The 274,395-nt window shown below is 39.8% G+C and overlaps 4 protein-coding genes, 1 long non-coding RNA gene and 1 pseudogene across 12 annotated transcripts; 2 read left to right on the plus strand and 4 right to left on the minus strand.

The window, feature by feature from the left end:
* Positions 1–24,468: 24,468 nt before the first annotated feature.
* Ca2 (carbonic anhydrase 2) lies at positions 24,469–39,635 on the minus strand. 3 transcript variants are annotated; one of them, XR_015668214.1, is made up of 7 exons: positions 39,542–39,635; positions 38,285–38,482; positions 31,592–31,772; positions 31,141–31,303; positions 29,936–29,998; positions 28,290–28,445; positions 24,469–25,268 (listed from the first exon to the last, which is right to left on the minus strand). XR_015668214.1 is itself a non-coding variant. In XM_087631630.1 (7 exons), exons 3-7 carry the CDS (start codon positions 31,810–31,812, stop codon positions 25,149–25,151), a joined length of 591 nt encoding a protein of 196 aa, XP_087487756.1. In that variant the 5' UTR covers positions 31,813–31,979; positions 38,285–38,482; positions 39,542–39,635; the 3' UTR covers positions 24,469–25,148.
* A 14,479-nt stretch (positions 39,636–54,114) lies between these two features.
* Positions 54,115–62,078, minus strand: Ca3 (carbonic anhydrase 3). Its single transcript, NM_019292.4, is given in 7 exon segments — positions 54,115–54,243; positions 55,571–55,726; positions 56,484–56,546; positions 57,336–57,428; positions 58,764–58,882; positions 61,176–61,373; positions 62,035–62,078. Coding segments are annotated over 7 exon segments (783 nt in total). The 5' UTR covers positions 62,069–62,078; the 3' UTR covers positions 54,115–54,123.
* On the plus strand, positions 57,336–159,515 carry Ca1 (carbonic anhydrase 1). Of its 4 annotated transcripts, XM_087621862.1 has the most exons (9): positions 118,749–118,804; positions 147,848–147,984; positions 149,130–149,190; positions 149,612–149,809; positions 152,098–152,216; positions 154,861–154,956; positions 155,513–155,575; positions 158,157–158,312; positions 159,072–159,514. In XM_087621862.1, exons 3-9 carry the CDS (start codon positions 149,154–149,156, stop codon positions 159,186–159,188), a joined length of 786 nt encoding a protein of 261 aa, XP_087477988.1. In that variant the 5' UTR covers positions 118,749–118,804; positions 147,848–147,984; positions 149,130–149,153; the 3' UTR covers positions 159,189–159,514.
* On the minus strand, positions 94,141–136,866 carry LOC147996148 (uncharacterized). Of its 3 annotated transcripts, XR_015674322.1 has the most exons (6): positions 135,380–135,548; positions 135,170–135,266; positions 134,952–135,057; positions 133,996–134,056; positions 96,447–96,761; positions 94,141–95,048 (listed from the first exon to the last, which is right to left on the minus strand). It is a non-coding gene; the product is annotated as an uncharacterized LOC147996148 (long non-coding RNA). The 3 variants fall into 3 exon arrangements; XR_015674323.1 differs by lacking the exons at positions 133,996–134,056; positions 134,952–135,057; positions 135,170–135,266; positions 135,380–135,548 and adding an exon at positions 136,731–136,866; XR_015674325.1 differs by lacking the exons at positions 133,996–134,056; positions 134,952–135,057; positions 135,380–135,548.
* Positions 159,516–214,733: 55,218 nt separating the features above from the next.
* Positions 214,734–245,815, minus strand: Ca13 (carbonic anhydrase 13). The gene is given in 7 exon segments (NM_001134993.1): positions 214,734–215,991; positions 222,296–222,451; positions 223,063–223,125; positions 224,524–224,619; positions 229,343–229,461; positions 242,092–242,289; positions 245,724–245,815. Coding segments are annotated over 7 exon segments (789 nt in total). The 5' UTR covers positions 245,761–245,815; the 3' UTR covers positions 214,734–215,871.
* Positions 245,816–253,352: 7,537 nt separating this feature from the next.
* Prxl2a-ps1 (peroxiredoxin like 2A, pseudogene 1) lies at positions 253,353–254,025 on the plus strand (annotated as a pseudogene).
* Positions 254,026–274,395: the final 20,370 nt, after the last annotated feature.

Raw genomic sequence — 274,395 nt, forward strand, 5'->3', positions numbered from 1 at the left:
ATCTACCAGTAACAGTATTTGTTTAGTTCCCCATATGTTTGGAAATATAAAAATCACACCTATAAATTTTCACTGCCTGCATTATGCTGTGACTTGACTAATCTGATGCATATTTATTTTTTCTACTGTTCACAAAATAGATATTATTCAAGAATTTGTACTAAAATACAAATTTGCTTTCTACAAAATGGTATGTTGAAAATAAAGCTGTACGAAAATACAACTGGGATAGGAAGCAGAAAGGCTGCATGACTTTGCATCCTGAAGGCAAATGAGAACAATGAATAGTTCTGATATAAACTCGTACATAGCTAGATTTCTACTGATATTTATGTTCAGGGTGTCTTCTCAGTCTTAGCTAATGATACTCCTACTTCGTCTATGAGATGGGAATCCTGTGGACACCCCCTTTTTAAAAAATTTAGGGCAGATCCATCATATAAAATGATAGGTTATATAATGGTACTTTTGTACATATTGAAAATGTACTTCACCTATAATCACTCCATTATTCTCTCTAACACCACTCCTACATTCTACTGGTGCCTTTTCTCCTCCTAAATAGTTCCCTTTTACTTTCATCTTATGTGAATTTTGAATATAGAATATGTATATGAGAATAACATTTATTTTCTTATTTCATTGATATGTTGATATAATCTACCAATTTCTCTATAAATGATGTAATTTCATCCTAAGGAATGGCTGAATAATATCCCATTGTTTATGAATGCCACATCTTTTCTATTCATTCATTCATTTATTCATTCATTGATGAACACTGATAACTTCTTCCAATAGATCATTTGATAAAGTTTACAAATTATCCACTGACTTTTACTTGTCCCATTTCTTCAAACAAGAAAAAGTCTGACATTTCCTAATCTACGAATTCCAGGAATATTAGCACAGTAGAAAGCAGTCCTAGTCTCCACCTTAGCTCTGTGGACATGGGAATGCCCCTAATGGTTTTCTTCAAAGATTGCTATGGCTAACTCTACCTGAGGGAAAACTAAGAGCCTGTATCTCAACATTTCAGATCATTAAGATTGTGGGAAAAACCTCATTGGAGATAATACACATCTGACACATAAGTGTTACTCTTCACCTTGCCAGGAATGCAAGAGGGAGACAATGTCAAAGGCACCCACTTCAATGTAAAACAGATTATAGTTCTAAATGTTTACTAATTAATCAACTAAGGCCCACTGAGTTTATGTTGCAAAGCTGATGGAATTGCACAAGGTCAATGCATTGCTCAGCAGTATCCAGAGTCACATTGGAGTCTTCCATATGATAGTTACTACAATTACCCCCACTTCTACATTTAGAAGAAATAGGCTGTCAACAATGTCAAGACTCTCTCTGGCTCATTTTGGAAAGTTGTATACTAGATACATTATTGCAAAAACAATATGCTTGTTTGATTTTCACAGTGGGAGTTCTATCCTAACAAATACCTGGTTGACAAGATGATTTTTAGAATGGATATCTAAAATATTGCTACTAAATTTGCTTCCAGACTACTTTCTCATTTTATTGTCTCTCACAAGAGTGTTGTACCATTTGATTGCTTCTGAAATGACTACCAGTATGGTCGATCATTGACTTCCCTTTGAAAGTAGGACCATTATATATATGGACCATTGTAGAAAGATTTGCTGAATTATAGATACATATGAAAACTCTCTTTCTAAACTAACAACTCAAAAGCTGCTGCAGTGATACTGAAGCATATTGTTTAAAAAATAAATATATCCTTTTACTAAAATAATATTCATTGTTTTCTATTTTTACCTTTGTATGTTTATCTGTATGAGGGTGTATATCTGCATGCTTATTTGTGTGAGATCAGGCACTCATATGAAGATCAGAAAACAATCTTGAATGCAGATTCTTCCCTTTTACTTTGTTTGACCCAGGGTTTCTTTGTCATCCACATCCAATATGCCATGCTGGATGACATTTAAACTTCCAGGGATTGTCCTATCCCTGTCTCTCTTCTCATCTTTATATCACTGTGATTACAGATGTGTGTTAACATACCCAGCTACATTTTTTCTATGATTCAGACTCAGGACATCATGTTTGAATGACCAGTGATATGCCCACTGAGCCATCTCCCAAACCTTCACCTTTACTTCCTAATCTGAAACTACGTTGTGCTTCTGAAAAGTGAGAAAGTAATAGATAGATCTTCATTATAAACCCAATGTTGTAGAACAGGTGTTTGGAAATCTTTTCATTCTTGTTGGCCCTCATTAATTTCCAAGTGTTTAAAAATATGCCTATAATTGGGAAAAGATTTTTACCAACGCTACATCTGATAGAGGGCTAATATCCAATATACATAAAGAACTCAAGAAGTTAGACTCCAGAGAAACAAATAATCCTTTTAAAAAAATGGACTATGGAGCTAAACAAAGAATTCTCAACTGAGAAATATTGAATGGCCCAGAAGCACCGGAAGAAATGATCACCATCCTTACTCATCAGGGAAATGCAAATCAAAACAATCCTGAGATGCCATCTCACACCAGTCAGAATGGCTAGGATCAAAAATTCAGGTGACAGGAGATGCTAGAGTGGATGTGGAGAAAGAGGAACACTCCTCCATTGTTGGTGGGAATGCAAACTGTTACAACTACTGTGGAAATATAGTCTCACGGTTTTTCAGAAAATTGGACATAGTACTATCTGAGGACCCGGCTATACCACTCCTGAGCATATACCTGAAAGATGCTCCAACATATAACAAGGATACATGTTTCCACTATGTTCATAGCTACCTTATTTATAGTAGCCAGAAGCTGGAAAGAACACAGATATCCTTCAACAGAGGAATGGATACAGACAATGTGGTACACCTACACAATGAAATACAACTCAGCTATTAAAAACAATGACTTCAGGATGTTTGCCTGGAAACCTGGAAAGGGAATAACACTCGAAATGTATATAAGAAATACTCAAGTTAATTAAAAAAAATAAAAAAAAAGAAAAATAAAAAAAAACAATGACTTCATGAAATTCATAGGCAAATGGATGGAACTAGAAAATATAATCCTGAGAAGGTAACACAATCACAAAAGAACACATATAGTATATACTCACTGATTAGTGGATAACTGCCCAAAACCTCAGAATACCCTAGATACAATTCACAGACCGCATGAAGCCCAAGAAGAAGGAAGAGCAAACTGTGGATGCTTCAGTCCTTAAAAGGGGAAGCAAGGAGGAAATATGGAAACAAAATGTGGAGCAGAAACTGAAGGAAAGGCCATCCAGAGCCTGTTCCACCTGGGAATCCATCACATATACAGCCACCAAACCCAGTCACTATTGCAGATGCCAAGAAGTGCATGCTGGCAGGAGCCTTATATAGCTGTCTCCCGAGAGGCTCTGCCAGAGCCTGACAAATACAGAAGTAGATGCTCTTAGCCACTCATTGAACTGAGAACTGGATCACCAATGGAGGAGTTACAGAAAGAACTGAAGGAGCTGAAGGTATTTGCAACCCCATAAGAACAACAATGTCAACCAGCCAGACACTCCAGAACTCCCAGGGACTAAACCATCATCCCAAGAGTACACAGTATGGACCTATGGTTCCAGCCACATATGTAGCAGAGGATGGCCTTGTCAGGCATCAGTGTGAGGAAAGGCCCTTTGTTCTGTCAAGGCTTGATGCCCCAGTATATGGGAATGTCAGGGCAGAGAGTTGGGAGGAAGTGAGTGGGTGGTTGGGTGAGTACCCGTATAGAAGCAGGGGGGAATAGCAGGTTTCTGGAGGGGAAACCAGGAAAGAGGATAATGTTTGAAATGTAAATAAAAAAATCCAATTTAAAATAAATAAATAAATATGCCTATAATCCATCTACTCACACAGTAACAGATGTTCAAAGGTTTAGAATAACCTGGACCTTGAAAATAATTAGCATATTTGTAGTTTCCTCCTATAGATTGGGAAAACAAAGATTACACAGAATAAATGAAAAATTGGATCCAAGTATTCCTTATAACACATGACGTGTTTTCCTTTTTGGGTAGTGGCAGCAGGAAATTATGAGCTAGCAAACATTAAGAATAATGATGTACCTTTGGTATATGCAGTAAGAAGACATGAGCAAAAGTATGGGAAGAAATAATTTACCCCATAGAGCTAGCGAACTTCAGAGGAGATGACAGTTCCTCTTGATTCACTTTGAATTTGTGGTCTATCTGATCCTCATTATATGGAAGATTCTGGTTTATTCTTGGAGATTCAAAGATGAGGAAGTGAGGCAAACATTACAATATTTGTTCTCAAAAATCAACCGGAGCTAAGCTTAGGTCTACCAATTATTAACATTTTAATTTAATTATTAGCCTATTAACTTGTTTTAACCTTGGCAAGCCCTTAAAATATCAGGCTGTCAGTTACACTAGTCTGCCTTGTAGCAAGTCCTCTGGACAATTAAATATAATAACAGGCAGGCAGGCAGGCAGGCACTTAGCACAGCAGCACAGTCTATTTGTCTGTCCTAGACAAGGAGACAAAATCAATAGCTATAAGGAGCTCAAATGCAATAGGAACATGTATATTATCGTATACACACTGACATGTATAGTACAAGTATGAAAGTGTATAGTCACAAGCTCATGTTTCTGTTGTTGAAAGATAAGATGAAGGAGAATGAAGAGGTAACATCTGGTTGGGAAAGAGACTAGGATTCTAGGAGGAGGCCATGGAAAAAGGCTGCAGATGGAAATATTTGGAATACCCTGAACAGTGACAGAATAGAGCTAATATAACAGCAAGGTGTAGACTACCTCTGGGCAGTATATCTATTTTGTTATGAATTTGAAACATTTACAGTAATGGAGAATATAAATAATCATAAAGTGTATAATTTTGACACTGCAGATTTTGTTTCTTCTCTATACAAACTGTGCTGAGCTATGCTTGAGGCTGGGTATCAGTGTGGATCAAGAAGATAGTCCTCGGTCCTCATGGACAGTAGCTATGTGAGGTAAAGAAGACATGATGTAAATAAAGACCAGAAATATTTGGAAAGTTTTGAAGAGAATTTAAGTAAAAGTTCAGTTCTATTATCCTAAGTAAGCGAACTTTATATCTGGATCAAACAGCTACATTGTTACAGAGTGACAAGCACAAGGCTTGAGAGACAGCTCAGTAATGGAAGAACACTTAAGCAGCATGGACAAGGTCCTGCGTTCAATCACTGGTTAATGCCAAAACAAACACACCAGAAAAAAAAAAGACAAGTATCTAGACCAGAAGAATGAATCTGAAACCGTGATACAAATTGATGCCAGAACACAAAGACTACATCACTGAGAACTCTGAACAGTGCTCACTATTTGTTAAGCAACTGGATAGATAATTAATGAATTGGTTTTGGAAAAGCTAACTAGTTAATGAATGGAAGATAACATGGCTTTATCAATGTTTTCATAAAAGCAACTATGAAACCATCTGGCAAATGAATTCTCAGGCAGGAGGGGGTATAAGCAAGTGACCACCATTAGAATAGTTTTGCCATAGCACAATATTATAAATTTTGAAACTGTAGGGTAATGGCAGAAAGTAGTTTGAATGGCATGATATCTAGTTTGCTATTCCTACAAATAAGAGTCCAGGATGGACGAGCTAGAAGAGGTAGGTCTTGCACGTGTTATTTCAGACCTCTACTTTCATCTCAGGGAAAGCAGACGGATTATGAAAAGTTTCTTTTTGTAATTTGTGATACCTTAGAAAAAGCATCCAAGTGACAGGATGAAAGATGAATTTATGAGCTCCTCAGGATAAAAGGGAGGCAGAAGGTTATTGTAATTTTCTCATGAAAAATAATGAGTAAGTGAGATCAGTGGGAGGTAAACAAGAGTAGGAGGCTATTGTAATATTTCAGATGAGAGGAACAATGAGTAATGAATGAGAGAAGCAGCTTCAAACAGGAAAGGAACTCTGACTCAAACTACTTATGGAGAGAATTTTTGTGATTATTCAAATATGCAGAGGGGGAGGAGTAGGAGGCATTCAGGTGATTCACAGGTGCCTAGCTATGGTTGAACCATGAAAAGAGCAAAAAATCTGGGAGGCAGATCCCATTAAGATGGAAAGATAAAGGAGGTGAAAATGAAACAAGTGAGTTTGAAGAGCACACGATACACTAAGAAGACACTAAAAATTAGTTTTCTATGGACTGACACTGGACTCTGACCTCATAGGTAGCAATGAATATCCTAGTAAGAGCACCAGTGGAAGGGGAAGCCCTGGGTCCTGCTAAGACTGAACCCCCAGTGAACTAGACTGTTGGGGGGAGAGGGGCAATGGGGGGAGGGTTGGGAGGGGAACAACCATAAGGAAGGGGAGGGGGGAGGGGGATGTTTGCCCGGAAACCAAAGAATTATTATTAAGTATTAAATAAATTAAAAAAAGTTAAGTTTTATACAGTGTAGCATTATATATTATTTTGATGTACCATTTAATAGTCATATGTTATTTGCTATGTATTTAACCACTGGAAACTATTCAAATGTCCAACAGTTGAATGATGTTAGTCAATGGGGATTATGTATTATCTGTAATTAAAATGATGCTAACAAAAAATCCACAATAAGTAAGATAATAATTATGTTTAGCAAGTAAATTATAATTTTTTATATAAAAAAATTAGTTTTCTATCCAGTTTAGGCCAAAGATATGAAGTCAAAATAGCATAAGTGGATAAAAAGATGGGTGGATGGATGTATGATTGAGAGGTTGATTGATAATTGTGTAAGGAATATTGTCAAGTGCTTTAAAGTAGTCAAGGAAATTGAGAATTGAAAATAACCCATGTATATAGGTTAAGAGTAAAAAGTGAACATCCTGGACACTGCAGTCAGAAGTGAACACAGCACTAGAACTGAAGATTTTTAATAGGAAATAGATTGGTAACAAGACTTAGCGTATCATGTGTGACAGAGCTGGTAGGAAGTTTACTGTCTTTGGAGGCAAGAAATTAAGGGACTGTGAAGTCACTGGTCCACATAACCACTGAAATCATTGATGCATTGGCAAAACATGTCAAACTCCTGTATGTGAAAAGTAAGCAGGTCAAACAGACAACTTGTACCCAAAATATGAAAATAATATGTTCTGTTGTTATTGCTGACATATCAATTTGAATGTAAAATGACAACTTGACTTTTTTCTCTTTTTCAATTGGGTATTTTATGTATTTACATTTCAAGTCCCCCATCCCCCATTGCTACACATCACTGTTCAAATTCCTGACCCTCTGTATATCATTCCTATTTGTACTTCTCCTTGTCTATTTTCATAACTGATGCTGCCCCCTTTCTCCCCTCCTCCTCCCTTTCTCCTAAGTCCCTCCCACCCTCTACATCCCAGGAGTTTTTTGTTCCCACTTCTAAGGACTAAAGCATCCACATTCCGTTTTTCTTCTTGAGCTTCATATGGTCTGTGAATTGTATCTACAACTTGACTTTTTAATCTCAAAGTACATGAAGACCTTGTTGTCTGTAGGTTTAGATTTGATTTGAAGAATAAATCAGTGACAGATTAAAAGCAAAAGGAATAGAACAGAATAGCCTCAGATAAGAGAACTTAAATGACTTTTAAAGCTTGTGTTCTGGGAGACTGACAGAGGACTTATGAAGTGCCTGTTTCTTGGAAGATAGTAAAGCTATTTAGTAGGATTAAATAGGTTATATGTACAGGTGTGTGTGCGTGTGTGTTTATGTGTATGTATACATATATGTATGTATATATGTATGTAAATAACAATAATAACTAAAGAGATTGTTAATTTTGGAGACAGTAATTGATGAAACAATAGTGATGAACAAGAGTGATATAAATGTAGCATTCTAATATGAAGTTCTCAAAAAATAAAATTATTAAACAAAAAAGGAAGTTAAAAAATATCAGGACTAAGAATTAAAATATGATTCTTATCCTTTTAGAATCTATACACCCATCTTATAATGATGAGAAGATACTTTCACAATAATGTAACACATGTAAAATCATAGGCTAATAAAGATAAAAAGCAGTAATATAAAAAGTGGAGGAGGGTGTGGAAGATATGAGTCGCAAATGAAGTCAACTACTAAGAAGGTAAGGATAATGTTGAGTCCCACATTTGCTCCAGTCTGGGAAAAGAATGAGATAAGGGCAGTTGGGAAGGCATGCATCAGAGGACTGTGTGTGGTATTTGTAGAAGATGAACTGTAGGAGCTGGAGAGATGGCTCAGAGGTTAAGAGCACTGGCTACTCTTCCAGAGGTCCTGAGTTCAGTTTCCAGCAACCACATGGTGCTCACAACCATCTACAGTGGAATCCGATGCCCTTTTCTGGTGTGTCTGAAGACAGTGACAGTGTACACATCCACATAAAGTAAATAAATATTTCTAAAAAAATTTTAAAAAAAAGAAGATGATGATGATGAACCACCATGTGCCCTACATATCATGGGGAGCTCAGCATGCCAGGACTGAGAGGCCACTAGGCAGTGACTGCTCTTTAGTTAAGGACACATTTTATGCCTGAGCTAAATATCCTTCAGTTCTTATACCAAGGTAGATGGGAAGACAAAAACACATTTACTTGTTCTGGTTCATAAAACCATTAGCACACACTGAAGAGACATGTACCCTTTGCTTCAGTGAGGGGTTCTACGGTCTTCATAGCTTGTCTGCACTTCTCCAAAAGATTCTACCATCCTTTCTGGAAGATAATGAAGCATGGAAGCTGTGACAAGTCTTTGTAGAATCCCACCTGCTTCCTGTCCTCGTCCCTTCTCTGGCAAATCAGCCATTGCAATGAGCTGGAGAATAACCTTGAAGATTACAGAAAGGCAAAGTGCTTCCGGTAGATCAGCTTCAGGAAACATATGTGCATAAGTCAGGTTGCTGGAGGTAAACAAGGAAGTGGGGGTGGTTAGCCACAAGGTTCTAAAATTGTCATGAGAAAAGGAGAAAATAAGAGATAAGAATGAACCTTGAATGGAGATACATATAAAGGAAGCACATTTGTATAGGTGTTTTTAAAAAAACATGTTGATGAAAAAATTTAAACACTCAATAAAGAGAAATGAAAGCAAACAAAACATCTCAGAACATTATATACAACTGCATTATCACTTTCTCTACCTATTCTTTTTTTTTTAATTTTTTTTCATCTTTATTAACTTGGGTATTTCTTATTTACATTTCAATTGTTATTCCCTTTCCCAGTTTCTGGGCCAACATCCCCCAACCCCTCCCCCTCCTCTTCTCTATGTGTGTTCCCCTCCCCATCCTCCCCCCATTACAGCCCTCCCTCCAACAATCACATTCACTGAGGGTTCAGTCTTGGCAGGACCCAGGGCTTCCCCTTCCACTGGTGCTCTTACTAGGATATTCATTGCTACCTATGAGGTCAGAGTCCAGGGTCAGTCCATGTATAGTCTTTGGGTAGTGGCTCAGTCCCTGGAAGCTCTGGTTGCTTGGCATTGTTGTACATATGGGGTCTCGAGCCCTTCAAACTCTTCCAGTCCTTTCTCTGATTCCTTCAGTGGGGGTACCGTTCTCAGTTCAGGGGTTTAATGATGGCATTCGTCTATGTATTTTCTGTATTCTGGCTGTGTCTCTCAAGAGAGATCTACATCCGGTTCCTGTCAGCCTGCATTTCTTTGCTTCATTCATCTTATCTAGTTTGGTGGCTGTATATGTATGGGCCACGTGTGGGGCAGGCTCTGAATGGTGTTCCTTCTGCCTCTGTTCTAAACCTTGCCTCCCTATTCCCTCCCCTTTTAAAGATGGAGTGCAGCATTTGCATTTTGGTCATCGTTCTTGAGTTTCATGTGTTCTGTGTATATAAGGTAATTCAAGCATTTGGGCAAATAGCCACTTATCAATGAAACATACCATGTATGTTTTTCTGTGATTGGGTTACCTCACTCAGGATGATATTTTCCAGTTCCATCCATTTGCCTATGAATTTCATAAAGTCATTGTTTTTGATAGCTGAGTAATATTCCATTGTGTAGATGTACCATATTTTCTGTATCCATTCCTCTTCTCTACCTATTCTTTGAGTTGATGTCTTTTCCCAAAGCATCATGATGTTCAATATAATCTCCATATTCTTTCCAGGACATTACTAAATTGCACACTATATGTGTGTGTGTATGCCTACTCCTGGGCATATATCCAAAGGATTGTACCAGAGAGATACCTACACGTTCATGCGTTCATGTTTATTGCTTCTCGATTCATAATAGCTGAGAAATGAAAATAGCCTAAATGTTCACCAACTGATTAATAGATCATGAAAATGTGGTGCATATACAAACTATAATTTTACTTATATATTAATTTGAAGATAAATGGATAGAACAGAAAAATATATTTTGAATAGGATGATTCAGATTCAATAGAATAAATGTCATGCATTCTTTCTCTTTCATGTGGGTCCTAGCTTCCACAATTTTGTTCTATTTGTTTAAAAGGTTCAGGGTGGAGGGACAGGGATATAGGCAAGGGAAGGCCAGTTAAGGAACAAAAAAGTGTATATGAAAAGGCATATGGAAATTGACTATTATTTAACCCAATTAAAAACCCCAAAAGAGAGATTGAAGGGAACTCCCCTGCATGGTTCCATAACGGTGCTCCTAGAAGCCATGGATTACTGAACACAGTTCCTAGTGCCAGGCATTAGCTACTTTTATAGGCATTGTTGGTCAGGCAGGCCTGGGATGCCCCTAAAGAATATAGGCAAAAGTCAGTCCTTGAATACCTAACAGATCCAGGAGATGTATGTCTGTTGCTGAAGACAGCACATAACTTGTTTGCAAAATGTAGAGAAATCAAGCTATAATGACTTGGAAATTCCTTGCTTGCTATCCTTAAATTTTCCAGAAGGTTCTCTCAGTGGTCTTAGCCAGCTGTGAGTTCTCCACACTACTTCTATTTTTTTAAAGAGATAAAGTTAGCCAAAACCATCCTAGATGGATTTTATTTAGTTTTTAGTGAGGATGAGAGCTAGAATACGTCACAAGAAGCGTCAGAGAAAGGTCACAATAGACAGGGAGAACAGTCTACTTTTAATGTGGGAAAAATGAAGAGAAAAGTTGCAGGAGCCATCGTTTGGTTATGAGTGAGATTTATGTCTAAATCAAACAAGAGAAAACACTGGTAATTTTTGAAATGGTGACAGGAATAGTATTCAAAATAGAGACCAATCCATGGAAGCAGACATCATCATCTGGATGGACTGAAATGAACAAGCTGAGTCTCTTTGAGGAGATGCTTACACCAGGCTCACCTCTGGTCCTAATAAAGGGAAGATGCTATTCCAGCCAAATGGCCTTCATTTTCACAGTGAAGTAGAAGGAGATCTTGTTTGATAAAAGGGAAGGGTAAGAGCATGGTTGAGATTTCAGAGGTAAATATTTAAAGGTAATTGTGGGCATGAACAGCCAAAAATAAATAGTACTTACCTACAGAATCAGTGACCTTGAATCAATAAATACATTGCAGTTCTCGAAGATTCTCAGAGGAAAAGGGAATTAAGACTTTTGAAAAACAGCATAGAAATCGATAAAAATATTTGATTTTTAGCCATTTGGTACTTAGATGTGTTTCTGGTTTTGTTGCTTTACATTTTTAAAGATGAGAAGACAGGAAAAGAAGTACTGAATTTTGCTAATAGAAGGCAGTGAAAACATTGGTATTATGATATGCTTGGTAAGTGTATGTTGCTTATCACTATGAAAACCTTCAAATAATTATACATGAAAGCTAGATTATCAGAGGTCAAACTTTAAAAAAGAATCTACTGTGCCCAAAATCATCATGTTTTTTTTCTGTCACACTCATAATAACAACATAAGAAATAAGAGGAAGTTGGGAATAAAAGAAAAGCCCACAAGACAAAGAGCTATAATTACCCACCACTATGAATTTCCATTCTCATCATTAAATAGACTTTTATTTGAAAAGTCAGGTAACATTGAAAATTACTAGTATCTTCTGTCATGACTTTATATACTTTTCTTTTTTCTTTTTTCTTTTTTTTCGGAGCCAGGGACCGAACCCAGGGCCTTGCTCTCGCTAGGCAAGCGCTCTTCTGCTGAGCTAAATCTCCAACCCCCTGTCATGACTTTAAAATCTGATTCTGAAGGGGATCATGTTTTTATAAGCAATACATGAGAAAGTTTGTCACCGTGCCCCCATCAGTGCTAGAAAAAAAGGCCTTTATTAATGGATACTGAGTGCTAGTTTTCTAAATCAAAATTTATGTCTTTGTAATTATGATAGCTGACATATATGTAGTACCTATCTTTAAGTACAAATATGTATTATAGAAAGGATCCTGGTTCATTAAGCCTTTGTACCATAACTTTGCAGAAAATTAAAGTGTCCAGGTAACCTTCCAACAGGCATGTACAGAAGAAAGGCATACAGCCAAAGCCTGTAAACTGAAGGCCATTAAACTCTGTCTTAGTCAGGGTTTCTGTTCCTGCACAAAGCAGCATGACCCAGAAGAAAGTTGGGGAGGAAAGGGTTTATTCAACTCATACTGCCCATTGCTGTTCAGCACTAAAGGAAGTCAGGACTGGAACTCAAGCAGGTCAGGAAGCAGGAGCTAATGGAGGAGTGCTGCTTACTGGATTGCTTCCCTTGGCTTGCTCAACTTGCTTCCTTACCAACTAACCTGGGGATAGCACTATCCACAATGAGCCCTCCCACCTTTGATCACTAATTGAGAAAATTCCCTTAGAGCTGGATCTCATGGAGGCATTTCCTCAAGTGAGGCTCCTTTTTCTGTGATAACTCCAGCTTGTGTCAAGTTGACACACAGAACCAGCCAGTACAAACTCCATGAATAAAGTATATAAACAGATAAGTAAATAAAGTCATACCAAATAATGGTCAGTGTTTTGCCAAAAATACAACAGAAGTTACACAGGAAAAGTGACATGCTGTGGTGAGGGATTGGTTTTTGATTTGTGAGTTTTGGGCTTTAGTTTGTTTGGTTTGGGTTTTCTGTTTCATTTTGGTTTTAAGGCAGGGTAACCCTGCTAACATAGAGCTCATTTTGTAATCCAGGCTGGTCTTATACTTGCATTCCCAGTGCTAGTGTTAAAGAGCAGTGGCAGACCTTGAGCAATCAGGAAGGACAGTGGCTTATGACAGTGTTAGCTCTTTGTTGTGCCATTCTTCCAGCTGAGAGGACCAGAGACAGGGATGGACAACCCAGAGAAGGGCACAAAAATACAAAACTGTGGTGTAAGAGACTACTGGAAAATCAGGAAATGGAGAAGAGCAGCAACTCTAAACAGGAAGCCATGGTACAAAACCTTTATGGCAAATGTTGAATTTCCTTGTCACAGAGGGAAGCACATGATGTTATTGTTCTTTAGATAGCTGACTGCAGCTCCAGTATAAAAAATTAACTGCAAAATAGAGGCAAGGAGACATGTTCAAATGTTTTGCTTCTGTTCACTGAACACACAAGCTTGAATGAAGAGTGTTAAGGAAAAGTAAGTCAGATGTGATTTCTAAATTTTTCATTAAGTTTAGTATTGAAAGTAGTACCCATTGATGGTCCAGAGAGAGTTAAGAGAGCTTACAGAGATGACCTCAATGGTCTTTCTAGTTACATAAAAGTTTAGATGTCTCTTGGACATCCGGGAGGTAAATGGACAGTTGCATTAGAGAATCGCAATCTGGAGAAGAGAAAAGAATTTGTGGGTCCTGAACAGGGCTGTCTTTCATGCCACTTGGTGGTCAAGAGCTTGCCCAGTATCTGTGAAGCCCTTGATTTCACATATATTAGGAACTTTTTATTTTAATTATTTTTATTTAAAAATGCATTCATTGTTATGTAATACATCCTGATCACAGTTTTGCCTCTCTTAACTCTTCCCCTTCGTCACCCACCAAACACCAGTCCTTTCTTTATCTTTCTCATTAGAATACAAGGCACCTAAAAAAATAAAACTAAATTAAAATGAACAAGCCAGAAAAAGAAAACAACATAAGAAAAAGAGGCATGGAGAAAGCACAAGAAACATATAAAGAAAACACTCTACATTCACATGCATAGAAGTCCCATTAAAAACACAACACCAGAAACCACAATATACATGCAAAGACCTATAAGGGGGGGAAGAGAGAGAAAGAAAGAGAAAGATGGGGAAGGAGAGAGGGTTAAAGTTGTTCAGACAAAGCGTTGTGAAACAAAGAACTTACAAAAAAAGCAATTTAGTGTGTTTTGTGTTGAGCATCTACTGCTGAGCGTGAGACCTGTCCTTAAAAGTGGTTTGTATGCCCAATGAGATACCACTGGATAAAAATAGCTGAAAATGGCTATCAACTGGAGACAGCTGCTGGGTTAGGGATGGATGGTGGTTTGAGTTCACTTTCCTTCTTAGGGCTGGATACCACCTGACGTAGACCTGTGCAGGCCCTGTGCATGTTGCCACAGTCTCTGAATCCATGTGATGCCGGTCCTGCTGTGTTTAGAAGGCCTTGTTTCCTTTCTGGCATAAATCCCTACTAACTCTTACAGTATCTCTGCCTCCTTTTCCACACAGAGCTCCCTGAGCTCTTAAAGATTTTTACAGAGACAGCCTATTTAGTGTTCCAAGGTCTCTCACTCTCTGCACATTATACTGTTGTGATTCTAATTTTTTTCCCACCTACTGTAGGAGGAACTTTCTCTGATGATAGCTGAGCCACACATTGTTCTGTGAGCATAGCAGAATATCTTTAGGAATCATTTTAAGGCTACAGTTTCTTTAGCAGAACAGTAGTATTTGATTTTTCCCCTATTTCTCTGACCTGTCTAGTTTCAGATTCTAGGCACTCAAACACTGTCAGGAATGGATTCCATCTCATGGAGTAGACTTTAAATCCAATCATATATTGGATGGTTACTCCTATAAGCATTGGGCCAGTATAGCACCATCTTATTTTGCAGACAGGTCATTATTATAGATTGAAGGGTAGGTAGCTGCATTGGCATTTACCTCTCTCCCTTTGGTACCAGGCAGAGCACCTTGAATGAAGAAAATGTTATATATTTACATAATGGAATATTACTCAGATCATAAAAAACTGAAATTTTCAGGTAAATGGAGCTAGAAAAAAACTATTCTGAATCAGGTAATCCAGATTAAAAAAAAAGACAAATATTATGTGTATTCTTTTATTTGTGGATGTTAGCTTTTAAATCTTCAGTAAGCAAGCTCTACAATCCATATAACCACAGATATGACACACAGTGCAAGTGACTGGAGGAGGGATATAGCTCCCTAGGAAAGGGGCATAGTTAGTTATGTGTTGGGTATGGACTAGAAGAGCATCAACATGGGAAGAAGAAAGGGAAAAGCTGGTAAGAGAGGGAATAAATGGAGGAAGAGCTAAAACTAAAGCCATTTGGAGGGTTCATATGGAAACCTAATATAGTAGAAGCTTCTTAAGATATATACAAATAAAACTGAAACCATCAAATAATGGGGGAGGGAAAAACAAAGTAAAAACAAAACGTCTCTCATCACCAAATAAAACCTCCAGTTCCACCTGTGGGCTACATCCTTCTAATGGAGTTGCTGGCCAAAGGAGCACCATGGAACCCCACCCCCAACAACCCCAGCTATTTCTAAGGTTGTTGTTTGCTCTCCACAAACTGATGTTAAGACACCACCCACACAACTCTCTGAACAAAGAGAAGTCTAGCTGGTGCCTACCTAGAGTTTTCACCCCTACTGACTAGGGTTCATAGTCCTGGAAAGAATGTTTTAAAGGAGTTTGAAATCCACTTTTAAAAGTCTTGATCACCTAGCTAAGAAATGTGACTGGAGAAGAAACAAAGGTCTATAGAGAACTCCATCATTAAGAGGCCCAACCAAGAAAGAAGTATACTGCTTAGTTTTAACTGTCAACTTGAAACAACCTAGAATCTCCTGAGTAGAGAGTCCTATTGGAGGAATTATCTAAGTCAGACTGGTTCATGGATATGTCTGTGGTAAACTGTCTTTTTATTGACATGAGTGACCTAGTCTATTTGGGGTGGTACCTAGTGCCTAGGAAAGTGGTCCTAAGCAGTGCAATAAAGGAGAAAAGGTAACTGAGAGCAATCAAGCAAGATGTATTTGTCTTTCAGCTTGACTATAGATATGAGATGACCAACTGTTGGTGTCTTGCACCAATTTCTCCAAAATGGTGAGCTATAACTTGGAACTATAAGCCAAGTAAATCTTTCTCTTGCTTATGTTGCTTTTTGGCAGGATATTTTATCATAGCAAAACAAAACAAAAACCTCAAAATAAACAAACAAAACAAATCTAAAACAGGAGTCTAGCCATGGAGGCTAATGTAAAACAGGAAGCCAAAAGGACATGTTTACTTATCAGCAAAAGGGGAAGGTTTTTTTAGATGTATACCATGACAAGAAGAGGATAAGGAAGAAGAGCTGGTTTCTTCTATGAGTCTGTGATTTGGGTATTTGTACCTCTAATGGTAAGTAGCACCATTTAGTTGATCCAGTGCTGTAGAGTGCTGACTCAATTGAGCCACAAGAGGAAGGGAATGAGGAAGTGGAGACAAATATGTACAGCACCACTAGGATTTGCCTGGAAGACATAGATTTACGAGTTCACGTGGACGGCCAGGTGTGCTAAGAGCTCAGGGCAATGGGTCAGACCCTCAACCTCAAGTAGAAGTTATGCTACAAAATAACTGAATTACATTTTGATGTTATCTAGAGTATTTTCTAAGTGTTACTTAGCCTCACACTATTAATTTTTGTAAAGCAATAATATTGCAGTTCACACAGTTTTGGGTATTGGAAAAGTGTCAGAATCAATTGTTGGAGAAGCAGCTTGGGAGCTAAAATGGGTCCAGAGATGACTCTAGAAGTATAATACAGGCTTGTGATGAGATTCTCACCTCTCATAAGGGACAGAACTTCTGGAAAAGAAAATTCTCTTTTCATAATCATATAACTTATTATAGAAGAAACCAAGGAAAAAGTGATCCCAACTAATTTCATCTGAAAACTCGTGTGACCCACACCTCGAAATGCTTTCTGCATGGCTTCTGTTCAAGGTCAGTATATACAGCGTCCATGAAATGAATGTCACACCAAGTAGAGCTATTTCAGAATAGTAAATTATGTTGCCATTGAGCTTTGAGATAATGGTTTATTAATACCAAGAGCAGAAAGGACAAAGGGGGGGAAGGAGAGCATGAAAATGATTGCTCACATGTGTGCCTGCACAGAGCGAAATGCTTTAAAAGGCATCATCTTTCAGTTCTCATAAGAGGTCTTTCAAAGCTAATTTTTTTTTTACAACAAGGTAAAAGGCAGGCTCAGACAAGTCATTTCCTTAAAATAACACATTATATACGGATTCAGTATATATATGACCTAACCAAGTTCTAACTACAGCAATAAAGTATAACGTGATCACAAAACTAGCAAAATGGCATTAGGCTCTGGTGTGCTCCTCTACTTCCTGGTGAGTTTGGTAGTGGTGATAAGTTTGTTTGCTTTTAAAAGAAATCAATTTTGTATAAATCCTTAAACTTCTGCTAAACCATGTCCACTTAAGCTTAGGTGTGAGTGCTTGTCATAGGCATTCATGAGAGCACGAGATATAATGAAAGAAACAGCCCACCCAGTTTGAAATACATCCAAACTGTGAAGAACATGGGACAAGGACGTAAGTAGCATATCTGTACTCTATTAGAGGAAGTTACATACGTAAGTGACTTCTGTTCCTAAAAAAAAAAAATCTTAATAGGTTTTTGCTTGGTTTTATACCTAGAAGACTGGCCATCCCTGCCCAGAGAGCAGTTCTCAGGAGTTCTGTGCCCAGGGAAGGCCTGACTATGGTTAGAGAACACTATCTTGTATGAGTAGACACTTTTCATGGAACACTGACAACTCAGGCCACTTTAATTCACAAAGAGGAATACAAAGGGTAAGAGGCAGACAATTCTAAGGATGAGCTTGCTTCTCCCTGAATACCTGTATGATTCTTCCCTTGTCTTACAGACACAGAAAGCTGATTTATTCTCTCTCTCTTAGACAGTTCTCTGTGCAGCCCAAGTCCAGCATACACAAGAGGTTTGTCCAGCACGTTCAAGCTCACTTATTCATGGAAAGTTCTGTGAAGTATAAATCTTTATTTCAGATGCTTCTTGTTCAAAATCTGAGGTAAGACTTACATGGTGCAATAGGTGCTCAGAGAATGAGAGGAATCAGCTTTCGTAATCTGGAAAGTGAAATACAAGATCAACTGGAAAGATCTGACCAAAGGACCATGGCTAAGGCACTGATTGTTCTTCTGATCTCTGACCCCATGATCAGATTTAGTTTCAACAACTCTTTGCATGTGCTCCCCAGTACAAGCTTGAAATTTTTATTTTCTGTTCTTATGGAGCAAAGTAAAGCTATGTAAACTATTCAGAACTGTTTATGAAAGAAGTCTAATGTTTAAAGTCCAGATGTGCCAATATATTGGGGTTTTAATGAAATTCAAAAGAGCAGTTTTCCTAGACTTAGTTGGTACAAAACCGTATTTATGTTGACTTTCATGTTTAAACATGAAATATTTTTGTCAACTAACAAGGCTCTTAGGGCTCTACTTCATAAACTGGTAGCTTTATCATATGCTTATATCATAGAAATAGCTTTTTCCTCATTAGGTAAGAAACAACCTATCTCCTAGCCAAAGAGTCTAGGATAATTGACAGGTTAGTGAGGCACAAGAGATAGACAAGAGATACATGCTTCAAAAAAACTGAAAATGTGAAGAAAATACATTTAAAGACATCAGGGATATGAACATAGCTTGGTAACTGTTATTTCTTGCTGGGTACCTACATAAAAATTGTTGAAAAATCCTGTCTATTGTAGAAGACTTGAGTTTATACAATATAAACATACAAGGTTCTACATTATACCTCTCCCCTTTAAATTTATACTGGACTTTTATTACCATGACTAAAAGTTATTTTACATAATCCATAAAATGCAATCTCAAGAAGTAACATTTGTTACTTCAGAATTAATGGAGATTATAATTTATAACTTCACCTTCATGTAAAATACCTCTTACAAGAAAGGTTATTTTGAACAGGGTTAGAAGTTGACCTGCATCCTATTATTAAAAGATAAAGATGTATTGGAGCTGGAGTCCTAACAGCCAGTTTCTCCCAGTGTTCCCTTATTTAGAAACAGTGTCAGTTTGTTCAGATGTGCTTATTCCAGGGTAGGTATGTTTGGAATCCAATGTAAACAGTATGCTTATTAAAAATGAATTTGCGCAAAAGTTCATAGAGCTAAAAATATTCGGTGGAGGTTAGGAGACAGTCCTCCCTTGATCATCTTTCAGAGGGCTGCTCAATACATTAACACCGCAGATTGGTAGAGAGTTGTAAGATTAAGCTGTATTTTTAATCCACACAGGTTGTAGTTTGTTGTTGCAGAAGCCCAACCCAGCCAGTACAGATGGGAAAGCACTCCTGGTGAGTGGGTTAAGGAAACGCTACCCCATTGGTAAATCCATAAGAATGTAAGTTGATATACTGTGGAACAAAGTTGTATATACTCATATGTATAAGTTAAAATCAATTAAATTTGAATGTTCCTCCCTGTGGAGAAAGACCTGGGAACACTGACTTACTTCATCAGGATTCCAATTTTCCAACACAAAAAAAAAATTTAGGGGGGATAGGATGAAAATCAGAATGTACCAGGACAGGAAAAGTACCATGAGGAGAAATAAGAGTCTAAGCTACACATGACATGAGAATCCAATGGGCCCATTGCTATGGGAGATCTTTAGAAACCATTGGTTTTGTGTACATATATTTGTGTGTGCATGTGCCTGTGTCTGTGCCTGTGCCTGTGTGAGTGCGTGCGTAAGAACCTGACCTGTAGCACTTTGGAGCACATACAGTTCTAAGCCTGGAAAGAGAGATGGTACTATTATTTGTCAATACACATGAGCTGAGTGAAAGATGTATGTATGAAGCCCATGTAGTTGGCAGAGACTTCTGTTCTTAATCCCAGTTCCTGATGAGCAGCAAAGGAAGTGGACCCAGAATCAGGAACTTGTATCACTTATAGATATTATGTACATTGAGTTTCTTGATTCCATATTTCAGCAAGCAATCACCTTGAATTATGACCCAGAAGTGTCTTTAAAATAGATGTATACATATCTCCCAGATTGGAACAATTATTTGTGAAGAATCTTCACAGACAAGACATCCTGATATTCGATTAGGGATAACGAAAACATAAAAAATATAAACACTAACATAAATGGTTTTCTGATTTGTATGCAAAGATGGATATAATACTAGGGTACACTTTAAGTACACTTAAGACATAAATATTAATGTACAAAAAGATCATTTAGCAGTTAAAAGCTCTTACAGATGAACAAGATTTGGTTCCTAGAACCTACATGGCAGGTCACAACCATTTATAAGTCCAGTTCCAGGAGGACAAAATGCCCACATGTATGTGGTGTACATAAACTCATGTAAGCATAGACATGATTATAAAAATTAAAATTTAAATGATAGATGTAAAATTAATTATTATAAAGGCAATGACATTTAAAACAACGCATTGTAAACAAAAGACTTTTTTGACTATTTTGCAATTACTCATCAAAACCAACTAAAATATTAAGCAAAAGAAAGAAAGAAAGAAAGAAAGAAAGAAAGAAAGAAAGGAAGGAAGGAAGGAAGGAAGGAAGAAAGAAAGAGAGAAAGGAATCCAAGCTAAAATGCTTGAGACCATCTGGACAAACATGCTTATGTTCACACTGAGAGAGATAGACTCTTCTGTCTTAACAATCTTATGTCAGGTACTGCCAGATAGTTAATGAATAGTGTATCTCTTGGAGTCAGGAGCTGTCGTTGTGAATTTTCCCCCAAGTTATTCCCAGAGGCATCAGGCATTCCACAGGCTCACCACATGTCAAGGTCTGTTGGATGGTAAAATCAACTATGTATTTCCTTATTTGGTTATTCATTTCCAAAAGTCTGGAAAAAAATCCACTTCCTACATCATGAGTCGATGAAATTTGCTTCAAACATTAATGCATTTACTGATCACTTCCTGTGAAAAAGACGTGATTTAAGAGTTTTACTCAGCTGCTGGATGAAACCTCTCGGAAGACAGTTATGGTAGGCTCCTGTTTACAAGCATAGCAGAGTATTATTAATAGTGTCAGGGGTTGGCTCTCTCCTGAGATGGTCATTGCTTGGCCATTCCCTCCATCTTGGTTCCATTGTTTTATCCCTGAACTACTTGTAGGCAGGACAAATTTTGGGCAGAATTTTGTGGGATGGTGGTCCCCCTCCCTCCACTGCAGCTGATGGAAGCAGATGCAGACACCCACAGCCAAACATAAGCAGAGTTCAGGGAGTTCTGTGAAAGAGTAGGGTAAAGGATTGAGGGAGCCAGAGGGCTCAAGGACACCACAAAAAACTTACAGAGTAATCTAACCTGGGCCCAGGGAGGCTCACAGAAACTGAACCACCAACCAGGCCTTGGCTGGTCTGAGGCCCCTATACATATGTGGTAGATGTACAGCTTATTCTTCATGTGACTTCCGTAACAATTAGAGTTGGGGCTGTCTTTGACTTTGTTGCCTGCTTTTGGTTCCCTATCCCACAGCTGGGCTGCCTTGCCTGGCCTCAGGGAGAGATGTGCCTAGTCCTGCTATGACTAAATGTTTCAGGGTGAGTAGATACCCACGGGGGGGGGGGGAGCATCTGAGACTAGAGAGATGGGGGAATAGGAGAGGGGTATAAGAGTAGGACTGGGAGGAGATGACGGAGGGGGGCTTCAATCAGAATGTACAGTGAATCAAACGATAAAATACAATTAAGAGTTTTACTCAGATTGCCTTTTTACATCCTCAAGCCAACTTTCATGAGAATTCCTTACTACATTCCCTTAGGGGGTGGGCAAACTGAAGCCCCAGACAGTCTAATATCTTTTCTAGTCACACAGTAAGTAATCATAGAGCCCAGGATCCCAGCATTGCAGCCTGTCCGAACCAATCTCATAAAAACTGACACACACAGGTCAGACAGGTAAAAGCTCATGTGAACCTCACTTAAGGATCTACAGGTAACATTATAAAGACTGAAAAGGTTATATTTATGTATTTAGAAATACATACACACATACATACTTATACACACACACAGACATACAGATACACACATACACACACACACAACAATTAAAAGAGAACACAATTTTGAAAGAGAGTAAAAGGGAGTATAGACGGAAGGATTTGGAAAGAGGTAAGGGATGGGAGAAATAATATAATTATAATTTCAAAAATAAATTCTCTAAAAAAAAATCTATGTACTCAACAATCCTTGAGGTGTCTATTTGAATATTTTTCTTCTGGGCTTAGTCTGGTCATTTTTTTTTTTTCTTTTCGGAGCTGAGGACCGAAACCAGGGCCTTGCGCTTGCTAGGCAAGCGCTCTACCACTGAGCTAAATCCCCAACTAGTCTGGTCATATTCTCAAATCTCCTTTGTCAAGATGTTCAGACAAGCTTGGTATTTTATTTTGGTGGCTAAAGCCAGATGCTTAGAAATGGGTTGGGTGTAATGATTTGATACAATTGGAGCACGACACATGGGCCTGTCACCCTGTAGGAGGTACAATGGAGAGAATATGAACACTAATTCTATGGCAACAAAGCTTTATCTCTAAAATTGAATAATTTTTATTTAATTGTATTTGGTATATGACAAATCATAGATGTATGGGAAAATAATTTTAAATCATCAATAACAAGAAAAATAGGTATAACTCTCTAGCTATCATCATGATGAATAGTCTTGATCTGAAAGCATAAGAACTTCCATAGCTTGCTTTGATGATGGACTCTACATACACATGTGTATATGTATGCATGTGCTCTTGCATGATATAAGTGTGCAATAGCATGTAAGTTTGAGTACACATAGTTGTATACATAGATGAGATGTAGCTAGAGGTGGAAGTAAAAAAATGGCTATGTGTTTACAAGTAGATAAAAATGAGACCAAGACAAAGCTCTAAGTATGATATTAAAGGTAGATTCAGAGATCTTGAGGAGAAAAGAGGCTGTTGGCGAGTGAAATTTGGACCAAAAATAATTGCGCACGGGTCGGGTAAATGAATACTACTTTCTGATATCTCTGGCCCATTCTGCTCTGTTTTAAAATACACATAATGTTTGTAGAATATGACTAGGAAGGGTTATGGACACAACAGTAAATCATACTACATTGTACCTTGAAAAAACCAGTTGTCACCAATAGATCATATACTATATAAAATCTTACATGTCAACGAACGTACATTTTGCCAGCACACTATGTGTGTGTGTGTGTGTGTGTGTGTGTGTGTGTATACAATTGTTTGGCATTCTCCATGTATCCAGTGTTTAGGTCTGTGGCACAAATGACGTTTCTAAAGGTTGACTTTGGGTCATAATGCATACAGACTTCAAAGTTTTTAGGAAGTGGGAATGTGGGAGATGAAGAGAGATCCAGTGACTGTGGAAACAAAGACTAGACAGTCTTTCTTGGAAGGCAGTGCTTTCTGTCAAACAATCCAAAACTATGTACTAAGAACTGGGATCCATATCTTCTCTAAGAAGCAACCTTTTTATCAAAGATAGATGTGGATGGGAAACTCTCTCAACATCTCTGGCCTTGCCTACAGTGTGCGAGGCTGCCTGAACTGTGTAAAACTTTTTTCATATGTAATCTTGAGCCTCTGTCAGGAAAAATGCCTTCTACTCCCAATCCTTCCTAGTCTTCTCTAATGTCTGAGGTAAGTCCTTACTTACTGATGTCACACCCTGGTGCTCTACAGAAAATCCCTTAATCGTGGGCAGGAGGAGCAATTTGCAGCCAGAAGCCAGCATGGCAGGGTCTAGAAAGGAAATTGTGTAGTTTTCTATTTGTGAAAAATGGATTTTTCAGTTCCAGAACCATCAGCTCACTTTTGTCTTGCTCTATAAAATGAACAGCTTACTTAATAAAAAGCAATGAAGCTACATGGTAATTAGCCTTATATACAAAACGTCTGACATGCAACTTTAAAAGAAGAAATGTTTGCTTCGCTCACAATTGCAGAGATCTTGAGTCTGTGGTTAGTTGATCTCTCTCCCATGACTTTGGGCATGTGAGAAGGAAAAATGTTATGGGGGTGCATTTGAGGGAAGAAGCTTCTCCCTTTGTGGCACCATCAGTTCTGACTCTCTGGACGAGTTTCATAGGACTCTCAAAGGATCACACCAGTGCTCAGGGATTTGCTTCAATTTTAATGGCTGACTATATATAATGAATTGATATGAACCCAGTAGGCAGTCATTTGTTCACCCATTTCTGTCCCTGTGGCGCAGACAATAAGGAACCCAAAATAGAGTTCTGAATTTTATTAGAGAATATATCTAAAATACATTATCCATTAGGTTATGGTAAGTTATCTGAAGGGAAATATACTCTGTATCACAACTATATCAATTTTTACATCTTCATTTACACCTCTAGAAATCAAAAGTCACTAAGTTACAACATAATTCATATTTAAGAATAACTTTGCTACAAATATATAAGCTTTTTAAAAGTTTTTCTTTAATATAAGATCTTGGAATAGTGAACATTCATCTAATTAATAACCATAAAACTATGACTGTTTTACCTGATTTGCCTAAATTGCCTCAGTTTGTCTCATGATGTGGATTTGTAATCAATCATTCTACCTTATATGGTTTTAAAAATAGCATTTTAATAAACAGGCCTGAGTACTCATTATTCTATGGCTGTGGAGAAGCAAGAGGCCATATCTGTTCTTTGCATTGCATTGTTGTGGCTGAGAAAGGATGCCCTAAGTCAACCACCAGCCTGCCACCATGCTACCACCACATGAGACACCTGGGTCTTCCTTTTCACATTTTATTAGTAAGCACAATGGGTGAGAGGTAAAAAGGCCTACAATATCAGATGCAAAGTCGGGATCTGAATCACCAAGGCGGAACTGTGCTTAGCTACAGAGAGGCAGCCACACTTGTGCTTTTTGGACCCCAGCTGCAGGGTCATTTTATTTAAAGGACGCCTTGATCTTTCTGTTCTTCAGCGGCTGAGCTGGACGCCAGTTGTCCACCATCAGTTCTTCAGCCTCCCCCTCCGAATTGAAGTTCAGTTTACGGAAATGAGACATCTAAAAACATAATGTAATTTTACAAAGTTAGTTTCAGGCTGGAGAGATGGCTCAGCGGTTAAGAGCACTGCCTGCTCTTCCAGAGGTCCTGAATTCAATTCCCAACAACGACATGGTGACTCACAACCATCTGTAACAGGATCCGATACCCTCTTCTGGTGTGTCTGAAGTCAGCAACAGTGTATTCATATACAAATAAATAAAGAGTTTTAAAAAATTAAATAAATAGAGTTTTAAAAAATTAAGTTTCAATTTAAATTCAGCCTCCAAAACTGGATGGTGGTGGTGCACACCTTTGATCCCAGCACTTGGGAGGCAAAGGCAGACAAGAAAGGAAAAGAAAAAGAAATGAAAATTAAAAAAAATTACCAACTAAATGCAACCCCTACGTGAGAAATCTGTTTACGTAGAATATACAAAAAGGTCTTTCTTTAAATAAAAATTTTCATGAGCTTGCTTTTCTTGCTTTCCTTTTAAGTTGAATAAAAATCTGTAAATACCTATGACATGTAAAGCAATGTATAATTTTAAATACATATTAAGGTTTTGTTTTCTATCCCAGAGAAGACAAAGTACATCAAGTGTTGGGTTGGGTAAAGGAGCAGGCTTTCCTGCTCCCAGGAAGAATGAAATACTGATCTCACATTTAGACATTTAGACCTTCAGGTTGCATTGGGGTTCTGAGACAGCTGAACCCATGAACTGGCTGTGTTTTATTTTCCTTTGAGCCAGTTCTGGTGTCCTGGCTCAACATAGACATGGGCAGATTCAAATGTGAAAAGTTCTGCTGTAACACTCAACGGATCTCTCTCTCTCTCTCTTTCTGTCTCTCTCTCTGTCTCTCTCTCTGTGTCTGTCTCTGTGTCTGTCTCTGTCTGTCTCTGTCTCTGTCTCTGTCTCTCTCTCTCTCTCTCTCTGTGTGTGTGTGTGTGTGTGTGTGTGTGTGTGTGTGTGTGTGTGTGCTCATGTGTTTGTGGATATATGTGCACATGTGGGTGCACATGCACTTGGAAGCCAGTGATCAGCCTCAAATACTGTTCAGTAAGTGCTGGGGCCATTTGCTTTTTCAGAGAAGGTCTTTCATTGGCCTAGAGCTTGCCTAGGGGGGGCTGGCTAGCTTGTGGGCTCTAAGAATCCATCAGTCCTCACTCTCCTAACATTGGGATTACAAATTAACATGAATATACCCAGTGTTGTCACATGATGTCTGGAGTTTGAACCCATGTCCTAGTATTTCTAAGATAAGTACTTTGAAGATTGACTGAGCCACTTCCCAGTCCTAAAACATTTTGATCAGTTGATATAGATAGCTCCATTATGGTCCCTTTCCATGACTCACATTATATTCAAATGTCAATAACATAACTCATCAGTTTAGGATCAGAGACAAGGCTGTGTATAGAAAAGTAAGGTATCAGAATACAACAGATTGTTTATCCTGTATATCAACCAACCACTCCTAGCACTCATACTTTCTCTTAAACTAATATCAGTTTGCTGTCCCAGAGAAGACAAAGTACATCACAATAGACAACTGTAATAAGTTTTAATTTTTCATGCTAACACTGTCTCTTGCTGAAATCTGACTTAGAAATGGGCAAGGAGCAAAATGCTAGTCAGCATGAGGGGAAGATTTGTTGAGCATCGCTGATCTTTAGAACAAGGCTTCTGTGTTCCTGGGGAATCAGTGGAAGGTGCCTCAGAGGTGGGAGTGCCTGGATGTGACACTCAAGAGTATTTTCAACCACCTAGCTTGAACAGAGCCAAGAAGCATAGCAAAACAAACAGAATCTCAAAAGAAGAACCAGAGCTGTGACTCTGAGCTATACAGAAGACCTCCAGATCCTGTGCACCATAACACGCAATTCATATGTGTAGTTTCACACTATTTTCTAAGATAAAGGGCAAATTCATTGCCTATAGCTTTCTATCTGTATTTGGTCTAGAGTGTGTACAGACAATAAGTCTACCTATCAAAGGAGCTATTGATAGGAGACTTTGAAATATCTGAGCTGTTCTTAGTGGAGACATCAAAGGAATGCTGATATTTTGCACCATATCTCAAGCACCACGTCTACAACAAGAAGTGGCATTTTAATCTTTTCCTTGTGCTACTTCATGCTGCTTGCTCAACTGTTAAAACTCCCGGTTTAATTTTCAAGCCACATACCAGGCAAACATACTGTTTTGTGGCCCACTTTGACTACACTACATGTGAGCTTCTAGTTGTATATTGATTTCCTCAAAGAACAAGTATGAATTAATTTTATGATCAACACATCAATATTCTAACAGAGAGCACAGAAAAGAAAATATGTTGCCAGCCACACCTGGTGCTGCCCAAGGAACTTCATGGAATGCACTTCCATTTTCCGGTGCTTACAGTTTTTATCAGCAAATTCCAGACAGTGAAATAAACTCTGGCAATGTGAACTTTCTTGCATTTTACAGGTCTGAATGCTCATGATTCCAAAAAGTTCCAGGTTTAAGTTACACAGATACTCAAATAATTGTCACTGAAAACTGTCTTTTATATTACTGGGATCTATCTGCCTTTTGTCATTCTCAAGAAATGTCCATTTCCCACATTTCAGCTTTATGCTCAGAGTGTCAGGAGGACTGTCAGGATTCAGAAGTACATCTCACACTCACAAGTGACAGCTAAATTCTTATGTCAGTGAGCAGGAGGCTGGGACTTATCACTGACATCTATGTGACTTTCAACATGAAATCTCATTTTTCAAAGCTTCTATTTCCTCCTGCCTGTTAAAAAAAGAACAAGCTAATAAGCAGATATCATTCTCATATAATCCTCACAATAACCAACACTTTCACAGATTAGGAACCTATCTGAGTACTGCCGAAGGTGTTGACGAATACCAGCAAATCTTTACTAACTGCCAAGCACTCTGTGACACCAGCCACAGGGTAAGACATCACAGGAGGATTAAATCCCAGACCTGACTGCGAAGAGCAGCTTTTCTGCCTCCACTGAAAGAAAACTCTCCCTAGAAAACCAACCTGCTCACTGCTGACAGTAATGGGTTCCTTGAGCACTATCCAGGTCACACATTCCAGCAGGGGCGGAGTGGTCAGAGAGCCAGGATATGTCCAGTAGTCCAAGTTTCCAGGAAGAAGGGAGCAAGGATCAAAGTTAGCAAAGGCTGCACGTTTCCCCTGCAGACCAAATGCATGGAAAACAGTCAGCACTAGATCTGCACTAGGAAAGATTATCATTCACAAGTCTAGTCTCCTCTTACTGCAAGACTTTTGTGCAGGGGTTTCTAGTCTACTGACAAACAAAATGAAGAGAACCAGCACTAGACATTTTGTTTGGACACATAGATTGGCAAGTGAGAGCATGAAAAATTACATATTATGTTTCATCTTGTCATCCAAACAGTTCCTTAGGTTTTTCAGTGCCCTTAACTGATTACATCTGGCATCTTAAGCCATATTGTTACCACTAAAATGGTAAATATAATTAGGTTGCAATAACAGAAATATAGGATCTTTGACAATAAGGTGATAATTTTGCAATGACATTTCACAGATCCATTAGAATTAAAGCACACTGTTCAGCTCTGGACATGGCACTTTCAAAGCAGTAACTGTGGGTGGAAATGTGAGATTTCACACCAGTGTTTTCTTTAGAAGGTCACTGTGAGACGAAGCAGTATAAGAATAAATAAAGGGAACTAGAGATAATTAGCAATCAGGAGCAAGAACAGGACCATAAGGAAAATGCATCAGGGTTATCACATGTGATTCAATGAGGGGAATGATAGGTGCAAAGATTTACTTTTTTTTTTTTTTTTAGTATTCAACACAATATTTTTATTGCTTGTTTTGGAATTCCATATAATATAACCCAGTCAATTTCACTTCCCAATCTTTCCAGGTCCACAGCCCACTCTTGTGACCTCCCTAAAAGAAAAGGAGGAGATAAAACAAAAAACAAAAACAAATCTAATTTGTGTTGCCTATTTGTGTTGAGTTTGGTTAAACTTCCAATGACCAGCTCTGTAACAACAGCAACAGCAACAACAGCAAAACCTGAGTTCTTTCCCACTCCCCTTGCTGTCAGAAGTCACAAAAATTGTAAAGAGCGACGCACCAGGATGTCTACCACAAGTTTAAGAGTAAAGATTTACATTTAGTAAGCTGGCTGCTACGTCAGCTTGAAGATGAGCCTTGGGTAGCCAGCCTGCCATGTGACCAGTCATTGCAAGTGGATGCTCAAAAGCCTCACCACATTAGTGCTACACAGAGGATTTAAGTCCAGGATGGATGAACTCAGGTCATGGAATATGAGTTTCCATGGAGCAGGCCTTTGTCCATCCCACACATCTCCGGATCTCTTGGGTTAGTTAGCATCGTGATCACAACATAGCAAGCTTCTCACAGCACTTTCTACATGAATCATAGGGTGGTTTGTTCAGAGGAGTTTTCTGACTCTTTGATGTTCTCTGGTTCTTGCATATGTATGCTTCTAATAGTAAATCATTATAAACCACACTATTTACCAGAATTAGAGCCTACTCTGCAGGAAAAAAATCATTATATATAAGCAATTATTTACTTCAGTAAACTGTTCACCCAAATACTATGTCATCAATAAGTCTGATCAAAGGAAGTTTTTAAAATCAAGATATTGAATGAGTTACCTTTGTTTTAATGGAATGCAGTGCTTCAGTGATTTTCTGAAGGCCTTGTGAGGCAGGTCCAATCTGCAGAAAAGCAGGGGTTATAAGGCCTTATGAGTCAACAGGTACCACAACAATTTTGGGTTTTTTGTTTTTGTTTTTATTGGTTATTTTATGTATTTACATTTCAAATGTTATCTCTCTTCCCAGTATCCCCGCCACAAACCCCCTAACCCTTCCAACACTATCAAAAATTGCTCAAAGAAGAACAAGTAAAATCTACCCCTAGACATCTGTGACTTGTAAACACTGACAACACCTGTTTTGGCAGCTGTCACTGAATCCTTAACCCACCTCAGCTTCTGACTCTGTAACTCATTTCCCTGAATTAGCTTGCTATCACCCTATCACCACCAACTGCTAAGCTCAAAGAAAAACATCTTACCTCAGTGGATGCCTTTGAGGAGCTCACGCTCTTGTCTACCCTACTACATACACTCTCTCCCTGTCCCCACCCCCCCCACCCCCAGGCCTTTCTAGCAGTCTCTTGACTCCTGTTTCTTTTCAATCATTAGTAACCATGGCCCAAGTGCTGGGAAGCCCCACACTAGCTGTTTCTCAGGATTATATCCCGAGCACGAGCACTTTTATCACGTTTCTCTTTCCGCTGCCTTTGGATGACTTAAGGAGCTCTGAAGCTTCCATTTCAGCATGAGATACTCGAATGTCCACCCCACAGTGTTCTACACTCCCCTTTACAACTTGCTAGGGGCAGCTCAACTCAGATCCCATAGTTTCTGAAATTTTTGCCAGTGATGAAGTCCTGTGTTAGAACCACCCCATCAGGACTCAATTTCAATTTGGCATTGTCTATCCCAAAAAAACAGAGTAATAATCTTCACTGAAGGTTCAATTTAAACAAATTATATCCTATCAGCCATCTTCAGTTTAACCTTGTCTATTCTTCACATTAATATCTAACCGATTTCTAAGTGACATACCCCAAAATGTCTCTCACATATTCATAAGGAAGGCATAGAATGATGAAGGGAGAATTAAACCTGAAAATACTTAAATACCAGAAGCATTTCCTCAGATTTTTTGTAGAATGTTCTTCCTGTTATAAACATTCTGTCTAGTCAATCACCTTAACAAAAACAAAACAAAACAAAACAAAAATCAACCAAAAAAAAAAAAAAAACCAAGGGTTTAGGCAATTAACTAACCTTCAAAAAAATACCCAAAACAGCCAGTCCATCTGGGTGCTGCACAGCTTTTCCAAAATCCCCATATTTGGTGTTCCAGTGAACCAAGTGAAGCTAAAGTCATGGGAGACAAAACCACAGTAAATGATTCACAGGATAAAAGCCACCAGATCTTACCTAATGACTACTCTTTCCTTTATAGGTAAAGGTTATTACAGATAAAATGTGGATAATTTTAAGCAAAACTTCATTTAATTCTATACTGGTTATACTGGTTATACACATCACTTCAAGAGCACTGCTAAGACAAGGACATGTAGAATTTTTAGAAAGGGCAGATTTTATTTATGAATTTATAGTAAAATAAACTCAATGCTATTCTTACAGCCTTAACTGGATGGTGACAAACACCTAAGAAACGATGGAAGATCCTTCGCAGAGAGTTTGTTTACTCAGTACGGGATGGACTTACAAAAAAACTTTGAAAATTAATACTAAAAATGGATTTTCCCTGTAAACAAGAGATGATCTTACCTCTGCAGCATATTTTTTTTTGTTCACGGTGTGCTCAGAGCCCTGGCCATCAGATGAGCCCCAGTGAAAGTGAAACTGGATCAATCTGTAGGAGCCACTGAGGGGTCCCTCTTTCAGCACTAGAATTATAATGTGTGCATGTAATGTCTCTTTATACATAACATACACACATGCACTCACGCACACATACACACAGAAATTAAAACCAGACAGACTTAATATAGTGCCAACTAAAGCTATTTCAACTGTTTTATTTTCCTATGTGCTAGCTGGTAGAAGACAGATGCCTTGTCCATCATGGCTGGGCTTTATCACTGGTATGTCTCCTATAGATAAAGATCCAGAGAGAGAAGGTTTACAATTAGTAAAAGGACTAGTAGAATGATCAATCTATGAACCCAAGGACCTGTTTTCTATTTGGCCCAAAGATTGTCCTGACTTCCTGCCAGTTAAACACCGTAAATATTATAAATTTAACTATACTTATGCTAACTGGCTCTGTCACCTGAAAACTTGTATCAAACCTCTAGGCCTTCCTAACCTGTAAAATATGTGCACCCAGTTATTTATTTCACTAATAATCATCTGTATCATCTCTAGCATCTGTATGTTTTAGGTGCTTTGTCTTCTACAAACTAAAATCTAAGTACAGGAACTATACTGGATTCTCCCTCCTGGAATTAGGAAGGCTTTACTAAATCATCATAGAGGCCACATGCTTCAATTCCTCCATTCATAGGTACTTGACCAGTATGACTTGGAAGAGGATTATAATAGAAGTAAACAACTAAAACTTTTGCTTACTCGCATGTATCTATGATATTTAAACAATATAGTCAAATGTTCTCAGAAGTCACTCAGTTCTGCTCACTTATTTTCTCAGGACTGAGATAAAAGCATCTGTTACTTGGGTACATTTTTTTTGTCCTTAGACTATAGTTCTATAAAACAATGAGCTTAACTCCATGGTGGCTTTGTAAAACATAAGACAGAGTCTCTACAATAAACTTTATTTGCTTCATTTCACTCAAATATGTTTAGTCAGTAGCATGGCCTATTAATCTATTCAAAGTAAAGGATGAAATCTGGCTGAGACATGCAGTGTAGCCTTTCCACAGCACCTATACAATCACTGGATGCAGACTCTTCCAACAAGCCAAGAGGAAACAAGAAGAATGAATCATAAATGGTATCATATTACACATACATGAAGAAATATGACCTTGTATATACTATACAGAGAACAAGTCCCTTAAAGACCAGAAGCTACTATCTATCTGTGTTTATCTGATGAGCCAGCAAAGAAAAAAAATTAAGGCCAGCTTCCTATACTAGTCTATTTGGAGTTTTGTTTGTTTCTTTTTTTCAGAAGCAAAAGAACAATTTTCTTAATAATACCTGCGTAACAATGAAATCATCTTTATAAAGCAACTTAGTAGTAGGGAAAAAAAATCTTTACGTTACTGCCTCAAAGCTCACGACCAATTGACCGATCATATACAGAAAATGCCATGTATAGAGTCATTAGCTCTGCCATGGGCCAAATCCAGTTCAGTGAACCTACCCTAAGCATCAGACATCACCAGTGTAAGAGTGTCTGCTTTTCCAGAGAAGAGAATCAAACTAGCATCTCACATTGTCAAGTAAACAAACAGTCCCACTAGTTCTTATTCCCTCCTTTCAGACCTTGAAGTTCCATCGTCTTTCAATTGTTTTAGCAGATATTTTAAGCACAAATATGTTTTGAGTCCACATATACCTTTATTTTATTTGTGACACCAAAAGAAACGATTCAATGATCTAACATACCCCGTGGTAATTTTTAACACTAGACAGCTGTCTTAGCTCACATTAAAATATAACTGTTGCTACGCAGATTAGAAGGCCATTGTAATTAGAAAAAAAGTTATTAAATTCTTAGAACTGAGTTGCTACAGAGAGCAGAAATTTGGGTTTCAGAAAATTGTGAGCATGGAGTTGATTTCATGCTTGGAAAACATTGCTATAATCATACAGTTCTTTTATCTCAGATAGATGCAACATGTATTACTTTGTCTAAGAAATAAAAATTACCACACTTTGATTAAATTTAGCTTACACTATATTCCAAGATACATTTATTCATTCTGAGTTATTAAATACCATTTTAAAACTGTCTTGGTTTATAACGAAGTCGGTTTTTCTCATGCAAAATTATATTTTCAGTGTAGTAGAAATTACTGACTGTGTGCTTATCCTCTATAAAAATGCAGACATTGGTGGTGGGCAGGCGTTCTACAGAGTCCGTGTTCTCAGTGTGCCATAGAAACATGTTCCACCAGGTGGCAGATATAGAACGAGGACTTTCAAATTTCAATTTAAATTCCATATCAAAACTTGTCCCAATTTTAACTTTGTAATCTATCATCAGTTAAACACAATATAAATACCATATAACACTATATAATAATGCCTTCTTATACTGGATACTTAAATTATTAAGCTGTATTTTCATTAAGAAAGGAGATTTTTACAGTAGTGAAATAAATTAGAAACCCATATAAAAATCACTGAAAATGTACCATTGCTCACTATTTTTCTTCTTGGTCACTACTGATAATTAAGATGTATTTGAACAACAAGCTAAAGACCGTTGGGGTAAGTATTCTCCCTTAATTCCCAAATTACAATTTTAGCAATTCCCTTTCAGACAAATAAATCCTTTCCACAGATAAGATGAAAATGTTAATAGCTAAAACATTTTCTCTACAAATACTCTGCAAATCTAAAATTCATGCTTGCAATCTTTACTACTAATTAGATTATGCATACTTTTGCATTAACAGCAGTCAATAATCCTAGAACTATAGTCATGCAAACAAATCTGAGAGGGGTTCTTCATGTTCCGTTTCTTCTAACCAGTTAACAATCAACAGTGTACAGCAGTTTTAGCTGAACTTATTTAGGGATTACATAAGTTTAAGCTTGACACCTTTTGGGAGTAAGTTTCACTACTCATAGCATTCAGGAAACTCTGGTCAGTGTCCTAGGTATTAATAGTTATTCTGACATCACTAACTCTGCACACGGAAACCCTCCATTGGTTGCTTAGTATCACTTGTGAACGGTAAGTTTACAGCTTCAAAATTAAGTCCCTGGAAAGTCAACAGAACCCAGGTACAAAGCCCCATTATGTTATCCACACAATGGTCAGCTTCAAAGGCAAATGAGGGTCACTAGGCCTCTTTCTTTCTTCTTGGAGGAACATAAACAAATAAGCACTGTTTCAGTTTTTAAAAGGAGAGTTAACTGAGATGAACAGTGGGTGCTGACCCAAGAATTCTGACATTGCTCTCCTAATTCCTCCCTAACTTTATAATGAAGCAGAGAGAGTTGGAAACACATCAGCAAGAGTTAATAAGTTAGGAGTGGTTAATGCTTTGACTCCTTTTGTACCAGAAAAAGCTGTCAAAAAAAAACATCTCAAGCAGAGAAGGTTATTTCTTAATAATACTTTTTAAAAGAACGTATTAGCAATTTTTCATTAATTTAAGATTATTGGCTTTAAAGGAATGTTGACAATTTTAGTGTGAGCTTCCAGTCTAAAACTTGTTAATTCCTTGTTTTAAAAGAATTACCTCCAAGTAAATAAACACAACATCAAACCCAGTTAGCTCAGTGTCTGACACCAGGTACTTAAGCCTGGGTGTAAGATAACATTCAGAACACATTGCAAGGCCTCACTTCAAGATAAACTCTAGAAGGCTGAGATCTCCGTGCTGAGGTGGGGAGTAGGGCGGGGTGTGTGTGTGTTTGTGTGTGTGTGTGTGTGTGTGTGTGTCTGATGATGGATGCATTTAAATACAGAAAGGAAAAATTTGAAAAATTCAAAAAATACTAAAACAAATAGACAAAAATAACTCAACAAAGCATTGTTAAAATGCTAACTTTCTAAATAAAATACCAAGTGTCCAAAATAAATTATTTTTAGACTTTAAGTGTAAAGAAAAATTACGTTGACTTTTTAAAACACGGTACATACAACCGACGATCGATAATATTTATCATTTGAAGATTTTTACTTGTATTCTTGTTTTAAACACTGATAGTTAGAAAGTAGTGTTGCAAAGGACAAGCCTAAGCAAGCCATTCTTTCCTTCCTTCTTCCTGCCTTCCTTGTTTCTTTCTCCCTTTGTCTCTTCCTTCCTGTTGTGGGCTGACTACAGTATCACTTCCATTTGTTAAACCTTTGAGAATCTAAGAATCTTAAAAAAAAAAAAAAAGAAAATCTAAGTAGCATATTTCCATGTGACATATTACTATTTAACATAGTATGTAAGTGGGTTTTTCCTTTTATATCAATATTTTAATACATTCTAGATTCTTGTTTAACCAGAGTAACTGAAAGAGATAGGAGACACTAGCCAAATTACAAAGGAGTCTTTCATGGGCAAAGGAGAACTATAATCTTTGCTGACCCTTGTTTTTCCTAGACCTTGTTGCTATCTAGGGCACACAGACACACATCCTGTGCTCTCTTTAATCCCCTGGAGCTTCCTAAAGCCCTTTGCTGGAGTCTCTTCCAAAACACCCAAACCCTTTATTTCTCTGAATGAACCTTATTTGCTCTGGAAAGCCTTTACAGAAGTATCATGTGGATTACCAAGCCTCCTCCATGTTTCTACAGTTTCTAAGACCACATAATTTTTACAAGTACCAAAGTGACAGCCTTTCCTTCTCACAGATATTGATAGTCACCCAACTGATTGTATGTGAATCTCTAGCTAATTGACTTTCAAATCCAGGATTTCCCACCAGGGAAGGGAGTTAAGTCAAAAGAAGTATTGGCAGCCACACTTCCTGTTCCCCACACCCTTCCTTCCCTGGAGGCTGCCTGGAAATTCAAGGGCTTAGCTGCGGTCTCCTGCTAGGAAACCATCTCCTTTACCCTAGTCTCTAAAAGCTCTGGAACCCTGACTTGTGCCAGCCGAGCCCCCATTCCTCTCTTCAAACCGCCCTTGCCCATGCTGTCTGTCTCCAGTGCTAGGGCCTCAGACTCTCAGAGAATTCTTACAACAATATTTCAATGACTTCTTGGATGTCAAATCAAGAGCCCCAGTTCCTTGAACAGTTTCTTTTTGCCTGTATCAAAGTTACAGTCAGAGCCTATATTTTTATATCCTTCTCTTTTAGATATTTTCAATACACGCTGGATTCTGAGGACACAGGAAAGGAATCTGGCTCACCTGCCCTCGTGACCCTTAGTTTACGAACCCTGACTGATATTAGTGATGATGATATTATTAGGAGAAAGACTCCCTGTTAGGCAGACAGGGATGGGGGGTGGGGCCGGCTAGGTAGCAAAGGTAGTCAGTTTCCAGGATGGCTTGAGACAAAAACCTGGCAGCTTAAAACAAAGGCTCTGTAGGACTTCGGTCTCCCAGAAGCAGCAGGCTCAACACATTCCAAAGCCTGCTCTGGTCACACACAGTTCTGGACCAATCAATTGTCCTAGCTTCCTTCAAACTGACCAACCCTGAATGACTTGTCAGGCTTTGAAACCCCCTGCCCTGGAGAAAAGGCTTTTTTTTTCTTTTTGAGTCTCTCCTCTTCTTTGCAGAATGTCTTTTTCTATGTGTGTCTGTAGCATTATGTGTGTTTCTTCACCCCCCAATAAACCCACCTTTCTTCAATGGTCGATTCTTAGGTATTTGAGATTTCTCGGCCGATATTGAAATATAATGGCCAACCTGATTATAATGCTTTAATTAAACATTAGATAGCAAGCTGGTATTTAGCATGGTCATTAGCACCAACTCTGACAGCAATAGAAGCTGTTTCCTCTGTCTTTGTCTTTTTCCTCTAATATACCCCTTACTCCAAACCACCAGCAAACAATGTGTTTACAGCCCCATTTCATTCAATGACCTTCAAAGGAAAACATTCAGGAAAATAGGACACTGGCAATTAAATCAACTAGCAGGCCATAAAGGCAGCCACTGTGTCTAAATGGGACAGGGACTCCTTTTCCTAAAGAAAGAAAAGCATTCACCAGCATCATGTCAAGAGGCCCTATTACAAATAAATTACTGTAATTGGATTTTTTTTTCAGTAACTGTCTAAGCATATCCAAACAACTGAAAAATCTTCACTTGTGGAATAAATTTTTGAACGAGATTCTGATATCTTTATGTATGCACACTATGCCGACACTGACAAATACGTACAGTGTTTACTGGGAACGTCAACCTTTTTAATCTTCAGATTAAAATCCCTTTCTGCACTGCTGATTTGAAGGCAGTACACATTAAGGCATACCTACTGAGAATAGCTATCGTCTGGGAGGACAAATGTTTTAAACAGAATCTTAAAAGTTTAAAAGTTTTGTGAATTCCCTGGTTTCTGTATTGCTCAAGACCCGCCTTGCCTGATGGCCTACATATCTGACAATCTGACAAGGAAGAATACAGTCCCTGAGGATAGTTCACAGTAATTAACCTACTTCTGGGACCAATGAAAGAAATCAGAGTGGCATCTTAGTTTCTGGACACAAACGGTCGTGGCAGGGACCTGCCTCCCGTGTCCCTGTATTTTCCATTAGGACGGAGAAATGACTACTGGCTAGAAAGCCTGATGTTTCCTAAACACTAACCTGCAAAGTCCTGGGAGTCATCAAACTCAACGTTGAAGGAATGGCCATTGTTGACAATGCTCTTGGAAGCAACCTTATCGTAACATATGAGCAGAGGCTGTAGGGAAGGGTCATGCTGGGCAGTCCCGGTGTCAATGTCCACAGGGGACTGTCGGTCTCCATTGGCAATGGGGAACTCCTTGTGCCAGTTCTCTGGTCCTAGAGATGAGAAGACAGCTGTGAGGTCACCCATGTGGGACACCAGCCACTGAAAGCCATCAGTAGCTCTAGATACAGTTAGCTCAGTTCCAATTTCGAAGGTGATACTCAATTAACATTTATGAAAACAATGTGCCTCTGTCCCCTTATTTGTAAGGTGGGGTAATAATATTGCAAGTCTACCTCATAAGGCCAGCACGAAAATTAGAATCAATATACATCAATTTCTTAACAGATGTCAGACAAGCATTAACAATTTTGAGGTCTTTTTACTCAGATTCAGTGACTAAAACTGGGCAGAGCTACTGACAAACAACGATGTGGTCTGCCTGGGGATATAAATTCTCCTGTGACTGAGTTTGGGATATATATTCTAAGGCATACCAGGTCCGAGAACCTCGTGCTGCCACACTAGGTGACAGTAAAAGCCATATAGTCCAAAACTCAAGCTCTGACACCTCCTTTAGAATTTTCTTTGCTGGGAAGCCCACACACTTTAACTGCAAGCCAGGCGCACCTTCCTTTTCCCTCAGCTGGCCTCATGTACCCAAGGCCTTTGATCTGGAAGACATCTAGATATCTACGACTGACCCTCTAACACTGGAAGTTGAGAGATGAGTGGAAAACTCTAGAGCCAGAGCAATTAGATTCAAAAGGAATCCAGAAGATGCCACAACAAAGTACGCTGATAATCCTAGCCATAGTACAGCTGATACTGATACGAAAGGGACAAGGGGCTCCTCTTAACTTTTTTGCGACCCACAACTAAAATGTTAGTAATAACTCTTGCCCGATTCTGCCTCGGTTGGCCTTGGGTGACTAGCTGTGGTCACCACAGGTACTGTTCTCGGGTGTTGCGTTAGGTTATCCCTCCCAGCCCCTGTGCCGGACCAGGCAAGTTTGAGATCAGATCCTCGACAGCGCTCTGAGTCGGGAGCCAGGGACATCCCAGAGCGGGGACCCGGCATCCAACCTGCGCTCCGGGATCTGCGGAGCGAGGCAGGTGCCTGAGCCCAGACCGGGAGCGCGCAGCCCGGAGCGCGCGGCCTCTGCACTCACCGTTGCTCTTGCTGTATCCCCAGTGGTGGGACATAGTCACGCTGGTGATTGGGGCAGAGAAGCAGTTGTCGTCCGTCTAGTGGTCTTGCAGTATGTGTCCCGGTCGCACGGTCCAGCTTTTATAGGCTCCCGCCAACTTGGTGTTCTGGGCGGCCCAGGGGAGGGACCGAGTGGACCTGAGCAAGGGGAGGAGACGGTGGAGGTGGCGGACGGAGGTGACAAGCAGAGGTGACAGGCGGAGGCCTCGGTGCTCCGGGCCCCCGCACCTTGCTTGGGGCGGGGCGCCCTCCGGCAGCTCTCCGCTTCTGCGTCCGATCCGCTGCAGCAGCTGCGCGCTCTTCAGCTGGTCCCGGCGCGGCGCTGCCTCCGGGGCCCGCACCCCTACCCCGAGCCCCATTGTGAGCACAGACCTAGCCACCCGCCCGCACAGCCCGCACAGCCCTCACAGCGCGGCTCCGGCCACCCGGCCACCCGGTCGCGGCCCGCATGCACGCGGCTGCGGAGTTTGACCTTGGGCGGGGAGCGTCCTGGAGGCGCCCGGAGCGGGGATCCCGGAGTCCGGAGCGAGAAGCGGGGGGGCCCCCTGCTGCCTGGCTGCGGGAAGACGACCCGGCCTTGCCACGAGGGATCCCTCCAGCTTCTCACTTGCCCTACAAATTAACCCTAGGCACTGAGCTTTCTGGTTGCATGTTGACTTATAATCAACATTTCTCAAAAATCGCTTTGCTCTTTGGAATTGGATTTTTAAAACGTCTTCCCAAGGAGATGAGAACTTTCCTTTCCTGGTAAAGGATTTGTATTTGGTATGCCTAAACCAAACAAAAAAATTAATAAAAATGACTTTTAAAAAATAAAAATAAAAAAGGAAGGTAGCTCTATGACTTTCCAGGGACCTTGGGCGTCCCGGGGACACACCTCTCAATGTTCTTTGGTGCATTTTTTATTTAAACATGTCTCTTCATCTAACCCTTTGTTTTTATTATTTTGACTTTGAGAAGTTTTTTGTATTGAATCGATTGTGGACTTGAGGCCATAGTATTTAGAATTCAAAATGAGAAGGGAACTGTTTTTGTGTTTCTGTAGGGACGCCTAGACATCACGTCACCCATATATTAAAAATCTATGTGCTAGTATAATGAAAAATACCATCTGACTACTTTTTAAGTGTCCTCAGGATCATCATGTGCCTTTATTTCCTCCAGCGTCTCACAGAGATGATGCACACGTAGATCTCCATGTTCTTATTCTAAGATTCAGAAAACTCTGGTCTTCTGTATACATGACTACTCAAGTTGACGTCAAAGGAAATTTTTGACAAAGAATCTTCAATCACACTTTTAGGTTTCTAGGGCCATTACAAAATGCAGTTCACAAATAGTCCCTTCTATCTGTGACACTAGAGCTGCATAATTTGCCAGGAGTCTCCCATTTCCTGTGAGGCATAATGTTCCATTACCATCGTGCACGGAACAAGAACAGAATTGGATTAAGCACTTCTCAAGACTTCAGACCCCACCAATTCTGGTTGCAGCTATGGGAATCCTCATCATGTGTGCTTCATTTTAGTGGGAGCCGGGCTCCCTCTAGGGAGTCTCCCTTGCCCACCTTTGGACGTCAAGAGTGTATCAGGTATTATATTTCATATTCATTTCTTTTTCAAATTATATAGGTTGTAGGCATTTTCTTTCTGCCAGGTTTTCATGATGGCGATGGCTTCATAGTGTCATGTGAATCAGTCACTGTCTAGCTCTATTGTACTGAGGACTTATTCCTCCCAGGCTGTCATCATTCACTGGCTGCCAGAGAGTAACACTGGATTTTAAAAATAAAACCAGTGCTTATGTGTTTATGTCTTTTTAGAGGGAAGATATGTACCTCCTTCTAACCCAGGAGGTGGGGTGAATATACATATATATGTATGCATATTCATATATACATATACATACACATATTCATATTTATAAATATATAACATAACCAGGAAAAATCATATAAAATTACTAAAATATGTTCCAATTATTATAATAAAAAGTCTTTAAGATAAATCAGATCAAAATTTTAAAACAAAATGAGAAAGCATTTGATTTACTCTAAATACAGATAGTTAATATAGTTTACAAAGAAATATAAATGATTTATTCAATAATTAATGACATAAGTAGGTAGTTTCATAGTCATTAGAGTATTAAGGTTTTAGGAAGACTGAGAGCCATTCACTTCACAGGACTGCTAGAGTCCTGTACGTACACATCTCCCTAGCCTACTGTCTGTAATGCAACATTCTAAACTGACACAACTATCTAATCATCAATTTGTAACCCACCCTTCCAATATGCTGTTGGCTGCTCATGGGGGATATGAAAATAATCGCAACCAGGTAGGGTTATAAGAATTCAGTTAGCAAGTGCACATTAATCACCTGCCACTTGCAGCAGTCAGTAAATTATGGCTTTAGAGTTTGTCCTAAACAGGGCTGTATAAAACATAATGCAATCAATATAAAAAGTAAACATCTGGCCAAAGAGAAAGAGAGCCTCCACCTGTGTGGACTTTTTTGTGGGGAGAATGAAGAATATTTAGGACATGAACATGATGACATATATATTATATATGGTTTCACTGTGTACCCTAAGGTGGCTCTGAATTAAATTTCAGCATGTCAACCATAATACTAAGTTAATAATGGTACTCATGTCACAGGGTCATGGTAAGAACTAAATGATATAACATGTATAAAAGGGGTCGACATTAGGTCAACAATTACAGCTTATTAAATAAGAGTTATCATTTTATTATTGTATTTCTTTTATTATATCATTTATTATTGTATTTCTTGAGCTGCTACTAAGTGCTCCGTATTCTCCATATTTTGGTGGAAGTCCATTCACTTCCCAAGATTTCAAATGCTACTTTGGGCTGCTGCCATGTCAAATTGATGCTGGTCTTCCTGGAGACCATGATGAATGGATATGGAGGCTGTAGGGAACAGTAAGCAAACACAAGCCAAGTGAATTCCAACCATGCCAATGAGTGTGAAGCCTATGAACCAGGAATGAGGTAGAGTGGCACAGGAGAAGAGGCCACTTTTAGGCGGAGGGTCCTAGAAGCCCTTGTGAAGGAAACCCTTAAAGAGTCGGTAAGACATGACCAGGAACAGAACAGCTCAAGAACAGCAAATAAGTATAGGCCTGCACAAAGACGTTTCTAGAACAGAAAAGTTTGTAGCTGTACCACTGGGATCAACAAAAAGAAGAGAAGCAGCTGCATCAGCCAAGCAGGACTTGCAGCCAGAAGAACTGCACAGACCACTGTACCAAGGAGAGCTTTTCTGTTTGAGTGTATGAGGAAGCCAGGGGGCAGATGCAAAGGAGAGAACGACACAAACTATAACTAAGACACTTAAAAGTTTTAGGCAATCCATTCCAACTTTTCATTTTACAGACAAGAATAAGATGGAGGGTCCGTGTGACTCTTGCAACCCATGCCTTTGGTGTGTTTCTTTCCAAGAATCACTTCCAGAAAGAGTCCAAGTCCCTCTCACCTAGAAAGTCATCCAGCTCTAGCTCTGGCTTCCCTTTTGGCTTGTGACTCTACCAGTATTCCTCTAAAGGAATGAAAGCCATGTTCTGTGGATTTGTATTGAGTCTCTAGGTCTTACCTATTGCATAAGCCTACATGATTTATTCCAGTCTTCAAGCCTCCATGTGTTTATACGTGCAATGTATATAGCATGCCCAGGGCTGCTCAGCAATAAATTTCATTCATGTGGCTTAGCTGAGGCTTCCTGTGTATTGGCTCCTCTGTTCGTGTCCTTGCTATTGTCAGGAGAAGTGCCTATTTGTGAAATTAGAATTAAGCTTTCTGTGTGTGCTAAGTCCACCATAGGGCTTCGGTGTAGCCCTGAGCAAGATAGGCAGGCTCTCGCAACCTCTCTTGCTCCATTGTAAACTGATGAGGGAGAATTCTAGCTCCAGAATGTCAGGGGATTTAGCTCAGTGGTAGAGCGCTTACCTAGGAAGCGCAAGGCCCTGGGTTCGGTCCCCAGCTCCGGAAAAAAAGAACCAAAAAAAAAAAAAAAAAAAGAAAGAAAGAAAAAGGGTCTGGGCGATCTCAAAGGACTGGTCTGGTTTCATGCCTGGATAAATAATAGAATTATTATTATAATACTTTTTCAGTAAAATATAATAGATTGTCTTTTCTGTGCCACTAACTTGAATGGAAAAGAGTATTTAGAGTTTTTATGTTCTAAACTTACTAAAAGTATTAATTTATCAATACAACTCTAAAAAAAATAAAATTATGTATCTACCAATACAGTTCTAACTGCTTCACATCAGTTTATACTGAAGCAGGGACAGAAATAAGTTTCTTGAGTACAGGTCACTCTGTTAGCAAGCAGGAGAGCCAGGTGTGAACCCTACTGGCAACTCTGGTTTGATCTGTCAGTGCAGTCCTCCTTGTCAAGGACCCTGCTTCATGGTTCTGGAATAACAATGTGTAAGAACTATATGTGCAGTCCTACTCTGGAAAGCCAAGTTGTGTTAACATGCCAAACACTTTTACATCATCCTGCCAAAGTCTCTCTAACTAAAATATGGCTCAGAGATAACATTAACTTTACATCTACAAACAGTTGAGTTCAACTGCCCTTAGCAAGCTGTTTTTTAGATTAAAAAATTTTTGTAGTATGTACATTTCTAAATTTAAAGACCTTTAACGAATGTCTTTGCTTTTTCATGATATCTGGTAATATTTAACTTCTATAAGAACTAAATCCATCCAAAGTAGTCAATGAACTCAAGTATGTTAACAAGTTTCCTTTTTACACAGAAGTGAAGGAAAAATTAAATGAGAGAATTAGACGAGTCTGTAAATTATACCTTTTTAATATTTGGTGATTCAGGGAAACTGCCATTTACTACACACAATGCTCTAAATACAATAAAGGCCGACATCCTTTTAGAACATCCATTCTCAACTGATCTGCCTTATAAGGCACATTGACCATCAATAGATATGTTTCTGGCTTTCCCACTTTGGGATACAGGGGTGGTATGTGGCTGGCATCCAATGGACACAATTCAAAGATGCACTACATATGCTCCAATGTACAGGAAAGACACTGGGAACTATTAACCCCCAATGCCACCTGTCTAGTATAACTTTCCTTACCCATTTTTCATTAGCTTCAGTCACCCATGGTCAGCCACATACAGGAAGTAGTAAGTAAGAAATTCCTAAAATAGAAAATTTATAAGATTTTTATCATCCTGTACTCTCGTGAAATCCAACAATGTTCTGCTTCATCTCACTCAGGTCATGAACTATCCTTTGTCCAATATAATCCATGCTGTTAACACTACCTGCCAATATCTATTTAGCAGACATCTTGGTTACCAGATTGACTACCCAGGTATCATATGATATTGTTCAAGCAATACCTGTTTTACATAGTGATGACCCATAGCACAAAAGTCGTAAGCAGGGCATGAAACATGGGAGGACAGAATAACTCTGGAACTCGGTGCCAAAGCTGCAGAATATTTAAGAGTAAGAATATTCTTGTGTGTGTGTTCTATCTACATTTTGAGGTAGGACTGGAAGTCTTGGGTTATATCCCCTCAAATAAGGAAAGTCCCACTATGTCACTCTGTGAAATCCTGACATAAGACTGTCTGTAAAAGGTTGATAGAACCCAGAGGCAGAATGCTTGCCTAGCACATTCAGAGTCTTGGTCTTGGGTTTATTCTTTCTGTGTCTCTTCTCTCTCTCTCTCTCTCTCTCTCTCTCTCTCTCTCTCTCTCTCTCTGTCTCTCTCTCTCTCTCTCTCTCTATCTCGCTCTCTATCTCTCTCTCTCTCACACATGCACACAAGCACACACACACACGCACACACGCACACACGCACATGCTATAAGATAATTCTTTTCTCAAAGGTCTGGGAAACAATTATGATAATTATCTTTGTATTAAAAACATCCGAGACCCACAACAGTGCTATGCTCCTAATATTCCCTCACTTACCCTTGGTTCATTGCATTGGGGAGAAAAGAATAGAACCACTGCACTCTGGGAAAATTGTCAGTTTATGCTGCTTGAATGGGCACCCAGTGCCACCCAGATTCTAACAGCTTGTTAGGTGAGCATTAGCTTCACCGCATGATTAAACTTCTCTTTTACCAATAAATCACCACTCTGGGGAATTTCTGGCTTCCTCTTACTAACACAAGCAAGCTAACACTTTCCATGCAGGAATAAAGGCATCAGAACTAAATGCTTCCTCTTGCTTAAGGGCAGGAGGCCAGAGTCAGCAGTTTTACTCACAGGGGAGCAGACAGCACACACAGCCAGCATCACCCAGACCTGTAACATGTATGAGTGGGCTTCAGAGAATGGACTTCGTTACATTTTATAACTGGTTTTCTCGTTTTATGCTTTGTCAAGACAATTCAGAAGCAGAAAGGGAAGGTATTTTTATTCAGACAAAAATTGTTCGAAAAGTTTTGTACTACTCAAAATCAGGATTTCAGGAAGAAAGCGTATAAGCTAAGAAAATTAGTCTGACTTTGAATTCTGACAGCATTTTCTTTAAGCATTTTTTCTTTGCTTCATAAAATAATTTTATGCGTTTTTAGCACTTAACACAAAACTTTCAAAATCATACTCTGTAACTATCAACAGTATTTCTATGCCCCTGTCTCTCCTTCCTGACCCACCTTAGTACTGTGTCTAAAAGATAAATACACAAATCTGAATGAATAACTGGATATTATTTCAGTGGACAGACAAAATGTCACTTGTCTCATATATGACAAAATGTGTTTTCTCTCTTCTGTCTCTTCTCTACTTTCCTCACTCATCCTCCTTCGGTTCCTTTTTCCTTTCATCCCTTCCTCTATTCTTTCACAACAACAGGTACCCTCTAAACTAACTTTCTTTCTTTCTTTCTTCCTTCCTTCCTTTCTTTCTTTCTCTCTCTCTCTCTCTCTCTCTCTCTCTCTCTCTCTCTCTCTCTCTCTCTCTCTCTCTCTTTCTTTCTTTCTTTCTGCATTGTCTGGCCAAACTGAAAGGGTTATTATAACTAATTCAAAATACACCCACCAAATTCTACTGCTCAAGAGTCAAGGCTACATGCTTCCCTTCTTCTACTACAGCAGGGTTTGCTGCTTTTCTAATATTCATGATTCAAGACTCTCTTAATTCATTTTCAGGTGCCCATTTGGTAAAGCTGTGCATGAAATAATGGATCAGCAGAGTGAGAAAGCATGGGGCTGAACAGGTTGGACAGACAGACAGGAGACCTGTTCGCCTGCTACTCTTGTAAGCAGAAAACTCCACCCAGCTTTCCACAAAAAGTACTCCACAGTTCAGAGGTATCCATGATGATACTTCCTTCCTCCAGGGCAGGAAGGAAATGGGACTTGTATTTATGATTAATTTTTCATCCTCTAAAATTATCTACTTTTATTTAATAAAACTATATAAAAGATATATAAGTTACATGTATGCCTATGTATCTTTTTAAAAAAAAGTCCCATTGGGGGTTGTGTGCCTCACTCACACTATCCCAAATATGCCTGGAGTCATGGTGGGCTCCCAGGTCTGCTGGCACACAGCCATGCGCTCCAGGTAACCTGCCCCAAGCCCTGTTATCTAAGTGTCCTTTCCAATGGGTGCTGATATCTCTAGTGAGCACTCCCCCGTGTTGCTGGCCATGCCTATTCCTGATAAGCTCTCCTGTTGGTAGTCACAGCCCAAATTAGCCTTTCCTTCATGCAACTCTCAGAGGCTGATCTTTTCTTCCTGTTCTTTTCTCCTTCATGCATCCAAGTAGTCTATTGACCTGGATTGATCTCCTGTACTCTTGACACATAAGCACATTAGAAAAGCATAGACTCATTCTGAGAAGAGGCTTTACAAAGTCACATGTGTATATGTATTCAAAACATGTGTCTCATGTCAAATGCTTGCTCAGATAGAGGCATTGCTTCCAGCCATGCCTTTTCTCTCAGCCCTTGCTTGTTTCTCGACTCCTCTGGAACTCTCTCTCCCTCCTGGGGCCCAATCTATGTTTTCTATCAATTAGGCTGCTAAGGACAAGAAGCTCAGCATACCTCGCAATCTTGACAACAGGCCCTTTAAAGAAAACAAAGTAAATGGGAAAAATTTGACTTTCTTTAATAAAATGTCATTAAAATATTTCTTTAAAAGAAAAGGATTTTCAGTAGGCAGCTAGAAATTTACAAATCAACCAATGAGCTAAGGCACAAAGGATCACCCAACCTTCCCACACCAAAATAATACTACTTTCTCTGAATTTATTATCTAAGGTCAAATTTCAGTTTTTATTTTTCCAAAAATATTCTCAGCTTTATTAAAAAAAAATTAAGGACGAATATGGCCTTGTGGTGCTTATACCCAGTGTCTTAAGCACCAGACAGGCTGAGTGGGAACACCACAAGTTCAAGACAAACCTTGATAATTTAATGCAAATCTGTCTCAAAATTAAATAACAACAACAACAACAATAACAACAACAACAACAATAACAACAGCAACAACAACAACAACAGAAAGGAGACAGGATGTAGCAGCTTGTGGTAGAGCACAAGGTTGAGGACCAGTATCATGCACACATAATAAGAAGGTATTGAATAGTAATTATAAGTACATGAACGATTTGATAGTATTTTTGTCGGTGCTCCCTATAGAGGGGTCATGTCCCTGAACTCACTGTCTTAGTGGAGTGTAGCACTTAGGAGTGCTTACTGTTACTTCAAAAGCATTCTATTCTCTGAGGAAGAGGATTCTTTAACATGTATATGGAATTGCTTTAACCATCCTCACACAAAATTGGAAAGAACTAGGGAACTAAAGTTACTACTGAAGAAATTTAGAGAAACTTCTAGAAAGAAAGAGAGCCCGGGAAGACAGAAGCATGGGGATGATGATACAAATAAGTGCTACTGGAGCCTAATCCACAGGCACAATGCCAGGCCCATTCCAGTGTGCACACAGGAGTGCAGGTGCTAAAGGAGATAAGTCCCTGAGTACAGAATTCCCTTTTCTATCTCCTAAAACACGTCTCTTCTCTACTGAATTCAGTTTTCAGTTCAAAAACAATGATCATTTAGATATATGTAAAACTGCTTTTACCCATGCATTTTCTTCATTAAAAAACTTGGATTCTCTAATATTCTAAAACCTCATTGAGGTATCTCTGCGTTTCAAAGGGTGAGGAAATAACTTTCACAAGAGTGCTGACAAAGACTAGCAAACAATACTGTACAAGTCTCACTTTACCATCCATTTATCCCTTATCAGTTAGACAAATACTTTTTGAGTTCTAACAGGTCCCTGATGCTAACTTAGGTCCTCAGGTCTCAAGATCAAGTTCATACTGCCATAAAACCTTGTGCCCCCCACTCCCCTCCGTACACCACACTCATACCAACACATATCACCTTTCATTTCACATAGAGACTTCAAATCTCTATTTGATGCTATTCCCATCAGTATATAGAGGAAGAGCTGTAGGCCCTTTATTTTCACTAAACTGTGTGGATCATTTCTCTCTCATTTCTACCCAGCACTGGGCCCTACTCTAACTTGGCTCTGCTTGGCTTGTACAATCCCATCCCCCTTGCCAGTTTCTCTGGGGCTCTTGCTCCATCCAGGTATGCCCCTGGTGACCTGAGGTCTTGCTCTAAGTTGCTCACAGAGAGGCAGAAGTGTGATTTCTGTGATCCTTGTTCTTTCCAGCACTTCCATTTGTTTTATTCTTCCATGGGAATCAAGTGGCCTTTAGGGAGTGACTTTCCTCTAACAAATGTGTTTGGAACTGTCCAAGTTTCAAAAGAGTGCATGGATGCGATAGAAATTTACAGGCCAAGTTGGAACAGAGAAAGTGTTTACTTTATGGAAAAATGTATTTTCCCTGAGGTTTCAGGCTCCTCTGCTTGGGACTGATTCATATACAAGGGAGAACCCGGTTCCCTGTTTACTGCAGAGCGGCTTCTCAACTGGCTAAAATTAGCTTTTAGATCACTGGGCTGATGCTGCCGCAGTGCACCCTGTCCCCTGGGACTGTGCTGTTAGAGTCGCTCTTGCTCTGGCTGATCACCTGTGATTATGTACCTGGCCAAGCTGTCACAGGTTGTACCTACTAAACACCCTCTCATCTACAGATCATCTCATTAGCGCTGGCCATCCCCTTGATCCTAGATGATATGCTTACACTGTTTGACTTCACTTTGTTCCATTAGAGTTGAGACTCCTCAGAAGCATGGATGCTTGCCTCCACCGTGATTTGTACAGCACATTTGGCATCCTCACTTTAGGACGTGCTTCGGCACGCTCAAAATTAATTTCCCAACAGGAGTCTTTCTGCCTTAGGTATTAAGATGGATTATTCCCCCTCACAAAGCACTGTAGGGGACCCCATTTCATGACATTTGAAAAGCCAGTGTCACACAGAAATGAACATTATAATTCTTTGGCCTCTGCTTTCTTCCTGATTTTCTGGATGACTATCCGACTAATCATACATATCTTCCAGAAAGAACAGAGCTCCCAAAGCAGAAACTTCCTTGGGAAGAATTATTTAACCTTCCTTCAAACTACCTCTTTAGGCAATGTGTTGGTTCTGTTTCCTTTGCTGCATATTTAGTACAGGGGTAATTGCTTTGAATATCATCACTGCCAAGATTAAAGACCTACGTTTGATTCTCCAAGACTTACATAGTGAAAGGAATGAATTGAGGCCCAAAAGTATGCATACACTCATACACTAATACCACTTCATTACCCAGCTAAGTGCGTACACACACACACACACACACAGACACACACACACACACAAAATTAATTTTAAAAAGGTAAGTGTTAAGTCTTAATGAAAAATTTGTCAGAATGACACTTCTTTATATTTTAAGTGTATTGATTTAATTCTTAAAATAACTCTCCCTGTAAATACTGTTTTCATCCACACAGGCACACAGACTAGTCCCCCGTGGTCTCCTGTCCAGCAGATGCTGTGTGACTTTTCTCGTCCTTCTACACGCTAAATAAGACTTTATATGCTCAGTGCTTATCAGTCTCTCAGTTCAGTAAGTGCTTTCCAGTTAGCCTCAGTCCCCTTTTATTAGCTTAGATTCTTAAGAATAAGTAAAAATTCTTCATCTTTTTGGTCAGTCGCTATTAATAGATAGTATTAAACCTGTAAGCAAAGGAAGCATGGTGTCAGTTTAAAAAAACTTTGAAAAACTTAGCAACTTAGACATCAACATGTTTGCAACACAGGGTGGCTTTTAAGGGTCAGTCATTATTTTGTAGCAGAGAGTTTATTGCCATCTAGTGTTCAAAGTGAAAATAACAAGTAAACATGGTTAGGTCTTAGAATTTAAGTCTTACTCCCAGGGATTCATTTATTAAAATTCATTATGTTTATGTACGTTAAGTATGAACTAAAATCTGATATATAGAGTTCTTGTTTCTTCTTACTCATTTTATAATTTTATGCTAGATAATATACTATATATGCCTAGAGTTCATTCTTATATTGAAGAAAATCTAGAACTAATTTTCTTTAAATGCAGCTAATGTGTTTATTGGACTAGGCAGTTAATTTTTTAGGTCAATTTTGCCTGTGTCTGTTGTTATTCTTGTCTCTCATGTACTTATTTATGACTGGTTAATCTCAACTAGATTTGTTTAATGATATAAATGGCCCATGTTAGATACTGAGAACTGTAGCTGTCTACACATGCACTGTCTATGTAAGAGTTCTCATTCGTCTACAAAACGAGTCACTCATTTTACATTTTAAAACATTTTATATTGAAGTCTCCAATCATATAATTTACAAATATAGGAGCTAAAATGTATTTGCCCCCCTCAGCCTCGCACCCGCTGCCAGCATTGCTCTCCTTGTAGGCTTTTAAGCATGCCATTATCTGACCATTATGAAACACTTAATTTACATCAGCTTCTCCCCACTCTGAAATGTTAAGATACCTGCAATTATACCCAGAAGAATAAGAGCCTTTTTAGATGGCAGCTCGTGGTAAACTGCTCTGCAAGCTACAGAAGCCTGAAGTGCAATTGTTTGGAGGCCTGTACCTAATCTGGAAAGTGATGGTGCTTTGAATGCAAAAGCATGTGTCTGTTGTCAATACTCCAGAAGAAACTTATCGTGGCAGCAAACTTTAAAGGCAGTGAGAAGCTGGGGGTTAGGGTAAGATTGTGCACTCTTAATCACTGAGTCAGACGAAGAAAAGCAGTATTCATAAGTATTGTGAGGTTCCAGAGGCTAAGTCTTCCTTGGACCTCTCTCTGTTCGTGACATCATCTGTTCACCTAAAACATGACTAGTGGTTAAATGCTGCTGGTCCCAGTATTAGGTGCCAGTGATGGAATGCCAGTGGTGGAAATAGAGCCTATTCCCTCTTGGAGCTTAAGGTCCAGGGAGACAGCTTCCTCCAGCCTTGTCCAGTCAGGTATGAGAATCGTAGCCATTTCTAATCAATGTGAGACCATGTGCCTCCCACACATAGCTTACGTAATGGATACAGTCTTTACAGAGCTCTGAACATTACAAGCTAAATGCCCTGAGACAAGCAGCTTGTGTATTACCACTAATGATCAGAGCTCCACACCTCCTAATTTCAAGGGATTTAATTAACACATCCTCTTCACACTGACCAACCTGGTTTTACTTCACCCAAGTGGTAATCTATTAAATAACTCCAGCCTCACAGGACTTTATCACATGGTTTGACTTCCAGTGTCTCAGGGCTCTCCTGACCCAGGACTGTTCTCACTACTTATTGCTGCCCTTTTGTACACTTGCTAACTTCTCAGCCACTGAAGTGCTGAAAGACAACCAACGTTTGACTGTACAACTGGACTTTGTGTTTAGAAACATTAAATATATTAAGAGTTAAATATATATGCATTTCTGCACTATTGGGACATGTCATGTTGAAGTACATTTTTTAAAAGATGATATAAAAGATGCTGTTATGCCTAAAAGGAACACTAGCTTGTTTCGCTGGCCCAGAATCCTAGAGAATGTTGACTTGACACTTTGGGAGCATTCACCTGATGAGATGGACCAACACCTACTGCCCAGACTGACCGTTTGGTCAGACTCCCGTACCAATCGCCTTGCCCCTTTCCTGAAGATGGTAGCATCTGAACTCAGAATTTGAGTCTTTTAGTGCTACTTCAGTTCCAAAAAAACAAAACAAAACAAAAAAAACAACAAAAAAACCCAACAACCACACTTGGGAGGTTTTCTCTCTGGCCTTCCTTCATCCTGTCATTTATACTGCTTTCCCATTAATTGTGCATACACATCACCGTCTTATTACATAAAACAAGTCAGACTCACACAGGTAAATACTGAATATCATCTTTCATAGCTAAAATTTAGGATTAAAATTGTATGTGCATAGACATATATAGGGGGATCATGAAACTAAAAAAGGGCTCACGAAGGAGAGGAAGAGATAGATCTTAAAAGAAAGGGACAATGGAATTTCTGTGACATCAGAGCAGGAGAGGGGACTGTTGGGGGCAGCTGTCACAGGGAGAGAGCAGTGAAGGGTGGCTGAATTATCTAAATACAATTACTAACATGCATGAAAGTGCCACAGTGAAACTTGTCACTGCATATGTTTACTCTAAATTTTCAGTTTAAGAAAAAGATGCACACTCTTTTCATTTCCATCCCGTCTTTATTGCTTCTGCGATCAGTACAAACTCTCAGCTTCAGTGCTGGCATTCCCTCCTTCCTGTCTCAGGAACCAGTCATTCCAACTTCCAACTCAAAAGACACCAGAGACAGCTTTTTTTTTTTTTTTTTTTTTGGTTTTTTTTTTTTGTTTGTTTGTTTTGCTTTGTTTTTAATAGGCATGCAAAGATTAAAGTAGTGAAATAAAAAATAAATGACCCTAGATTGGGCAAAGAAAACCATCTTTATGAAGAAGAAATTTAAATGCTGGATCAAAAAATTTAAAAGACCTGGCCTTATGGGTGTGTGTTTATCGGTAATTTAAAACCAGGCGAAGTTGGTAGTAGGCAAATTTTTAAAAAGTGATAGAGTAGCGATGGTATTATTTGAGGTAAACATTATGTATTCACCTTCTGAAATCTACAGTGATCTTAACTTGTGCTTTCAATCAAATGTGGTAAGGTGGGCACATGCCTCCATACCCACATACATAGCATGGACCCATCACTTGTCAGTAACTCAGCCTGAAAACAGGAGTGCTGAGATTCTGAGAAACTTAATATGCTTAATAAGCCACTGTCACTGTCGTTATTTTTCCATCTATTTCTTCTTCACTGAATTTATACTAGAAATACTAATTTTTTTAGAAAAGGTAGTTATTAAAAAGGTTAGGTGTGAAATTCATGCTTCTGGGTTAGATCATGTCAAAAGGCACTGCGGTTTCATCTGACTGCGTCTCTTCTTTCTCTCAGTGTTGTAGGATAGCTTGGAGCAGGGAGCACCAGGAGGAGGCAAGCTGGCTCTTCAGGGACAGAATTCCTTTCCTGAAGAGGGCACGTCCAGAGCCTTACTTGAAGGAGGCCCTCACCACCCTGCCCTTGATCGGCTGAGGAGGGCGCCAATTCCCCACCAGAGGCACCGGGGGCTCATTCTCTGCACTGGCGAACAGGCTGCGCAGCTTGGCCATCTGCAAGAGGAAGCAGACTGTTAGAAACCACAGGCCAGACAAACCACAAACCAGGCTCCAGGTATAGGTCCTGAGTTTGCAAGCACCGGTTCCTAACATAGACATTTCCTTACATCCAGAATTCCCTGCTCTCTGGATAACTCCTTCCCCACCCGAATTTCTCTTCGGCTGTAAATTGAGGGTTCAGCATGAAGTACATATACACTTTACATAGAAGGGGATGAGGATTTAGCATATGCCTGAAGTAAGAAAAACTTTAATAGGCTCTCACTGGGTAATCAAGTCAAGTATTTATGGAATTACTTTTTAAAGGACTAGGGGAAAAAAACTAAAACCGGGCTATATGTTAAACTGTGAACTTTTTTTCTTAAAGGATCAAAAAATAGGGAATCCTCATTAAAATACAATGCCTTGGCAGTGGAGATGGTTCAGTGTGTAAAGGTGTTTATGGCCAAGCCTGACAACCTGAGCTCCATGCCCAGAACCCAGGACTGCAAGTTGTCCTCTGAACATCGTTACTGTTAATGTTAAAATATATTATGCGTCAGTATTAAAGTTTCTTTTAGCTTTACCCCCTTAAAAATTGCCATTGTACTTTTAAAACCTTTGTACAGATTAATCAGACTATTAAAGCTGAATCTCGACTTTTGTTTTGAGATCCACCCTGGAAGAAACAAACATACAAGCTGCTTTCTTAAGCCAAGGAGTCAGGCTGGTAGGCTGATTTTACTGTGAGACATCATTTTCCAGGCTGTGAAGCCTGTGGGGTTCACTTCTTCATGTTCTCCGTGTCCACACCCATTCAGCTTTCCTTGAAGTCATGCCTTGTAAATGTTGTCAGCACATTCTTTAGATAAATGGAAATAAAGTAGGCGTGAAATGAGAAATTAGGGGCTCTTGGAAGTAGACAGGCTGGGCCTGGAATAAGGATTTTGCACTTGGTTGCCCTTGTGAAGAAATAGTTTTGTTCCTGAGCCTCAAGGTCTTTTTTTGGTAAAAACTAGAGAATGCAACATCTCTCCAAAGGTGTCTTGTGAAGTCATTTCTGCACCTTTCTCTTCCTCAGACCCAAATTTGCTACCTAGCCGTCTTCACTCATACTAATGAATATGTATGTGTTCCGGAGCCCACCGGCTCTATGGGATTGTGTTGTCTGACTAACCTTGGGAAGCTTCCCCAAATTGAACCGAAGAAGCTGAGGGTATTTCTACAGGTCAAACTGTGAAACATCTGAGGACCACATCACCAGTCTGGCTCTCTACTGCTATTTCAGCTCTAGCTGTCTGTAGTTCACAGTTCACACATAGGGTTCTGCAGTTGGGCTCACCTGGTCTGAGCTCACTGTCATGGGCTCTTTCAGTAGCAGCCACACAATGCACTCCTCGCAGGGTGGCGTGGTGAAGGAGCCATGGTAGGTCCAATAGTCCCGGCAAGCAGGGAACAGGCACGATGGGTCGAAGTGATTAAAAGGAGCCTCCTTGCCCTGAAAGACACCAAACAGGCTCTCTAAGCGGACACGTGCACCAAGCGCCCCCTAGAGGCCTCATCTATTCATTCATGAGAACTGATTTCAATAGCGAAAGGGAAAGCAGATATTTGAACAGGTTCAGGCCCTTCACTAGTAAACCACAGAAGAAAAGGAATCTGCTTGGTGTTCCAACTTTATCTGCCATGGTCAGTGTAATATTTTATTCCTTGTTTACACGGTGGATGGGGCTGAGAGTCTGTCCTTTCTCCCAGAGGAGACTTAGACTGGAATAGAATTACTTCTTGGAAGTTTGATGTGAAGAGTCACTTTAGTACATTCCATGCTTAGAATACTTACTTCTAGCATTACACCTAAAAGCAGCTCCTTAGAATAATCTCAAAGACAACTAAAATGTGTCTATTAGAAGAGTTTACTATTAATGTTTAAAACATGTGGGGCTACCAGGAAAGAACAATACCAGGATTGAAAGTGGCTGGCCTGGAGAACCTCAGCGATCCCGTGCCCACTGTGGTAGGAGAGGGGAAAGGACACCCTGGAACCTCTCACTTTCTTCCTAGGAAAGTCTTTATCTAATAGGCTGACTGACAATTGAAATAACAGCTATGACAGTGCTCTAAGGTCTCAGCTCTAAAACAGGGCCATGTCATTTACTTTTGCATGCTATCCATCAGACAGTGACAGGCTTACCTGAAATTCAAAATGACAATTGATATTGTCTTAGGTTTGCAGAGGGAAAATGATTCACACTTACCTTAGTCTTAATTTTGTCCAGGGCATCAAGGAGAATCTGGAACTCGCCTTTCTCCCGTCCTATCTGTAAGAAAATGACATTCAATGAGATATTTTCCTCTCCTCCATAGTTGAAGATCACCTTAATAACTGATTTGACCCATTCACATGTAATCAATATTTATGTCTTCCATATTCTCCAGCTAAGCTAAATATACGTTTATGTGCCCTGGAAGATTGTAAAGTATACATTTTCTGATCTAAATTTGGATTTCTGTTCTCTGAAGTGCAAAACCACAAAATTGCATGTTGGTGCTTGATCCTCTGCAAAGTAATCCCATTCTTTAAAAGAGTAAAATCCAGAGTAGATTTCGTATCCACGGCCAAACCCACTGCCTTTCCTCTCACAGTCAGTGAATTTAGAACCTAGAACAAACTAGGTCATTTGGAATGAAAAAAGCTGGATTTTCACTGCTGGCTTAAAATTCAGATTGGGTTACCATGAAGTTCATGTGTTAATGACACTAAGTCCACTTTAAACCGAGGTTGGCTGAACAACACACACATTCCTTCTGCCACCCTAGCCTGAGATCCTGTGGGTGGTGGCCTCCTTAAGCCAAGGAGAGGTCTAGCCAGGCATTTGGCAACCCAGAAGTTCCCAGCACTGGCTTTCTGGTTTCCAGTGTGATTGAAATAGAGTAATGGAGAAGGAAAATGAACACACATCAGCCTTTGCTCTTGCCTTTGGAAGCTTCGAGTCTGCCCTCGCACATGCCTCAGACATAAGGAAAGAATGGAACCCATGGTCTCCTAAACATTAGTAAGGGACTGCATTCTGAGTGAGAAAAAAATTAGTCATCAGTGTGCACCTCACCTTCAGAAAAATGCCAACCACAGCAATCCCATCGGGCTGCTTCAGAGCCTCTCCGAAGGTGTTATACTTCGGGTTCCAGTGAACCAGGTGAAGCTGCAACGACCAAACAAGCACAGATCGTGAGATAAATCCTTCCGAGTGGAAATGGGAGCTGTTATCTACAAGAGACCCCAATGTGTGCCGTCTCGAGGTTGTTGCTGATCATCTTCATGGAAGTTGCTGACATTCCAAATATTAACAGGTGACACTTTGGTGAAATTTTAATAGTTCAGATAAGAAAAAGGTATGAAAGCTCCTGTCTCCACTTAGAGCTTCAGTGGCTGGCTTATCTCAATTTAGGATTTGAGCATAGCTTAAATAGTGAGGTTGTCCATTTTGAGTTAGTTACACTGGCAAGAGAATAGTTTATAGCTGCTAAAATGTTATACTCAAGTTCAAAAAATGTGCGATAATTCCAGATACAAACATTGCATTCAAAGTCTTTTCTTCATTTGGAAAAATTAGTCCGAACTTTTCACCAGTGGTGGAGGAATTGTCTAGCAGAAAGGCATTCCTAATAATTAATTGCTCTCTACCCTAGCTCTCTACATTGTCTGTGGAGGGATGGTTATACTCTCTTAAATGCGCTTGATCTCTTCTAATCTGGAAGCCAACCATAGCTAGGCCTGGTCAGTACTCGGAGTTCCTTTGATTTTTCTTTAGCCAACAGTTAAGTAGCCAGTGATGCCCCGAGGGATCAGATACAGTGTGCTGCCACAGCCCCAGTCCTGTCCCATCCCAGTGCTCCTCATCATCTACCTCAGAAAAGACCAAAGCAGAAAAAGTGAAATTTTGTTCACTTCTTGTCAATGCTAAACAGACTTGGCTTCCTAATGAAAACAGAGGAGACTGTCTTATTCCATTTGAAAATTGTTGCCTTAAATGAGATGCATACACGTATAAGCATACATCCTTAAGCAAGCAGAAAGAATTATTTGTAATTACTTGATGCTGTTTTTGAAGCACTATATATGCTCATAAAAATGGTATCTGAAGTAGCTTGTACAAAAAGCACCAGGTGCAGCCACTCTGCCTCTGTTACCCAACCTTTATGTGCATTGGTTGCCTATTTGTAACATTGTACAACAGGTTGCAGTGGGGATCAAATGAGCTAAAGCATATAGGTGCTTCACATGAACTTGCTTCCCTACTGCTCTGGTTCTATTCAAGTCTATGACCCCTTTCTCAGTATAATCTGTGAAATAATCATGGAGGACGATAACCCACTTGCCCACTTCTCTCTGACCTAGGATATTTGGTGGCTTTACTTTGTGTTAAAGCTAAAATATCTTCAATGAAAGGCTTGAAGCAGAAAGAGTTGTGCAATTGTTTCTAATTTTTCCATTTTGATTGTTAAAGACCCAGAGTGGATTGGGCAGTTCCTCCTACCTCAGCAGCATACTTCACTCCATCCACTGTGTGCTCAGAGCCATGGTCATCCGAGGAGCCCCAGTGAAGATGGAATTGGCGAAGTCGGTAGGGTCCAGAGAGAGGGCCACCTCTCAGCACTGTGAATAAGATAACACGGTGACTGGTGAGCTCGGCCTGCCTCTGCAGAGCCCTGTCTGAAACCATAACTCTACTGAAGATTCTGTGGGTGAAAGATACCATCTGGGAACAGGGAACCATCCCCACAGTGCTTGTAACTCGAAGTTAGAACCTATCAAAGTAAGAATTTTCTTTTCTCTCTTATTGTTGCTTGCTCATGCTGTCATTTTAACACTCTAGAAAACAAATTAACATAGCAGAGATGTTATAACAGCCCTGAGAACAGATTAGCAGTACGGTACTGTTGGGAAGAGTCACACATTGGACAAGATTTAGGTACCATTCTGAATTTCACCCTCATAGTTGTGTGATCTCAGGCAAGATGCTCAACTTCTCTGAACTGGTCTTTGAATCTCTAAGAAGGTGATAATAATTCTACACTTTGTGAGCCACTGTGAGGATTAACTGAGATTTAAGCTCATCTCACAGTCCCTGTCAGGGATCACGGAGCAGGCGGGAATTCCTTTTTCGAGTCCTACTTTTAGCTGTGTTTTTCCTTAGATGACAAGCCAGAACTCTCATGCACATCTGCTTTAGACTGTCTCTACTCAAGTCAGATGGATAAAAGTTCAGGAATTTCCCAGGAAGCTAGTCAAGGTGGAAGGATATATATGATCATTCTTGGGCATCAGTTTGGGCAGTTATCTTAATTTCCATGTAATTTGCTCTCAATTCCTCTCACTGGAGTGTAATTTAAAGGTTCAGATATCTTCCCAAGGATGATGAAAATGGTACAGAAATCCTAAAAATCAAGATGTAGCAAGGTACGTTCAATGCAAATAGCACTGTAATCGCAGCTATATTAGCTTGATTTCTCTCCATGACACAGGAAACGCCACAGTGCAGACTTAAGCAATAATTTTAGGCTTGAACCAGCTTGATCCCTTGATGGGAAGGAAGTGGTTTGGTTTTTTGTAGTTTCCTGTCCAATCATTGAAATAGCTATGAGTTGGATATGAGTCTGATTTATTTACTAATTACTATTCAGTTATTAATAATTATTAGTTTAGTTTATTATTAATTATTTATTATTTATCTATGTATTATCTAATTATTAATCTCTAACATTTAACTATATTTCTTTTAAAAAAGCTACTTTATGTGTTTCTGCTTGGTGAATGATCTTTAATTTCATTTTTTGTTGTTATTGTTTGCTTTTTTTTTCTCCTAAATGACTCTTCACCTTTTAAGGGAAGGAAAAAAATGGGGAAGAGTAACATATAACAATTGCTCAAAAAGTAGTAAGCTTCTGCCCTCTTCCTACCCTGGAAGGGGGAGTTGTATGTCACTCTATCATTATTTCTTAAGACATCACCAGAATGGTCATTCATGTTTATCAACAAAGGAAATTTTAACTTAATTAGGAAATTGCGTTCTTAATTCTAAAGACTAATTCTCAGTTAGATTCACTTGCAATGAGATAAAGCTTGCAATTTTTGAGTTTTACTCTATAGCCCTCGCTGGACTGGAACTCATCAGAATACCAGGTTAGCCCTATATTTGTGGCAATCCTCTTGCCTTTGCCTCTTGAGTATTGGGATTACAGGTATGAGCCACCAAGCCTTTCTGAAATTTCAAATTATTTCAAATTAGTATTCAAATGTTCAAAATATTTCAGATTAGTCTTCTTTGATGTCACAGATTGGTTACTAATGTAGGCAAAAAAAAAAAAAAAAACCCTCCTCCCTCCCAGGAATGTTTCAATTTCACACTAACACTGGCCCAAGGAAAAGTGGTCATATACATCAGAAACACTCACTACAAAGATTCTTTGCGTTAACACCAGTGAGATACTTACTGAAACCAGGCTATTTTAACTGACATAGTGGGCCTGCCTTTTCACATTAATTAGCCTCCTTCCAGCCAGCAGGGAAGAGAGGGCCTATTTTATTTCTTGAAGCCTGGGGGGAGCCTGTTCTCCATACCACTCAGAAACCACAAGAATGTTGTCTCTCAATGGTCAGAAAGACCACGTGGGCTCCCTGCCTTCCCCTCTTGATCCATACTTTGTCTCTGGAGTGCTTTGCTAACTTTTAGCTTGGGCATATGGCCATTTTGCAGCAACAAGAGGGTGTGACATTCTTCTTCATGATGTGAATATAGTTCTTTACAACTAGAGCCAAGTCTAAAGTCATCTCCATTGCAGGAATGAACTTCTCCCTCTTTCCATAATTCTGTTACCATTTCACATATTGCATCTTGCCATTAGATACCGAAAACACCCACATGACCCTTTCTAAGTGCTATACTTACTGGACCTGTCGAAGGTATCATCAAACACAACTCTGCAGGTCTTCCCATTGTTCAGGATGGTCTTAGCAGAGCCAGGATCATAAGATACTGACCAAGGCTGCAGAGAAGGATCATGCCTGATGTCTTTAGTATGCAGTTCAATGGGTGACTGGTTGTCCCCTTTGGCAATTGGATAAAGTTCATGCCAGTGCTCAGGACCTAGGAAGTAAATGACAGGGATTTTATTCATTTAATAGTAAAGCCCAAGACCTCTATCTGGTGAACTATGCCAGCAAACTATACAGAAGCCAAAGAGTGTTTACAGGAAGGTCTCTGGTTCAAATTGAGCAACACAGTTCTTTGATTTCAAACCTACTTAGAACCTTGCTTCCTGTGCTCAAAGAGCATGCCAATCTCTGCATTCCCTCCCCTGGCTTGAGAATCATGTAACCAGAAAAGCTTATCTTTGAAATGAATCACAGACTGATCACATATTTTTGGATACTTTGTAGCTTGCAAAGGATACTTTTCTTCTTTTTCCCAAGGCTGACTTGATTGAAGCAGAGATTGTTACAGCCCCCCCCCCCCCCCCGAACTCAAATAGGCCAAGTGCTCACTGCTCAGTTTCACAGAATAAGATTCAACTGAACCTGACTTTGGGCTGAATGACTTCTCAGATACATTATCGGACCTTAAGCTAGTGATAGTGGGTGCGTCTCTGAGCTTCAGGTTCCTCCGTGGAAAGGAAAACAGTGAGTCATGTTTAAAAGACAAGCAGCATAGGACACCAGAAAACTCTCAGTATATGCTATTTCTTAACTATTTCTACCTGCACACCTGTGCAATGCAGGCACACCCGTAGTGTCCTGGACCCACTCACCATTGTGGCTGGCGTAACCCCACTCCTTAGCCATGGCCTTTCCTGTCTCTCAGCGCTGGACAGCTCCTGCTTTTGCTTGCTCCTGTTGTCCGGCAAAAGCTCCAAAAAGTCCCCACTTTTATATAGGTCTCCTGCAGTGTGCATGGCCTTATTAGGTCAGCGGGTGAGGAAGGGGGCTAAACTGGATTGGGGTGGTACTCGGAAGGCGGGGCGGGGGAGCCAATGAATTACAAGCGGTGGACAGCTGTCGGGGTGAGAGGGTGGCAGGAGGGGGCAGGGAGGAGGCACGGAGGGGGAACGGAGGGGGACAGAAGACTCCCTTCTTGGCTCTTGCAAAAGCCCTGGCTCTTTCCTCTGTTTCCTTTGCAGACTACCAAGCAACTGAGCTTTCTAAGAGCTCGGCTTTGGTAGCGTTGGTTCCCTCCATTTTCACTCACTTGGGGGTCTGGAGGAGCAGCCGACTCAGGCTGCAGTCCCGTGTGTTACTTAGCAGCTAAAAATTGCACCCACGGCTCTTGCAGCCTTCCTCAGAAAACTTTTACCTCGGAATGAAGGACCCGCTGCAGTCTCTGGACGCTTGAGTTCCTTTTCCCGCAGGAATCCGGTTAGGGTGGAAAGAGCTCTTCTGATCCTCTGACTAGTGCGTGATTCCCCTACGGAAAACGTGTAAAATCCTGGAAATAGAGATGAGGAGGAATCTGGGACTGCATGCTTTCCGGTCCCAACATCCTTAACGGGATGAGTTTCTAAGGTAGACTGCCTAGGCTTCACATCCAGCCTAACTTAGTTTGTCTAGTATGACTCGGGAGCACAGCACAGAATCCCGGTCAGCCAGGGAGGGACTCTGCACCCCAGCCTTACTCAGCAGCAGTCTGGGACAGAACCACACTGGGAGCTGCGCTCTGTTCACCTCAGGACACCAAGAATATCTGAAGCTTTAAAAGAGTAGCATCAAAAAAGAGTATGCTACATAAAAATTTCACACTCCAAGACATAATTAGAGACAAGGGAGGGAAACAAAAAGGAAAAGGTCTATGAGATCGGTTGGGTCTTGTGTTTTTTCTCTCAGTCCTAGTGTGTTTTGTAATACAGTAAACCACATAAATGGAGACTAAAACTGGCATATCCCATTTGTGCATAACAAAGGTATAATTAGAAATATCTGGTTATGCCTCACATGAAAGAAGCCAGTATAATAGATGTTTGCAATTCTATGCATCTATTATGGAAAAAAAAAAACTTGTTTGGGCAAGAATATCTTGAGACCAAAAAGATACACCTCGTGTTGGAAATGTCTTGAACAAGATTTCTGCAAGCATTTTCTTATAACTTTTACTTTTATAAAAAGTGACTTTTTCAGTTTACTTTTTCTTGTGGGTAACAAAACCTGAGAAGGAAATCTCTCTTCATTGCCAAGACAGCTCATCGGCTAAGTATGTGGAATGGCTGACCACACGCAGAACCTGGACGCCAGGGGAGTCAGTCTCAGGGTATTTTTGTGACCAGGGATCACTTGATCCACACAATAGCACTGTGGAATCAGGAGCCCTCAGTTAGTTTGGAAGATCCAAGCAAACACAGAGAAACAAATAACTTAGCTCTAAGTCAAGGGGCCGTGCATGCCTGGGTTTCTAGCTCACCATGATGGCTGCTGCTGTGTGTGAGATTAATAGAGGTACTTTAAAGTTATGGCTACATGATGGTTGGTATGAGTAAGCCATAGTCTCATTCCAGGCTGTCAGCTGTGACAGGAACTTTTCTCTGACCTGGATAATCAGGAGACTGATAGCTAAATCTTATAGTTACCAAGACTATTTATTTGATACTGAGTATTGAGGTAAGAAACACAATGAATTATAAATGTAATCTAGTAATTATAATGTTACTACTGTTTATGCCTAGAGTATCTTTTTAAATGCTTTGTTTGCACCTTAACAATGTACAAGAAAAGCCAAGGCTACATAATAAAGCCTTGTCACAAAGAAAGGAAGGAAGAAAGAAAGAAGGAAAGAAAGAGAGAGAAAGAAAGAAAGAAGTAATTATACCTCATCTAAACTCATCTTCAAATAAACCTTTCAGAAAACCTCATCAGCTCATTATCATCTTCATGGTACTGAGTTATAGCAGCTTACTTAACTATATATTTCAAAATTGCTTATCCACAAAGGAAAGATACTTCCAAGTAGGGAACAAGACAGGTAGGAGAACACTAGGAGAAAAATAAAAGAGCTATTAATAATTATCTCCTGCCATTCTCCCAGCAGAATCATTGGAAAGTTGATTCATTGGGCAATTTTTTGGATTTTTTCTCCCCAAATGAGTAAATGCAAATAGAGGAAGAGATTGGGGGGTAGAAAGGAGAAAGGTAGGCAAAGGATGCCCTTGGCAAAGTCAACTAGGTGATGTTATTAAACTGAATGTAAAATATTAAAATTGATAAGATTTTGATTTGTATTACATAAAAAAGAAAAACATGAATTAGGATTTGAAGTAATTTTATAATTCAGCTCAAATATTGTGTTTTGGAGCATAAGGTTTTACTATGTTTATTTTTATTGAGTAGGTTCTAGGACAGAAAATGCAAAAATAGGTGACAAAATTTACAATTTTCATAACACTGTGTGACTGTGGTGGGCAGCCTCACTTTGGCTCTCCCCCTTCAATGTCAGCTGAAGCTTGGCTAAGGGTATGCTATAGAAAAGGACAGGCTTGATTCCTGAGTTTACTGCTAGTGACAGCTGAGGTATTTGGACCTGATCTTATATTTGGCCACTGTTCTTGGCAAGGCTGGAGGAGAATTATCTGAGTGCCTATTCTAACTGAGATATGTCAGGCTGATCACTTTACTTGAAAGTGGGAGCATGAATCCCAAGACGAAATCCTCCTGGATCCACCAAATAAGAGCTCATCATCAAGGTCCATTGATTCAAATTGGTTTCTTCTAAACCTACATGGTTACTTTAAGAGTATAAATATAGCATATTAAATATATAGTATATTATATTTAGATTATATCATATATAGTATATTATACAGTTTATTATATTAATATTACAGAATATTAGATAGAGGGAAATGATTGAACTTCATAATTTTTTTCTTAGGATCAACTGTGGTTTTTTAGAATCAAGACTTGTTTCTAATAATTCAATGATGATGTTTGTTTATAGAATTTAACAGGTGGAGTTTTATTTTGTAGGTTTTTTTTGTTTTGTTTTTTTGATTGCAAATTTCCAGAAGGATTTAGGTGGCTGCTTGCCTACATTTTTGTTTTGTCTTAGGTACCTCCTATGAGAAAGGGAGGAAATAGTGCCTACCACAGGTCCTTTTGATACTTATATAACAATATATAAGGCAGTTAATAGTGATGTGTTCTTATAAAATCAAGGATATGTTTTACAGAGTCAAGGATATGTTTTGTAGAGAGCAGTATGGCACGTGTGTGTGTGTGTGTGTGTGTGTGTGTGTGTGTGTGTGTGTGTAGGGGGCAGGAGTGCCTCAGTAGACTCATGCTAAAGCATCCCTCTCCACACCAATGTACCAGCCAAATGACGGGTCTAGTACAGAACCGAGTTTATTTGGAGGCATGGAAAGTGGCATTGAGAAGGGAGTAGAGGAAGAGAAAGAGAGGGGACAGAGAAAGACAGACAGACAGAAAGAGAGAGAGAGAGAGAGAGGCAGAGACAGAGACAGAGGCAGAGGCAGAGGCAGAGGCAGAGGCAGAGACAGAGGCAGAGGCAGAGGCAGAGGCAGAGGCAGAGGCAGAGGCAGAGGCAGAGGCAGAGGCAGAGGCAGAGGCAGAGGCAGAGGCAGAGGCAGAGGCAGAGGCAGAGAGAAGAGGCCAGCAGTAACACATGAAGAAAGAAGTGGGGAGGGGGGAGGGGAGAGAGGAAGAAAGGGGTCATAGGGAGAAGGCCAGCAAATATTGCTTAGGATAGTAGAGTGAGCACTCAGCCAAAAGTATCTTTCCTTGATCATCTCTGCAAAGTCATCTTGTTGGCCATAAACAGCTCCTTCCTTGTATGATGCAAAGTGTAGGTGCTAACCCATAGACATCATTACATTAAACACATATCTTGAGTATATGAAATAAAAGTTGATACCCACAGCATTCACCCTTTCCTACAAACTGTCTTGCACTACATGGAGCAATCAAGCTTTGGCTTGATACATGCAGGAATCAAAGCAAACCTTTCATCCACAGAGAGCCAAGTATGTACAAAATGCATTAATCGAACAAAGCCAAATGAAACCCACAGCACTCCAATAATACCTAAACCTCACCTTATGAGATTTAAAATTTGCCATGCTACTTGATGATCAGGATTTTTGTTTCCAGTGAAACCCAAACGCTTAATGGAGTTTTGGGTGTTTTCTAAAGTGTGGTGTTCATGCTCTTCACCCACTCTTCATTGCAGCTGTAGAGCCTCCTTTACTACTCCCATAAGGCAGCCATTCTTCCTTGCTGTGTATCTTTTCACACAGTTTCCTTTGGTTCAGCTGTTCCTTCCTTTTTCTATACCTTATAGTTTAAATCAGTTTATATCAGCATTTATGTAGACTGTGTCATATGCATCAAAATGTCATGCTCTTGTCATGTATAAGGTCAATGATGCATTAGACTGGCCTTCTTTTGTTTCCAGCTGCCATTCTAACTCAAGGCTAAGGCACTTGCTGGTGTTGCAATTGACTCATGTTTGGGAATAAGGACGAATACTGTATCTACTGTCATGTAAAGTACTTTGCGTCCTAGGAAGAAAAATACACCAACCTCATTTCTATAGGAGCTAGAAGAGGTTCTCTTGAATCCCCAGATGGTACTTTTTTTATACTTTACAATACAAAGCATTGTGAACCTCAGATGATTAGATGCCTTCTCAGAATAGCACCCATCCTTCTCTGGGTTCCCAGACCAAACAGTGTAATGCATTTACACTTAAAAATCAACATGTTACATTAATTCTTACTCTTGTATTATAAATTTAACTGAATATATTTAAAGAATTTAAATAATAAAGGATTGACTTTTAAATTGTAAATGCCATTCTGCAAGACATACCTGGGTGGGCTCCAAATCTAGAGTTGGCATTCTAGAGATTTAAGAAGAAACTTCTGCAAAGACTTGGCTCTGGGCAGGCCCTGGGGAGGACAGAATCTGGGTAGAAGAGGACATGTGGCAATGATGAACAGTGCACACAAAACAGTTGTTTATATGAATGCCAGACTAACCACAAACTGCCATCCTCCAGAGAACTAGTCCGGTCCTATGAAACCTGACCCATTCTCAAGAGGCAGCATTAGCCCATGCATAAGCATAGAACACCAGGACTAAATTACCTTCTTCTAGTCCACACTTCTTAAAGCTTCCACCACCCAGCGCAGCCATACTGAGGATCAAGCTCCCAGCTCAGAAAGCTTTGGGAAGCAAACTGCCTCAAAACACAACAATATGTTACAGACATCAGGATATTGAAGAATGAATTTCTTCACTTTCCGTGTGACAGGGCATAAAATCATCTTCACTGACCATCTAAAATGCTATTTATTTTTTTCTAAAATTTAATAACCAACAATAATAGGACTTTTCAATTGGTAGAATGCATATTATTGCTATTTTATTCTGTTTATCCAAATAAGTAATGAAATTTAAAGTCTAGTCTTAAATGTTTTAAATTTTGTGTACTAATGTGCGAAACTTTAATAATGTAAGAGTAAAAATAATTCCTATAGAAATACTATGCTGAATATCTCCATTTTTCCTTCTTCATTTTAAGATAATTTTTTATTTTATGTTCCACAAGCAAAGAAAGTAATTTCCATGGGACTACAAATGATTTAAAAATACTACCAATTGTCTTTGAGCCCACAAGAGGTTTCCGGTAACTCCTACTCTTCTCAAGACATATCCTGAGGTGCGCTGAGCAAGGGTTCTCGCACAATTAACAACATTTGCTGAAAAGGCTACTGACACAGTGAATATGTCTTCCCTGCATAGATATTGTATGTAAAATCGGCAATGGCCTAATCTTAAAACCTCAATGTGGCGGCGGATCCCGGACCGCAGCAGCTCCCTGCTCCCAAACCCCGTGGGAGAGAGACCTCACCGCCTGATTAGGTGGGCACTCCTGAGGCTGCAGAGCGGAGGAGACCACCAACACTGCCCACCCCTGCCCACATCCCTGGCCCAAGAGGCAACTGTATAAGGCCTCTGGGTTCCCATAGGGGAGGGCCCGGGAGCGGCAGGACCCCTGCGCCTGAGACACTGCCGGAACCTGAAGGAAACAGACCGGATAAACAGTTCTCTGCAACCAAATCCCGTGGGAGGGAGAGCTAAACCTTCAGAGAGGCGGACACGCCTGGGAAACCAGAAGAGACTGCACTCTGTGCACATCCAGGCGCCAGAGGAAAACACCAAACGCCATCTGGAACCCTGGTGCACGGAGGCTCCCGGAAAGAGCGGCGCAGATCTTCCCGGTTGCTGCCACAGCGGAGAGGACTTAGGCAGTACCCCACGAGCAAACTTGAGCCTTGGAACCGCAGGTAGGACCAACGTTTCCCCTGCAAGAAACCTGCCTGGTGAACTCAAGACACAGGCCCACAGGAACAGCTGAAGACCTATAGAGAGGAAAAACTACACGCCCGAAAGCAGAACACTCTGTCCCCATAACTGGCTGAAAGAAAACAGGAAAACAGGTCTACAGCACTCCTGACACACAGGTTATAGGACAGTCTAGCCACTGTCAGAAATAGCAGAACAAAGTAACACTAGAGATAATCTGATGGCGAGAGGCAAGCGCAGGAATGCAAGCAACAGAAACCAAGACTACATGGCATCATCGGAGCCCAATTCTCCCACCAAAGCAAACACGGAATATCCAAACACACCAGAAAAGCAAGACCTAGTTTCAAAATCATATTTGATCATGATGCTGGAGGACTTCAAGAAAGACATGAAAACACTTAGGGAAGCACAGGAAAACATTAATAAACAAGTAAAAGCCTACAGAGAGGAATCGCAAAAATCCCTGAAAGAATTCCAGGAAAACACAATCAAACAGTTGAAGGAATTAAAAATGGAAATAGAAGCAATCAAGAAAGAACACATGGAAACAACCCTGGACATAGAAAATCAAAAGAAAAGACAAGGAGCTGTAGATAGAAGCTTCACCAACAGAATTCAAGAAATGGAAGAGAGAATCTCGGGAGCAGAAGATTCCATAGAAATCATTGACTCAACTGTCAAAGATAATGTAAAGCGGAAAAAGCTACTGGTCCAAAACATACAGGAAATCCAGGACTCAATGAGAAGATCAAACCTAAGGATAATAGGTATAGAAGAGAGTGAAGACTCCCAGCTCAAAGGACCAGTAAATATCTTCAACAAAATCATAGAAGAAAACTTCCCTAACCTAAAAAAAGAGATACCCATAGGCATACAAGAAGCCTACAGAACTCCAAATAGATTGGACCAGAAAAGAAACACCTCCCGTCACATAATTGTCAAAACACCAAACGCACAAAATAAAGAAAGAATATTAAAAGCAGTAAGGGAAAAAGGTCAAGTAACATATAAAGGCAGACCTATCAGAATCACACCAGACTTTTCGCCAGAAACTATGAAGGCCAGAAGATCCTGGACAGATGTCATACAGACCCTAAGAGAACACAAATGCCAGCCCAGGTTACTGTATCCTGCAAAACTCTCAATTAACATAGATGGAGAAACCAAGATATTCCATGACAAAACCAAATTTACACAATATCTTTCTACAAGTCCAGCACTACAAAGGATAATAAAGGGTAAAGCCCAACATAAGGAGGCAAGCTATACCCTAGAAGCAAGAAACTAATCATCTTGGCACAAAACAAAGAGAATGAAAGCACACAAACATAACCTCACTTCCAAATATGAATATAACGGGAAGCAATAATCACTATTCCTTAATATCTCTCAATATCAATGGCCTCAACTCCCCAATAAAAAGACATAGATTAACAAACTGGATACGCAACGAGGACCCTGCATTCTGCTGCCTACAGGAAACACACCTCAGAGACAAAGACAGACATTACCTCAGAGTGAAAGGCTGGAAAACAATTTTCCAAGCAAATGGTCAGAAGAAGCAAGCTGGAGTAGCCATTCTAATATCAAATAAAATCAATTTTCAACTAAAAGTCATCAAAAAAGATAAGGAAGGACACTTCATATTCATCAAAGGAAAAATCCACCAAGATGAACTCTCAATCCTAAATATCTATGCCCCAAATACAAGGGCACCTACATATGTAAAAGAAACCTTACTAAAGCTCAAAACACACATTGCACCTCACACAATAATAGTGGGAGATTTCAACACCCCACTCTCATCAATGGACAGATCATGGAAACAGAAATTAAACAGAGATGTAGACAGACTAAGAGAAGTCATGAGCCAAATGGACTTAACGGATATTTATAGAACATTCTATCCTAAAGCAAAAGGATATACCTTCTTCTCAGCTCCTCATGGTACTTTCTCCAAAATTGACCATATAATTGGTCAAAAAACGGGCCTCAACAGGTACAGAAAGATAGAAATAATCCCATGCGTGCTATCGGACCACCACGGCCTAAAACTGGTCTTCAATAACAATAAGGGAAGAATGCCCACATATACGTGGAAATTGAACAATGCTCTACTCAATGATAACCTGGTCAAGGAAGAAATAAAGAAAGAAATTAAAAACTTTTTAGAATTTAATGAAAATGAAGGTACAACATACCCAAACTTATGGGACACAATGAAAGCTGTGCTAAGAGGAAAACTCATAGCGCTGAGTGCCTGCAGAAAGAAACAGGAAAGAGCATATGTCAGCAGCTTGACAGCACACCTAAAAGCTCTAGAACAAAAAGAAGCAAATACACCCAGGAGGAGTAGAAGGCAGGAAATAATCAAACTCAGAGCTGAAATCAACCAAGTAGAAACAAAAAGGACCATAGAAAGAATCAACAGAACCAAAAGTTGGTTCTTTGAGAAAATCAACAAGATAGATAAACCCTTAGCCAGACTAACGAGAGGACACAGAGAGTGCGTCCAAATTAACAAAATCAGAAATGAAAAGGGAGACATAACTACAGATTCAGAGGAAATTCAAAAAATCATCAGATCTTACTATAAAAACCTATACTCAACAAAACTTGAAAATCTTCAGGAAATGGACAATTTCCTAGACAGATACCAGGTATCTAAGTTAAATCAGGAACAGATAAACCAGTTAAACAACCCCATAACTCCTAAGGAAATAGAAGCAGTCATTAAAGGTCTCCCAACCAAAAAGAGCCCAGGTCCAGACGGGTTTAGTGCAGAATTCTATCAAACCTTCATAGAAGACCTTATACCAATATTATCCAAACTATTCCACAAAATTGAAACAGATGGAGCCCTACCGAATTCCTTCTATGAAGCCACAATTACTCTTATACCTAAACCACACAAAGACCCAACAAAGAAAGAGAACTTCAGACCAATTTCCCTTATGAATATCGACGCAAAAATACTCAATAAAATTCTGGCAAACCGAATTCAAGAGCACATCAAAACAATCATCCACCATGATCAAGTACGCTTCATCCCAGGCATGCAGGGATGGTTTAGTATACGGAAAACCATCAACGTGATCCATCATATAAACAAACTGAAAGAACAGAACCACATGATCATTTCATTAGATGCTGAGAAAGCATTTGACAAAATTCAACACCCCTTCATGATAAAAGTCCTGGAAAGAATAGGTATTCAAGGCCCATACCTAAACATAGTAAAAGCCATATACAGCAAACCAGTTGCTAACATTAAACTAAATGGAGAGAAACTTGAAGCAATCCCACTAAAATCAGGGACTAGACAAGGCTGCCCACTCTCTCCCTACTTATTCAATATAGTTCTTGAAGTTCTAGCCAGAGCAATCAGACAACAAAAGGAGATCAAGGGGATACAGATCGGAAAAGAAGAGGTCAAAATATCACTATTTGCAGACGACATGATAGTATATTTAAGTGATCCCAAAAGTTCCACCAGAGAACTACTAAAGCTGATAAACAACTTCAGCAAAGTGGCTGGGTATAAAATTAACTCAAATAAATCAGTTGCCTTCCTCTATACAAAAGAGAAACAAGCCGAGAAAGAAATTAGGGAAACGACACCCTTCATAATAGACCCAAATAATATAAAGTACCTCGGTGTGACTTTAACCAAGCAAGTAAAAGATCTGTACAAGAAGAACTTCAAGACACTGAGGAAAGAAATTGAAGAAGACCTCAGAAGATGGAAAGATCTCCCATGCTCATGGATTGGCAGGATTAATATAGTAAAAATGGCCATTTTACCAAAAGCAATCTACAGATTCAATGCAATCCCCATCAAAATACCAATCCAATTCTTCAAAGAGTTAGACAGAACAATTTGCAAATTCATCTGGAATAAAAAAAACCCAGGATAGCTAAAGCTATCCTCAACAATAAGAGGACTTCAGGGGGAATCACTATCCCTGAACTCAAGCAGTATTACAGAGCAATAGTGATAAAAACTGCATGGTATTGGTACAGAGACAGACAGATAGACCAATGGAATAGAATTGAAGACCCAGAAATGAACCCACACACCTATGGTCACTTGATTTTTGACAAAGGAGCCAAAACCATCCAATGGAAAAAAGATAGCATTTTCAGCAAATGGTGCTGGTTCAACTGGAGGGCAACATGTAGAAGAATGCAGATCGATCCATGCTTATCACCCTGTACAAAGCTTAAGTCCAAGTGGATCAAGGACCTCCACATCAAACCAGACACACTCAAACTAATAGAAGAAAAACTAGGGAAGCATCTGGAACACATGGGCACTGGAAAAAATTTCCTGAACAAAACACCAATGGCTTATGCTCTAAGATCAAGAATCGACAAATGGGATCTCATAAAACTGCAAAGCTTCTGTAAGGCAAAGGACACTGTGGTTAGGACAAAACGACAACCAACAGATTGGGAAAAGATCTTTACCAATCGTATAACAGATAGAGGCCTTATATCCAAAATATACAAAGAACTCAAGAAGTTAGACCGCAGGGAAACAAATAACCCTATTAAAAAATGGGGTTCAGAGCTGAACAAAGAATTCACAGCTGAGGAATGCCGAATGGCTGAGAAACACCTAAAGAAATGTTCAACATCTTTAGTCATAAGGGAAATGCAAATCAAAACAACCCAGAGATTTCACCTCACACCAGTGAGAATGGCTAAGATCAAAAACTCAGGTGACAGCAGATGCTGGCGAGGATGTGGAGAAAGAGGAACACTCCTCCATTGTTGGTGGGATTGCAGACTGGTAAAACCATTCTGGAAATCAGTCTGGAGGTTCCTCAGAAAATTGGACATTGAACTGCCTGAGGATCCAGCCATACCTCTCTTGGGCATATACCCAAAAGATGCCTCAACATATAAAAGAGACACGTGCTCCACTATGTTCATCGCAGCCTTATTTATAATAGCCAGAAACTGGAAAGAACCCAGATGCCCTTCAACAGAGGAATGGATACAGAAAATGTGGTACATCTACACAATGGAATATTACTCAGCTATCAAAAACAACGAGTTTATGAAATTCGTAGGCAAATGGTTGGAACTGGAAAATATCATCCTGAGTGAGCTAACCCACTCACAGAAAGACATACATGGTATGCACTCATTGATAAGTGGCTATTAGCCCAAATGCTTGAATTACCCTAGATCCCTAGAACAAAGGAAACTCAAGACGGATGACCAAAATGTGAATGCTTCACTCCTTCTTTAAATGAGGAAAAAGAATACCCTTGGCAGGGAAGGGAGAGGCAAAGATTAAAACAGAGACTGAAGGAACACCCATTCAGAGCCTGCCCCACATGTGGCCCATACATATACAGCCACCCAATCAGACAAGATGGATGAAGCAAAGAAGTGCAGACCGACAGGAGCCGGATGTAGATCGCTCCTGAGAGACACAGCCAGAATACAGCAAATACAGAGGCGAATGCCAGCAGCAAACCACTGAACTGAGAATAGGTCCCCCGTTGAAGGAATCAGAGAAAGAACTGGAAGAGCTTGAAGGTGCTCGAGACCCCAAAAGTACAACAATGTCAAGCAACCAGAGCTTCCAGGGACTAAGCCACTACCTAAAGACTATACATGGACTGACCCTGGACTCTGTCCCCATAGGTAGCAATGAATATCCTAGTAAGAGCACCAGTGGAAGGGGAAGCCCTGGGTCCTGCTAAGACTGAACCCCCAGTGAACTAGACTATGCGGGGAGGGTGGCAATGGGGGGAGGTTTGGGAGGGGAACACCCACAAGGAAGGGGAGGGGGGAGGGTGATGTCTGTCCGGAAACCGGGAAAGGGAATAACACTTGAAATGTATATAAGAAATACTCAAGATAATAAAAAAAAAATAAAATAAAAAAAAATACTACCAATTATATATTATTATTCCCTATACCTGTAAGACAAAGTTATGTTTAATTGTATTTCTTTGACTTAAGAAAAATTATTTAGATATTTTAAAACTTTATATTGGTTGTTTATGAATTTCACCTTAGGTACCTCAATCCCACTCATCTTGTCCCTTCATATCTGCTCTCCACTCTTGCAACCCTACCAAATAAAAACAAACAGATAAAAGAACAAAACAAAAATATTGCATTATGGAAACTGCAGTGTGTTACAGTGTATCCCACAGTATACACTTTTGTCCACACATCTTTACTTGCAAATGTTCATTGCAACAAGTCATTGGTTTGGTTCCAGGTCTCTGGCTTCTGTCACACCATCATACTAGATCCTCACTAGGACTCCTCTCAGTTATCCTGCTATGTCCTGTGTCAATGAGATCCTGCAGTTTTGTATCTGTAGAATCAGTTTCTTCACTCACTCCGGTAGGTCATAGATGGGATAGATATTGGTGTAGGCCAACTCAGAGCTGTGGATCTGAGTCTAGGTGGTACCTGAGGTGGTTAGCCCTTCAGCTCTCCTACCCCACAGACCACCAGGGCTAACTCAACTGTGCTGCCCAATCAACTTGGGGTCCACTCACCCGAGGTGCTGCAGCCAGTAGGAAGTGGGCCACATCTCATGACCCACTGGCCAACCCTCCTACCTGTTTGTGAAGGCAAGAGGTAAGGAGGGAAAGGGCACCTCTCTCTCTCTCTCTCTCTCTCTCTCTCTCTCTCTCTCTCTCTCTCTCTCTCTCTCTTTCTCTCTCTCTCCCCACACACACACACACACAGCAAATGAGGGTCAGGCTAGCTTTCCAGCCAAAGGTAAGGGGCTGGGACAACTCAGCACAGTGCTTAGATATCAACAAGGCCTCAGACAGTAGCCTAGACCAGGAACATCTTGGTCATAATTCAGGCCATCAACACAGACCCCGGCTACAACAGGACCACAGACCCAGACATGGCCCTTGGTGGCAGCCTGGGCCAGACATCACCATGACCTCAGATAGTTGCTCAGGTTCCTCTTGCCTGCCTCATAGCTATTGAGTCTCTTATTTTCACCTTTCCCCACATTGTATGAATTCCTCAGCTTCATTTTCTCTCCTATGCTTCTACCATATAGGTACCCATGGAGGATACTTGGGTGATTTCTTCCAGGCCCATCTAACTAGGGTGGGCATTTGGGTGATTTCTTTCCAGCCACCCTGAGCCACAGGCTATTTTGACATTTTTAATTTTACATACACATAACAAGAAGCATATTTTGGAAAAATATATATTGTATTTTTATAAATATCTGTTATTTTGTTTTATTCTATTTAGTTCCCTCCAACCTATAGTGTTTTTGAGAAATTAATTATTGTGATATAATATTAACAATGGCAATTAGAGTAGGCAATTAAAATCTTAACTACATATTAGCATATGATTTGGTATTTGATACTTAAATAACTAAATGAATATGAAAACTGTAAGTGAATTTTCTCAAGCCAGAGACTTGTTTGTTAAAAAGTACCACTGTAAAGAAAATGAAACTGTGGCACACAATAGAGTTAAGCTATGTAGTCTATAGGTAACTATAGCTAGTATATATTTAAACGTACAGAACACATAATTGAGACCAAGAGAGTCTGCCTTGAGAGCAAGCAGCATCACTGAACATTAACTATTCAGTTTCTGTGAGCTATCCAGTTCATCACTTCACAATGATACAGTATCATTTTCTTGTGACCTTGGAAAACACTATACAGCATGAATATTTACTGACATGAATTCCTGCAAGACTAAAAGTAACCAAATAGGTGTCTATGAATGACAATATCTAAAACCTGTGTTTTGTTACATGCTAGAATAAATATTTTCTTGAGTCAACACAGTGTGGGACTATAATTTGTGAACTTTGGAATAATAGTTCATATCTGAATTAGCTATAGTAGAATGTTTTATTAGTTTGTTTATTTTTTGGTATTTTCATGTATCAGTATTATGAATTATGAGGACTTTAAAGTTGACACTAAAATTTTTTCCTTATAGAAATATATTTTAACCTTGAATATAATAGAAGTTGACAGAAGCAAAAGCTGGTTTTTATATTTTTATAATGTTAATTTACCAGAATGTCCTATTGATAAAGGAGCAGAACTGAATGAGAAGTTCTTGTGTGGCACGCCAAAATGAATTGTAGTCCTTAGGACAGACAGTCAGGCCTAATGAGGCTCAGGAAAACAAACACACTGTGTCACATTCCATAGGATAGAGTACCTAATTACTGTTAGGTAATATTTATAAATGTCAACAAATGGGACAGTTGGAAAGCATGTCCACACCTGAGAGCCAAGAAAGTATCAATCAGACAAACTGAACCAGTGGGTGTGTTTGAAGTGGAGGGGGAGACCCTGCTGTAGAGACCAGAGTGTCCTGTGCTGGCTTGAAGCAGCTCTGTTCTGCTATTTCCCTCCATTAGTCCCTCATTAAAAGCTGAGGTTTTGTTGATATTAACCTTAAGGACAGTTTATCCCATTGGTCTCTATCAAAGCTTCGGTCCTCAAGAGTGATAATTCTGATCAAATCAAAGGTTTTTAGTTTCACATACAAAGCCATTTTTTTATTGACCTTAAAGACATCCTTCTATTCAGAAAGTGCCACGTACAAAAATCATAAAATTCACAAAGAAAGTTCTGTTCTGATGAGAGGGGTGAACCTGGCTAGCTCTGCGGGCAGAAGTTCACATAAGAATTCCTTGCTCACAGCCAGGCTGATGCACAGGGCGTTTCCAAGATAAACAGGGCTAGACTCCCTGTTTGGCAGCCATTGTGTTCAGACTCACAACACTTTCCTAGGGTGTGCTTTCGTCCACACAAGGATCAGACGTGCGGCTGAGAGGCACAGCTGGTCAAATCTTTCATCTTTGGCTTAAGTCAAAGACTTCCCACCTTGATATCTGACTGAGAGAATGAGTGATGGTCATTGTTGACTAAGACTCGGGACTCTGCAACCAGTAACACAGCCTGTGCTACCAAGGTGATGAAAGAAATAGCTACCTGGCCAATTTCCCCAGACACAAATAAAAATTGGCATAAACTCAGAACTGAATTTTTTTTTAAAAAAAAGTATTTCTGATTCAAGTACAATCTTCATGTTTTCCCACTGTTAGAATTCTGGTACTTAAGCCTTTTTTGATTTTTCAAGGTCTTCTACAGAAGGAAATAAAAGAATCTCTCTCTTTGGAAGTGAAAATTAGGAAAAAAAATCTGAAAATGAGATCATTCAATTATACCAAGAACAGAAAGTGCAAAAGCTATTTTATAAATGTACTGCATTTTTACTTGATCAGATATCTTTTTTTTTTTTTTGGATCTTTTTTTCAGAGCTGGGGACCGAACCCAGGGCCTTGCACTTCCTAGGCAAGCGCTCCACCACTGAGCTAAATCCCCAACCCCCAGATATCTTAATTTAGGTTTTCCAGTTGACATAAACAGACATCACATATATAATCATAAATTTTTAACCTCTCTGACAAACACTGTGCAGGGATGACTTATAGTGTACCTATTATTACAGAAGCTTCTATAGTTACCTCGTCATACCAAGATTCAAACAACTCCAAATAGAGTGATATTACAATTTACTAAAAATAAATATTAAAAAAATACAACTGAAGGAATTAGACTCAATTTTTCATGCATTCAGCACATTACTCAGCATTCTTGTGAATCAGTCTCTGTCCTAGGCACCTGCAATCTATCAAGAAACAAGATGGAAAAACTCACAGATTTAGATAGCCTGTGGTTTACGATTCATGCTAGAATAAAAGGCGAAGCTAGGGAATGATGACCTGAGAAGACCAGAGGAGAGAGATCCCCCTTAAATATAGTTACAGACAGCTTCCAGAAGAGATAAAGTCAAAGAACTAACACTTGAAAAAGGCATTGATCATTTGAAGAGTTCAAGGAAAGGTCTCCATAGTGGCAGGCACCCCAAGAACACTATAGACGAGGAAGCAGAGCCACAGAGAAGGTATAAGGGAAGCTTCGGTACAACAGTGAGCACATGTCATGGAGGCTCTAAAGACCACAAAGAAGCTGTTCTTTCAACTTGGCACACTGGTGAATGATGTAACAGGGAGGAGAGGCACATGACTCACAAATGTTATTAACTAACTTTTGCTGAAGCAGGGAATGTGTGGAAATGGTGGCAGCAAGCAAGGACTCAGTAGCTTGCATTATAAATGTGTTAGCAAAATATTTTCTTTATATGTCTAAGATTGCAATTTCATAGGTCATTAAGAAGGTTGATACGGGTACAAAAAGAGAAAGAGTGAAAGATGTAAAAGTCGACTCAAAAATTCAATATGGATAACAGTAAAATAAGATAGTGGAAATGTTGGAAACTGTTCTGGTTCCATCCTCACTGGGAGATGGGGAGTGGCTATCAGTCACAAACAGTTATCTAGGAAACCACCTATGGTTCCCTCAGTCATTTTCATTGTGTGACTTAACCTAAAATACGTCTATTAGATATAGCTCAGAGTACAGTGATACACAGTCACAAATCTCTCCAGAGACTGCCCAGCTAAGAATTTCAGCTACAGAAAGACATAGAAATTCTAGAATAAATGTTTGCTTGTTCATATGATCAATTTCATTTACATATTTAAATGATTACTTTGGAAATGAAATCAGGAAGACTTCAAAACCTCACAGTTAAGAAAATTAAAATCAGAAGATTTGAAAACATTAAAAACAAATTAATTAAAAATTAAAAATGAAATTACTATGTTATCCAGCCATCCTACTTTTGGATAAAAATCCAAATGAAATAAGAATAGTATTGTAAAGAGATGCCTGTACTTACATGCTCATTTCAGCATTATTGAAAATAAGAATTCATATAAATATCCTTTGATAGAGGAATGGAAAAATGATTGTATATATACAAGTGTATGAGCACAAACACACAGACACATAGACACAAACACACACACACACACACACAGAGAGAGAGAAAGAGAGAGAGAGAGAGAGAGAGAGAGAGAGAGAGAGAGCAAATTAGGCAGACTTTGCAAAGGAAGAAAATCTTACCACTTGAAACCACACTGATTGGAGTCAGACTGTAACTGTGTCAAGCAAGTAAGTGAGACATAGAAGCAGGCAGACTGCATATTCCAATAGGAAGCCCCAGTATCTAATGGAAGTGCCACAGAAATAGAGAATGCTGAATAGGGGAGATATGGAACGCTGCTGGTCAAACGGTACAAAAGAAGTAACCATGTAGAAATGCTATGCTGTGCTTGTTGCTGCATTTGTATGTGAGTATCTGCTGGCGATTTTTAAGTTTCTGTCACCTTGAAGCAGTTTAAGTTCATATAGGAAGAAGGAACCTCATCCAGGAAAACCCTGCAAAAGACTGGCCTATAGGCAAGTCTGTGGGATTTTTTTTTCTTTGGATAGTGATTGATCAGGGAGGGCCCAACTGAATGGGGGAAATGCCACTCTTGGGTAAGTACTTCTGGGTTGTATAAGAAATGATGAGTAAACCAAGAACAAGCCAGTACGCCACATTCCTCCATGGCATCTGCTTCAGCTCCTACCTGATTTACCAGAGTGGGAAGCTGTGATTGGGATGTATAATCCAAATAAATTTCCAAATTAGTTTTGGTCAGAATATTTTATCACAGAAATAAGAAAGCAAAGTGTATAATATGCTAAGTTGTATTTTTATTTTTTTATTAACTTGAGTATTTATTTACATTTCGAATGTTATTCCCTTTCCCGGTTTCCAGGCAAACATCCCCCTAATCCCTCCCCCTCCCCTTCTTTATGGGTGTTCCCCTCCCCACCCTCCCCCCATTGCCACCCTCCCCCCAACAATCTAGTTCACTGGGGGTTCAGTCTTAGCAGGACCCAGGGCTTCCCCTTCCACTGGTGCTCTTACTAGGATATTCATTGCTACCTATGGGGTCAGAGTCCAGGGTCAGTCCATGTATAGTCTTTAGGTAGTGGCTTAGTCCCTGGAAGCTCTGGTTGCTTGGCATTGTTGTACATATGGGGTCTCGAGCCTCTTCAAGCTCTTCCAGTTCTTTCTCTGATTCCTTCAACGGGGGTCCTATTCTCAGTTCAGTGGTTTGCTGTTGGCATTCGCCTCTGTATTTGCTGTATTCTGGCTGTGTCTCTCAGGAGAGATCTACATCAGGTTCCTGTCGGCCTGCACTTCTTTGCTTCATCCATCTTGTCTAATTGGGTGGCTGTATATGTATGGGCCACATGTGGGACAGGCTCTGAATGGGTGTTCCTTCAGTCTCTGTTTTAATCTTTGCTTCTCTATTCCCTGCCAAGGGTATTCTTGTTCCCCCTTTTAAAGAAGGAGTGAAGCATTCACATTTTGATCATCCATCTTGAGTTTCATGTGTTCTATGCATCTAGGGTAATTCAAGCATTTGGGCTAATAGCCACTTATCAATGAGTGCATACCATGTGTGTTTTTCTGTGATTGGGTTACCTCACGCAGGATGATATTTTCCAGTTCCAACCATTAGTCTATGAATTTCATAAAGGCATTGTTTTTGATAGCTGAGTAATATTCCATTGTGTAGATGTATCACATTTTCTGTATCCATTCCTCTGTTGAAGGGCATCTGGGTTCTTTCCAGCTTCTGGCTATTATAAATAAGGCTGGTATGAACATAGTGGAGCATGTGTCTTTTTTATATGTTGGGGCACCTTGTGGGTATATGCCCAAGAGAGGTAGAGCTGGATCCTCAGGTAGTTCAATGTCCAATTTTCTGAGGAACCTCCAGACTGATTTCCAGAATGGTTGTACCAGCTTGCAATCCCACCAACAATGGAGGAGTGCTCCTCTTTCTCCACATCCTCACCAGCATCTATTGTAACCTTAGTTTTTGCTCTTAGCCATTTCTGACTGGTATGAGGTGGAATCTCAGGGTTGTTTTGATTTCCATTTCCCTGATGACTAAGGATGTTGAAAATTTCTCTAGGTACTTCTCAGCCATTTGATAACCCTTAGATGAGAATTCTTTGTTTAGCTCTGTAGCCAATTATTTAATGTGGTTATCTGGGTCTCTGGAGTCTAACTTCTTAAGTTCTTTGTATATATTGGATATTAGCCCTCTATCAGATGTAGAATTGGTAAAGATCTTTTCCCAATCTGTTGGTTGACATTTTCTCCTAATGACAGTGTTTTTTGCCTTACAGAAGCTTTGCAGTTTTATGAGGTCCCATTTGTGGATTCTTGATCTTAGAGCCTAAGCCATTGGTGTTTTGTTCAGGAAATTTTCCCCACTGTCCATGTATTCGAGGCTCTTCCCCACTTTTCCTTCTATTAGTTTGAGTGTATCTGGTTTTATGTGGAGGTCCTTGATCCACTTAGACTTAATTTTTGTAAAGGGCAATAAGAATGGGTCAATTTGCATTCTTCTACATGCTGACCTCCAGTTGAACCAGCACCATTTGTTGAAAATGCTATCTTTTTGTCACTGGATGGTTTTACCTCCTTCATCAAAGATCAAGCGACCATAGGTGTGTGGGTTCATTTCTGGGTCTTCAATTCTATTCCACTGATCTACCTACCTGTCTCTTTACCAATACCATACAATTTTAATCACTGTTGCTCTGTAATACTGCTTGAGGTCAAGGATGGTGATTCCTACAGAAAATGTTTTATTGTTGAGTATAGTTTTCGCTATCCTGTGTCTTTTGTTATTCCAAATAAATTTGCAAATTGCTTTTTCTTTTTTTTTTCTTTTTTCTTTTTTTTTTTTTTTTTTTTTTTCGGAGCTGGGGACCGAACCCAGGGCCTTGCGCTTGCTAGGCAAGTGCTCTACCACTGAGCTAAATCCCCAACCAGCAAATTAAATTTTCTTAAATTTTGACCAACACTTAATAGTTGTGCAGATTTGTGAGTGGAATACAGTATTGCAATACATTTATACAACATGCGCCAATAAAATCATAGTATTTATTACTTTTATCCCTTTATCACTGTTTTGCGATTAAAGGTTGTTTGTTTTAGTCATTCACAATTATTTACTAGGTTGTTGTGAACTACAGCAAGCACACTATGTTTAACCACAATATGACTTACTCTGGGATTGAGGTCTTGGTCAACATCCTCATGTCTCCATTTCCCCCACATGCCCTAGCTTCTAATAATTTTGTACACTTTTATGGGATTGTTAGAAAAAATAACAAATGCAGATTATGCAAAGTTTATTTCCCAACTGTTTTGGAACAAATGACAGAATACCATCACTTTTTTGGTTAAATAATATTTCATTTTCACATACCACATAACCATTATCTATTCATTTCCCAATGGACTTTTAGATTTGTTGTGTTGACAACTACAGGGATGACTAAAGCAGCACATGTGAGAGGTATGTAGTTGGCTCTGCTTTGAAGATACTCTTTCTTTTGGATATGGACCCAGAGGTAGAGTAGTTTAATCCTATGTATACCTACATGTTATATTTTTGGAGGTTCAAAATTGCTTTATTTATTTATTATTAATCTTTATTAATCATTCCTGTCATTTGCATCTCAAATGATATCCCCCTTCCTGGTTATACCTCCACACACACCCCATCCCATCTGCTCTTTTCCCCCTCCCCCTTGCCTCTATGAGGGTGCTCCCCCAACCACCCACCCACTCCTACCCCTTTGCTCCAGCATCCCCCTACACTGGGGCATCAAACCTCCACAGGACCAAGGGCCTCCCCTCACATTGATGTCAGACAGGGCCATCCTCTGCTGAAGCCATGGATTCCTCCCTGTACACTCCTTAGAGCCTCATATGTATGTTCTTTCTTCCATTTCTTAAAATCTAAATACGTGAAATTTGTCCACTTCCTAGAATGGATAGATTTTTAGTGTCATGGTCCCAAAGTTAGTGTGTTTGATGTAAGGTTCAATATCCCTTCATGAAAAAACAAACTCTCCGAAGAAAGTAGGACTAGAGAGAACATAGTTCAAAATAATGCTGCTACATGTAGGAAACCTATACCAGTGCTATACTATATGGGGAAAAGTTCAAAGTACTTCTAGAATAAGGCAAGAGAGCCCATTTTTTCCAAACTTACTTATTGCACTGCTTGAAAGCTTGTCTTGAAAAGACAAGAAGAGGAATGAAACAGATAGAAATTGAAAAGAAGCCAAAGATCCTTATTTGCAGATGATAAGATCCTATGCATAAAAGGACCTAAAGATTCCATCAGAAATCTATTAGAAATTATAATCATATTCAGCAAGGTGGCAGCATACAAGTCACTGGACAAATATAAGTAGCCTTTCTACAATCCGATAACAAAGATGCTGAAGGAAAAAAAATAAGAAAGCGATGCTATTTGCAATAGCTTAAAAATATGCTGGAATGTATTTAACCAAGAAAGTTAAGAGCCTCTCTACACTGAAATTTTAAGGTACTACCTAAAGAAACTGGGGAACACACTAGAATATGGAAAGCATCCAATCTCATGGACCACAAGAATCTATACTGTGAAAATGGAAGTAATACTCAAAGCAATCTACAGGTTCAGTGCAAGTCCCATCAAAACTCTAAAGACATTATTCATGGAAACAGAAATCAAAATCCTAAACTTAAAGCAAATAGACCTCAGATAGTCAACACAATCCTGAGCAGAAAAGAACAATGCCACAGGCATTATCACACTTAATTTTGAATTATACTAAAGAAAGCAGTATCCTAGAGGAATATAGTCAAAGTGCTTTATATACTTGCATGAAAATATTCAAATGAAACCAAGTGACTATACACCAGTCAAGAAGAAAATTTACTGAAGCGATATGACACCACTTCTCTCCTCACATATTGACACATATTGTAAAGTTTGTAAAAACCAGTCAATTGTTCAACTGTTATGAATATGAAAATAAAACCACATACATTACAGAAAGTAAATTTCATGACGTATGAGTAAACATGATCATTTCCATCATTTATTCATTCCGTGGTAGGCTTCTGCCAGCATGGCATGCACATGGAAACCCCAATTCAGGAATGAAAATCTGAAACCAAACTTTCTGCTTTTGTGTACTCTGGCACTCTCTTTCTTAGAATTATTCAAGATTGAGAATATGAGCTCAACTATCTGCTTTTTTATGCTGAACCTGAGAATTCTGAAATTCACTTAGGAGAGACTTTATTTCTACAGGGATAAGAGTTCTAGTTGACCTGAAATTATCTAGTTGTCTAATGCAAAACACTTCATTTATATTAACTCTAAGCATAAAGAATTCAAGTTAAATTATATCCCTCTAGTTAACCCATTAAGCACACTAAAAGACATGAAGACAGAAAGTTTTAGGAGAAAACTTGTTATCTATAGCCACAATTGCAAAGCCTGTGTTTCTGTCATGTGTCTTGAGGAAAGTTACTCAGCCTAAGTCCTCAAGTTTGTTATTAGTAAATGGGAGTTGAAAGTTATTTATAAACTCTTGTAAAGATAAATACATAATAATAATATTAACAATATTCACAATAATATCCACAACAATAATATTAATAATAGTCATTAAGAATAACGAAAATTACTTATTATTGGTATTGCTTTTTAAAATTTCATGAAGATCTTACAGGTCATTGAACCAATCTTAAGGAAGTTCAGGATTCTCAATTAAACAACTTTAGGTAGTCACCCACACTTTTCTTGAGCAATTGCCATGAGTAGTTCTACCCAATATTCCACCTGCCCATGTCTTTGAAAATATTAAATGAGAAGAATGATGAATCACTGTATGATACATAAGCTCTGGTTCCCATGAACTAAACAAAATTATAATAATCCTTCAACCCTAAAACATCATTTCTGGTTTTCTTCCCCATCCCATCTCCCATTATATGGTATATGTGCTCCTTTTCCAAGCTAAGATTCCTGTTCTTTATATGACGATTCCATTTTTCAGGTCCTTCTTTGAACTTGCTCCAGTTGTTGATGGTCTTTGTCTTAGTTAGGGTTTTATTGCTGGGATGAGACACCATGAACAAGGCAACTCTTACAAAGGAACACATTTAATTGGGGCTGGCTTACAGGTTCTGAGATTTACTCCATTGTTAACAAGGCAGGAAGTATGGTGCCATACAGGTAGATGCGGTGATGGAGAAGAAGCTGAAAGTTCTGACTGATAGGTAGAGAGAATCACATTAGGACTGACTTGACCTTTTGAAACTTCAATGTCCACCTCCATTGACACATTTCCTTCAGCTACACCACACCTATTACAACAAGACTACAAGTTTCAATAGCGCCACTCCCTATGAGTCTATGGGGACCATGTTCTTTTCTTTTTAAATAGAATGGCTGTAATATGCTGTGTTTAAATGCTTGTGCTAATACTTTTTATTTCTTTTTTATTTCTTTTTTTTCTTTATTAACTTGAGTATTTTTTATTTACATTTCGATTATTATTCCCTTTCCCGGTTTCTGGGCCAACATTCCCCTAACCCCTCCCCCTCCCATTCTATATGGGTGTTCCCCTCCCCATCCTCCCACCATTGCCGCCCTCCCCCCAAAAATCACGTTCACTGGGGGTTCAGTCTTAGCAAGATCAAGCGTTTCCCCTTCCACTGGTGTTCTTACTAGGCTATTTATTGCTACCTATGAGGTTGGAGCCCAGGGTCAGTCCATGTATAGTTTTTGGGTAGTGGCTTAGTCCCGGGAAGTTCTGGTTGCTTGGCATTGTTGTTCATAAGGGGTCTCGAGCCCCTTCAAGCTCTTCCAGTCCTTTCTCTGATTCCTTCAATGGGGGTCCCGTTCTCAGTTCAGTGGTTTGCTGCTGGCATTCGCCTCTGTATTTGCTGTATTCTGGCTGTGTCTCTCAGGAGAGATCTACATCAGGTTCCTGTCGGCCTGCACTTCTTTGCTTCATCCATCTTATCTAGTTTGGTGGCTGTATATGTATGGGCCACATGTGGGGCAGGCTCTGAATGGGTGTTCCTTCTGCCTCTGTTTTAATCTTTGCCTCCCTATTCCCTGCCAAGGGTATTCTTGTTTCCCTTTTAAAGAAGGAGTGAAGCATTCACATTTTGATCATCCGTCTTCAGTTTCATGTGTTCTGTGCATCTAGGGTAATTCAAACATTTGGGCTAATAGGCACTTATTAATGAGTGCATACCATGTGTGTTTTTCTGTGATTGGGTTAGCTCACTCAGGATGATATTTTCCAGTTCCCTCCATTTGCCTATGAATTTCATAAAGTCATTGTTTTTGATAGCTGAGTAATATTCCATTGTGTAGATGTACCACATTTTCTGTATCCATTCCTCTGTTGAAGGGCATCTGGGTTCTTTCCAGCTTCTGGCTATTATAAATAAGGCTGCTATGAACGTAGTGGAGCATGTGTCTTTGTTATATGTTGGGGCATCTTTTGGGTATATGCCCAAGAGAGGTAGAGCTGGGTCCTCAGGGAGTTCAGTGTCCAATTTTCTGAGGAACCTCCAGACTGATTTCCAGAATGGTTGTACCAGTCTGCAGTCCCACCAACAATGGAGGAGTGCTCCTCTTTCTCCACATCCTCGCCAGCATTTGTTGTCACCTGAGTTTTTGATCTTAGCCATTCTCACTGGTGTGAGATAAAATCTCATGGTTGTTTTGTATGGGGGGCATTTTCATTCAAACTACTGCACTCTGTTTATAAATGATTGCCTGCACAACAAAACACTACAGGATCTGACAATAGCTCAGACTACAAATGCACTTGCATTTCTTTCCTGGATACTGATTTCTCTTAATACAAGATAAGAGTCTTTTAGCTCTTTTGGCTCACACCTTTGGATCACATTGAACACTGGCTGTCAATTAAAATATCCAAGTCTTTTTCATGTGAATTCTTGTTAATCCACTTCTTCTTGAGCCTTGTATTAATTTCAACCCATAGTTCCAGTCTGATGGATTTCTGTGAATCCTCATCTTTCTCTGTGAGCCTATTAATGGTCTCTTCCAGCTTTGTGTCAATGACAAATGTGGTCGTGTCTTCATTTATGTTGCCAATAAGAATATTGACTAACATCCAGCCAAGATGAGAACTCTGTATAGATGCTAAAGATAGGGATCAGTGTGAGTTCAGGTTCCAGGCATATAGTTATCTAACTCTGTGACTATCCTTAGTTATACCACCACTATTTTACCACACTCTCACTGAAGGCATGTTGCATTTGGAATATGACCTACTGGAACAGCCTGGACTTTACTGTAACATACAATAGTTTCAGTTTAGCTTATTTAACCTCTGAGAAATATTTGTGCGTGTGTGTATATATATAAAATTATGTGTATACATATAATATGTATATATAAATATATTATATAAATACAATACAATATATGTATAAATATACACATCTAAAGAAGAATATATATACATATATACTAATATATGTATATTTAGGCTAATGCCACAACACTTGACTCACTCTGACCTCTGTATCTCCAATATTCAGAAAAACATAGGCCTTTTCTATCATATAGAAGCAGATAATTGTTGGAACACAATATAAGAATAAAGTCATGCAAGGGGAATTCTGAGAGCTTGTGAGGAAACTCAAAAAATAAATAAACTGGACAAGAGTCTTGGGCATGCTGCAAAACTCCTGAGTTTTGCAGGCAAGTGAATGGAACTAGAAAATATCATCCTGAGTTAAGACCCAAAAAGACATGCATGGTATGTGGATATTAGGGGAAAAAAGTACAGAATTCCCAAGATACAGTCCACAGAACTCAAAAAGGTCAAGAAGTTGAGGATGCCTCAATTCCAATTGGGAGGGAAAAGAAAGCAACCACAAGGAGAGAGGGAGGGAGGGACAGGGAAAGGAAAGGGGATGGGGGGTGGGGGTGGGTGTGGGGAGAGGAACATGATCTAGTATTGGGTGGTGGAAAGGACTGAAGCCCTGAGGGCCAGCAAAAAGAATGGAAATAGGCAACCTCGAGAAGAAAGAGGTTGGGAAGACCCTCTAGAATGTCCCAGAGACCTGGGAAGTGAGAGACTCTCAGGACTCAAAGGGGAGGACCCTAGATGAAATGGCCTACAATGGGCAAAGGTAACTAGTAGAGCCTACCTCTAGCAGAAAGACAGGGCATCAAGTGAGGGATGGGGTTGCTATCCCACAGTCAAAGTTCTGACCTTGATTTCTTTTAGTCTGAAAAAAATGCAGGGAGAGAAATGGAGAAGAGCCTGAGGAAAGAAAGTCCAAGAGACAGGCGCAAAGTGGGATCCAGTTCCAGGGGAGGCCCCAAGACCAGACACCATTATTGAGGCTATGGGACGTTCACAAAAAAGGACCTATCCTGACTGCCCTACAAAAGACCCAACAAGTAGCTGAGTCAGATGCAGATATGTGCACCCAACCAATGAACCGAAGCTGCTGACCGTTCTAGCTGAATTATGGAAAAGCTGGAGCAATCCTATAGGAGGACCAGAAGTCTCAATTAACCTGGATCCCTGAGATCTCTCAGACACTGGTTGACCAACCAGGCAGAATACACCAGTTGAGATGAGGCCTCCAACACTTGTACAGCAGAGGACTTCTGGGTCTATGTTCAGTCAGAGAAGTTGCACCTAACCCTCAAGAGACTGGAGGCCCCAGGAAGTTTAGAGGTCTTGTGGGGTGGGTACATCCTTGTGGAGACACAGGGGGGTGGGGAGGGGAGGTGGTATGGTATGTAAAACTGTTATGGTGGGGGGGGTGGACCAGGAGGGGAATAAAATCTGGAGTGTAAAAATTAATTAATTAATTAATTAAAAATTAAATGTCAGTTTTTTGTTTTTTTTAGAAGTCTTGTGACATCAGTTTCTTCAAAACACAGAATTGTCCTTGGAATATGTTTTCATGCTTATCCCAGGTGTAGTGGGTAGGAGTGACTTTATTTCAGCTGATGTTTTCATTTACCTTTACAAAACAATTTTTGTGGCTTGTTTTGATTAAACATCTGTCAGAACAGCTAAGATCAAAAGTTCAAGTGATAATACATGCTGGAGAAGGCTTGGAGCAAAGGGAAACACCTCTTCATTGCAGGTGGGAGTGCAAACATGTACAACCACTTTGGAAATCAATTTAGTAGTTTCTGAGAAAAATGGGAATGGTTCTATTTCAATACTCAGTTATACCTAAAAGATGCTCCAACATCCCAGAAAGACACTTGCTCAACTGTGTTCATAGCAGCTTTATTCATAATAGCCAGAAACTGGAAACGACATAGATGTCCTTCAAAGGAAGAATGGATACAGAAAATGTAATACATCTACACAGTGGAATACTATTCAAGCTATAAAAAGCAAAAACATCATGAATTTTGCAGGCACATGGATGGATTTTGAGAATATCATCTTGAGTGAGGTAACTCAGTCCAAAAAAGGACATGCAGAATATGCATTAACTTATAAGTGAATATTAGCCATAAGGCTCCAATTATTTTTACTAAGTTTGTAGCCAGTTCCTGTCTATTCTTCTGTCCTTTTAGAAAGAAGAGGTGGGACCCAGACAGAGAATCCAAGAGACCCTCAGTTCTCCTTATCTTTTCTTTTCTATTTGACCTTGTTCCAAATGCATGATCTTCTATGTAGACTCCCTTTCAGAGACTTAACTCATATACTGAAACATGCTCATTGTCATTTTAATATTGCCAAATAGAGATGGATGTGCCATAACAATAATATTTAGAGTAGGGGAGAAATGAGGCAACCAAGGCAACCAAACAAACAAACAAAAGCCAATGGCACTTCCTAGGTTGTGGAGTTCTCTTTATTTCACAGTTATGCACATAAACTGATAACATCATTTATAAGATAGAATGAACATGTATTATTTATTTTTTCCTAAGGAGAATCCTGTTTTTGTATCCCCAGAGAGCTGATGTACTTGGGCATTCATTCATCCATTTACTCTAGAAAAAACGTCATGAATGTAAAAGTGACCAAAAAAAATTGCTGATCTCAAGAAGCTTATATTCTACTGCAGAGATATACAGACACTTTAAAAGAAGATAATACATTTTGAAGCACAATAAATGTGATTAGTGCTTTGAAGAATAAAGAAAAGATGATAAGGAAGGCAACTGTGAGGCACAACTTCACAATGTTTGTGATGATTTGTTTCCCACTAAGAGTTATTTGCACAAACAAGTAGAGGTGTTTTCCTGATAAAGTTCACCCATGGAAATTGTATCATCATAGATTTCTACTTCAAAGCTTCTTGTAATACACAGCACCTGCTCTTCTGCTGGGTCAAATGGCTGCTGTCTCCTGTGTGCCATTCTTCCACCTCTCACACCTCCACACATTCTTGTCCCCTTTCCAGTCCTCATCAAATATCTTTCCATGTGCTTACTGTGGAAGATGTGTTCTCCCACCAAGAGACATGACATTTTGAAAAGGCCTTTGACTTCTATAATGATCATATTAATATATGGAAAATGTTCCCGTTTGAACAGGCCCTCTAATTTCACCAGTCTTAATCTCTCTAATGTGGCACATCTCATTCTGTGACAAGGTACTATGTGGTCAACGATTTAATACCATAAGGGTGACTTGTCTTTTCACATGTTTTAAGTAATTCCATCTAGTTTAAAAATGTATTTGACTGACAGTTGCAAAATTCATTACTTTATATCTACATATAGTAAACAGCCTACCAGAATAGTTTTTGTTCCCTTAGGTGATAGTTTTATTAGAATTAAAAAAATAAAATCTCCAAACTAAAGGTTATAGAACAACCCATGGCACTATTTAAGAACTTTTATATTACCTGAAGTTATTTGTAGACAAAGATTATTTTTATCATGGATAATTTTATGGAAGTGAGAGACAATACCTTTAATCAGAATTATTCCTTAAGGTGTAGAATGGGCATATTTCAAAGTTTTGGAGAGGCAAACTCTCAAGAGATATGCTGAAAGAAAGATAGGGGCATTAAGCCAGCTTCCAGAGCCTGGTCCTGTCCCTCAGGACAGCAGAATATAAGTCCTCACATTCCCTCAGCAGATGATTCAAAGGAAGGTGAGAAAATAAGCTACTGTAGACCACACAGCCTTAGACTGGAACAGATAGGATCAAACCTGACCTATGTGGCTCTACTTCCTGTTGGTTATCTTTCCAGTGGTTCATATCATACGGGAAGTCAAACTAAATTCATACCAAATATCAGTTATTATAGAAATCTAAACTGTGAAATATTTCTAACCAAAGAATACTGGGTCACATGTGATTTTTAAAGTAATCGAGTCCAGTTAGCCACAAAACCAAAATAACCTCCACCCCCAGTATGAAAGACAGAAAATCTTGCTCCATATTGCCTTATAGAATCATTTTAGGGAGCATGGCAAGTGCTGTCAGCATATTTGGAAAGCATGACAAACCCACCAAGTAATTTACACTAACATAGCAGTGAAAATCCAAGACAGGAATCTCATCTCTAGTGCAGTGTCCTAAGAAATGTCTCTTCTAGCCGCTGCTAAAATTTCGGTTAAGAAGCTCCTCTAAAAGCCATCTTTGTTCTTATGGGTGGCAGACACCAATGGGTCCCCATAGTCATGATCTCTGCACAGAGTATTCAGTTCTGTTCCGAGAAGTGTTGCTCAACCACACACACCAGTCATAACCTAAGCCAGACATCTCAAAACTTCATATCTCTGATCAAAAGAAAACAGAGTCTAGGAAAGACTGTGGATGAATTGGCACTCACAGAAAAATTCACAGATGGAAAAATACCAGTTCATTGCTTATATGAGATCTGTATTTGTATTAATACAATGATCATATAATTTATCTTCCTAGTCAGAGCTATTGAGAGATATATTGTTAAAAAGTACCTAAGATTCTAGGCATATAATGTAGTTGGGCAGCACATGGCGGCTTTTATAACAGTCGCTTTGGCATCATCTTTGTAAATGAGGAAATCATCGAATTAATATAGATGTACCATGCAGTATTGACTTTCAGGATTATATTGAATGGCCACTGGCTATATTTGGAATACATAAGAAGTGAACCGTTCTGTGTACACAATGGCAGTCTGTGGTTAAGTGAGCCTCAAGAAATGGCATTAGAGTAAGTAGTGAGAGCAAGTCTCTGAGATAAGGTTAGAAATCAAGAAAAAGTAAGGCTGTTGCTGTTCTGAGGCTCCACAGAACTTTGTTCCAGGTTATACAGCAGCTCTTTATAAGAACTATGGTATTTATCTATGAACAACTCCCACATACACACTGCTCCTCTCTGCAGACTCTGTGCTTAGCAGATTTACTTTGACCAAATTTAGTAACCTGTGGAAGGTAAATGATAATTGTAGGGTCAAGATCCTTAACCCCAATTTAACTACAATTGACATAAAGATAAATTTCCTCTTGGTTAAAAGATGATAATAAAAAAGTAATTAAATATATAAACTTCATTAAGATTGAGGAAAACTGTCCCATGCAAAGCCCAGAAGTCTCCCTCAGTTTTGTTTGGACTTCATTTGTAGATGGAGGGGCATGAAAGCAAATGGGGCCTGTTCAAGTTTGCCCCACTTTAACATTAAGCAGAGCACAGTCTTCACTGACAGCCCCTTTTCCAGTTTCTAAGGGCATGTCTGGTGATCTCTGCATTGCTCCACAGACAGATGACCAGTTTTCCCAGCTTATTTTGGTTCTTGTACAGCAGAAGTTATTGCAATGTTTTCTAAGACAACCGGAATGGTAAATATTCTTTCCGAACTTCAACCATGATGGAATCAGAGTTCTAAATAAAGTGCTTACATGTGTTGTTAAACAGCTTAATTCACCTCTGTTTACTTTGCCTCCAGGAATATTCCTGGCTGGGAGCTCTGGAGCTTCATTTATGGCTAGCTCAGTTAAGGCACGCCATGACATGCTTCCAAGATGGCCTCTGGGCAGAATTCAAAAGAGCTGTTTCAAATTCTTTCTAGCAGCAAAGATGGAATAAATAAATATAATTTTAATAGCAACTATGAGAGAGATGTAAGAGTCATATCTTCTCTGGAATGAGATAGGATATAAATACATAGATAACTATGGAGGTTTCCATCCCAGGTATTTGTTTACAAGGAAAGAGTTGGATAATTCAACTCCATGTACTTTATCACTAGCAGGGTTATTTTCCTGAAGTGAGAATTCAGTTCTATTGTTTTTCTGCCTTCTACTTCCATGCCTTTCATTATTTACTAGTGTACAATTCTCATTCCCATTTATAAGACTTGAGGTTCTATATAACTTCCCGACCACTTCTCATTCCTGACACACAGTCTTCTATTCCCAATTAGCAACTGGATCAGCAGTTAGGCAGGGTGAGTTCACAAACAATATTTACCATCATAATCCTCTTAGGAAACACTACAATCATTTCTACCTTGTAGACATGGTCGGCTGGCAAAACTGGTTACCTCTCTGCTAAACAGACTGAAATGCTATGAAAGACCATGAAGACATTGGACAAGGACCTGTCTCTAAGTTCTGGTAACTACAATATAAACTCCTGTAGCTGTCTTTGCTACTTTGTGGTTTCTCCTTCTCTGATCCTTTATCCTCCTGGTTTCACTCCCTATCACTAGATTAGAGAGAAAGGATAGAGGAGAAAACGGGAGATGGAGATCCATGAATCTAATTTATTTCTTATTGTTTCTCCTTTGAGCCCTCTACTAACCACAAACAACCTTCCTGAGTGACCAACAATCATCCACCCCACCCATCAGAGCGCTAGCATTTATATATCTTCTAAAAATATTCCCAGAATCCTAAATGTCACAGAACTGCAGAAACTATTTCCTACTGGTGAAGCTGTTCCTCTGCTAGAGCATGAGGTAAATCATAGTCAGCTGCTTTAAAGCAGCCCCATATTCTCACACCTGGGATTAAAACAAAAAACCATATTCATAAACTCCAAAGTCCATAATTTTAGTGGGAAATGTAGTTTTCAAATTATTTTGTTAAATATCAAATATGATTATCTGGGTCATATGATCAAAGTATCTTTTTTAAACGTTTACACGAATGGTCAACTTTATATTTTATATTTTTTATTGATTATTTTATTTGTTTACATTTTTTTCCAGAGCTGAGGACCTAACCCAGAGCCTGGTGCTTGCTAGGCAACCATTCAACCACTGAGCTAAATCCCCAAGCCCATAATCAGAGCATCTTTAGTGTTCATAGAAATGGCCAAAGTCTCTTCCACTTGGTTGAGATCAAAAGTTTATATTTCTAAACATCCCTGTTTCTTTAATGAAAGATAAAATTCAGTTCTTTCTCTACAGATACGCATAATGATTGGTCAATAAAGTATTTGTAAAGGGGGAAAAATTCAGTTCTTCTTAGTCTACGGAAATCTTCCACTACTGCCTTTCTTACTTCTTCACCTTTTTTCTCACAGTCTTTTCCTTATTCCAGTAACTTCACCACCCTCATCTGCTGTCCCAAGGAAAAGCAGTTGACAGGCTTGAAGCATTTCAATTATTTGACACCTCATTCACTTACTTTCTTCTTGCAGTGTCTTCTTTTATCCTGAAAGGAGAGAGAAAAATGTTTAACAAGCACAATATACAGATTTTCTTTAACAATCCCCCTTCACCTATTTCTTCTCAGCAGGTAAACAAAAAATCCAACACCAAAATCTTTCTGTTACACTGTTTTCACTTTCTTCAACTCCTTTCTTCTCTCTCTTTCCTTTTCCCTTAAATATTTTTTGCTTCATAACTATCAATCCACAGGCAAACTCATGGATGATATTGTAGCATTTTTATACACACTTTTTTTGATTGACTCTCCTCCTCCTCCTCCTTGTGGTTTCCTTCCTTCCCTCAGTAGCCACTGTTCAACTTTCATGACACATATATTCTTATATTCTCTCTCCCAAACCGTCTTTTCCTTAAAATCTATTTTTTCCTTTTCATGATCTCTCTTTTAGTTTATACATATATCACCAAACATAGACACACACACACACACACACACACACACACACATATACATATATATATATTTCACATATGAGTGAAAACAGGAAATATTTGTATTTCTGAGTAGATAACCAGGCTAATTACTTCATAGCTTTTGTGAAGAGAATAGCAATGAATATAGATATGCAAGTATCTTCAAGGAAAGACTTAGAAGCTTTGACAACATATCAAAGAATGGTAAAGCAGGGTTATATGGTACTTTTATTTTTAATTTTCAAAGACTCTCCTTACCAATTTTTATACTGGTGTCTCACATCTGTTTACATCTCTCTGAGCAATGAATAATGATTCATTCATCTTTTGTCACATATTCACTAAGTCATAGAACTTTCCAATCAATAAATGAGCTAATAAACTGAACAGATGGTTGTCAAAAGAAACAGAAAAGGCCAATACATGTTTTTGAAAGTGCTCAAAATACCTAGCCATCTGAGAGATACAAATTGAAACTACCTTGAGATTTCCTCTTTCTCTGTAACTTCTCCCCCAGAAACATGGGTCAATTCTACTAACTTAAGTTGCTCCCTTGTGGTTCACTCTTCTACACACTGACTTTTGCACCCCTGCTCCTCTGACTCTGTGTTCTCTAAGGTCAGCAAATATCTAGTCATTGCATAACCCAGTAAGTGCCCAGCTTTGTTCTGGCTGAGTTCCAGCTGCTTTCTGTGCAATCTTGACTTCTTTCCCACTTTCTCTACCACTCTTACCCTTTGGTTTCATCCACTGACCTGCTCTTCTGGTTCACTCAAATCTCCGTTAAGCATTTTCTTCTCAAAGCTTCAAAGAAGTTACTTGTACCTAACTCTGACTCCTCAGAACATACTCTGAACCACCCTTTGCCTAAACTGTTTACTGGTCAGCTTCAAATCCATCTTCATTTCGTAGGCACAAATTTATATATCTATATCTTGAAAGCACTAATAAGGCTATCAGATATTCTCACCTTGCTTCATCTTCTCCTTTCTGCTCTTCCTTCACTATTTCCTTTCTGGAAAAAGGAATTTCTAGTAATTCCTGGTACTTTGAGCATTACTGCAACAGGAAGTAACATAATAGCTTTTAAAATAATCACTTTTTTCCACTCAAGTCACCTGGCATTGGTATCTATTGCTTACACACAAGATATCCTGTCTCTGTAGCCAGAATGGTCTTCAATGTCTTCTGTCTTGGCAGTTTCATCCAGCCTTATAAGATTCCATATTTTCATGTGCTCATTCACTCACAGTCCAGAAACACCACCATTGATCCTAGACTCCCTCTTGTTGCAAAAATGAAAGTAAAAAATAAAATTAAAAATTCTGTCATATCAGCAAATTTCTTGCACTCTCACGATAGATTAGCATGCTTTTTAAAATTTTTTATTAGATATATTTCTTTACTTACATTTCAAATGTAATTCCCCTTCCTGGTTTCCTGTCCATACCCCTCATCCCTCCCCTCCCCCTCCCCCTCCCCCTCCCTCTCCCTCTCTTCCTCCCCCATACAGGTCTTCCCCCTATACATCCCCCTTATTGTTCCACTCCCATATTTCACTGCACTGGGGGTCTAACCTTGGTCAGATCAAGGGCTTCCCCTTCCACTGGTGCCTCAACAAGGCTATTTATTCTCTGCTACATATGCAGTTGGAAAACAGGGTCACTCCATGTATGACATTTTGGTAGTGGTTTAGTCCCTGGAAGCTCTGGTTGGTTGTCATTGTTGTTTTTGTGGGGTTGCAAGCTCCTTCAAGTCTTTCAATACTTCCTCTAATTCTCCCCAAGGGGGCCCTATTCTCAGTTCAGTGGTTTGCTGCTAACATTGACCTCTGTATTGGACATGTTCTGGATGTGTCTCTCAGGAGAGATCTATATCTAGTCCCTTTCAGAATGCATTTTCTAGTTTCGTCAATCTTACCTAGTTTTGGCAGCTGTATATAAACGGGCCACATGTGGATCAGGCTCTGAGTGGCCATGCCTTGACTCGCTGTTCTAAACTTTGCTTCCATATCCCCTCCTATGGATATTTTTCCCCTTTTAAGAAAGAGTGGGGGAGAATAAAAGGAGACCGAGAGTCTGTAGAGAGTCAAGAGAAAGTGGAGGAGACAACCCTAGGAAATGAATGTAAGCCTGCAGGAGCTGAACGTGGGATAGTATAAAGAGACCCGACATATCGGACGCCAGAGGAAAACACCAAACGCCATCTGGAACCCTGGTGCACTGAAGCTCCCGGAAACGGCGGCTCAGATATTCCTGGTTGCTGCCGCCGCAGAGAGCTTGTGGGCAGCACCCCGCGAGCAAACTTGAGCCTCGGGATCAGAGGTAAGACCAACTTTTCTGCTGCAAGAGACCTGCCTGGTGAACTCGGGACACACAGAGGCAGAATTCCTCTAGGACCGGACACCTCCTGTGTTTACCGGGAGTCCCACACCCACGGATCCCGGCCCACAGCAGCTCTCTGCTCCCAGACCCTGTGGGAGAGAGACCCCACCGCCTGGTCAGGTGGGCACTCCTGAGGCTGCAGAGCAGAAGAGACCACCAACACTGCCCACCCCTGCCCACATCCCTGGCCCAAGAGGAAACTGTATAAGGCCTCTGGGTTCCCGTGGGGGAGGGCCCGGGAGCCGCAGGACCGCTGCATCTGAGACACCGCCAGAACCTGAAGGAAAAGACCAGATAAACAGTTCTCTGCACCCAAATCCCGTGGAAGGGAGAGCTAAACCTTCAGAGAGGCAGATAAGATAAAATCAATTTTCAACTAAAAGTCATCAAAAAAGATAAGGAAGGACACTTCATATTCATCAAAGGAAAAATCCACCAAGATGAACTCTCAATCCTAAATATCTATGCCTCAAATAAAAGGGCACCTACATACGAAAAAGAAACCTTACTAAAGCTCAAAACACACATTGCACCTCACACAATAATAGTAGGAGATTTCAACACCCCACTCTCATCAATAGACAGATCATGGAAACAGAAATTAAACAGAGACGTAGACAGACTAAGAGAAGTCATGAGCCAAATGGACTTAACGGATATTTATAGAACATTCTATCCTAAAGCAAAAGAATATACCTTCTTCTCAGCTCCTCATGGTACTTTCTCCAAAATTGACCATATAATTGATCAAAAAAAGGACCTCAACAGGTACAGAAATATAGAAATAATCCCATGCGTGCTATCGGACCACCACGGCCTACAGCTGGTCTTCAATAACAATAAGGGAAGAACGCCCACATATACATGGAAGTTGAACAATGCTCTACTCAACGATAACCTGGTCAAGGAAGAAATAAAGAAAGAAATTAAAGACTTCTTAGAATTTAATGAAAATGAAGGTACAACATACCCAAACTTATGGGACACAATGAAAGCTGTGCTAAGAGGAAAACTCATAGCACTGAGTGCCTGCAAAAAGAAACAGGAAAGAGCATATGTCAGCAGCTTGACAGCACACCTAGAAGCTCTAGAACAAAAAGAAGCAAATACACCCAGGAGGAGTAGAAGGCAGGAAATAATCAAACTCAGAGCTGAAATCAACCAAGTAGAAACAAAAAGGACCATAGAAAGAATCAACAGAACCAAACGTTGGTTCTTTGAGAAAATCAACAAGATAGATAAACCCTTAGCCAGGCTAATGAGAGGACACAGAGAGTATGTCCAAATTAACCAAATCAGAAATGAAAAGGGAGACATAACTACAGGTTCAGAGGAAATTCAAAAAATCATCAGATCTTACTATAAAAGCCTATATTCAACAAAACTTGAAAATCTGCAGGAAATGGACAATTTCCTAGACAGATACCAGGTACCGAAGTTAAATCAGGAACAGATAAACCAGTTAAACAGCCCCATAACTCCTAAGGAAATAGAAGCACTCATTAAAGGTCTCCCAACAAAAACGAGCCCAGGTCCAGAAGGGTTTAGTGCAGAATTCTATCAGACTTTCATAGAAGACCTCATACCAATATTATCCAAACTATTCCACAAAATTGAAACAGATGGATCACTACCGAATTCCTTCTATGAAGCCACAATTACTATTATACCTAAACCACACAAAGACCCAACAAAGAAAGAGAACTTCAAACCAATTTCCCTTATGAATATTGACGCAAAAATACTCAATAAAATTCTGGCAAACCGAATTCAAGAGCACATCAAAACAATTATCCACCATGACCAAGTAGGCTTCATCCCAGGCATGCAGGGATGGTTTAATATACGGAAAACCATCAACGTGATCCATTATATAAACAAACTGAAAGAACAAAACCACATGATCATTTCATTAGATGCTGAGAAAGCATTTGACAGAATTCAACACCCCTTCATGATAAAAGTCCTGGAAAGAATAGGAATTCAAGGCCCATACCTGAACATAGTAAAAGCCATATACAGCAAACCAGTTGCTAACATTAAACTAAATGGAGAGAAACTTGAAGCAATCCCACTAAAATCAGGGACTAGACAAGGCTGCCCACTCTCTCCCTACTTATTCAATATAGTTCTTGAAGTTCTAGCCAGAGCAATCTGACAACAAAAGGAGGTCAAGGGGATACAGATCGGAAAAGAAGAGGTCAAAATATCACTATTTGCAGATGATATGATAGTATATTTAAGTGATCCCAAAAGTTCCACCAGAGAACTACTAAAGCTGATAAACAACTTCAGCAAAGTGGCTGGGTATAAAATTAACTCAAATAAATCAGTTGCCTTCCTCTATACAAAAGAGAAACAAGCCGAGAAAGAAATTAGGGAAACGACACCCTTCATAATAGACCCAAATAATATAAAGTACCTCGGTGTGTCTTTAACAAAGCAAGTAAAAGATCTGTACAATAAGAACTTCAAGACACTGAAGAAGGAAATTGAAGAAGACCTCAGAAGATGGAAAGATCTCCCATGCTCATGGATTGGCAGGATTAATATAGTAAAAATGGCCATTTTACCAAAAGCGATCTACAGATTCAATGCAATCCCCATCAAAATACCAATCCAATTCTTCAAAGAGTTAGACAGAACAATTTGCAAATTCATCTGGAATAACAAAAAACCCAGGATAGCTAAAGCTATCCTCAACAATAAAAGGACTTCAGGGGGAATCACTATCCCTGAACTCAAGCAGTATTACAGAGCAATAGTGATAAAAACTGCATGGTATTGGTACAGAGACAGACAGATAGACCAATGGAATAGAATTGAAGACCCAGAAATGAACCCACACACCTATGGTCACTTGATTTTTGACAAAGGAGCCAAAACCATCCAATGGAAAAAAGATAGCATTTTCAGCAAATGGTGCTGGTTCAACTGGAGGGCAACATGTAGAAGAATGCAGATCGATCCATGCTTTTCACCCTGTACAAAGCTTAATTCCAAGTGGATCAAGGACCTCCACATCAAACCAGACACACTCAAACTAATAGAAGGAAAACTAGGGAAGCATCTGGAACACATGGGCACTGGAAAAAAATTCCTGAACAAAACACCAATGGCTTATGCTCTAAGATCAAGAATCGACAAATGGTATCTCATAAAACTGACAAGCTTCTGCAAGACAAAGGACACTGTGGTTAGGACAAAACGGCAACCAACAGATTGGGAATAGATCTTTACCAATCCTACAACAGATAGAGGCCTTATATCCAAAATATACAAAGAACTCAAGAAGTTAGACCGCAGGGAGACAAATAACCCTATTAAAAAATGGGGTTCAGAGCTAAACAAAGAATTCACAGCTGAGGAATGCCGAATGGCTGAGAAACACCTAAAGAAATGTTCAACATCTTTAGTCATAAGGGAAATGCAAATCAAAACAACCCTGAGATTTCACCTCATACCAGTGAGAATGGCTAAGATCAAAAACTCAAGTGACAGCAGATGCTGGCGAGGATGCGGAGAAAGAGGAACACTCCTCCATTGTTGGTGGGATTGCAGACTGGTACAACCATTCTGGAAATCAGTCTGGAGGTTCCTCAGAAATTTGGACATTGAACTGCCTGAGGATCCAGCTATACCCCTCTTGGGCATATACCCAAAAGATGCCCCAACATATAAAAAAGACACGTGCTCCACTATGTTCATCGCAGCCTTATTTATAATAGCCAGAAGCTGGAAAGAATCCAGATGTCCTTCAACAGAGGAATGGATACAGAAAATGTGGTACATCTACACAATGGAATATTACTCAGCTATCAAAAACAATGACTTTATGAAATTCGTGGGCAAATATTTGGAACTGGAAAATATCATCCTGAGTGAGCTAACCCAATCACAGAAAGACATACATGGTATGCACTCATTGATAAGTGGCTATTAGCCCAAATGCTTGAATTACCCTAGATGCCTAGAACAAATGATACTCAAGACGGATGAACAAAATGTGAATGCTTCACGCCTTCTTTAAAAGGGGAACAAGAATACCCTTGGCAGGGAAGAGAGAGGCAAAGATTAAAACAGAGACTGAAGGAACACCCATTCAGAGCCTGCCCCACATGTGGCCCATACATATACAGCCACCCAATTAGACAAGATGGATGAAACAAAGAAGTGCAGACCGACAGGAGCCGGATGTAGATCGCTCCTGAGAGACACAGCCAGAATACAGCAAATATAGAGGCGAATGCCAGCAGCAAACCACTGAACTGAGAATAGGACTCCCGTTGAAGGAATCAGAGAAAGAACTGGAAGAGCTTGAAGGGGCTCGAGACCCCATATGTACAACAATGCCAAGCAACCAGAGCTTCCAGGGACTAAGCCACTACCTAAAGACTATACATGGACTGACCCTGGACTCTGACCTCATAGGTAGCAATGAATATCCTAGTAAGAGCACCAGTGTAAGGGGAAGCCATGGGTCCTGCTAAGACTGAACCCCCAGTGAACTATACTGTTGGGGGGAGGGGAGCAATGAGGGGAGGGTTGGGAGTGGAACACCCATAAGGAAGGGGAGGGGGGAGGGGGATGTTTGCCCAGAAACCGGGAAAGGGAATAACACTCGAAATGTATATAAGAAATACTCAAGTTAATAAAAAAAAAAAAAAAAGAGTGGGGACTTCCCGTTTTTAGCGGGAGTCCAAATCTTGTGCTCCCTGCCTCCAGCTCACTGCCCCAAACCCCTTGAGAGAGAGAGATCACCGCTGGAACAGGTGGGCACTCCTGAGACTGCAGAGCAGAAGAGACCACCAACACTGCCGACCCCTGCCCACATCCCTGGCAAAAGAGGAAAGTGTATACGGCCTCTGGGTTCCCTTGGATAAGGGCACAGGAAAAGCATATCCGCTGCTTCTGAGACAGCAGCAGAACCTGAAGGGACCGACCAGATAAACAGTTCTCTGCACCCAAATCCCGTGGGAGGGAGAGCTAAACCTTCAGAGAGGCAGATACGCCTGGGAAAACAGAAGAGACTACACTCTGCCCACATCTCTCACTCCAGAGCAAAACACCAAACGCCATCTGGAACCCTGGTGCACAGACGCTCCCGGAAAGGGCAGCGCAAATCTTCCTGGTTGCTGCCCCCACGGAGAGCTCATAAGCAACACCCCATGAGCAAACTTGATCCTCGGGACCACAGGTAAGACAAACCTTCCTGCTCCAAGCGACCTGCCTGGTGAACTCAAGACACAGGCACACAGGAACAGCTGAAGATCTGTAGAGAGGAAAAACTACAGGCCCGAAAGCAAAACACTCTGTCCCCATAACAGGCTGAAAGAAAACAGGAAAACAGGTCTACAGCACTCCTGACACACAGGCTTATAGGGCCTGTCTAGCCACTGTCAGAAATAGCAGAACAAAGTAACACTAGAGATAATCTGATGGCGAGAGGCAAGCACAGGAAACCAAGCAACAGAAACCAAGACTACATGGCACCATCGGAGCCCAATTCTCCCATCAAAACAAACATGGAATATCCAAACACACCAGAAAAGCAAGGACCAAGGAAGCCCTTGGTCCTGCTACGACTGAACCCCCAGTGAACGTGATTGTTGGGGGGAGGGCGGCAATGGGGGGAGGATGGGGAGTGGATCACCCACAAAGAAGGGGAGGGGGAGGAATTAGGGGGATGTTTGCCTGGAAACCGGGAAAGGGAATAACATTCGAAATGTAAATAAGAAATACTCAAGTTAATAAAAAAATAAATAAATAAAGAGTGGGAACATCCACATTTTGGTCATCCTTCTTCTTGAGTTTCCTGTGGTCTGTGGATTGCATCGTGGGGAATCTGAGCTTTTGGGCTAATGAGTTCCTACCAAGTGTGTTTTTCTGTGATTGAGTAACCTCACTCAGGATGATATTTTCTAGTTCATTCCATTTGCCTATGAATTTCGTGAAGTCATTGTTTTTGATAGCTCAGTAGTACTCCATTGTGTAGATGTACCACATTTTTTAAACCCATTCCTCTGTTGAAGGGCATCTGGGTTCTTTCCAACTTCTGGCTATTATAAGTAAGACTACTATGAACATAATGGACCATGTGTTTTTGTTGTATGTGGGAGCATCTTTTGGGTATATTCCCAAAAGAGGTATAGCTGGGTCCTCAGAAAGTTCAATGTCCAGTGTTCTGGGAAACCCCCAGACTGATTTCCAGTGTGTTTGTATCAGTTTGCAATCCCACCAACAATGCAGGAGTGTTCCTCTTTTTCCACATCCTCGCCAGCATCTGCTGTCACCTGAGTGTTTGATCTTAGGCATTCTGACTGGTGTGAGGTGGAATCTCAGGGTTGTTTTGATTTGCATTTCCTTGTTAACTAAGGATGTTGAACATTTCTTTAGGTGCTTTTTGGCCATTCGATAATCCTCAGCTGAGAATGTTTTGTTTAGCTCTCTGCCCCATGTTTTAATAGGGTTATTTGTCTCTCTGGGGTCTAACTTCTTGAGTTCTTTGTACATTTTGGATATTAGCCCTCTATCAAATTAGGATTGGTAAAGATCTTTTCCCAATATGTTGGTTGCTGTTTAGTCCTAATGACAGTGTCTTTGCTTTACAAAAGCTTTGCAGTTTTATGAAGTCCCAATTGTAGATTCTTGATCTTAGAGCATGAGCCATTGGAGTTTTGTTCAGGAAATTTTCCCCAGTGCCCATGTGTTCGAGACTCTTCTCCACTTTTTCTTCTATTAGTTTGAGTGTATCTTATTTGATGTGGAAGTCTTTGATCCACTTGAACTTAAATTTTGTACATGGTGATAAGAATGGATTAAAATTTGCATTCTTCTACATGCTGAGGTCCAGTTGACCAGCACCATTTGCTGTAAATGCTATCCTTCTTCCATTCGGTGGTTTTACCTCCTTTGTCAAAGATCAAGTGACTATAAGTGTGTGGGTTCATTTCTGGGTCTTCAGTTCTGTTCCACTGATCTACTTGCCTGTCTCTGTACCAATACCATACAGTTTTTATGACTATTGCTCTGTAATACTGCTTGAAGTCAGGGATGGTGATTCCCAAAGAAGTTCTTTTATTGTTGAGCATAGTTTTCACTATCCTGGGTTTTTTGTTATTCCAAATGAATTTACAAATTGCTCTTTCTATCTCTATAAAGAATTGAGTAGGAATTTTGATGGGGATTGCATTGAGTCTGTAGATTGCTTTTGGCAAAATGGCCATCTTTACTATATTAATCCTGCCAATCCATGAGCACGGAAGATCTTTCCATCTTCTGAGATCTTTCTCAATTTCTTTCTTCAGAGACTTTAATCATACAGATCTTTCTTTCACTTGCTTGGTTAAAGTCACACCAAGATATTTTGTATTATTTAGGACTACTGTGAAGGGTGTCATTTTCCTATTTTTTTTCTCAGCTTGTTTATCCTTTTTGTAGAGGAAGGCTACTGATTTTTTGAGTTAATTTTATACCCTGACACTTTGCTGAACTTGTTTATCAGGTTAGGTAGTTCTCTGGTGGAACTTTTCCAGTCACTTAAGTACAATATCATATCATCTGCAAATAGTGATATTTTGATTTCTTCCCTTACAGTTTGTATCCCTTTACTGTCTGATTGCTCTGGCAAGGACTTCCAGTACTATATTGAATAAGTAGGGAGAGAGTGGGCAGCCTTTTCTAGTCCCTGATTTTAGTGGAATTGCTTCCAGTTTCTCTCCATTTAGTTTGATCTTAGCTACTGGTTTGCTGTATATTGCTTTTACTATGTTTAGATATGGACCTTGGATTCCTGATCTTTCCAGGACTTTTGTCATGAAGGGGTGTTGAATTTTTCTTTGGAATTTTTTAAGCCAGGCTAGTATGTATCTAAGGTTAATCCTGGAGTGTTACCAGAACTCCTAAAGTTTGATTAATAAGTAAACAAACTATATTAAATTGATTTACATTGCTCATGTTTAGTTGTTTATGTTTTTATATTTTCGTTTACTTATAAATCACAATTTTCATTAATAAAAGTTCATCTCCTTTGAAGTCGAAATACACATTAATTCAATGCATAACATTTAGAAATACTGCAAGTATTTCTGTTTATAAAACTTCTAATATACAAATTAGGCTCATATATCCACAAATCCCATGGTTGTTACATTTGAATGTTACATATAACATTCAAAACTATTAGCACCACACAGAAATCTATTTTCTTGCATAGTACTCTATAATGGTATAGAGTGGCATAATTCCTGTGTTATTATAATGCTTATACAAAGTATCTATTCTGATAATCCTTCAATAGCTAATTACAAAGGGATCTGAACTGACATTTTCTTACACTAAGCTTCTATTATACCAGGCAGAAAGAAGAGCAAGCTCTGCTGGTCATTGATGGACAACCTTCTATGTTGACATGTTCTCACCCCATCCTTCTTTATTCTCTCAGTGCCATTGTTTAACGACGTAAATAAGCTCTGGATCATAGCTATAGTGTTTCTGAAATCTTTCCAAGGAAGAAAGCTTCTGTTTCTGTTTCTGCTTCTTCCTCTTTTTCCCCTTCTTCTTTTCCTTTTTCTTCCTTCTCCTCCTGCTTTAGACTCTTCCTTTTCCTTCTTTTCTTGTCATTCTTGTTATTCTTCTTCCTTCTTCCTTTTCCTCCTCTTCTTTCTCTTCTTCCTCTTCATTATTTCTCCTCTTCCTCATCATCTTCTTCCTCCTCCCTCCTCCTCTTCTCCGTTCTTCCTCTTTCTCTTTCTCCTTCTCCTCTTTATTCTTCTCCCTCTTCCTCTTCCTCCTCATTTTCTTAAGTTTGATTCCTCTAATCCCTAGGATACTGATAGCAGAGGCATTCTTTTTTTATTGGATATTTTATGTATTTACATTTCAAATGTTATCTCCTTTCCCAATTTCCCCTCTGGGAAATCCCTCTCCCATCCTCCCTCCCCCTGCTTATAGGAGGATGCTCCCCCTCCCAACCATCCATTCCTACCTGACCGCCCTGGCATTCCCCTTCACTGGGGAATTTGAGCCTTCACAGGACCAAGGGCTTCTCATCCTATTGATAAGAGAAAAAGCCATCCTCTGCCAAATATGTGGCTGGAGCCAAGGGTATACTCTTTGGTTGGTGGTTTAGTCCCCAAGAGCTCTGCCAGGTCTGGTTGGTTGACATTGCTGTGCTTCCTATGGGGTGCAGCTCCATCAGTCCTTTCTCTAACTGGTTCATTGTGGTCCCTGTGCTCAGTCCAATGGTTGGCTGCTAGCATCAACATCTGTATCAATAAGGCTCTGGTAGAGCCTCTCAGGAGACAGCTGTAACAGGCTCCTGTCAGCAAGCACTTTTTGGTATCTGCAATAGTATCTGAGTTTGGTGTTTGTATATGGGCTGCCAGAAGTGGGAGGAGGGATGGGATAGGGGGTTTATGGATGGGAAACCAGAAAAGGGGATAACATTTGAAACATAAATAAAAATATCTAATAAAAAATAAAAAAGAAAGTTTCTATACTTTGCTATAATGACAGAAAGTTGGTCAAACAACTAATACATTTTGTCTTCTGTTATTCTTCTACAAAACACTCAGTGGGAACTGAGTATTCTGAAAACAAGAAAAATACAAAAACCCTTTTAGCAACTACCCTGAATGAGCACAATGAAGGTTTTATTCAATCAAAAAAATGAGGAATATGAACATGAACTATCATTTTTTAAAGTTCTTTAATAGTTGCTTTTGTTCCAAATTAAATACAGTGTCAAGATGAGTTTATTCTGAAAAACATTACAACTTTACTTCCCAATAAACTAAAAGGGAACTATCTCAATATTCTACAAGGAACTGAGAGATTAAGGAATTCAACCTAAAGATACAAATTTTATTATTCATCAACACAAGGCTACATTACATTACTTCCACACTATCTTCATGATTATAGTATAGTAAATGAGAAAATGTGGTTTTCTCTGATGTAAAATAGAATTATTTGAGGGTTTTCCCCTCCAATTATTTTACATTCTATACTTCAATTCTATAAATGTGTATATCTGTGTTTGCATGAACATATTCACAGATGTGCACATGCCTGTGGAGGCCAGAGAAGAGTTTCAAATTTTTGGAGCTGGAGTAAGAGATGCCTCACATATGCGCCAGGAACTGAACTCAGATTCTCTGCAAAAGCAGCAAGCACTCTTCTCTGGTCAGTCATCTCACTTCCCTAGTCCCTTGTTTTGTCTCAATTTTTGTTTTGTAATGCTGTAGATCAAACCCACAACCTAATGCATGCTAAACAATGCTCTACCCCTGAGGCACTCTTCAGCCAAGAAAATACCACTCTTACATTTCATGAGAAGTATAAATTCAATTTAAAGTCAAAGAATAAAGCTCACTTGAACATACATTTTTATGTGTGCTCACTTAAGTACAGTATAAAATCACATTTATATTTAATTTTATGTCTAAAAGTGCTATGAAGTTGTTGTAATGTATTCTATATTGTCTCATAACTTAAATGTTTGTTTACTTTATTAAGTGAGTTCCTAGATTCATATGTCTTCCTTTTTTTAACATGAAAGATTCTTTGAGGAGAACACATTCAAAAAAGACTGACCAATGGTGTCTCAGAAAGTTGGCAGATGAGAAAGAATCACAAGATGAGCTTGAGACTGCCTGTTAGAGACCTTACTGGCAGCTCTTCTTGTACCTTCAGAAAGCAAAGTCATCTAGTGAAATCCATGTTGCTATGTAACTGACCTGACCTCAGATGATGCACCATGTGTTTTATAAAACACCCATGACAAGGCTGCCAAGACAGAAAGTAAATGAAAATTGGCCCTATCTTTCCTATCCAAATCACTATATTTTCTTCAAATTGACATTTTTAAAAGACCCTTCACTTAAGGTGTTGCTATTTTGAGAACTTTTAAAAACTACATATTTTAATTAAAATATAATTGCATTACTTTCCTTTTTCTCTTCTCTCCCTATCTCTTCCATTACCAACTTCACTATCAAATTAATATTTTTCTGTGAATATATATACATATATGAATATATAGAGACACAAATATGTATTATATACATATACACACACAATGTGTATATATACACATATATATATATATATATATATATATATACATAAAACCTGCTGAGCCCATTTTTATAGCTTGAACACATTATATTGGGTCACTATGCAGTACAGTAAGCTCATCCTTGGGAGAGGCTAATTCTCCATCTTGGAGAGCTTGTTACACAGTCAAATTTTAAATCTTTTATTTCCTGTTGATTTTGAAAGAAGTGGGAAGTTTTGCTAAGTGTACATAGTAAAATAATCCATACATTTTTAAAATGATTGTTTCTTCCTTTCTTTCCACCCTCTCTTCCTTTTGATTCCTGCTAGGTGATGAGTTCTTTTTCTCAATCAATTAAAGAATTAAAAGACATGAAACGAGCTCATAGCAAAACAAAAGCAAAGTTTATTGACAACTATTACAACCTCTGACATCCAGTCAGAGCTGAACAGTTGCAAATCCAAAGGCTTTACTGGGTTCAAGAATTCCCCTTTGGTGACCCTCTCTACTCCCTGTTTTGTGTATGAAAATTGAGTCGCTTGCTTCTGTTCTTGAGCACAGAAAGGTATACTGTAGATTCAACATTTTGGTTCACAAGCAAGAAAACATCTATGGTAGTGACCTCCTCAGTGTCTACTCACTGCTTGGGATGCTGACTGACTAGAATGTGAATGGGCTACCAGTCCCATCAGCCCCCTTATGTTATGGTGTAACAGAGAATGAAAAAAATACTGCAGGTGAGAGGAAATGGCTTACACTTGTGTATAAGCTCGCTGCTGTGGACAAAGACTCATAAAGAGATTCGCTCATCCTAGTATCCCACTACCCTCCCTTTCTCCCTTCTTCTCTCCCTCCCTTTCTTTCTTGCCTTTCCTCTCCCCTCCTTTCCTCTTTTTGTTCCTCACTCACTTACTCCTTCCCTCCCTCTCTTTTTTTCCTTTCTTCAATCTTTTCTTTCCAAAGATCTGAACCATTGTACTTTTTTTTTTAATGTGAGGAGAGAAAATACTGATCTGACCATATCCTTTCTTTAGTGGATTTTGTCTTCCAGGCAATTTGAAGTGCATCTTTTCTCATAAATTTAAAATGTGTCCCTGTTATTAGTAGTAAGCCTCCCAATGTATTTGACTCTATTTCTTGACAGAAAGTTCTATTTCTCCACATGATCTGGTTTGCCTATACTAATGCCATATGGTAACCACAGAGAATTTCTAAAGATTTGTAGTACCTTTCATTTTCAGCATCCTGTGGAAGCCTCTGGTTCATCATTCTCTTTTCTTCTGTGCACAATCTTTTTAAAATTTGAAATTATGCTTATGAATTAATCTACAGAGAACTTACAATATCATAAGAAATAATCTCATCCAAATTTGTACAAATGTCATTTTGTGCCTTTCATACTTCACAATTTCAAGTTTATTCTATATGAGTTGCCTGTCTTACTTTGCAATTTTAATGGATACTAAGTATCACTTATGTTGACTGGATAGCTTTGTGTGCTAAGGGATTATTTAGTGCTGCATATTAATGTCTTACATTTATTTTATGTTTTATAATTGGATAATTTATTTCTTGAAATCAGTGTTTATATTTTTCTAGGTTATATTAAGAGTTTTTAATTTTTATTCACTTTTTATTGGAAATAAAGATTTTTCTCATACACTATATTCTGATCGTCCCAGACCTCTGCAGCTTCCAAGCCTTCCAACACCACACCTTTTTCCTTTCTCAAAAAAAAAAAAGCAAACAAACAGGGAAGTAAAAACGAAATAATAAGACACAATGCAAAATTCACAAACAAGAAAGAAAGAAAAAAAGGAAAAAAGAGCATGAAAATGTGCATAAATACACATACACTCACACACAGCCTAAAAACACAAAATAGGAAATTAAATGTGCTACAAAGTGCTCTTTACATGCATTATGGTTGTGGTTAAAATTATAATTCATATAGTTAAATTAAAAGTATACAATATCTTGTTAATATGTGTTATATTAGATTTCAGAAGGTTTTTGTAGAACATGAAGAAAAAATGTGTGAAAACCCCTAAAACACAAATTTGAAATTAATAATTCTTTAAACTCTATATGAATTAACTCTAGTCTCAAAGTTATAATTATATGTAGAAAAATAGCATTTCCAAATAAACATTTTAGACAAAACAACTTCATAGACAAAAGTTATGTCTATAACCATGTTAACTTATTAGATTAATAAAAATAAGCGTAGCTATGGTTGACTAAGAGACTTCCAGATCCCAGCCTGTTATTTTGTTAGTGCATTACCTTACTTAAACCTCAGAAGCACTCTGGCCAGTTGCTTTTCATAACCATTGCTTTACCAATAAGGAAAGTGAATCTTCCATCTTTGTCAAAGGACCAAGCCACAGCTGGTTCAGGTGGAATGTGTCATTTTATCAAATGACCTACCTTCCAGTAATACTTGTCAACATGTAATCAATGAACAATGCATAGGTCAGCTAATGATGTAAAGTTACATATATATATGTTTCCCTACAATGTTTATTTGAGATTATTTTAATTTGTCATTTGTCTGCTGATAGATCTAAATCACTTTCACCAGTTTCTCTTTTGTCGGGAGCAATTATGATATTATATAAAAACATGCTCTCATCTCCAAAGGCAAGGTGGTCAGAGGACGCCAGTGATGGTGACATGATACTGGATATTAAGTAGCAGTGTTACACTAGACTTCAGTTGCAGGTGGAGTCACTCATCCTTGCTGAGAAATAGCATCATTGCTGATAAGGGATTTTAGACCCCAGTGTCACTGGTCCTCCCTGAGAGTTCCAAATGGTCAATTAAAATCTGAGATCAGAGCTTCATCTCCGTTCTGGAGCAGGATCACTGCGGCCACCAGCAAGATTGATTGTACTTCTACAGACAGCAGTCTTTACAATTATGATTTAGGGCACATGCCTTTCACTTCTCCTTTCATACTGAGATACAGAAAGTATATCTCTATCTTTAAAAACTTGTTTTTCCTTATTCTGGAATCTGCTTAGCTTTGATGACATCTTAATTTCAGGATATCTCATCAGAGACTCTACCCTTTTCCATATTAATCCATGCCTGCAGCATGGCAATCTTAATGCATGATAAATTATTTTATCATGTCTAAATTAAACTAATAGGCAAACACAGAGGTTACAAACATGTAGACTCTGTATTTGATAATCTGTGATTCTCCCTGGCTTCTGATCACTGGTTAAAAGCCATATAGAGAATGAGAACACCATTTCACGAATAGAGGTCTTTAGAAGAAAAAAGAACTTGAATTAATATGATTGAATCCAAGTTATTAATGAATTAAAATTTTTATCCCTAGTTCTTGTAAACCCCATGAAAAGTTTGGAGAAACTAATTTGAATACACACCATCACGAGTAAGAATCCTCTTTACATTTGGTGACAAGATGATCTATAATCTAGTTTCTCACTGCATATAACTTACACCATTTTGGAACAATGTTTTCATTCCTATTGCCTTGGATTAGACTTTTTCTGTTCCTGTTTATGCTCAACCTATGCCTACTCACTACCCCCAACTAGAGCACGTGGTTCTGATTAAGCTATTACTCAGATTCAGCTCACTTATCCTTGTCCATGTCCTTTCTAGTGACCTTCACCCGCCTGAACCTGGAATTTACAAGAATGGGCCTTTAAAACATTCCATGTGTGTGTTTGAAGCTTATTCAGTGCTCAGCCATTTCAGAAACGTATCAGAGCAACTGCTGTCTTTAAACTGCAGACAGGTGTCATGACTGAGCCATCCAAAGAGTATCAGAGCCCATCAAAGCATTATATGCAGGTTCAAAGTACTCTGGTGATGTCATTCAGGGAACACAATCCCCAAACATGTATGCCGTCTGGTCCAGTATTCTATCTAACTTCAAAACCCCTCAGCAGCACTCAGGGAAGGAGAAAAGAAAGGCAAAGAGCAGGGTCTTGGTGAAGTCTGGCCTTGAATACTATATCTAGCCAGTTCTATTTCTGTGATCTCAGGCAAAGTGCCAATGTCCTGAAATTCAGTTTGTACTTGTAAGCCCTGGGTTCAGAGAAGTTGCCTGATAAATAACAGAAGAACATACACATGGGAAACAGTATCTCTAGTGTGCTTGCAAGATTTCAAATCATTCCCCTCACACTCACTGTGTCTCCATGCATCTGTGTTCTTTGTCTAGGACCATCTTTGCTCTTACTCACCCTCTTACCTAGTTACCTGGTATTGGTCCAAAGAATTTGCTGACAAGAATTTGCTGACAAGAGCTTCCCAAACTAGGCACTTTCCTGCTGTGACATCGAAGTCATGAAGGTGCTGCTTGCATCCATCACTGGATTAGTGAGTGTATTACATTGCATTTGCCTTTTAATCAGAATTCCTTGGGAATGACAAGTAGATAGTTTTATGCCTTTATTTATGTAGTTTCTTCTGGTTGAAATTTTCATATTCCTTATATCTTTCGGTTTAGGGAAAATGATTAAAATGCTCACAAAAGACTATTTTTAATTTTCCTCTCTTTATATTATTTTTTAAAGCTCTATGTCCAATTCCTATGTTCTGCCCCTGTACAACTCTCCACTGTGATCTGATTATGTATGTCTTCTGTTCATAGATGTCTTTAAATGAGCCATATGTTTTACATATATATCCTTATTGTGCTAATTGGTGTATTTTTGCAACAGTAATATTTAGTTTCCAATTTTTACATCTTTAATTTTCAAAGAAAGAATGGATGCTATCGTAAAACCATCCTGAATTAATAAATACCTATAGCATCGTGAATGGACCTTGCCAGAAGGTCCCCATTTATTTATCTGTACAATTTAAGATAGTTTAAACTCCATTAGCACCAGTTAAATAAAGAAACAGAAGAATAGCATTCTTCCTGACATTTATTTAAAAAGAAGAAGTACTCCAATTTCTCCTATTGATAGTTCAAGTACCTGTAAGACCAATGCAAATAAAGGAAGACTCCTTACTGATGACAGCCATTCAAACCCTAATGTTAAACCCTGATGTTCTCATCAAAGTAGCTGTGCTCAATATTCTTCAAAGCATGCTTTATTCTGTTCTAATCACTGGGCTTGCCAGTTTCAGTTTCCCTTCTTCATTATATTAATGGACATGTCCTCATTTGCAGATCTTTAAACACTGTCGTTGTGGCCAAAAACATTGTGCTCAATATCACAAACTGATTGACTTTTCCTTAGTGCTAACATTGCACTGTGTTATTCTCTTAAACATGAACAAATCACCAAAGACCGTCTATGCAGAGAGAGGCCTCAGTGCCCTAACTCTAAACCAGACATTGATCTGAGCCCGCAAGCTGCTCGGTCCCCAAGGCTGGATATCTCAACATTCCCAATCTGGTTCTGAAGGATTCCTGGAGAGCCATTGGTCTTCAGTCCACAAAGAAGCTTGAATCCAATGTCAAAAAAGATGGTAACAGAGGCAGCCTCAGAGCAGACGCACTCACTTCCAGGAGCAAAGGCAAAAAGGAAAAAAGAACTTTTCCCTCAGTTATTAGTGAAACTGATGCTCACTCTAAGGGAAGACCTTTGCCTCTTAGTCAATCCTTCCAGAAAACATTCTATTTTAAAATTTATTTTAAATTTAATTGTTTTGCCAATTCTTCAAAAATTATATGCAATGTAATTTGATCACATTCACTGCCCACTCCTCCCCTTAGCTCTTCTCAAATCCATCCATACCTACTTACCAACTCTCAACTTTGTATCTTTGTTTTTTGTACCCACTGAGAACAATATGTGTTGTCCATCCACTCTTAAGTATGAGGCTATTCTCTGGACCACAGTAAACCAAGTAAAGGTCACTCGTAAAATAAACTGACACTCCCTCCACCAGAAGCCATAAACTGTCCATAGGTCTTTAGTTAGGGGTGGAAGCTTACAAACACTTTCCTTCTTCATGCTGGAATGGTGGTTGACTTGATCTGGTACAGGTCTTATGTAGGCAGTCACAATTCTGTGAATTCATGCATGCTGTTTACTGCCATGTCCAAATGACACTATTTTGCTCTAGTCCTCCCCAATCTTTCCACCCTACCTCCTTTGATGTTCTCTGAGCTTTGAGGGGGTATCATAGAAGTCTCATTTGTAGCTAAGCATTCCACTTGATTTTATACACTGATCAGTTGTGAGTTTCTGCAGAAAGCACTGTTCACTGTACAAAGAAGCTTCTCTGATGACATCAGAGAGATGCACTAATCTATGGGGTAGATATAATTTAGAGATTAACTTGATGCTGCTTTTCATTTGGCAGAATAGTAGTTGTATGTTCTGTGGTCTGTGAATACCCCACACATGGGTTCTTGGCCAGACTTACAGTACTGTGTATGCATTTCCTTTAGTTCAGTGGGCCTTAAAATGAATCAGAAAGCAGTCACATATGCCCCATAACAGTTATGCTACTACTGCACCCAGGAGTCTATCTTGTGACATCAGTCATTATTATAGTTTACAGAGTTCATAGGAAGTTGGTGACTTCCCACAGCACCTTATACAGAACATATAGTACCTTATATAGAAGCTTCCAATACTATAAAAACTATCTGGAAATAAGGAAGCTCTAGGAAATATTCTTACAGACAACTCCATAGACATGCCTTATTGATTCCATATCTAATCAAGTTGACACTTACCCAAGGTTAACCATCACAGGAGTCCATCAATGATCAAGTTAACCCAATGATAATATACAGCCTTAAAGACTAGACTGTACCTACTTGCTATTGGATTCATTTGAGCCTAAATTTCCTTCAATCCCCCAAATTCCTTATTATTCATGTTGTAAGGGGTGGATGATTAATTTGACTTCCCCATTTAACTCCCTCAATGAAACAGTAGGTACTGCTCCAGGGAGTTTTTCACAAAATGTAGACTATCAAAGAGGAAGACAAACAAATCCAGTGAAAAATGGTGGAAGCCTAGCATGGTGGCTCATGCCTGTAGTACCTGAACTTGTGAAACTAGGGCAAGAGAATTTTTCTGAGTCTGAGGCCACTTAAGCTACATAGAAAGACCCATTTTCAAATTTAAAACAAACAAACAAACAAAAGAATCACTACTGTACATTATTGTAAGACTAGGTAACCTTTCCTTGGTGAAAATTCCCATCAGAAGAAAAGAAGTACCAAACAATAAAATGTTACATGATGTAAACGTACAGCACCATGCTGGACCTTGGTTCTATTCTTGGTCTGGATGTTTTCATTTTTAGGAGATTGGGAGGCTCAAATTTTCCAAATAAGCCCTTATTTCAACAAGACATAAAAATGTGGCCACTGCATTTAGCTATCACCAGCCATCAACACTTGAGTTAAAAGGACATAGTGACTGATGGAATGAATTGCCTGTATGCTGATACAAGAGTTCTGACCTCAACCAGAGATATTTTAACAGGCAAACATCCTAACATACTACTGACCATGCTCACACAGTGTGTGATCTGAAGTCTTCAGTGTACCCTAAACTCTTATTACTCACTCACAAAATCCTTGAACTGTTGAGAACATTTAGGTTCACCTACTCATGACTGAAACTAAAACAGTATCAGACAGGCTCTGCCATCTGGTCTACTTAAAATTGTTAACTATACCTGGGTATCCACAAACTACAAATCAAATTTCTAGAATACAAATACTGCTTTTGGATTCCTCAAGTGGTTCTGCTTCTACATAATGACTGATGTAACATCATATGCCACAAAATTGTATTACACATTGTTTCTGTGTAGAAAGGCATTGCTAGTACCACACATCCAGGCCAAAGACTAACCTTTAGGGCTGAATTTGTCATGTTTCCAGCTACCAAGAATATAAACTCCATAAGACTTTGGCAAGCCTCACCACTACTACTACAGGACCTAAGCTGTCAGTGATCCATTAGATTATTGAGTCCTGTTTTATTTAAAAGGTGGGAGCCACCAACAGGGTAAGTTTCCAGACATTGCAATTTGTCCAACAAATTAGGTCTGTCCTGTGATCCTGTATAGGATCTAAGAAGCTCTCTGTGATCACAATTTGACTGTATAGCACAGTAAAGTTAGGCCTCAATGGGACCACATCCAATGTTTCTAAGACACAGACTCCTGTTAATAGCAGCTCCTTCTTAGACCTGATGAATATGCATACCAAAGGCTGCAAATGGTGTGCTTTCCTGCTGTCACAGAGCAGGCTTTGTGGCTTTTAACAGTTCAAATTAGCCTCTTTATATCCTTCACTGCCTTTCTCATTGTTATATATCCTATGCCTTTCACAGTCTTTCTTAAAAGCACCTTGCCCTTTTGCATTCTAAAAACCTACACAGACAATAAAATCCAAATTTATTGCCATAAACACAGATATCCAAAATATACACACATATGAATGAAGTTATTTCCTATGCAGTTGTTACATCTATTATTATCCTATATGTCACATATCACACATCAACCAAGATGATAACTGTACTAGAGAAACAGTATGTTAAGAAATTAACACTTCTTTCAAAACACAACCACCCTGTATCCTGGGAGCCCTATTATGACAAGTGGCCCTCATATTTCCTCCAACAGAAGAACACTGTCAGGAATCACAAAAGCTTTGGTTCCTCCATTTTCATCCCTCGTACCCACTTTTTTTCTACAGTGAGATATAATCTTCCAACCCAAAGATAATAGCACACCTTGCTGTGACTCCATAGCAAGATTATGCATTCCCCCTTGTCCTTCCAGTGCCCTCAAACCTAAAGTTGCATGAACATACTCTGTTATCTCTTGCCTTCCCATAAATATAATAGCAATCATTTCTCCCTTACCTGTCCTGCTGTCACCCATGCTCCATACCTAAAACATTGCTTCTCACTGTTGCTGGGGCACATTCCAGAATGGCCACAGGAGCCATTGTTCTAATGCAACATTGAAAACCACCAGTGCTAATGCACATGTTCCCTAAATTCCAGTATCTCCCATATCTAAATGTTGACACATTCTAGGCTTGCTTCGTGAAGGCCAAAAAATTCAGTCAACAAGTTTGTCATGAGTTCTCTACTAGCTAGTTCAACTGGTATACAGAATATTAATTCTTCTTGTTTGTGGCTCAACACCACCACCAATCAAGGGTCTACTCTGACAAAGTTTGGGCCAAACTATTACCTTTATCATTCTCTGTAATTCTAAGCAAAAACCTGTTATTTAAGCAAGATGTTGGTAAAATCTCACTTGACTTACTAGCCTGCAAAGTCAAGCAAATGCTAAAACCAACTCGAGTCAATCCTTGGACACTTCATGTTTCTACTTAGTCTTTTTCTTTTCCTGCCATATTAGAATGTCTTTGCACTCATCTGTTCAATAGTGAGAAAATTTACTGTCTTTGCTCCATGCTGGAAACTCTTTCCATATTCGCTAGTACTGCCTTCCACTCAAAACACTCAACTATCCCCCAAGTAATTGAATTTGATATTTAGATTTACAAACTCAATAATCACATAAGACTGTATATATATTTTTTTCTTTTTCTGTACTGTCATGAAGTGGTTTTTGAGACACTGGCAGTGACTGGACAGTTTCCTTTTTACAAACAGTTGATTAAGTCCACACCCCAACTGCTGCTTTTATCAGGTTCTCATGTTGGGGCATCCACTATGGACCTACCCTAATCATTCTGATTCCAGCCAACTGACAACTTGGGGTAGTTCTTGGGCCCCACAGCCCACCAAGATAATTATTAATCAGCCCATCTGGGTCCATAGTTACCACCACCCTTCCTGTTGTATGTAAGCTGCTTCCTACTGCTCCATATTGCTGTACCCATACTCAGGAGAGAGCCACTGGGTAACCTGGCCAGCAACCTTCTCTGAAGCTGTAAGTAACAAGGAGTTCTTCTGTTTTTCACCTAGACAGACATTTTTTGCACCTATCTATCAAAGAGATCTTATAAAACAGAGTTCCACCTGAAAGTTACAAACTTTGACTCATTTTCCAAACCTTTATGTTTAACAAATAAGTCATTATAAATATTGAAATGGGGAGGGGATAGGATTTATTAGCTGCACGCATTTCTTGGTTAATTCTACATCCATTCTTCTAAACTATGTAACTAATTGACTTTTAAGTTTCTTTAAATGCCATAAACTATATCAACTAAAAACTTAGTCTGTCTGAATTTCTCAAGCATCCCAGATGTTTTTCAAGGTAGTCTTTCACAAACTTGAAATTGGCAAAAGGGTGTTGGTAATTAAAGTAGTGCTGCTAAAAATAGACCAATTCCCATGTGATGGGGCACGTTTATGATCCTCCCATTCAGGAGGCTGAAATTCAGGAGGTATTCAAGTTCAAAGCTTACCTAAAATATACAATGAGGACTTTTCTTAAAAAGTCAAAAAAAACCAAATCAGTATGTTCATTATCCTAATCTCTCATTCCTTCTAGCACTATGTAGAGACAAGAAACAATATGGCTTCTTAAAAATTAAAACCATATGGTTAATGCATCTAAGTTATTTTCAAAAAGTATTCTTCTTTGTGTAATGTTTATATGAGAGGTAGAGCATGTCGTGGCACACATATATAAGTCAGAGACAACTTGCAGGTGTTCTATCATGAGCGTCCTCCCACAGACCAAACTCAGGTCATCAGGCTTGGTGGCAAGTGCCTTAACCTGCTGAACTGTCATACTTACTTTCATTCATCTATTTTTTTTAATATCTTAGGTTCTGTTGTGCATTTCCAGTCCTTTCAGAAACCTTGATGGCTTACTTCAATGATCATAAACATTACATTTTTGAACTTAATACAAACACAAACTTTATGGATTTAACATTCCTTTAAGTATCTATCCCATCTTCTAGGATTGCAAAGTCACTTAAACAAAGGGACTTTGATCATACAGTGGTGTTACTGTACTGAGAATCAGGGCCAAGGGTGAAGTGTCAATAAAACATCTTAGAGAGGATCAAGACCTAGTTGAGACAATGGATGTCCGGAGTGACTGGCCTAAGACAAAAGGTGACATGTGGCACACTGTCCTCAAATAACAGCTTTCCACATCTTGCAGACCTTTACCCAATTTTTAGTCACATTCTGATCTGATCAATGAAGATCTATATAAATGTTCTTTAAAGTTAAAGTTTCTCTTTTTTATTATTGGACCCTGTAAGCTTTTTATAACTTTCAATCTGGTATAATAGCACTCATATTATTATTTTATTGACCATCTCCTGCATAATAAGCACTATCCACTGAATGCTTTGTTTTACAGCATTATGTAAATGTACATCAAGTTCAAGTTCACTGCACAGCAACTAAATTTCTCCTATCATCCTGTATTGAACATTGTGGAGGGGGTCTTAGGATCAGTCTTGCATCCGCCATCTTGCCTGAGCATTCTTTCTTCTCTGTCAGTCAGAACATAGAGCTCATTTAGAGCATATGAGATTTCCATGGAAATACTTTGATCTTTTTTAGATTAAATTTATTTATTTTATATATGTGAGGGATTTGCCTGTATGTATGCATATATGCATGATGCATGTGATCATGTGGAACTGAATTATAGACAGCTGTGAGCCAACTTGGTGCTGGTAATCAAACCTGGGTCCTCTACCAAAACAAGTGATCTCAGCTTTTAAGTCATTTCTCTAGCACACTATTTTGTTTTCATTCCACTTCTGCCAACATTTATTTTAATTTTTCTATTTGTTTAGAACATTTGTTGTAAACATTATTCTCTTGAGAAGAAACAAATTAGCAAGGAAAGGAAACAATGAAGAGAAAAAACAAAGGAAAGAGGACAGAAGGAGGGAGGGAGGGAGGGAGGGAGGGAGGGAGGGAGGAAGGAAGGAAGGAAAGAAGGAAAGATGGGCAGGTGGGCCAGACATAGAATTACCTGTGCTGGGATGCAGAGGAGGTGGTGTTAATGTTCTGAAAGTGCTAATAAAAACATAAAACAAGATCATGCAGTGAAGGCCATCATGAGCTAGAGGAGTCCTTTACTCTTCAGCCTCCTCAGCACAGATGCCCCTGTTCCTCTCTGTCTAGATACTGATTCTCCTTGCCCTACTTCAATGCTTCATGACTATCTCAGGCTGAACACTAGAGTATAGAGTATCAAAAGCAAATAGACTTCTGCCGGGAGCTGTTATTCTGAAATACAATGTTTAAGCTCAAGTATTTTTAACTCTGTCTATCTACTCCCATAGTACTACAGATATATTTATACTGATATATGCTTATATAAAATTTGAAAAATATACCCACAGATAGTCAATGTTGTCTAGTTTGCCTACAAACATCTGTATTTCCTGAGTCAGATGGAATTCCAGGGGCTACAGGGATTACTGGGATCCTAATGGCAGAGGCTGAGTAGAGAATATTATTTATCTAGCTTTAATAGGATCTATATATGGTACACAGAGACTAATTTTTATTTTTAATTTAAATACTTCTGTGATATAATGGAATTTGCTAAGTGAAACACATCTAGCTAAGCATACATATCTGTGTCATGATGTACATTGACACAGATTACTGTGTTACTGTGTGACACTTGCCACTATTGTTCCGAAGAGCCCTCACTTTGCCAACCAGAAATTTTCTACCCACTAAACCACTCCCAGCTCTTTGTTTCTCCAGACTTCCTTCCTCTCTGTGTGAATGTGGTTATTCTAGGTCCTCATGTGACCAGTGTCAGTGTTTGTTCACTGGGATCTGGCTTATTTTGCTAAGCACATGCTGAGGTGCATTTCCTTCTCTCAAAGGCCTTCTGTGTAGAGAGACCATGCTTCACTTGCCTATGTATCTGGCAAAAATCACTGAGTTGTTCCACTGCTGTGGCTGTGTCTACATGAATATCTCTTTAAGACTAAGCTCTCTGTTCCGTTAGATATATTTCAAAAAGTAGAATGGTAACTGCAAAGTGATAATCTTCGTTAAAATTTTGTGAGGAATTGCCTTCCAATTTACACCATGGCTGTTTCATTTTATATCTGTGCCAGAATGAACATGGTTTTCTGTTCTTCCACATCATAGGCAATACCTGCTATCTTCCAGGAAGCTTTAGTTTGTGGTCTTATAATATCTATCTAATTGTTGACAGATGTATTTTTAGAAGTCACCACCTAAAACACTCATGTGTATTCAATGGATTCAAATAGGGGATGAAATTCTACTGGGGTAAAAATAGTCGATCAAATTTATACCCCGAGTTCTTATAAAGCAAGGAGAATGGGAGACTTGTCTCCAGGATTCTCTTGAAGGTTCTGAAAGAATTCATGTAATGCTGTTAATCCACACTTGGACAGCCATGCCTTTCTCTCTTACTTGTTTTTATAACTCTCTCTTGCATAACTTTATCTATAACACTTCATGGCCTAACATACAGTATTTTATGACTGCCGTTGTATGTAAAATAATCTGTAAAACCCGGGGCACATTCTGTGACCATAGTAATTCCTGAGGCATCCCTTACTGAAGATGGACTGAAGGTCACTATCAGAGTCTTTCTGTTCCGTGATCCACTAAATACAATGAAATCCTGTGGTAAAACCTTTATTGTTCTCATATCCTGAAGCAGCTTCAAGTGTGCTCAGAAAATGACTTTATTTTTCTCATAAAGTTATAAATTACAGTATCTCCATGGAAAAGTCTCTAGAAAATATTTGCATTGGGTGGAGCCTATCTGAACACTGCCATAGAATTTTAAAACTTGGGATGCTAGTTGTCCATATGTCATGAAACCCTTCGTTGTCTAAAAATTGCATTCATTCTAGTTGGGTCTTGATCCAGGCATGCAAAAATGATAGAATTATGACCTCAAATTAAAAGTTCCTAGAGTACCTAGAACATAAATTTAACAGCTATTTACCTAAATGAGGACGACAATGTTTTATATATCATGTATACATTTGTGTTTTTATCTGATTAAAAAAATTTGAAATTATGTGTCTTCCATGTAGGTCAGGTTAAAATAATTTATGAGAAATCAATAAAAACAAGTATTGACTAAGGAAAAAAAGGAAGCAAATCATGAATGACAGGGTATACTCACGTAGTAATAGTACAGAGTGTCAAACATTTTAAAATATGCTATCACATGACTTTTTTGTGTGTGTGGGGTAAGGGGTGTATTTATGCCTGGAATACAAGTAGAGATCAGAGGACAGCTTGTAAGAGTTGGTTCTCTCCTTCCACCGTGAGGGCTCCAGAAATCAAACTCAGATTATCAAGAATCAGTGACAACTACTCTTACCCACTGAGCACACCACCCCAATTGTCATAAATATTGACAGCAATTGGTATTTTCAGAAAGTGGGGGTTACTTTCTATTTAGTCTATATAAGTAAAAATCTCTCCTGTCCTAGCCTCAAGCCAAAGGAATAAACTGGGCAGTTTGTACTGAGTCCTGTGCTCCTAGAAGTGAGGCAAAATGTTTTGCTTCCTCCCTTCAGCAGTCCTCCCCAGAGGTAACTAAAACAGAGCACTGCCCAGAAAATTGTTTTAGTCCTGCTAAAGATATCTTTGAGTCTAGAGGCTCAATGTGACTTTCCTGAATTACTGTCCACCAGTGGTCATGGGTGCTACCATTTTTATCCTGCGATACCTAATGCAGTCTGAGCAAATCTACTTCATATGAAGTGGATTCCTATTGCCAAAGCTAAGATGGTTTTAGATTTTTCAAAGGCAAGGAAATCAGTATAAATAAACATATTTTATATTTCTATAAGAAACATGCTATAAGAAATAGAAAACCTGATGGATTTATAAATTATAGACTGTAAGATAGCTGGTTTTATAAAACAGTCTAGCTAACCAGGTGGCTAGTTCATCATCCACCCCACTCTGTGACTTCTAGGCCTGATTTTAAAAAGGTTATTTCTCTACAAGAACTGGTCTGCTAGAGTCCTACCTCTGATTTAGCCTCAAAGCCCCAGATCCTAACTTAGCCATATTTCATTTGGCTATATGTTAAACTTTAACCCCATTCTCTACTTACAGAGCTAGAACCAAAGAGCTTCTTAAACATAATTAAATATTACTTCTAGTCTGTATGAAATAGACTATCATGAGTCCAACTGTTGGGGCAACAAGATAAAGAGGAGTCTTTTACTGTGCAGGGTCACATTCACTCCCTCTTAGGAAGGGATTGCTTGGAGTCTTTCAAAGTAGAACATTGCTCATGTCCTTGCAAGCACAACTCTCACACCATCTTAAGCTGATATACTGTAATGTGAGAGATGCTAGGCAACAAACCACTGCAAGACTGTCTCCCTGAACTGCAACTGAATCTAATAGTCCATTGCTGGAAATGCAATCCCTTACATAAAGGTGTTTGAGTTTTAAATCTCCATATAAAACAGATTAAACCAGAAAAAATTATCTTTTTAAGCTGTTTCCTTTGAGAATTTGCTTTGAATTTGTATCAAGATGGTTAAATATTCAAATTCAGTTTGGGGGGGGGGGAGTCAGAAAGATACCAGACAAGCTGAGTACTGTGCAAAGTAGAATAGCCAAGGGACAGCATTAAGAACAGTAAATTCGGAGAAGAGAACATAGCAAGCAAGATGAAATCTGATAAGAGCAAGGAGTGAGGAGGGCAAAACCTCATTTTCTCAGATCTGTCAACCAACTGTAATTCTGACCTCTGCTTCCCCTAAAGTAATCGCTTTCCCAAAGTAAACATACACTTTGAAAGGATATCTATTATGGTCATGCAATTATGATATATAATGAAATGGGAAGCGCCCAAAGACTAGGATTTGAGGCCATGGAAGAAGAGGAGGCGACTTTGCTTGGTAATATTCTTAGGTCTCCTGAAATGTCACTAAGCAACAGCATCAAACCCAAACTAAAAGAAAAACTTTTCTAACCTTCCTGCAGACACCTTATGACCTAAAGAGCCTTTCTCTGAAGCTTACTCCAGGGAATGATAGCAGTACACAAAAAAGGGTCTGGTTTGGTTTCCAAGTGAGATGGCATGTGGATAAGTGCATGATACTGACTGACATTTCTGAAGCCTCATGTTTCAAACACTTGGCTCTGGGGCCATACTAACAATAGAGACCTGCTTGTCATTGAGGCTTGCTTCTGGAAACTCAGGTATTTCTGACAAAGGGGATAAAATGTTTTTAAAGCAATGGTTCTGAATATTGTCCTCAGGTCAGTATCACCAACTTTACTGGACACTAGGTATGAGTACATATTTCCAGCTTTCACTCAGACCTATTCACCAAGTCCCTAAAGGTGACAAGGAAGTGGGGGAGTAGCTTTTTACAGCATTCCAGATCATTCTAATTCACACTGATGTCCCGAGCCTGTGGCTTAATGGCACATGGTAAAGAGTGTAATTTCTCAGAGATGACCCTGACGTTTCATTCTCCAATCACTTAGCTTGAATGTTTTAGGGAGACTAATCCTTTGGTTTCTTCAAACCTCAAATGTTTATCCAAACAAATACTAATTTTTTTTATCTCACAAAGGTATCGTCATCATGTAGAAAGAATAAAATAACATTTCTTCTCCATGTGTTTGTCTGATTAGATTTTTCAGTTTTATCAGCAACAAAGTGGTATTCAAAAACTAGCATGACAGCTGAACTGACATCAGTAGATTAAAATAGCTTGTAAAAACTGTTTTTCTCATGTTATTAAATATGACTTTTGAGAAAACATATAAATATTTCAAATATTTTCAAACAATTCAGATGTAGATAAAGTAAAATTTGGTAGTCTTTCCTCCTTTCTAATAATGGGCTTTTCAGGGTTATGGTACTTAACTGTGTCTATCTGTGGACGGTCTTTTCCCTGAGTGCATAATCTTATATATGAAGAAAAACTTCATACACAAATTTAGGATCATTATATCTTATTACTCAGAAACTAACCTTTTACATTTAAAATGTCAGAAGCAGAGTTGAATTATTTCATCTATCCCCTGTTAGATTTTTGAATGCTTGCTCTTCAATTAGCATTATGACATATTTATCTCCAATTTTCTAATTGGATTTTTTCTTTATTTACATTTCAAATGTCATCCCCTTTCCTGGCTTCCCGTCCATAAACCCCCATCCCATTCCACCTCCCCCTTCTTCTATGAGGGTCTTCTCCCACCCACCTACACACCCCATCCCGCCCCCGCCTTGACACTCCATTGCACCGGGAGGGTGAGGGGGTGGGGGGGTGGGGGGTTAGGAGGGTGGGAGGGTGGGGGAGTGGAAAGGTCGGGGGATGGGGTCGAGCCTTGGCAGGTCGAAGGGCTTCTCTTGCCATCGGTGCCTAACAAGGCCATCCTCTGCTACATATTTTTAAAAAGTTTTAAATGGGCTGTAAAAAATGATGCATGGGGGGTCCTATCAAGTTTCTGTTTTCCCCATCTCTGGTGTGTTTTATAGTTTCAGTTGGCATTTCCTGGACCACTGGTCACACAGACCACCATTTCTTCCCTAGTTGTCGTTGAAAAACTTATCTAAGAGTCAAAAGGCTTCCCCAAGTCTGTGTACTGAGACTGATGTCCTAATGTTACTGGCAAGGAAAGGTGTAGTAAGCATTCCCAATTCTCAGCAGTGTAGACAAACAACACTTCAGCTCATGGTTGCAGTTTCTCTCGAGGGCTGCTAGTGTTTCCACCAGAACTGAGAGATGGATTTTCCTCAGGCTTGAAGGATAGCCTTGGTTTATGTATTTGGACCCACACCAGGATCTGGGACTTTGAGTTTCTCCCTTACTAGCAGATCAGCCCTCCACTCATTCAGGAGCCTCTGTCTTTTGCCTGAGTCTAAAGCAAGGAGGTGCACACCTGTTTGGATTCAAAACTGTATCATGGAGGTTTGTTGACCTTATTCTACTGAATCTTTCTTGTGGAACACTGACTACAAGAGTGCTCATGGGAGCACAACCGCACTGCCATCTTTCCTAATATCTTAGTTTATTATTCAACTGTATGGTCTCGTTTCTTTACCCCCTGCTTAGAAACAAACTAATAAGATAATACTGAAAGTTAAGTGATGACTTTAAAATAGTATTAGAGGTAGATCAACTTTCTACCAACTTGTCTAAAACACAAAGTAAACAAAATCATCTCCCAATTCTCTGAAACTTTCTTTGGCAGCAAAAGCCCTGTTTAAAGTCATGCAGAATGCTGCTGCAGGAAGACCATATTTGGCTTCCCCAGCCTGCAATGTGAGAAATTCCTTTTCCTATAATAATATTAAGGAGGCTAGTCACAGCCAGACAGGATTCTCTTTCTTAAGACACAGAGGTTTATCGGGTCAGGCAAAATTTCAGCATTATGTATTCTTACCTCTCATCACCTCTTACGTGAGCCCAAACTAGCTCCTTCTTGATTCATGTGCCCACATTTCTTCTTAATGTTTTAAAATCTAACACCCTCAAATTTTACCTTCTCTAAGGATCTTATCATAAAAGATGAAATATTCTCTCAATTTAATGTTGTAATTTGATATAACATTTTTTGGTCCATTTATAGATCAACAATGACCTCTCTCACCCCCCTGGTCTATACCATTCATCAGCAACTCCATAGGACGGTTGAGTCCTCTTCTGATTCCATATCCAGCTTAATATCAACGTCCCAAAATCATTTGAGGGCTTTTAGTTGGTGGAATTTGACACATTCATCTCTTGTCTGATGAGGGAGAGCAAGGGGTGCTTTCAAAGACATGAGCAGCTGTTGCCACCAACACCTTGACTGGAGACCAAGGCCTAGCCCAACGACAGCACCTCTCTCCACAGGCCTTTTTTGCTGGCTCTTGTGAGTGTGCCTAGTACTTGGGAAAATTTGATATCCTCATCTCTGTGACAGTCTGTCATCTATTAAAAATTGAAACTTATTTATCCTCCAGTGAGGAGGTTTCAGTTTTCTGGTACTAAGATTAGACTGAGGTCATGAGATGTTCTTTCTTGAAAATGGTGTACTAAGATGCTGGTTTCTAGAGATGAGATTTCTCTTGGCTTATTGTGTCCAAATATCATCTTATTCACCTGGATAATTCATTATTCTAGATCCAGGCAAATCTTATTCTTCAGTGGGCTCAAATGATGTGTTCATATTTTCACTAATTTCCTATGAAATAAATGAACAAAGTCAAATAATTCATTCACACTAGCACAGAGTATAAATGAAGAATAATGCAAGATACTTAAGAGTAATAAGCTTTGCTCTCTAATTTTTAAAAGCTTACAGCGTAGAGGAGGACAGAGAAGCATATACATGAAAGGTGTAAAAAGATGATAACCACATTAAATGGCAAGGCAGAATTATCTTTCAATTGGGACAGTATAAATTTCATGAATGCCTTCATTAAGCAATAGTGTATGGCTCCCTCATGACTACTTTCCCTCTTAGAGCTCACTTCAATTACCTGTAGCAAATTGCAGTCCAAAAGTATTAAATGGAAATTTCCAGAAATGAATAGTTCGTAAGTTTTAAATTGCACATTATCCTCAGTGCTGAAAACAAATTCAAAAGCAACAAAAATCTCTTGCTCATTACTACTTCATTGTCTCTGGAATGAGACTCAGCCTATGCTATGTGTATCTATGCTGTTCACACAGTCTACCAATTAGTCACTTAGTAAACTTCTTGGTATCAAATTCACTTCTTGGAATTACATGGCTTGTCCTCAAGTGACTCTCACATAGTAACCTAAGCTTACATATCAATACATCATGTTAATATTGCATCATGCACATAGCCTCAAAAAGGAAAATTAATGAGGACAGTGTAATTGAAATTCATACAATGCTATGACAACCTAGTATTTTATTTTTGCTAACATCACACCTAGTGAATAAACTAGAAATGTTATCATAAATGCACATAATAGAGAGAGGAAACAGTGTTTCTAGCTTTTGATGCTGTCCATGTGTTTTCAGACATCCATGGAGGATCTTGAAATTACTACATAGATAATAGGGCACTTGGTATGGAAGAGGTTCTCATGTTTTCCTAGGTTTAGTAAAGTAAAATAAATATCAGTGTCTGAAGGTACAGAGAACATGCTGACTAGATTTAGAAATAACAAGAAGTCCTGTTTTACTGAAAAATCAATCACAGACAGTAACTCCAATGCATTCTAAAATGGACTTAAGGTGCTTGCCAGGACTACTGTTCACCATTTTCACAAGGCTGTGAGAAGCTGAAGAAGGTTCATGGACTGCTAATGAGGAAATTTGCATTGGGTTTCAGGTTGAGTATTCTCAATAGGACTTGAGCTAGATCACAAAGAACAAAGGCTAGGGTAGCATGGCCAGTCAAGTTGAGTGTGCATCATAAGTACCAATGTCAAATACTGGGTTATGTGCCCAGTTAGGTTGTATTTATGTCACCAGTTAAGTGCCAATACCAACAAGGGAAAAAGGGAAAAGAAAGAACGAGAAGGTACATAAAGGTAAAATTATCAGTCTTCATGCTTGGGAGCCTAAAAAAAAAAAGAAGAAAGTCAGAGGGAACTCCAAAACTATGGATCTGGACCTGGCTCTCCACCTGTCAGTCCTGTTCATGAAGACATCAAAGGCAGAAGGAAAACATTCCATGTCCCATTGGAGATAGGTGGGTTGAGTATAGACAAGTCACTCCCGTCATGCTGACCTTTACACAGAAGGGCTGAGTAGATGTTAAAACCATTTTTACAGATGGCCTATGGACGTGTTTCTCTACTTTTTACAGTGACCGGAATTGCTCATCAGCTGTGTAACAGTAATATTTACTCTGCTCTTCTCGGGCTCATGATATTCCAAAGTTTAGAATGAAAGAATGTTTATGGTCAAATTAAGTTTGAAAATGAGAGTTTTCTCATTATTAGTGAATCTCTGGCCTGCCTGAAATAAGTGTTGGGGACAGGGGTGGTGTTCCTTTTGTTCTCTCCTCAAACTGCAGTGATGGATTTGCCACAAAGTAGACATTCTGGTGATTAAGCAAAACTCTTAAGCCCTAATAGCTGCTATAAAATAAATCTAGTATCAAAATCAAACTGACTCACCTCTGTGCTATCATATCATAGGGGGTGATTAAGGTGGATAGTCCACACAAATGGTTTTATTGGTGATCATATTGGCAAAATGAACATTTTCAGTTCATCTTTGTTATTTCTGATGTATCTGACTCTGACATTAACACTGATATTTTCCTCAAATATTATGATATATTAGTTGCTAAAAATATCTGATAGACTAATGGAGACATGTTATACCAACTACAATCAGTTGGAAATACCAGAAAAATAGTATTCATGGTAGTAGTGAAAGCGTTAGTTCATTGTTTTATGTCAGTTACCACATCCTCTTCTTGTTGCCCCTCCCATGATTAAATGCACATTTCATTTAATTACTTAGGTATTCAAGTGGTTGATTGCCAGGGTTGAATCCAGGACCCTGCACCTGCAAAGGACATAATGTTGCTGAATCAAGTCCTTGGCCTTATCTCCACGTTTTTATAGTAAAATATCTGCATGTTTTTCAGCTCAAAATTCAACTAATTTCTTTGAATGTCATAGCCTAAATATACCATGCAAACATCTTCAACTCTTGTTCCCTCACTGGCCTATTTTCTTTAGGATACCATAGCTATTTCTATCCCTAGACTCTAACACAGTTTTATGAATCCTTGAGCAAGTGTCCTCTGCTGCCTAGTAGCCCTCAAAGATGTCCATGGAATGAAGGGGGCATCTCTAAAACCTTTGCACATGTTTCCTGGGACTGGAAAGAGAACTTAACAGTATGAATAAATCAAGGACCCAGGGTAAGAAGAGTCTTTTCAAGAAGGTAAGGAGCAGAGGGAGAAAAGATCTGATGCTGCTGATTTGTAGCTGAGACATGCAGACAGCTTCTAGAAGCTGGAAGAAACAGTCCTGTCTAGGGCCTTTAGAAAGAAAACAGCTTGCCAGCATATGGGACTGAGCCTGTTAAGATACATTTCAGACTTGTGATTTCCAGAAATGTCAGGAGAAAGATTTTGTGTTCTTTTAATGCCACCGAAATTTTAGGAATCTCTCACTTCCCTGCTGCTCTGTGATTTGCCATGAACTTTTGCCCACACAGCATTAGATTTCCTGCTCAGGGAGTGGTCACTGTATAACCGGACAAGTTTAAGGGCCATACTAGCTGGAGAAGCAGCACTTGCAGCCTGGTTTACAGAAGAGAGAATTCAGTGGAATCTAAATGGGAGGAAATCTCACTGTTTCACTCCTGCAGTCTTTCAGATGTGGACATTTTACTTAGTTCTCCATTATTAGCTTTGATTTTGAGCTCATTATTTGATGATCTCTAGTTTCTCTTACTCCCAAACTTTGCAACCTTTCCTTCAGAGGAGTCACTGGACATCGCCAACCATGAGCAAGAACCATTCCCTGTCATAATCGTGGCTCTGTGGACAAAGCTCAGAGGTTCAGACCCTCCTCCCCTTGGATCAAGCTCACTGTGGTTATTAGCATCCTCCTCTACATGCAGCCATGCTTCCCTTGTACATCACTTCTCTGTTAGATATTTTACATTGCTTTTAGACAAATGCCTCTTCTGAAGGCTCATGATCTCTTTCATGACACGTAATCTTACTGAACATCTTCCTAGAGTTTGTTATATCTTCAGTAGGAACATGGTAGTGACAGAGGAAAATGAGAAAGGAGATAGATTTAAGCCACTAAACTTGCTGGCTTTTAAATATAGAAGTTTTTGTGAAAGGAAACATTCAAAACAAATTATGAGGTTTTTTTTTTCAAGAAACAAGAAAGATATGCATGCAATTTACAAAGGCAAAACCAAGAGGAAAAGGGGGGATGGGAGCTAAGCCTTGCATTGTACACTTGGGTGTGCCAACTTGGCTGTCTTCTACTTTTATTCTTTTAGTCTTAATATTGAATGACCAGAACAGTTTCAATTACCTTGTAGATTGATAAAGGCAAGTAGTGTTTGTTTCATATTAATGTATATTTGTTATTTGACCATCTTATAAATAAGGTCTACCTGAGCTTAATTTTTTTATTAAATAGAGTTAGTAAATATGTCAAGTAGGGCTAAAGGAAGTAAAAGGATAAAAATCTCAAATCTTTTACCTTTCTGGAAGGATTTAGGAAACTGTGAAAGATCAACAAGGATTTATTAGAACTCAAGTGGTTCTTCCTGTACCTTTGCGATTTTTGTTTGTTTGTTTGTTTTATTTCCATCAAATGTTACAATCAGAAAACACAATCTGCATGAAACATCAGGACTCATTCTCCATATTCCTCCAAGGGATGTACTCTACTCATTAGTATATCATGCTCAACACCAGCAAACAGGTTTCAGCCAGATAGGGCTGTTTCCAAAATATATGTGTGACCCAAAAAACTCATATCTGTTATCTTTCTGGAACCCCATGGAGTTCAAGTGGAAGACTATGTACCTCTGATAGGAGCTCACATCACATCAGGCTGCCACAGTGTGTGACACCACAGTGCATCTGCTTCTGTCAGGATCTTATGCCCATAACGAAAATAATATAATTTTAATAAAGCCAGACTCTTTCTCCAGCTTCCCTTTTGGCTTCTCTTCTCATTCCATGACATTCTCTCTTTAAACTGGGGCTCAGCATCTTATTTTTCACAAATCTCCACTAGGAAAAATAAGAAAGGTCCTGCTATGATCATTGGCATCTCATAGAATCTCATGTTTATTTACTGCTTAGCTGACCTAGGTTGTTTTATTTTTAAATGTTACTTGAATTTCCCTAGGCCTCGTCTACCAAATGAAGTCACTAATTCATAGAATCAACCTGCAGACCATATTCTCCTCACACCCTGCCCCCACAGTACTTAACCCTGATGGTTCTAGAAATTCTTTAATGTTCATGAGCTCAGAAACAACTCTGGACATGTTCCCTCTGCTGACATTCCTGTTAGCCTTTTGAAATCTTCATCTTTGAAGTGGGCTTTCTGTCAGTTGTCACAAATAACTACCATAGCTAGAATGTGTTATTCTTGGCTAAGGTAAAATCTCTAAGAAACTTCCATTTTCTTTTCATTTATCATATGTAGTAGTCAGTGTTGCCTGTTCTTGGTGGTTACTCTCCTCAACTGTGTTGTTTTTGTAACTTCTGTACAAAAAGGACCTGTATGTTGTTTGTTTATTGCTAGCAGTTTTGAAACTATAAAAATATGCATTTTTCCCAGGTAACTTTCTTTACCTAATTATATTCTGTGGATTTTCTATGTTGATGCACGTGATTCTGTTTATACTCCATAATACAACAATGCCATAACACATTTCTCCACTCTACCACTGGTTGATACTTAAAACATCTCTCCATGAGTTGGTCCATAAACTACAATAAACTTACTTTTTAAAGATTCTTTCCTGGAACAACAATATCAACCAACAAGACATCCCACTCCACTCACCCCTGCCGCCAGAACTCCCAGGGACTAAACTGCCAACCAAAAAATATAGATGGAGGGACCCTTGGCTCCAAATGCATATGTAGCAGAGGATGGCATTGTCTGGCATCAATAGAAGGAGAAGCCCTTGGTCCTGTGAAGGCTCAATACCCCACTGTAGTGGAATGCCAAGGTAGAGGAGGTGGGAGTGGGTGGGTGGAAGGGGGAGCACCCTCATAGAAGGAAGGGAAGGGGGGATAGGAGATGGGGGTTCTAGAGGGGAAACTGGGAAAGGGGTTAACATTTGACATGTAATACATAAAATATCCAATAAAAATGCCATATTCTAAAAAATGTTTTAAAAAAGAATCTTTCCTGTAAGGTATGATTGAGAAACGGTATATATGGAAAAAAGACTAAAGAGGTGTCATTCTTCAAAGGTATATTTGGTCATTATTGTCACAGAAGGTCACATTTCTTGAGGTAGAATATGGAGAAGTGGCTAAGGTGAGGGGCACTTTCCAGGAATATCCATTTCTTTCACAAAGTTACTTTTTAAAACTCTACTATGGGTTTTCATGTCGTGTCTGTTCTGGATCATCAATATTCTCACATATTTTAATTCTAGATTTGTCCAATCTCTTATATTGTTCTTACCCTGTTCCCTAAATTGGCAGGCTAAATCAATTTACTACCTTTTCTTTTGTGAATCCCTGAACACAGCTCCATTGATCATCTTGACTTCATTTTCCTGATCTGAAAAGGACAGGGATGATACAAATTGTTGGACTGTGTGACTATGAAATTCAGAGTTTATATGTAGGGTACTAGGTGACAAGTCAGTCTCTTCCCATGGTAAGATGGATATGCCTCTTCCTCTTGCATTGGGTGGGATTTGCTATTCTACCTGTCCTTATAATTTCCCAAGTATGTGATCTGATCAGCTTTCTAAATGAATACTCAAATGCTGTAGATGTATCTCAGTGGTAAATCACTTGCCTGACATGTACAAACATTAGTTCAAACCTCAGAAGTCATTAAAAGTTCTAATGGGGGGCTTGGACTCCTGATAGACTTTTCTAGAAAAGGAATAGAGAAGAGCTTCTCTGAAGTCCAAAAGATCCTCATCTGGGCACATGGTGCTGTGATCTTCTCCCATATTGCTTGGTTCAGTGTCAATAGATGACTGAAATAGCTTCCCAATTGACTTTTTTGATCCTAATAACTTTCCATTTAAATCTGTTAATAATTTCTTATAGCTCATAAGAAGAAATGACCTTGCATGTACAAGGCTCCTATTCTCTTCTTTGAACTTATTACTCCCCCCTTTTCTTTCCCTTACCTTTTTTCTAGTTTTACTACAATAGTACATCACCTGAATCCTTATTGTCTTAAGTCTTATTCTTTTATTGGCCATAGTTCTATGGGGTAAGAGATTCACTCCATTGTTTTTAATGGACTTAGTCTAATTAAATTTAGTCTTATAGCTAAATTTAGTTAGAAGTACTAAAAGGAAAGGAAGGTTCTGAGTTTTACTCACACAGCTAAGACACTTGGTCCTTGGTCTTCCAGAAATACTTCATTACTGAGAAAAGCTGAAACTAAACCAGGTTTCCTCACATGCCTCAACTTGTTCTAAGCAAGTGCTTACCAAACCTGCACTTGCACAGTTTGCTGATATCCCATTAGGTAACTCCGGGCCAAAATTAGAAGTAGTCAGTATACAGGATCCCAGGAAACAGCATTCTAGGGGGTCCCTGCAAGACAATACCTCATTGTGTAAATGTTCCTTGCTCCCTTCTTTCTATGGCTCTTTCTGTGTATTTTCCAGCCAAATAAGTGAATAAAATAGATAAGACTTTAGCTGACCTTCTTTTCCAGAGAAGAAAAGCACAAAGCAAGATTATTTTCACAATCACAAGATGATAGGAGGAACCAAATGAGGTGATAGGTTATTCCTTAATAACTGAAAAAAAGGAGAAATAGAGGGGTCAATATATTTTCCTGAAGGACTGTTCCTAGACCTAAAATGAATGACAAAAATGAGTCAGCCACGTGGTATTATAGAAAAGGACTTACAGGCAGGAGAAACATCTCCTTTGCTAGGTCCCAGCCACCAGCCCTGCCTCCTTCCAGGTTCTTGTCTATGAATGGCCTGTTTGTTCTGCCCTTACAGTTGCCAGCCTCATTCAGTACTTGCTGTTCAGCGAAGTTGCCATTGTATGTAGCAAACTGCTCTTGTTCTCTCCTTTAAGTGCACAATAAAGGGCAATAGCCATAAAGACAGGGCTGAGTCTACACAGTTCTTGAACATCTCCAGAAAAACTAGTTGGTCAGCATCCAAAGGAATGCTCACCAGGCCCTTTATACACCATTACCCATACCCCCAAGTAAAGAAGTCTAGGTCCAATCAGGTGAAAAGGTTTGTTTCTAGTTGCACAACTAGGGTGTAAGGGGAGCTTCTCCATAGGGCAACACATTCTGGGGACTAACTCTGGAAGAGTTGAATATTTATTCTTTCTAGTGAAGTATGATAAAGTTCAATGTGGTTTAAATCTGAAAGTTTCCAATTGTAATGAAAAACGCACATGTCCCTTTTTATGGAAACAAGTCTCAGCACTACAGTCCTAAAGTGTAACGTCACGTATGCCATTTCCAATCTTAGAAGTGAGGGTCACTGTAGTCGGTCCACATACTGTAATGGCAAATGCTAGAAACACTGGGTGCCACAGAGAGCCTAGAAACCACAGCATGCAGACACTCTAGATTCTTCAAAACAGAGAAAGTGAAATTTAACACAATTTGTCATGGATAAAAAAATGATTAGGTTCAAACTATATGTTTAGTTTCAAACTACCGTAAAAAATAATACATTTTACTATTGCTTAAAATTGAAATGTGTACTTTAAATTTTTGTTTTAAAATTGCACTTATTGTGTGTGTGTGTGTGTGTGTGTGTGTGTGTGTGTGTGTGTGTTTGTATGTGTACAAAACTGAAGGTCAAAGGACAAGTTTCTCTTCTACCTTGTGGAGTCATAGGGTACAGCAGCAAGTGTCTTTACTCCTCACCCAACCCGCCACCCCAGATTATGTATTTTTCATGATTTGTTTAGTTTTAATTATATGTATGTGGGTTTGGTGGTGAGTGGGTATGTGGACATGAATGCATCTCCCTTAGGGGCTAGGAGGGAGAATCAGATTCCCGGGAACAGGGGTTATAGGCAGTTAGGAAGCACGGGACATGAGTGCAGAAAAGTGAATTTGGGTCCCCTGAAGGAGCAGCAAGAGCTCTCAACTCAGCAGCCATTTCTGCAGACTCATGTGTATCTTTTTGAAGTAAAGAAATTTAACCTCCGTAAAGGAGTAGTCACATAAAATGTGTTCGGTCATCTGCAAACTAGCCTTTAAAGTTTTTCTTCCATTGACTTACTCAGTAGTTGTTCTCCGTGTTCACATGTATCTTCAGTATGTTCAGGGCTGCAAATCTGGGGATAGGTGTGCCATGCTTCACTGTGTGCCGTCTACTCAGGGCAGCCACTTCCACTCTTCATGTTACTCAGAGAAGCAGTTTTAGAGTACCACTCCGTGGTGACTTGGTGGTGCCCTTGGCTCCCTGCTTCTCTCAATCTCTGAATCAGAATGACTGGAAACAAACTCTCTGCTTTGTTGTCTCCAGAAGGGTTTCTCCAGTATCTCTGCTCATCAAGACTGGATCTTTTCTTAAGGACTTAAAACTACCCCTTCCTACCGGCTTTCATTTACTCTGTGCATGGTGAAGGAAGTAGAAGCTTTTAAAGAATTCCAAAGGACAGAAGATTATCTCAACAACTTTCCATCTTAGCACCTTTTTTGGAAACTAGAATGGATCTCTCCACTACAAGGGAATGTTCTGGGGATTGGGGCTGCAGAAGATAAGCTCCCATCCAGCTTGGTCGTTGGAAAGAGAAAGAGCTCTCTGTACCACTTTCCCTGGATATTGTTTCCTACAGAACAAAACCCATATGACACTCTTACCTCCCTGTTTACATCATTAGTATAATCTAAGCAAATGTTGGGGAGAGAGCAGGAAGCAAAAGTCACCTCTCTAAGCCATCTACATCACCAGAATCTATTTCACTTCCTCTCAGAGGCCAGTGTAATTTGCTATTAGCTTCAACTTAGTGAACAGTATCTAGAGAGACTCTAAATGGCTAAATAATCTATAAATGGCTAAATAAACTATAAAGTGGGATTTTATAGAAAAACGTACTATCACAGTTCAAATTCTAGAAACCCAGCAAACAAACAAAAAGCTATGAGGAAATGTCAAATTCTGAAAGATACAGCATTATTTGCATTCATCAGAAAATAATATTTAGTACATGCATTGTCCCTATCTGTGTGCATTAAAAAGATCTAAAAAGTATGACGTAATACTGACAGAGTTTTGATTCTATGTGACAGAAGACAGAAAAAAATGTTTTTATTTTATTCCTTTTTCCTGTACAACCCTTTATTTTATATTTTTAAATATAGAACCATATACCTATTGCGCTTATTTAAAAATTAAAGCCATAAATTCAAATGTGTCTGGGTAATTTTTCACCATGTGTGAGAAACTGAAGATTCAAATGCTGCCCAGACAAAACACCACATCGGAAGCCCAGCATCTGATTAATGGCACATGTACTTACTTTCCCTTCTCTTCTGTTTTGTGCAGATGTTTTCCCCTGAGTTTTTGACCACTGGAGAGCTCAACATGCCCTCTGTACCTAGCACAAGTTGGCTTGTTCTCTTTCCCCTGTGGCTTGGATCCCTGTGCACAGTTTTCTTCCTAGGCATAATCTCAGCCTCTAGTCCAAACTGTCACTTAGGCTGCCTGAACTCAACTATGGTAGGCAACAAGTCCTAGATCACAAAGAGTTCCTAGCCTGAGAACTGGATTGATCTAGCAAACAGGAGACGGGCAGGTGGAGAGCTTGAATCCTGCGATAGACAGCAGTAAATCCTGTGACATACACCAAGCAAAGGCTGAAGAACCAGGACTAAGGTCCAGAAAGCTCTGGTGGTCCAAGTCAAAACAGTGCTCAAGCTAACTTAAATCCAGTTTCCAGGGAGACAGGTCTGTATCTGAAGTGTGCCCCCGGACAGGTTTTAAGCACTTTTCCTCCTTGCAACACGCAGTACAGCAAATCTGATTCTCTCCCTCTCCATATTCAATAATATCTGGCCCAAGTTTTTACCCCCATGAAGCTATGGGAAGGTCACTGAGCTCTGAACAAGCTTTCTCCAGCCAGTCCTAGGCATTGGGCTCAGTGATTTAGGTACATCTCTGCAGATAGGTGACCTGGTAGTATCTGTGACAATATATTACTGAATTACAAAATCTACCTATAGGTATTTTTAACACATAAAAGTGTCAGTGCTCGAGACAGCACTCCCCCTGCCCCCAGTCATGCTACTGTGTATAGCACTGAGGACATAGCTTGTCTATACACTGCAGTTCTCATTTTTCTAGGAAAAAGCTGCAGTTTAATCTTGTAGCATTTTAACAATGTTGCTAACTGCTCAGTTACATCAGCTTATCACACACACACACCAGGAACATCACTGTGTTGCCTCCAAGTTCTCCACAGAAGCAGGGAAAAGAGTGGATTTTCAAGCTTGCTTTGGAAGAGACAAGTAGGAAAGAGACGGAAAGCTAACTATAAATCAGTTACTTCGGGCTGCACACCTGCCCTGTCCGTCTCAGAGACATCCAAATGGAAAAATGGATGATCTAGGATTACGCCAGAGCCATGCCAGTAGCCACAGTACTGAAAGGTCACATCTATTATGATTGGCACTTAGCCCCCAGGGCTGTACTTTGAGAAGATGTCATAGTCATCTCATGCAGAAGGCACGTCCATCATGCCAGAATGCTGCTGTCAGTATTTGATCTAATAAAAGACACTCTATTCCCCTTTCCTTCAAATTCAATGTCTAGCTACTGCTAAACAGTAAGTCACTTTTTTTCCTTGCTACTCTACATTTCCATTTTGAGCCCTGGAATACTTCAGCAGAAGTATGTTGTTTGACTCTGGCTTTGAAGTTACAATGATTCTTTCAAAACCATTTTTTTTGTAGTCTGCATCATTTTATAGCTATCATCCAGAGTTTTGAAATGTTGTGATTATCTTGCAGTCACTAATACAAAATTAGCCAAAATAAACGTTTCAGTCAGCCTATACCCAGACGTGGCTTCATATAACTAGTTTCTGCTGCCTTGGAAGAAACCACTGGCCCCTTCTGATAGGGCCAGCAGTCAGCAACTGAATGAGAATGACAAAGAAAATTCTTAAAACAGAAATTAAGATAAAATAATAAGCAGCAACAGCTGGTGCCAGCTGTGTGAGCAACCACATAGTAAAATCTTATCCTGCAGAGGAATTTATGAGAATTCTCAGAGCCCAGCACTGAAGCAACAAAAGGCCTCATTGTAAGAATGTCCATGTGAGCCCTGGCTATCCAGCTCCCCTGGGGATTAACCAACTGGAGGCATCAAAAACATAGCCAGGAATTCATCTGCCCAGATCAAATCATCCAACTATATAAGGCCAGCCATTTGTGTCCCAAGAGGTCCATAGTTATAAGGTTCACTCTAACTGGAACATGGTTCTTAGCCCTGGAGCCTTTAGAACTCTTTTACGTTCCATGGTTGTTTGAAAAACATCATTGATATGAACAGGAGAGGTGTTTTTCCTGTAGTCCTTTCGCACCCGATTGGTTCCAGCACCTCCTGGGTGATGATAGAAAGTGAAGGCACTGGCCAGTCCCAAACCATGGGTCTGTAATCCTTGGGAGGTTGCACAAAAGCTCTGTGGAAGTTTACCAACTCATTAAAGGCAAACTTGGGAACAGTCTTAATGATATTACCGCAATATCAAAGCACGGCACATTAAGGAACACTGGAATAGGCCAGATACTGTCCCCAGGGCATACAGCAGGGATCCTGCTCTTTGATACCTTTCCCGGAACCCTGAAGTTCAGAAACCCAGTCTGTCCAAGTCACGGTTGAGAGCTCTTGCTGGCATGGTCAAATCAGATCATGTGATTCCATTTTAAAACAGCAATAACCATGGAAATCATAGAAAGAAATGTGTCCTGCTTTCTGTCTAGAGGATTCACACATATAAGAAAACTTAAAATGCTTTCATTCACCTAAGCCACTATTTAAGTTTGTCTTGGAGTTCAGTGTATACTCCATATACGTAGGAGCCACTCCTTTGCCTGGAGCAGCTTGCAAAAAAATTTAGAAAGAAAAACGGGGAGTTCAAAACAAGAGATGCCTATTTATTTATTTATTATTTATTTATTTATTTATTTATTTTTACACTTCAGATTTTATTCCCCTCCTGGTCCACCACCCGCCCCTGGTTTCCACATCTCATACCTCCTCCCCACAACCTCCATCCCCCTGTCTCCACAAGGATATCCCCACCCACCCCACCAGACCCCTATACTTTCTGGGGCCTCTAGTCTCTTGAGCATTAGGTGCATCTTCCTTGAGTGAACTCAGACCCAGGAGTTCTCTGCTGTATATGTGTTAGAGGCCTCATCTCAGCTGGTGTATGCTGCCTGGTTGGTGATCCAATGTCTAAGAGATCTCAGGCGTCCAGGTTAATTGAATTGGTGGTCCTCCTACAGTGTTGCCCTCCTCCTTAGCTTCCGCCAGTTTTTCTCTCATTCACCCAGAGGGGTCAGCAGCTTCTGCTCTTTGGTTGGGTGCACATATCTGCATCTGACTCTTTCAGCTGCTTGTTGGGTTTTGGGGGAAGTAGTCATGGTAGGTTCCTCTTTTTGAATGCCCCATAGCTTCAGTAATGGTGACAGGTCTTTGGGCCTCCCCTTGAGCTGGATCCCACTTTGGGCCTGTCCCTGGACCTTCCCATTTTTAACTAAATTAATTCTTTTGAGTAAACGTTTACCTGAGAAAGACAGGGTCTGAAAGGACATCCACTTAAACCTTGCTTACTTTGCCCTCAGCTATGAGAACAGAAACCCTTTCTGACACCTTTTCAGTGACTCAAATATAAATGTAATGTTTTCTCTTCCTGTCTAAAAAGAGAAGGAAACATATCTGTCATTTCCTCCTAGACCTGAAAAAAAATACAGAAAATGTTTGTGTAATTGTAGGAAAATGTCCTTACTAACTACACTGAGATCTGGTGAAGTAAAGCATGAGTTGCTGGCTTTCTGCATAAAAGAATAGGACCTGTGAGCACCAAGAGAAGCTGGGTACCAAAGTAGGCAATAGCTCAGCTCATTGGTTACACTGGGAGTGTTAAGACTCATGGTGTATGCTCCTGTAGGGGATGGGGTGGCCCATATTCACAGACAGCATCACGAAAGACACTAAGCACCAAGAGACAAGAGGGTCTGTATTAACTCTGTGAATTTACAGGAGTTTACAGAAACAATTCTGAGGTACTGACACCTTGTTCAAATTAACTCTTTGGTGATAGTAAAAGAAATGCATTTGGAGAAAGGCTATTGTTAGGTAACTTTGTCAGAAACTCATGGTAGTGAAAAGAATTCTTGTCATGGCTTGAAGATGAAGTACTAATTCTTAGGTGTATAACCGACTTTGGACAAGTAGAGCAAGCCCCTCATCTTTGAAATTATTCATTTTGGAATTAAAATATTAATAACAGTTCTTTCACCACTCAGAATACTTAAATATTACAAGTAAGGTAATACAAGTAAGGCTATCGTGACTCAAAGTAGCTTTCAGTAGCTTGTTACATTTCATTCATCTTTAAAATACCTTTTCAGATTATACTTATGTCATTTCCCCCTCCCTTTCCTCTCAAACCCCGCCATGCATTCTTCTTCCCTTACTCTCTTTCAAACTCATGACCTCCTTTTGTTTCAGTTTGTGTGTGTGTGTGTGTGTGTGTGTGTGTGTGTGTGTGTGTGATAGAAACATAACCTGCTCAATCTGTATAACGTTATTGTATGTTTAGTTTGGTATTGAATAACTGATTAGTGTGCTTTTCCCCGAGGGAGATAGTTTCTCCAGCTCTCGACATTCCTGAGCCACCTGCAGTTTTGTCTAGGGCTCTTTTAAGTCCAATTAGAGAACTGTTGGTTACCAACGAGGTACGAGTGCCACTACTTCACCCTCAGAGTTTTTATGCCCTGTTAGTTGTTGCTGTGGTTTATAGGCACCATCACTGGTGGGTTCCTCTCTTGGAAGCTTGCCCAGAACTTTCTGGTACCATAAATGATATTCCTTAGGGAGGGGCTTTCAGGTCAGATCCAGTGCAGGGGCGCCCGAGGCTATACCTAAAGTGCATGACATCTTCAGCAATAGGGATTTATCTTTCCCTCTGACGGACAATAAGGGCACCATCAATAGCCTATGTTTTCAGAGTCTCGTAGCACTCCATCAACCACTTAAAGGAGGGCTTCTAATAACTGGTGTTGGGGTTTTTGTTAGGTAGTCCATGGGAGCACTGTCAGCCTATATAGGAAAATTTTATTTAAACTACATAAGTATATGTATACACTCACTCCAGCTACTGTTATTCCGCAGAAGTGAGGAAGAATAAGACTTATACATGAGCCTTTTTTTAAAAATCACCATCAGGTAAATCTAAGACAGGTCTTCTGTAAATTATACATTAAGAAACACAGGATGTAAGGGAGAACATATTTAGTTGCAAATGCATTTTAAGAATCTACTAAGCTTGGATAAAAGAGTTTAGGAGCTAATAGTGATATTGGAAGGTAGTAAAACTTTTTCTTTTAATCTCAAGATGATATTAGACAGAAAACCCAAAGAGGTACATGAAAGATGTTATGACAAAATCACTGATATAAATGTCCTTCACCTTCTTCGATATTTACACTTGAAAACTTATCTCCTTTTAGATTAGCTTGTGGTGTTTAGTTTAAGCTGTGGTAAGCAGATCTGTTGTGCAATTGTTTGGATTTGAGGCCACATGAAATCACTACAACTCTCTTGCTTTATGTAATAGTCTACTTGCCTGGGAGTTTAAATCAAACTCTCTTCAAGGCATTCCTCAGTGGTTTAAATATATTTTACGTCTTATGAAGCATTGCTTATATTTTATTTTGTTATGAAAAATATTGTTTAATGGTATCACCTTGCTAGAGGGTACATTAATTCCTTAATTAGGTATAGAATCTAAGATACAAATGCTACTTCAGAGCCTTAAGGATAAATGTGAGAGTGTTCCAGTCAACAAAGGAGAAATTGCTGGTTATTACCTTAAATGTTTAAAAATCCATATTCTCAGAAGGGCTTTCCTGCTGGTTACTTTAAGTGATGACAGTAACTAACTATATTCAAATTGAAAGTTTCCATAATCCCAAATTACAAGATACTATGCATTCTTGTAATTAAAAGCTGTCGATTAAAGTGGTTTTTTGTGTTGAACTGAGCTGACTACTAATTTTTAAATATTCCCTCCTAACTTTAAAAGTTAACCCTCAAATGTACTATGTTCTAAGATATAAGTATGTGTGTATGTGTGCTAAAAATTGTCTTTAATCACAACAATTGAAGTCTTAAAAATAATAGATTTTTTAAGTTTTATATATATAATAAAAATCCAAACTATAATAGGGGAGTTAAATGTTGACACATAAAGTGTCAAAATATTTGACACTTCTGAGGATCAAAGTTCTCACACTCCCAGAAATGAATGACAGGGGCAGTTGGTCATCTCATCCTTCCATTAATAGGAGTGTGAGGAGAAGCTTCTTTCTCCTTAGTCCAAATGTGGTCAGGAGTTCACCTCCAGCAAAGCTCATTCACATGCTCACACATCCGCTCCACACACGCCCTTGGGTTAGATCAGACAACCTGCTGAGCAGCTTGCCCATCACACTGCTTATGAAAATAAAATATCTGAGGTTTAAAAGGACCATTCAGTTGTTTTTGCTACCAACATGGAGTACCATTATTTTCCAGATGGTAAAGGGAGAGAACACAGTGGTTAAAAAAAAACTAATTGATCAAGGCCCTGCTCTTGAAGAGGTGTTCTTGGGGAGACTGTTGCCAACACTGAAGATGTAAATGTGGTGCAGACTGGGCTCCTTAATCCACAGGGCATAGAAGCAGAAGGAGGTACAGCTTTGGAGTGTTGCAAATTTTTGGAGCATTTGCTCAGATATGAGCTGAATATCACTAACCTGAAGCCAATCTTACTTCAAAATCTGATATTGTAAAGTAAATCTGCTAATTTCAGAGTGTAGCCAAAGTAATTTCTCGTGCAAGAAATGCTACAAACAAGATAGAATGGTATAACGGAGTGGCTGGGCAAGAAGAGTCACTGTGAAAGATTTGGAAGTCAAATGTGAAAGGGTGACATTGAGCTACAAAATCCCTGACTCTGGGATGCAGGTCCACAAGAGTAGCAAACTGACAAAAGATGGACATTTGAAGAATAAGGTTAGCAACACACCTACAATGTATACACAGGAAGACCCACATAGTGGAAGTTGTATGTGTAAAGTTCAGATAACCCATTTAAATTGATTTATTAAAATTTTTATCTATTTAATACATAAATGTTCTGGCAAGTATTACTATGTTCTCTGGCTTGATTCTTCACTCAAAATAGGGCTGATCTTGTCACAACAATACCAAAAATACCACTTATGGAAAGACAGGAAATTTAGGAAGCAGTGTGAAGTCGATAGCCCTTGATTTTGTCAATGTATGCCCCATTTTGGGAAAACTCATTTTTGATAGTTTGGATATTGAACATCCCAAAAGTCATGTATCAAGTTTGATACTCAGCATGGCACTTGTTGAGAGGTAGTTAAATCCTTATGGTTTGATCACTCTCCATTCACTAGAGGCACAACATGAAGAGGATGGGGGATACCACTGGACTCTGTTCCTTTGCTTCCTGGCTCTTCTGTGAGATATTTGTTTACCTTACACTCTAACCATAACATGTCTCATCAGATCAAATGCAATGAGACAGTCTGGCTTAGACTGGAACCTCCAGAACCACAAGCCTGGGTAAACACTGTTGATTTTGAAATTTAAGTTTCAAAAATTATTTTATTATAGCAGCATATAATGATCTAGTACAATTTGAATCTCCATAAAGTCATGCAACCTTGTTGAATTCTATACTCTTTAGAAAAGCAATTGTCTTCTGGACTTAGGGCCTATTGAATGTGCAGTTTTCTTTATAATGGCATTTGGCATATAACTGCCACACCTAGGCCTGATAGTCTTCATCCTTTTCCTTCTATACCAAGGAACTGCTTTTAATTGCAAATTTAAACTTAACATTCATTACAGCTTAATTAACTGTTCATTCTGTGGTTTACTTTTAAAATATCATGATAAATGCCCAAGGTTTTCAACTATGGAACTACAAAATTAAAATTAAAAACTTCTAAAAATCACTTTATTATCATTTAAAAGTATCTAATATACAGGTCTAGCATCTGTCTAACATTAAAAGATATTGCTTTTTTAAAAAAATGTTTTCAGCTCTTAAAACATGTTTTCCTTAAGTTAATTAGTGTAAACTAACTCTAGGTAATTCTGCTGTGAAGATTGAATTCAATAGTTATTTTAATAAACCTAACAAAGTAAAATCATTCAATAATGTTTAAAGTAAATATCGTAGGTGCATCTGGTAAAGATGGTGCTGTTGCATAATCAAAAAGACAAAACAGACCTGGACTGTGGGCATAAACATAAACTAATTCAATGCTTACCCTGCTTCTTGAATGAGGCAGACCTCAGGGCACAGATCTATCAATCCAGCTACTCAGGTATCTAAGGAGAATGCCTCAAGTTTAAGGCCTGACTGGGTTACACAGTTCAAAACATCCTGGGTAACTTATTGAGCCTTATAGGAAAATTAAAAGCAAGAGAAGAAAAAGAAAGCAGAAGATTGCAACTTGATAAAAGAGCTCACCACAAATTCATTCAGAGGTCAATCCTCAACGCTAAAGAGTAAATAAAACCAAGAGTTGATAATCGTCTAAGGCCTAGGGTCTCATCTGCAAAGATTGAATGAGATCATCATTTTAAAGTCCCTAAAACATTGAAAGCATTCAGTAAAATGTATTCCTTTTTAGCCTGCACTGTTACCCTGCAGCATATGTAGTCAAGTAGTTCTTACTAATGGGAAAATTGTAGTGCTCTTGAAAGTTCTTACTACCTTTTAAAGACTCATTTATTTTATATATGTGTGTACACTGTTGCTATCTTCAAGCACACCAGAAGAATGCATCAGATCCCAGCACAGTCACTATGTGGTTGCTGAGAATTGAACTCAGGACTTCTGGAAGAGCAGTATAATCTCTGAGGCATCTCTCCAGCCCAAAAGTTCTTACTTATCAATTAAGCAATTCTCCAGGAAAATTATTCATGTAATTCTGCTTTGCCTTTCTAATGAGTCCAAGTTTGTTCCATCAATCCAGTTCATTTATAATCAAGATTCAGAAGCATTTGGTTTCCTTCAAAACAGTTTATAAGGAAAAGCAAAAATCTTTCTTCTATGTGTCCTTTGATGGTTTCAGGAAATAAATTGTCTAGAAGAGCAAAGGCTGTGTAGTTTGAATGTTTTCTTAGAATGCAAAGGCAATGCAGATGGTATAACCCTTGGTGAGCATGGTGGAAGAGATCCAGGGATCAAAGTCCAATGGATCAAAAGTTAAATATCTTGCTTTTAACTTGGACATGAGAGTGAGAGAGTCAGTTTATGAGAAGAAAATAACGATAAAGGTTAAGTGGGAGTAGTGATAGGGTTGAACCCTCATTAAATTTTACAATTCCCTTTCTCTCTCTTTCTTTGGTTCTTTCCTTGTAGAAATACTTGATCATTCCCTGAGTACATAATAAAATAAAGGGTCATGAAGGTAGAGCCACAAAAGTTTTGTCCCTAAAATTTTAAATGAATTACCACGCCATATAAATGTTAAGTCATTCCTACACTGAGTCAGCATGTAATAATGCAAGAATGCTGTTACTCTACAAAATCATTGATTAATATAGTAGTTCAGTTTAATGTTTAAAGAGATGATGAAAACATATTCATTACACCTAGATAGGAATCTTAGAGCAAGGTAATTGTGGCTAATGGTGATAGATTGTGTTCTTAAAATGAAGAGTGAACATTAAGTTACAAAACAACTCTAGGTAATGTGAACATTAACTGAATTTAACTGTTTTCTAAAGCACATGTACTCTAAAATATGCTGCATGTGAAATACATGGCATTGTCCATCAGATTAAAAAAATAAAATTTAAAGGAAAATAAGTTCCCTTGCAAGCTGTACCTCCTGGTGTTATAGGATGGGAACTGTGGCCACTTCATGTTCTAGATATTCACGAGCTGCTGGCTACTTTGCTTATGAGGCTGGACACAGTCATCACCATTAAGGAGCAACAGCATAACTGGCAGGCCTAGTTAAGCATGTCTCTTAACCCATATTTCTTCATGGGTTGTAGTAGGTCAGCTCTGCAGTGAAAGGAAGGACGACACTTGCTATGTGAGAAACTTATGGTTCTGGTGTCATTTCCAGAGAATATTGTTTGGAGACTTTTGAAAAGAAAGACTTGTCCCAATTCTGACACATCCTGGTCAGCATCTTTTACCTCCCTGGAAAGTGTTGTGCAACTTCTCACCACTCAACGGTGTGTGTGTGAGTAAGTGAGCAAGGTGAGTTTTCACCTTAGTGAACACTGGACTGAGCTGCTGGGCATTATGGATGTAGAGGCAGCAATAGAGAAGATGCATCCATACTTCACCCAGAGTGACATGCGACAGTGTAGTGAGGCAGGCAATAGAGCTAGAGGCTGAGATCCTGACCTGCAATCTTTAGAAAAGCAATGCAGAATTATATAATTCTTCCTCGAGAATGGCCTAATTGACATTAGCAAGAACTTTCAAGAGTGCTAAACTTTTCCCATTAATAAGAAATAGTTCACAATGTATTCATGCTGCAGTATGGCAATGAAGGCAAAGAGTACTAGTTACTCTTGATCACAATCTGTTGATGTCTTGCTAGTTGTGATGAATTCCTTCAACTTGCCTTGGCTATGAAATGATTATTCTTAATTTAAAGGATTTTTAAGTGTGACAGTAAAATTAAGTGATATGGAAGTGCTGCATAAATTACAGAGAATAACAGAGGATATTTTTATTCTAGGTGGAAAATATTCCACCATATTCAACTTTGATTTTAATATAATCTTCCCCAATTATGAATTTCATTATTTCTCCAAAATAAAAGAACTATTTCTAACCTGACTAGCTAGTATTGTCCTAAGAGTTTACATTGGAAGAAAACTTCACACTGGCATGTCATTTGGAAGTCATCTATAAATTTATCATTATGAATAACATTATCTTACAGATAATTAATTGCTGGTTCTATTTCCTGAGTCTAAATTAACATCATGATACTCTTTCAGTTCAATCCCTAACCGTGCTGATTCATCTCATTATTAAATTATTGTTGCTGACATTGTTTTGTACTTTTGTTCTAGGAAATTTGATAAGCTTCAGTCAATATTCACTCGTGTCTTCCACAAGCATAGGAGAACAAGACTAGTATATCATCTATGATTTTGTTATTTCATTTTTATATTACAATGAAATAAAACAATTTGAACTGACCTACCCCAATAGACATTTTTATAATACCATTTTATTTTATATGCATACTTTCTGATAAGCAGAGATGATGAAACAGTGAACTATTACAGGAACACAAGCTCCTATAAAAGCCCATGGTGTCACTTAAGATCTCTGCTGCAGAAACAAGTGCAGTTGGTTATTCCAAATATCATTTCTCTTTACAGGAATCAAAAACTAAATAGGAGAATATGGCAAGTGCAGACTGGGGATATGAAAGCAAAAATGGTAAGAGTGCTTCTTTTACATACATCAAAATAGTTTATTCTCTTCTCTAATAGACAATGTATTAATCAATTAACATTACTGTATAGTCACAGGTTAATGGCTAGAGTCATTTTTTAATCACTCTAATATTCTTGAATGTATTTTTAGTAGTTGGTCTTTGGACATGAAAATGTATTTGGTATGTATGTACTATTTCTAACTATGATTGTATAGAGAGAGCATAATTAGGCCTATATTGTTGATATTGTCAAATATACCATCTATTAACATAGTAACAAAAGATACATTTAGAAGTGTTGAATGCCATTTAAGAAACCTAAATAAACCATAATATAACAAGCCAGCAATTAGTTGAAATCCTGATACTTGACATGAAGCATGCTGTAAAATTGTGGTTGCTTGGACATGTTTGTTCTCATAGGTCCTGACCAATGGAGCAAACTATATCCCATTGCCAATGGAAACAACCAGTCTCCTATTGATATTAAAACCAGCGAAGCCAAACATGATTCCTCTCTGAAACCAGTCAGCGTCTCCTACAATCCTGCAACTGCCAAAGAAATTGTTAATGTGGGACATTCTTTCCATGTAGTTTTTGATGACAGTAGCAACCAGTCAGGTAAGCCCAAAGACAATTATGATATGTGATTCCTTAGAATCTACTAAGTGAATGTATTTTTTATTGAAAATATAATCTTTCTTTAATTTTATTTTTCTTGGATATTTTATGTATTTACATTTCATATATTATCCCGTTCCCCCCTCTCCCATACCCCCTCCTACCTCCCCCTGCTTCCATAAAGATGTTCCCACTCCCACTCACCCACTCCAACCTAAATGCCCTGGCATTACCCTACATTGGAGAAACCAGCCTTTATAGGACTAAGGGCTTTTCCTCCTGTTAATGCTAACAATGTCATCCTCTGCTACATAGGTAGCTGGAACCATGGATCCCTCCATGTATACTCATTGTTTGGTGGTTTAGTCCCTGGGAGCTCTAGGGTGTCTGGTTGGTTAATATTGTTGTTCTTCCTATAATGCTGCAAACCCCCTCAGCTCCTTTAGTCTTTTCTCTAACTCCTCCATTGGGGGTTCCCTTGTTCAATCCAATAGTTAGGCGCAGTCATCTTCATTTGTGTCAATAGGGCTCTGGCAGAGCCTCTCAGGAGACACCCATATCTGGCTCCTGTCAGCAAGGACTTCTTGGCATCAGCAATAGTAACTGGGTTTGGTGGCTGCATATCCCCAGGTGGAGCAGTCTCTGGATGACCTTTTCTTCAGTCCCTGATCCACTCTTTGTCCCTGCCTTTCCTCCCGTGAGTATTTTGTTCTCCCTTCTAAGAAGGAATGAAGCATCCACATTTTGGTCATCCTTTTTCTTGAGCTTCATATAATCTATGAATCTATTCTTAGGTATTCCAAGTTTTTGGACTAATATCTACTTATCAGTGAGTGTATACTATGTGTCTTCTTTTGTGGTTGGGTTACCTCACTCAGGATGATATTTTCTAGTTCCATCCATTTAAGAAGCTCATGTAGTGAAAATATATTTATTATACAATACATCCTGACCAGTTTTCCTTCCCTCTACTCCTCCCAGATCCTCTCCACCTCCCTTCTCCCCTAGATCTACTTCCCCTTCATTTCCCTTTAGAAAAGAGCAGGTGTCTAAGAAACAACAATGAAACTGGATATAATAAGACATGGCAAAAGCCCTCATATCAAGGCTGGACAAGGCAGCCAAATAGGAGGAAAAGAGTCCCAAGAGTAGGCATAAGAGTCAGGAGGGGCTTCAGAAATTCCACAGCATACCATTATTTTGCACATGCACTTGTGCATCTCATAATTGTAATATCTTGGGGGGGGGAGTTGTGACTTCTTGGAAGATTCCTTGCAGAGCTCCCAGCTTAATTCTTATTAACCCTTATTAATAATCCATTTGACCTATTCCAGCCATTCCAGAAACTTTGTGCTCATATATCTGAATAAGTAACATTTCTTCAAAAGAGTATAGTGAGCAAATCATTATGATCATGAAACCAAAAGGGCATATATTCTAAGCAGAGTGAGAGTAGTTGAGTGCAATGGTGAGACAGGTGATGCACAGATTCCCCTCATACCCTAGAGCCTGGCATGTTCCTTGCCACATGGCCATCAGTATTTATTGAATAAGCTGTTAAACGTTTATTCTCTAAGGGTTCCAGTGATAAAATGCAATTCTTGCAGTGCTTTCCTACAAGTTTCTAATTTTAAATGTCAGGTACCTTAGGAGCGTTAACACTAAGTTAGATCTAGTGCTGGGATTGCTATCATATGCAATCGTATGAATGGACAGGCTCCCCAGGCTGGACTGTCATTCAGACCAAAATTTTTTAAAGTAGCCTTGCATGATAGGCAGTATCACTTCAACCCTGGCCAAGAGGTTCTCAACAAATTTTTTTCAGGCTATGTTGTTATATCTTTACTAATTATATAATAAACCATTATATAATAAACCATGAGGTTTATTTATTTAATTAATAGAAATTGCTATAAACTCTGATACTTACTATCCACACAGTACAATTTAATGAATGAATAAACTTGTAAATTAATAGAGATCCAAGAAAAGCCCTTTGATCATATAACTTATTCCGTTTGAAACATGTCATTTTGGTTACATAAATAGGTAACTTTTTGGTTCCCTTCCTAGGATTTGTGGATATATCATGAGCTGTATTATTATGCCATAATCAGGAAGACACTATATAGAAGAGTGTCATCAGCAGGGATGTGGAGTGGGGAAACAGAATGAAAACATAACTTTGGCACCAACTTGTGCTTGCTTCCATCTCACACAATACGATGCAGCTTTGGTTTATATTAAAGATGAACCAGAGGTTTGACAGTAACTCTCTTTCCTTCTAGTGCTGAAAGGTGGCCCTCTTGCTGATAGCTATCGGCTCACCCAGTTCCATTTTCACTGGGGCAACTCAAACGACCATGGCTCTGAACACACCGTGGATGGAGCCAAATATTCTGGAGAGGTAGTGTGATATAATAATGAGATATAGTTCATGAGAATGCCTGTGGAACATCTCTGGTATTACAGAAGCTACTATCAGAATGCTTCAAAGGGGAGACCACACTGGTTTTTATATGGATGCCTAAATCCATTAAATCAAACACAGCACACCATACTTTGTAATGGAGGAATATTTTTCTATAGAAAGAAATATCTTGGGGTTGGGGATTTAGCTCAGTGGTAGAGCGCTTGCCTAGCAAGCACAAGGCCCTGGGTTCACTTCCCAGCTCCGAAAAAGAAGAAATATCTTAACTTGTAAAGGAGAGTTTATGAAAATCTTTGACATCTTCCCAGCTTCAAAGATTGTTCTATCATTTTTAGGACTCTGACTTGACTGGACATGCCAACAAGCTCTATTTACTTAACTTCCCAAATTTACCAGTAGCATGTATATATACAGACAAGAACACTGGAGTAACATAGCAGAACGTGCGGATTTTAATCACAGAGCTAGACTTTAACGATTGCAATGGAGGAAAATATATATATATATATATATATATATATATATATATATATGGAGAGAGAGAGAGAGGGAGAAAGAGGGAGAGAGAGAGTATGTATATATATGTTGAGAGTAATATAAGTATATATATTTTGAAAAACTAAAAAGTTTCACCTTTAGTGGAGATAAAAATGATAAAATATTCACTTATTTATATGAATGCATAACGTGTGTATATAACTATGATTACATATAGTTAAGATGGCTTTGTTAGCATTAATTTAATAAAATGAATATATGATTTTGAAGCTTGCTTTTTTTACCACTTACCAATATAGCATCATTCTCCAAGTAAGAAGATTTCATTCCATGTCTTTTAAAATTAACTTCTTAGTATTATTATTTGTTTGAACTCGAATATCAGAATTTGTTTAACTAGACTTTCTGATGAACAATTATAATATCTGCTTATTATATACCACTGTGAGTTTTGTTGTTTTTACTTTTATCAAAAATGTTTCAACTAATAATTTATGCTTGTATCTGAAGTACCAATGGAAGTAACTACACAAGAGAGATTTTTCATAGAACAGGTTATAAAATATATTGCAGCTTATTGTGATAAAACTAGATGCTGGGGGAATAAATACAGATATAACTTGCTTTGTGGTATTTTTTAAGATTAGGTAATGCCTTTCAGTGTTGCAGAAGTAAAACTCTGTCCTAGTTTCCCCTTTACAAAACTGAAGTTGGACTAAAATGGAATGGAAGCCTAAAATATTATGCTTTAGAAAGGATACCTGTGAGTATTCATGGAATCCAAATCAGAGACTTTATTCACTCAACTAAGTTGATGAAAACATAAACTAAACCAATGACAAGAAAGATTTAGTCACAAAGTTCAATGTATTATTTACTATTCAGCTCAAACACCCACATGGGTGATACAGAAGGTACAAGAGGTAGGCAGGTAATGAGTGACAGGTGCAGGCTCCTCCCTCGACCTTCATGGAGTCAAAGCTAAACCATTTATTGGCTATATAATTCTTCTCACTTATACAATTGGGTACTATAGCATTAATCTCCTTGTACACTTACTGAGAGAATACTTACAAGGCATTTAGGCCAACTCCTACATTGTAAGTGCTCAGTATCATCACTTCTGCAGCGGGGAAAGCATGGGATTCAATGCAGTGTGGGTGCTCACATAGAATTGTCACCGGATGAGAAGAGTAGTTTTCAATGAAACACCACTTTAATTAGGGCTGGAGAGTGCTCTCTATCAAAAGGAGTGCTCTAATTGTTGTATTTTATTCATCAACTATTTATTGAGACTTTATAATATACTAAATATTTATTTTTAAAGTAACTGAGTCAGAATCTACATTTTGTAGAAGAATAAAATGGTTTTAAAAGAAGGGGGAGAAAAGAAGAAGGGAAGAAAAGGGGTAGAGAGAAATAAGAGATCAGATAAATAGCATGAAAAGAATAGATTTCAGTTATGAGAGTCACTTTATATGGGGTATTCAATTTATTTGAGGCATGGAATTTGAGTTCAGAAGAGGCAAAGGAAGGAAATTCCAGGAAGTCAGTAGCTAATACAAAACCCCAAGATATGAACAAATGAGATGGTATATTCTGCTGAGCATGGAGACTGATAAATGTGTAAATTACGAGATTTGTAATACCTGTGGTACTTTTTGATTAAGCACTTAGGTGTGTGGTGTTACCTTTCTAAGAGGAGAAAATAACACATGTAGCATGAGAAGCTGAGCCTTTCTCTGGCCATGTGACTCTTCAGGGATCTGTCAGACACTCCCTTGGAGATATCAAGACAGTATCAGGAACATACTCAGGTACACACTGATGTACAAGCCTAAAATTCCACCAAGAGTTTCAGCAGAATTTGACTGAAAGGATCCTGGGAAGGACACGGATATGCCCAAGTTTGTAAGCAAAGAGCTTCTTACAAAGTTATCTCATGTAAGAGAAAATGGTTTCACCTTTTATCCTAAAGTTAGTTACCCTTAGGGTCCAGGTGAATTTTATCTACCTGTGCCAAGACATATCTTCAAATATAACACATTTGCGTGTAACTCACGGTGCATCTTTTCCTTTGCATCAGTATTTGTAACCAATTACTTACATGTCCCTCTTCTAGCTTCACTTAGTTCACTGGAATTCAGCCAAGTACTCCAGTGCTGCTGAAGCCATCTCGAAGGCTGATGGGCTGGCAATCATTGGGGTTTTGATGAAGGTGAGTAATGAGTGCGTACACCCCTCTGTCTCTTGATTTTTAAAATGGTAAATGTCCTGAAATGTATCATTTGAATTTGTGTTATCATTGAAGAGATGCTATGATAAAAGTCATCATCGGACTGGGTAAGACTGGGTGATGACATGACCTTTTGGATTACAGTATTTGGAGGTGACTTTTGTCAAACATTTATTTAGCATATGATCAAAATGAGTTAGGTATAACTAACAGCAGATAAAAGTGAAGATGTACTTTCGAGTCACAGTTTTGATATCCATTCAGAGTTTGTCTTACATAGTTTTCATCATCTCCTTCACCATTAAATGTAGTCATGCTTTCAGTTTACTATGTTTGTTATACCTGAAGAGAAATTTACAGAGTACAAGATCCCATAAAGGTATGTACCTCAAAAAAAATGTCTGCTTTAGGAACAGAACAAAATCCCATGTTCCTCTCTTCAGTTATTGATGTTAATTGAAAATTTAAATTTTAACTAAAGAGTATTTTATAAATCACAATCTCTATCTCATACTTTCTTTTTCCTTTAATTCTCCAGGTTGGTCCAGCCAACCCAAACCTGCAGAAAGTACTGGATGCCCTAAGCTCAGTTAAAACTAAGGTAAATAAGCTAACACAGCTAATTTAATAACAACGACACACACCAAAGTACAGGAATCATTCAGTTGCCTGTTGGGAACAGGAAGCATCAAGACAAGTGTAGAAGCCACCAACCACAAGGTACCATGGAACTGCTGCTTGCACTGGCAACAGTTGGCTTTGCTTTGTTTACATGGTGCTTTTCCTTTCAGCAAAGGACATTACTCAGTCCTTTTTAGATCTGTTAAAGGCCGATCACATTCTAGTGTAAGCCTTCTGTTCTGTGAAGAAAAACATGTTGATGTCTTTAGTAATGCAAACATATGGGCAGGAAGAGACCTAGTTGAGAACTATGATTCTGAACTGAACTCAGAATTCAGAGTGGATTTTTCTTAAAAGCCCGTCTTTAGCATCACTGCTTTAACGTTGAATCCGAGACCAAAGGTTAAGGACATTTGGCATTTTCTTTCACAATATGGAAAGCTATTATATCTTTATAGGAAATATATCTGTTTTGTGCTGAGTTCATAAAATTATAAACTTTGATCAAGTTATAGATATTTATATATATATTGTAAATATAAAATATTTTTAAACTCTACTCCAGAGTATCAAAAATTTATAAAAAATGAAAGTAGAAGAAAGTAGTGAGGATAAATGCAGGAAATAAACACAAGAAATAAAATGACAAATACAAAATACTATTTTATCAATAAATGGAAATTTTATTCTGTGGAATAATCAGTAAAAGAGAATTATTTAAGCAGCTTTGGTAAAGAAAAACTGGCACAAATACAAAATGCTAACAGAGGGGTTGGAGAAATGGTTCAGCAAGTAATGGTGATTGCTTGAGCCATTAGAACTCACACAGGAGCAAGAAAAACTAACTCCTGTAGTTTGTCCTCTGACCTCCACATATACAGGCATGTACATATGCCCAGATGGGTAGATGATTAATTAATTAGTTAATTAATTAATAAGAGGGAAAATTTCTATTAGATGCTTAGAAAATATTGTATAGATGTGGAAGAAAATTTTTGAAGTGCAAACTACTTATAAAAGTGCAACAGTAAATTTGAGAAGTCAGACAAAATGAGTGATAATCATGAAAAATATTATAAAGTGACCCAAAAGAAAAACTAAATAGCTCAAAACTCTAAGAATAAACTGAGAAGACAGTAAAAACATATCTATTAAACAAAACTCTCTGCCCAGTCCAATTTCTAAGAAACTTTATTCAGTCTCAGAGAAACCATCAAGTGGGGCTGGGGACACAGATAAAGACTTTTTTCCATGCAAGTACAAGTAACATGCCAGATGTTCATGGTGTCTCACCCATAATTTCAGAGCTCAGAAGAAAGAGAATTGCTAGAGCCAGCTTCCTAGATACATCAATCTTAGGTGACAGCTCTGGATTCAAGCAATAGATCCTGCATCTAAACCACTATTGACAACAATCAAAGAATCCAGCCACCAACCTCAGGTCTTTATATGCATACTCACACACCTCACATATGCCTGCATTCATGTATGAATGTGTACATATACACAAGGCAAGCAAAACCACACACAGGTAAACATGCAAAATACTAATAAATTACAAAAAAAGGAGGAAGGAGCAATTATGCAGTATCAACTAAGCATTTGCCCAGATGAGAGGACAGACAGAAAACTCATCAGTTTAATGAAACCTGGTACATAAACCAGTGAAGATTGCGAAAAGAAATTTGCAACACAGCCTTTTCTAGTAACACAGCTAAAAGAATTATGAAAACTAATTATAGCAAACCATTTGCAAGAGTATATTGATAACTTTCACATTTTTGAAGTGGAGTTTACTCTAGAAGCATGCAGACGGTGTAGTGTTAGAACATCTTTTAGTGGATGTGTTGTGTTAGCGGATTAAAGAGAAAAATTCATATCATCAGCTTCTCCAGCTGAGGCTATCCTATGGTTATCAAGAAAAAGAATAGTACAGTTTCTCCCACAGTCATGATTAACATTATAATTAGAGTTTTAAGCATTCAACAAGAACAAAATAGTAAGCTAAGTACTAGGAAAGCAAAGACACAATCATTATGTGCAGATGATATGTTAAGTGCATTTACCTGGGAAATTTAAAAGAATCAACTAAAAAAATGAAATAAATACAAAAGCTGGGTAGAACTGGTCATATACAAATTAGTGAACAAATATAACTTCATTTTCTATGTAACAAAGCAATTAGGAAAAACCATGGGAATAAGTAAGAGTCAAGTATAATTGAGAGCCTTTCAGTGAAAGTGTTTGCTTCTAGAACAAGACACAGTATCATTTCTAAACAAATTGAAATGTTTCCTATTGAAAATTAGGTGTCTTTTTCATAAACACAAATTACAGAAACATTTTAGCTTTTACTTTCCATTCACCAAATAAAGAGGAAGATTGATATCCAAAACATTCATATAGTATTTTTCTGTCATTTGTATTGTTAATATTTATAAACATACCAGCCATGAAACAAGTATAGCAGAAAAATCAATTTAGTGCAGCTAACATCTCTAGATAACATATACAGGGGCATGTAAATTCTATACCATGATACATACTGCTTTTGTTTCCAGGGAAAACGAGCCCCATTCACCAATTTTGACCCTTCCAGTCTCCTTCCTTCGTCTCTGGATTACTGGACCTACTTTGGCTCTCTGACCCACCCTCCTCTTCATGAAAGCGTGACTTGGGTGATCTGCAAGGAGAGCATCAGTCTAAGCCCAGAACAGGTATCAATTGAATCAGATTTGTTTCTTAAGAAGATTCTCTGAGTTAAAGATAATAATAATAATAATAATAATAATAATAATAATAATAATAATAATAATAATAATAAAGTCTATGCAATAACTGTTTTTACTGTATGCATAAAACAAACATGGGATTTTGAGTTCCTGCTGTTCTTTATAGAGAAAACTTGTTAAGTAGCAGAGAATATCGGAAACAGTGAACACTTTTTGGAACTTCCACCTTATCTCTTGGGTTGTCCAACTTCACAGTGACAAAATTGTTTTGGTTTTCTCAGCTAAGGTTTCTAAATATCTAACAGAGTACCTTCATGGTTACTGTTTCTAGTTGATGGAACCGCTCCTTTCCTGTTGTTTCTCACAACACTGTGCCCTGCTGTTAACCGCTGTGTGCTAAGCAGAGCCACTTTGCACTGAGCACTACTACAGGCTTTCAGCATGGGTTAACACAGTGAATTTACAACCACCCCAAGAAGGAGATGCTCTGTGGAATTAAGAAAACTGAGCTGACATGACACTTGCACAGGCTCCCCAGCTAACAAAGAGAATGCTGGTGTTCTGACAAAGCCAAGTATCCCTCATTTGGACAAAATATCTGGTGCAAAGACAGGAAAATGAGTACAGATTCCTGCCCTCCGTCCTCAATGGTTTTCTAAGCAACAATGCATTAACTTCAGTGGAAACAAAGTGTTTTCTGGGACTTTAACATCTTTTCATCTTTTTAATGTGTTACCCCCACAGCTGGCACAGCTCCGTGGTCTTCTGTCAAGTGCCGAGGGAGAGCCTGCGGTTCCAGTTCTGAGCAACCACCGTCCACCCCAGCCCCTGAAGGGCAGAACAGTCAGAGCCTCATTTTGAGTCCTAGCAAAGAGTGAGTCCTCAGTTAGGACCTGGCCTCCCTGCAACAGCACCCAGTAAAGCAATCACTTTTAAGAAACAGAATTATTTCAGTGCTAAGACAGTATACCTGCAAATTAATCCATAGAACTAAAAAGCATTCATTTTAATTCCTGATGCTTAATGCAAATAATCCATAAGCTTGCTTACTATAATCTTTAAGCATGTGTTTGTGCTTAAAGCCACCTAGTTTTTTGAGGAATGTTCCATAATTGCAACTAAGTGGTTTTTTTTATATTTCCTCTCTCTTCATTTTAAATGGATCAATAAATTGACTTTATCCCTTCTACTTGTCTACTGTGCATTTTATTAAAACCATTAATTAGGTCCCTCCATTATAAGTGGCAAGCTTGTAAGGATTGTCTCTCTTTTAAAACAGAGCCTGGAAACATAGATCAGTCAGTAAAGCACTTGCCACACAAGTACAATCTTAAATGACTTGAGTCTTTTGTCTCAAACGAAACACTAACACATCTATTTGAGTTAAGATGGCCTCTGGATTTAGTGCTTATAGTGCCACATTGCCTTCATCTGTGCGTTCTTAAATTACAAAATTAAATAAGTAAGTAATAAATAAATAGTGACTTTTCATAAGCAAGATGATGTTTCAAAACACTATTTCCACTTTCTCCACAAACATTAGCAATGCCAATGTTTTTCTGCCACCATTATAAGAGACAGGCTTGTAAGGATTGTCTCTTTTTTAATACAGAGGCTGGGAAGGCAGATCAGTCAGTAAAGCACTTGCAGCACAAGTACAAAGACACATGTGAAAAGTACAATCATGGTGGCATGATTGTAAACCAGTACTCAGGGGTAGTGACAAGAACATCTTGGGGACTATCTGGCTACTGCAGATTGCTTGTGTATGCATAGTGTGGGGGGGGTGCATTTGTAGGTCAGAAGCCAATACCAGCTGTATTGCTCATTTTCTTCTGTATTTTATTGAGCCTGGTCTTTATTGAACCTGAGGCTTAATCAGTTAACTGGCTGTTAATCAGGACTGGCTGACCAGGGTCCTCCTGTCTCTGTCTCCTCAATGTTGAATATTAACTGAAAAAAAGGCTGCTATATCCAATTCTCATATGGGTGCTGAAGGTCTACATTCAAGTCCTCATGCTTGTGTGGCAAGTACTTTACAGTCATAATAATGCCAATTGCACATCCCAGTAATTCCATTTTGATTCTAAAGCCATTATCCTGAGAGCTGAAGATATAGGAGCATTACTTTATCCTGAGAAATACATGTTTAAAGGATTCTCAGTTTTTTAACTATTTTCTAGAAAATAAGCTATTTTACAATAAGTCTCATAGGAAGGACCTAGAAACTACTTGATTCCATAATTTGTGATTCGTTTGTTTAAGCTGAAAATAGAGCCCAGGATTTATGATAGGAAGGATAAAAATGTGACAGGAGACATACTAAGGACACCGATCTGCTCCCCCTAAGCTGAGTACCCACAGAAAGACTCCTTCTGATTGAAAGAGTTGAAGGAGCTTGCAACCCCATAAGAACAACAATGCCAACCAACCAGAGCTTCCAAGGACTAAACCACTACCGAAAGACTATACATGCACTGACCCAGGGCTCCAACTGTATATGTAACAGAGAATAGCCTTGTTGGCGCACCAGTGGAAGGGGACGCCCTTGGTCCTGCCAAGGTTGGACCCCCAGTGCAGGGGAATATGGGGGGCAGTAAGGGGGATGGATGGGGGGAATACCCATATGGGGGAGGGGGGATGGGAGCTTATGGACAGGAGACCAGGAAAGGGAATAACATTTGAAATGTAAGTAAAGAAATATATTTAATTTAAAAAAAAGAACAGAACAGAAAGACTCTTTGCTCCTCCATGGGGTTTCCCCATGCCTCTTTAAAGAAGCTGACATAGCAGCCATTGACAGACACATAGGAGTCCTTGGACTATCTGAGGATTTCACTGTCTTGTTCTTCTGTGCCCTCTTTGCTTGATGACTTTGGGTGGAATATTAAACATCATACAAGACACATCTGTTATTTTAAAATATTTGGCAGCTAACCTGTATGCCAAATTCTCTGGGCTACTCAGAAAGACCTTGAAAAAATGGTTTATTGGAACTTCAGTTTTCTCTTTTGTATGACCTACCATGTACTTCTACCAGAATGTGAGCTTCAGATCACCTTGCCTCTCAGGATAAAGTCAGCCATATAACAACTGTTCTTTCACCACAATGGAAGAATCTAGATCAGTGATTCTCAAGTTTCCTAATGCTGCATTAGCAGTGTAAGTATCTGTGTTTTCTTATGGTCTTAGGTGGCCCCTATGATACAGTCATTTGATCCTCAACCCAACAGTTAAAAACTGTTGATCTAGATGATCTATTGAGTCTCTTCTCCTGAGATGAGAAGTGTACCAAGAGAATAGCTAGATGTAATTGCCTAAAATGATGAGAATTCACCTTTCAATATACAATAAAAATTTCGAGGGCTAAGGAAATGACTCAGTGTGGTATGAATATGAAGACTAGAGTCTGGATCCCCATGACAGATGTAATGACCAGTCATGATCCCAGCCCTCGGAAGGCAGAGAGACACATCCCTTGAGCAAGCTGCCTAGTGAGCTCTTGATCTGGTGAGAGACCATCCTCAAAAATTATATAGTGGAAAACAACCACAAAGATAACTAACATCAGCTTTAGACCTCCACTTACACATGTGCATGCATGTATGCAAACACACACACACACACACACACACACGTATGTACGTATATATCTGCCCCTATACATTATATATATATATATATATATATATGCATGCAAACTGCACAAGCAGGCAAAAGGAAAAAATAAGTTTATAACTATACAGAAACAGATACTGGAGCCAGAGCACAGGCACTGGTTTGGTTGAGCAGATGTGGAGTCCTACTTGTCAAAGTTTGTCTTCTCATACCCTTCATTTAAGGCACCATTTTTAGAAACCATCATAACTGAATTTGGATTATGGTCCATTTGGCCAAGTTACAAAGAGACCATACGTATAATAAGCATGAATAAGAAGGGCCTTTAAAGAGACAAGAAAATATGAACCCCCTGCCAAATTCCCAAGTCAAGGTCAGGCTATTGTTTTTATAGATCTGTTCCCAATCAGTTTCAAAAGGTTACACAGGGTTAAATGAAGCAAAGAAAAACAACACAGTAGTTATTTTAAGTTAAATCAGATTCATCATTTTGAAGGACAAAAACATTGTTCTGTAGTATTACCATCCATCTAAAGCATTTTAAAAATTTCAAATATTCCCCTTGGGCAAAATATACAAGAATCATACCAGAAGTAACTGGAGGCCAATATTTGATTTATGCACACACACACACACACACAAACACACACACACACACACACACACACACACACACAAATACTAGCTAATGGTTAGTATTGCACTAATCCAGATGCTTGTGATCTGATGCACCTGAGACAAATTTGGACCCAAGGAGACAGCAGCCAGGGAGCAACTCATGCAGAAAAAGAAACACCTCAGACTAGCATCACTGAGAATCTGTCTGCAGAAACACTCTTGGGGAGTGGAGAGATCAATCTTTTCCTTTTAAGAATATAACTATTGTGTAACTCAAAGTATTAAAACACTTTATACAAATGAGTTCAGTCAAATAAAGAGAGCAGATGGATGAATTGGTGGGGAATAAGGCATTTAAGCACTTACAACATTCCTGCTCACCTATATATCCAGACTTCTCCATCAATCCCTCTCAACATCTCTATTTTTCTGACATCTACATTGAAACTAGGAAAAGAAGTCACTGCTCCTCCAAATCCATTATTCCCCACCAATTCATCCATCTGCTTCTATTGCTACAGGCTCATAACTATGCCATGCACACAAAGCACATTTTAAAAACCTTTCATTTCCTCCTTGTAGTGAAGCAAATTCGATGTTTCTTAAAACTTTTCCTTAGACCTGGCATGTGTCCCAACCTAAGATTCCAGACTTATCTTTAACTTCTTAGCTCAAATGTCCATGTTTCTAGCCATGTCTGTAGTGTCTGAACAAGCTATACTAGCATATATCATGGTGCCTTTCACACCCCCAGTGACAGATTTCATGGTGCCTATTTCCTTCAAGACTAAACAAATACTTATTTCAACTGGAGAAGCCCCTTATTGCTGCAGACTGTAATTACACCAAGCAAGGAGAGTTCCAGGCTATATCCTACATACTGAGTCCTTAAAGCAGAATACAAAAGCAAAAACAAATTTACTGAAAAACATACTATGTCTCTGTCTCTCAGCATCAGACACTCAGACCAGCAGATCAGACCTGAATATCAGCTGTGGTGACTAACATGATCCTATCCAATAAAATATCTCTTCATGTCTCTAGAATTGTGTTCTAAAAACAAAAGGCAACTGTGACAGAACGACACAAAGGCTACTGGGTAATACCAACATCAATGCTGGAGACTGACTAGGCTAGGGAATAGTCTAGTCTTGTAGTAAGAGTTGTTGAGCAAGAGTGAGCCCACAGCCATCACTCTTGTTTGCTGGCACATGTGCAAGATGAAATTTGCAAATAGATTCTTACAAAACAAACTGGCATTCCCAGTAGAGAGGTGAATGTTCACTTTCTTATTTGCTTATGTGCTCAGATTTATGGTTCCAGGACTTTTCATAAATCAGTGAATATTCACAGCAACTGCATGTGACAGCTAAGGAATATTGTGCAATTTTAACAACTTACCCTAACCCTTGCACTTGAATCTTAGGTGGGCTAGAAATAACGTGCGACTTACTAATCCATTTCACCTCTAAGTGAATATAGCTTCCTACAGTTGGGAATCATTTTCTTCTATGAAAATACTGAATGAAAGGATTCAATTTTTAACTGAAGTAGAAATCTCATTTTTAGATAATGCTTGTAAGTTTTTAACTGTTCATCCTATATTCTACCTTTTAAAATCTACTACTGTGTATGGGAAGTAAATTTGGCTGTTGAGTAGTTACACTACTTGTCTAGCAGGCATCCAGTACTGCGTTTAATGTCTAGCACCATATACACCAAACAAGAGAATCAAGAGCAAGAAGCAAAAAGCTAAAAATGGTCAGCAGTTAAGGTTAACTTAGAGATTCAAAGTTCAAAGCCAATCATATCGTCAAAATATCAATACATCAGAACTTGCTTCAAAAAAGTTTTAATTTTTTTAAGTGGAATTAGAATTTTAAATTTTGTGTGCTGGTTTCACTGTTAACTTGTCAAATTTTATATATGTTGGTGTTTGTCTGTTTTGAGATAGGAGGTTATATGCAGGTTGACCTTATACTATGTACCCAACAAAAGATTTGAATTCCTGATCCTCTAACTATTTCTCCTGAGCACTGGTATTGTGGAAGCCATCAAGCCCATCAAAGATTTATAATATTTTGGAAACAGATGTTTTTTGGGCATTCAGTATATCCCTGTCAATAGTTAACAAATTATGTGGGGTTGGGGATTTAGCACAGCGGTAGAACGCTTACATAGCAAGGGCAAGGCTCTGGGTTCAGTCCCCAGCTCCGAAAAACAAAAATTCTGTTAAATTTTTTATATAATTAATTAATTTTAATTAATTGTTTTATTGAAATTAAGCCCAAAATTATTTTGGGGGTAAATTAATTTACTTATGAATTATAATTTTATTTTATCTTTTGCCCAAATATTTTCCGAACTGAAAAACAACATACAAAACAACCCAGCAACTTTTTTTTTTTGTCTTTGATGGTGTAATCCTCAACATTTTCTTCTTAGTTTTGCAGTCTACACTTGTTCACTGCTGATGTTATTATATGTTAATTCTTTGATTGTCCTGTCAGGTTCCCTGGAAACGATCCTGTGGTGTTTGGATGGAAACTGTCTAATACTTAGGAATTAATTTTCAGGGTGAATAGCACCCACACACTAAGACTTCCATCAATGAGCATGATACAGATTTTCAGTGATTTGACAATTATATTTTCTTTTTTTTTTTTTATTAACCTGAGTATTTCTTATATACATTTCGAGTGTTATTCCCTTTCCCGGTTTCCGGGCAAACATCCCCCTCCCCCCTCCCCTTCCTTATGGGTGTTCCCCTCCCAACCCTCCCCCCATTGCCGCCCTCCCCCCATAGACTAGTTCACTGGGGGTTCAGTCTTAGCAGGACCCAGGGCTTCCCCTTCCACTGGTGCTCTTACTAGGATATTCATTGCTACCTATAGGGTCAGAGTCCAGGGTCAGTCCATGTATAGTCTTTAGGTAGTGGCTTAGTCCCTGGAAGCTCTGGTTGCTTGGCATTGTTGTACTTTTGGGGTCTCGAGCCCCTTCAAGCTCTTCCAGTTCTTTCTCTGATTCCTTCAATAGGGGACCTATTCTCAGTTCAGTGGTTTGCTGCTGGCATTCGCCTCTGTATTTGCTGTATTCTGGCTGTGTCTCTCAGGAGCGATCTACATCCGGCTCCTGTCGGTCTGCACTTCTTTGCTTCATCCATCTTGTCTAATTGGGTGGCTGTATATGTATGGGCCACATGTGGGGCAGGCTCTGAATGGCTGTTCCTTCAGTCTCTGTTTTAATCTTTGCCTCTCCCTTCCCTGCCAAGGGTATTCTTTTTCCTCATTTAAAGAAGGAGTGAAGCATTCACATTTTGATCATCCGTCTTGAGTTTCATTTGTTCTAGGCATCTAGGGTAATTCAAGCATTTGGGCTAATAGCCACTTATCAATGAGTGCATACCATGTATGTCTTTCTGTGATTGGGTTAGCTCACTCAGGATGATATTTTCCAGTTCCAACCATTTGCCTACGAATTTCATAAACTCGTTGTTTTTGATAGCTGAGTAATATTCCATTGTGTAGATGTACCACATTTTCTGTATCCATTCCTCTGTTGAAGGGCATCTGGGTTCTTTCCATTTTCTGGCTATTATAAATAAGGCTGCGATGAACATAGTGGAGCACGTGTCTCTTTTATATGTTGAGGCATCTTTTGGGTATATGCCCAAGAGAGGTATAGCTGGATCCTCAGGCAGTTCAATGTCCAATTTTCTGAGGAACCTCCAGACTGATTTCCAGAATGGTTTTACCAGTCTGCAATCCCACCAACAATGGAGGAGTGTTCCTCTTTCTCCACATCCTCGCCAGCATCTGCTGTCACCTGAGTTTTTGATCTTAGCCATTCTCACTGGTGTGAGGTGAAATCTCAGGGTTGTTTTGATTTGCATTTCCCTTATGACTAAAGATGTTGAACATTTCTTTAGGTGTTTCTCAGCCATTCGGCATTCCTCAGCTGTGAATTCTTTGTTTAGCTCTGAACCCCATTTTTTAATAGGGTTATTTGTCTCCCTGCGGTCTAACTTCTTGAGTTCTTTGTATATTTTGGATATAAGACCTCTATCTGTTGTAGGATTGGTAAAGATCTATTCCCAATCTGTTGGTTGCCGTTTTGTCCTAACCACAGTGTCCTTTGCCTTACAGAAGCTTTGCAGTTTTATGAGGTCCCATTTGTCGATTCTTGATCTTAGAGCATAAGCCATTGGTGTTTTGTTCAGGAAATTTTTTCCAGTGCCCATGTGTTCCAGATGCTTCCCTAGTTTTTCTTCTATTAGTTTGAGTGTGTCTGGTTTGATGTGGAGGTCCTTGATCCACTTGGACTTAAGCTTTGTACAGGGTGATAAGGATGGATCGATCTGCATTCTTCTACATGTTGCCCTCCAGTTGAACCAGCACCATTTGCTGAAAATGCTATCTTTTTTCCATTGGATGGTTTTGGCTCCTTTGTCAAAAATCAAGTGACCATAGGTGTGTGGGTTCATTTCTGGGTCTTCAATTCTATTCCATTGGTCTATCTGTCTGTCTCTGTACCAATACCATGCAGTTTTTATCACTATTGCTCTGTAATACTGCTTGAGTTCAGGGATAGTGATTCCCCCTGAAGTCCTTTTATTGTTGAGGATAGCTTTAGCTATCCTGGGTTTTTTGTTATTCCAGATGAATTTGCAAATTGTTCTGTCTAACTCTTTGAAGAATTGGATTGGTATTTTGATGGGGATTGCATTGAATCTGTAGATTGCTTTTGGTAAAATGGCCATTTTTACTATATTAATCCTGCCAATCCATGAGCATGGGAGATCTTTCCATCTTCTGAGGTCTTCTTCAATTTCTTTCCTCAGTGTCTTGAAGTTCTTATTGTACAGATCTTTTACTTGCTTGGTTAAAGTCACACCGAGGTACTTTATATTATTTGGGTCTATTATGAAGGGTGTCGTTTCCCTAAGTTTTTTCTCGGCTTGTTTCTCTTTTGTATAGAGGAAGGCAACTGATTTATTTGAGTTAATTTTATACCCAGCCACTTTGCTGAAGTTGTTTATCAGCTTTAGTAGTTCTCTGGTGGAACTTTTGGGATCACTTAAATATACTATCATGTCATCTGCAAATAGTGATATTTTGACCTCTTCTTTTCCGATCTGTATCCCTTTGATCTCCTTTTGTTGTCAGATTGCTCTGGCTAGAACTTCAAGAACTATATTGAATAAGTAGGGAGAGAGTGGGCAGCCTTGTCTAGTCCCAGATTTTAGTGGGATTGCTTCAAATTTCTCTGCATTTAGTTTAATGTTAGCAACTGGTTTGCTGTATATGGCCTTTACTATGTTTAGGTATGGGCCTTGAATTCCTATTCTTTCCAGGACTTTTATCATGAAGGGGTGTTGAATTTTGTCAAATGCTTTCTCAGCATCTAATGAAATGATCATGTGGTTTTGTTCTTTCAGTTTGTTTATATGATGGATCACGTTGATGGTTTTCCGTATATTAAACCATCCCTGCATGCCTGGGATGAAGCCTACTTGATCATGGTGGAAAATTTGGTCTTACCTGTGGTCCCGAGGCTCAGGTTTGCTCGTGGGGTGCTGCCCAGGGGCTCTCTGCAGCGGCAGCAACCAGGAAGACCTGTGCCGCCCCTTCCGGGAGCTTCAGTGCACCAGGGTTCCAGATGGTCTTTGGCTTTTTCCTCTGGCGTCCGAGATGTGTGTGCAGGGAGCAGTCTCTTCTGGTTTCCCAGGCTTGTCTGCCTCTCTGAAGGTTTAGCTCTCCCTCCCACGGGATTTGGGTGCAGAGAACTGTTTATCCGGTCTGTTTCCTTCAGGGTCCGGTGGTGTCTCTGGCAGGGGTCCTGCCGCTACTGGGCCCTCCCCCACGGGAGCCCAGAGGCCTTATACAGTTTCCTCTTGGGCCAGGGATGTGGGCACGGGTGAGCAGTGTTGGTGGTCTCTTCCGCTCTGCAGCCTCAGGAGTGCCCACCTGACCAGGCAGTTGGGTCTCTCTCTCACCGGGTCTGGGAGCAGAGAGCTGCTGCGGGCCGGGATCCGCGGGTGTGGGACTTCCGGTAAACACGGAAAGTGCCTGGTCCTAGAGAAATTCTGCTTCCGTGTGTCCCAAGCTCAGCAGGCAGCTTTCTTGCAGCAGAAAATTTGGTCTTACCTGTGGTCCCGAGGCTCAAGTTCGCTCGTGGGGTGCTGCCCAGGGGCTCTCTGCAGTGGCAGCAACCAGGAAGCGTATTTGCTTCTTTTTGTTCTAGAGCTTTTAGGTGTGCTGTCAAGCTGGTGACATGTGCTCTCTCCTGTTTCCTGTTTCTTTCTGCAGGCACTCAGAGCTATGAGTTTTCCTCTTAGCACAGCTTTCAATGTGTCACGTAAGTTTGGGCATGTTGTACCTTCATTTTCATTAAATTCTAAGACGTCTTTAATTTCTTTCTTTATTTCTTCCTTGACCAGGTTATCATTGAGTAGAGCATTGTTCAAATTCCATTTATATGTGGGCATTCTTCCCTTATTGTTATTGAAGACCAGCTTTGGCCGGGGTGTTCTGATAGGACGCATGGGATTATTTCTATCTTTCTGTATCTGTTGAGGCCCGTTTTTTGACCAATTATATGGTCAATTTTGGAGAAAGTACCATGAGGTGCTGAGAAGAATGTATATTCTTTTGCATTAGGATAGAATGTTCTATAAATTTCTGTTAAGTCCATTTGGTTCATGACTTCTCTTTGTCTGTCTATGTCTCTGTTTAATTTCTGTTTCCATGACCTGTGCATTGATGAGAGTGGGGTGTTTAAATCTCTTACTATTATCGTGTGAGGTGCAATGTGTGTTTTGAGCTTTAGTAAGGTTTCTTTTATGTATGCAGGTGCTGTTGTATTTGGAGCATAGATATTTAGGATTGAGAGTTCATCTCGGTGGATTTTTCCTTTCATGAATATGAAGTGTCCTTCCTTATCTTTTTGACGACTTTTGCTTAAAAATCTATTTTATTCGATATTAGAATGGCTACTCCAGCTTGCTTCTTCCGACCATTTGCTTGGAAAGTTGTTTTCCAGCCTTTCACTCTGAGGTAATGTCTGTCTTTGTCTCTGAGGTGTTTTTCCTGTAGGCAGCAGAATGCAGGGTCCTCGTTGCATATCCAGTTTGTTAATTTATGTCTTTTTATTGGGGAGTTGAGTCCATTGATGTTGAGAGATGTTAAGAAATAGTGATTATTGCTTCCCGTTATATTCATATTTGGATGTGAGGTTATGTTTGTGTACTTTTCTTCTCTTTGTTCTGTTGCCAAGACTATTAGTTTCTTGCTTTTTCTAGGGTGTAGCTTGCCTCGTTATGTTGGGCTTTACCATTTATTATCCTTAGTCGCGCTGGATTCGTAGAAAGATTTTGTGTAAATTTGGAATATCTTGCTTTCTCCATCTATGTTAATTGACAGTTTTGCAGGATACAGTAACCTGGGCTGGCATTTGTGTTCTTTTAGGGTCTGTATGACATCTGTCCAGGATCTTCTGACTTTCATAATCTCTGGCAAAAAGTCTGGTGAGATTCTGATAGGTCTGCCTTTATATGTTTCTTGACCTTTTTCCCTTACTGCTTTTAATATTCTTTCTTTGTTTTGTGCATTTGGTGTTTTGACTATTATGTGATGGGAGGAGTTTCTTTTCTGGTCCAATCTATTTGGAGTTCTGTAGGCTTCTTGTATGCTTATGGGTATCTCTTTTTTAGGTTAGGGAAGTTTTCTTCTATGATTTTTGTTGAAGATATTTACTCGTCCTTTGAGCTGGGAGTCTTCACTCTCTTCTATACCTATTATCCTTAGGTTTGATCTTCTCATTGAGTCCTGGATTTCATGTATGTTTTGGACCATAGCTTTTTCAGTTTTACATTATCTTTGACAGTTGTGTCGATGATTTCTATGGAATCTTCTGCTCCTGAGATTCTCTCTTCTATCTCTTGTATTCTGTTGGTGATGCCTGTATCTACAGCGCCTTGTCTCTTCCTTTGGTTTTCTATATCCAGGGTTGTTTCCCTGTGTTCTTTCTTGATTGCTTCTATTTCCATTTTTAATTCCTTCAACTGTTTGATTGTGTTTTCCTGGAATTCTTTCAGGGATTTTTGTGATTCCTCTCTATAGGCTTCTACTTGTTTATTTACATTTTCCTGCGTTTCTCTAAGAGAGTTCTTCATGTCTTTCTTGAAGTCCTCCAGCATCATGATCAAATATGATTTGAAATCTAGATCTTGTTTTTCTGGTGTGTTTGGATATTCAGTGTTTGCTTTGGTGGGAGAATTGGGCTCGGATGATGCCATGCAGTCTTGGTTTCTGTTGCTTGGGTTCCTGCACTTGCCTCTCGCCATCATATCGTCTCCAGTGTTACTTTGTTCTGCTATTTCTGACAGTGTCTAGACTCTCCTGTAGGCCTGTGTGTCAGGAGTGCTGTAGACCTGTTTTCCTATTTTCTTTCAGCCAGTTATGGGAACAGAGTGTTCTGCTTTCGGGTGTGTAGTTTTTCCTGTCTACTGGTCTTCAGCTGTTCCTGTGGGCCTGTGTCCTGAGTTCACCAGGCAGGACACATTGAGCAGAAAAGTTGGTCTTATCTGCAGTCCCGAGGCTCAAGTTTGCTCATGGGGTGTTGCTTTAGAGCTCTCCATGAGGGCAGCAACCAGGAGGACCTGTGACGCCTTTTCCAGGGCCCCCCGTGCACCTGAGTCCCATATGGCGTTTGGTATTTTCCTCTGGAGTCCAAAATGTGGGCAGAGTGTAGTGTCTTCTGGCTTCCCAGGCGTGTCCGGCTCTCTGAAGGTTTAACTCTCCCTCCCACAGGACTTGGGTGCAGAGAACTGTCGATCCAGTCCTTCAGGTTCCGGCAGTGTCTGGGACGCAGGGGACCTGCAGCTCCAGCGCCCCTATCTTCCGGTTCCCAGAAGCTGTATACAGTTTCCTCTTGGGCCAGGGATGTGGGCAGGGGTGGGCAGCATTGGTGGTCTCTTCTGCTCTGCAGTCTCAGGAGTGCCCACCTGTCCCTGTCGTGAGCTCTCTCTCCCACGGGGTTTGGGAGCAGTGATCTGCGAGCGGGGATCGCAAGGTTCTGGCCTAATTTTTAATGATATAAAATTCATAGTTTATATTCAGCCACTAAAAACATGGTTTTGTGAAAACTGACTTAAAGTGTTTAAGGCTCTGAACATAAGGGAGATGTGTTCTCCTTCATACCTGCTTTACAGCTTTTATGATGTTCAGAGATGGAATGAAGACTTTCAGCTTGCTGTAACCAATCTCTGGGACCCCAGCAGAAGTCAGTCATTGATGCACAGATGTTGGTTGTAGTTTTACCCTACTGCCTCAGCTCCCATCCTGCTTCCCTTTTGCTCTACCTTCCTTTGCTCTGAGAGGTGACCATGCTACCAGACCCCTCCCTAAACCCTTGCATTCACAGATAAAAGGCACATACACCATTTATCCCTTTACATTTTGCCTGCTTGGCACAATTGCTGGATGCTATTATCTTCTGCCTAGAAAAGTATGCCATTATCAATTTCTTTTTTTTTTATTAACTTGAGTATTTCTTATATACATTTCAAGTGTTATTCCCTTTCCCGGTTTCCGGGCAAACATCCCCCTCCCCCCTCCCCTTCCTTATGGGTGTCCCCCTCCCAACCCTCCCCCCATTGCCGCCCTCCCCCCATAGTCTAGTTCACTGGGGGTTCAGTCTTAGCAGGACCCAGGGCTTCCCCTTCCACTGGTGCTCTTACTAGGATATTCATTGCTACCTATGGGGTCAGAGTCCAGGGTCAGTCCATGTATAGTATTTAGGTAGTGGCTTAGTCCCTGGAAGCTCTGGTTGCTTGACATTGTTGTACTTTTGGGGTCTCGAGCCCCTTCAAGCTCTTCCAGTTCTTTCTCTGATTCCTTCAATGGGGGACCTATTCTCAGTTCAGTGGTTTGCTGCTGGCATTCGTCTCTGTATTTGCTGTATTCTGGCTGTGTCTCTCAGGAGAGATCTACATCCGGCTCCTGTCAGTCTGCACTTCTTTGCTTCATCCATCTTGTCCAATTGGGTGGCTGTATATGTATGGGCCACCTGTGGGGCAGGCTCTGAATGGGTGTTCCTTCAGTCTCTTTTTTTTTTTTTTTTTTTGGTTCTTTTTTTCGGAGCTGGGGACCGAACCCAGGGCCTTGTGCTTCCTAGGCAAGCGCTCTACCACTGAGCTAAATCCCCAACCCCCATTATCAATTTCTTAACTCAGTCTCTTCTACATGCCCTACACTACTGATTAATCCCATCTGACCCCTGCCAAACATCCATTTGTCCTACGGTGTTTTGTACTAACAAATCAAGAACCAATTGGGGACCAGGACCTTAGCATCAGAACCTCCCCTTACACACAGCACGGCATTAGGATCGTTTGTTCATAAATATTTTCAGGACAAAACCAGCATTTTCTCAAAAGTAGAAACTTCATCATCTCTATCACCCAAATGCCTATGATAATGCCTGGCATTTGGTAGGAGTGAAATAAATTGCTTAATATATGAGAAGCCTTGTTTGAGAACATGAATTCTTGAGTGTAAAAATCCCCATTGAAATCTAGGCTTTCAAGGATGCTCGCAGTTAACCATTGGACTGAGTGAGAATGAGGTCCCCCAATGGAGGGGTTAAAGAAAGGACTGAAGGAATTAAAGGGATTTGCAACCCCATAGGAAGAACAATAATATCAACCAACCAGACCCCCGAGAGCTACCAAGGACTAAACCATCAACCAAAGAGTACACATGGAGGGACCCATGGCTCCAGGCGCATATGTAGCAGAGGATGGCCTTGTCAGGCATCAATGGGAGGAGAAGCCCTTGGTCCTGCCATGGCTGGATCCCCCAGTGTAGGGCAATGCCAGGGCATGGAGATGGGAGGTTGTGGGTGGGTGGGAGGGAGTGGGTGAATGCGTGGAGGAGCACCCTCATAGAAGCAGGGGGAGGGGGATGGGATAGGGGGTTTCCAGAAGGGAAACCAGGAAAGGGGATAACATTTGAAATGTAAATAAAGTATCCAATAAAAAAAGAAAAAAGAAAGAAAAAAAAGAAATTTAGGCTCTCATAGATTAACTTTGTTTTTAGGAATTAATCTCATCATTTATAGGCTAATCCTCCTGCCTCAGCCTCTAGTTTGCTGTGATTATGAATATCCTTCTGTGATGGTGTCTGCTAACTTTGAATTTAATTAACCTCTCAGCACCATGATTTCTACATCTTTAAATTAGAGGATATAAAATCACCTACTTCACAAATTTGTTAATATTAAGACACTAAATAAAGGAATAGATAGCTTAATATTTACAAAGACTCAACTGTGGATACACTTCAAATGCTATCTGCTTGATAAATACTCAAGTAAAGTCAAGTACACTCCATTGGGTTTCACATCAGCCATGACTCCTTTGATCACCACAGATGTCCTACAAATTATGCATAATTATTGTTTTGATTTCACCATAAGAACATCTGGAGTGCTCTTGAGTTTTTCTAAGGGGAGATGGACAGGCACTAAGACAAGATAATTCCAATTTTTATACCTAAATCTGAACCCTTAATTCCCAAATGAAATTTCTTTGAGTTGCTGTCATGTTTTCAATACACACATGCATATATACCTTATAAAATGAAAATATAATTGTACTTTATTATAACTTTATTTAATTTTTCTTAAATTTACACAATGTTCTAAAAGATTTCAAGAGAAAACTATATTTTAAAGCAAAGCAGCAAAGTAATAGATGGTTAGAATGCAACATATCATAAAAGTTAATGTTTATTACTTAATATCAATTATACTTGTGAATATGACGATGTATGCCCTTGGTCTTCAGAATGTGATAAATTCCCAAGTGTCCATAGCTACTGTAGTATCTTATAAGGACTATCATGTTTTGTTCTGCAACATAAGAAGTACATAAGATTTACAAACATTGGTGGAAAGGGAAATGAATTTCTTCTCTAAGTTATTTTTAGGACAGAAAAAAATGAAGTAAATGCTCCTTTGCTCTAAAAACAAATTAAAGGTATCATACCCACATAACAAAATATTGACACTGTGTTTTTATGTTGTCAAGTTTACGAACAACCCTTAAAGAATCCTCTGCCCCTTGACTCTGTATTCAAATGGGAAAATGAAATTTAGCATGTGTGCCTACTCATATTAAAATATGAGGGCGCTAACTTTCTGCCATGAGATCTTGATGTTCCATTAAGGTAGGCTCACCTACTTGATGTAGTTAGAAAACACACTAGGAAACAGGTATGGGAAAGTGACTGGTTGGTGAGATCTTTCTGTAGAAGAAAGAACATTGCATAGTTTGTGTAAGTTGAAATGGTCAGGAGGCCATATCACATTAGAAATGACACAGACCTCTACCAAATCTGTGGCGTGATCCTTTACCAATGGTTGGAACTGGAAAATATCATCCTGAGTGAGCTAACCCAATCACAGAAAGACATACATGGTATGCACTCATTGATAAGTGGCTATTAGCCCAAATGCTTAAATTACCCTAGATGCCTAGAACAAACGAAACTGAAGACGGATGATCAAAATGTGAATGCTTCACTCCTTCTCTAAAAGGGGAACAAGAATACCCTTGGCAGGGAATAGAGAGGCAAAGATTAAAACAGAGACAGAAGGAACACCTTCAGAGCCTGCCCCACATGTGGCCCATACATATACAGCCACCCAATTAGACAAGATGGATGAAGCAAAGAAGTGCAGGCCAACAGGAGCCGGATGTAGATCTCTCCTGAGAGACACAGCCAGAATATAGCAAATGCAGAGACGAATGCCAGCAGCAAACCACTGAACTGAGAATAGGACCCCCGTTGAAGGAATCAGAGAAAGAACTGGAAGAGCTTGAAGGGGCTCAAGACCCCATATGTACAACAATACCAAACATCCAGAGCTTCCAGGGACTAAGCCACTACCTAAAGACTATACATGGACTGACCCTGGACTCTGACCTCATAGGTAGCAATGAATATCCTAGTAAGAGCACCAGTGAAAGGGGAAGCCATGGGTCCTGCTAAAACTGAACCCCCAGTGAACTAGACTGGTGGGGGGAGAGCGGCAATGGGGGGAGGGTGGGGAGGGGAACAACCATAAGGAAGGGGAGGGGGGAGGGGGATGTTTGCGCGGAAACCGGGAAAGGGAATAACACTCGAAATGTATATAAGAAATACTCAAGTTAATAAAAAAAAGAAAGAAATAAAGAAAACTGAGATCAGATGCTAGGATTAAAAGAAAAATAAGAAAGAAGCCAAGAACACAATCAGAAAACCTAGTATACAATGTATGTTTCCTGTACTATGCTTTTGCCTGTGTACTCCACATTATCCTGGCCCCATAAATTCACTAGATAGGCTTTAAAAACACATTTACTACATGTAACAGTCATAGACCCTATACCATACAGGCTTAGGTAAAAATATTCAGCTTTTAAGGCGAGTCACTCCAGAGAGAGAAAACAGCCAATGCCCCCATGCTACCCACTCCTCGATACTCACCCAACTCTGATGTTGAAATTCCGATGAAGTCAAGGACCTGGCTTTTCATATCACCAACATGTTTTTCCTGTTTTATACATGGTAAGTCATCAGTAATATTTGCTCATTGATGTAGACAGGACACTTGTCTATAAGATAATTCATTTTTGTTCTCATTGTTGGCCATTTTACTCTTTGTGGGAGAAAAGGGGTAATTTGTAGAAATATGCATGGAATGCAGCAGAATAACAGAAGGGGCAAAACTTATTTAAACTGCACTGGTATTCTTTATTGTTTTCCAAAATGTTTCATTTCCTGAACTTTATGTATGGAATAAATCCAACTAAAGTAATATGACCAGGTACAAAAACATCAGATGAGAGCTGACAAAAAAATGTGAGAAAGGAAAGAGTTTTTACACTACTACAAACCTCTGGCCTGTTGTGTTTAAACTATTAAGATGTTTGCGAACTGTTGCAGTGGTTGAACATGGCATGATACTTTGTTCTTCCTGCATTCAAGATGCTGAGACAAGAGGATCATGAGTTCAAGGTCAGCATAGATCCTGTCTCCAGAGTCAGGGGTATGTGCTGAGGTGCCAAATTTAAATGAACCCTATATGGTTCTACTCACGTTCCATGATTGTTTAGTGAGTTTGTTACCTGAAGATACTAAGACAACTTGCTCTAGAGTTAGATGAGAACTAGAGTATAGAACACTTCAACAAGCCCCTTAGAAGAGCTTGCTAAATCTTTCTCCAACCATGAAACTTCTGGGATCTTTTTTTTTCACCCACTGGGTTTGAAATAGTCTTTACTTACACTCTTCTAACCTGATGTGGTAAAATGTGTAAAATATGACCAAACTTGCTTTTCTGTACTGCCAACTTCAAACATGGTTTTCATTCTACAAACCGATAATCAGATGTGTTGGTTCCTTTTTAACCCTTTACAGTGGGAGCATCCAGAAAAAGAGACAGAATACCTGCATAACTCAGCCTCTGTGGGAAATGTTTCAAAATTAATTTCAAAAACTTCTTTTAAAATTAGGAATGGTGACAATTGCCTGTAATCCTAGCACTCAGGAAACTGGTTCAAGAGGATCATGAGTCTGAAATCCACCTGGGCTACATACTGAGGCCCTGGGTCAAACCAAACAGTAACTTTAGAAACGTTCACATTTTACTCTGTCATAACATTGTGAAAACATGATCTTTGTGTTTTATATTTAGATTCTTAAAAGGCACACATGTGTGAATTTAGAAATAGTGAACTTAAACAATACCACTGTTCATGACTTGTGTCATTGTAGCACCCATTAAATCATAACATCTGTAAGCACCATGATGTTATGGCACAGGCCATCCCAAACCTGTAAAATTCCAATGTGTAAAGACAAAATTAGTAAAGATTAGGCAAAAGTGCCTCCCAGGTAATGCTTAGTCCATGAGAGCTACCAGTCGTGGCTTTTCTAAATGCTTTAAAAGTGAATGACATCTACAAGAACAGATTCTGTTTGGTCTTAGCAATGCTTGTAAACCTGACAGTCATCACTTAGGGCTCTGAATGTGGGTGGTGACACCTCCCTCAATGCTGCAGCGTTCAAACTTTACCCTGATAATTCTCTGGGCTAAAAGAAATGATGGGAAAAAAAGGCATCTAGTGTGGGAACCAACAAGACTCCATTTTTATCACCAAACTAGTAATGTTTGTCATTGCTGAGCGATGGTATTATTCATTGCTAGTCTCAAAGAATATAGAGTAAATATTACAGATCCTATTATGAGTGTGTGGAGATGTGGGTAAAATGCTACGATTGCACAAGAAATGCAATCTTTATGATCAGACTTGTGACTCCCTGTCATGAAGAAGTTTCCAGAGTGTGTGGTGGAGAATGAGGGTTACAACACAGGTTCACTATGTAAGAATTACAAAACACAAATAAGCTTAAAAGACAATGTTACAATAAATAAACAAACAAAACCTATTTCAAGAGCATGAATATATCAAAAGATCTCATCATATCCCATAAATACAAAAATGTTTATCAGTCAAAACATGTATACTTTAACTTAAAAGTATAACATAAAAAAGTCCTCAAATTTTCCTGGCCCCCCCAAATCAATATTAAGATTTTTCTTTATTGTATCACAAAAGTTTACACACATACATGTATGGGGGGGTAAGATACAGACAGAGGAAGCTGGAGAGATGGCCCAAAGGTTATGAAAGAGCACTGGCTGTTCTTCCAGAGGACTCAGATTCAATCCCAGATCCAACATACTTGCTCATACCATCTTTAACTTCAGATCTAACCCTATTCTCTGGGTATTGTATACATGTGATGCACAGATATACATGCAGGCACTCACACATATACATAAAACAACAAAGAAATAATATAGACAAACATGAGTGAAGAGAGATGCAGAGAGCTAAGTGTGCAACTATCTGATATAGACTGATAAGACTATAGAGATGCTATATATTATTAGCTTATTCTCTTTTAATTCATTTGTTTTGTTTGTCAATAATTTATGAATATCCTATATAGAAATAATTTTGATTTCTTTAAAAAAAGAAATATTATGGAAATATATTTTCATTTTAATCCCAGGTATAGTGTAAGCTTAAATCATTTGCAACCTATTTTAATAAACATTCAACCTCTTCTCTAGCCCATCACCCACGAAAGGTAATGGAAGAGAAAAGTTAAGATATAGGGGAAGTGGACCTATTTAGCAATAGTTCTTTGGGGGGCAACCTCAATTTTCTTTGTCAGCAGTTCAGTACCATAGAAAGCACTAAATATGCATCAGCAGCTACAGAACAGACCAGTCTTCCTGTCAGGCAAATACCACAGATATAAACCAGCTGCTGTAGTTCAATCCTGAAGAAATCACAAGGCTCACCAACCAGCCGGAGGCAAGCTCAGAAGAGGCAAGCTGCTGCAGGAACCTCAGGAGCAGTTCTTTGTGAAGTTTCTTTCTGGTGTCACCACTAGTGGAGATCAACCACACTAGTTAGTTGAAGCAATACATGCATGTTGTTAGCCAAGAATAATAATGGTAGAATAGCTTTATTTAGCTTCCCTAAATCTCAAAAGCAAGCATATCTGTGGACTCATTAACTGAGTAGGGACATCTGCCCAACTATACCAGTGATATTGGTGGGAGGTGGGCTCCTTGCTACAGCAGGGTTTTATGATCTAGCTCCCTAAGATAACTTTTCCTCTAGTAGCATGGATAGACTCCAAATCTATATACTCTGTCCTGTCATGGACCCACTGATCATGGAAAAAAATGGCTTTGAGCCAAGACTCTTCTGGGCCAACTGATTTTCATATGTAACTCACTTTCTCTGTCCCTTTCTATGAATGTTCCTATGTCGCCTTCCTTGCGATGATCTTTGTCCCCTTTTATAACCCTGTAACTCCTTGCACATACTCCTTCCTTGTTCCCTGTTACAAACCATACCTTTCCTCCTTTCTTCCACCTAAACTGTCTTCCTTGCCAAGTCGTTCCTAGATGACTTGACTCTTCCAAAGAAGGAAAGAGTTGGAACACCAAGGATCAGAAAGTAACTGGGAGCAGTATTAAGACTTGAATAGTAGTTCAATGTGTACATTACCAAGGGAAATTGAAGGACAGTAAGAATTCATAATATGAGAGAAAGACAAGGTGAGTGGTTCCCCCTTTCAGTCAATGTTTTCAAACTGTTATAAGTTCAAGGTTCACTTATGTAATACGTAACAAGAAATGACTAAAGTATCAGCAACTACTAAGGTGACACTGACAAAGACATGAAAAAATCTGAGTCCTCATACAATGCTGGTGGGAATAGAAATGGTTCAGCCACTAGGAATCAACATTTTATGGGCACTCAAAAAGCTGAATGGGGAACTGCCATATGGTATGAGAAATTTTACATACATATACAAGAAGATAATTGCAAGCAGCATTATCCACATTAGTTGAAAGGTATAAACAACCTAACTGCTAGCAGAGGAATGGACACATGAGTGTATATAAACAACTGGTAGAATATTATTCAATTTTAAAAAAGGAATGAAGTTTCTATATATGTTTCAACACAAATGAACCTGAAGGCACCTTGCCAAATAAGTAAATCAAACACAAAAGGGGCAAATATTTTCTTGGACTACAATTAGATAAAACATCAAAACAGAGGCAGTTTCTAACTTGGCAAGGGTTAATTCCTTTCAAAATGAACTATACCTTCAAATGACAACCAACCTAGTCGTATTAGCCAGATTCAAATCAGTTAGGCTTATAATGTATTCTTTCTTAAATTTCCTATTACTTCCATACCAAGGTAAACAAGCCTGATGCTTTAAAACAATGCACATTTATTTTATTGTCTTACAGTTCTGTATGTCAGAAGTCACACAAGACTTACTTTGTGCTGAAGTCAGTCATCAGCATGATAATTTTTTAGCTAGCTCTGGGGTTGCTTCTGTCTCTCTGACTTCTCCAGACCCAAAAGCCACTAGCATTCTTTGATTCATGGCTGGCTCTTTTCATCTTTCACATGATACAGCCGAGTCTTCTTCTGACTTCACCTACCGTTCTCCAACCATAGCAAGGAAAGTCTGTCAGCTTTTAAGATTCCTATAGTTGCACTGACTAATCTATCTGTATAATCTGAGGTATTCTATTATCTCATCTTTATTTACATCTGTAAAAGCAAGTAAAGAAGTAAAGGTTAATTTTGGCTCGTAGTTTGAAGAGATACAGTCCATCATAGTGCGAAAAGCATAGTAACAGGAGCATGGGTACCCAGGACCAGCATCAGGTTAGAGAGATCCTGAAAAGAGATATTTGTAAGTGGCTCTTAGGGTACAAGCTGACAGCCCTGTATTCGGGTGTTCTGCTCCTGATGATTCTCTAGATAGCTTGGCTCTCTATAAACCAAAGCCCAGTCTTTTTTTACATATCAATTCAATCTCCACCCCAGGTTCCCTTTGATTAACCCACAAACCAGCATTTTATGACCTTAGATCTTTGATTATTTTCTTTCATAATTTTTTAATATTTTTAACTATTTTATTTATTTACATTCCAGACATTGATTCCCCCAATCCAGTCCTCCCTCCTGTGGTTCTACATCCCATTCCTCCTCCCTTGTGCCTCTGAGAGTGTGGTCTCTTCTCCTTTCCCCCCTTTCCTGGGACCTTAGGTGCATCTCTTCAACTGAGGCAAAACAAGACAGTCCTCTGCTATGGATGTGCAGTGGGTGAGGGTAGGGACTGGGGGGATGGGGGTTGTTGGTTCCAGACCAGTCAGCATATGCTCTTTGGTTGGTGGCTTGGTTTCTGGGACTCCCAAGGTTCCAGGTTAGTTGAGACTATATGTCTTCCTATGGGTTTTCATCCACTTCAGTTCCTTCAATCCTTCCCCTAACTCATCCATAAGGGTCCCTGATGGCAGTCTAATGATTGGCTTTATGAATCTATATCTGAGCCAACTGCTGGTAGAGCCTCTCAGCACAACACAGCATCAGTAATAGAGTCTGGCTTTGGTCCCCACCCATGAGACGCATCCCAAGTTGGGCCAGTCACTAGACAGCCTTTCTTTCAGTCTCTGCTCCATTTTTGTTCCTGCATTTCTTTTAGACAGGAACAATTGTGGATCAGAAATTTTGATGGTGGATTGGTAACCCCATACCTTCACTTGGGGCTCTATCTACCTGAGGTGGTCTCTTCAGGTTTCCTTTCCCCACTGTTGGGCATTTCCGCTAAAGTCCCCCATCCCTTGAGTCCTGGGAGTCTCTCACATCCCAGACTCTGGAACGTCTAGAGGGTCCCTCCATGCCCCCATGTCCAGAAGCTGCATATTTATTCATTCTCTTCGCCTTCTGGGCTTCTCTCCTGTTTCCCCCACAGACCTGATCCTGCTCTCTTTTCCCCCTCTTCCTACCCCTTCCTTCTTCCACTCTGGTTCCTCCCTCCCTCTGCACCTAATGGTTATTTTGTTTCCTCTTCTGAGTGGTATTAAAGCATACACACTTGGGCCTTCCTTCTTGTTAAACTTCTTGTGGTCTGTGGGTTGTATCATGATTACATGAATATTCTGTACTTTTTGTATAATATCCACTTATCAGTGTACACATACCATTCATGTCCTTTAGGGTTTCAGTTACCTGACTCAAGATGATATTTTCTAGTTCCATTCATTTACTGCAAATTCGTTCTTTTATTTTCCACATTGTAAATTTATTTACCCTTCATATACTTAACATTTATCATACATATTATTCAAAAATATATTTAAACTATATTCTTAAGAATATATTAAAATACATTCTTTAAAATAGTTTATCACTGACAGCAGTTTTTTTTTTTTAAGTTGGATTTTTCTTTTACTTACTTTTCAAATGTTATCCCATTTCCTGGTTTCCAATCCATAAACACCTTATCCCCTCCCCCTCCCCCTTCTTCTGTGAGGGTATTCCCCCACCCAACCACCTACCCCTTCCTGCCTCCCCACACTGGCATTCCCCTACACTGGGGATCCAGCCTTGGTAGGACCAAGGGCTTCTCCTCCCATTGGTGCCCAACAAGGCCATCTTCTGCTACATATGCAGCTGGAGCCATGGGTCTTTCCATGTGTACTCTTTGGATGGTAGTTTAGTCTCTGGGAGCTCTGGATGGTTGGTATTGTTCTTATGGGGTTTCAAACACCTTCAACTCCTTCAATTCTTTCTCTAACTCCTCCATCAGGAGCCCCATTCTCAGTTCAATGGTTGGCTGTGAGCATCCACCTCTGTATTTGTCAGGCTCTAGCAGAGCATCTCAGGAGACAGCTATATCATGCTCCTGTCAGCATGCACTTCTAGTCATCAGCAATATTTTCTGGGTAAGCTGGAAAGAACCAAGATGTCCTTCAACAGAGGAATGGATACAGAAAATGTGGTAGGCCTACACAATGGAGTACTACTCAGCTATTAAAAACAATGACGGGGTTGGGGATTTAGCTCAGCGGTAGAGCACTTGCCTAGCAAGCACAAGGCCCTGGGTTCGGTCCCCAGCTCCGAAAAAAAAAAAAACCAACGACTTCATGAAATTCATAGGCAGATGGATGGAAATAGAAAATACTATCCTGAGTGAGGTAAACCAATCACAGAAAAACACACATAGTATGCACTCACTTATAAGTGGATATTAGCCCAAAAGCTCAAATTACCCAAGATACAATCCACAGACCACATGAAGCTCAAGAACAAGGATGACCAAAGTGCAGATGCTTCAGTCTTAAAAGGGGGAACAAAAATATTCATAGGAGGAGATATGGAGACAAAGTTTGGAACAGATACTGAAGGAATGGACATTCAGAGCCCTTGTTCTTAATAGCTTAATAATATTCCATGGCATAAATGAACCACATTGTCTGTATCCATTCTTCAGATGAGGAACATCTGGATTGCTTCCAGATGCTGGTTATTAAGAATAAGGCTGTTATAAACATATTGGAGCACATGTCTGTATAGTACAGTACAACATCTTTTGGGTATATGCCCAGGAGTGGTATAGCTGGGTCTTCAGGTAGAAGTTTATCCAATTTTCTGAGGAATCACCAGATTGATTTCCAGAGTGGACAGCAGGTACATTTTTTAACATTGCAATTGATTTCAGAGATCTTCTTGCCTTTGTACACACAGACAATAAGCTATCTGGGTAAGATCGTAGTCTGAAATCGACATTTCTATCATTCTTGGGCCTAAATTCACTCTCTCCCAGGCCTTAACTCTTGAACTCAGGAATCTGCCTGCCTTTGTTAAGTACTTTGTGATTACCACTCCCCAAACCTTTTTATTTCCATTTTAAATATATTTCTGACAAGCTGGTTCATAGTGCAGCTGCCTCTATTTTTTATAGGTCCGTGAAGCCCCTCGTATAATTCATTTTTCATCCTTATATTTTGTATACTTGATAAATTATACATTACTGAACTCATGTTTTCAGAGTTCCTTCACACAGATTTAAGGGATGTCCTGAAGGCCACAGTGTTTACCATTTTGCTTAGAACATTAGACATACCCTTGCCTCCCAGACTCATGCTGTCTCTGATTATCATGGAGTCATTAACCTTGGAAGAGAAGACTTACCCCCAAAATCTTGGCAGGGAGAATATTACTCCATGGAGGAACATAAAGTAAAGTGTGTACATTATTATAAAAACAAGCCTTATGTCAAGAAACCATCAACGCTCATGGAGACATATACCCTGCTTACTCTGCTCCAGGGGCGAGGACTGTGTCACATCATCCCTTCCATAGCTGCCATGAAGAACTCAGCAAATCAGACAGCTGTTCACATTGTTACAACAGTCAGGAAGCAGCATTGAATCCTTGTGCTCAGCTCACTTTCTCCTTTATATTCAGATTAGTTCCCCAGTCCATGAAATGGTGTTCCCCACATTTAGGGTAGGTAGCTATTCTACCTCAGTTAATCTAGTCTAAACATCCCTTCATAGATAGTGCCAGAGGTTTGCTTCTATAGTGATTCTACATCCCACCAGATTGTTTATTAAAATTAACTATCACATCTGTAAAGCCCACAACTGTCTGTTGTGTAGTGTTTCCAGATTCTGAGAATTAGAATAGAGGCATCTTTCTGGGCTATTTATTCTTCATAGAAGAAAGCCACAGTTTCAAGAACTACTGCTAAGAGGAAAAAGCCAAAGACCATCTGGAACCCTGGTGCACTGAAGCTCCCGGAAGGGGCGGCACAGGTCTTCCTGGTTGCTGCCGCTGCAGAGAGCCCGTGGGCAGCACCCCACGAGCGAACTTGAGCCTCGGGACCACAGGTAAGACCAAATTTTCTGCTGCAAGAAAGCTGCCTGGTGAACTCAAGACACAGGCCCACAGGAACAGCTGAAGACATGTAGAGAGGAAAAATTACACGCCCGAAAGCAGAACACTCTGTCCCCATAACTGACTGAAAGAGAGGAAAACATGTCTACAGCACTCCTGACACACAGGCTTATAGGACAATCTAGCCACTGTCAGAAATAGCAGAACAAAGTAACACTAGAGATAATCTGATGGCAAGAGGCAAGCGCAGGAACCCAAGCAACAGAAACCAAGACTACATGGCACCATCGGAGCCCAATTCTCCCATCAAAACAAACATGGAATATCCAGACACACCAGAAAAGCAAGACCTAGTTTCAAAATCATTTTTGATCATGATGCTGGAGGACTTCAAGAAAGACGTGAAGAACTCCCTTAGAGAACAAGTAGAAGCCTACAGAGAGGAATCGCAAAAATGCCTGAAAGAATTCCAGGAAAACATAAATAAACAAGTAGAACCCATAGAGAGGAGAAACAAAAATCCCTGAAAGAATTCCAGGAAAACATAAATAAACAAGTAGAAGCCCATAGAGAGGAGACACAAAAATCCCTGAAAGAATTCCAGGAAAACACAATCAAACAGTTGAAGGAATTAAAAATGGAAATAGAAGCAATCAAGAAAGAACACATGGAAACAACCCTGGATATAGAAAACCAAAAGAAGAGACAAGGAGCTGTAGATACAAGCTTCACCAACAGAATACAAGAGATGGAAGAGAGAATCTCAGGAGCAGAAGATTCCATACAAATCATTGACTCAACTGTCAAATATAATGTAAAGCGGAAAAAGTTACTGGTCCAAAACATACAGGAAATCCAGGACTCAATGAGAAGATCAAACCTAAGGATAATAGGTATAGAAGAGAGTGAAGACTCCCAGCTCAAAGGACCAGTAAATATCTTCAACAAAATCATAGAAGAAACCTTCCCTAACCTAAAAAAAGAGATACCCATAGACATACAAGAAGCCTACAGAACTCCAAATAGATTGGACCAGAAAAGAAACACCACCCATCACATAATTGTCAAAACACCAAACGCACAAAATAAAGAAAGAATATTAAAAGCAGTAAGGGAAAAAGGTCAAGTAACATATAAAGGCAGATCTATCAGAATCACACCAGACTTCTCGCCAGAAACTATGAAGGCCAGAAGATCCTAGACTCATGTCATACAGACCGTAAGAGAACACAAATGCCAGCCCAGGTTACTGTATCCAGCAAAACTCTCAATTAACATTGATGGAGAAACCAAGATATTCCATGACAAAACCAAATTTACACAATATCTTTCTACGAATCCAGCACTACAAAGGATAATAAATGGTAAAGCCCAACATAAGGAGGCAAGCTATACCCTAGAAGAAGCAAGAAACTAATCGTCTTGGCAACAAAACAAAGAGAATGAAAGCACACAAACATAACCTCACATCCAAATATGAATATAACGGGAAGCAATAATCACTATTCCTTAATATCTCTCAATATCAATGGCCTCAACTCCCCAATAAAAAGACATAGATTAACAAACTGGATATGCAACGAGGACCCTGCATTCTGGAGCCTACAGGAAACACACCTCAGAGACAAAGACAGACACTACCTCAGAGTGAAAGGCTGGAAAACAACTTTCCAAGCAAATGGTCAGAAGAAGCAAGCTGGAGTAGCCATTCTAATATCAAATAAAATCAATTTCCAACTAAAAGTCATCAAAAAAGATAAGGAAGGACACTTCATATTCATCAAAGGAAAAATCCACCAAGATGAACTCTCAATCCTAAATATCTATGCCTCAAATACAAGGGCACCTACCTACGTAAAAGAAACCTTACTAAAGCTCAAAACACACATTGCACCTCACACAATAATAGTGGGAGATTTCAACACCCCACTCTCATCAATGGACAGATCATGGAAACAGAAATTAAACAGTGATGTCGACAGACTAAGAGAAGTCATGAGCCAAATGGACTTAATGGATATTTATAGAACATTCTATCCTAAAGCAAAAGGATATACCTTCTTCTCAGCTCCTCATGGTACTTTCTCCAAAACTGACCATATAATTGGTCAAAAAACGGGCCTCAACAGGTACAGAAAGATAGAAATAATCCCATGCGTGCTATCGGACCACCACGGCCTAAAACTGGTCTTCAATAACAATAAGGGAAGAATGCCCACATATACGTGGAAATTGAACAATGCTCTACTCAATGATAACCTGGTCAAGGAAGAAATAAAGAAAGAAATTAAAAACTTTTTAGAATTTAATGAAAATGAAGGTACAACATACCCAAACTTATGGGACACAATGAAAGCTGTGCTAAGAGGAAAACTCATAGCGCTGAGTGCCTGCAGAAAGAAACAGGAAAGAGCATATGTCAACAGCTTGACAGCACACCTAAAAGCTCTAGAACAAATGAAGCAAATACACCCAGGAGGAGTAGAAGGCAGGAAATAATCAAACTCAGAGCTGAAATCAACCAAGTAGAAACAAAAAGGACCATAGAAAGAATCAACAGAACCAAAAGTTGGTTCTTTGAGAAAATCAACAAGATAGATAAACCCTTAGCCAGACTAACGAGAGGACACAGAGAGTGCGTCCAAATTAACAAAATCAGAAATGAAAAGGGAGACATAACTACAGATTCAGAGGAAATTCAAAAAATCATCAGATCTTACTATAAAAACCTATATTCAACAAAACTTGAAAATCATCAGGAAATGGACAATTTCCTAGACAGATACCAGGTATCGAAGTTAAATCAGGAACAGATAAACCAGTTAAACAACCCCATAACTCCTAAGGAAATAGAAGCAGTCATTAAAGGTCTTCCAACCAAAAAGAGCCCAGGTCCAGACGGGTTTAGTGCAGAATTCTATCAAACCTTCATAGAAGACCTCATACCAATATTATCCAAACTATTCCACAAAATTGAAACAGATGGAGCACTACCGAATTCCTTCTACGAAACCACAATTACTCTTATACCTAAACCACACAAAGACACAACAAAGAAAGAGAACTTCAGACCAATTTCCCTTATGAATATCGACGCAAAAATACTCAATAAAATTCTGGCAAACCGAATTCAAGAGCACATCAAAACAATCATCCACCATGATCAAGTAGGCTTCATCCCAGGCATGCAGGGATGGTTTAATATACGGAAAACCATCAACGTGATCCATTATATAAACAAACTGAAAGAACAGAACCACATGATCATTTCATTAGATGCTGAGAAAGCATTTGACAAAATTCAACACCCTTTCATGATAAAAGTCCTGGAAAGAATAGGAATTCAAGGCCCATACCTAAACATAGTAAAAGCCATATACAACAAACCAGTTGCTAATATTAAACTAAATGGAGAGAAACTTGAAGCAATCCCACTAAAATCAGGGACTAGACAAGGCTGCCCACTCTCTCCCTACTTATTCAATATAGTTCTTGAAGTTCTAGCCAGAGCAATCAGACAACAAAAGGAGATCAAGGGGATACAGATCGGAAAAGAAGAGGTCAAAATATCACTATTTACAGATGACATGATAGTATATTTAAGTGATCCCAAAAGTTCCACCAGAGAACTACTAAAGCTGATAAACAACTTCAGCAAAGTGGCTGGGTATAAAATTAACTCAAATAAATCAGTTGCCTTCCTCTATACAAAAGAGAAACAAGCCGAGAAAGAAATTAGGGAAACGACACCCTTCATAATAGACCCAAATAATATAAAGTACCTCGGTGTGACTTTAACCAAGCAAGTAAAAGATCTGTACAATAAGAACTTCAAGACACTGAGGAAAGAAATTGAAGAAGACCTCAGAAGATGGAAAGATCTCCCATGCTCATGGATTGGCAGGATTAATATAGTAAAAATGGCCATTTTACCAAAAGCAATCTACAGATTCAATGCAATCCCCATCAAAATACCAATCCAATTCTTCAAAGAGTTAGACAGAACAATTTGCAAATTCATCTGGAATAACAAAAAACCCAGGATAGCTAAAGCTATCCTCAACAATTAAAGGACTTCAGGGGGAATCACTATCCCTGAACTCAAGCAGTATTACAGAGCAATAGTGATAAAAACTGCATGGTATTGGTACAGAGACAGACAGATAGACCAATGGAACAGAATTGAAGACCCAGAAATGAACCCACACACCTATGGTCACTTGATTTTTGACAAAGGAGCCAAAACCATCCAATGGAAAAAAGATAGCATTTTCAGCAAATGGTGCTGGTTCAACTGGAGGGCAACATGTAGAAGAATGCAGATCGATCCATCCTTATCACCCTGTACAAAGCTTAAGTCCAAGTGGATCAAGGACCTCCACATCAAACCAGACACACTCAAACTAATAGAAGAAAAACTAGGGAAGCATCTGGAACACATGGGCACTGGAAAAAATTTCCTGAACAAAACACCAATGGCTTACGCTCTAAGATCAAGAATCGACAAATGGGATCTCATAAAACTGCAAAGCTTCTGTAAGGCAAAGGACACTGTGGTTAGGACAAAACGGCAACCAACAGATTGGGAAAAGATCTTTACCAATCCTACAACAGATAGAGGCCTTATATCCAAAATATACAAAGAACTCAAGAAGTTAGACCGCAGGGAAACAAATAACCCTATTAAAAAATGGGGTTCAGAGCTAAACAAAGAATTCACAGCTGAGGAATGCCGAATGGCTGAGAAACACCTAAAGAAATGTTCAACATCTTTAGTCATAAGGGAAATGCAAATCAAAACAACCCTGAGATTTCACCTCACACCAGTGAGAATGGCTAAGATCAAAAACTCAGGTGACAGCAGATGCTGGCAAGGATGTGGAGAAAGAGGAACACTCCTCCATTGTTGGTGGGATTGCAGACTGGTAAAACCATTCTGGAAATCAGTCTGGAGGTTCCTCAGAAAATTGGACATTGAACTGCCTGAGGATCCAGCTATACCTCTATTGGGCATATACCCAAAAGATTCCTCAACTCAAAAAGACACGTGCTCCACTATGTTCATCGCAGCCTTATTTATAATAGCCAGAAACTGGAAAGAACCCAGATGCCCTTCAACAGAGGAATGGATACAGAAAATGTGGTACATCTACACAATGGAATATTACTCAGCTATCAAAAACAACGAGTTTATGAAATTCGTAGCAAATGGTTGGAACTGGAAAATATTGTCCTGAGTGAGCTAACCCAATCACAGAAAGACATACATGGTATGCACTCATTGATAAGTGGCTATTAGCCCAAATGCTTGAATTACCCTAGATCCCTAGAACAAATGAAACTCAAGAAGGATGATCAAAATGTGAATGCTTCACTCCTTCTTTAAATGAGGAAAAAGAATACCCTTGGCAGGGAAGGGAGAGGCAAAGATTAAAACAGAGACAGAAGGAACACCCATTCAGAGCCTGCCCCACATGTGGCCCATACATATACAGCCACCCATATAGACAAGATGGATGAAGCAAAGAAGTGCAGACCGACAGGAGCCGGATGTAGATCACTCCTGAGAGACACAGCCAGAATACAGCAAATACAGAGGCGAATGCCAGCAGCAAACCACTGAACTGAGAATAGGTCCCCCGTTGAAGGAATCAGAGAAAGAACTGGAAGAGCTTGAAGGGGCTCGAGACCCCAAAAGTACAACAATGTCAAGCAACCAGAGCTTCCAGGGACTAAGCCACTACCTAAAGACTACACATGGACTGACCCTGGCCTCTGACCCCATAGGTAGCAATGAATATCCTAGCAAGAGCACCAGTGGAAGGGGAAGCCCTGGGTCCTGCTAAGACTGAACCCCCAGTGAACTAGACTATGGGGGGAGGGCGGCAATGGGGGGAGGGTTGGGAGGGGAACACCCATAAGGAAGGGGAGGGGGGAGGGGGATGTTTGCCCGGAAACCGGGAAAGGGAATAACACTTGAAATGTATATAAGAAATACTCAAGTTAATTTAAAAAAAAATACAGCTTTGATTTAAACCGCAAAAAAAAAAAAAGAACTACTGCTAAAATAAGGATGTAACCACAGGCCAATGCATGCTCTATATTTATCAAGGCCAAACTGATCTTTACTGTCATTTCATAAGTCAATTGTCATAGATTGCTATATCCCTGATTAGCAGATCACTTCAAGAGTGCTTATTCTACACCTTTGGAAAATCAGATGATTTAGACTTTTACTAAAAGGAAAGAAGGTAATACATTACATGACATGAAGGTAACACCAAAGAAGGACTGGGGATTTACCTGTGCTAGTGAATAGTCTTTAAGCTCATGCTGAGCTTTCTCACCTCTTCTGACTCTCCTAGCTATGTACCTTGTAGGTGGAGTCAATAACTGCTCCCAAGTCCCTAAAGGGTAGAAACACACCATCTACAACAGGGTTGACTTTTGTTTCTGTGGAATCTTTAAGACCAGCACCTTTGGTAGGCACATCATGGAACCATGGGCCCCCTGGACAATCTTCCATCATCTTAAAAATTATTATTCTGAATATGTGAAAAAAACATAAAGTAAGATAATTCTAAAATACCTTAAGAGCTCCATGCCATACTAAGGTAGTAACTTCTACTCAATGCAGGAAAGGTATCCTGCTTCCATAATACTGTTGAGTTTATTAGGTCCACTTCACTTACTCTGTTTTTGGATGACTACTGTCCTCCTGACTACAGACACACGCTTGGTAACTGGCCTCTGAACATCTCCCTGGTCTTCTGGCCATGTATGTCTACGCTTCTTATGGAGTAATCATTGTCTCTACACAAATCCTGCTGTGGTGACCTCTGACCTTTATAAAATACCAGTTGACTATTTCAGGTCACTAATAGCTTGCATCACATGGAGAAACCTGAGGCAATCCTAGCAAACACTGATCTCAAGCCCAAGAGATAGGCACATACTGAAATTGAAGCTTGCCTCAATTCTTCTACATCTCCTGTTAAGCTCTGCTGAGTCTTACTCTATGAGATGATGGCTGAGTTAGGGGAGAGACACTATTGTTCTCCTGCCACTCTGGAATTCTAGAGAACAGGGCTGACAGTGATAAAGTCTATGACTTCATATGTATGTGTACATATGTATGTATTTATGCATGTACATCTTATGTATTTCTGTATGTGAGTATATGTGTGAGTCTATGTGAGTGTATGACAGTGATAAGGGCTACAACTTCATATGTATGTGTCCATATGTATGTATTTATGAATGTACATATTATGTATTTGTGTGTGTGAGTATATGTGCTTAAGTATATATGTTTATCCATGTGTGGATGTGCACATCTGCATGTGTGCACTTGTGTGTGGTTATGTGTGCATGTGCATTTGATTGCACATATGTATGTGTGCCTGCATGTTTGAGTCTGTATGTGTGTGTGAGTATATTCTACAAATCTATATAGATTTGTATCTGTGTATGTGTTCGTGTGTATTTTATGTATGTGTGCATTTATTTATGTTTGTATATGCATGCATATTTATGTGTCTTCCATGGCAATGTAGTGCACTGTGGAGCAGCTACCCCTGGCAAGACAAGGAGAATCTGAATGCCCTACACTGTGTAAGAATACCCAGGATTTGTGTCTCTGATGATAGAGCAAAGATTGGCTTTTCAAATACATATTGAGATAGTACAAAGAATAAATTATATTTACTTTATTTTTACTCCTTAATCTTTTAAAATGTGACCATATACTGAATCACATGCAGAAGATTACATTTAAGAGTATTTTTCTATTTAAAAATGAATACATTAATATGATTTTCACTATTCGTCATTCTCCCTTAAAAATGTTTTCAAACCTTACCATGTCAAAAACACTGTCACACTATTTTGTATCCCAGTGTCCATCACAGTGCCGGACATACAACCAGGATGAAAGATGGGGCAGTTGATTAAACAGACAGCAAATATTATGAAATAGCTGTTGTTTGCTTTTCATTAACCAATAACCTATTTATGCTAACGCACTCATTCTCAAATATTCATTCATTGATGACAACATCTGAGTGCTGTGTCAGTTTTGAAGTTACAGACATAAAATGCACAGGTATCTGCCTTTAAAGACCTGAGCCCAGAACAAGTAGGAGCTGTAAAAAGCAGGCATGATTGTAAGCCAAACCCATCAGAGCAGAGATGAAGAAAGCTAGTCAAAATGGGCTTCTAAAAAGAGGCTATAGTGGTGGTCCTTAAAAGAAAAGAAGGAGAAAATGAAGCTGGTCTTAACATGTCTGAAACTCCAACTCCAGCTACTTGGGAGACTGAGAAAGGTGGATTACAAGTTCAAAGCCTATCTGGACAGTGTGTGTGTGTGTGTGTGTGTGTGTGTGTGTGTGTGTGTGTGTGTTAATATATATCAAGGTGAAGGCCAGCCTGCACTACCTAGCAAGATTAGTGCCAGTCTGAGCTACAGCCTGGACAACTCAGCAAGACTTATCATTATACAGATAAAAGGGACTGGGATGTAGCTCATAGGCCCTAGTTCAATTCTCAGTGCTGCAAAACACAAAGGAGAGACAAGCAAAGTGGTGGAGGAGAGGGAAAAACAGACAAAGAAGAGTAAGCCAGTAAAGTTAGCACAAGCATGGCTTAGAGCATAGACAGTTGACTGGCTGGCTACAGAGCCACACAGCAAAGCTAGCTGTCCAAGAAATATCAAGAATTATGAACAGGGGGGCTTTCTATAAGTCCTGACTCTCCTTACTAGAAGAAGGTATTCAGACTCTTGTGAACAGAAGTTCTAACTCTTTTAGAGTTCAATTGGTTGAACTTAAGCAAATGTATATGGCGGAAGAGAAACCCCACCAGCCCTATGTTCTGGAGATTGTCACAATGGTGAGAGCTGTCTGCAGATATAATTTGTAGTTATTTTCTTAGATTCTGATTGACAATGAGTAGTTCAGTAGCATAATTCCTTCTGTGTCACAGACAGACTCCAGCTTAAGCCAATTTTTCTCTGCAAGAAGACAAGTGGGCAACTTTAATTAGAATCCTAGTGTCCTCTACATCTCCTAATTAATCTATCCTTGCTTGCTTCACCCTGAAAGTTGGCATCTATGTGTCACCACAGACTGAATGTCTCTACTCTATGAGAAGACAGATTAGCACCTTCAGACACTGTGTGACATTCCTCAACCATTTGCCACCACCCTGCCTGGGTGATGTGACTTGAAGGTGAAGAAACAGAATAATTGCTCCTTGTCCTCTCTGCTGAGCTTGAAGGCAGACATGAGAGCTGAGGAAGGCCAATTTTACCTTCACAGTACAAAGTATGTGGATGTTAGTCCAGCTGAAATGTGAAAACACACAGCTAATCCCAGCTTGTCCTCTCCCGGATCTCTCCTTGCTTTGTCCAACTTAGAAAAATTGAAATAAATTGTCCAAACTTTGTAACAGCAAGAAAGACCAGAGTTTTAAAGTTCCTAAATGACAAAATAGTAAGGGTTGGTGGTGTAGAAGTGACATAAAAACAGTGTTCCTTATTACAGTTTTCTGTCTTTGATGACATTAAAACTATTATTTGAAAGAGTTAAATGAGTGCACTAACTTTTCTCCAATGAATGAACAGAACCAATTGAATTATTTCCTATTTAAATTTCAGGGTCAAGATTTCAAATGGGAAAACTAGTTCTCAGGTTCATGGCAGCTCCTGAAGCACCAGGCTATGAGTCTTGAAATTCTAGGTTAAGGGTCCGTTCTTCTATATGACCCTTCCTAAGTAGCATTTTTCTACATCAGAAGACTTCCTATTCAAAGATAGGTTTCTCACCCATTGTTGACCCTGGAGTGAATGGAAATTCAGTTCAATGAGCTTAGCCATTTGAGTAAGACTTTCAAACTTCCTTCTATTTTATCTTATTTAATTATTTACTTTAGTTACTTACTTTACCTTAATTCTTGTATTTATTTAAGCTTTTTGAGTCAGGGACTTATGTACCTCAGGCTGAGTATAAATTCATTATGTAGCTGAGGATAGTTTTGGACTTCTAATTTTCTTTTCTCTGCCTCCCAAGTATGGGGATTACAGGTGTACACTACCAGGCTCAGTTCAATCTTCTTTTAAAATTAAGTTGGTAAAAAATGTACTAATATGTTTCTATCTGGGTTTCTTGTTCATGTATCTGAGTTTACTATTGTTTACCTTTTTAAATTTTTCAAATTCTTTACTGTTGATGTCGGCGCCTGCACCAACACGGTACCGAGAATCGGGTGAAAGCCTGTGGGATTAAAGAAAAATACACACACACACAGGTTATTCGTGTCAAGCCAGAAGAGGAAGGGGCTCCTGTAACTTTATTCACCAAACTATATACCCCAAGTAACCTGGGAGAAAATATCTGGGAAGCACAGTGGGAAACCCTGGCTTGAGACTTCGGTAACAAAAGACCAACTATGTGACCTGAATAAACTAGGGAAATATCCAGGAAGATCAGCCTAAATCTTAAAGACAAAGACCGAGAAGACAAAAGGCAGGAAAAGAATTTGTCACCACCCAGGTGCCTGGTACCAGGTGAGACTGCTCCTTTGTAGAAACAAAAGGCTTCCAAATGTATCAGCAGGGCTCAGCAGGGGTCAAACCCTGCAAGAGACCCGGAAGGGTCTTGTTCGGGCTGAAAACATTCCGTGATTGTTATCTTCCTGTGCCGGAAATTCATGGGAGAGGCTTTTGTCCAACAATCTCAAGACTTTATGGCAGTAATCTTAACTGTGGCCATACAGTCACTAGGCAGCCTGGCCCAAATCCAATACGGCTCCCTACAGTTGAGATAGGGATACACACATATGGCCACTGTTAGGGTTTAAATCTCAGCCCATGCCTGGACAGAACACACCCAGACAACATGGTTCCATGTGGAGAGGTTTAATGAGAGAGAAAGAGTAGAGGACGAGAGGAAAGGCTGACCATGGGCACGTGGTGGAGAGGGAAAGGGGGCAAGAACAGAGAAGAACAAAGAGTAAGAGGAGGTAAGAGAGGAGTAAGAGAAAGAGGAGGGCACAAGCAGCCCCTTTTATAGGGTCAGGCACAGCTGGCTGTTGCCAGGCAACAGTGGGGAGGAGCATACCTGGCTGTTCCCAGGTGGCTGTGGGGGTGGAGCTTAGACAGAATACCAACAGCCACTGCCATCATTAAACAAAATAGCTTTTGAAATTATCCTCAACAGACAAATATCTGTGCTCTCTACACCTGAATCTACATTTGGAGATTACCGATAAAGAAATGTTAAAAGCTGGTCCTAGCAATAATTCTATGGTAATAGAAAAAAAATGAAAGGTTTGTAAATCTCATATTTGAATGGAAAAGAGAAATAGAAAGAAATGGACATGACTGTTCTTCAGTACAGTAGAGAAAAAAGTGTATTATAGATAAAAGGGAAGACATAGCCAGAGGCAGGGACATGTGAGAGAGTTCAGAGTGAACATGACCAGGTGAATTGGGCCATGTAAGAGAGGGGAAAGCCAAACCAAGAGTCCAGAAGGGTGAAGAATAAACAAATAGGCCAGGTAACCAAAATGGCATGATTATATAGAGAAGGGTAGCTGGGAGAAGGGCAGGTCAGCCCCTGGGAGGGAGAACGTAGGGTAAGGGGCAAGGTATGCCAGCCATACCCTATAACAGGTAGATGCCAGGATAACGGAGAGGTCAAGTCTGCTTTGATATGTTAAGTAGGCACCTCAGTCATTTGTCCCAGGGTTTGAGACCTAACAATATAGTTAGTGAGATTTGGAACATTTTGCCATGAACTCCTGTCCTTAATGAAGTAGTAAATATACATTAAACACAGAAATATTCAAGTTCTACCGAGAAACTTCTATAGAAGGAAAAAGAAAGGCAGTGAGGAAACAGGCTGTGTGCTCCTTATACATTTTCACTCCTCAAGGGAGTCTTCTCAGAAGTGCTGAGGACCCTGGGGACAGAGTCTAAGCCCTGCTGCAAGATCCTATCAGCAGTCAGCTGCTGGTGTGTTAAAGGGGCAGTTCTGTTGAGTAACACAGATGAGAAAGTTAGTATACGTGTGATATGAATGCATACAACTGAGAAAGTTACCTCTAATTCAGAAAATCAGAGTGATGATAGATTAAAAACCATCACTAGTCTCACAATATTACTTTATAAATATGTATGCAACATATATGTAACAGAAGTGCAGTTTTAACTTTGCCAGCCAGTTACCCTGGCCTCCCTTGGCATTGTCACTGCAACAGTGTTTCCAACAGTGCCTCATGGGCTTGCATTTCCATTTGTAATCTTGCCATCCACACACTCAGTTGAAGAAAATCTTGAGGTACGGTGTGCAAACTAAAGAGACAAAATAATAGCCAATGGCCCATCTTCTTATTTTTTTCTCTACAGTTTCTCCCTTACATTAAAGTGCAGACAATGCAGGGAGTGCCCCTCCTCCCAATCAGATACATTCACTGCATACAGCAAGGCAGACAGGCCTGCTCCTGGGGCCCTTTCCCTCTCTTAATACTTGCTAAAAAGCAGTTATGCCCCCTCTAACACCTCTAATGTGATTCACAAAGGCTCCATTCCTCCTGAATGTACACTGCATTTCTGTGATAGAGGATCTATTTTCCTCCAGTCACATGCTCCAGTCACATTCAACTTGGATGTAGGATTTAAATAAAACTTGAAATATATGTAAAATTATATGTAAATTTATAAAACTACATACAAACTTAAAATTTGATGAGAGGAGGGAAATCCTTATTTTTATGTCACCTGACATACGTAAGTATGGACAGTAGGACATTTCATTTTGACCTGTTTTTTCTTCTCCAGTTCTTAAGTTTGCTGATACCCTCTTGCCATCTCCCTTTCCTGCTCTAACTTTTAGGCAAAGTCCCTTGTCTCCTATCTGCACCAGAAGCAAAGGCTTCTTAAATACAGTATCTCCTTTTGTATCAACTCTAATGAGTCAAATCAGCAAATCATGCTGGCTGAACTGGTGTCTAAATATCTTGATTAAAGTCTTGCGAATGTGATAGCACGGGTGTAGTTTTAATTTATTTTTCAAGGCATACTCTCATACTTACAGTCTTAAAAGATTAATATTCAATCCACCCACCTTCTCAAAATATTACCATCTGCTGACATGTCCTGAATGTCACCAGTGTCACCTAGTGTCAGAATCTAACAAGAATCGGGCACCAGATGGTTCTTGTTTCTTGAGACTCCTTGATTGGCAGCACGCACACATGCAAATGTAACTGGTCATGTTTACTAGGCATCTCAAGCACTGTGGTAATCATATGAAATATAAAGTGATATAATGCAAGGTGGGGGAAAAAGGGAATATCTGGTGGAATCATGCTGAGGTGTCCCCTAAGGAATCATGTCATGTGACAGACCTACTATAAAGAAGGTTTTTTTTATAGGGCAAGGGAGCAGAGACCTGGAAACGGGTAGAAGCAGAGAAAGGGGAGAACAGAGAAGGACAGGAAGAAAGAGAAAAAGAGTAAGATAGGAGAGCTGGGAACATGTAAGAACACAGTGAGAGAGTGAAGGAGGAGGAGAAGAGGAGGAAGAGAAGAAAAGAGAAGGAAGAGAAGAGAAGAGGAGGGAGGAGGAGGAGGAACAGGAGGAGGAGCAGGAGGAGAAGGAGAAAGAGGAGCAGGAGGGGGGAGGGAAAGGAGGAGGCTAGGGTAGCCAGCAGTCCTTTTATGCCCTGCTGCACCTGGCTTGCATGAGCATTGATGATGTAAGTTGTTGCTAGATATCTGTTGGGCAGAGCCTAGCGGAATTGTCTGTAAGCCAATAGTAATTGCTTTAAGTATGATGCCTTCTTCGATAGACATTCTGTTAGCTAAACTGTTGGGTTTAACTTGTAGTTTTACTTTGTTCAGATTGTGACTGTGCCCTGGTTCTTCCCCCTTGAAGTAAGAAATGACTTCATTTTTTTTTATTTTACAGGACCCCACAGTTGACTTTAAACTTTAAAAAACGATTCGGGGGAAGGGTTTACAGAGAATTTGGGTTTTAAAAGAGTGGACATTTTTAAAGCGAAAACCTATAAAGTATTTGAAACTGTAAGTCTGTGGAACTTTTAAAGTTTATAAACCTGAAAGGAAAGAACCTCTATGAGGGAAGGCAAGATGCGCTCTCACCCTCTTCCCAAAGCAAATAAATGAAGATGTAATTTTAAGAAAACAAACAAAAACCCCCAAAGATACTGATCACAATAAATGATGAAATAATTTTAAAAAAAATTAAAAGATGCCTTCTGCAAGATGACAGGAAGTGTACGAATCTACATTGATGCCACCATCCTCCTACCTTTATGACTAGAGAGTGAGACCTGGGGGTGGGAAGAAATGTGGTGGTGTTCGCTAGCTGTTTTACTTTATACATCATGCTTCTGTCGTGGTCACTACAGTTAACTTTAAAAGTACTCAATAAGGGAGCTGGAGCTGAGCTCAGTAGTTACCAGCACCGACTGCTCTCCCAGAGGCTTTGGTCCCATCCTCAGCACCCACAGGGTGGCTAGCAACCTTTTGTAATTCCTTTTACAACAACCTCTTCTGCTCTCAGAGGGCACCAGGCACACAAGCGGTACAGACATGCATGCAGGCAAAACACCCCTACACATCATCGTCGTCGTCGTCGTCGTCGTCGTCATCATTATCATAAGAAAATAAATTTTAAAAAAGGATTTTCAAAAATGCCATCAATAGTGCTCACAGCTGGCTTGAGTGTCTCCGTTAAGGGTCAGTTAGGCAAACCCAAAGTCCTCTCAAAAGCACGAGAAAGACATTTATTTAAAAAAAAAAAAAAACGGAGTTCCTGGACCTCTGAACTACAAAATTATAACCAATTTCCCAGAAATATTGTATGTCTGCTTTCTCTAATTCTAGAAATGTCTTTTAGAGAGTAGAAGAACGGTGTGGATGGGTGGGTGGTTATGTGAATAGGACCTCGAGAGGGGGAAATGGAGGGGGGGGGGCGTGAAGCAAGGTTACCATCTACCATCATCTTTAGCAACAGAAAAGCAAGAGCACCAGCTGAACTTAAAACATAACACCATGAATCAACAGGACTTCAGACCATAGGAGTGGTGAGAGTAACCACTGGCAATGGGTTGTGAGAAAGGAGCTCTTCATAACTGAGCTTTGGTATTTACCTACTTAATTGCTTTCAGACCCTCGTTTAACCCAGTGCTCAAGCACAAGTCTCCCTTCCATTTGTAGAAAACTTGGGGAAGAATTATGTAGTTACAGGGGGACAGGTGAAGCCCCTCTCCTGGCATTGACAGTAGGACTCAAATCCATTGGTTTCCACCTTAGTAAACTCTCCCCATGCCCCACTCCCACCCCAGGGGAGGCCACACAGGCTGTTTACTGTTGATGAACTTTTCATCAACCTCTCTCCCTGGCAGCGGCAGAAGCAGGGTCCCTCGAGATCTGTATGGCACCCAGAGGAGTGTGTGGTACCAGAACAGGTGGCAGGCTGCTCCCTGAGGAGGAGGATGGCCAGGAGATTCGCCTTGGAGGCAAGAGGAGGAGGGAAAGAGATGAAAGCAAAGAAATCACAAGACACTAAGTGTGAGCTGATTGAGTTACTAATGAGCATCAATGAGACAGTCCCTAGGGTTCTCAGCAATAAAGAGGAAATGCTGTCTGGAAGGAGCTGGGAATCTGCACTGACCACAGTGAGCTAAGTGGCGGTTTTAGCTGCCTTCCCTACTTTTCCACTTGCCTGTCCTGCATCCTCCGAGAATAATAGTTTTATATGCCAACAGTGCCACCTTCTGGTTAAAAAGAGGATAGAACATGAAGGTTTTTTGAAATTCCTGGATTTTCTTTTCCCCTGTTAATGTTTCCTTAGCTGCTGCTAGACTAAATTTACTTTTATTTCATGTTTTCATTTTCTGCAAGAGTTACTTTCTCCCCCAGCTAACCCTCTCCTGTCGTCTCTTCTGGAACATGTCTCTTACCACGATGCTGTTTTGATAGGTTTGATATGAGGAACTAATGTGTTCCTTATGTTGTAAAAACATCCACAGCACTTCAAAGTATTGAAACAACACTGAAAATAGTTCGAAAACGTATGTACCTTACATTTTTATGGATGCAATAACACTGTAGAACTGTAGTACCTACATGTAATGTATTAGTAAAGATAATTAAAATAACAAATAAATAATGGTGTGATGTTGCATACCATGTCAGTCCCAGTACTCAGGTGTCAGAGGCAAGGAGAATCACACTGGAGAGTTCAATGTCAACATGCTCTACACAACAAGTTCCCAAACAAAAAACAAACAAACAAAAAAAAGGCTGACATATATTTTTAATTTTATACCTCGTCATCTATAAAAGCACAAAATTAACAGAAATTCAATTCATAAACTTTCTTATTTATTTATTTTTATTTATATGAGTATACTGTAGCTGTCGTCAGATTCAGAATCAGAAGAGTACATTATATCCCATTACAGATGGTTGAGAGTGTGGCTGAGAACTAAACTTGAACATACTCAATTTTAACAGTCAGTGCTCTTAACCACTGAGTTATCTCTCTAGATCCCATATATGTCCATAAAAAACTTTGTTCATCCCCCAGTGAACATGATTGTTGGGGGGAGGGCTGTAATGGGGGGAGGATGAGGAGGGGAACACTCATATAGAAGGAGAGGGGGAGGGGTTAGGGGGATGTTGGCCCGGAAACCAGGAAAGGGAATAACAATCGAAATGTAAATAAGAAATACTCAAGTTAATAAAAAAATAAAAAAATAAAAACTTTGTTCATGAAATAAGATCTGTTGATATTTACTGTGAGCTGTCATGCTAGAACACTAGTTAACAAAATATTACTGTCCTTAAGGGAGACAAAGGAAAGGGAGGGGAAGGGAGGGAAAGAGAGAGAGTCATGGAGACTGGGAGAGGGGGAGGAGAGGGAGAAATACTTGAATTATACTGTTAATTTTTGTCCCGCGCTATCATCTCGCCAGCAAGAACGCATGCGCGGACACACGAATCCTTCTGCAGCAAAACGTTTATTGTATCTTAAAGAGAGGGGACGCGGGGCGCCAGCATGGCGTGGCTTATATACACCCTATTGCGGCGCATCCACACCTGATTGGTCGCTTACCCATGATCTCATAGGCACGCCCCGGAGTGGGCAAAGACCTGGCACGAAGACACTCTTGCACATGCGCACACAGTTAACTTCCTGAAAGGAAGTCGGGCTGGTGCGGCGGAAGCCAGCGCCATCTTGTAATGGCAAATGCTATCCCGGATTTCCACGTGGGGCGCAGTGGAAGCCAGCGCCATCTTGTGGTGGCGAATGTTAATGTGGCTCTCACAAATTTTATTGTACTGTAAAAAAAAAAAAAGTAAGAAACTAGGATAAGAAAAACAAACAGAAATAAACAGGAACACATCTTCAGGAGCAAGGCCCCAGAAAGTCAGTTTGAAAAAGTAGCATTACAAAGAATGAGAAAGAGATCCAGATGAATTGTCTGGAGAAAAATACTCCAAGGGGATGTGAAAAAGAATGTTCTAAAAGCAAGACGTGTGGATGCGGTGGCACAGAGGGTGAGGCTTGTGGAGGGGAATGGGTAGAAGAACAGCAGTGCTCAAATCATGAGGAATTCCCTAAGCCACAATCAAGACTTCCTATGGCAGGAAGTCAGAGTGGTGCTCCCTAGTGTGAAGACCTTTGACCTGCTGGGTAAGAATCTCGCTGGCTACTGTACATAAAGTGTGCAGCCACAATGGGACAAGAACAGCTGTAGGCCACATGTTATGGAAGCATTTATAGAGCTCGCTAAGGACGTCTACATAGTTTCAAGAGAAAACAGGGAGAGTTCTGTGAGTCCTGAGCAGTTAATACCCCCCTTGCTGAGGAGAGTTTGCAGGGAGAGCCAACATTTCCAGAGAGGATCTGGGTAGGGGGATGGGCAGGGAGTACCTCTGAGAAATCTGTTTGGACACATTATCAAAGATTCCCTGGGAGTCATCCACAGGTAAATGGATATGAGCTCAAATTTCAAGGAAAAGAGAGTTTAAAAAAATAAACAGATGTTATCTACTTAAAAAATTTGAACATAATCAACTTTAGCATATTGAAATAGCTATCTCCAAGATCCTTTTTCTTAAGAAGAATTAAATGAAGCAAATCCTATTAATTTTCCAATCTCTCTGAATTTTACCAAGGGAAAAATTTTTCTGGCACTGTACATGGCAAGGAGCTCTTTGTTCAGATGGGCATGTGGCATACAATGAACCAGCTTGACTCCATCTTAAGATCAGTAGCTATCTTGTTACAAGGTCAAAATAAGTTCACCTTTGTTTTCTATAAAATTTAAGTTTCTGTATCTTACCAATTGATTGGTTTTCCCAACACCACTTTAAAAAGACAGTTCTTTCTGACAGAAAATAAAGCTTGCTTAATTCGACTAAAATATTGGGTAATGGTCTTGACTCTCATTCAGTAGGGTGAACACATGAAGTGGATCTTCACTGTGAAAAAAAAGGAGATGTGTTTCCTCTCCCTCACCACAGGTGGATTATTCCCATGTTAAAAAACTCACCTAGGGCTCACATCTCATATTCTTGTGTCTAGTAAGTAAACAGTTCTATCCATGTGCTTCTGCACAGTGACATGGCATTGACAGAACCTTTCAGTATGAGGAAGGAGCCGACATCGTTTGAGTTCTTCCTAGAACATACAAAAGCATCTACCTTAGAGCAAACAGAGAGGCAATCTACTGGGGACTGGGATGGAGAAGAAAGCTGGGCCTCAGGGTGCCTGAGTGACAGTCAGACAAACCTACATACTGCCCAAATAAAGGGACACTGTTAGGCACATATGGGGAGACCCCTTGGGACCAAGTGCAGAATTGTCACGGGTCTCAAAGCTTTTATCAAATGAAAACCATGAAATCTGCCTACAGAGCCCTTTACATCTATAAAATCTTTTTAGTCACAGGCTGTGATTACTCTGACTGGTGATTTTCGCTGTGGGGGCTTCTCATCCGTATTCCACCTGGCTGAGAACAGAATGCACCCACCTGAATCAGAAAAGGGTTTCCTAGAAGAAAAGTCACAGAACAGAAGAGGAAACAGTACGAATCTGCCTGCATTGAGACTTTTTATTAGCCACTTTATTATCTTTGTGATGACTTTCCTCAGTTGTCAATTTGACTGCATCTAGAATTGACTGGAATCCAGAAACAGACAGCACACCCGTGAGGTGGGGTTGTTGCTGTTGTTGTTGCTGTTGTTGTTGTTGTTGTTGTTGTGTTTAGTTTGGTTTGAAGTGGGTAGACCCACTTCTAGTCCAGAACTTTGAGGTAGCATTACATATACCTTTAATCTGATCTTGAAGCAGGAAGACACACCTGTAATCTGGGCCACACCTTTTGCTGGAAGCCTATGCAAGGACATGGAAGAAGGAAGTTTTTTGCTTTCGGCCTGCTTGCTCTCACCTTGCCAGCAAATCCTTTCCTTCCCTGGCGTTAGAGTCCTACTACTTCAGAATTCCAGTGTCTGCCTAAAACTATCTGAAACATCCAGGCTCACTGACTGAGAAACTTCTGGATTCTTGGACTTGCCACTCAGACTCAGCTATTGTTGTCTTATCATGATCATAGCTGGAACACATTGTAACACAGTGGTTCTCAACCTTTCATACTGCATCACTTTAATACAGTTCCTTGTGTTGTAGTGGCCCCCAACCATGAATTTATTTTTGTTGTTACTTTATAAATAAAATTTTGCTACAGTTATGAATTGTAATGTAAATATTTGTGTTTTCCAGTGATCTAAGCTGACCCTAGTGAAAAGGTCATTCAGCTCCCAAAAGGGTAGAAAAGCACAGGTTGAGAACAACTGATCTAATAAATTTCCTCCTCACTCTCTAGGCTCCTTCTGTAAAGTTTGTTTCTCTAGAGAACACTAATTCTTATATGACAACGCTTTGGTTTTTGTTTTGTTTTGTTTTTTTTTCATTCATTCATTAAACACATTAAAGAATACTGCTTTCAGTCCTTGAGGACCATCATGAAAATTCATGCCCCATTACACATGAGAGTAAAATTCTACATAAGAGCAAAACAGTTATTAATTAGACATTAATACATATTATATTATGGGTAAGAGTGGAACTAAGAAAACTCTCCATGAAATCAAAATGACCTACCAATTTGAAAGCTGTAAGTAGATATGTTCATGTGTTCAGTTAAGGAAATGCTAACTGAAGGTAATGTTGATTTTGAAAATAAATAATAAATAATGAAGAAACTTACAGAAATGGAAAACAGCTTGTAAAAGTGCCATTTTCTCTGGAGAGCTCTGATTTTATCAACTGAACTACACCTTGTTGTTTATCTTAAATAAACAATCTTAATTTGCTCATTGCCAAGAAAATATTTGCTGGTTACACAAATCTGGATATCCAGAGATTGACAGCTGTCAGACATAATGCTTCATGAAAAAAAAGGTAGTTAGCTCGGTTTCCAACTCAACACAGTCGCTGTGCTTGGTTGCATAGCAGTCCTTCACACTAACGCCATATGTGTTATGCTGAAGATTCAAAAAAGGAGCAGTCATAGAAGTCATAGGTTGAGATTGAAGATAATTCAGTTTTTACTCAAAAAAAATTAAAGGAGAGCAATGAATTTATTGAGAAGTACTTTAGGGAGGAAAGATTGAGCTGATGAAGGTGGCCGTGAGTTTACTAAAAGAAGATTTGGGTCAAATACAGACCGCCAAGGTCTAAACTGTCACTGACTGTATGTCCAACAAATTTTAAGTCAAACTTCAGGGTTGTAGGAAGATCATGGAAGGCTGGTAAATCTCTTGCTCTGTTACGTTCTTCTCTGTATTAGTGAGCTCTACACAGAACAATTTCTTGAGAGTACTGATATACAAAAGGAGCTCAGAGAAAGCTTGGGATGAGAACATCCACTCATCTTCAGTCAATAACATCAATTATTGGCCTGTACAAAGAAACAGGCAAATCAAAAGAACAGATACTTCTAAGTTTTAATTCATGAAGCTATGAAGATTTTTGACAAAGAAAACTAATTAAGATGGCCTTTGTAAAAATCATGCTTTAGTGTTGATTTCATAATTACTGTCACTGTCAATTTTTACCTTTCAAAAATGCATCTCAATTAATGGCTAGAAAACATAAAAACAGTAAGGCAGCTAATTTTTTTTCATAATTCCTTTAAAATGTTTGGTTACAATAGTGGACAGTGAGTTCATGCTTAGCACCATCTTGGTTATTATGATGCCCACAAAATAAATGCATCAGCTACCACTTTATTCCTAGTAAAAAGGAGTTTATCGTTTTACAGTTTGTGACTTCTGTAAGTAAAATTGTTTAGAATGCATGTACATATCCATTTAAATAATTGCAGCATGGTGGGATAAAGGTCCCAAGTCCTCTTTTTTTCTGCAGATTTTAATTTTCCAATTTACAGACCAATAAGAACTGTTTGTATAGTTGGTTCTTGCACAAAGTCTTTAGAAAATACTCATGAAATATATTCCTAGCAATGATTTAGCATTTATCAAATAACTGATTATAGCAGTGTTTGCTTCCAAGGTTTAGGTTTGGGGGTCAAGAGGTTCTGAGCCTGGAAGAATTGTATTTCTTTCTGACTTACTCTGTGAGGAAAAGATCACAGTAATGATTTGTGTTCTTTATTCTCTATTACAAAATGGTGACCAATCACTGTTAAATTGATGGTGTTTGTGTGTGTACTTGTTTATTTATGTGAAGGGTGTTCTGTCTCCATGTATTTCGGGGCTTCACATGCATGTGTGGTGAGCTCAGGCTCTAGAAGAGAGTGTTTGATCCCCTGGCACTGGAGTTAGAGGTCACTATAAACCATCCTTTGGTTGTTAGGGATTGAACCGATCCTTTGAAAGGGCAGTGAGTGCTCTGGAGCACTGAGCCACCTCCCAGCCTCTATTAAAACCATCTTAACACCTCGCTATGTAACTTCGGAATGCATGAGCTATAGTGACTCAGTTCTCATTTTAATAACATTTCATGGTTTTTTTTCTTTGTTTTTTAACTAAATACAGAGTTAGAATAAATTAGAAAAAGCAGTCAAAGGTTTACATTTTCCAGCCGTACTTTATTTTCTGAAGATCTTCATGGTCATCATTTAAAATAACATAAATACTATCTCACTTTTGTCATGATAATAAATAATAAATTAGATATTTATTAATAATATATAATGTATTATATATATTCATAAATATAACAAAAAAGGATACCTGGTGTCAAAATAATATGCAGACATGTTGTTTGTTGCTACAGTCTCAATTTCTACTGAGACATCATCAGTCTTAGCCAGCCGTTTTTAACCAGAAGCACATACATCAAAACAAGAGAACAGCAAACAATATTTTGGCATTAGTATAAAGTAATGCTAACTTCAGTGACCCCCTGAATATGTCTCAGGGATTATCCTGGAGGTCAGCAAACCACTCATAGCTGTTAGCCCATGACATTTCCCTCATTGTCCAGAGGGTGGCAGTTGGTTTGACTCTGAGATAGGTGGCCTTATCTGGAGCAAAGCTCCTCTCGGTTTATCTTGAAGTAACTTCATAATTGCCAAGGCAGCATTTCTTTAGCAAGAAAATTATGTTTTTACTGGAACAATCTAGAGCTCCTGTTATTTCACTGGAGGAAAAACACATTACAAACTGTGTTAGTCTTAAATGCAATGGGAGCATTTACTTTCATCCATGTGTTCATTCACTACTAGTCAACAAATACTTTCCTCCTTTAACTTCCTTCCCTCCCTCTTTCCATTCATCCAGTCATCCCTCCCCTCCTTCTTTCCTTCCTTCCTGCCTGCCTGCCTGCCTGCCTGCCTGCCTGCCTTCTATCCTGAAAGGGAGTTATGTTGGCATTATAAGTGGCTTTTAGGTCAGCCTCTGAATCCAGCGATGATGTCACCCTAGGCGACAAGGACACTCTTGGGTCGTTGCCATGGCAATGGTGCTCATGATTATGTCACAGCCCTAGTAAAAGGCAGAAACCTCAACCCCTGTACTTTCTTTCTCTTTCTTCTCTTCCTCATTTCTCCCCAGTAAAACCTCTTCTAGTGGGGCTGTGTTGGTCTGGCGTGATCTGTCCATATACAAGCCGCCTTATAACACAACACTCTCCCCCACATCTCCCCTAAGTAGCCTTGGTTGTCTTTATGCAATGATTCTCTGCCTCTGCTCGTTGTCTTCTTGGATTCCATTGGTTCTTTTTGAGTGACATATAAAGACGAATTATTATAGCAATTCATGCCATTTGCTGAGTGAGTTAAGTTCAAAGGCATCTAAGAAAGCAAGAGAAGCTTCAATAAAGACATCTCCTTTCCTGAGTTGTTTCTTCCCTTGGCTATGGTACCTTGGTTAAGCATTGGGAAGGAAATTTGCTCTTGGTCAAGGAAAATTCAGATCAGGTACTTTTTAATATTTGTGAATGTAGAACCTGTCCTTTGGCACTAGTTTGGCTCACCAAAAGGGAAGAAGCACACATCTATGTTTAGAGAACTGCCAAGGGTGCGGATAGACTGGGTCTTGATTTTGGCCGTCTGCTTTGCCATTACAGAAGATTACTGTTTCTTTGTTTTTTGCTTTTTAATTTAAAAATATATTTATTCTTGTTTTATGTGTATGACTATTTTGCTTACATGTATCTGTGTACTACATGTGCCCTGTATCATTGGAATTCAGAAGAAAGCACCTGAACTAGCCTTGGAACTACAGATGGTGGTAAACCACCATGAAGGCGCTGGGAACTGAACCTGGGTCATCTATCTGCAAGAGCACTGAGTACTCTTAAGCACTGAGCTATCTCTCCAGTCTCAACTTCTGGGCTTTTTTCTTTTAATTGTGTGAGTCAGTAAAGACCACTATTTGCCTCGGCTATTTTGAAATTTCCATCATTCTCAAATAATTCTGATATTTGTCCCTCCCACTCCATACCAGTTGAAAAACCCCTAGAGAGGAAAAGAACTTTACTGAAATGCATCACACCTGAAAAACCTTCCTGACCACATTAACTTCTCCATCTTCTCTATGTTGCCATACTACCCCATAAATACACCAAACTAAGAAACTTAGCATCTTATGTTGATCAGCTCTGTTCTTATAGTTTGGAAATTTGACCTGCTTAAGAACAGGAATCGCCTCTCTGTCATCTTTATATCCAGCACAGTAATTAGTTCATAAGATATTCATTAAATCATTGTTAAATTTCCAGGGGATTGATGTGTGACAAAGGTCTTTCACCACTGGAGATTTCCGGTTCAGTTTCGAGTGACCCACATAAAAGAGGATCACACCAATGGGTGACACTGCTGGGGAAATTTAGAGTGCTCTTCCTTATTTCTCTACCTCAAGTATGGTTCCAGAGAGGAGCTGGGCCTCTAAATAAATAATGATGAAGATCATGATTGATGATGATGATGATGATGATGATGATGACGACAATCTCCCAGCCTATTCAACTTCAGCTGTGTGGTCATGGTTTCTAGACCACCACAGGAAACACTGACTCCCAATAAGGAATGAGGAAGCCTACTGATATTATTAATCTCATGATTGTATCCCTGTTCTGTGCTTTTTGTTTGATTGGCTGGTTGTTTTGCACTTTCCATTACGTGTGGTATTAAATCCAAGCATTTACACACTCCATTTGAAGTATTGAGTAATTTATGCCTTCCTGTGGGGAAATTGACATCCTGTTGTACTGTTTCAATGCTAACAAAGTGTGTGTGTGTGTGTGTGTGTGTGTGTGTGTGTGTGTGTGTGTTCGCATACACATGCAAGTGTGTGTAGCCGAGAGCCCAAGAGGCTCACTATACCTCCAGCTCCTTCTGTCACCGGTCAAACACATAAAGGTAGTTATTTCCATGCTTATGATTGGATCACTTGTTTATTCTCTTGAGTTTCTGCTGCTTCAGCACAGATTATTAAATTCCTGGCTTTAGCCACTGTTTTTATAATGTTAAAAAAAATCAAGCTTTCAATTCACATACTGATAGCCAATGTGTGGCTTGTGGTTTACGATTGATTTCAATTACTTAATGCTTTATTAGAGACAAGTTTTCTACATGAAATCAGTGAGTGATTTCAGTGTAAATTGTCTGACAACTCACTGTCCTTTCAGTGCTCTGGCTCAGACAACTAAACAAAACCATAGACCCAGCTCTTTGAAAATGGTAATGGAGTTGATAACACACCCTCTTGAAAAGAGGAAGACTCCATTTGCTTACTTTCAACTCCCAGCCTCACCCTACCGGCTCAGGGATTTCTAGTGCGACTAAATCTGGACAATATTTATAGGATTTGGCATCTCTAATTAATGCTTATGTTTAGGTAAATAAAGCTGGTGAGGGGCTGGAGAGATGGCTCAGTGGTTAAGAGCACTAAGTACTGTTCCTTTATAGGCCATTTAAGAACTCAAACTGGATTGCCTAGACCCCTTAACAAGGGAGGACAATGATACCAGACAGATTATAGGCCTTACATAGGAACAGTTAGTCAAAAAATCTCATTCTTTATATATCCAAAACAGTAATGCTGGAGACAATAATTTGGTATTAAAGTCAATTTATAAATACAAGTGCTCAGTGTCCTCAATTTAATCCTTAAGGACTTATCTTAATAAATAATATTTTAACAATATTTTAATAAATAAAAAGGGGAGTTATCCCTGTATGCTAAAATATGCTCCTTTTATTTCAATTTTAAAATTTGGATGCCAAGGAACACTCTGAGTTTATGGCACCCTACAGCTAGGCATACTTCTGCCTAGGTGAAATAGAAAGATCCACATATTGGCATGATCCTGTTCAGATATTTTATATGGGGAAGAGGGAATCTTTGTGTTTTTTCTACAGGATGCTACAGGAGTGTGCCAGCTGCCCGAGTGGCTGGTGAGACTTGCTGATCCTGTGAGCATGAAGATTCAGCTCTCCTGGTTCGGGTCCCTGGAGTCATTCCTGTGTCCTTGGAGGAATATGGAGGATTCCCACTCATCTTTTGTCATCACAGAAATTCTGGCGTTGCTGCAGTCATTGTGTCCCGTCCCACCACAGCCTGCGCTCCGACCCTCTGTGCACTGTTGCTTGGTGGAAGCTGCTGTGGACTGGGGAACTCTGCCCTGGTTTTGCAGATCTCAGACATGGTTCCATTGCCTGCTGGTTGTTCCAGAGAAGAATGACCGATCCTGAACTGTCCTGGGAAAGACCTTGGCATTTTCGCTGCTATTGTAGCAGCCATTACTGCTGCAGCCATTGTGTCTGCAGTGTCTGGAGCTACCCTCCCCCAATCTATTGTTAGGCAAGCACAGTGGGTGAACTTTCTGGAGTAGTTGCTAACAATTGGGAATTCTAAATTTTATTACAGGAGAGGCTTGACTAGGCCCTTGGTGGTATGGCCATAACAGCTGAGGAGAACCAGATGAGGTGCCTACAACTTATCGGGAGAGGCTCAATTTCCACAATCTCTTATATTAATGCCATCTGGCCCTTGCTCTTTCGCCCCTGGGCTCAAGTGAGAGGAATGAGAAGATGACCTGATGTAGCTATCCTCAGGGACGGGCAACTTCCTCTGACCCTTGACCAATCTAAGACAGGAACCTTGGGGGCGACAAGGTGATCCTATGACAGATAAGGCTGGGGTTTGAGAGGTCGATCCTAAGACAGAGGTGGCTACACCCCGTTTAAACGTGCGGGCCGGTCAAATGCTCCTCTGCCCAGTTTCTCCCCCAATAACACACACGTATAGCCCAGAACGGTGTGTTACAGCATAAGTTCATTCCTAGCCATTGGGGTGCAGTCCTAACTGCAAGAGTGGCTTGCCATGGCCGAGCTGGGCACTCTGTGAGGCATGTCTAATCTCTCTCAGACCACTACTTCCACCTAATGGTTTTTTTTTTTTTAAAGAAAAATGGGGGAGATGCACGGAGCCATATTGGATTTGGGCCTAGCCGCTTTTTGACTGCATGGTTCAAAGTGACTCTGGGCTGTTTGGCCACAGAGACTCACCCCAAAGATGACTGCCATAAATCTTAAGATTGTTGGATAAAGCCTCTCCCATGAATTTACGGCACAGGAGTATAACATTCAAGGGATGCCTCAGCTCGAGCAGATACCAGTTATCTCCTCAGTCAACACCCAGTGTCTCCACCACCTGACCTCATCGCCTGACTTCTTTGCCTCCAGCTATCACTGCCTATACCCTCATCTCCCCCTCCTTCATATTTCACAAAGGTCACTCCCCCTACCTGAAAGCCTTAAAAGCTGCAATGTTCATCCCAATAAACGAGACCTTGACAACAGAACTTTTGCTTGGTCTCCTTCTTCTCTTCACCCCCATTTTGGCCCACAGGTAGAAAGCCTCTTCGGGACCCTGAATAACTGGGTCCCCGCTGGCGGGGACATTGCCAGAAATTCACATCAAAATAGAGGCCTTCACTAACATTTTTTTATAAGCCACACCTCCATCAGAAACTTGGGGTTGAATCCTTCTGACCTCAGGAAACATACACTCTCCAAGACTTTCTTCAGTTTTCATGCTGTGAGCACAGCTAACAAAAACCAACTGCTATCCCCACCCAGAATAACTTGTACTGAAAACAAACTCATTGACAGGGATGTTCGTGAACCCACACACTTCCACTGGGAGACTTGCTCTAACACACGCAAAGCAAAGAGTTATGAGGCTCTGTCAGAAAGACTTCTCTCAACCCATGTTAGCAGTGTAGGATTCATTTCTGGTATAAATCTTCATCAGAAAGTCAAATCTGAGGTTCCAGCCGCCCCAGAGAAATATTTTAACCCAATGCAATGAAAAGTATTTTCCACTGAGCAACACTGAGAATTGTGCCCTCTTCATTCACTATGCAAAGCATGAAGGCACTGGCATGAGAACACTGAAACTGAGGACTCAGGATGGCATCTTACTTTAAATAATTCAAGGGAAATGGCTTTATTTTGCATTGCATTGGGCTTGAAGTGTCTTATAAATCTGACTTTATTTCCTTTTAAATGGTGTAGAATATACAATCCAATTTCACTTGTTACATATACAAAACCTTGTTACTGACAAGTGTTTTTCCTATTTTCTTTATTTTGTTCGAATCGAATGCAAATTATAATATAAAATGCTTAACAAGCATAAATCCCGTGGGTGATATGGCAAATAAGAGAGCAACGTGAGTAACCTACCATCCTACTTAATGAGGATACTATGACAATTTTAAATCACTGACCGTCTACCTCCAAGAGCTACTCATAAGCAGATGATCACCAAGGAAACCAGTGCTAGGTGGACGGTTTTAGCCCACTATGGAGACATGGAGCTGCAGTGAAACCATGAGTTACCTATTGGGTAACATGTAGATGTTATTAGAGTCCCCACCTTCACACATTGCAGACTCTGAGAAAACAAACTCCCTCTCTGACTAGAATGCTTCCCAGCATGTGTTTCCCAACTAAAGAAATACCTTCCCACCCAACACTCTTATTTTTAAAAACATTTTTAAAGTTTTTTAAACAAATACAGGATTTATTTGCTTCATTGATTTACCTATTTTTTTACCTAGAAGTGAAAAGAGCTAATGAGTCTGAATTTTCTTTTTATTAAATTATTTTTATTTACATTCCAAGTGTTGTCCCCTTTCCCAGTTCCCCTCCCAGAATTCTTCACCCCACCCCACCCCCCTTTGCCTCTGAGAAGGTGCTCACACACACACCCATCCCCCTCACCCATCCCCACCCTCAGCATTCCCCTTCCCTGGGGCATCAAGTCTTTACAGGATTAGGTACATCCTTTCCTACTGAGTCCAGACAAGGCAATTCTCGGCTACATATGTGCCAGGGCCCATGAACCAGCCCATGTATACTCTTTTGTAGATGGCTTAGCTTCTGGGAGCTCTGAGGGGTCTGAGCTAATTGATACTGTTGTTCTTCCTATGAGGATGTCATGCTCTTCAGTTCCTTCAATCTGTCCCTTAACTGGGATCCCAGACCTCAGTCCAATGGTGGGCTGTAAATATCTGCATCTGTCTTAGTCAGCCTTAGTCATCTGGAAAATGCAAATCAAAACTACCTTAAGATTCCACCTTACATCAATCTGAATGGCTAAGAACAAAAACTCAAGTGACAGCACATGCTGGAGAGGATGTGGAGAACGAGGAACAGTCCTCTATTGCTGGTGGGACTGCAAACTGGTACAACCACTCTGGAAATCAACCTGGCAGTTCCTCAGAAAATTGGAAATAGTTCTACCTGAAGACCTGTACCACTCCTGGGCATATACTCAAAATATGCTTTACTATATGACAAGGACACATGCTCCATCATGCTCATAGCAGCCTTCCTTATAATAGTCAGAAGCTGGAAACAACCAAGATATCCCTCAACCAATGAATGGATACAGAAAACGTGGTTCACTTACACAAGGGAATATTATTCAGCTATTTAAAACTATTTTTAAGAACCTCTGGTTATAAAATGTGGATTAATGAATATTACCCTTAAAAGGCTTCAAGAGATAGCTATCCTATTTTAATGTTAAATTAACTTGGCTGCATTTCATCTCAGATAGATGGCAGTTATCAAGATAACTAAATAAATCCTTTAAGTATCCAGCTCATGAAATATTTATGGTACGTGGGTCTTCCTCTAAGCCTTAGGTTGGACTCTGCAGGTAAGAACACTGGCTAAGGTGCTCATTCTAATCTTTGGCCTCTCATCTTATATGACAGTAGACATCATCATTGTACAATTTACTCAAAATAAAATTATTCTACTGAGAAGAATATGAAGAAAAATCTCAGTAATTAACTTTACATTTACAAGATGAGAGAAATCTGAAACAAATTATTAAACTTAAGAAACTCAGGAACACAGTTTCACAAAATAGCAAAAGTATAACAAATATTCAAGTCTTAAGTGTGGTTATTGAGTTAATGATGGAATCACCTCATAATGAAAACACAAAAGGAACATGGTGTGCGACACTCCAGAGAGAATAGTCTGAAGTTAGTACCAAATGGCATCTTATAAAATCATAAGTTCTTCCTAGAAAATGCACTGAATGGTGTAGGCATTTATGCAAGACTGGGCTCATTGTTTTCACTGGTGATAGAAAAAACAACAGATATAGGATAGCACCCAGGGCAAATGTGGGAACCTGTTCACCAGCTCAGGGCTGTTCTGCTGCAGTGGTATTGTGTAAACTGCTGGTCTGAATCATGTTAATGCCATGAGCCAGACACATTGTCAGTTATCACCCTGGTGGTCACTAACATTCTCGAGTGAATATATTAGACGGAATAATGCCTTAAATAGATGTTCTTAGCCTGAGGAATTCTTCACTAAAACTGTAGGTTATTTTAGTCACAGGAGTAGTCACATTATTCTATCCTTATCCTTGTATGTTTTGTGTCGTATGCTATATTACAGTACATAAAATGAGAATCTGAGAAAATGTATTAAAGGAAATATATACTCTTGATTCATGAGAAAAATATTAAAACTGTAAGAACTGCTTGTTTAAGAATAATACCATTTCAGAGTAAATTTAAAGTTTTTATCAAACGCTCTTTAGAATGTTCAGCCAAAGCCCACAGCAAAGTTTAGTACAGTCTGAGGTTTGGAAGGCTGACATTACTGTCAGAAGGGCTGAAACAGTGTACTTCATGACATTAATATACATCCAATATTTAGCAATTGGACATCCATTAGGGCAAATCTAGGAGTGATGAGCTAAGTTATTTCAGACCTCTGGTTTTCTCTGTGGTGCCAAAGCTGCTGGGCAAGTGGAATCCACAAACATGAAATTCTCAAAAAGCCATTAATAGGAATGTCTCAGCTCCATTGTGTTTGCTCCCTTCCTGCTCTGGTTGTGCTGATCCACTGGTCAGTGCTAATAGAAAGATGCTCTCACTCTGCGGCCCTTCAGGGGCTGTGGCGGACGGTGATTGCTTAACAGGAAAGCCGCACTCTCGCCCTCAGCTGTGCACAAGAGGCTTCGGAATCTGGCCAACTGTTGAAAATTAGAGCAGAATTAATTTTACCACAGAATATCACACAGATCTTTATGAACTATGTGGAAAAGATAGAAGAGTTTTAGTCTTTAGTCTTCCAGCAGCTAAAAAATAAGGCAATGTAATAGGTCACAGATCATAAAGCATTGTTCTTTTAGATTCTCTTTGCTATATAAATAACAATGAATCCAAAATTAAATATATAAATATTCTTCACTTGAGGACCAAAGTTGAAATTGTAGGTTGTGCTCTAAACAGTACAAACCGGGATTTGCAGAACGGTTTTCTGTATTTTCCCCTCTCTACAACATACATCTGACATTTTATTACAAAAATGTCCTCAAATATACATCATCTTTTAAACCTCCTTATTCTATGTAATACATACTATAAGTATCTTTGTATATCAATAAATATAACTTTACGCACTACTTGTAATTGCTGCAAAGCTCTAAAACTCCAGTCATGTGAGGAAATTCAGGATTGTTAAATAAGATTTATCAAAAGTCCACAGTGATAAAGACTGGATAAATTCCCTGAAAAAATATATATATACTGCATATTAGAACAAGGTTTGTTATTTCTTTTGATTTTGCATTGTTTTGATGAAGACAAATTAGTAAACTGTTAGGCTGAGATAGTCCCCTAACCTCAGGCCACATCAGGTAGGCTTCCACCCTTCTTCCTTTCCTGTACAGTATCAGACAAGAGGGTGGCAGAGGAGAAAGCGGCTCTCACCATTAACACAGTAGCTTACAACCACGGCCTGTGAATGCAGCATCTGATCTGTGCTTGTGCAAATGAGATGCTGTCATGTCTTCTTAAAGAGCCCAGAAACGGGAACGAGAGGACAAATGATCACAACTTATGAATAGTCATTCTCCCTAGAGTAGAACCTTCTAGTTTGAAACAGATAAGACTTATGAGAAAGAGTTCCTGGTGAAATCCACAGAAACAGGCTAAAGTAACCCTGGTCATGATTCCAGTCAAGGGGAATGCAGTTCAATTCCAAGATAATGATCTATGCACCTCCCAGGACAACATGCCTCCCCAGGGATGTCACTGATTGCTAAAAAGACCACAATACACACACACACACACACACACACACACACACACACACACACACACACCACACACCACACACCACACAAATTCAATTCTCAGAAGTTTGTCATCAATCCCCACCTTGTATCCCTTTGTTCTCATCCGTGCAGAACTGCATCTTGCTGTAGAACTTTCCTCTACCACCTTGCACATTTGCCAAGAGCCCTAAGCCTTAGCACTCTCCCCATCGCCTGCCTAGCCAGGTAGGACATGCCAAGCCCTGCTGAGGTTAGTTTCTTTTGGCTTCATGACCTTCCTGGCTGGCTCAGATATCTTATCCCCACACGTAGGCACAGGCTGATTCAAGCAGAAAACTTGCCCCCTTTTCAAAAAGGCTGACTCAGCACCCATCCCTTCTTGGCAGGTTCTTCTCAGTGTAGCCTGCAGGCTGAGGGAAGTGTGACTTGCTTTGCTGGTTTCCTGGGCCCAACTACTAAGATCTTCATTTCCTTAAAGAGCAACCCCAGCAAGACAAAATCCTTTTTCCCAAAGTCCTCTAAGTAATTTTTTGTCACCCTTGTCTCAGTCATCTTTAAGAACTCTCTACTGCCAGCCAAAGTTGGGTAATAATAAAATTAAGTTCTTTCCTGGAACACAGAGATCCAGACTTTGTGCTTAAGTGCTTTATGCCACGTTATTTAATTTAATCCCCCAAATGACTACAATGCCCAAGTATGTGGTGGTCAGATGAGAAAGAAAGAGAAGTGGAGCAACTTGAGCATTGTGGAGAGAGATAAAAGTGGAGACGCAAGGGCAGAGAGGAGTAGCCTGCTGTGAGGGCCAGCCCTGCCATCTGGGGCCATGGTGAGGTCCCAGCCTGACTTGCTACTAAGGGGCATGAGTCCACTAGACTCCTAGTGGCTACATGACTGACCCTGCCCCTCATTGTATGCTATGCTCTGAAGAACTGGCTCCATTTCTCACAGGAGGCAACACTCAGGAAAGTGGGCCCTCCACCTCACCCAGGCAGCACAGTGGAACTGGCCCTGGGAGTGGGGGGTGTGGGTAGCCAATCCTAAGTGTAGGATAGCTGACCCTGCTACTCTTCTGCCATAATATGGCACAGGCAAATAGGTGATATCCCCCTGTCCACCACCACCACCTCAGGCAGTAGGCAAAGCTACCCAAAGGATCGTGAGCTCAGGAGATCCAGTCCTGCCCCTCACCAGCTGTACTGCACTGCACTGCATGGCAGAGATGAGCCTGGTAGTGTGGGTGCAGGTGAGCCAGCCCTGAGCATGAAAGCTCGGAGAGCTGGCCCTGCTACTACTCTTCATCTGCCATCTGGTGGCATGGGTATGGGATAATGCCCTCCCCTTTCTTATCCCTCACCACCTGCAATAGTCAGGAGAGTGGACCTGAGAACATGAGAGCAGGAAAGGCCACTATAGCATTCAGGAGAGTGGTACCGGCTCCTTGACTGGGCAGTACAATGGAGCTGGCTCTGGAGAAATGGATGCAGGTGGCCTGGTGCCAAGGGCATGAGAGCAGGTGAGCTGCCTTTCACCAATGGCAGCATTAGGTGGCCTAGTGTTAGCAGTGCTGGAGAGTTCACTCTGGTGGTGCAAATAAGTGAAAGCCTGAACATTGACTAGCTCTGTTAGCAACCTGGCCCAGATCCAGGGCTCTGTTTGACACACCCTAAAATCTGTATTATCAGTGAACATTTGGGATTCGTCAAAAGGCCAGTCCTGCTGTTTCAAAGCTGCAGGATCTCCATGACACAAGGCAACAGCAGGATAACCAGGAGGAGCCGTGGTAAAGATCCATTATCGATGGTGTTACTGAAGCCAGAGATCTTGAACCACACCAATGACTCCTAGGAGTGCTGGGGAAGGTTGTAAGGTAAAGGGCAGCTCTGATGGGTAAAACTTGGGTGCATAATGGGAATATCACAACAAATCAATTTAAAGAGAAAGAAAGGAGGAAAAAAAGTTGGGGGTGGCTCAGGTGGTAAAGTCACTTACTACACAACTACAATGAAGTATGTTCAATCCCAAGAACCCACAAATAGGTAAAAGGAGAGAAACAACTCCACAAATTTGTCCATTGATATCCATATGCACAGTGGGGTACATATACACCCCATACATATACACACAAACATCATATACAGACCCATGTAGACACCTCTTTCTCTCTCTCTCTCTCTCTTCTCTCTCTCTCTCTCCCTCTCTCTCTCTCTCTCTCTCTCTCTCTCTCTCACACACACACACACACACACACACACACACAGGATACTAAAAACAAGTAAAAATTTTTATAGAATTAAATGCCTTAAAAATTACTTTTGCCGAGTAATTTTTAAAATCAACAATATAAGACATTTTGTCTCAGTATGAAAACACTGAACAACTGAAAAATTCTTCCATATTTTGCATTTTTATAAACTTTAAATTTAGGAAAAATGTAGAGTTATAGAACTACTGCAAAAAGGCTATAAATATTTCCCACCCAACCCAACTCAGTTTTCCTATGAAAGACATCTTCTATTTTATGGTACCCTTTCCATACCCGTTGATTCAATATCAGGTTAGCAACATCAATTAAGGTTTCTGCCTAATAATGGCTTATATTTACTTTCTCTGTTTTGCAGCATTGAGGATTGAACCCAAGGTCTTACAGGATACAAGAGCTCTATCACAGAGTCCAATCCCCAACCTATCCATTGACATTCCTTTTCAGTTTTTCAGTCTCCTTTTGCTTTTGGCAACCTTGACACGTTGGAAGGAGTCCTAACTATATTCTGGTATGGCTCCCAACAGAGCTTTGGCTTAGAGTTTTCTATCCCCATGATTAAGTTGAAACATTTTAAAGTATCTTTTTTTCTTTATTCCTTAAATCTTAATAGTGATTTGAATGGTTATTAAATGTCTCCGTCAGTCTGGGTAAGATTGAAGTAGCTGACAGTGTCCCAGCTGCAGTCAATTTAAGCTAATGTTTCAGAGGAAATTGCCAATCCATGGGAGCTCTAAAATTAAGCTATTCTTTCTCATACTCAGACATGAAAAGTCACATTGACAATTTTAGTTCAATGAACCTCAACTATAACACAACAGTGAATTCAGGTTGAGGCAATTATAACCCCTACCTTGGCAGGGAGTTACTTTTAGTGAAGTTCATTTTATTCTTTTTAAATAACTAAATTATATATTTTGATAATGCTCTCTTCTAAATCACTCATGGATTGGAGAAAAAACAATAATAAAAAAACTATTTTCCAAGTGTCTTAAAAAATAAGGGTGTCCTTAAACTATGAACGGTCATAAGCCATTTTGAATTTATAATAATTAACTAAGTTTAGGAAATTTAATAAATGGGTAAGTGTAAAAATTTTAGCAAGTGAAAGGAAGAAAGTCGACTCTATTAATGCCTACTGAATCAGTAGTAGGTCTTTTTTTCGTATTAGATGATGGACAAAATCTATAGGGCTCCCGAATTTTTAATGTTTACTCACGAATGCATTTAATGTACATGACTTTTTGTCTGCACACATGTCTGTTTACCACTCACTTGCCTGAGTCTCCTGAAGGCCAGAACAAAGGATTGGAGTCCCTGAGACTGGAATTACAGACCACTCTGAGCTGCCTTGTAGGTATTGCAGTCAGTCCTCTTAAATACTTAGCCATCTCTCCAGCCTCAGGAGTCCTGGATTTTATCCAAACTTTCATGAAGTACTTTAATAACTATGCACTAAGTTGCTATTTTTCTCTAATCCTAAATACAAAGGCAACAAGGGAAAACACTCGGCATAAGTTCTCACCAAGTTCTCAAGGGAAAACTTGTCCTGAGATGACCTTGGAAAGATTAACCTGATGGAGGTGAGGTGGAGAATACTCAGGCAGGCAGTGCACAGGCCCAGAGCAGGAAGACACTGTAACTCCCTGCCAAGATAACTAGGCTCGTTGCTGTGAAAATCACAAGGCCTAATTTTAAACAGCTCAACACACATGAGAAAGAAATATATTAAGAAGTTCAACATTCAGGGACACATTTCTAAAGACATAGGACATTCTGAGAATCTAGATCCTGTGGCTTATTCCGAGAACTCCATAATCATATTACAGAAAAAAGGATGCCTGTGGTGCAACTCAGTGTCCAAGTGCTTAGCCTGAACAAGGCTTTGTATTTGATCCCCATCAGTTTTGAAGAAAAATAAAAATTTACAAAGAAAAATGCCAGAGTAAATGTTTACCAGGGAGGGCACAGGTGGCTGTGGCCCCTTAGCAATATTTCCTTGGGCAGACCCACAAACGCTTTATTAACAGAAGCCAACTTTCAGTAAAGCAGTAGAAACAAAATACTTGATAGGAGCTCTACACTCTTAATCTATGCCCTTAATCCAACATTTCCTCTTCTTGAAGCAATTGAGTGCATGTTTTTCATAGGTCAATGTCTGACACTAATGCTCACTTCTGAATCTGTGGGAACAGCAGTCTAAGGACTGAGCAGAGAGGAGTGGGTTCCCTTTCTTGAGACCCCTCTTTCGAGCTGTCCTCTCTCTACAAGCCTATTTTTATCTCAAATAAAACAAGCAGCAAAACAAAAAAACAAAAGCAAATAATTAGGCCTTCAAAATGATGCTTCATCCTCGAAGAGGTTCTTAACCTTCCTAACGCTGTGACCACTAATATAGTTCCTCATGTTGTGGTGATCCCCAACCACGAAATTGTCTTTGTTGCTACTTCATAACTGTCATTTTACTATTGTTATGAATCGTAATATAAATATCTGATATGCAGATATCTGATGTGCCTCCAAAGGGGTTGTAAATCATTTAAAGTTTAAGCACCAAACATTTCTAGGCAGTGATTCAAGTAAGGATTTATCCCAAAGATCAATTAAGAAAGGGATGAAAACCATGTACCTTCAATGGTGGCACATAAATGTAATCCCAGCACTTAGGGATCTAAAGCAGAAAGATCCCAATTTCAAGGCTAATCTGGGCTACATGGAAAGATATGATAAAAAGAAGGAAGGAAGGAAGGAAGGAAGGAAGGAAGGAAGGAAGGAAGGAAGGAAGAAAAGAAGGGAGGGAGAGTCAGAAAGGAGAGGACATGAGAACCTTATCTATTCCAACCATTCACTTAATTAATGAAAGAAAATGTCAGACTCCGGAAATAAAAACAATGTTTTAAAAATGATTTAGAAGTTTCCTCTGATAATATCGCAATTAACATGGAAGAATGAACATACCTGTTGAGAGCTGATACTTATAGGTTGTTTTAAAACAATCCACGTGACACTCTCAAGAAGAGGTGGAACCGTCAGAGAACCAGGGTATGTCCAGTAGTCCCAGGATGACGGAAGCAAACATAAGGGGTCAAAATTTGTGAACCGTGTTTGTTTACCCTGGAGAAGGGAATTGTTACAGATTACAAATAAGATAGCTACACACACACACACACACACACACACACACATACACATTCACTGTGTGATTATTTACTATCATCCATTAATATTTTAATAAAACAAATGTGTTTTAATTCAAAAAAGAACAAATACAGTGTGAATTTTATAAATTTATTTAAGAAGGACAAGAGAATGAGATATACCTAGGAGTCAACAGGTAGAGAGGCAGGGGGTCATGAGTTCAATCCAGTAAGAGTAACAGGCTAGTATGAAATATGGAGAAACAGGTTAGTATGAAATATGGAGAGAGGTCCCAGGAAGAGTCTTATTTTATGGAAGTAGTATTTTAAGTAAATTATAATTTAAGTCTTTTTTAAAATAAGAGTATGTATGGTATTAGTACTTAAATCTGCATAGACTTATTGGTGACTACTTCAGATAATATCAGGCTCTTCACCATTCTGAAAATAAATTATTTCTGCAGTCTGGATCTAGTAAGTTGAAGCTTGTTTCAAAGAAGGAAGGATATGGCATGTCTACTGTGTAAGTATTCAAAATTCAGGAGAGTAGAAAGATGTTGGTTACTAACGAGCAGTAATTAATTTTACCTTTTCCTTAATGGAATCCAAAATGTCCGTGATCTTTTGCAGTTGAGGATTGTGCTCCCCAATCTAAAAGTGTAAAGTTTCAAAACAGGCATAATTACAGGAGTAAACAAGCAGCAAGCATTTCATTTCAATCCTACTTTTCACTCTTCTCTAGAAGCCATAGTCAGCTCAAAGCCTACCTGACGAGTTGACTGTGCCAGAAGAGTCTGAACAAGATGGCATTGTGGGGATCCTAGACTGCACTGCAGGTTGGCGCCAAAGCTGGTAGTAATAGCTTCGCGTGTCTCAGACATGCATGTGTGTGGGTGGGTGTGCACGTATGAGAGTATCAACCATACACATGTGGATGCTCGAGGAGACCAGAAGAAGGAATCAGATTCTCTGCAGCTGGAGTTGCAAGCCCTGGTAGGCGATCTGGCTAGGGTCTGAACTCCGATCCTCTGGAAGAGCAGCAAGCACTCTTAATTGCTAAGCCGCATTTAAGACGCAGGTTTACTTGAGAGAAATCCTGCTTAGGAAAGTGACTATTAAACCGCTCAGATCCAGACCGGCTGGGCTGCCCTCAAATCTTCCATGAAATCTTAGATCCCTTACTCGCAGTCTAAAGTTTAGTGCCCCCCCCCCACCCCCCCCACCCCCGAGCTGGGGACCGAACCCAGGGCCTTGCGCTTACTAGGCAAGCGCTCTACCACTGAGCTAAATCCCCAACCCCCCTAAAGTTTCTTAAAGTCCCAAAATCGAGGGGTTCCACCTGGAGAGCATATGCATTGTAAATACACAAATCCACCAAATTTACACCTTTCATTAATAGGAACATTTTCAATCTACTAAAAGGTTTAAGACCCTGTAAGAGTCAAGCATCTTATGCCATTCTTGGATCCTGTTGCTAGCGGCCAGATTTCATGGATAAAATCCTGGCTGCCTCTGCTTGGCACACCATTCCCAGTGTCTGCCTCTCAGTGCCAGTTTCACAAGTTACAACATCACTCAGATAATGTAGCATGGAAATTGTGCACGCCCTGTAAGAAACTGTCTCCAGGCGAGATGGCTGAACTTGTTGTTCACATGCAAATATTAGAAAAGAAGTGTCGTACTCTTTGTTTTTTTCTTCAAAACAATTGATCAGTATTTCTGAGATGCTTTGCCAATGTGATCAAGCAAATGCCTCAAGAATCATGAAACTGAATATTCCTCTGTTCTAGGGCTCTAAATGTTGAAATCAGGAACCAGAAGACCCTAGGTTTCTTTGGATTTCAGCTGTTCTCCTGCTTTCTTGCTGGCATGGCGGTTGCTACTCACATACTCTACTGGCAATTCAAAAAAAAAAAAAAAGTGACTCTTTCTCCAAAATATTACAGAACGTTTTAGTGTTCACTTCAAAAGAAAAATACTAGATTTAGAGCTAGTTTGCTTTTGAAAACTAGTTAAATAGCTATTTCAAATCAAACAGTAGACTCTCACCTGTAGAAATACTCCCAGGACAGCCAGCCCATCGGACTCATGAGCTGCCTCTACAAAACTGGGGTATTTGTCTGAATTCCAGTGGACAACATGCAGCTGAAATAAAAACATACAAAATTGTTCAGACATTTGAATAAGGATAACAAAAAATGGAAATGCTAACTAAGTATCGACGTAACCGTCTGACACTGAATGTTCAGGTGCATAACGAATTCTTCATCCAGACACTGACTTCATTCCCCTTAATCTACTCTTATACAAAATGAGACCAGAAGGATTATGGGCTACTGGCTAGCTGTGACTCAGGGACCAGTTGCCCATAGAGCCCACCGAGGTACCTGAGCTCTACAGGTACAAGAAGTCAACTTCCTATGAAGTGACAGATGAAGGAAATAAGGTTGCACTTGAAGCTGACCTGTTAGATGGTCCTCATTGCAGTCTCTCACTTTTGTGGCTGGGGAATTTGCATTCCCCTATGACAAACTATTCAAAATCTAGTCATATGCTTTTCTTCTTAGATCATTTGTACTGTTAAATGATAACCTCATACATTTGTGCAGTAGTTTGTTTTTACAGGCAGTGTTCTGGTGTGGGGGTACACCATTCCCGTGCTCATACTGAGCTGACTGACCGAGGCAGTGTACATTTTCTACCTTATATAAATAGACTCAGAGCTTTTGCCAAGAACAAGGTATGATTGCCGTGGGTCAAAAAGTCATAGGTATCCAAGTGAGAAAAAAGGCAGCTGGTGCTAGGAAGGAGGGAGAGAGAAGTTTGAGAACTTGAGACTCTTGAAGAGACTCTGCCTATTTTACAACTTCATTCTCACACAAGCAGAAATTTGCGAAACCCAAAGAGCGCCTACTTGTTAGACCACATGAGCACTAGAGTATCCCAAACACAGAGGAATATGAAAGTAGGCAGAGTAACCATGCTGACTACCACTTCAGTTCTGCTTGAAAGGACAGAAAGAAGTCAAAGGGCGATATGTCATGCCTAGAAGATTTAGTTCCTATGGTAATTGCTGCAGGCGGGGCCATGTTGTTACAAGCAAGGACCACCAGAGACCACCTCAGATAAGAATCCTTATGGATCTGCTTGGCAATTCAACAAGGGACACTCAGTCAGCCTTCATGCTCAATTCACCCTCACAGCCTATTGTCACAGAGACAATTTAGTGTATTCAAATAAAGACTTCCATCTCCATCCTTCAAAATCTTACTCCACATCTTACAGGTAATTAATATGAAGAGTTTCTGGGTTAGATAAGAATTATCACACATAGCCAACTATAAAACTATAAAATAGTGCAAAAACCATGTATAATAAAGGGATACAAAGCAATATCCAGACGGAAACATACAAAGGTGGATTCTGAATCATGCTGGTGTGAGATAGTTGGGGGAGGAAAGAACCCGGAAAACAATGATGATGAAACAAGACTCCCATGGCTTCAGAGAGATAAGAACATTCCACTATGGGGATGGGCCAAGGGAGAGTGCACAAGTTGTTTCAGATGGCTCTGTGCCAGTTACAAAAACTCCTTAAATAGCGTACTTAGTGAGAAATGGCATCGGTGGGTCAGGAACACAACTGGCGTTAAAAACAAGTGTATAAATACAGAGAAGGGAGTCTCCTGTGTAGACGTCCTTTTACTGGCTAAGCAACAACTGTTTGAAATATGATAAGAAAACAGAACAAGAAAATCTGTTTTTAAAAAACTCTCCCACATAGCCTTACAATACCTTTCTAGAAAAATTGGTATCACTTATATATTGGGGTGTTTTTTTGCATTAAAAGTAAATAAATTAACACACCCATACTTCCTAACAAGGACCTTGATTTGAGATGAAGGACAAGAAACTAGCCCTCACAATAATCCGAATAAGATTCTTCCCACATGGCGTAGTAGCATACATCTTTAATCCCAGCATTTGATCACCAGCAGATATAGGTAGATTTTTATAAAATTTAGGTCACCCTAATCTATACAATGAGGTTCAAACTAGCCAGAGTTACATTGTGAGACTCTGTTTAAGAACAAAAACAGAAAACAAAAAACAAAAAGAAAAGATGTTTCCTTTTTGGTGAAGTTTTCTAAATAATAGTATTATTTAACTTAAGTATTTTTAAGCTGAATGTTTGTGATATGCAAGTATGCTGCCAAGTACTAGGACAAAATTCTACTTCGAATGTGGAAATCTGATTTATGTTTCTCCTACATTTATGTATTAGCTTTTCATCTGTCCTGAGAGCATTAACTTACAAAAAGAAACTGGCTTCCAGTTTGAAAGTTCTCAGTATATGCCCCTGACTTTTTGCTCTATGGCACAGTAGCATATCACAGTTGCAGTGCCTGGGAGAGCAAAACTGATCACCTCATAGTGAAGAAGTAAAAACAAAGACAAATGATGGGGCAAGATCCTACATGGTAATGACCTATGGACTTCCTCTGAGGCCACTCCTATCAGAGGTTCATCAGCCTCCTGATAATACTACCCAGGGAAGGAAGGCTTAGATACATGGGCTTATGGGGGATAGCTCTGACCTAACATACAACAGTGATGGATAAACCATAACTAAGTACACTTTTCAATATGGACGACTAGCCTTCTCTTTATATTTGCATGTGTATCAGTTACTTTCTGTCACTATGATAAAGCACCATGACTTCCTCTTTAACATTCTGGTTTGTCCACTGGACTGAGCACAGGATCCCCAATGGAAGAGTTAGGGGAAGGACTGAAGGAGCTGAAGGTGTTTGCAGCCCCATAGGAAGAAAAACAATATCGACTAAATGGACCTGGCCACCAGAGATCCCAGGGACTAAACCACTAACGAAAAAGTACACATGGAGGGACCCATGGCTCCTGCTGCATATGTAGCAGAGGATGGCCTTATCTAGCATCAATGGGAGGGGTGGCCCTTGGTCCTGTGGAAGCTTAATGCCCAAGTGTAGGGAATGCTAGGGCAATAAGGTGGGGGGGATGGAGGCACCCTCATAGAGGCAGGGGGAAGGAGTATGGGGTAAGGGGTGTGTGGAGGGGAAACAGGGAAAGGGGACATTTGAAATGTAAATAAAGAAAATAACCAATACAAAAGACAAATAAAAGAAAAGAAAATTCTAGTTTGTAACCACAGCTTGCTGAACTCTGAACCTTGATCTAGGCAAGTCCCATTGATATGGCCTACCAAGTATGTCATGGACCTCTCCAGTGTTTTCACACTCCTGCCCAAATTACCATCGCTGCTCACCTCAACTCTTTCATAGTCAACTACTTTGTCTCCCTCCTTCAACATATGCCCCACAGCAGTCGGTTCTCCAATTGGCAGTGAGATATGTTTTTGATAATAGAAACCAGAACAGGTCTTTGCTCTGCAGGACAGGGTCCACTCCTCTTTCTCTCTTGTCAGCACCAGTCCTATATAAAGACAAGCCTTTCTCTCTGTGAGCAGTCTGACCTCATTCCTATTTCACAGCACTTTTCCTTACTATTGCCGTTCCACAGCCTAAGAGTACACAAGAAAGGATCCATGGCTCCCTGAGTCTAGATTTTTCTCACAATGCTTTTTCCTTGGCCATTTGGCTCGACTTACATACCATTCTCAAGAAGCCTTTCCGAACCCAAGGCTCTCCAGATTCCCCGCTATCACTGTTGACTGAGATTGACTACCTATCACTTTACCCCTCTCTCAGGAGGACAGACCAGGTACTGCAACACAAAACACTTAGATAAAACTGAAATAACTGACAAAAAGGGCATGTTGGATGGCAACATCAAAGGCCAGGTATACATAAGTGTGGAAAAGGAATTTCATTTGCTGGATTTTCTTAGTAACAGAGCTATTCTGGGTATCTACCTCATCTCAGAGACCGAGAGAAGCTGAAGACAATGAATAAGGCCTGGTAACACTGAATCTTGTCGAAACAAATCACCAGCCAGGACTGTTTCACTGAGTCCTCACTGATACTTGGCTTTCATTTTTGGGTAAAGTTCAGTACTACTTAATGGTATTAAAATGAGGTACATCACACTCTGTCAAGCAGAGGATTACACTAGGCCAAATATTTCTAGTGAATGGTGTAATAACAAACAGGGGTACCTTGCCAGCAAAAACTCAAGCATGACAATGATCGTTAAGTTTGTGCTGCTTATCACTGTTCTGAACACTGAACAGAGGTTGCATTAGAAACCTGCAAATGCAATCTGGAGTTCGTGCCCTTACAGTTTATCCCTACCTGCCACTGCTCTCATGTATAGAATGTGAGTTTATTTATTTCTGATTATTCATCTTGATCAAAGTTGAGCAAAATACAAATATGTTTCTCTTCTCTCTGGCCTTTCAGAAAATCCAATAGATAAAGTTTAATGTCACAAGACCTGGGTAGTAAATAACCCATCATAGTGTTTCCTACATGGATAAATAACTTACTGTCTTCTGGTCTCTGACTTCCACCCCACACCCTCCAACAAGTACTTCTTGTTATTTTTGGTGTTATTGCCATTTGAATTTGTTTTACCAGCTAGAATCTTGCCATTTAATCCTAGGCTGCTGGCCTTCGAGTCCTGATGCTTTTGCCTCTGCGTCTCCAATGCTGGGATCCCAGGCATGTGACAGCATGTTAAGCTCAGTGTACTCATTTTCAATGTATAATAAACAGTAAGCTCTCAGGTTTGGTTTAAGGTTATGAGAGGCCCCGACTGAAGCTTTTCTGGGTTAATGAAACTGTTCCCTACACTGGGATGCCTGAGTAGCTGAGGCCCTACTGGGGCTATGGCAGGCTTCCCATGTTGATTAGGCAGTGTATGCAGCTTACCTCTGCAGCATACCTCACGCCATCCACCACATGCTCAGAGCCATGGTCGTCTGCTGACCCCCAGTGCAGATGGAACTGCCGCAACCTGTAGCTTCCAGTGAGAGGACCTCCACGCAGAACTAGATCCAGCACATTTCAAAGAGTTATGAAACAAATAAATCACACATTTATACATCCCATCAAATCCAGAATTTCCCCCTTTACAGATGTGCCATTCAGGGATACAATTTTGTATATACAAAGAGTGAAAAGGAAATAGAGAGCACCATTAAATACTTGGGAAAAGAAAACAGCACACCAGCAGACAGCAAAGAGAAAAGATTCGAAATTCTCAAAACTGAAAATCCACTCTGTTTACCTGGGGACAAGCCAGAGTTTCTGAGAAAGATTTTGAAGGGCAAAAACAATACCAACCAAAACAAACAAACAAATAAAAAAAAAAAAAAAGGAAACAGTTCGGTCTTAGCTTGGGAGAACCAAACAGATTGTATGATTAGATATAGGCTCTGTAGAGTGGTCTTAGACAAGCTCTACCTTCTAAGCTGCCAGTTACACATCTAACCAAAGATGAGAGGGATGTAACCCCCTAAGACTGATGTGAAAATAGAGGAAATGTGGTATGCAAGGCACTTGCCCTCACCTGGGACACACAGCACTAGGGATGTGCTACCCATTGCTACTGTGGCACGATTGTTGCTATAATCATAAAGACTGCCCTTATTCTCTATATTTGTAAGTAAGAAATTAAAGTACTTTTTAAAACTCCAAGATGTCTCTCTCACTTTGGTGAAGTAAATTTCAGTGTTTTCCCTCAGGAAATATTATCTCTAAGTTTGTGGTAATAAAATTATGTCACAAATATATAGAAACACTTTAATATAAAACAGTTCTAAACAAGGCATGGTGCCACACATACAATCTTGGCATCCTGGGCTATTCAGTGAGTTTGAGGCTAGCCTTAGCATCAAACTTAAGAAAAAGAAAGGACGGGAGAAAGATAATGAGAGAGGAAAAAGGGAACTGAAAGGAGGGGAAGAGAGGAGAGTCCTAAACTATTTCTGCCTAATTCTGTTGTCTGCTGAAGATGCAGGAATGGAAAGGAAACATTGTATGGTGGCTGAATACACCATAATTATAACTAAACTACAGCGTACAGCAGAATTGTGTTAGAAAAGGGAGACACAGACTTAACAACAGATATTTAAATTACTCTTCAGAGTCTTAAATTTCAAAATGTATATAAAAACCTTATGTAAGAAAGATTTCTTTATAACACATAAAGGTGGGGTAGAAGAGATTACTCAGCAGTTAAGCTTCCAGAGGGCCACCTTCAGGTCTCGGCACCCAAGTCAGATGGTACACACACAGACACACACACACACACACACACACACACAGACACACACACACACCACACACACCCCCACACACACACACAGACACACACACACACCACACACACCCCCACACACACCACACACACACACCACACACACACACACACACAGACACACACACACACCACACACACACACAGACACACACACACACCACACACACACACAGACACACACACACACCACACACACACACAGACACACACACACCACACACACCACACACACACACCACACACACACACCACACACCACACACCACACACACACAAATACAAATACAAATAGTTTCAAACATCATAACAGCACAAGATGGCTACTTTCAAATCTCTATGAAGAGTGAAAAAGAAGAGACTACATTAGATCAGTCCATGGGCTTCCTCTTGTATTCCTGTGTGAAATGGTACTTTGACTGCTTCCCCTTGTACTGGGCTGCATGTATGAAAGCAGAGACTGCGATCCTGCTATTGCCACCTCCTAGCATAGTAACTGTCAGAGGAGATGCGAAAATATCTGATGAATAAATGGACAGGACCTTTGATTTGTCTTTAAACAGTTGCACATGATTCCCCTGAGTGACAACAGTAATGTATTCACTGCACAGCCCGCATTGACTGAGGAGGGAGGCAGCTAAAGGCAAGTAGTCACGGGCTCTATTGTGCTTTTCCTCTTGCTGTTGCATAACAAAATCTGAGCTGGGTGAAAAGTCATTCCCTTGCAGATAGAAAGGAGATTAGAGAGCTTGAGTAATTAATATGGAATTGACTTTGGGAGGAGACTCAGGAATGCTGGCTCTGGAAAAAGAAAGCAATACAAAAAACACACATTGTTAGGGAGGCATCCAAGAATAATGGCAGTAGAGGTCACTGTTAAAGTTAGGTTAGCAGGCTTTGTCTGGCTAAGCAGCATGGATTATTTTACAGGTTACATATTCAGTATTCACAGGTCGGTATTTCAGTGAGTTTATAATAAGTAAAGGCCTAATTGTGAAAAGGACCACACGGTCGAATGATCCTCTCAAAAAACTCAGATCAGGAAAAAGTGAACTTAACACTTCTAGGTTTTTAAGGGTCTTCAATAAACACTAATTTGTGGATTTCTTTTTGGGTTAGACAGACTGGCTCATGATCCTCCTACTTCAGCCTCATTGTTAGAACTTGCCCAACAATGGAGTCGGGTGAGAAGTCTGAGCCCTTATGAGCAAACTCCAAGAAAACAAGACAAGAGTCCTGTGGCCTCAGTTTCTCCAAAACCACAAAATTGTTCTTAAGATTTGTTTTTTGTGCTTCTCCCAGGTGTGGGAGTGAGTTTACTGCGGATTACTCATTATTACTTGGTGCTGTGTTCCTCTACATGCCTGTATGGAAGAACATGTTTTTCCAAGTGAGGCTTGAACACCTCATGTGGCTTGCCCTTGCTATTAGATGCTTTCCTCATGTGACCCTCTTCAGCATCAGAGAAAACACTGTTTGACGCTCTGAATAAAGTTGGCTATTTCATGAGACTTTCGTGTGCCTCCTTTATCAGCTCCATTCTCCCAGGTCCCACGGCCAACCAGAGAGGTAAGTACTTCACAAGGGAAAGAACTGCAGATGCGCTCCACAGTACTTTTAATGCAAATGATTTTGTGTTTTCACAAAATGACCAGTTTTCATTTTACTTTCCATCCAAGATCGGTGAATAATAAACCACTGTCTCCATTTTATTTTTTAAATCAAGTAATGATTTCTCCAAACTTATACCTACTTTTATTTACTTCCTATAGAATTTCTAAAAGGAAATCTCTTCCAAATAAAAGGTCAAAAGATGCCACCTTGCAGTTAAAGCACACTGTGACAAGTTCTGGATGAAATCATCCCAGGACCACCAAGGGAACCAGGCACAGGTGACATTACAAGAGGAATTAAATCAGTCTCACAAGCAAGAACAGCCCCATTTTGTCTCCCCTCATCAGCCTCTTCTATATTTACTGAATACTCTTCCTGAAGGATTTTGTGCCTCTTTGTCCCCTTTCAAAGGACTATTAACGTTCTGAAGAGTGGATCCCTGCATGTTAGCCAAGGTGCAGGTGTGCATCGGCCCAGTCAGGCAAAACCTTCAAGGACCGTGACAGCGATTTTGTGCCTGTGGTATGTTCACTGATAAAATCAGAATTACTTTTTGGTCAGGAATGGTCTCTTAGAGCTGGGGAGATGGCTCAGTGGGGAAGAGTAGTGCTGTTAAAGCACATGGGCCCCTTAAAACAAAAGCCAGGGCTGGTAGTGGTGGCTCCAACTTTAATCCAGCCAGCCTGGTTTCCAGTCAGCAAGGACTTCACAGGGTAACTCTGACTCAGAAGAACAAACAATACAAAAAGAAAAACCATCTAGATGTGGTGGCCACAAAGCCGGTAACCCCAGTGTTGTGGGCAGGGTGAGGACAGGAGGATTTCTAGGGCTCCCAGGCTACCAGCCTGGATCCAGGTTCAGTGAGAAACTCTGTCTTAAAGGAGTTAAAGAATGGAGGGGAGAGGCAGGGTGAGGACAGGAGGATTTCTAGGGCTCCCAGGCTACCAGCCTGGATCAGGTTCAGTGAGAAACTCTGTCTTAAAGGAGTTAAAGAGTGGAGGGGAGAGAAAGGGAAGGAGAGGAAGGTAATTCAGGGAGATGAGGGAGTAGGGAAGGAGGAAGGGAGAGAAAGAGAGACCTAGACTACTGCAGAACAAATTAGACGTTTTTTCCCTCAATAAAAATACTAAGATTCATAAAGAAAATGTTTCTGAAGAATAATCTCGACACTTTAATATTCAATATTCAGTGTTAGACCTTTTATGTTTGAAATATTCTAAAAGTATCCTATAACAGATGTGAGTGGTAGCAACTTAATATTTAGAAACTCTGGGCTGCTTCCCCAAACTATTCAGTACACTACACACATATCTACTAACAGACTCACAAAATTGAAAGTCTGAAGGAAATAAAGTTGAATACATACAGTATAATTCACAGAAAAAGAAGCATTGCTTTTTTTTAAGTTTATTTTACACAGGCCTAAAGAATCACATCAGTATGGTTATCTGACAAATATGAAGAAAAAAATTGTATAAGTTTACAATTTTTACAAACAATGCTTTTGCAAAAGCAGGATCTAAATATGTCAAGTATAACCTGAAGGAAATGATTAAATCTCATAAATCCTTAATGGGGAGCCAATGACATGACACTGGGTGGGGGAGTATTTGCCAGACAAACTTGATAACCAGAGTTCAATCCCTAGAACCTACACTAACCCCTATAAGTTCACTGGATAGGTGCTGGCAAACACACAAAGGACAAGAAAGTTTTTCACATATTTGCATTCAGCTAATTTTTTAAACATAGTATCATCCATACTTGGTAGCAGATAGGCCCAAAGAGTATTTGAATATTCAAATATTTATTTTAAGTAAATAGCATCCTATTCTCCCTTTAGGTAACAGACTGACAAGTGAATTAAAATTTTAACTTGGGAGTCCACTTTTCCACTGTGAAAGATATGACCCATAAACGAGTTAAATGTAATTTTTATTACAACTAATGAAAAAATATCAATAAGGATAGGTGTTTTAAATACTTTTTTCAATTAAATATCTACTTTCCTTCCTTCTTAAATGTCCACTATTATGATGATAAAATATAAAGTATGATAAAAGAGTAGCTGATATATTTCATTTATTAACAAAGAGCTAGGGGCTGGGGATTTAGCTCAGTGGTAGAGCGCTTACCTAGGAAGCGCAAGGCCCTGGGTTCAGTCCCCAGCTCTGAAAAAAAGAACCAAAAAAAAAAAAAACAAAAAAAACCCTTCCTGGTTGCTGCCTCTGCAGAGAGCCCGTGGGCAGCACCCCACGAGCGAACTTGAGCCTCGGGACCACAGGTAAGACCAAATTTTCTGCTGCAAGAAAGCTGCCTGGTGAACTTGGGACACACGGAAGCAGAATTCCTCTAGGACCGGGCACGTTCTGTGTTTACCGGAAGTCCCACACCCGCGGATCCCGGCCCGCAGCAGCTCTCTGATCCCAGACCCCATGAGAGAGAGAGACCTCACCGCCTGGTCAGGTGGGCACTCCTGAGGCTGCAGAGCGGAAGAGACCACCAACACTGCTCACCCCTGCCCACATCCCTGGCCCAAGAGGAAACTGTATAAGGCCTCTAGGCTCCCGTGGGGGAGGGCCCAGGAGCGGCAGGACCCCAGCCTGAGACACCACCGGAACCTGAAGGAAACAGACCGGATAAACAGTTCTCTGCACCCAAATCCCGTGGGAGGGAGAGCTAAATCTTCAGAGAGGCAGACAAGCCTGGGAAACCAGAAGAGACTGCTCTCTGCACACACATCTCGGACGCCAGAGGAAAAAGCCAAAGACCATCTGGAACCCTGGTGCACTGAAGCTCCCGGAAGGGGCGGCACAGGTCTTCCTGGTTGCTGCCGCTGCAGAGAGCCCGTGGGCAGCACCCCACGAGCGAACTTGAGCCTCGGGACCACAGGTAGGACCAAATTTTCTGCTGCAAGAAAGCTGCCTGGTGAACTCAAGACACAGGCCCACAGGAACAGCTGAAGACCTGTAGAGAGGAAAAACTACACGCCCGAAAGCAGAACACTCTGTCCCCATAACTGACTGAAAGAGAGGAAAACAGGTCTACAGCACTCCTGACACACAGGCTTATAGGACAGTCTAGCCACTGTCAGAAATAGCAGAACAAAGTAACACTAGAGATAATCTGATGGCAAGAGGCAAGCGCAGGAACTCAAGCAACAGAAACGAAGACTACATGGCAACATCGGAGCCCAATTCTCCCATCAAAACAAACATGGAATATCCAAACACACCAGAAAAGCAAGACCTAGTTTCAAAATCATTTTTGATCATGATGCTGGAGGACTTCAAGAAAGACGTGAAGAACTCCCTTAGAGAACAAGTAGAAGCCTACAGAGAGGAATCGCAAAAATGCCTGAAAGAATTCCAGGAAAACATAAATAAACAAGTAGAAGCCCATAGAGAGAAGACACAAAAATCCCTGAAAGAATTCCAGGAAAACATAAATAAACAAGTAGAAGCCCATAGAGAGGAGACACAAAAATCCCTGAAAGAATTCCAGGAAAACACAACCAAACAGTTGAAGGAATTAAAAATGGAAATAGAAGCAATCAAGAAAGAACACATGGAAACAACCCTGGATATAGAAAACCAAAAGAAGAGACAAGGAGCTGTAGATACAAGCTTCACCAACAGAATACAAGAGATGGAAGAGAGAATATCATGAGCAGAAGATTCCATAGAAATCATTGACTCAACTGTCAAAGATAATGTAAAGCAGAAAAAGCTACTGGTCCAAAACATACAGAAAATCCAGGACTCAATGAGAAGATCAAACATAAGGATAATAGGTATAGAAGAGAGTGAAGACTCCCAGCTCAAAGGACCAGTAAATATCTTCAACAAAATCATAGAAGAAAACTTCCCTAACCTAAAAAAAGAGATACCCATAGGCATACAAGAAGCCTACAAAACTCCAAATAGATTGGACCAGAAAAGAAACACCTCCCGTCACATAATTGTCAAAACACCAAACGCACAAAATAAAGAAAGAATATTAAAAGCAGTAAGGGAAAAAGGTCAAGTAACATATAAAGGCAGACCTCTCAGAATCACACCAGACTTCTCGCCAGAAACTATGAAGGCCAGAAGATCCTGGACTGATGTCATACAGACCCTAAGAGAACACAAATGCCAGCCCAGGTTACTGTATCCAGCAAAACTCTCAATTAACATTGATGGAGAAACCAAGATATTCCATGACAAAACCAAATTTACACAATATATTTCTACAAATCCAGCACTACAAAGGATAATAAATGGTAAAGCCCAACATAAGGAGGCAAGCTATACCCTAGAAGAAGCAAGAAACTAATCGTCTTGGCAACAAAACAAAGAGAATGAAAGCACACAAACATAACCTCACATCCAAATATGAATATAACAGGAAGCAATAATCACTATTCCTTAATATCTCTCAATATCAATGGCCTCAACTCCCCAATAAAAAGACATAGATTAACAAACTGGATGCGCAACGAGGACCCTGCATTCTGCTGCCTACAGGAAACACACCTCAGAGACAAAGACAGACACTACCTCAGAGTGAAAGGCTGGAAAACAACTTTCCAAGCAAATGGTCAGAAGAAGCAAGCTGGAGTAGCCATTCTAATATCAAATAAAATCAATTTCCAACTAAAAGTCATCAAAAAAGATAAGGAAGGACACTTCATATTCATCAAAGGAAAAATCCACCAAGATGAACTCTCAATCCTAAATATCTATGCCCCAAATACAAGGCACCTACATATGTAAAAGAAACCTTACTAAAGCTCAAAACACACATTGCACCTCACACAATAATAGTGGGAGATTTCAACACCCCACTCTCATCAATGGACAGATCATGGAAACAGAAATTAAACAGTGATGTCGACAGACTAAGAGAAGTCATGAGCCAAATGGACTTAACGGATATTTATAGAACATTCTATCCTAATGCAAAAGGATATACCTTCTCAGCTCCTCATGGTACTTTCTCCAAAATTGACCATATAATTGGTCAAAAAACAGGCCTCAACAGGTACAGAAAGATAGAAATAATCCCATGCGTGCTATCGGACCACCACGGCCTAAAACTGGTCTTCAATAAGAATAAGGGAAGAATGCCCACATATACGTGGAAATTGAACAATGCTCTACTCAATGATAACCTGGTCAAGGAAGAAATAAAGAAAGAAATTAAAAACTTTTTAGAATTTAATGAAAATGAAGATACAACATACTCAAACTTATGGGACACAATGAAAGCTGTGCTAAGAGGAAAACTCATAGCGCCGAGTGCCTGCAGAAAGAAACAGGAAAGAGCATATGTCAGCAGCTTGACAGCACACCTAAAAGCTCTAGAACAAAAAGAAGCAAATACACCCAGGAGGAGTAGAAGGCAGGAAATAATCAAACTCAGAGCTGAAATCAACCAAGTAGAAACAAAAAGGACCATAGAAAGAATCAACAGAACCAAAAGTTGGTTCTTTGAGAAAATCAACAAGATAGATAAACCCTTAGCCAGACTAATGAGAGGACACAGAGAGTGCGTCCAAATTAACAAAATCAGAAATGAAAAGGGAGACATAACTACAGATTCAGAGGAAATTCAAAAAATCATCAGATCTTACTATAAAAACCTATATTCAACAAAACTTGAAAATCATCAGGAAATGGACAATTTCCTAGACAGATACCAGGTATCAAAGTTAAATCAGGAACAGATAAACCAGTTAAACAACCCCATAACTCCTAAGGAAATAGAAGCAGTCATTAAAGGTCTCCCAACCAAAAAGAGTCCAGGTCCAGACGGGTTTAGTGCAGAATTCTATCAAACCTTCATAGAAGACCTCATACCAATATTATCCAAACTATTCTACAAAATTGAAACAGATGGAGCCCTACCGAATTCCTTCTACGAAGCCACAATTACTCTTATACCTAAACCACACAAAGACACAACAAAGAAAGAGAACTTCAGACCAATTTCCCTTATGAATATCCACGCAAAAATACTCACTAAAATTCTGGCAAACCGAATTCAAGAGCACACCAAAACAATCATCCACCATGATCAAGTAGGCTTCATCCCAGGCATGCAGGGATGGTTTAATATACGGAAAACCATCAACGTGATCCATTATATAAACAAACTGAAAGAACAGAACCACATGATCATTTCATTAGATGCTGAGAAAGCATTTGACAAAATTCAACACCCCTTCATGATAAAAGTCCTGGAAAGAATAGGAATTCAAGGCCCATACCTAAACATAGTAAAAGCCATATACAGCAAACCAGTTGCTAACATTAAACTAAATGGAGAGAAACTTGAAGCAATCCCACTAAAATCAGGGACTAGACAAGGCTGCCCACTCTCTCCCTACTTATTCAATATAGTTCTTGAAATTCTAGCCAGAGCAATCAGACAACAACAGGAGATCAAGGGGATACAGATCGGAAAAGAAGAGGTCAAAATATCACTATTTGCAGATGACATGATAGTATATTTAAGTGATCCCAAAAGTTCCACCAGAGAACTACTGAAGCTGATAAACAACTTCAGCAAAGTGGCTGGGTATAAAATTAACTCAAATAAATCAGTTGCCTTCCTCTATACAAAAGAGAAACAAGCCGAGAAAGAAATTAGGGAAACGACACCCTTCATAATAGACCCAAATAATATAAAGTACCTCGGTGTGACTTTAACCAAGCAAGTAAAACATCTGTACAATAAGAACTTCAAGACACTGAGGAAAGAAATTGAAGAAGACCTCAGAAGATGGAAAGATCTCCCATGCTCATGGATTGGCAGGATTAATATAGTAAAAATGGCCATTTTACCAAAAGCAATCTACAGATTCAATGCAATCCCCATCAAAATACCAATCCAATTCTTCAAAGAGTTAGACAGAACAATTTGCAAATTCATCTGGAATAACAAAAAACCCAGGATAGCTAAAGCTCTCCTCAACAATAAAAGGACTTCAGGGGGAATCACTATCCCTGAACTCAAGCAGTATTACAGAGCAATAGTGATAAAAAACTGCATGGTATTGGTACAGAGACAGACAGATAGACCAATGGAACAGAATTGAAGACCCAGAAATGAACCCACACACCTATGGGCACTTGATTTTTGACAAAGGAGCCAAAACCATCCAATGGAAAAAAGATAACATTTTCGGCAAATGGTGCTGGTTCAACTGGAGGGCAACATGTAGAAGAATGCAGATCGATCCATCCTTATCACCCTGTACAAAGCTTAAGTCCAAGTGGATCAAGGACCTCCACATCAAACCAGACACACTCAAACTAATAGAAGAAAAACTAGGGAAGCATCTGGAACACATGGGCACTGGAAAAAATTTCCTGAACAAAACACCAATGGCTTATGCTCTAAGATCAAGAATCGACAAATGGGATCTCATAAAACTGCAAAGCTTCTGTAAGGCAATGGACACTGTGGTTAGGACAAAACGGCAACCAACAGATTGGGAAAAGATCTTTACCAATCCTACAACAGATAGAGAGCTTATATCCAAAATATACAAAGAACTCAAGAAGTTAGACCACAGGGAAACAAATAACCCTATTAAAAAATGGGGTTCAGAGCTAAACAAAGAATTCACAGCTGAGGAATGCCGAATGGCTGAGAAACACCTAAAGAAATGTTCAACATCTTTAGTCATAAGGAAAATGCAAATCAAAACAACCCTGAGATTTTACCTCACACCAGTGAGAATGGCTAAGATCAAAAACTCAGGTGACAGCAGATGCTGGCGAGGATGTGGAGAAAGAGGAACACTCCTCCATTGTTGGTGGGATTGCAGACTGGTAAAACCATTCTGGAAATCAGTCTGGAGGTTCCTCAGAAAATTGGACATTGAACTGCCTGAGGATCCAGCTATACCTCTCTTGGGCATATACTCAAAAGATTCCTCAACATATAAAAAAGACACGTGCTCCACTATGTTCATCGCAGCCTTATTTATAATAGCCAGAAACTGGAAAGAACCCAGATGCTCTTCAACAGAGGAATGGATACAGAAAATGTGGTACATCTACACAATGGAATATTACTCAGCTATCAAAAACAACGAGTTTATGAAATTCGTAGGCAAATGGTTGGAACTGGAAAATATCATCCTGGGTGAGCTAACCCAATCACAGAAAGACATACATGGTATGCACTCATTGATAAGTGGCTATTATCCCAAATACTTGAATTACCCTAGATCCCTAGAACAAACGAAACTCAAGACGGATGATCAAAATGTGAATGCTTCACTCCTTCTTTAAATGAGGAAAAAGAATACCCTTGGCAGGGAAGGGAGAGGCAAAGATTAAAACAGAGACTGAAGGAACAGCCATTCAGAGCCTGCCCCACATGTGGCCCATACATATACAGCCACCCAATTAGACAAGATGGATGAAGCAAAGAAGTGCAGACCGACAGGAGCCGGATGTAGATCGCTCCTGAGAGACACAGCCAGAATACAGCAAATACAGAGGCGAATGCCAGCAGCAAACCACTGAACTGAGTATAGGACCCCCGTTGAAGGAATCAGAGAAAGAACTGGAAGAGCTTGAAGGGGCTCGAGACCCCATATGTACAACAATGCCAAGCAACCAGAGCTTCCAGGGACTAAGCCACTACATAAAGTCTATACATGGACTGACCCTGGACTCTGACCCCATAGGTAGCAATGAATATCCTAGTAAGAGCACCAGTGGAAGGGGAAGCCCTGGGTCCTGCTAAGACTGAACCCCCAGTGAACTAGACTATGGGGGAAGGGCGGCAATGGGGGGAGGGTTGGGAGGGGAACACCCATAAGGAAGGGAAGGGGGGAGGGGGATGTTTGCCCGGAAACCGGGAAAGGGAATAATACTTGAAATGTATATAAGAAATACTCAAGTTAATAAAAAAGAAACAAAAAAAAAAAAAAACAAAGAGCTAAACCTTTTAAAGAAAAATATCCATGAAATATTTTGAATAGGAAAAATTTTCAAAGTAATAGAGCATGAGCCTAAAAATAACTTAAAAGTAAATGTAAAATAATATGCCATGTGTGTGTATACATGTGCGGCTATAAATTTAAATGCCGAAGAAGACTGTATTGCTGCTAACATAATGATAAAGTGGAGGAACAGCCTTAATTTTTATCCTACATTCCTGTGTGTCTTGTTTTCTAAGCATACAAATTATGATTGCAAGCACAAAAAAAGATTTAGAAAGCCAATATCTCATCCCTTTAGGTTTACAGTGATTAGCAAAGTAGTGGTGACTAAACAATTTCCAAAAACAGGACTAGGGAAATGACTTAGCACTTACGATTAAGAGTATTTTTTGTTCTTGTACAGAGCGCCTGGGTTTGATTCCCAGTACCCACGTTGGGGCTTACAGACACCATAACCTTAGACAGTCACACAGTACACATTCATACAGATAAAAATATATCTAAAAAGAAATTGTAAAGTTTCCATGAAAAGATTAAAATTATTTGTGAAATACTATTAAACCTCAAGATTTTCACCATTAAGTAATAATAATAACCTAAGACCAATTTTAAAATATCATCCAGCATACTTTTTTCCAACAAATTTTCTCTATTATTTCATGGTAACATTATCTTAAGTTTCAAATTTGAATTCATGTGAAAATTATGACTCCACTTTGAAATTTACAGAGTGAAAACCAGGAGAGTCGATCTAACCATTGAAAGTCTTACCACAACAAACAGACAAACAGAGCCTACCTGATTTGTCCTCTGTGTCGTCAAAGTCAACGTTGAAGGAATGGCCACTGTTGCTGATGATTTTAGCCGAGGCAGGATCATACTTGATACTGAGAGGTCGGAGTGAGGAGTCGTATTTCACTTCTTTGGTTTTAATCTCAATTGGAGACTGCTGATCACCATCCGCAATAGGGAACAATTCATTCCAGTGAATAGGACCTGAAATTCACAGGACCAAAAGGAAAGGGCTAAGCTAAGTAAGTTCTTCATTCCGCAAGTTAAAATTGGTAACAGGAGGCTGGGGATTCGGCTTCGCGGATAAAGTGGGTGCAGCACAAATGTGAGATGAGGATGAGACCCTCATTATCCATACTACTGCCGGGTGGGTGTGGCGCTCAGGGGTAATCCAGCCTTTAGGCAGAGAATTGGGGTGTCCAACATAAGCTGGCTAGTTAGACGAGCTGAATCTCTGACCTCTAGGTTCAGAGAGAGACCCTGCCACGACTCATAAGGTGGTAGAGGACAAAGGAGGAATGTCCACCTGGCTTCCATACACAATAAAACATTCATACACACAAGCACATCACCCACATTTATAACCCTCTGGGGGGAAAAATTTAAAAATTTGTAAAAGTAAGATCCTCATTCTCAGGACGCTGGTCCTCTGATTTTAACCACAACTGGTGTTTTGTGGGTATGGAAAGCACTTTATTTGCTTTAAATTGTTTTCAGAATTAAAATGGGTGAAGGAATATTTACATTTCATACCGTACTTCTAAAAGTTGCCCACCTACCAAACAAAAACAAAAGTACCATTCATTGTTGCAAACAAAGAAATTCCATCTCAAAACCAAGAATGTTCCCTCACTGCTCCAGAGCTCAAGAATTTTCCAGAGACAAAGAGATGATAATAAGCATCAAAGAGGGCAGTCTTTCCGCAGAGGCTGCCTGCTAGTTCTACTTAGTTACAGCTTAAGGATGGATATCCTCTGATGCCACTCAGCTCAGCTCAACTACCTGTTATAAGCAACTGGTCTACCCAACACACACACAAATCTTACACAGAGAATGGTCCAACAAAATGGCTATGCCCTGTCAGAAAATATAACGTTGTTGCTCACCGTGGTTTCTGGAAAAAAGACACACCATGAACAGATGACAAAACACTCTGCTGAAAAGGTGTCCTGTGAATCAGATACTATGGGTCATAGTGATTTTGCATTAAAAAAAAAACTCAGAAGACACTGTAGAAATGGTGTTACGTTTTCTTATGAGATTAATTTCACTTGTCTTTCTGTGTACTATTTCTGCTTACAATTTTGTCTTCTTGTTTAATATACAAAATCTTTCTGTCATGACCACCGCATATGAGTTACTCTAACGAGCACCAGATTTCAAACATACAATGCAAACATTTTTGCCACAGTCAAGGAGCTGTTTTCTCTTCCTAAGGCTATGTTACCGACCCCTAACCCTTCACAACTGGGCCTACCCAAAACAAAGTCACGTGGATCAAATAGCCAATTTTATCTATTCACTTGCACTATTGTGCCTTTTTAAATAGACCTGCCTTTGTACATTTTCTAGCACACTTGACTTTAATCTCAGTTAAATGTGGTTCTTAAGTGAAAGGTACATGGTGCTGCCTCAGTGGCTTGAGAAACTTTTGAATATCCACAGTGATATATAATGTTTGGTGATGTCACATGGCCTAAACCTATAAAATGAATAGAGGTTATCGGAGGAAGAAACAAGCTGCTTGGGAACAAGCACTCTGTCCAGAGCTCCACCTCCCATTCCATTTCATCACTTCCAGTCTCGGCTTAAGTTCCCCTTCATCTATTCAGTCACTGGATTTTTGCCAATGACTAAAGAAGAAAAAAAAATGCTTACTCAGGACCCAGCCTATCCCAACCAAATTCTGCCAACATAATCTCATAATCTACCTTCCAAGTGTGGTCCTCTGAAAACCACTGTTTCTGAAAGACAAGAATGGTTCTACAACTCCAGCTAGAATGTAAACTGGGGACTGGAGGGAAGGCTCAGCAATTAAGAGCACTTGATACTCTGGCCCAGCACTTGGGTTCAATTTCTAGGCCCACATGGAGGCTGAAACCACCACTCCTCTTCTAACTTCCCCAGGTACCAGGCATGCAGATGGTGCACAAATATGCAAGCAAGTCAAAACCTCATAAACATATTTACAAAGAAAATGAATAAGAAGTAAAACAAGTCCTCGTTATGATGCCCTTTCTAAGTTGAATTTTTAAATTTTCTGGAGAATCTTATTGAAACCAGTACTTTGTTTACCTTTTAGGGTACAACCTTCTCACTAACCGAAAAGAGTCCCACCACTGGCTCCTAATAACTGCCAAACAACAACAATAAAAATGGATTTCATCAGAGACAAAAAGGAAATGTGTGAAGATGGTCTTTCAAAAACACATAGTAGAAGGTAATGAAATGTAAGATTGCTATTATGGGTTTCATCAAAAGGAAAGTCACCTAAATTATAAATGTCATTTTTGTTGTTTGTTTGTTTGTTTTTTGTATTTTTATGGGATGTATTTCTTTATTTACATTTCAAATGTTATTCCCTTTCCCAGTTTCCTGTCCATAAGCCCCTTATCCCCTCCCCACTATAAGGGTGTTCCTCCCATCCACACCCCCATACCATCACTCCCACCACGCACATTTTCCTTCACAGGGCGGTCAAACCTTGGCAGGACCAAGGGCTTCCCCAATGTCATTCTTAAAAATCTTAACTTCACCTGATGCCATTTTAAAAGTTACATTTGTCATCACGACCTCAAGCAAGCTGCAATAAGAAATGAATTATTTCTATCCAAGGCAAGAGGATGACCACAAGTTCTGCCCAGTCTAAGCTACAAAGTAAGATTCGTCTCAAAACTCAAAAGGGGGGAAGTAAAATAAAAGGAAGGAAAACTTTTCATAAATTTTACTATAGAATATTATCCAATAAGGTATATGCTAATTGAACCTTTTGATATTATTATCCACAAACCCCACTTTGTCAATCTGTGCTCTGTGGGTGGCCGCTCCTGAGGTAGGGCCACTTCGGGGGTCTTACAACACTATCAATGCTTTCCTGGTTTCTTTTTGCAATTCTCTTGAGTAATTACTTGAAGCAATCATCTCAAAAGACAAACAAGAAGAATGTCTTATCCCTAATACACTTAGGCGATGAAGAAAAGTACATATCTATCTCATTGCCATGCTTATCAATAAATACACTTAACACCAAGTTATAATTTCTGTAATCATTTGCTAAACCTTGGTCTCTGAAAGGATGGGTATGGTAGCAAAGGAAGTCTGAAGAACAAGCCCCAAGTAAACTTCAAGTCAGTATGCAAATTACAAGTTACCAAGATTGCTTCAGCGCCTGGAAGGCGTCCCGAGACTTAGTGAGCAAAACTCAAGCCGCTCTGAAGTTGTCCTTGTTTCCTTACAAATGTGTCATCTGACTTCTGACCTCTTAAGCTTTCTCCGGGCAGCGGTGAGCTTTTCCAGTGAATGAACACCGCGGTCTAATCCGCAGAGATCCGGCGGGGACCAGGCCCCTAGACCCCAAACCCCCATCGGGCTCTGAGCTCTGGCAAACCCCACCAGCCCCATCTGGAGCCCGCGCTCACCGTTGTGCTCGTCGTATCCCCAGCTTAACCTCGCCATGGTCCTCGATGGAGAGCCTGTGGCAGGGACACTGTGGACCTGTGGCAGGGCGTCCGCGCCAAGGAGCTGGGCGGGCCTGGTTGGAGGGCGGGACCGCCCGCACCCCGAACCGGGGAACCTGAAACCCGAGGGCTCGGTCGTCACCCGCAGGGGGCGCCCGAGTGGGGGAAGGGACCTGTGCTCAGCAGCTAAAAAGGTTTCCAAAGGGGATTTCCTGGCTTCTGGGAAGTTCGACCCAGAAAGGTCTTTGTGGAAATGACAGGCAGGAGCTGCTGGCTGAAGATGGAAATCTTAACTGGGAAAGGCACGGGACCTTGATGGCGGTGGCAGTGGTGATTACACACGCACACACATCAATGCTGATAGTGGTAATAATCACCACCTAAAATAACAACTACTAGTTATGAAGTGCTCTCCTCCCGGGCCAGCGCTCCCTGCACCCATAGCTCCATCCTTTGTAGACTGATTCCTTTTTGCTTACTCCAGCATCTTGCAGGCTTGGCCCTGCATAGACGAAAACAAACTGACGACCGGAATTCTTGGTTCTCAACTCCACTGACGCTCTGACCGTGTAAGAAGGAAGATGTTCAGAAGTGATGCGTATGGACTGAACAGTAAAAACTGTGTGACCTTCGAAGATTGTTAGTGTTCTAGCTTCCTGAGGGTTTGCGTTGTGATCAGTTTCGATTATGGACCAACTAGTGCAAAATCCTCCTTGATGGGCAAGAGCCTGCCATTAAAATACTGAGTCTTTTTTTTTTTTTTTTGAATAATACCATCTCATTCTTTCCCTGCTATTGCTGCTGCAATATCCACATTGCTGCTGCATGAAATAGGAACCCAAGTCACTGGAGAGCTTTGTGGTAATCACTGCAAAACACACACCACTAAATAATAATCCATTCAACTGCTCATTGATACCCCCACCCCATTAAATAGACCATATTGCAGCCTGTTCCTCAGAATAAAGAGCAACAAAAAGATTTTCAATATAGCATTAAGTATAGTAAGCTTAACATTCCTCCTGAATGTTAAGTACTGTTTTGTTTCGGGTTTTTTTTTTTTTTTTTTGGTGGGGGGGTGTCTCCATTTTCTGGAAGAATTGAGCTCAGTTTTGGTAACAGCTCAGTGTGAAATTTTAAAAATAAAATTTAACCCACATATAAATATGTATAAATTATATATAAAATACTCACTTTTACCACAGAGGAATACATGTAGTTGATGCAGGCCTATGAGGTAGCACAACACTTACCCTTCAAGTCTGACCACCTGAGTCCAATTTCTGAATCCACTCGGAAGCAGAGGAAAGAATGGATGCCACAAAGTTGTTCTCCGACATCCACACGTATACCCTGCTATGCTGAAGAGGCGACTTGGTGGTTATGAATGCCTTTGCTTTTGCGAGGATTGGGATTTACTTCTTAGTATCCACATGGTGGCCACAACCACCCATAACATTAGTTTCAGGGGATCTGACACCCTCTCTGGAACTTTGTGAGCACTGGGCACGTATTACATTGTACACATACATAGATGTAGGCAAAACATCATATACATAAAACCAATAAATGTAGAAAATTTAAAAGTACATACAGTACTTTCCCAGGACATATAGTACTTTTAGCAGACAATGGCATATGTTTATATAAATTATTCACAAACTTCTGTATACTTTAAAATCATTTCTAGGTTCCTTATAAAGCCTTTACATGTCTTGTCCAGATACAATTAACTTTTGTATATTTTTTTTAATTTAAAGTAGCTTAAATTTACACATCTCCCAGATAAAGAGAGCTGACTAGGTATTTTATATGCTCACATACACATTATAAATGCAAAGGTATTGTGTGCCCTATGTGTATATATATATATATACATATATATATGTATATTTAAGATTATTATCTTGAAAAAGTAAACTTAGGTGTGTGATGGCTAATCTTGGTGGTCGACGTGACGTGTTTGAGATAATGGAGCCTCAAATGAAGAACTGTTCCCATTAGACTGGGACCCTTAGGAAGGTCCAGCTCACTGTTGGCAGTACCATCTCATGGAAGCTGGGTTTGGGCTGTATAAGAAAGGCAGTCTGGGAAGAAGCCAGGGACTGCATTCCTGAACAGTCTGCTTCAAGCTCTGCTTTGGCTTTGCTCTGTGATGGGCTGCAACCTGTAAACTGGAGTTTTCTTCTCAGTTTGCTTTTGGTCATGGTATTTATAACAACAACAACAGGGCGGGGGGAAGAAAGTAGGGCACTAGGTTACTCAGCTAAATAAGTACCCTAGTTCTGCCTCAAACCTGTGGGCACAGACTTTAATTATTGGGACCATAACTACTCATAAGCAGTGGCCTGGTTTGCTTTCTACTGCTGTAATAAGCATAGCTTGAGCAACTTAGAGAAAAAAGGAGTTATTTGGATTACATATTCAGACTGGTCCTGCCATTGAATGAAACCAAAGCAAGATCTTAAGTTCAGAACCTAGAGTCATGAACTGAAGCAGAGACCACAGCCTTTTACTGGTTTGCTCTCCATGGATTGTTCTGCCTACTTTCTTACACAGTCTTCTGCCCAGGAGTAGCACTGCCCCACATAGACTGAGCCCTCCCACGTCAATCACTAATCAAGAAAACGCCCACTTGGCATACCCACCAATCCAGGGCAGGCATTTTCTCAATTGAAGTTCTCTCTCCCTGTATGACCCACGCTCGTGTCAAGCCGTCAAAAACTAACCTGCACAGTGTCTGTGCAGTGACAGAGATGATAAAAGCTCACTGTTCCATGAGGCGGTAGTATCCTTACTTCACAACAAGTGCCCATGCTTCAAACCAGACAGCTTCTCTATGAAGTCACGCGTGTTCATTAATCCAAATGATTTTAGACATCACAGTGAGTAGTTTTCTAATATTATTTTCTGATAACTAATAATAGTTGTCCAATGAATTAAGGATAAAGGAGTGAACAAACATTTTTAAAGAAGTTGGAATTCAAACTTTTCTGAATTCTTCTTTAGGTAGTCGGTTCACTTTTCCAAAACTGCAGTCTGTTGAATGGGGGTGGGGGGTGGGGGCTGGGTGTCATAGTTAGTGTTTTACTGCTGTGAACAGACACCATGGCCAAGGCAAGTCTTATAAAGGACATTTAATTGGGGTTGGCTTATAGGCTCAGAGGTTCAGTCCTTTATCATCAAGGCAGGTACATGGCAGCATCCAGGTAGGCAAAGTGCAGGAGGAGCTGAGAGTTCTGCATATTCATCTGAAGGCTGCTAGCAGAATACTGACTTCCAGGCAGCTAGGAGGAGGAGGGTCTTAAAAGCACAGTGACACACCTACTCCAACAAGGCCATACCTACTCCAACAGGGCCCCAGTTTCTAACAGTGCCACTCCCTGAGCTGAGCATGTACAAACCATCACTGGGTGTCTCAAAGCAGAGACACAGGAGACTGGTTAAGTTTCCCAAAGATATCTGCGTGGTAGTCAGCCATCCAGCTATGAGCAATATGCATGGCGCCAAACTCCCTGAGCAATATGAAGGGAGTCCTGAGACACTAGCTAGGAGGGGAAAAGGAGAAGGTAAAAGAATGTATGTAACATATGTCTGTTTGTTGGAAAAAGAAAAATAAGGTAATATGCATTAGCAACTCTGAAAAAAAGCCTCTTATAACAAAGATTTAGTTTTGTGTTACTGTATGAGTGTTTGCCTGCGTGTGTGTGTGTGTGTGTGTGTGTGTGTGTGTGTGTGTGTGTGTCTGTGCATCACATGCTTGCCCCGTGTGTTCAAAAACTGGAAGAGAATGATGGGTTCCTTGAAATGTTAGCTACAATTATGAGTTGCCATGTGGGTACTGAGAACTGAAAGAGAAGTAAGCGCCCTTAAATTCTGAGCTATTTCTCCAATCCCAACCTGTTGCTGTAAAATTATAAGTAATGCTGTCTTTTACCCCCACTAGGTCCTGCACCGTAGTTCCCCAAGACATCTGGTAGATATCTTCATCTCAGTCAACAAAGTGTCTCACCCACACTGCTCCATCCCATATCACACTGCTGATGGCTTCTCTCTGAGCCTGGCAACAATCTCTCTACCCATCTAGTTCCCAAGGCAGGTTGCCACCATGCCAGAAATATACATCCCAATTTTGTGGCAGCCCAGTGTCTCCACCACCACAAACTCTCTTAAACTTGAATCTTCATATCAAAGAACACACAACACAATAACTTCTGATTCAATTAATATTATACAATTTGCTCATCTAAACACACAAAACCTTTTACAAATCCATCCCTTAAGAATATTCATAACAACCTGTAAATGTGCAGAGAGGAATCTTAACATCAGCCTCCATGTTCTCTCCGCTGCTTCTTCTGCCCTCTCCAGTCTCCTCTCTCTAAAACTTTTCTCCTGCCCATCCTTCCTTCTTGTCCAATGACAGGCCTTGTTCTATCTTGTACCTGCCTTCAACTGTATGACATTCTACACCAACCAAGCAGCTATGGAAAGATAAAGCCACAAACTAATAAAATTGGTTTCTCATATGAAATAGGTGTGAATGGAATGGATGTATTGGGAAGAATGACACTGTCCAATATATCTTCTTGCTATTTAATTATGTTTTGCATTTTATAGATAAGAAAAGAATGAAATCACTAAGGAATGGTAGCACATAGGAGGGTTCTAAATTTCAGGGCATCTGGCTAAGTCAGTGAGTTTAAGGCCACTGCAAATATTACACCATCTTGCTTCAATAAAATAAAATAGAAATAGAGAAATAAAATGACAGTGTGTAAGATATTTCAGTGATAAAGGTGCTTGCCTCCAAGCCTGATGATCTGAGTTGGAGCTCCAGAACTCACGTGGTTTAAGGGTTTAAGGACAATATTGACTCCCTCAAGTTAAGTTGACTTCTGCATATGTGTGCCATGACACAGACTCTCTCTCTCTCTCTCTCTCTCTCTCTCTCTCTCTCTCGCACAAGTGTACACACACACACACACACACACACCCCACACACACAAAATACGTAAATGTAAAAAACAAAAAAACAAATAAAATAAAAGAATTTTAAAACTCAAAAATTGGATTCAGAGAAAAACAAATAATACCTATTGTATATTGATCTGATTATGACTACACAGAAAAATATTTTAGTGTAGCTCTAGGTGTGCAGATCTTCAGAAGCAAATACACTAAGAGCATCTGGACTAACTAAGAACAACTAGAAGTACTGCTAGAGTTACTACTAGAAGTTTTTGGTAGAAATATTGGCTGTATGATGCTAAGGGTATTTTTGTCTCTATTATAAGACAGTAAAAAACAAACTAAAATATTGGTGCAGAACTGTGAAGGTCACTCTGCCTCATAAAAAGTGAAGTTGAGGGGTTGGGGATTTAGCTCAGTGGTAGAGCGCTTACCTAGGAAGCGCAAGGCCCTGGGTTCGGTTCCCAGCTCCGAAAAAAAGAACCAAAAAAAAAAAAAAAAAGTGAAGTTGAGGAAGCTAAGAAAGGATCATCTATGTTGAAAAGTCTGTTCACCTGAAGACACTAAAAGTGAGCCTGGGTAGTAAGACAGGGAACATTAAAGGGACTAGGGTAGGGTAGGGGTGGAGCCTCTCACCCTGGAGTCTGAAGTCTCTCTGGTTGTGAGGAAAGAAGCAAGCCCAGCACAGCTAAGCCTTTGCAGAGACTGTCTACAGAGAGTCATTCCTTTCATGTAGAGAACGCAAAGTATGCCGTAATAACAGTGAACAGTGCTCAAAGCTTAGATATGGCCACACGCTGCTTTTTAGTTTCCCCACTGTAAACCTGCCATTTTCTAGGAATCTCACAAGCAATATTTCATTTACATGAAAGCTATGAACTAACTCCCTGGAGTTTTGTGTAAGGAACTACACAGGTGACCTAAAGTAAAAAGTACTGATTCACAGAATTTTAAGCTTTACTACCATTTTCCAGCTACAGTAGTTTCATAAAACCAAACATAACCGGATGGTCTGTGTATAGACTTGTATAGCTTAAAAAGAATGAAGCTCAACGTACATCAAGAATTTTATATTAGAAAATAAGACAGAAAGCCAACAAATGTGAAAGAAATGCAGCATGTAGGTACAGTTATGATAAAAGAAAACACTTTTGGACTAGAAAGTATTTTATGTGGTAAAATAGACTTTCATTGTACAAATGAAATATTGCCCCAAGCTAGAAAGAGAGGCAAGGACAAAACCAGAAACCTAAAGTGTGTGAGTTTGCAAAAGGAATAAAGGTTTGTGAATGATAAAACTTAAAGATACCACAGATATGCCTAAGTAAATTTTATAAGGTTAAAATTAAATATAACAATATAAAATTAAAACTTGATTCTATATAAAGAACAATAAGATTTTCTTAAAATGCTGATCTGTTCCTAATGACATTTATAAAACAAAGCAGCAACACCCACTAGCTTGGAAAACAAAGATTTCATATTTTACCAAGACAATTGCTTAGGTTTTCTGCTATTTTGTCAGATTATTAACTACTTAGGAGACAATGTTAACAAAGTCAAGATGTACTTTCAAGTCTTTGGTTTTTTTCTTAGCTTTAAGTATGCACTTTCAATAATTAAAATTAAAACTACTGTTTTCTTCTTCAAGTCTAGTATAACCGACCTTATGTGCATTTAACATTCATTCTTGGAGGCTGAAGTCAATGCAGATAAAGAGACTAAGAGGAGGGCCAATGTTGTGGCCCCTGATTCAAGTCTTCCGAGTCCCAGAAAGTGATGGAACGCCTCTAAAAGGCCTTTCAACTCAGCAAGTTCACTGCTCAGAGTGGTCATAGAGGCTAAGTTGGACGCTAGCCATTCTGCAAAGAAAAGATCACTACAGAGGAAAATGTCCTCAGTGCTTTCATGGTTAGCAAGACACTGTCCTCTCCCAGTAGATGACACAACTAGAAGTAGAAAACTGAGGGAGCCAAGAGGCTCCTCCTAAATCCTTAAAAAGCAACCCCTAAGGAGATGCAGCAGGACTTAACAGTAAAAAGAAGAAACGTAATTTCAGCTACCTACTTGACCCAAATACATAACGGGATAGTATAATTCAGACTGGAGTAATTAAAAGTGATACAAAGCAAAATAATTTAGAATTTTAAAAGGGCTCTGGATACTATTTTAGCTGCTATGGAATCTAGTCATAGGAATCTAATCATGTAGCTTCCCTCTTATGCTATCTGTATACTGTCTTAGTTAGGGTTTGACTGCTGTGAACAGACCCCATGACCAAGGCAAGTCTTATAAAAGACAACATTTAATTGGGACTGGCTTTGGAGCTCAGAAGTTCTGTTCAGTATCATCAAAGCGGGAACAAGGCAGCATCCAGGCGGGCACAGTACAGGGCTTCTATATTGTGCAGAGTTCAATTTCTTTAATTTTCCATTTCTAAAGATTTTCTAATATTAGGATTACAAAATGTAAGTCGCCCTGAAGAAAATTTAATTTTTCCAAAGTTGCTTGATCCCACGGGCCCTCAATGCTGCACTACAAAGGACAAAGAGGCAGGAGGCACCTGAGTCTGCTGGCGCAGCATAGGGAGCCAGTGACGTTCATGGAGGATGGGTCCTTGGGGCGCAGGATCCAAGTTTCTTCACCATAGGTATGTGATCCATCGGTGCGGGAACCGTGGGGGCTCTGCTCCTGGCCAGCACAGACATATCTCTGTCCAAGACCCAGAAAGCGGCACTGGAATATTTGGAAGACATAGACATGAAAATACTGGAAAAATAACCAAGGATATTCAAAGCAAAGGAGCTATGGGAAAAGAGTGGGGCTGTGATTATGGCTGGGCGAAGGCCAGGCTGCTTCCTCTGTAGAACAGAGGCTGCAGACCTGTCATCCCTGAAGCCGATGCCAGATGCGGTAGGAGGTGTTCCCTATGTTGTGGTAAAGGTGCAGATTAAGAGAGAAGCGAAGGACTTCCGGCCTTACTTCAAAGGGGAAATCTTCCTGGAGGAAAAGAAAAAAAAATTGTATGGTTCAGAGAGGCAGAAGATGATGTTCATGGGCTTCATTCGTTTGGGTGTGTGGTACAATTCCTTCCGGGCCTGGATTAGAGGTTTCTCTGGAAACCTGGAAGGCGAAGGCTATATCCTCACGAGTTTTTGTAAGAAGATCTGGAAAACAGAGCATTTTTCTTGAGTACTGAGAAAAATAATTTGGACACAGATTGAACCCACTCTCTGTTCTGGCAGCTGTAAAGAAGATCAAGCCGTAGATTCTAGCCTCGGAGAACAGGTGATCATGTACAGCTGCTAGCTGGCTAAGAACAAGGCCTGCGAAATGTTCAGCAAATGAGCTATGCTTTCACCATGGCCCCAAGAGATAGTAAGCCATTGCCCCATATTTACTAGGAATTGACGATGTACTTTAGCATTGTCTTCTGTTTCGGCCTAGGAGGGTAAAGAGGTCCCAAACAGAACAGAATAAAATCTTACAAACCAATGAGACTTATTTGAGGAAAGATCTAGAAAATTCAAGGCTTAAATTTTACTGCTACACTTTCTTTCAAAGGAATATGCCCTGAGTGCTAGTATTTCAAATAAATTTTATTTCCTTGCCTAACTTAAAAAAAATCTGAAATGTGAGAAGAGTGGGAGAAGAAACAGCTCAGTGGTAGAGCATTTACCAAACATGCACAAGGTCCTGGGTGGGATTCTCTCTCTCTCTCTCTCTCTCTCTCTCTCTCTCTCTCTCTCTCTCTCTCTCTCTCTCTCACACACACACACACACACACACACACACACACACACCCCTAAGAAAAGCTTGTGACTGACTTGATAATTAGAGAATAGGTGTCTTTGGTGTGTTTTCTGTGAACAATTTGTTACATAATGTCAGAGTACTACATAAGGCAATAGCTATGCTGTGCTCTTGATAGTTTAGTAAAGGTAAATTACAAACTGAAGTTTCTGGTGGTCTTCCATCATGGAAGCAAACATTTGTTTCACTAGAAAAAACTGTCACCCCTGGATCTAATAAAATGTGCATGAAAAATAAAAAAAAAATCTTCCAAAATTTAAAGGCTTGCTCAAATGATCTAGATGCTAGCCAAAATGAGAATTCTCATGCCAAAATTAAAAGGGCACTTTCTCGTGAAGTTTAAGGTTATGGCTTTCAAAAACTAGAGGAGTCAAAGATTTCAGCTTATACCCTACATTCAACAATTTAAGGGTTTCATCAAATCATACAACTTTCTAATAGAAAAATACCCATATTCTGTTCTATAATAAAAGTAGGTAAAATATAAATGAGAAAAGAGGAAGCTAAGAGTATCATAAATGGAAATGAATTCATATAAACATCAAATCAATGTTGAAAGGCACAGGTAATTCAGGACAAAATCATTAACTATCAAAAATTAGATAACAGTTCCTGGAATTGAAGCAGTTAAGTCAGTTTTACTCTATTGCTATCAATTCTTCTAACTATGACAGAAAAGAAATAAAGGTTTCTCTGGGCATTTTCTCATCAATACATATATTATTATTTACTTTCTGCCTGCCAGGACAGGATAAGCTGTCCTCTGGAGGAACAGATATTACCTTTATTCCAAGAAGCTTGCCTTCTGGATATGACCCTTGTCGTCCTGAAGGCTTGCTGTACTAGCCTGAGACACCAGCAAAGCTCCACAGTTCACACCAATACACCTATAAATCTTGTGTAGCCTACATCACTAGCTCATGCCCTGTGCCAGAACGTCCCCATTAGCATATGTCATGTTCTATGTCTTTATCTTTTGGAGAGTAATCAGTTTCTCAAAAATATATACATCTCCAATTTGCCAACCACCCATTTGCCATAGCTCTTCTGGGGTTAATCCTCTGATATTCATTTGTATTTGTTGAAGTTCTCTAAAGAAATATAGAGTGTGAGAGAAGGACACAAGAGGAGGAAGGAAGGCCAGAATTGGAGGGAGAGAGGGGGAAATGTGGGAAAGGATGTAGCTAAGGTATTGGCTCATCTTATTACAGAGACCTACGTGTCCCAACATGTGCAGGATGAATTTGCAGGTTGCAGGCTTGATAAGTTTGGCAGCTTTAAGATTTAGGCAGGAGGATTCAGCATTTAAATTTGAATGCCAGGATAGGAAAGTGACAATGCCCATCTTGAAAGCAACCTAGAGAAGAGATACTCTTCTCAGAGGGTCACTCTTGTTATAATACTCATGCTTTCAATTGAGAAGTCCCATGCATACTAAGGAGAACACCCTGTTCACTTGTGTCTTGTGTCTTATGTCTTGTGTCTTGTGTGTCTTGTGTGTCTTGTGTGTGACTGCTATGTGAGTGTTGTGTGGCTGCTGTATCTCTATCTATGGCTGTGAGTGGTGTCTGTCTGTCACAAAGCACTTCACTCTGTATTTATAATGAGCATCACATGGGTAAAGGATACTTTACTGAACTCTTTAACAGCGTTTTACAAGGGATTATGTTACTGGTTCCAACTTATTCCAATTGAGCCAGACAGTAAACATCAATCGACCTATGTCGTCAAGTTTAGGGAAGTTACTTTCAACTTCTATCTTGGCTAGTTTCAGAAAATACATGCATTATTCTAGGTCAGGGACATGGGAGAGTACATGACTTAAGACTGCAGCTATGTGTTAGCTTGGGTTGCTAAAATAGATTACCTAAGAAATCTACTTTTACCTGAGGCAAGCAGGGTTGGTTGTTGCATTGTTCTCTTAAAGGCAGGTTAAACAAACAGTTTGAGTACATAGCAGGCTAGCAGTCTTAAGTGACTTCAAGGTATATTATTAACTTTGAACTGAGACCCAGCAAAAGTTCATCTCTTAGTGTGTGAGAGACATTTTCAGAATATTGCATTGCCACAAAATATAGGGAGGGATAGAAGTATGTGTGACTAGACAGTCTCATCAAGTGTGGTCCTGTCCATTCCTGACACATCATTCCCTTAGCTGCAGTCTTTCCTTAGCTGCAAGGTGGTCTGCTAAGTTGTCAGAACTCTGTGAACCTTACCTTTGAGGTAAGCTTCTCCTCTAACTGACGCCAGGCTTCATCCCTTCTTATTCCTAGCAAGAGATTCTTGGAGAGTGTCTTAGTCTTTCTATTGCTGTGAAGATACATCATGACCAAGGCAACTCTTATAAAGGACAATGTTTAATTGGCTTACAGGTTCAGAGACTCAGTTTTTGTTTGAGGAATGTGGTATCATTATACGTTTTGTATTTTTCCTTTCTATGTTTGCTATGCTTCACCAAATCACTCTTTATGAGAATACAAGTCTATGCTGGGCTTTTCTGAGACTTTTCAATGCAATTAACTGAAATCTCTTTACCTTAACCTAAGGCAGACTCTTCAGAGAAGGGCAAAGACAGCAATATTCTTCATCAAAACATCTTAAGATGATCTCCAGAGTTCAAATCACTATTAGCACCAATGCCCTTTATATTTCTACTACATAGCCCATTAAGTCACATTTGAACCAGTCCATGTCTTTCCAAATCTAAAGTCCCCAAAAATCCACATTCCTCAAACAAAAACTTGGTCAGGCCTATCACAGCAAATTGGTACAGTCCCTGGTACTAATTTCAGTCTTAATTAGGGTTTCCATTGCTGTGAAAAGATACCATGACCAAGGCAACTTTTATAAAGAGATATCTTATAAAGGGTAACATTTAATTGAGGCTGGATTACAGTTTCAGAGGTTGCGTCCATTATCATCATGATGGAAAGCATGTCAGTGTCTAGGCAGTCATGACACTGGAGGTTCTAAGGTTCTACATCTTGTTCAGAAGGCAAATAGAAGACTGTCTTTTAGGCATCTGGGAGGAGAGCCTCCAAGAGCACACTCACAGTGACACATTTTCTCCAACAAGGCCACACCTCCTAATGTGCCACTCCACAGGCCAAGCACATTCAAACCACCACACGCAGAAAATCCAATTCCTTGAGGACCCTTATTTCTTTTTTTTTTTTTTGACATTTTTTTTTATTATTAACTTGAGTATTTCTTATATACATTTCAAGTGTTATTCCCTTTCCCGGTTTCCGGACAAACATCACCCTCCCCCCTCCCCTTCCTTATGGGTGTTCCCCTCCCAAACCTCCCCCCATTGCCACCCTCCCCGCATAGTCTAGTTCACTGGGGGTTCAGTCTTAGCAGGACCCAGGGCTTCCCCTTCCACTGGTGCTCTTACTAGGATATCCATTGCTACCTATGGGGACAGAGTCCAGGGTCAGTCCATGTATAGTCTTTAGGTAGTGGCTTAGTCCCTGGAAGCTCTGGTTGCTTGACATTGTTGTACTTTTGGGGTCTCGAGCACCTTCAAGCTCTTCCAGTTCTTTCTCTGATTCCTTCAACGGGGGACCTATTCTCAGTTCAGTGGTTTGCTGCTGGCATTCGCCTCTGTATTTGCTGTATTCTGGCTGTGTCTCTCAGGAGCGATCTACATCCGGCTCCTGTCGGTCTGCACTTCTTTGCTTCATCCATCTTGTCTAATTGGGTGGCTGTATATGTATGGGCCACCTGTGGGGCAGGCTCTGAATGGGTGTTCCTTCAGTCTCTGTTTTAATCTTTGCCTCTCCCTTCCCTGCCAAGGGTATTCTTTTTCCTCATTTAAAGAAGGAGTGAAGCATTCACATTTTGATCATCCGTCTTGAGTTTCCTTTGTTCTAGGGATCTAGGGTAATTCAAGCATTTGGGCTAATAGCCACTTATCAATGAGTGCATACCATGTATGTCTTTCTGTGAGTGGGTTAGCTCACTCAGGATGATATTTTCCAGTTCCAACCATTTGCCTACGAATTTCATGAACTCGTTGTTTTTGATAGCTGAGTAATATTCCATTGTGTAGATGTACCACATTTTCTGTATCCATTCCTCTGTTGAAGGGCATCTGGGTTCTTTCCAGTTTCTGGCTATTATAAATAAGGCTGCGATGAACATAGTGGAGCACGTGTCTCTTTTATATGTTGAGGCATCTTTTGGGTATATGCCCAAGAGAGGTATGGCTGGATCCTCAGGCAGTTCAATGTCCAATTTTCTGAGGAACCTCCAGACTGATTTCCAGAATGGTTTTACCAGTCTGCAATCCCACCAACAATGGAGGAGTGTTCCTCTTTCTCCACATCCTCGCCAGCATCTGCTGTCACCTGAGTTTTTGATCTTAGCCATTCTCACTGGTGTGAGGTGAAATCTCAGGGTTGTTTTGATTTGCATTTCCCTTATGACTAAAGATGTTGAACATTTCTTTAGGTGTTTCTCAGCCATTCGGCATTCCTCAGCTGTGAATTCTTTGTTTAGCTCTGAACCCCATTTTTTAATAGGGTTATTTGTTTCCCTGCGGTCTAACTTCTTGAGTTCTTTGTATATTTTGGATATAAGGCCTCTATCTGTTATAGGATTGGTAAAGATCTTTTCCCAATCTGTTGGTTGCCGTTTTGTCCTAACCACAGTGTCCTTTGCCTTACAGAAGCTTTGCAGTTTTATGAGATCCCATTTGTCGATTCTTGATCTTAGAGCATAAGCCATTGGTGTTTTGTTCAGGAAATTTTTTCCAGTGCCCATGTGTTCCAGATGCTTCCCTAGTTTTTCTTCTATTAGTTTGAGTGTGTCTGGTTTGATGTGGAGGTCCTTGATCCACTTGGACTTAAGCTTTGTACAGGGTGATAAGCATGGATCGATCTGCATTCTTCTACATGTTGCCCTCCAGTTGAACCAGCACCATTTGCTGAAAATGCTATCTTTTTTCCATTGGATGGTTTTGGCTCCTTTGTCAAAAATCAAGTGACCATAGGTGTGTGGGTTCATTTCTGGGTCTTCAATTCTATTCCATTGGTCTATCTGTCTGTCTCTGTACCAATACCATGCAGTTTTTATCACTATTGCTCTGTAATACTGCTTGAGTTCAGGTATAGTGATTCCCCCTGAAGTCCTCTTATTGTTGAGGATAGCTTTAGCTATCCTGGGTTTTTTGTTATTCCAGATGAATTTGCAAATTGTTCTGTCTAACTCTTTGAAGAATTGGATTGGTATTTTGATGGGGATTGCATTGAATCTGTAGATTGCTTTTGGTAAAATGGCCATTTTTACTATATTAATCCTGCCAATCCATGAGCATGGGAGATCTTTCCATCTTCTGAGGTCTTCTTCAATTTCTTTCCTCAGTGTCTTGAAGTTCTTATTGTACAGATCTTTTACTTGCTTGGTTAAAGTCACACCGAGGTACTTTATATTATTTGGGTCTATTATGAAGGGTGTCGTTTCCCTAATTTCTTTCTCGGCTTGTTTCTCTTTTGTATAGAGGAAGGCAACTGATTTATTTGAGTTAATTTTATACCCAGCCACTTTGCTGAAGTTGTTTATCAGCTTTAGTAGTTCTCTGGTGGAACTTTGGGATCACTTAAATATACTATCATGTCGTCTGCAAATAGTGATATTTTGACCTCTTCTTTTCCGATCTGTATCCCCTTGATCTCCTTTTGTTGTCTGATTACTCTGGCTAGAACTTCAAGAACTATATTGAATAAGTAGGGAGAGAGTGGGCAGCCTTGTCTAGTCCCTGATTTTAGAGGGATTGCTTCAAGTTTCTCTCCATTTAGTTTAATGTTAGCAACTGGTTTGCTGTATATGGCTTTTACTATGTTTAGGTATGGGCCTTGAATACCTATTCTTTCCAGGACTTTTATCATGAAGGGGTGTTGAATTTTGTCAAATGCTTTCTCAGCATCTAATGAAATGATCATGTGGTTCTGTTCTTTCAGTTTGTTTATATGATGGATCACGTTGATGGTTTTCCTTATATTAAACCATCCCTGCATGCCTGGGAAGAAGCCTACTTGATCATGGTGGATGATTGTTTTGATGTGCTCTTGAATTCGGTTTGCCAGAATTTTATTGAGTATTTTTGCGTCGATATTCATAAGGGAAATTGGTCTGAAGTTCTCTTTCTTTGTTGGGTCTTTGTGTGGTTTAGGTATAAGAGTAATTGTGGCTTCATAGAAGGAATTCGGTAGGGCTCCATCTGTTTCAATTTTGTGGAATAGTTTGGATAATATTGGTATAAGGTCTTCTGTGAAGGTTTGATAGAATTCTGCACTAAACCCGTCTGGACCTGGGCTCTTTTTGGTTGGGAGACCTTTAATGACTGCTTCTATTTCCTTAGGAGTTATGGGGTTGTTTAACTGGTTTATCTGTTCCTGATTTAACTTCGATACCTGGTATCTGTCTAGGAAATTGTCCATTTCCTGAAGATTTTCAAGTTTTGTTGAATATAGGTTTTTATAGTAAGATCTGATGATTTTTTGAATTTCCTCTGAATCTGTAGTTATGTCTCCCTTTTCATTTCTGATTTTGTTAATTTGGACGCACTCTCTGTGTCCTCTCGTTAGTCTGGCTAAGGGTTTATCTATCTTGTTGATTTTCTCAAAGAACCAACTTTTGGTTCTGTTGATTCTTTCTATGGTCCTTTTTGTTTCTACTTGGTTGATTTCAGCTCTGAGTTTGATTATTTCCTGCCTTCTACTCCTCCTGGGTGTATTTGCTTCTTTTTGTTCTAGAGCTTTTAGGTGTGCTGTCAAGCTGCTGACATATGCTTTTTCCTGTTTCTTTCTGCAGGCACTCAGCGCTATGAGTTTTCCTCTTAGCACAGCTTTCATTGTGTCCCATAAGTTTGAGTATGTTGTATCTTCATTTTCATTAAATTCTAAAAAGTTTTTAATTTCTTTCTTTATTTCTTCCTTGACCAGGTTATCATTGAGTAGAGCATTGTTCAATTTCCACGTATATGTGGGCATTCTTCCCTTATTGTTATTGAAGACCAGTTTTAGGCCGTGGTGGTCCGATAGCACGCATGGGATTATTTCTATCTTTCTGTACCTGTTGAGGCCCGTGTTTTGACCAATTATATGGTCAATTTTGGAGAAAGTACCATGAGGAGCTGAGAAGAAGGTATATCCTTTTGCTTTAGGATAGATTGTTCTATAAATATCCGTTAAGTCCATTTGGCTCATGACTTCTCTTAGTCTGTCTACATCTCTGTTTAATTTCTGTTTCCATGATCTGTCCATTGATGAGAGTGGGGTGTTGAAATCTCCCACTATTATTGTGTGAGGTGCAATGTGTGTTTTGAGCTTTAGTAAGGTTTCTTTTACATATGTAGGTGCCCTTGTATTTGGGGCATAGATATTTAGCATTGAGACTTCATCTTGGTGGATTTTTCCTTTGATGAATATGAAGTGTCCTTCCTTATCTTTTTTGATGACTTTTAGTTGGAAATTGATTTTATTTGATATTAGAATGGCTACTCCAGCTTGCTTCTTCTGACCATTTGCTTGGAAAATTGTTTTCCAGCCTTTCACTCTGAGGTAATGTCTGTCTTTGTCTCTGAGGTGTGTTTTCTGTAGGCAGCAGAATGCAGGGTCCTCGTTGCGTATCCAGTTTGTTAATCTATGTCTTTTTATTGGGGAGTTGAGGCCATTGATATTGAGAGATATTAAGGAATAGTGATTATTGCTTCCCGTTATATTCATATTTGGAAGTGAGGTTATGATTGTGTGCTTTCATTCTCTTTGTTTTGTTGCCAAGATGATTAGTTTCTTGCTTCTAGGGTATAGCTTGCCTCCTTATGTTGGGCTTTACCCTTTATTATCCTTTGTAGTGCTGGATTTGTAGAAAGATATTGTGTAAATTTGCTTTTGTCATGGAATATCTTGGTTTCTCCATCTATGTTAATTGAGAGTTTTGCAGGATACAGTAACCTGGGCTGGCATTTGTGTTCTCTTAGGGTCTGTATGACATCTGTCCAGGATCTTCTGGCCTTCATAGTTTCTGGCGAAAAGTCTGGTGTGATTCTGATAGGTCTCCCTTTATATGTTATTTGACCTTTTTCCCTTACTGCTTTTAATATTCTTTCTTTATTTTGTGCGTTTGGTGTTTTGACAATTATGTGACGGGAGGTGTTTCTTTTCTGGTCCAATCTATTTGGAGTTCTGTAGGCTTCTTGTATGCCTATGGGTATCTCTTTTTTTAGGTTAGGGAAGTTTTCTTCTATGATTTTGTTGAAGATATTTACTGGTCCTTTGAGCTGGGAGTCTTCACTCTCTTCTATACCTATTATCCTTAGGTTTGATCTTCTCATTGAGTCCTGGATTTCCTGTATGTTTTGGACCAGTAGCTTTTTCCGCTTTACATTATCTTTGACAGTTGAGTCAATGATTTCTATGGAATCTTCTGCTCCCGAGATTCTCTCTTCCATCTCTTGAATTCTGTTGGTGAAGCTTGTATCTACAGCTCCTTGTCTTTTCTTTTGATTTTCTATGTCCAGGGTTGTTTCCATGTGTTCTTTCTTGATTGCTTCTATTTCCATTTTTTATTCCTTCAACTGTTTGATTGTGTTTTCCTGGAATTCTTTCAGGGATTTTTGCGATTCCTCTCTGTAGGCTTCTACTTGTTCTCTAAGGGAGTTCTTTATGTCTTTCTTGAAGTCCTCCAGCATCATGATCAAATATGATTTTGAAACTAGGTCTTGCTTTTCTGGTGTGTTTGGATATTCCGTGTTTGCTTTGGTGGGAGAATTGGGCTCCGATGATGCCATGTAGTCTTGGTTTCTGTTGCTTGGGTTCCTGTGCTTGCCTCTCGCCATCAGATTATCTCTAGTGTTACTTTGTTCTGCTATTTCTGACTGTGGCTAGACTGTCCTATAACCTGTGTGTCAGGAGTGCTGTAGACCTGTTTTCCTGTTTTCTTTCAGCCAGTTATGGGGACAGAGTGTTCTGCTTTCGGGCGTGTAGTTTTTCCTCTCTACAGGTCTTCAGCTGTTCCTGTGGGCCTGTGTCTTGAGTTCACCAGGCAGGTTTCTTGCAGGGGAAAAATTGGTCCTACCTGTGGTTCCAAGGCTCAAGTTTGCTCGTGGGGTACTGCCTAAGTCCTCTCTGCTGTGGCAGCAACCGGGAAAATCTGTGCCGCTCCTTCCGGGAGCCTCCGTGCACCAGGGTTTCAGATGGCGTTTGGTGTTTTCCTCTGGCGCCTGGATGTGCACAGAGTGCAGTCTCTTCTGGTTTCCCAGGCGTGTCCGCCTCTCTGAAGGTTCAGCTCTCCCTCCCACGGGATTTGGGTGCAGAGAACTGTTTATCCGGTCTGTTTCCTTCAGGTTCCGACAGTGTCTCAGGCACAGGGGTCCTGCCGCTCCCGGGCCCTCCCCTACGGGAACCCAGAGGCCTTATACAGTTGCCTCTTGGGCCAGGGATGTGGGCAGGGGTGGGCAGTGTTGGTGGTCTCCTCTGCTCTGCAGCCTCAGGAGTGCCCACCTGATCAGGCGGTGGGGTCTCTCTCCCACGGGGTTTGGGAGCAGAGAGCTGCTGCGGTCCGGGATCTGCCGGTGTGGGACTTCCGATAAACACAGGAAGTGCCCGGCCTTAGAGGAATTTTGCCTCTGTGTGTCCTGAGTTCACCAGGCAGGTTTCTTGCAAGGGAAAAGTTGGTCCTACCTGCAGATCCAAGGCTCAAGTTTGCTCGTGGGGTACTGCCTAAGTCCTCTCCGCTGTGGCAGCAACCGGGAAGATCTGCGCCGCTCTTTCCGGGAGCCTCCGTGCACCAGGGTTCCAGATGGCGTTTGGTGTTTTCCTCTGGCGCCTGGATGTGCACAGAGTGCAGTCTCTTCTGGTTTCCCAGGCGTGTCCGCCTCTCTGAAGGTTCAGCTCTCCCTCCCTCGGGATTTGGATGCAGAGAACTGTTTATCCGGTCTGTTTCCTTCAGGTTCCGACAGTGTCTCAGGCGCAGGGGTCCTGCCGCTCCCGGGCCCTCCCCTACGGGAACCCAGAGGCCTTATACAGTTGTCTCTTGGGCCAGGGATGTGGGCAGGGGTGGGCAGTGTTGGTGGTCTCCTCCGCTCTGCAGCCTCAGGAGTGCCCACCTGATCAGGCGGTGAGGTCTCTCTCCCACGGGGTTTCGAGGACCCTTATTTCAATAGTCTGTTCAGTCAGTGGGAGAAGCTCAAGTGTCTGTCTTTAAAGAGTCTGCTCTCATGAGGGCAGGTGTATGGTTCTAACAGTGTAACCAGTATACAGTCTTCCAGCCTGTTCAGAGCCCTGTGCCAAGCCTAGTGGCCAACTCATTACCTCTCCCCAAACAAACTCCATCTGGTCCAGCCTCATGCCACCATCCTGATAGGGAGGTTCCTTGCCTTTCTTCACAGGCTGCTCATCACCTGCCCATCTTGGCCATCCTAACAGGAAGCCGTGCAGTGCACTCAGTGCCACATTTCACACTGCTTGTCCTCGCACCAGCCCTGCCTTTCCTAGTCCCTCCAGTGGCATTCTCTTTTGCTTGGCAACCATGGACCAGCTCTTGATGCAGCATTTCTGCTATTGACTGGGCTATAACCACAGCCTCCTCAGTGGTGCGAATCCTGCCTTAGACTACAGGACTTCCAAATGTGTTTCTTTTTAGAAACCCCCAGAGCTACTGAGTATTCCTTCCACCTATCTTCACACATTCACTCTAGGTTGTGGTGAATACATTGTTACAATGAACTCTTCCTGCACCATGTAATAGTTGCCTCCTTGGCGGCAGTGCACTCAGACCCTTTATGTCCCTTTTCTCATACAATACATTTTTAAATCTGGTGTTTAGTAAATTGTCTATTTCAGTTCAGACCATCTATATGAGGTTACTGGCTTCTGGAAAGGACAGTTCTGAGATTTATTTTTATTTCTTGTATGTGTTCCACCTTCAAGCAGGTACCCACAAAGGGCTGAAGAGGAAGTCATATTGCCTGGAACTGGATTTACAGGCAGTTTTGAGCTGTCAGTGTGACTGCTGAAAGTCAAACCCAGGTCCTCTGCAACTGTAGCACATGTTCATAGCCACTGGGCCTGGCAGCACAGTTCTAGGGCCATTGTATTGTACTCAACCACTCCAGTTTAGATTTAAAGTATCCAAATAGACTTGAATATTTCCTTCATAACTCAATTTTCCTTTAGTTTTCTCTCTATTTTTGAATGGCACTGAGGGAAAGAGCTTTGTGGAAATATATGAAAATAAGCTGAGTGGTAGAAAGCTCCATTTATATGCCAGGCCCTGTTTCAGGATAGTGAACTAGAGGCTGTACTTGTCAGTCTTCTACATCATTCACAATGACCTCTTCTTGTTTTAAGTTCTTTGTGAATCATCTTCCCCACGGAATTTAAGTTGGCATGTGTGACAAATGAAAGGGATAAAAGCGTTGGTGGTCAGTGGAAGGGGAAGCCCTGGGTCCTGCTAAGACTGAACCCCCAGTGAACTAGACTATGGGGGGAGGGCGGCAATGGAGGGAGGGTTGGGAGGGGAACACCCATAAGGAAGGGGAGGGGGGAGGGGGATGTTTGCCCGGAAACCGGGAAAGGGAATAACACTTGAAATGTATATAAGAAATACTCAAGTTAATAAAAAAAAAAGCGTTGGTGGTGATTTCAAGATCCATTCGTAAAAATTGTCAGCTTTCCCTGACTGTCTTGCAACATTGGGTCTTAAAGACACTAGCTGTCATGAGGACATGGGATAGCTCTATGAAAAGGCTCATTGATAAGGACTTGGATAATCATGGGTTTAGTGGGTACCAGCTTGGAGATGTTCATGAAGCTCCTTGAAAGCAGATGTTCTAGCTGCAAGACTGTAGTCCTAGAAAATATCTAATTTGAACCTTTTCAAATACCCTGAGCCAGAATATTTATTCTAGTATGATCAATGTTCTATTTTTGGCATGAATCTGGGATAGTGGAAACTAAAAATGTAGTATACTAAAGTCTCATGCAATAGCCAGCTTTGTTCATGGATCAGACAATTTATACACTGATGGCATTCTGAAAGGTAAACAAGGTTATATTAGAAAGTTCACTTGAGTTCAAGTTGTATACAGGAATACAGGCAAGATCATATTTAGATTGTGTACAATCAGGAGGACATCTTTGTTGGTATTCTGTCTAAGCTCCACCCCTACAGCTACCTGGCAACAGCCAGGTATGCTCTGTCCCACAGTTGCTTGGCAACAGCCAGCTGTGCCTGACACTATATAAGGAGCTGCTTGCCCCTCCTTATTCTCTTTGTTCTTCTCTTCTCTGCTCTCTTCCCCTCTGTCTCTGTCCCTTCTCTCACCATCCCCCACCTTACCCCCACATGCCCATGGCCTGCTTCCTTTACTTCTCCCCCCTTCTACTCTTCTTCTCACATTAAACCTATCCATGTGGAACCATGTTGGCTTGGTGTGCTTTGTCTGGGCGCAGACTGAAATTTAAACCCCAACAATCTCCGTTCAGGGAATAGCATTCTGAATAACAATGGATAAGATTATGGGTAATCTGACTTAAACTCACTGTTGTATACTGAACCAGGGAGGGGCATTAAAAGCACCTTCCTTCAATAAATCCATATTATGGGGGAACAGAGCTTACAAGACTGTTGTCTTTTTTATCTGAAGTTTTCTCACAAGCTCTCAGACATCTCACATAACTTCATTCATGGACTGTATTCTGACAAACTAGGTCTTGCCAAACTCTAGATTCAGAGATTGTAAAATAGAAAATGATGATTGGTTTTTTTCAGCTTCTGAAATGAGTGGTGATTTGCAATGACTTTGCTGAATTAGAAAACTAAAACAGGATCAAACAAAACAAGATGAACAGGCCTGCTTGTATAAAATGTTCTAGCAGGAAAAACCAATACAAATCATGCAGGCATGGCAATGAATGTCTTTAATCCCAACACTCAAGAGGCACAGATAGGCAAATCCCTGTGTGTATGAAGCTAGTTTGGTCTACATGGAGGGTTTCCCAGGTAACCCTGGATGGTAGTGTGCTTGTGAAATGGGCTTTTGTTGTTTGCTTGTTCATTTTGTCAACTTGACACAAGCTAGGGTCATCTGGAAAGAAAAAACCTCAATTGAGAAAATGCTTCTGTAAAACTGGCCTATAGGGAAATCTGTGGAATATTTTCTTGACTCGACCTCCTGTAATACCAGCAGGCAGCCCCCAGAGAAAATCAACAAGATAGATAAACCCTTAGCCAGACTAACAAGAGGACACAGAGAGTGTGTCCAAATTAACAAAATCAGAAATGAAAAGGGAGACATAACTACAGAATCAGAGGAAATTCAAAACATCATCAGATCCTACTACAAAAGCCTATATTCAACAAAATTTGAAAATCTGCAGGAAATGGACAATTTCCTAGACAGATACCAAGTACCGAAGTTAAATCAGGAACAGATAAACCATTTAAACAACCCCATAACTCCTAATGAAATAGAAGCAGTCATTAAAGGTATCCCAACCAAAAAGAGCCCAGGTCCAGATAGGTTTAGTGCAGAATTCTATCAGACCTTCATAGAAGACCTCATACCAATACTATCCAAACTCTTCCACAAAATTGAAACAGATGGAGCGCTACCAAATTCCTTCTATGAAGCCACAATTACTCTTATACCTAAACCACACAAAGACCCAACAAAGAAAGAGAACTTCAGATCAATTTCCCTTATGAATATCGATGCAAAAATACTCAATAAAATTCTGGCAAACCGAATCCAAGAGCACATCAATACAATCATCCACCATGATCAAGTAGGCTTCATCTCAGGCATGTAGGGATGGTTTAATATATGGAAAACCATCAATGTAATCCACGATATAAACAAACTGAAAGAACAAAACCACATGATCATTTCATTAGATGCTGAGAAAGCATTTGACAAAATTCAACACCCCTTCATGATAAAAGTCCTGGAAAGAATAGGAATTCAAGGCCCATGCCTAAATATAGTAAAGGCCATATACAGCAAACCAGTAGCTAATATTAAACTAAATGAAGAGAAACTTGAAGCAATCCCACTAAAATCAGGGCCTAGACAAGGCTTCCCACTCTCTCCCTACTTATTCAATATAGTTCTTGAAGTTCTAACCAGAGCAATCAGACAACAAAAGGAGATCAAAGAGATACAGATTGGAAAAGAAGAAGTCAAAATATTTGCAGATGATAGGATAGTATATTTAAGTGATCCCAAAAGTTCCACCAGAGAACTACTAAACCTGATAAACACCCTCAGCAAAGTGGCAGGGTATAAAATTAACTTAAATAAATCAGTAGCCTTCCTCAACGCAAAGGAGAAAGAAGTCGAGAAAGAAATTAGGGAAATGACACCCTTCATAATAGTCCCAAATAATATAAAGAACCTCGGTGTGACTTTAACCAAGCAAGTAAAAGATCTGTACAATAAGAACTTCAAGACTCTGAAGAAAGAAATTGAAGAAGACCTCAGAAGATGGAAAGATCTCCCATGCTCATGGATTGGCAGGATTAATATAGTAAAAATGGCAATTCTACCAAAAGCGATCTACAGATTCAATGCAATCCCCATCAAAATACCAATCCAATTCTTCAAAGAGTTAGACAGAACAATTTGCAAATACATCTGGAATAACAAAAAACCCAGGATAGCTAAAACTATTCTCAACAATAAAAGGACTTCAGGGGGAATCACTATCCCTGAACTCAAGCAGTATTACAGAGCAATAGTGATAAAAACTGCGTGGTATTGGTACAGAGACAGACAGATAGACCAATGGAATAGAATTGAAGACCCAGAAATGAACCCACACACCTATGGGCACTTGATTTTTGACAAAGGAGCCAAAACCATCCAATGGAAAAAAGATAGCATTTTCAGCAAATGGTGCTGGTTCAACTGGAGGTCAACATGTAGAAGAATGCAAATTGATCCATGCTTATCACCCTGTACAAAGCTTAAGTCCAAGTGGATTAAGGACCTCCACATCAAACCAGATACACTCAAACCAGATACACTCAAACTAATAAAAGAAAAACTAGGGCAGCATCTCGAACACATGGGCACTGGAAAAAATTTCCTGAACAAAACACCAATGGCTTATGCTCTAAGATCAAGAATCGACAAATGGGATCTCATAAAACTGCAAAGCTTTTGTAAGGCCAAGGACACTGTTGTTAGGACAAAATGGCAACCAACAGATTGGGAAAAGATCTTTACCAATCCCACAACAGATAGAGAGCTTATATCCAAAATATACAAAGAACTCAAGAAGTTCGACCGCAGGGAGACAAATAACCCTATTAAAAAATGGGGTTCAGAGCTAAACAAAGAATTTAAAGCTGAGTAATGTTGAATGGCTGAAAAACACCTAGAGAAATGTTCAAGGTCTTTAATCATAAGGGAAATGCAAATCAAAACAACCCTGAGATTTCACCTCACACCAGTGAGAATGACTAAAATCAAAAACTCAGGTGACAGCAAATGCTGGGGAGGGTGTGGAGAAAGAGGAACACTCCTCCATTGTTGGTGGGATTGCAGACTGGAACAACCATTCTGGAAATCAGTCTGGAGGTTCCTCAGAAAATTGGACATTGAACTACCTGAGGACCCAGCTATACCTCTCTTGGGCATATACCCAAAAGATGCCCCAACATATAAAAAAGACACGTGCTCCACTATGTTCATCGCAGCCTAATTTATAATAGCCAGAAGCTGGAAAGAACCCAGATGCCCTTCAGCAGAGGAATGGATACAGAAAATGTGGTACATCTACACAATGGAATATTACTCAGCTATCAAAAACAATGACCTTATGAAATTCATAGGCAAATGGATGGAACTGGAAAATATCATCCTGAGTGAGGTAACCCAATCACAGAAAGACATACATGGTATGCACTCATTGATAAGTGGCTATTAGCCCAAATGCTGAATTAACCTAGATGCACAGAATACATGAAACTCAAGAAGGATGACCAAAATGTGAATGCTTCAACAAGAATACCCTTGGGAGGGAATAGGGAGGCAAAGTTCAGAACAGAGGCAGAAGGAACACCCATTCAGAGCCTGCCCCACATGTGGCCCATACATATACAGCCACCAAACTAGATAAGATGGATGAAGCAAAGAAGTGCAGGCTGACAGGAGCCGGATGTAGATCGCTCCTGAGAGACACAGCCAGAATACAGCAAATACAGAGGCGAATGCCAGCAGCAAACCACTGAACTGAGAACAGGACCCCCGTTGAAGGAATCAGAGAAAGGACTGGAAGGGCTTGAAGGGTCTCGAGACCCCATATGAACAACAATGCCAACCAACCAGAGCTTCCAGGGACTAAGCCACCATCCAAAGACTATATGTGGACTGACCCTGGGCTCCAATTGCATAAGTAGCAATGAATAGCCTAGTAAGAGCACCAGTGGAAGAGGAAGCCCTTGGTCCTACCAAGACTGAACCACCAGGGAATGTGATTGTTGGGAGGGCGGTAATGGGGGAGAATGGGGAGGAGAACACCCATATAGAAGGGGAGAGGGAGGGGTTGGGGGACATTGGCCTGGAAACTGGGTAGGGGAATAACAATCGAAATGTAAATAAGAAATACTCAAGTTAATAAAGATGAAAAAAATAAACAAAACAAAACAACAACAACAAACAAAACAAAACAAAACAAAAAACCAGCAAGCCAGTAAAGAACAAGGCAAGAAACAACATTCCTCCAAGGCCTTCAGGTATGGATCCCTCCTACCCTGCCTTTCCTTCAGGATGGACTGTAAGCTTCAGTGAAATAACCTATTTCATCTCTAAATTGCTTTTGGTGCAGCGTGCCCAGAGGCTATGCCTTGAGGGAGTGTTCTAGATTGAAAGGTCAAAGAACAGAAACTTACCTGGTGGGACTGGTGAGCAATAAGGAAGTAGCGGGGTCAAAAGAACTCTCCTTTTCTTTTCCTTCTGAATTTAGAGGACTCGGGAAAGTTTGGGATGAGGAATGATAGATTTGGTTAACACTTTAGCACTAATCCTTCTGTCTATTTAATTTAACAGACCACTTAGGAGGAGATTATAGTAAAAAAGAAAATGTGGATTAGATTAGAATGTTATCATTTTCATATTCCTCAAAAGTTTTCCAGAGTCAAATATTATCAAGTCTTAGCTTTAGAGTTTACATTCTTACCTAAACTTGATTATTATAAAGCACAGTATAACATTAAAAAAAAACTTTCGTTGTCCTAAAATTTAAAATATCAAAATGCAATTTGATGGTACTGTCTTTATTTCTGACAGTTTTCTGTTTGCAACATGTATCTGTTGAACACTGCATAATTTCTCTAATTTTAAACCATTATCTGAATTTTAATTCAGTACCACAGAAATAGGAAAGAACTTCATATACCTGTTGAATATTTTCCATCATCTTTGTGATATCTGACTATCTTTAATCTTCACTTATTTCATCCTCAGGCCCTTCTTTGTTAATGAATGAAAAAAGAAATAGAAAGAAAAAAATAAGGAAAAAAAAGATATAACTGGTTCTTGGTTTCAACACCAGAGGAGTGAGAAAAAGAAATAAAAAAGAAAGGACACTGTTGAGTATTCCTTCTAGTCTTCGCCCAACAGTTCCCTGGCAATAGCCAGGTAGGTAGGCCTGGCTTGCTATATAAGAGGCTGTTTGGTCCCTCCTTTCTATCTCTACACTTTTTCTCTCTCTGACTTTCTGACCCTCTTTGCTCTCCCTAACCCCTTTCTCCCTCCCCCTCTGTCTGGCCAGACTTCTTATTCATATTCTCTCTCTCTCTCTCTCTCTCTCTCTCTCTCTCTCTCTCTCTCTCTCTCTCTCATCTCTCCACCTCTCTCCCATCTCTCCTTCTCTCTCCTCCCTTCTTAACTCCCCTTCTCATGTTCCTAAATAAACTCTATTGGCATGTCTTATAGCTGGTACCACGGAGGTGTGGGGTGCCTCAGCATGGGCCTGCTGACCTACTTCTTCCCACCTCACCACAGCATGCTCTACAAAATATATCCTGGCTTTTAAAAAACACAACAGACCTGAATGCTTCCAGGTTTGATGGCGGAGAAAGCTTATTATAGATAAAATGGAGAGCATAGTCAGAGGCAGGGACATCTGAGAGAGTCCAGAATGGATATGGCTTGGCCAGAGTGAGCTGTGCCACCTGGGGAGAGTGAGAAGAAGAGAAGGGTAAGAGGGGGAACCAGGTACAGCAGCCAGGAGGCCCAAAGAGAGTAGATCAAGAGACTGGCAAAGCCAAAATGGCTGGATTATATAGTACAGGGCAGCTGGTAGGGAGGGCAGCCTGGTCCCTGAACTGGAAAAGTTTAAGTTGGCTGGAGTACGCTAGCCAAGAGAGACATTTAACAGGCAGGAGCTGAGAGATGCAAGGAGAACCTGGCAGCCAGGTCTGCTTTGGTATTTTAAATAAGCACCTTGGCCATTTGTCCCAGCTTTGACACCTAACTGTTACTGTAGAGAGTTCAGGTTCAAGATTTCTGGGCATTTGGCTGTTATATCTACTTTAACCAAGATACTGCTCTGAAAACAGTATCTTGGTTAAATTAGAAATGTTGTGGCACAACTGTTATTTCAAGGAATGGCTCCAGAAGATAAAACTTCCTTCCTGATGTGTCTTTATGAAACTAATAATAAAATTGCTTTAAAATAATGTGTAGTGCTTGTTGCTAATATGTTCCTGCTAGTCACGCTGCAGAGAATTTCATCTCATTTAGCAAAAGCACTTGCTGGGTGATGTAGATACACTAATCTGAACAATAATCCATGAGTGAAGAGTGCATGGGAGAATTATGGCATTTTAATATAGTAAACATGTTAAAAGTAAGTCTATGCTCTAGTTCCTGTAGTTTCTTATCTGTAAGCTGAAGCAAGTCACTGTTCTTTCATCTACAAAGAGTTAATCATTTATTTTCATTAATTCATCTTTAGCTTTCAGATACTGGAAACTGAACTAGAATGCAAACTTAAGGATCCTATATAAATTATGTAGTAAATGTTTGTTCATTGACTAGAAATATATACACCTTCTGTCAATGAGGGCTTTAAAACAAGACTCACATTTCCACAATCAATAATGAACCTCTTCATGCTTCAATTTCAGATTTGTAAGAGAAGAGCAAAATTCACTGTACAGGTAGGCTTACTGTCTATTCCCTATGCCAAGAATCAATCAAGCAAGCAAACAACCCAAAACAACAATAACAACAAAAATAAATAAGACAACAAATTCTACAGAGATTTAGAAGATAGACAATTTGTACTGACTGCTTTATTCAATGGATTCTAAGCGGAGCCAGAATAAGTCCAGAGTCATACAAGGGCCGTCTTTACCTTCTTAGAGTTCATCATTTGTGCCCTAAGCCACTGTCTTCTTGCCTGCAACCACTAAGTAAAATCTTAAACTCTCTTCTCCTCCCTCTTTCCCTCCCTCCCTCCCTTCCTTCTTTCCTAATTCAGTCTAGAGAATATTACTCTGTTGGAGTCCAGGAATCACTTCACAAACCACTCGACCACTAATCTCAGCAGACAGGGATACATTATTCATCGATGTCCCAGGACTTAACCAGGGTCATGGTGCAGAATGACCTGGAGTTAAAGCCTAGATTTTAAAGCTCCAAATCTACAAACATTTGTCTCAAGTTATTCTACTAATCAGGATTTAGGAACATGTCTTTGTTGTACCTGCTTTCACTGATTGGGATATTCAACTGTGGCAGGGGACTTGCCTTATCTAATATTCATGTCTAACTTATCTACCAGGATGTCAGTCCCCAGGGAGATCTGGGGAACTTAAACTTTACCCAAAC

This window comes from Rattus norvegicus, chromosome 2 (assembly GCF_021556685.1).
Source record: "Rattus norvegicus strain SHRSP/BbbUtx chromosome 2, alternate assembly SHRSP_T2T, whole genome shotgun sequence".
Taxonomy (NCBI): Eukaryota; Metazoa; Chordata; class Mammalia; order Rodentia; family Muridae; genus Rattus; species Rattus norvegicus.

Bases quoted from the DNA above. Each gene is read 5' to 3' on its own strand.
- Ca2 (XM_087631630.1), bottom strand. From the start codon at position 31,812: ATGTATAAAGAGACATTACATGCACACATTATAATTCTAGTGCTGAAA. The intron at 31,234-31,653 runs GTAAGATCATCT...CCATGACTTTAG, and splicing joins AAAAAAAATATGCTGCAGAG to CTTCACTTGGTTCACTGGAA. The intron at 25,269-28,289 runs GTTGGTTTTCTA...TTATGTTTTTAG, and splicing joins TTACTGTCAGCAGTGAGCAG to ATGTCTCATTTCCGTAAACT.
- Ca1 (XM_087621859.1), top strand. From the start codon at position 149,154: ATGGCAAGTGCAGACTGGGGATATGAAAGCAAAAATG. The intron at 149,810-152,097 runs GTAAGCCCAAAG...CTTTCCTTCTAG, and splicing joins TGACAGTAGCAACCAGTCAG to TGCTGAAAGGTGGCCCTCTT. The intron at 154,957-155,512 runs GTGAGTAATGAG...TTAATTCTCCAG, and splicing joins TCATTGGGGTTTTGATGAAG to GTTGGTCCAGCCAACCCAAA.